The 222,727-nt window shown below is 41.1% G+C and overlaps 2 protein-coding genes across 7 annotated transcripts; both read right to left on the bottom strand.

The window, feature by feature from the left end:
• Window positions 1-2,802: 2,802 nt before the first annotated feature.
• LOC138588200 (stromal membrane-associated protein 1-like) lies at window positions 2,803-139,695 on the bottom strand. 5 transcript variants are annotated; one of them, XM_069658134.1, is made up of 11 exons: window positions 139,419-139,695; window positions 121,279-121,412; window positions 116,831-116,916; window positions 110,139-110,214; window positions 95,615-95,683; window positions 87,712-87,789; window positions 47,197-47,260; window positions 32,367-32,488; window positions 13,527-13,719; window positions 6,684-6,916; window positions 2,803-2,961 (listed from the first exon to the last, which is right to left on the bottom strand). In XM_069658134.1, the coding sequence occupies exons 1-11, from the start codon at window positions 139,534-139,536 to the stop codon at window positions 2,815-2,817; spliced, it is 1,320 nt and encodes a 439-aa protein (XP_069514235.1). In that variant the 5' UTR covers window positions 139,537-139,695; the 3' UTR covers window positions 2,803-2,814. The 5 variants fall into 5 exon arrangements, with proteins under 5 accessions (XP_069514235.1, XP_069514238.1, XP_069514237.1 ...); XM_069658137.1 differs by having other exon boundaries at window positions 47,197-47,257; XM_069658136.1 differs by having other exon boundaries at window positions 87,712-87,786.
• Window positions 139,696-181,562: 41,867 nt separating this feature from the next.
• LOC138588935 (NLR family CARD domain-containing protein 3-like) lies at window positions 181,563-189,281 on the bottom strand. 2 transcript variants are annotated; one of them, XM_069659190.1, is made up of 9 exons: window positions 189,193-189,281; window positions 188,728-188,847; window positions 188,406-188,484; window positions 187,601-187,829; window positions 185,599-187,378; window positions 185,336-185,509; window positions 185,074-185,247; window positions 182,883-182,929; window positions 181,563-182,758 (listed from the first exon to the last, which is right to left on the bottom strand). In XM_069659190.1, the coding sequence occupies exons 1-9, from the start codon at window positions 189,279-189,281 to the stop codon at window positions 182,190-182,192; spliced, it is 3,261 nt and encodes a 1,086-aa protein (XP_069515291.1). In that variant the 3' UTR covers window positions 181,563-182,189. The 2 variants fall into 2 exon arrangements, with proteins under 2 accessions (XP_069515291.1, XP_069515290.1); XM_069659189.1 differs by lacking the exon at window positions 189,193-189,281 and adding an exon at window positions 188,969-189,031.
• Between the last annotated feature and the right edge of the window lie 33,446 nt (window positions 189,282-222,727).

The following is a 222,727-nucleotide window of genomic DNA, read 5'->3' as shown; positions in this document are numbered from 1 at the left end:
GTGCTCTGTAGGTGTGTACAGTATGTCTGTTCATTAAAACTTGTGCTCCTAAACTAGGACTGGACAGTGGTGATGGGACCCATCCAGCATTTTCATACAGGTCCTCTTTTCCAAACACTGTCCAATCCTGCTCCTCGTTCTTCCTGTCTAGCCCTCTGATTGGTCATCCAGGTTTATTTGCTTCAGACTAACGGTGCTTCTCTTGTACTGCACACAACAAAACACCCCAATAAAGATGGCGGATGGCAGAACACACGGTATCAGCGTCATACATGGAGGGAGCAACATCTTGGGTGTCACACTGGTCCAGTTTTAAAAAACAAAAACATGGTAGATTTCCTGCCCTGCGGTGGGAAGTGACGAGACAGCTCACGTACCTCTGCTGTTCCCTGACAACCGTCTGAAACCACAGCCCAGCCACAGATACCGAACCTGCTCTGCTATTTAAAGTGCAGTACAGACACACCGCTGTGATTCCAGTCGTGCTTTAATTCGCCTCGGGGAGTGCTGGGGAAACGGCTCATTTGAAAAACAAGGAACATCTTAACTGGGTCGGAGCACAGTTTCCAGTGAAGCCAGCTCGTTTGGTTTTAAAAGACATCAAAACAGCGAAGCGCGGCTCCGAAAGACAAGCAGGGGACCCGGGGGCCGCCCAGCAATTACTGAGACTTAAAGGGAATACATGTAAGTTTTGGGTTGTTTATAACCAGCTCGCAGGAGAAGACACAGGGCTGGACGAGATATTCACCTGCTGATACAAGAACTGATACTGAATTACAAGCTTGCCAGTGTTGTCACAGCCAGCATACAGATATATATCAGTGGTTCAGTCGATTTTACTTGCAATTGTGGCTGGGCAATAAATTGAATGACTTTGAGGTTTTGTTTTTACACTATGTATAAAACGCCTCATAGATGACAAAGGAAAATGGTTTCCATTTGTCATCTAAGTGAGTCTTTTTCATATTTTTTCACAGATTAAAAAAAGGTTAAGTAAAAATGATCCTGGAAAATCTTTTCAGCTGTTCTCCAGTCTCAAACACAGACGGGGAAACAATTAGGATATAAGAAAATGGCAGATGTTTTGTCCTCGCTTTCTTGTCAGGACTTCCGTACCTACTTGTGACCCCGTGTCACAGTTTAAACACCTCCATGACTGATTGAAGTTAAAAGAGTCCTATTTCCCTCTCTGGAAGCGAGACTATTGGAAAAACTAATATTTAGAATAAAAACACTTTAAAAAAATCAATAAATGTTATATTATATTCTTATTTCATGTTTTTATCATCTTCATTTAGACCATTTTTGGAAACACTGGTGTAAGTGTCTGTAATGAGATACTGTTAGAATTCTTTGAGGGAAGATAGTTGAATTATGTAACAACGACTCATTAAATCAGTGAAAAGTTAACATTAACTGAATGAGGCCGAGCTCAGACTACAGGAGTTTTGGGCCAATTTATGTCTGATTCACGCCTCCTAATAATCGGAGGAGAAACCTAGTTTTGTGCCTTGATTGGTACCGATGTTCAGCCCAGATATTCTGTTAACATAAAGGGCTTCTCTGAAACATTCAGGGCAGCCCTGTTAGTCCGACAAGTTCGATATTTAGGATTTACGATATGGATTATGTCCGTACAGTTCAAGCGAGATCATATTTGCCAATTAAAGAGAGAAGAAAACAAGGAGACGGAGCTGCTGATGCTAACGTAAGCTAGCATATAACTGTGAAAACAAACAGGTACAATCTGACCTCCGGCTCTTACTGAAGGATAGACAACTCGTCTCCACAACCATTTTATCATCCAGAATTAAAGATCATTCTGCTTTAGTTTTTCCGCACTGCAAAACTTTACTGCAGCAGCAGGTTGTCGTCAGTCTCTGATATTTTTACATCTCCTCTCCTGTAAGAGACCACGTCAGGTGGTGCCTTGCTCCCTTCAGCACACACGATAATCTTCAAGTATCTATTAGTGTGTGCATGTTTGAGATTATACAGAAAAACATTGGTTAAGTTTCTCCTTATGCGCAGGACGCAGCGCTAAACTGCAGCAGTCTGAGCCAGCCTTCGCAGCTGTAAGCCCATATCAGCAATGCTAAATTTAACTTTACAGCAAACTGGAGAACCCATGAAGTGTCACAGGATGAAGAGAACTCAAACCAAACAAAGTCACTGAGAGCTGAAGCAACCTCTCTCTGCTATGGCTCTGAAAAAGTGGAAGGTTCACATCTTATTCACATAAATACAGTACTGATCAGACGACTATCTGCTATGAGGCTCTGTCGCCCTGCAGAGAGGGGGAGGAGAGACGGAGGAGGCGGGGAGGGCTACAATATACACAGAAGAGAGAGGAGGGGAGAGGAGAGGGTAGCATAGAGCAACCACAAGATAGCCATATCTACTGTAGGTATTGACAGACTATTCACTAACTATCCATTTTGGTAATGATATAATATTACTAGAGGAGACACTTGGAGTTTTCGGTCCAGCAGCTTCCTTTTCTGTCGCTCTGCTGTTTTTGTCTCTTTCTTCAGACAACAACAACAAAAGGAAATCAAGAGGGAGGAAGAGGAATACAGACGAGAAACAACAGCTGCCAGTCTCTTTTTTCTTCACTCCATCCAGAGATGTCGTCTTTTAAAGGAACCACGGTGAAGGGGTGTCGGGGTTGGGGAGGGGATTTAAGGGCAGTCAGACTACCCCTACTTGTGCGTTCTAAATTCGGAGCTGGGAGGAGATGAGGACCACATTTCAGCCGTTTTGTTTTCATACGACCGTTTCCTCCTCGTTCTCATCCTCTAGACGGCCTCCTCGTCACTTCCACAGCTGAGTGCTGAGGGTCTGACCGGACGCCGCCGGTGCAGCTGCGGGCCAACCGGCCGCTGGGGCCCCTGACTGGGTGAAAGTGGCCGGAGCTGGAACTCCACCGCTCACGGCCATGCCGGACATCTGCTGGGTCATCTGAGGGGGAGAAGAAAGGGGGAGAAAGTGGAGGGGAGTCTGTCAGGGCAAAAATAGACAGCTATTCCCTAAACTTAGAAGCAGCCATTTAGGGGGGTGGGGTAACTCTCCATCCTTTAGCACGGCTCCCACGCTACCGTTTCTCTTCCTTTTTACCTCCACCACTGTTCTTAAAAGGCTTCTGGCACTCCCCTGTTCACCTCCCAACTCTTCACCCGCTGCCTCCCCTGCTCATCCACCTGCTCTGCTCCCCTGCTCTCCCTCCTCCTTCCATCCCGTCTTATCTATTATGAATGTGCTTTGGTGCAGTGCTACTCACTTATCGGGTCATCCGAGAGCTGTGGCTGAGAGTGTATAGTATAAGTATGCGTGTGTGTGTGTGTGTGTGTGTGTGTCAGCCAAGCCTTGACATACGTGCAACCAAGCGCTCGTTCATCAACTCACCATTCCATTACGTCTTCCTGCACAATATGCACACACACACACACACACACACACACACACACACACACACACACACACCTCATCATCCACCTCCCACTTCAACTGTTCAAAGGCAGTGATCTGTGTGTGTGTGTGTGTGTGTGCCAGTGCTGATTTATGATCCCTCATTAACCTCCCCAGTTGTCAAGATGCTGACGACAGGTTTGAGTACAGCCACACACAACTACACATGCGCGCACACACACACACACACACACACACACACACACACACACACACACACACACACACACACACACACACACACACACACACACACACACACACACACACACACACACACAGTATGATAAGGGCTGTGTGTGTTGGAGCAGCAGCTAATGGACTTCTGAAACTCGTTGACAGATGTGTTGACAGGTCTCCCATTATTGACGAAGTACAGATGTTTTACATTAATTTCTCATGTAGAGATCATATCTGTGACTTCTGTTAAGGACGAATATTGGCACTGCAGAACACAGGAGTTGCAGGTCTAATGCTGACTCGATCTGTTAGTTAATGTTTGTTATACAAATTGTGTGTTAAATCTCAATTAACCATGTAAAAGACCAAAGTCACACAACTCTTATACAAGATAAAGTAACTGGTTCTTTGAGGCTTTAAAACTGAAGTCAACAAACCAATAGTTACTTCCCTTCTACTTTTATTTATATTTATTATTTATTATTTTCTACTTTTTTGTAGAGTCTATAAGAAAGACACTGGAACACATATCATCATCTAGATCAGTGGTTCTCAACCTTTTCAAGTAACGACCCCCCAGAACAATCAAGTTGGTGTTTGCAACTTCCAAAACGATTGCTTCTCGTCCTTTTCGTGTCCCCTGCATAGCGCTAGCTGCGTCTGTACACACAGAGACGCAGTTTTCCCAACTTCGTCCCTCTTTGTGCATTTTACCGTCCAGCTTGTTAAAAATGTCGCGGCCTGCGGAAATTCAGGGTGATACTTCCCAAGCTTGTTGGGAGCTCGGGGCTCTGTTGGAACTGGAGGCACCTTGTGTTTCTCAGTCGAGGGTGCTGCTGTCGGACTTTCAGGTGACCCACTTTGAGACACCTCCTGTTGGCCCGAGTCTCGCCTGGAACATTATTTTCTGAGAAGCTATCGCTCCATAGTCGTTCCATCTGATATCTAGCACAACTGGCTACAGCTGCTTGGTTAAGCACGATACTGTGGAACAAAAGTGCTAAAATGAGTTTTCTTTGTGTCCAATCAGATCTCATGTGCATGCACACTTTTACTGTCACAAACACACTAAATGAAATCTATTCTCATGTCATTTATATCACTGGCACTGGTGATGTAACGTAAAAAACCAAACCCCAGTCTAAAATGTGTTATTTTATATAAAATATGTTAGTTCATTTTTTCTCTACAACATCCATCTGGTCACCCCCCAAAATTATCTCAAGACCCCCTTGGTGGTCGTGACCCCCAAGATGAGAACCCCTGATCTAGATAATGAATCCAGATACAGGTGGCATGTTTCTAACAGGTGTAATTCAGGCGTTAGAGACTGTTTATAAAGGTAAAACGGCCGTTCTCACCTGAACACATCTAGTTTACTCTTTAGCCACTTTTATGCTGCCAGGTCAAGCTGGGACTGCTCCTCTGTTACGCCTCGTCTTTAATGTAAAACACACAGAGGCGTGGGGCGGAGTCATTCTGCCTCTGAGCTGGCATCAGAGGTACAATGGAAGTCAGTGGAAGTGACAAAATGGAAGTGTAAATTTGACACGATGCGACGCTGTTAGGACATGATGTATGGACTGATTCATGTCGAACAGGCACTTTCTTCCCGCTGCTGCTGTACAGTAACTTCCTCGAACACACGCTGCCATTTGTTCTTAACTACTTTAAGGCTGTATCTTCGCCAGGTTTAATAAACCTGACTTACATTTTTTTAATAGCCGAGTTGCTGGGCTACCACACTGCACTTACATTTCTTGAAAAGACCCGCCCTACTCTGCCTCTGATTGGCTAGCACTTGTTGGTTGGCCTCATACCACTGGTAGGTGGAACTACCCCTTTGCTTCGCTCAAGATGATTGGTTAAACCACGTCAAAAACAAATCCCATGTGGACTTTTTATTTTTTTAATAAAATAGTCATACGCCGGAAATCCGGCACCACACCGGAATACTTTAAGCCCTGGAGGTAGTAACAGAGGCGGAGCCAGCAGGACGGAACAGCGACATGTGTGTGAGTTTGAAGCTTTCACTGATCTTTACAAGTTGCCGCCTTTTGCCTCCACAATGCCGGAACACAATGTAAAAACTCACACAAGGGCGGCTTTAAGCTGGCGTTGCTTGGTTCAATGTAAAATGACAAAGGCAGCGTAATAGTGGGGCTTCATCACTGTGCTGTGGCAGAATCACAATGTATAAAAGGGCTTCTGAGACACACTCAGCAAGTTCTGTCTGTTACTGCTCATGTCTTTCTTTCTGCTGAGAATCGAACGAGGAATAACTGACATGTTTTGTTTGTTTCCAGTTAATCAAACACATCACACTCTCTGAAGGGCTGGGCAACACTGACAGGACCAGACTGGATTTTCACTGGAGGACCAATATTGGCTTCACACTGTTTACTGGTCCAGTCTCACTGGTTTTAGACAGAAGATAAATGACTGTCTTCAGGCTGAAGGTCTGAACATAATTAGAGTCGAAGCATATGTTAAATCAAAAAGAGAAAAAACATCACAATATTGTACCAAACATGATTTTACTGCATCCACTTCTTTGTCATTTCAAGCTAGATATACGTTTTAAATGACTCAAAGGTTTGTGAGTTCACCTGCTCATCATTTTACGGTGCTGGGATGGAATTAGTAGTGACAATCCTTCATATTATTATAGAATAACCTTGGTTGAAAAAAAGATGGAACAGTTGATAAAAGCTGCTCTTCTTGTGCGTTAGAGAGAACAGTGAGCTCATTACTGCGGGGGTCTTTGCTCTAAATCAGGGAGCAGAAGGTCGTGTTACAGGTTTGAGAACCACAGTAATGGAGCTCTCTCAGAGATGGTGTGGAGGAAAAAGACACTATATTTATGATCTTTTTATTTGCTCCACTAGAATAACTGTTAAAATGTTAGTGTGCTTACTGAAAGATTAAAGTGCAGAGAAGCTGCAGAGGAATTACAATTAGCTAAATGTTAAAATGAGTCTATCGAGTCACGCGTCTCATTCTGAGTGTTTTAAAAGACATATTGTGAGAGTTACCTGGCTCATGTTCCACTGTCCTTGCTGCTGTCCTTGCTGCACGCTGTACATGTTCTGTCCTTGGGTTGCTGGCATGGCGCCCTGCTGCTGCGGCTGCATGCCCATGTAGCCTCCGTTGGGCATCATGGCCCCTCCACCTCCACCCATCATGGTGGTGGGCGGGACGGCTCCGCCCATCCCTGGAGCGAAACCCTGCTGACTGAACTGCATCTGAGGCTGGCCCATGTACATTCCTGCTGGAGAAAGAACACCACACACACACAGTTTGGTTTATATGACTGATTTGGTTTACAGTATATTTCAAGTCCATGACATTCACTAACCATGTCTTGTATTGCAATGCAAAGAATGATGAGACAGGGTTCCCTCACAATCTCACAATTTCAAAACTCTTCAAGAGCTTCAAGGACTTCTCAAGGACCAATAATTATTTCCACGACCCTTCACAGCCTATGAGAACACAAACAGACCTGTATAGTGCATTTTCCAGATTTGTCCAAACCAAACCGTCTTCTTTAATTGACAAAATAATCAGCAAATTCATCTATGATGATAATAATCATTAGTCTAAAACTCAACCAACTCCAGCAGTCAAATTGTGCCTGTGCATTAAAGCAAATGGTAAATGGACTGCACTTACACTGAATAGAACCTATAGTCTTCAAACCACTCAAGATGCTTCTACAGTACATGTCACATTCACCCTTTCACACACTCATCCATACACTCATTTTATGCCAGGATCAACTGATCAACTATACCCTGTGGCTATGCTTTCATGAGCCATTTGGGGTTCATTGTCTTGCCCAAGGACACTTTGACATATAGACTGGAGGAGCTCGGGATCGAGCCGCCAACCTTCTGATGTTAATACTTCCTCACACATTTGCTTTACAGGCCAAATATCAGTGTGGTGTTGGTTTCTAAGCATGAGGGGAAACGACACTGGTAGGATATATAATTGTTCCCCTCATGCATTTCATTACAATCACACATACCCTCACACACAGCATTATCTCTACAGAGAAAATACATTCACTGTTACTAACATGATGTGGATGGTTATCCATTTACCACACAAAAAATACACAACACAACAAAATGTCAAGCACTTTTACAAATAGTTTTTACTGTTCTAGGTCTGGAAAATGTCATGAATCTTCAAGGTTATATAGCTTATATTAAGTAATAATATAATCAACTTAATTAGTAATTTGGGGTCTCAGGAAGCAACCCTGCAAAATAGTTTTGAGTTAAAATCCTTAAAAACACAACCCAGATCACAACTCTGGAAAAAGTGAAGAGACCACTGACTTCTGGCTCTTCCATTTATAGCTTAGTGTTTGTGTAAAACCAACTTCCATTTTATTGCTAACAACATTTCTCCTACTTCCAAATCAAATATTCTCATTGAGGTCTTTTATTTGTAGAAAATGACGACTGGTTAAGAAACCAAAAGATGTAAAAAGATGTTTTTCAGAGCTCAGATAATGCAAAGAAAACAAGTTCATGTTTAAACAACAGAATACTAATGTTTTAACTTGGTGGAATAACCTGGTTTTTAATTACAGCGTTCATGCATCTCTGCATGCTCTCCGCCAGTCTGTCACAGAGCTGCTGGGTGACGTTAGGCCGCTCTTGGAGCAGCTTGGCTTTGTTCGATGGCTTTCACCATCCATCTCCACATCTCGATTGGGCTGACGTAGAGAGAAATGCTAAATGAAGGAGCATTTGGAGTGGTCTGTTATTTTTTTCTGGAGCTGTTTAAAGTAGTTTCAGGTTTACAGGTGGCCTGTAGTTCAAAGTTAATGTTCATCATTTCATGTCATTAATATAAGCCTCACTGTTTATTCTTCAGTCTCCTAATGCAAACAGAACATTTAGCTGTGGTGTTAAAATGCAGCTGAGCCGGTACTTAAAAATACACCTGGACAGAGATCTGACGGACTGTAGCTGTGAGGTCGGCATGATGTCAGACTCATGTTATGTACATTCATATGAAAATGAAAACAAGAGACGTGAGATTAGCAACAGGATACTTTTCATTACTGCCTCCGAGGATGAACCTGAAGCTGCAGAATATCATATTTATCAGTGTATTTGCCCATCAGCGCTGTGTTAGACCACTGTGGGAATATGATAAGCAGCCAAATAAAACATGAATTTATCTGGATTTTTATGGGCGGAAAAACCCCGAGGGGCAGAGAGAAGATTACTTCTTCAAATGGACAAATTATCCTGCAAGATTAGTCAGCTTTGACGACTGTATGCACAAAGTGTTAGAGTTACACTTGATGCTGAAATATAAGATCTATAAGAACATGTCGTACTCACGAGGAAATACATTTCACACACTGTAACCTCAGTTGGTTCTGACATTCTGATCATTTTGTTATTAGTTGCACTTAGAGCCAATTTATTCCTGTTACCAAATGGAGAGGCACCCATGGTCATGCACACACACAAACACACACATATACACACACACAGGATGAAAGTGAGTGATTTGGGGCATTAGCCTGGCTCGGTTCCTCTTGGCTTTGATCTCCATCAGCATTTATTTGGATTCAGAGCGGACAATAAGGCCGCAGAAAGCCCTTCATCCGGATTTCCACCCCTAATCCTGTATACATCAATCAATCAATCAATCAAATTTTTCTTTATATAGTGCCAAATCATAACCAGAGTTATCTCGAGACACTTTACAAAAAGAGCAGGTCTAGACTGACTCTTTGTTATGTTATTTAAAGAGAGGCCCAACATGAATCACTATGAGTAGCACTTAGCAATATTCGGCACATTGGCAGAAAAACTTCCTTTTAACAGGCAGAAACCTCGAGCAGAACCAGACTCATGTTGAACAGCCATCTGCCTCCACTGGATGGGCCGAAAGTGGGATAGAAGGAGATAGAGGATGGATAGCAGGATGGAGACAGGCAAAGAGAGCAACAACAACATATGTTCTTGTTACATTAAGGTAACAGGTAACACATACATACATCAGCCTAATCAGCCAACAATATAATCAATATGCACATGTGCCTGCTGTACAAATGTGCCTGTATCATTCAGGAAACACACTAATGCTTTCCCACACACTCCAAACATGCTCAGGTTGATGTATGCGTCTGTAAGAACATCCGCCTACATGTATACTCACATAAACAGTGCTGGCACTTCAGTCTTTACACATAATAAGTGTGCGATGAGTGTGAACGTGTGGACACTTCTCTATTTTTACTGCTGCAGTGGGACTGTGGTGATGGCAGTGTGGAGCGGACCTGCCTGCTTTTCAGCACGCTGACCTTTCATCTGCCTCCACTCTCCTCCATTTTTGTGATGCATCTCTCCTCTGATGTACGTGTGAGAGTGTGTGGGCGTGTGTCTCTGTTTGTGTACAAACCTGTGTCTGAGTGTAAGCTCTTGTGCTTATAATACTGCATGTTTTTCCTGCTTATGAGGCACTATGGAGTGGTTGTCTATGTTCTATATATACAACACATTGAAGTGGTTTAAAAAGCCTTTCCAGGGGTTTAAATAAATAGTATCTGCTTTTAACAGCTACCACCTCAACAACCACCGTTTATTTGCCTACAGCAAGGCATTTATAGCTGCAATATACAACATTTTTACATTGAAATGGATGTATTCCACATATCTGTCAGGACCTAAAGGGTCACGAGGTAAATCAGAGGCATTGTGAGGGAGTCCAGGAATAGGTAAGCAGTAAGCATGCTGTATTTCTGCAGTAGGAAACGTAGCCTTCCTTTTTAAAAATAGAAAAAAAATCAATATCCAGGATTCTGAAATAGTTACTTATAAACACAATGGGACTTACTTGAGTTTGTTCGTACTCTGCAAACAAACTTAGAACTTGCTCAGACCATGCGTACACACAAATGATGAAGGACCGGCTTTCTCAGAAAAGGTAAACACACACCTAATACCCACATATTAGAATTATTAATCTAAAAAAAAGCCTTTAATAGACAACAACAATTAAACCGTGAATTTACTAATGCGTTGACCACATTAAATTGTTAATTCTAATTAATTAGTTGTTGCAATGAGCATTACTATTTTCATTTGAATAAAATGTTTTGTTTTCCGGATTGACTTGCACTTGATAATTACAAAGCAACACTTTAAATTATGACATGAATTACCTTTAGGAGACGGTTCTTGTTTAATAGCATCACTTTCACCCTCAGTGCCTGGACAAATTCCAGATATGGATGATTAAATTACTGCAGCCAGCACCACTTTTTTATTTAACCTGAGCCACGGTCCGAACCTCAGGAGACACACTATTTCCAGCCTCAGTTATTGAAGCCCAAGCTTCATTTTTTTCAGCATGGTGACTCCTGAGGACACGCTTCGGAAAAGTGTGTTTTTTCTTGCTTCCACCTCCGACACAATTACCACAGTTTCCGCTGTGCTGAAATATTTTAGGGTTTTTTTCACTTTGGGGCCATCTCTTGCAACTTTTTCCTCTTTTTACTTGTCTTCACCTCAACGCTCTCTTCCTGATACGCCGAGCGGATGCCCTTACATAGAGAAAGGGGGGCGTGGTAGTATGCAGATTGCAGATTGCGGGCACGCATTTATCAATTTAGAAAGATTCTGATTCACTAACATATGCACGGCGGTGAGAAAATATGTTGACGGTGGTTAAAAAGCTCTGATTTAGACGACAAAGAAAGTTAAGATACCAATGAGATCTGAGGCAGTACAGACCACTAGTTAGCAAGCACCAGGTCACTGTTGTTGTTATCATCTGGGTGACATTAGCTTAACAACCTAATTATGAACCACTTATAAATCCTTATGAATAGTGTAATTGTAATATAGTACCCAGTTATGGACTGCACGGTGGTGCACTGGTTAGCTCTGTCGCCTCATAGCTAGAAGGTTCCTGGTTTGAATCCCGGTTCGGACATAGTGGGCCTTTCTGTGTGGAGTTTGCATGTTCTCCCCGTGCATGCGGGTTCCCTCCGGGTACTCCGGCTTCCTCCCACAGTCCAAAGACATGCTTGTTAGGTTCATTGGTGACTCTAAATTGCCCGTAGGTGTGAATGTGAGCGTGAAAGCTTGTCCGTCTCGATGAGTCATCACATTGTACGGTCGTTGATGACATCAATACGTTACATTACATGCACTGTGAAACACGGTCTGTGATTGACAGGCGATCAGTCCATGTGTAACCCCGCCTCTCGCCCAATGACAGCTGGGATAGGCTCCAACCCCCTACGACCCTGAACAGGATAAGTGGTGTAGATAATGGATGGCTGATACCGATTTATAAAACACAGTCTAGAGATAACCACAAAATGTTCTCTTGTTGCATATTTTCAGGGTGTGCAGACATGCCTTCACCTCAGAATGCACCTCCAAGGTGCAGCCACTCGCACCTTGGATTGATTATATATGCAATGGTGCTTCCTTTAAACCATAGACTGTATACAGGAGGTCACTGTAGCCCCTGTTACGTCATCGATTGGTGTGTTTGAAGCCAAGTTTGGCATAATAGCTGACATCATCTTGGTGGTAATATTGCTACCACAAGGACAATAGGGTGGATACGCATTGTGACTTGTTTATCCTGGTTGACTGGTAGCTGTAGTAGCGACTTGCTTATCGTAGACGTAGCCACCATGATGTCAGCTGAGTTTTAGCACTTTGGCCGTTACGGTTTTGGTGTTTTTAAGCCAAAAGTGACCATAACTGAACAATACACGTACAACGTATACTCATTTCTATGGCCATAGTAGAGACTCACAGGTAGCCATGCTCTAAGGCATTAACTGCTTATTGTTTATTTGACTCGACAATCAATTCCAAAATTAACATCATGCTGTGTAGAGGAACTAATTTTTTTTTTCAGTCATACATAAACATACAGTAACATAACAACAATTGTCCATACAGTTTTGAAGCGGTTGAATAATAATTAGTCCCATATCAAAACATACAGAAAAAAACTCAAATGAAAAAAAAGGACGTAATCTGAATCCTGAGCTTATTGTGCCTACCCTAATTACCCAACAAAGCATTACCCTTATTCTACCTTATTCTGTCATCAGCAAATATTACTAACTGCAACAATTTTGGAAAATTACAAATGTCATTTATATACAGTACAAAGATCTTTGGACCCAGCACTGAGCCCTGCAGAACCCCACAAGTGACCTTCATAGGTTCTGAGTCATGAACATACTGATATCTACTTTGATTGAGAGCATAAATTGAGGTCAGAAGTAAGGCCATTTTCTCGTAGACTTGCTCTGACTTCTTTTTCAACCAGTAGAGTCGCCCCCTACTGTTCATTAGAAAGAATACAAATTTAACATTGGCTTCACATTTGAAACCGAGACTCTACTTCTACTTGTTATATACAGTCAATGCTTAAAACCTAGATTACATTTTTTTTTGCCACTTGGAGGCAGAAAATTAAGTCAAATCAAATCTGATGTTTTATCCCACAAAAAAGTTGGCAAGCAGTTGCTTTTTTACACATGCAGCAAAGAGCACACTACCAATCATTTAGAGTCGTGTTGGTCTCCACCACCTCCTGAGCAAAATATCAGTTTCTTATGCTTGTTATATGCTCACCTGCTGACTGTTCCTGAGCAGTAACAGTTTGTCAAAGCTTTTATCTGAAAATGGCTTCCTGCTTCTTTGAAGAGGTTTATAAGAGTGAAGCAAAACTGTGAAGTTTTAGGTTTTAAGTCACTTTAGGGCTAAGAGAAACTGCAGAGTTGAATAATATGAGGATGACTCTATATGGGTGACAAAGGGTTAACATCAGTGCTGTGGGTGTGTGTGTGTGTGTGTGTGTGTTACCTTGTCCAGGAGCAGGTTGTTGCTGGCTCTGCGGCTGGCTGCCCACTGAGCTGCTGGCGTACAGAGACAGGATGGAGTCTTTAGATAAAAGCTTCTTCTGCTCCGCCTTTGTGGTGGTGGCGGTGGAGGTAGAAGAGGAGGCAGAGGAGGAGGTGGAGGGGTCCGCCTGTGGAGGTGCTGTACTGGAACCAGACTGTGACAGACAAGAGAAGAGGAAATTAAATATGTATACCTTCAGCTGAGCATATTCTTTATCTTATGGAGCACAAGGTACCTGCTCCTGGTCACCTTACACATACACAGATAATACAGTGAACAGTTGGATACACTGATAGCAGGGCTGGATACATTTTCACTACCAATTGACCTAGATATTTCAGTATCTGTAATATACATTTTAGGAGCACTGTTTACATCACTACAATAAACAAACTGTTATCCTCAACACACTGCTCTGAATTTCACTTTAAAACATAAATAATATTCTCACTTAGTTAATAATTACCATAACTTCTACTTTGTAATTTGTCTTTGACTTGCGTGTGCAAATATATGCCATAAAATACAGGGTAACAGTTTTACACAAGGTGGTTTGTTTCAAACCAAACGCTTAAAACACTACAAAAACTAATAAAAAAACTGATGCAATAGAGCGACATTAAAGAGGGCACCAGGTTCTTAATGGTGGATATTAAAGTGGTCTTCAATAATAATATAAAGTGCTATGAGCAGGTAGCAGGCTCACTTTAAAATGTCCTTACTCTTTAAGATATTTTATGGCAACGTATTCCGCTGGTGTGATTGTAACACTTTCGGTGCATATGTTACGTATGCAGCTAAAAGAGCTTAACTCGTCTTTTCTCTGGTAGGCTTTCATGTACAACAAGGAAGTGAAAGGTTTCACTGATGATAGATGAACTACAATCAAAAGAACAGCAAATAAGAAAAACTAGAAATATCGTTGTTTGTTGAAAACTGATATTTACTTCTTCTTTGTCCTGCATATGTTTTTCATTTCAGGATTCTCAAATGCAAAATGCTGTTTTAACACAAGCAGCCGCACCAGGACTTAAAAAAAAAAAGACTATATTTTGATTAAACTCATAATCTCGAAGACAGTAATTGCGGGAGCACACTTCCCAGATATCCTTGGCTCCGGTTGTAACTCTTGATTTTCCTGGCTGACGGTCGCTTTCCTTTTTAGATTATTTGCCTTCATCTGAGCGTCGAGTTGAAGTTGTATCTGTAGTCATCCATCTTTTCTTTGTTTGTTCAGCCATAGTAGATTACTGTTTACTCGCAACACTTGCAGAGACCGTAAAAGCAGCCGCTTAGCTCCGCCTACCCTCTCTGGCAGACCAACCACTGCTGGCTGATGGAAAACGCGTCACTAACTGGGCACCACTTGTGATTTTTCTGCAAAAGTCGCCACAGACACCCAGTCTATAATACTGCAAATGCAAAGGCTTTCATCAGTGGGCCATAGGCTCAATCACCATTGTGTTACCTCATTCGGCGATAGATATTGACTTAACAGACATTTATTTACATGAAAATCTTCAAGATTATTACTTTATTGTATTTTTTTATTTACATATCTCAAGATCTCAGAGACTAATAGGTACAAAATTGTTTCGTCCAGCTATAAAAGCTGCAGTACAATCCTTTGAGACAAATGTGGTTGGCCGATATACGTTCACTGACAGGCTCAAAGTGTTATTCTTATTGTCTGACAACATTGTAGAAAGGACCCTTTAAGATAAAGAACTATTTGTCAAAGATAAAGATGCTTTTATAGGGACATGAAACATCTATTTCATCGTCTCTTCAAGCCACCAGACACCATTAACAAAAGAGAACGGAGTTTCTTTCATCATTGCTTCCATTAGTACGTTTTTTTTAATTCATGATGGATCAAACAAATATGGTGTTGAATCCAAACTCACTATTTAAATCACCAAAGTCACACAATAACAAGGCAGCCATAGACAAGCAGCTAGGGATGGGTATCATTAGGATTTTATAGATACTGGTATTGATACTCTTATCGATACTACTTTACATTATTTTTTGCAAAAAATAAAGACGTCTTTATTAGGGTGTCTGATAATGTGCCTCTGGAAGGGGGGTTGTAACATTTTAATATTTACAATAAATTAGTTACAGTAACAATCATAAGCAATGGGGTAGACAGTAGCTCAGTCCGTGGCTTGGCTTGAGAACCGGAGGGTCAGGGGTATGAACCAAGCATGGAAATTGGGTCTGGGAGAGGCGGCTGTCATTTCCTGATCACTGTCGAGGTGTCCTTGAGCAAGGCACCGAATCCCCCACTACTCAGGGTGCATATCAATGTGCAGCCCCCTCACTCTGACATCTCTCCATTAAACGCATGTCCATAGAATCCTGTTTGTGCATGTGTGTGTATGTTGGGCCTATGTGTGTGTAGCATGTTTGTAACTATAACAGAGTGAAAACACTGAATTTCTCCTTGGGGATTAATAAAGTATACCTTCTTCTTCTTCTTCTTCAATACAAAAATAGTTTTCTGACTGTCATGGCAACTTAAAATGCACACTTACGCGAGCTATCACTTATTAGTGTACCTAAACCAACTGTAAATCTTTTACAGTAACCATGGCGACAGCTCCGTGACCCTCTGCGGTTTGTTCCTGTGTCATTTTCCCTCATTTATCAAAGGAAAACGGGTTTAACTTGGTGTCTGACTTCTGCTAATGTTACTGCAGATGAAGCTGGAGCTGCAGCTTGACTGATGCTGTATTAAATTAGAACATAGGTTAGAAATGCTAATAACTGAAGCTAGCTAACAACAGTGACTGAATAACTACAGGCTTATTTATAAAAACCATGCATTTTTAGTTTGGCTAATCCCATCTGTAGCATTGCTATCAGAGCCACCGGGACTCAGAGGCTGCACTGAGGACGTACTAGCAGTAATGCTAGCAATAGCGTGAGCATTAGCTGCTCTGCTAAAGCAGTCAAACCCGCTGCACTGCTTCAGACTTATAAAATGTTAAACTTGTATGTTTTTCAACTACCTTTTTAACATAAATTGCACAAAGATGCACCAGAGTTAAATTTGGTAATGTGAGCCCAAACTATCAAACGCATCGCTCTCAGTTTCCTTTCGGCGCCCATGTTAACCATGTTATCTAAACAGAGCGCGAGAGAGATGAAGATACACACAGACATAGACACACAGACATAGACACAAACACACACAGACATAGACACACACACAGACACAGAGGCACACACAAGAAATAGACACAAAGTGGAATGGCTATAGGGGGTGCGGGCGGAGTGTCAAAACACACACGCAAACAGAGAGAGAGAGCCCGATGAAAACATGAAAACAGCTTCAAATGTGAGTAAACGACAGCTGAGGAGCAGAGGCGCTTGTCGACCGGCGCGGAGAAATGCGCGTCTGGTGTGAACGGAAGTGCTCCGGCTCGCGCACGATTTTCGTTGCGCGGCGCTTCGCAGCGCTTCGGCATCCGGTGTGTTCCAGGCGTATGTCACCTGGGGGCGGTGCCTTACGTCCTGCGTCACACAGAGTGTTGTGTGCCTGATGCGTTCATCTCGTCTCTTCAGTTTTCGGATAAGCTAGCAAAACTATAACTGTAATCTTCTATGAAGGTACACTTCCTTAGATTCTAGCTCATTGTGCTGCTGGCACGGCTACTACCGTGACCTGCAGATTTTTAAATTACTTCTACCTGACTGACTGTTGACTCATGCTCGCATCGACCATCACAAAGGTACAAAATATGAACAACTAAATAGTGCTAAAACATATCGACATTTAGACCAAGTTATGTCCAACAACAAGAATATACTGAGATGGAGGTCTTTGTAGCCAGCTAGTCAGTGTAGCATCTTGCATCAAGTCCAAATGAGCTTACAGGGCAGTAAGCTTCCATGTACATGCATGAGGTGCGATTCACTTTAAATTTGTTGACAAACTTCTGATGGAGTTATAGTATTTAACCCACATTAACAATAGACTCGGGTTACTTGATTCTTTAAACGTTACCAAGCGCTCAAAGCGTGAGGCTCGTTTCAAAGGAAACCTGTTAACATAAAGTAAGCTTGCTAACAGTTAGCGCTGAGACGGTCATGGAGTTCGCCGACGCGTGCACTGTTACGTCCTGCAAAGCCACACCCATCTGGGTGAAATGCCGTGTTTTTAGGGAGTCCTGACTTACTCCAGCCACAACAATGAAACGTCACGGCGGCTTTGTCATCACTAGGCACCAGCAACGATTAGAATAAAACAATTGAATGAAACAACTTTTAATGAGCCACAATGTTAACATTAGATACCGATGGGAGCACCGTTTGTCCATGAGCTTATTGGTACTTTTGGCAGTGACCAATCACGTACCGGTTCTGGATACCCATCCCTACCAGCAGCTCCCATGGTCTGAGAGGTATAATTAGAGAGCGATGTAAAGGCAGCGTCTGGTTTTTAAAAAGTACCTAGACACTAATCTATTCTCTTTATTTGTCATTTAGACCCAAAAATATGTCAAAAGAAATTTGTATCAGTCAGAAGTATTATCGCAAGATCTGCCTTAACTCCATAACAAAAATATAGCTAATACATACTGTACATATCAGTGTGAGAAGAGAGGAGACAAGACAGGGGAACAGGAGAGAGGCGAGGGGAAGGTAAAAATACAGGGGAGCAGTGGACGAGGTGGATGAAGAACAAAAAGAGAGAAAAACTGAGGAGACGATAGAGGAGAAGAATTGTCACCGTAAGTGAGACAGATGACATTAATTAGGCCGATGCAGAGAGAGGTAGACATGAACTGTTTCAGACACAGACACCGACACACACTCACACAGACACACACACACACACACACGCACACACACACACACGCACACACACACACACACACACACACGCTCTCTTGCTAACATGCACCCTATCATTTTTTTAAAAAACCTTTCAGGCACACATCCATTATTTCTAATGGATGAAGCTGCCAAAAAAAGTAACACCTGCTTAAGAGCTCGGTACAGGTGAGTGTGTAAGTGTGAGTGTGTGTGCAAAGTGAGAGGGAAGATAATGGAGAGAGAGAGGGAGAGAGGGGGAGGTGATAGTCAGCTGGAGTTCATGAATAAGATAAGGAACGACGTGATAAACACACACACACACACACTCTTGTGAATAATCACTCTCTGAATTCAATGTCACAAGCACACCACAACCCGTCACACACAAATTATACCTTCTCTTTGTCACACACAAACTTCATACTCACACACACACACACACACACACACACACACACACACACACACACACACACACACACACACACACACACACACACACACACACACACACACACACACACACACACACACACACACACTAAAGAGGTTTGTGAGTCTGTTGTGCTCAACTGCTTAGCAGGCAGTGCTGCTCCCCTCTGTCTCTCCCTGCTGACTTCCTTTAACTGCAGGAGGGAAGGAAGGAAGGAGGAGAGGAGGGACACAAAAAGAGAGGAGGAGAGAAGGAGAGGAGGGAAAGATGGAGAAGACAAGGAACAAGAAAAGGAAAGGTTAGAGGATGGGAGAAGGGCGGGAGAGAGTGAGGTGGCCAGGTTTGAAAATGGAAGCGGAGGAGAGGATGGAGGGGAAGGACTGCGAGAGGAAGGAGAGGAAGATTAAAGGTTGAAAAACAAGTACGCACTGAAGGGAGAGAGGAAACAGGAAGAAAGGGAAGGACAAACTGAGGAAGGGAGGCAGGGGGGGTGAAGAGAAAAGATGGATAGGTTATCCTGCCAACACACACACACACACACACACATACAAACTCAGGGTCCATTTTTCACTGAAGTGAAGCCAGTTAAGGTGAGTCAGGTGTTGACGGAGGCAGGATGGAGCGTCCGTTCTATTAATAGCAGCAGCACATTAGCATGATACCTGCTCCTGAAGGGGGGGACAAGAGGCAGCAAAGTGTCCTCACATGATCCGTCTGATCGCTGTCAGCGAGCTACATAACACAACTCAATCAAGAAGATAAGCCTATTTGCTGCAAAGCTTGTTCGCAAAGTTGAGAGACACATTTAACAGACTTCAAATCCCCCAAACTGCAGTAATCGCCGCCATTCAGCTCCCGACTTCAGGACATGTTTGTAGAGCGGACGGCGTGACTCAGACGGAGCGAACCGGCTCTGAACCCGTGTGATAAGAACATCACCCGAAATGATTCAGGAAGGAGCAACATGTGTAATCTTAACCAAAGGGAAGTGCTCGGAGGTGGGCTGAGTCTGATTAACTTCGAACTGAGATATGGTCAACAGCTTTTCACTGTGAATGTGCGAAAGTTTTATGTGTGCCGATGGTGACAAACCCACAGAGAACGAACATTAAACCCAATGTTGCTGTCCCTCGTGCGTAAACGTTCACAGGTCTCTCTTCATGTTCCTTTCTGTTGGGCAGTGGGATCGCTTCAGTGGCTCCGTGCTTCGACATGTTTCGTACAGTAACCTGTGTTTTTTTCTGCATGTGCAGGGGCACAGAGGAAAGAAAGAAGTTACATATGCCGGTCTGAGTCAGTTTATCTAAGAAGAATGACTAAAATCCACCTTGTAAATAGCAACACGCCTGCCTGCAGGTGCACCGGGCTCTTAAAGGGAATGACAGCTTTTGATTTATTATTTAAGCCAACCTCTTTGCGCCTTGCGCCTCAGTTTGCACCTAGATTGTGCACCCTCCGCCGTGTAAATAGGGCCCAATATGTTTAGGTTGAAAAAATAATTTTAATTGAACTTTTTTTTCACATGGCACACAAACCTTGGTCTCCTTGGTGAAGGCCTGCATTATTTGACCTCCAAATTGGATCAAGTATCAATTATAGTGCAGAACTTTTCATAGGTATAAAACAGGGAAAGATTACAGAGGTGAAGTTTTCCCTGAGAGAACCTGTATGGTAGTCATTCAATACATAATATTACATTCATGTAGCAAAGTAAGTTATTTTGTTTCTCTGATATCCAGACCTGGTCTAACTTACCTACAATACATCACATATGGTCAGTGAAACTGCTTGATCAGAGTCTTTGCAAACATCTATACTAGAGGTCGACCGATAGTGGATTTAAAGGCCGATATAATAACGATAGTTTGTACTAGGAAAAAGCCGATAGCCGATTAATCGGCCGATATCTCCCTACCCCACGAAAAAAAAATGAAACTAATTTAAATGAACAATATTAATCTTTATAACATATCCTTACTACTGTTGAACTGAAAGTCTATGTCAAATCAATAACAAAATAAAAACATAAATCTGGAACAGAACATGAATCTCAAACAGCAATCAATACCTAAATAAATAAAATAAGTAGTAAAGAAAATATAATCTTCAAATGAACATCTAACTCAACTTGTTGTGCCCACATTGTGCCTTTCCTCAGCAAAATAGTCCCATAGAGGGACTGTGTTTCCTCCAGCTGCCATCTAATGTAAGAAACAAGAAACATGTAAATCAATTCAATACAGCTATTAACTAAATAGGCTATCAAATAGATAATGTATATATTTACATAACTTTATTATTCACTTTTATATATTTAATATTTATTTCAATCTACATGAATGATTTAAGTTGCACTTTATTTGTAATTTTTTAATTGAAATGATACTGCAGTTGTTTTCCTAAAGTTGCTGGTTTAATAAAACCTTTCTGATAAAGTTAAGTTTTACTAAAGTTACAAATGTATGGTTATTATCATCAAGGAAGCTTACTGGCATATATTTGGGAGAAAAAAAACGCCGGTTTTTAATAAACCCGTTTTTTGCCACTTCGACTTTGATACCAAGTACGGAGAGTATCCTGAAGTGTGATCTGCTGGATTACATCTTTGGAAATATGTTGGACCTGTTTACATGTCGATGCGCTCCGTGGCGTATATCAGGCCAGATGCTGCACGTCCAGTTACATTTTTAAATACGACTCTTACAAACTATTAGTGTTTGTGCACATTACCGGAGTGAGAAGGATCATAAAAAGTGGGATTTCATGTCATGAATGGACAGTTGACGTTACGTGGTTGGATTATTTAGAAGAGAAAACGCCAAATTGGTAAGTCATTTAAGTAACGGTTAAATGATTTATTTTCCTCCCTGCCTGCCTGTCCTGTATCGTGGAGAGCTGATATTGTTACGTTATATTCCAGAGATAACTTTTGAGGGGAGAAATAACTGAAACGAGTCAGATATAATATGAATCAGCTGATCCCCGGTACAGCAAAGGTTTAGCCCCCACCCACCCGTCTCACTGTCTCCACGTACGAGTGGCATTTCATGGTTTCTAACAGTTGTTCAGAGTATCCTCGGGAGTTGCACACGCAAACCTATATTTTCAGCAAAAGTGCCCCTCAAATGATCAGATATGATCCCATTAGTTGTGCTAGGCTTGCACTCACTGCTAGCCAAATTGCTAACTAGCGAGCTTGCTAGCTAAACAGAGACTGCAGCATGAGCTCGGCAGAAAAGCAGTGAAAGTTAACGATAGTCTAATTCATCAATAATGCAATACTATAAACAACAACCTTATCATGATCATAATTTGTGAATAAAGCTGTGTTATAAAGTTAACTTTAATTAATTATCCCAGGTACCTGCATTACCTGTATGTCACGTATGGAGACTCCATTAAGAAGGCGAATGCACACGATGTACGTCCCCGCCACTATCGGAGCCCAGATCCGCCGATGATTATAGTTTTTAATAAGTCCTATCGGGGCCGATTAATCGGCTCTAATCTATACCATTGTCAGTCTAAGTGAAGTACTGAGAAGCAAACAGAACCTCAAACGGCTGCACGTGTTTCTTGAAATTAAGGTCTCTTTAGGCACAAATGAAACTGCTTAGCACTAAACGTTTTCCAACAGCCTTTCAGATCTTTCACCATCTGTGACTGCCAGACACTTCAGGAGTATTAGCTCCACTTGCACTGAAAAAACAGCAAAGCAATCCAGCAGATTCTCCGCTAAAAGCCAAACAGGTGGCACACAATGTAAAACTCAGTGATACATCAGTCTAATGTCCCTCCTGCAGGACGAGAAGTACAAGCAAAGAATGTCACATGTGCATCTATCCTTTACTCTGTGTCTCTCTGTTTCTCACACACACACACACACACATTGTCCACATAGTGTGTGGTGTGTTACTGGGCTCCTAGCAGCACATTGTGTAATAGAAAGCCTCTTCAACAAGGCTCCATTCTTCTTCTCAGCCAATGTTGGTGTTGATGGGTGCACCAGTGCTCTGAATTACCACTCTGACAGCCTTTTCCTCACTGTCGCTATTCATAGGCCTCTACAGCCAAACGCACACGCACACACACACACACACACACACACACACACACACACACACACACACACACACACACACACACACACACACACACACACACACACACACACACACACACACACACAGCAGACCATCTCTCTCCCTACGGTTTTCCATCGCTGCTTGAAAAACTCATACACTCCCCTCTGATAGACCATCTGCGACTTTAAACCACACTGGGCTCTGTGCGTGCGTGAGTGTGTGTGTGTGTGTCTGTGTGTGCTGAAGGATTTTGTGCTAATTTACTGAAAACAAAAGCACAGCTCGCCTCGGAAATCTAAATTCAGGGGAGAGAGAGCCGGTAAGGAACAGGATTGAGAGAAGCAATGAAAGAAAACAAATGGGAGGAAGGATACAAAGCTGGTCACTTCATTACCTCATCCCTCTTTAAATCCCTCCACTAATTCTCTCACCAGTTTCCCTTCTTCAGCATTCAACTACATTTCCTTGTTTCCTTTTCTCAGTTTGCTCAACCTCTACTCCTTCACTCCTTCCTCCTGACCTCCATCCTTGATCCTCTTCTGTTATCCCTCTCCCATTCAGTCCTGTTCCCTTTCCCTTCTTTCTTTCATCCTGCTTAGTCCTGAAAGGCAAACACTTGCAGAAAAAGCAATGCTTTAGGAAGATATTCAATCACTGGTGATGGTAAATGTAGTTTATTGAAGCAATACATTTCTCAGTGTGTGCTACACTGAAGGTGAAGGCTGAATTCTCCTGCCTGTTGAGCTGCCTACATGTACCAGGATGCATTGTGCACCAGCAGCATTGGCCTTACCCTGCTGCATTTCTTCTGTCGTATTCTCTGGCTAGAATAATTAAAATCTGGGACAGCCATAACACTCTTAAGCGTATTCTCACTGAGACGTAATTGTCTCTGTTGTGGGTGTGCTGTTCCGGGACACAAACTGACCCAAGTGACTGATGTCAGCTGAAATCCAGAGACACAAAGAATATCTGCAAAAACTAATTATCATTATTTAAACTGTTGGGGCCTGTGTCCTCTAACAGCGTTTTTTGAGCTGGCACCTCCCACGACCTCAATTTCAGAGCGCTTCTCACCGGCGCTTGCTGTTGCTAGGTTACAAAAGTTTTGTCACGCACTTCCGCTTCCTTTGGAAGTGACCGTCTATTTTAAATCGCTCTGTATGCTTAATATTTGCTTTTATTTAAGGACATTTAACAAAGAAGCATAAAAACAATGTAAAGGAGTCGTGACCTGGCATCAGCAGCAGCTCTACACCTGGAAGTTGTACCCTCGAAAAAACTAAAGGATTAGCTTCTCCTCTGCCATTGTTGTTGACAAAGTTGATATTGTAAGTCCCGCCCCTTCTTGATTTTGATTGACGGGCGCAGCGGACGTTGAGGATGTTTTTGTGCTGAGGACACTGAGCGCTGAAAATGCTGACCTGCATTGCTTTTGTGTACAAGACAGACGCTAGAGGACACAGGCCATACATGTGAATCTTAAAACTGCTCGACTCTAACTGCAATACTTAATTGAATCAGTCTTCCCCATGTTATCAATATTAAAGTTGTCAATGGTAATAATAGACCTGTTGATTCAACTGTTGCAATTATTATCAGTCATCATCCATCTCTCTCTTTCTGTCTCCATCCCTCTGTCCCTCGTTCTTTCTCCAGCAGGACGTCACAATGCTTGATGCCGATTGAGGGGCGCTCCCCAACTTTCTTCTCCCCACATTTCCCGTCTCTCTTCAGCTGCCCAATCAATAAAGGCAAAAGCCAAAACAACAACAAAAACAATGATAAGATTGAAATAAACAATAAGACAAATTAGATAAGACAGATTGTTAACATTAAATACTGATGGAAGCACCTTTGTCCATGAGCTGATTGGTACTTTCCGAACTTATCAATCACGTACCGGTACCAGAAAATACCGGTTCTTGAAACCCATCCCTAGTTATGATTTGGTGCTATATAAATGAAATGTATTGATTGTTGAAAAACTGCACCCTTACCCTGTAACCTCACTCTGCAACCTCTGCAAGTCAGAGCCCGGACTGCAGTCACACACACATCGTGAGTGAAGTAGAGAAAGCAGGATTTCTATGAGAACGCTGTGCTCAGAAAATCACTAATAGCACAATATAGATTCTACAACATTTCTTTCTGCTGCAGCACTGAAAATAAATTACTAACACATATGAAATTATATATATTATATATATACACATGTCTATGGAAAAAGAAAACAAGGGGAATCAGAAGACAAAGCGCAGATAGACAAAATATACACGAGGTACAGACGGCTCTGCAAACAGAGAAGAAAGGGAACAGCATGTCCAGCAGAGTGGAGCAGTTGGAGGTGGAGATGGTGTTGGTATGGTGTTAATGGTGAGGTAAGTGCAGCTGAACTCCCACTAAAATATCAACACAAAGAAAAGTTTTGTTGCAGGCTGTGGGGATTTCACAGTTCACTGATGGTCAACTTGAAGAACAGCTCCTGTCCACTGTTCGGTTGTTGCAGATCAGATTCCTGCAAAACTGACACTTGCAAATGGTGTGACCTCATACATAATCATCCTCATTTAACAAGTTTCCCCTAACACATGCACAATCCTCCCTTCAATACACACAGACAGATACAGACACTCAATGAAGCCTAAACTTTGACTCCAACCTGGTGCACTGGCAGAATACAACAAATCATAACCTCAGTGAATCTGCCCCTGGGGGTCTTATTGATACTCGCAGACCAGTAATCTTTGTGAACTCAGCAGCTTAAGGGTTAAAACAGCACAACTAGGATTGGTGGTGGTGATTCAAGTCAATGCTTCTGGTGTGTCTGCACTTAGTGGGCCTTGTGGGACTTTATCTCCATGTCTTGTGTCCCTCCACCTCACAATAATCAATCATTCCTCTCCTTACCTGCCCTCAGACCGTCTGTCCCTCTTTCTGTCCCTCATTGCCATGGGCATGTTTTTCTCATTGTTCCTTTTCTATCCCTCCTGACCACTTCAAGTTCAATATTTATTTTATTTTTTATTTTTATTTCGTGCTGAAACTCATGTAATAAGTACACTTTCTGTAGATGGAGAATGAATGAAAAACAGAGGACAAGATGAACATAGAACGTGTGTTTGAAAAGGAGAGAGAGAGATGAGGGAAAGCTGGGGATAACACAAATCCTCCCCCTCCTACAAGGCTGTAATCGTATTTTTATAATTGACGTATTTGCAGATAGGCGAGCGCTCCCCGATGCCGCTTAATAGCTGCACGAATCAGCAGGCTGCCAGCTTCCTCTTTCTTCCTGCACCCAGCTAATCACAGCTGTAAAGCAATATCCGCCTGCTGAATCCCAAATTCAGTGCTCTGTATGTGTGTGTGTGTGTGTGTGTGTGTGCAAGGTTAGGTAGGTGTGTTTTGACTGTCAAAACGGCCGTCCTGTGTGTACAGCTTGCACGTATGGGAGAGGAAACATATCTAAATGGCAAGGTTGCTGTGGGATTGTGACACAACAAATAAGTCCATGGAGTTTCCTCACGGGAGCATGAAGCTGTTAGCAAACTAAGTGAGTCAGTAAAGTACAAGGATATAAAAACTTTATACATGTGAAATACCAACGCTTTGTGGCGACCTTCTGCATTCTCATTCAGACTCACAAGGAACCTTTTGCATCAACATGAGGTGCTTTGGATTTCAGCCCGACTGAAAAAGTAAACAAATCCAAAGCAATATTAGATGCTCTGAACATCTGGTGCAGCCATACAGCTAACGGGAAGTCAGGTGACATAGTAGAAAGATGGCCAAAGGGAGCTCGGGGTGGTGGTCCAGGGCAATGGATGGATCACACTATGTAGGACTTTAACCCAGGAGACAGAGGTTTGGGTCCAGATATAAACAAAGAGATGATTTCACGTTAACCATGTGTTACAAAGGAATAAAAAAGATGCTAAACGGTACCGTTAAAAAGATCTATTACAAAGAATATGGCCTACACCGGCTCTTTATGTAAAGAGAATAAGAATTGATTGACTGATTGACCTTACTTTGTTTGTGCAAGGACATGCTGAAGGGTAGGGCTGCTTGACACAGGAAAAGACATTGCGATAACTTTTTGTTCTGCAATATTTATTGTGATTTTAAAAGATATTATAACAGATAGACACAGTGTGTTTTTATGTTCATATAAACAATTAATCATACTTTTTATAATTTGGGACTTTGTTCAGAGACTGTGACAGCCTTATAAAAAAGTAGAGCGTTAATGTGGGCGACACGTTTCCTTATAAAAGAGATACAAACAGACTTGGCAGGTGCAGCTGTGTGTCATCACACCATGTCATATCATTTCTAACAGTGTTCAAATGTTTGTTTAATCAGCGTGCTCACCTCTGTGACTTTTTAAAACAAAAGCTCACAGTCTCCTACTTCCTGTCGGCACACACGACCTCACGCCGTGTGTACGCTGCAGGTGTAGCCGCTAAAAGTAAACACTCTGCGGCATGACCGTTAATGGAGCGGCAAAGCATTAACCAGCACCAGGACGAGGTGCCGCTGAGATCGGGAATACTGTCACTTATAAACCACCTCGCATAACGGAGCGTCTGCCTCGATCATCCCGCCGACGTAATCTGTGTCTGCAGCAGCGTCGCGTGCTTGTATACAGTTTACAGGCAGGTGACACAGACTGCAGCTCAGCGGTCGGTTCACTCTGTGCTCTCATAAAGGGCTGCACTAATGTGATATCAGACGGACTTCTCCTGTAGATTAGTCACGAAAAAAGAGTTTTCATTTTTGCTGCGATGTGACTATTGCACACGTGCAATCCTGAAGAGCACCTTAAAACAGACCTAACCACCCATTGGAAAGGAATATAACAGCTACAGAAGTTACCAAGTGTCAGCAAGGAATAAAACAGACCTTAAAACAGATGCTAAAGGGTATCTTGAGACTAACGCTAAACAGGTGCTACTTTGTGCATCTCTATGAGACAACCAAAGGATGGCTGTAACAAAGTAGTTGTTTGACGACCTGGGATGAGAACGCGTTGGTAGGTTTAGCCTGATGGTGACCCTCCATGAAAGGTTGCCTAAATCCTCATGGTTTCTTCCTCATGCACAGCCATTAGTTTGTCAGACAAACAAGAGGAGGACCTACAGGTTAACCCTCCAAACTAAAACAGAGGTAATTATAATCCACATGCTGTGAGATAAATGCATTTCCTTTAAATGCTTCTGGAAATGTCAGAGAGAGTCATCCACAGGTAGGAGCGCAGACAAAGACAAGAAGCATCCCCCCCGGTGCGTCTGAAGAGAGCATGGAAGAGACATCATTGGGTCTTAATGGAGCATTACTACACAGAGATTAAAGAACTGGCTGAGAGCTACAGTGAAATCCTTCTCTGAATAGAGGACTGTGGCAGAAACAAAATGTTCTGTTTGACATTCACATAATAGCAGACAGACAGACAGACAGACAGACAGACAGTGATGCCACAAGCAACCTGTCTGGCAGCAAACAGCCACTATGGAGCAATCACTGTCAGCCTGTGAAGGAAGGTGTAACAGTGCAAGGCCTTCACAGACAGCCCACCTTTGAGCAGCAGAGATAGTAACAGAGCCAAGTTGAAGGAACAGTGTTGTGATTTTGAGGACGTGCTATGTGTTCGACCCAGCTGGATGGAGAAGCTACTAAACAGAGGTAGAAAGAGTTAACAGCCAACGTTTAGCAACCTGTGAGCTCTTAGCCCTCCGAGCAGAGGACGCGATCATTGGTGAAGGATCATTGGTAGTGTTACAAAAGAATTACTGTTCTTTAACAGGTATTTAATGTCACACTACACACTACATGAAGCTGCTGTGTTTTACACGTCACCCCTCTTTTGCGCCTGGAAAGCTGGTATCTAATGTCACACATGGTGGGAGCAATATGCCTGCAATGTTTGATTCAGTGTGAAAAAGCTTCACTTTTTAGAGGTAGCTTGGGTTTAGGACGAGTGATGTTCAGCAGGAAAAAAAGAGAAACCCGTGTCTGCGCCACAAAGAAACACAACTCACTTGTTCAAGCAGCTGAAAAAACAGCACAAAGTGCAGCGTGATGAGTGTGTGAAGGCCAGGAGGAAGAATGACGCTACTCCCCGCCCTCGTCCAGCGTCAAGTCAGACATCCACAACAGAGACGCTGTACAGCACGACACCCTATCCACCCTACTCCCAAAGACACACTGAAATTACCCATGAGGCACCAATGCCAGATGCAGATGACTACTTTGATACTCCATGGTGCTGCTGGAAAACGGGACACTTCTTGTAACAAGAGGATGTAGACAGTGTTTATTTTTGTTTTTAAGTCCGCTGTGCACTGTAAGATAACTATTTGCACTGTGAGCCTCAGAATTATGGTTCATATAACATTATGCATTATGCAGCTCATGGTAAATATATTACCCGATAGATCAATGTGTAGCAGCATCAGAACTGACAGACATACGTTTAAAAATCAGTAAGTTAATAGATCTTCTGCATGATTTATATTATATCTATGTTTTTGTTGCCTCAACAGTTAGCTCGTCCATTTTATCAAGATCTTCTCAAAACACCTTTTCACTTCATCATTTGCTTTGCAGTTTTATCTGTAATCAAATAATGTTATGCTCCAACACACTCACAGTCACATTTAAGCATGATTCCAAATTCATACACTAATGCTCAGAGAGGCTTCTATGGCATGTCTGGTTTACAGGTATGTTTGTACACATAACAGGTTGGTTTATGAGGCTTAGGTTTGAAAAGATGTAAGAGGGAGGGAGTGAAGGATGATATGGAGGTGATACAAGGAGTGTAAACGACAAGAGGAAGAGCACAGATGAAGGACAAGGAGGAAAGGGCAGGAGCAGTGCTTTTTGCGCACAATGAAAGCTGAGTGACAGCAGAGAGAGACGAGGAAATAGAAGGACAGATGAGAGGGAAGACGTACAGAGAGGATAATGGAGCATAAACACAGAGAGAAAAGAGAGACCAAGACAGGCAGGGCACAGGAATTTACGTATCTTGTGTTACTTGTGCAAAACATAGAAAGTCACTAACAAGTTATTGACACAGCTCTATATGCAAGTGATAGTGAACCAGCGGCACGTGTACAATGGATGCTATGCAAGCTTAACCTTTTGATGCGAAACAGCCTTACTGAAAAGATGAACAATTGCACTCAACGAGGCCAAGGGCTTAAGTTAAAACATAGTACATTAATTTCACTTCATCACGCACAAAACTTTTTACCGATTATTATTTCAATACAATTCTTTTCTTTTGTTAATCATTTTCATATCTAAGAAATAAAATTTGCCTACGCTTTGCAATGTAGACGTGAGGACGTGATGTAACATCTGAAGTGTCGGGCTTGGATTTAGACTCTTGAGATTAAAACAGAGCGAGAGGACTTTTGAAACGGCTGCAAGGTCCAAAAAAAACCAACTTGAAGACAAGTGAAACACTTGCTCTAACAATGCTCACACAATTCTTTGTGGTTGGAAATGTGGATTCACTTGGACATGTAGGCCAAAAACTGCAGACTAGCTGGAAACTCCATATTGAGATAGCCCTAGGATATACAGTATGTGTGTGTATTAGCACTATTATACTATACGATTATTTATTTTGACATTTTTTTGCCTTTATTGTTAGGAAAGCTGGAGAGAGACAGAAAATATGGGGAGAAGAGAAGTGGGGGATGACATGCAGCACAGGGCCGAGGACGGGAGTCAAGCCTGCGGCTGGTGCGTCGAGGTCTGTAGCCTCTATACACGGAGCGCCTGCTCTACCCACTGAGCTAAACCAGCGCCCCAATTAGCCCTATGTTGACAGAAAAACTATTGACCTATTAAGTGGCTTATCTAGTCAAAGTAATTATTATACGGCATGAATGCTGTATAAATCTACAGTTGGGAATGCAGGTGTATGACCACTCATCACCTGAGACCAAAACCAGGGCTCCACAGAGAAGAAAGAGGAGGAGAATTTCGTATAGATGGATATATGGAGAAGAGCGGAGGTGTGAGGCAGAAACAGAGCAGAGCAGTAGATGGAGTCACAGAGGAGGTGAGCACGGAGGGGAGATTAGAGGGTAAGTGGGAGGCTGGTAGTGGCAGAGGGGAAGCTTGCAGTTACAGCAGCTCATAATTGTTCTTCATGCCTGGGTCCCTGGCCAGCCACTGCCTGGTGTGGTGATGTATGTGTGTGTGTGTGTGTGTGTGTGTGTGTGTACCAGAGTGAGATATTCAATTTAAAAGGTCAGAGAGTGAAAAAATGATTTTTTTTAGCCGGGGAAAGGGTCGCTGTGAATTTGTACTTCTCATGTCACCAGTCTTCTGTGTGGATTCCATATAATATCATGTATGCATCTTCAGACTGTGTGTACGTATGAAGAAGAGACTTTACATACGAGCTTGCATGAATGTGTGTGTCCTCAATTCCAGCTGAGCCGAGGTCAAAGGGCGTGCTTGAGGGACCACAACAGCATTTCAAACTCAGCACTGCTCCTTGAAAATGTTTAATTCAAGCAGCCACACTGGATCCCCGGAGACCAGCCGGTGAAGGAGTGAGAGACGACGGAGGAGAAATATCTAAAAAACACTGTCAGTAATGTTGTTTTATTTTTGTTTTCTCCTTTTCTTTCTTTCTCTTCTTTTACAAACGAGCGTCATGTTTTTGTTTTGTTTACCCAGAAACTGAATACCCACCAATATGGCTGCAGACACTCATTGGACAAACAGCTCCATCTAAGCCTGTCTCCATCTTTAACTCGCTTTATTTATGTCAGATATCTGTGATTTGTTTTGACAGACGGAGGAATTTTCATTAATTAGCTGGAGCTGTGACAGTTGTCATTTTAATCCTGCAAAATTGAGGGTCTGCAAATAAAGAATTACCTCCTCCAGAGCTTGGAAATATTTTCAGATTTAATTAGAATCGCAGCAACTGTGATTTCAAAGCTTTCAAAATGCGAACAAGTAATCTCTCTTCTTTCAGCTTTAAACAACATGTAGACGGCAGGTTTCAAATGGATGTCATTGCTTATCTTATGTTTATCTTAAAGAAGTACTGAACAAATGCAGTGAAAAACATTATTGCTATATTCTAAAAATGAAAGTATTATTAGTATATCTTTACCGCTGCCAGCTGCTCTCTTCTCTGCAGCAGCTCTCTGTAACTCTCCTCTCAGAGAGGCCCTCTCTCTCTCTTTGAAGGACATTGCTCAAATTAATTCAATAAAAGAGAGTCTGTGACAGTTTGCTTTGATATGATCCTCAGAGAGTGTGTGTCTGCACGTATCGGGGACATGGCGTGTTTGTGAATATGCCTGTGTTTGTGCGTGTTGCATCATGGGAGTCTCTTCAGCCCTTGTGTTGCTGTCTGCCTGTGTTGATAAGCAGATGATGAAAGGCTGAGACTGTGTGTGTGTGTGTGTGTGTTACCTGAGCCTGCTGTGTGTTGTTGGACGAGGGGAGAGGGTTGGAGACCATTGGTCCAAAGATGTCCAGTTCATCGGCGATTGGTGCAGCACCGCCCGAGCCTTTCCCTCCTCCCTCTGGAGCATCTGAGAGAGAGAGAGAGAGAGAGAGAGAGAGAGAGAGAGAGAGAGAGAGAGAGAGAGAGAGAGATAACACTTAAATGCTGTAAAGTCTTTTATAGTACATACAACTCATGCAGTTGGTTTCCATCTCCACTCATTTTCTTAACACTGTGAAGCTGTACTTTAAAGTAAAAACAATAATTAACCCGCTGAGACCGTATCAGCTTCTGAAGAGCTGCAAAACGGACCTTGTGATGAGGTTGTTTTAAAGACAGATAAATGAAAATGTTGGGCAGCTGCAGTAATCCAGTTTAAATTGATCTTAAATTAAACTTTTAAGCATTTCTTCTTCTTGCAGCGCAAAGTTTTTCATCTTTAGGGTCAGCACAAAGACGTGGTCATTACATCCAGTTACCTGCGAAAATATAAAATGGCCTAATAACGTGCGGTCGGCTGTGATTATCAAGTTAAAATCAAACCTTAAAATAATTCATAATAGCCTGCATTCATTTTGCAGTGAAAACCTACTGTAGGGCTTCATGTCACTACACTGTATAAGTTACATTACATGCACTGTGAAACACGTTCTGTGATTGACTGACGATCGGTCCAGGTTGTAACCCCGCCTCTCGCCCAATGACAGATGGGGTAGGTTCCAGCCCCCCATGACTCTGAACAGGGTGAGCGGTATAGATAATGGACGGATGAATGGATGAAACATGGTGAAAACATGCAGGGGCGGCCTCCATCTGGGTGAGGGAAATAGCTGTTTGCATAATCCTGTTTAAATTGATCCAAATAAAAATCATCATCATACCAATGCTGCTACTATAACACTATTATGGATTAAAATGTGCATCATAAAATTAGCATCTCTCAAAAAACCTATTTTACCGTGCTGTTATTGAATCTATTTGATAATTTTGCTTGCTCATGGTTTGGAAACCCGTCGCTAAAGAACAGAAACAGTCTGAACCAAATTGTAAAATGGTTACGTCCACTGATTTGAGAGTCACAGAAGCATTTAACCCAGAATCCCTGTAAAGTTGAGGAGGATGTCTGATCGCTCCCACCCATTAAATGGTATGAGCCTGGAAAACCAAACAAGTTTCAGCAATACAGCAGAATTCTTGTTCTTTTATCCTGTTTTCATTTATCTTGTTTACACTGTGGGTATATTTTTATATATTGAACAGGATTGGGCAGAGGACAGGGTAAAAATGGTAGTGCAGCAATCAGACACAGAGTCAGGTTAACGGAGGAAAAGGGTTTTTATTTACCCTAACACAAAGTCTTCAACAAAAACAGAAAATCTAGCTCCTTCAGGAGGCTGATCACTTAATCTACATAAGAAAAAGACTACCTTAGCCGGGCCGCTTACCGACTTACCAGCTCAAAATGTCACCAAAAAGTTTGTCTTGGGTATCACAGTAGAAGAGCCAGAGAGCCTCCTACTCCCAGCATGCACCACATGAACTGAACTCCCTGATCCTCTGTGTTCTCCCCTGATGTGTAGATCAGACCCAGGTGTGTGGCTTCCCACACCTGTTCCCAATACTGTCAATTGGCAGTGGGTGGAGCCACCTGGCAGAAATGTAGATGCCTCCAATTACCTTGCCCCTCAACCCCTTACTATATATAATCTTATCTAAGGGTTACCCTTTCAGTCTTGAGCTCTGTCGTCACTTTGTGCATCATATCTACCAAGTCTGTCTTGTGCTGTTGTTTATCTGCATGTAGAAGGAGCCGACTCACTCACTGTAAACCAAATCTACCTACAAGTACAAATAAAGTAACACAACCTAAAACTAAAAACATGTATTGAGTTCAAATAACTTGTTTTATGTTTCTACATTTAAAATAGTTTTGAGTGTCTTTGTAGTGGAAGTTAGTCAAAGACCATGTCCAACGTAATGTGGTTTATTGACTGACACACATTCCAGCTTTGGTTGTACAGATTCTAAGAATATGAAGCATCTGAAAAATCCTTAGAGAAATGACATATCAATAAGCAGAAATAACTGCTTGGCAGACCATTCCTTTAGCAGACTTCTAAGTGTGCACATTAAGGACATTTACATAACTTGATATGTTAATATAAAAACAATGTTAGACTTCTAATGAAGCAGCATGCATGATTTGAATGACTAACAGTTAATGAAAGGACGTATGAAGGGCGATTAATGAAGACAGAAACACAGTAAACGTGAAGCAGCGTAACTAATGAGAACTATTCAACATGACCTTGTAAATATGGAAGGGTATTTCCAAATAAACCCACACAGTCACTTTACAATTACCCGCTTGTTAACTGGAAAATCCTCAAGAAAATTCTAATAACTGCTCTCCTTCAGTATTTATGATTTAATTTATGCTTCTCCTTTTGCCCTTGGAAAAATGCTTACTTAATAACTGCGTGTAATTGCAAGTATATTTGACATTGTGTCAAAGAGCTGCTTTAGTTTCGGGTGTTTTTATTTAGGTTCAGTTGAACAGTCTGATCATGTGGAAATGGAAAAAGCCAAATTCTGTCTTTCAAAGGGATAAAAAAAACAAACTCAAAATAGGAACTGGTTTAAAACTGTTGAATTGCTTTATGGGGGGTAAAATAAATACACCATTTTCATGGCAGACTATTTGTAGAAGCAGAAAGGCTGCAGGTGTAAGTAAACACATTAACTGATAATGGCTGCAATCCATTTCAGTGGGCCAGCTCCAGGTGGTGTTGTGTATGTTGCCTGTCTGGCATGGCTTACACCTATAGAACAGAGCCATCATCATTTTTGTTATTAGTGCCACCTTTATGTTTCCTTCTCTTTCACAAAATATACCCTGAAAAGGTCTTTTGTGTCATTGTGGCTCTTTGTCATGGTTTACTATGACACTAATATGGAACAAAACCATCAATGATGCAGTGACAAGTGTGCTCTTCTTGCTGTGATAAGTCAACATGCCTGCTGTGAAAAAGCCTTATTTATATATTTACTACTACAGCAGTAATTATGACTTTAAAGTTCAAGAAATAGTTCAAGCTTTAGAAAGACTTTTATTCAAGAGAGAGAAGATCACGTTCTTACTCATTATCACTATTTCACAGACGTTTTATTGAATCTGTTTTAAGCTTTTGTATCATTGGATGGTTTGGAAACCTGAACTTGGCCAATAAGAACAGACACGGAAGGCTTGTCAGAACGTATCACAGGGAGGTGCCAGGCTAGGCTTCTGGCAGGTCCTCAGGAGGGCTGATGCTATACTGGATTTCCAGAATCCTCCACTTCTGAGTGAGTTTGAGCTTTTGCCCTCACGCTGTCGTTTCAGGGCATCGGTGCAGAAGACTGCAAAACTCCATGTCTCGTTTATCCCGAGTGCAATTCACATGCTTAATGGCAGTTAGCACTCAGGTTGCTCTACTTGCACTACTATTGCACATTGGAAACCTCCACATTGCACTTTGCATGATTGTGTCCAACTGGGTCTGATTTTACTGCGGATATGGGGAGTCGTTCGTGTTTCTGCAAAACAAATCTCCCCTTATGGGACAGTAAAGACAATCTGATCTGATCTGATCATCTCTGGGATGAAGATGTGGTCAGCCTAGCTTAGCATGAAGCCTGGGTGAAACTGGATCTGACAAAAGTAACCAATTAACATCCATCCATCCATTCATCCATCCATCCATCCATCCATTCATTATCTACAGTATATCACTTATCCTGTTCAGGGTCGCGGGGGGCTGGAGCCTATCCCAGCTGTCATTGGGCGAGAGGTGGTGTTACACCCTGGACTGGTTGCCAGTCAATCACAGGGCTGACACATAGAGACAGACAACCTTTCGCACTCACACCCACACCTATGGGCAATTTTAGAGTCACCAATTAACCTTACAAGCATGTCTTTAGTCTGTGGGAGGAAGCCGGAGACCCAGTGACCTTCTAGCTGTGAGGCATCAGCGCTAACCACTGCACCACCGTGCAGCCCGTACCAATTAACATATTATTTCTCAGTTAAATTTGTATATGAATGTCAAACTTCCTTGGCACTTCCTCTTCTGTAAAGCCGCTTTATAATAACTGATTGATAAAAGCGACAGTCCAGATAGACACAGTACATTTGGTAAGGCTTAAATTTGAAAAACAAACAAACAAGCTGAATGACAAATGAGTTAAACATGATGGTTGGCTAAACCTTTCTATCAAACTATAACTAGAATATGTCCAAATAAAAACTAGATTACTAGAGAACTAGTTTTCAAATAAACTTAATACTTTATGAACAAGAAAACTAACTTTTAATTTCACTTTTAAAAATAAACTGTATTTGAACTTCGGACTAGGGAGTGATTAGAAACCATCTAATTATTACAAATCAAATAGTTTTTGCTCCTATCATCTATCATTTCCATTTTTATTTAAACAAACCATATAGATGTGGAAAAAAACAGACTTAACACCTGAATTCAACCAAAACTGTAGAAATAATAGACGTAGCCACCATGACGTCACCCATTGGTTTCTCGACTGCGTAAATGAAGCCTCAAGTTTAGGATATGGCCGCCGCCATGTTGGTTTTCTGAAACCAGAAGTGACCACATTTGGATAAGATGTGGTGTTGCCAAGTTGTCAGTGCTGTCTGGATACTGTCCACCTGTCACTCAAAGTGGGCCTGCTCCTATGATTTAAGGCTTAATATAATTAAAACAAGAAACCCTGTACATCTTGAACAGTAAAATGAGCTATTAATAACAAAAGCATTTTTTGTACCAGGCTGTGCACATGTTTATTTCTGCTGTAAAAATGTTACACTGCTGTAACATTAACCGTTATGTTAATGTTCTTGGTTTCTGGAGCCTCAAGTGGCCACTCGAAAAACTGCAGTTTTTTGTGATTCCACATTGGCTTCATTTTTCAACAGCGGAGGTTACCAAAGGTTCATCCAATACAACAAGCTCATTACTGTCATCACAAATTTTGGATGCTGCCACAGTAACATTTCTTCACATAACGGCTGAATACTTCCCAGTTAATATTAAATAGTATTTTTCCTTGAAATGCCAACTCCAAATATGGTCAGAGTCAGGCTAGCTGTTAACCCCTGCTTCCAGACTTTATGCTAAGCTAGGCTTACGACATTCTGATGACTAATCCATTAATCTCCCTCTCTTGTAGAAAGTGTCTCTTGTTTCTTATGCGCAAAGGAAGGGACATAATTGAAGTCATACTCTAAAGAAAACAAAAGAAATCTTTAGCATCCAGAGTCAGATTTAACCCTTGTGTCATTTCTGATGGTCTACTGCCTCCTGTTCAGCTCAAACACATTAATTGACTTATGTTGTTAAAATAAGCATCATTATGTATAAAGGGGGAATTTCCCCCCGTGGTTAAAGAGAAACTCCCCGCAGTACACAATGTACAGTCATCTGAGAGAGAGAGGACACTGATGGAGAGGCTGAAAGGGGGAGGGGAGAGTGAACTGTGTGTGAGAGGGAGCGGCGGAGGTCATTTATATAACCACAGTGATGAAACATCCATAATTTAGCCCGTTTAAAGTGTGAACAAGACTCAGCTTCTTAAGCCAGACAGCAGGACACCCCCAAGACACCTCCACATCCTTTACACCACTTATTATTATTATTATTGTTAGAACTACTCTGGTTATGACGTGCTCCATGCTTATATTTAATCGATTGCTTTCTGCTGCTCAATCATGTGGTGCCTTCATGTCATTTATGGACTTTTATTTTGACAGTTAAATCACTTTGTAAACTGGTTTAAAAGAGTGCAGATTGAAGCCCATTACAACTATGATTAGTGCTGTAATGGCTGACAAGAATAAACAGGTGTGAGTCACGCACGTTACATATAGAAACAGAAGAGGGAAAGATTTCACCCTCATCCCTCTCTAATCCCCCCCACTCTTACCACAGAACTCATTCACCCATTGCTATGGAAATGAGCCTCAGGGAGAAAAGGGCTCATCATCATCATCATCATCATCAACATCACGGCCATGTCGGGCAATGTGCCCACCACCCTTTATTACGCCATGGAGCCGCTTCTTGAGCGCACTCGGGGCTTCACCATGGAAACAGACCAATAGTTCAGGCTGGGGGTGTGTTTTATAATCACCCTGAACCCCTTTAGCCCGAGTACATTCACACACACACAAACACACAGGACACACACTCACATACAGACAGAGCTTCCCAGTATCTTCAATGAATACAGCCACATTCAGCAGTGGGGGGGCTCTAACATTAAGGACCTGGACACCACGACGGGTGGGAAAATATCTGATTGGATTATAGTTACATTTTGGTATTTCAAACCAAATTGTTTTTTTTACATATTTTGGTGTCAAAGTGACAAAAAGGTACAAACAGTTTTAAATAGTTCCAGTAGCTTTAGCCACTAAATGGCCTGTAATATGGGGGCAACTGAATCCAACCAGGGTAGTGTTGTACTAGAAGCTAAACTCTTTTGGGGAATATCTTAGTGCGTAAGTGTGGTGTGGTGGAGCAAGTGGGAGAGAGACAGCAAGTGAGTGTGTGCACATGAGTGATGAGAGCGAACGGAGAACGGAGCAGCGGAGTTAGCAGAGAAAAATGCACCTGTAAGAGAATAACAGAACGACTGTTCATTAAGGCTGTGTGTGCAATAAAGCGCTCTCGCGTCTTGCATCCTGCTCGCTGCTGTGTGTGCTAACTGACGGGAGTTAGCCCGAAAGCTAGTGGCAGCTTCGGCCCTGGAGCAGACCGATAAGTCCCCCCTCTACGTTCCGACCACGGTCAGAACGCTCAGCAGGAAAGGTTAACAGTAGGTACTCTAAATGTGATTGTTTTTTTAACCACTGACAGGCTCAGATAGTTTTTCTAAGTGTCTGACAACATTATAGAAAAAGATCCCTATAGGGTTGGATCTTTTTGTAAGCTTAAATTCTCTTTATTTTCCAGAAAGCCACCAGTCCCCATTGACGAGAACTGTAACTCTGCCTGGCAGAACACAGAAGCTACAAGACTGCTGCTGCCTGGATGGGTTATTTTGGCTGATTTAATGTATGACTTTGGTGTTTTAAATGGTTAGTTCAGATCGAACACAGTATTTGAGCAAACAATAACATTAAAACAAACTTGTTCTTCAGTGGAGTTCAACTATCTCTGTAGGGACGCTTTCAGTAATGGTCAAAGACAATGAGATCAACAATCTGAGCAAAAAAGGCTTTTGGCCGAAGCATTCTCAAAACTTTTAGACCACAAAATCTGTAAATAAATAATAAATAAATAAGGCCCAGATTTAAATAAATGGAATCCCCATTTGAGCCCTGTGTTGTTTGTATGCAACATTCTGATTAGATTAAAGACATGTAAATGAATACGTGATCCCAGTGGTCAAAACTCGTCTCCATCCTGTCGATAATATAATTCATTCAGTCTTTGAAGTCTGGGTACAGCCATAAATCCAAAGTATGTAAATTCAACCCACTTTTCCCAAAACACAAGTCACAACTAGGGCATGAAACGAAGCTCTGGGAGAAAAAGGAAGACGAGCCCAGTTAGTGATCACAGTCAGTATAAAGAGAGGGACGTGTGCAACGTGGACACCAACTGATCTGCTGCTGGTACAGTTATGTTTGTTCACAGGTGACAAAGGGAGGGTCCATAAATGTCATATCAAATAGTGAACAGGTAATGTAATAGCTTCATGATGTTGTTTTGTTGTTACTTTGCAGACATTTTAAATGAGTTTTTGAAGGCAGTCCGTGCTGCAAAAAAACTGCCTGCAATTTCACAATGTTGATAGTTTATGACACCAGAGGGATGGTTTCATGCAAACACACATAAGCTGTCAGAGACAAATGTTGGACAATTGCTTTTATTTTACAGTTTTAGACCAACACAAAGTTGGATTATATAAAACCATAGGCTCTATGCATATTCACGGATTTGAGTACTTTGATGAGTTGCAAATCAAATTGAATTTGCACCATGACAGAATTATCAGCTAAAGCCCGGCCCACACTAAAATATTTTTCATATCTTCACAGATGTTGAAAATGTGAGAGAGCCCACACATGATGATCTGTTATCATAGATTGAACTGTTTTGCTCCTGTAGTGTGTGGAGATTACACCAAAACAGCACACCACACATTTACAGATTCCATTCACAAACAGTCAGACTCCGACTCTCACAGCTGGAAATCTTGCAAAACTCTCGCCGTCAAACGAGACTTTAGAGTAAACAAACATGGCGAACGACGGGCAAGAAGAATTGGAGATGATAGTTTTTGGACTTTTTACTGAAAATTCATGAAGAAAAAAGAACAAAGTGTGGAGGAAGTGGTGGAGACGGTGTGAACATGGGCTGTATGTTACTTTATGCTTCACGTTTGCTTTTGTCGCCATGGCCATGGTTGTTGTTGTGCTTCCTCCTTCAGTCAGCTTGCTTCCCCATTGGCTATTGTTTCATTCAACGTGACACACAGAGTGCGTGCTCGGCTGTCCTCGGGGTTCCCCTCACATAACACGATAATGGATCGTAAATATTGAACATGTTTAATATGTATGATTTTAAATCGGAGCGGGCACAACAGCCTTCAGAGCAGATCGGGGGAAGTGATATCACTCTTAACATCCTTAACACCACAGGAACATGTGGAGAGATCATCTTTAGAACCATCAAAAATTGGGAATTTGCTTACGACTATGGGCGGAATCAGGCCCAAAATTTTGATTATCTTGTAGTGTGTACCCCGCTTTAGGCAAGTTCAAGCTAAAAGAGCCTCCAAAAACTGCAGTTCCTCAAACGACCACTTGAGGCTGGCTTCAAAAGTGAGTCAATTCCCATAGACTGCCATGTTAAAAAGGGGGGAGAGGTTTGTATCTAACTCTAGCTATTTCAAGTAACTTAGCCTTACAGCTGTATTGTCACTGTATTTTTCATTCAAATATCAGACACATCATCTGGCTTGCTGTGCAGTTAATTGAACTAACAGACCGATCAAGAAGTCTGGGCTCCAGATTTTTTACTACATTTATTTTTTTTGATGTAACAACTATTTAGAAGGTATTGGTGTCTGCGTTTACTGTACCTGGCCATTTAGTTTGCTTATCTTACTTCATACATTGATATATGTTTGAGGGAAGGTGCATTCTGACTCAGGATTGTTGTTGGCTTTTCCATGCTGGGAGGACACAGGGCTTCTGGGATGAGATGTCCGGTTCTTGTACGTTACCCTTTTTTCTTTGTTAGGGTTAGGTTCTAATTTTACACACATTTGTGCCATGGTACCATTATTATTGCCATTGTAAACATAGGTATTATATGTGATGATATGTTGGGTCTCTCTCTACATAATATAACAAAGAGTACGGTCTAGACCTGCTCTTTTTGTAAAGTGTCTTGAGATAACTTTGGTTATGTTTTGGCGCTATACAAATAAAATTTCATTGACTGATTCTGGAACAAACAATGTTGTTAACTATCTAATGAGATAACTTTGGCTATAGACATGATAAGTGTGTAACTTTGATAACTAAGCCTTTGCCAACCCATCGCTCCTCTCCAGCACCAACCTCTCCTCAAAATTTGGTCACTTTGGGTTCCAAAAAAACAAGATAGCAACGACCGCAAACTTGAGACTTAATAAAGGTAGCCCACAAATGTTTGAAGTCATGGTTTCAAAGTCCACTTATTATTTTCAGTCTGTTATCGTTCTTCAAAAGATCTCTTTCCCTGGCTTATGCTGAAAGAGGCTGAATGGTTTTATTATTCATCCACTCTGGAGACTGCTGCGTGGCACTGACTTGGTTTGTGTGGAGAAAAAAAGATGCTATTTCAAATAAGGGCCACTTTATTTAGAGGTAGTCTCAGTATGAGTAAGCCTGCATCATACAATAATGATCTTCAAATAGCAGCACATTAGGACTGTTTTTGAGGACCCAGCTGTGCATACCTATTTTTCTCTTCTTTTTTTCTTCTCTCTCTGCAGAAAAGAAGCCTGAGGCATTTGGCAAAACAATCAATACGTTAATCATGCATTTAGAGCTGAACTACAATTTGAACTACAATTAAGTGAGTGGAAATGAAAACTGAACAAGAAAAATGCTCCATCGCTCGTCACAACAATTACATTTGTGTTTCTTTACAAATTTCTACTCTATGTGGAGCTTAATACTGCTGCTAGAACAAAGGATACAACACAGAAGAATCACACAATAGTCAATTCAGCGTGTCAGGGCCATCACAACAAAGAGAGGCAGAGGTCCAAGTGAAGAGAAAGAGGCTTGGAAGCTCCATCAATAAAAGTTTTTCAAATTGATTCAGTGGCTCTTTGGGGAGATCTATTTTTGGCCGGATGGAACGTCTCTGACAGCATCCATCATCACGGGGCAGTTAAGCTAACCAACAAAACCTGATATAAACAGATAAAAATATATGTTGATGTTGGCTGCGGTCTCAAAGAAGCCTTCTTTAAGAGCGTTTGTTATTATCAAGCAAAAATTGGCTGAATTGTTTGGCAAACCAAGCAGAGAAAGAAGCAAGGATGGCGAGGGACACTGTGTAAAAATGCTTCTGTGAATAGCCTCACAATATTGAATTTACTTATATCGCAGCACCGGGCTCCACACTTAATACAACTGAACAGAGGAATAAACAAGAAGAAGTGAAGGCAGAAAGTGGCTCTTTGACAGCAGCGGAGTAAGGTAACCCAAGACACGGAGGGATGGAGGGGTGGGGGGATGTGTGGAAGCTGAAGGCACACTGCCACGTATTTGACTTATTGATTATGTGTGAAATCTCATCCACTCGACATGGCTGCAAGGTGTGTAGCATTGGTTATTTATAGCTGGGCGTTCACTCTCCCTCTCCTCCATGCTGTGGTCGGGAATGTTTGATCAATGCCGTACCCGCTGGCTCTTTCTTCTGTCAGCGCTGCTTTCCTTCAGCTATTACAGGCGTGTACTGGGAAAACACAGGGTGATTGCATATTACGAATTTATGATGAAAACCCTGAATCAACCCTGACTTTTTCTGCCCGGTTTTTACTGTTCAGGTCAACGAGCGTGGAGCTGAATCTCCTGGCGGTTAACGGGCCAAGACACTTACTGTGTACTCAAAATGTCATAGGTTTGAATCCAGCTTGTGACCTTTATTGAATGTCATATCCTCTGTGCATTCAATCTTTCCAGCTACTCTGCTGTTGTGTTCATCAATCTGAATAAATGCCATTAAATGCACGCATGCAGGGAGCAAAGAACGTGACGAGTTCCCCCTTAATCCTGACTGCTTAGTAATCTACAAATGAATCAAAGTGTCATGTTCAGTTGTTACTTTATTTTAAGATCGTTGTACTCTCACATTGTAGCGAATATCTGAGACTTGCAGTGCAGCTGATTGTATGTTTTTGGGGTGCCGGCCCCGAGCTGAAGATTAATCCTCAGTCTTCACAGCCTCTGTCTGAGGCAGCTTAAGGGTGCTTTCAGACCTGACAGCTTTGGTACAGACTTTCAGACTTTACTCTGAAAGTCTGGTTCATTTGAACAGGTGAGAAGACGCATTCAAACTCTGGTGCAGACCAAACTACCGAACCATGGTCCACCAGAAGAGACAGGTCATGGTCCGCTTCCAAATGAACCACGTTCCAGTTCAATTCAGGTGAGAATATAAACAGACTTAAAGTAGGACCTAATATAGGAAGCAGTCTAATATAAATATGGGCTGACCAAACAATTTCACAAATGCTTTAGGAGATGCACACGAACACGGAGGTATTCAAAGTGTTCAGTGAAAAACTAAAGGAGAGTGATCGAACTGTGGAACAATGTCGGTTAAAAGTAAAAAAACATTAAAGTCTGTAATTCTCTCTCTTCTTGTTCTCCCTCTTGTTTACTTCAGGGAGTTTTCCCACATGGAAATTCTGACCAATCAGAGAGCAGTTTCCTCACGCAGCAAAACTTTTGGTCCGTGGTAAAAGCTGCTGTGTGAACACAAACCAAACTCGAGGCAAAATGCAACATTGTCACAATTTGGTCTTTGATTCGGACCAAACAAACTGACTTTAGGTGTGAAAGAACCCTAACACTGTCGCAGAACTTGATACAAGAACTAAAAGCTGAGGCGGTTCTCCTTTGCCCTCCTGCATCCATCAGCTTTCTGTTTCAGAAGCTCAGACCACTGTCATCCTTTAAAACTCCATGCAACAAACCCTGGGAAGATTTTTGAATCCACGTTTAAATTGGACAAATAAATAAAGTCTGCTGCTTCTGTCAACTGTAAGTCTAAAGGTAAAACCCTTCTTACCATTCACAGATGAAAAGGTAAGCCATGCTTTCATCACCGCTCACCTTGATACTTACTATCACTGTACATGGGAGTCGGTCAGTCTTTCATCTTACATATGCGCAGAACGCTGCTGCAAGATTTTTAACAGGCTGCCGTAAGCTTGAGCTTATTCCTCACAAAGTCTCCCCCTCCACTCCAGAATTCCTTTCAAACTGGTATTATTTGTTTTGAAATCACTTCATGGACTGGTTCCTCTTAGTTATCTGGCCTCTTAACTTCTTCTACCTCACTATGTCCACTCAAGTCCTAAACCAGTCGATCCTGGTCATCCCTTGGAATTGATGTAAGCCCAGAGCGGACCAACCTTTCTCAGTTTCAGGCCCGTCCAGAGTACATTGTTCAACAAAAGAACAGCACTCTTTAGAGATTAAACACTGACAAAAACAAGAAAAGATAGACACTCAGCTTGTAACAAAGTTCAATTTCTCAAATCTGTCCTGAGTAAACCCTCTTCCTGAGTAAGGATCTCTGGCAATGTTATCAGAGTAAATCCTCTCTCCGACGAATCATTTAAGGATCTAACAAGTAGGAAATAAAACATTCCTTTGCTGTCAGTTTCTTTTGGTACGGGACAGTTGAATATAACACTGCAATCAGCTTAAAGGTGCCTGCACCACGTTGTTATGGACCTAAAAGTAGGTTTTTGTTTTCACAGAAAAGACAAACTATAAAAACATCAGTCCAAAAAGGTTCATCTCGTCTTCACTTAATACTTTTATTATCAATAGACAAATGATTTAAGGTGTTTTTTACCTTGACATGTTTCACCTGCAGCTTCCTCAGAAGAGTCACATGATGTTGCTGTGACGTGTCTTATCAGCTGCTGTTTAAAAAGGTTCATCTTGCCTTCACTGAATTTATTATATAAAAACGTCATGTTGGGCCAGATACTGCGTATAGGTAATGATGGATGAGAGACACACCTGACTAAAAACAAACAAACAAACAAACAAACAAAAGACCCCAAACATCTGTTTTGATCAAGCGGCAACCTCCGATGATGAAAATGAAGCCAATGCGGAGATGAAAAATTGCAGTTCCTCGAGTGGCCACTTGAGGCTCCAGAAAACAAGAAATAACATTACAGCAGATGTGAAAATGCCAATTTTTACAGCAGGAATAAACATGTTTACATCCTGGTACAAAAAATGGTTTTGTTATAAATAGCTAATTTTATTGTTCAAGATAACTGTACGGGGGGAGAATGTTTTAGTAACACATCCGTTTTAATCATATTAAGCCTAAAATTATAGGGGCCGGATCACTTGATTGACAGGTGGATCCTGCTGGCTGTCTGCTAGACGTCAACACAGACACAGACACTGAGCTTAACTTCACCTGTTTGTGTTGTTGGAGCCTTTTGGGAATTTTTCATTCAAAGTTTGGACAAATAATCTCTCTGTGGGATTTATGGAACTTTATGGCCGTGCAAGAAGTCTGAGCTCCAGTTTTTCGGTGAGTTAAATGCTAGTGTTATTGTATTGAAACATTATTAGCACTAAGTAGCAGGTATACTGTGCTCGCTTTAGCTGCTTGTTAGCCTGTTCAGTGTTTATCAAACATTTAATTGTGACGTTATTGAGACCACGTCCATTATTTATACCGTTGTGGTTCTGATATCATAAAAACTTTAGACTATAAAAGAGAACATTTGAAAATAAAGATCTGGTGTTTCTTTCTCCTAAAACCACCTTTGAGCTGCATGAAGGAGCTCTGTAGATTTCTCTGTAGATCTCTTTGATCTGGTGTTCAGTGGGCCGCTTTTGTGATGGAGAGTTTGCACTGACTCATTTAAATGAGCCACTCTAATTGTTTTGTTTCTTTTAGACTTAGACTAGATGAGACCAGCCGAATCACACAGTGATTATATAAAACTTCCTGTTTCTTAATCATCACACTGTTTTTTGTTGATGCAATTATCTACTCACATTAGTAACATGAGGTGTAAAATATAATGTGCTTCAGCTACAAATGAACCAGTTCTGCTGAATTTCCCCAAAGAACAGAATTCTTTAATTTCCCTGTTTGGAATACACATCAGATCCTAATGAGAGTTCTGGACATGACTGGACTGTTGGGTGATTTAACTGTAGTCTGCTAAAAGTAGTGCCAGACTTCTGCAGCCAGCAGTGATGTATGAACTGCCAGATGGTATAATAAGGTCTGTGTACATGACTCACATAAAGCCTGACAGCACTAAACCATTCCCTTTATAATGTCACACACTATTGGAGCTGCAATTATTACAATATCAATCTAAAAGTGTTATTACACCACCCTGAGTAATTGGTTTAATTTACATATGTGACAAATTGGGTTTGAAAACAGTTTGATGAGTTGTTAAATCGTCTGTGGGTTATTATGGAGGATGTTGGTAGACGGTCGGTCTTACCCAGACCCAGAAGGTCCACGGCCGGCTCGGTGCTGTCCTTGGTGTTGGCTTTAGACTCCGACTGCTGAAACAAAGACAAAGAGGGTTAATGTCCAACCAGTGCCAGCTTTATGTGTTCTCAGTTTAACATTATAATGGCATATGCAATCATGTGCAAGGATTTAACAATCAGTTTAAGGTTTGATTTAGACAAGAAATACTGAGCTTAAGCTGGAGTGCAGGAAGTCTTTACTAGCAACAATATATGTGAGTGGAAGCATCTGATTTGAGAACAGCTAAACTAAGTGCAAGAAGGGACTACTGGTGTGTGGGGGCATGATGTTGAGGGAGAGCGTTCCAAAATTTGAACATAAAAATCAATAAGTGAGTCATACTGAAAGACAATGCTGTTGAATAAAGAAGGTAAAACCCTTAAAGGATACCATGAGCATTTAGTGAGAGAAGTCATGTAAACTAAACTGTATACAAGAAAAAACAGGACAACCATAAATTAAAGACATAAAGAATTTTCAACACTGCATCTCATGCTGGACTTTTAGTGGTATGACAAATGTTATAGCGGGCAGGAAGAGGCACTGGTGTAGCTCAGTTGGTAGAGCAGGCGCCTCACATACAGAGGATATAGTGCTCGATGCAGCGACCACAGGTTCGGCTCCCGCCCTCGGCCCCGTGCTGCGTGTCATCCCCCACTCTCTTCTCCCAATATTTCCTGTCTGTCTTCAACTGTCGATCGATAAAGGCAAAAATGGCCCAAAAAATTATCTTATAAAATAATAATAACTGGCAGGCAATATATCATCATCCTAAACTATAATTTACAAATATTTGGCGCTCTAAACAGATTTCCCTGCGATTTTGACCGACCGCGTCACTACTTCATGACATGAATGAGGGTAATGAGAATAGAAGCTAAACTAAATTAAACTGTAACACCTGCATAGTGATGCGTATTGTAACACCAGGTTTTTAACAATAAATGATGGTAAATAGATTGTACTTATAAAGCACTGTTCTAGTCTTCTGATCACTGACGTGCTTTTACACTACATGTCACATTCACCCTTTCAGGGTGCCTAAATGCCCCTCTCCAATCGGGCATGAGTGTATCTATGCACATTTATATGGCTATTCCTTTGGAAGCAATTTGGGGTTCAGTGTTTTGCTCAAGGACATTTTGACAGGGATCGAACCCCCAACCCTCTGATTAAAGAGGACTGACTCTACCACTGAGCCACAGCCGATCCTTATAATCAATTTGAGACATAAATCCACTAAACAAACCAAATATTTGATGGTTGTACCCGTCAGCTGATTGTCAGCGGTGAACTGCTTTGCCAATGTTGTTTCTGATAAGCAATTATACTAATTGAGTTTTTAAATTGAAAGAAAATTAGGGTAGTCGAATGAGAAAAAGAGGGAGTGTATGAGAACTAGGAGGGAGTAAAAAACCGAAAAGACAGATGGAGGGAAAGACAAAGAGGGAGGGATTAAGAGTCAGAGGGTAGGAGAATGAGACAGGAGGATGAAGAAGGGAGGACAGGGCTGGATGGAGATATAGAGATACTGGGGAGAAAAATGTGGTGAGGGAGAAAGACTGTAAGAGGTTAATATGTGGGCCAGGAGAGATCTACAACGCTGGTAACAAACCCAATTTCCCCCCAACAAAAGATCGATGGACCACATTAAATTCAATGTCGTTCCAATCCAAGGCAATGAAAACAATTACCGTGTCCACGCCTAATCAAGAATGCATTGGCTGTGATTGGATGTGTGTTGGAACTGCAGCAAAGCTGTAACGGAGGCGGAGAGAAACGCAGCAGGAAGGTCGTTGTGTACAGCAGCAAGAGGTTGGTTTGTGCAGAGCATTCATAGTGACCAACAGTGAAGTGCAGTTATTCAAGGGCCTGAAATGCACAGGCTTCACAGGAATGGTACAGCTAGTTAGAGAAAAGGGCGACTTTAAGAGATGTTGTGCCATCCAACATCTGAGAGATTACTTGTCCACTTCTTATTAAGTTTTCATTGCAAATCTCATCTGTTTCATTATTCAACAATGTAATTTAAGTTAGACACACTTATGTAACCGGTTGTCCCTTTAGGCAATTAGCTATAGTGAGATTTGGTAAATGAAGGCTTTTTTCAGAATGTATTGAAACTACGGATGCCACAGTGGGGACATTTTCCCACCGGTTAATAAAGATGTGACACCACCGGTGTTACCGAATACAGCGGACATAAAAAAAACACGCTCAATACCTGTAAAGGGTTGCTGTGATCTTCCCTCTATTTCTGAACAAAACCAATGCTCAGAAGGTTGGTTCATTTTTATGTTTTAATGATAAACACAACAATAAAACAGAGCGATATCAGACATTTGAATAGGCTGGAACTTTATGAACAAAACAAGGTGGATGATGGCTTGGCGGCAGCACATGATGCATTCCCATACTGTTGTATAAATATACACAAATAAATTGGATCCATAAAGTTTAAATAATATAGACATACATAGTAAAAAAAGTGACATTGGCACCCTGGAACCAAATAAATAATAGAAAAAAAAAGAAAAGAAAACTCCAGGTTTTAGGTGACGATAAACAACAAAAATCCACAGGCTTAAAAGCATAATAATAATAATAATAATAATAACAATAACATAGAGAGAAGAACATTGAAATTAGCAAACAATATTGAACCAAACAATTATAGGAAATAAATTCAAATTGTAGCAAGAATATATACCTTAGTAGCCTAAAAATAGAGTTTGTTTTAATTTGGTGAACTTTGGAGCTGCGCTGATACGTGAAAATGAAATCTATGGGTTTTATTTCTATACGACCAAAAAAGGCAAAACGACGGTGAGCTGAGTAACACTGGTAACACAGATTACCGTGGCAAGCCTGATTCAAACTAATTCATGCTCTCTCTTCTCTCTAGATATCCATTCTTACACACTCATTGGGCCTCATTCACTAATATCTGCGCAGAAATGTTCTTACTCTCCGCAAAAAATAAGTACTTGCGCAAAATCACCGTCGGATTTATGACACGTGCGTACCGGCCAATTTTGTTCTCACCACCGTGCGTATGTTAGTAAATCAGAACCATTCTAAATTGACAGGCGTGTGTCCGCGATCTGCAATCAGCATACTGCCAAGCCTCTATATATATATATATATATATATATTTCTCTATATAAGGACATCTGTTTGGTGCCACATGAAGAGAGCGGTGTTACGGAGAAGCTGAAAGAACGTGAAAGATGGCCTCAAAAGGTAAAGAGAAAAATTTCACATCAGCAGAAATAGAAACAATTGTAACAAAAGTGTTACATTTCAATATGAACATTTTCATATGGTCTACTCTATTGTAAACTTAATAAACTAATTAGAGAGAGAAAGATTATAATTATATGATAATAAAATATGAGGATGACACAGCATTTACGTTTGGTCCATACATTAGTAAATTCAATTATTGTTGTCTATTAAAGCCTTTTTTTTTTTCAATAAATGAAGTTTTAATATAGTATGCATTTAGTTAAAAGGGTGTGTGTTAACATTTTCTAGGACATTTCTTTCATCATTTGTGCGTACGAATGGTCTGAGGGAGTTCTACATTTGTTCGCAGAGTACGAAGACATTTAGGTAAGAACAAATTGATGAATCCCAGATTTGTGCGTCAAACGTGCGTACGCACAGTTCAAGCACAGATTTGTGTGTACGCACTGTTCGTAAATGAGGCCCATTGTGTTTACAGACAGAGTTCCTTTCCAATACCAGTCCAAATTTAAAAGCTGTCAAACTCATTCAGTGGATTTCAGATCGATTTTATGTAGAGTGTCTGTGGTTGTTGTGCTACTTAAAACACGAAAGTCTTTGGTGACCAATTTTAGATCCTTCACTTCTTCTTTCTGCTTGTTAACATGCAAACAACAGCCTCATTTGAGCTCTCCCCCCAACACGGTGAAAAAAAGCAGGTTTTGAAGAAGATATGGATTGTGGATTTAGACAGGCTTGACATTATCTATTCCTTACGTTGTTCGTTATAGAAATCCACTGCCCAAGATGACTGTGATTTTTTTTTAATAAAAACAAACAACCTCGAGGGTTTTGTTTACCCTTGGTGCAGAAATATGATGGTGTGCAGACATGGGCAGCTTAAGAATCCAAGACTATTGCATCCTTGACCTTGATGGAAGATTCAGGGGAGACAATATGATTTTAAGAAATGTGTTAAGTTAAACTCTTGTATTATAATCATGGGCGCCCGTTAAGCTTAGCAGTTAACTCGTGACCCACGTGTAGAGGCTCAGTCCTCGTTGCGGCGGCCCTGGGTTCAACTCCCACCCTCGGCCCTTTGCTGCATCTCATCCCCACTCTCTCTCCTCGTGTTTCCAACAATATCCACTGTCTTCTCTCAATAAAGGCCAAAATGAATAAATATTACAATCAGCCAAGTCATATTGGTAAATCTCTTTAGAGCAGAGTTTATGGTATGGCCACCCATTTTATTTCATAAGTCTTAGACAAAGCAGAGCCTTTCAATGCTACGTCCCACAGAGCTGCTCAGAGACAGAGAGAAGTAAGGCAGACCTAAATGCCACTGCATAAAAAGCTTGAATTCCCCGCTTTATGTTGGGATTGACATGCTGCCAATATGTTCCTTTCAACGCCGGCGGACGAGTTTGGTTTTCCAGTGGTTATCTGGAGTGACACCAAGTGATGCAGCTGACAGATGGCTAGCGACAGACTGTGATTGGGTGTCAGGGTCAGTTGTGTTTGAAGACAGCGAAAGTAGAATTGGGAGGGCAGTAATCGATAACCGCCCACACATCCCCCAAACAGGTGAATAGAGTCTCTTCTGATGAAGCCGATGCCAGTTTGAATGAAAACCACAGAGCAAACGAAACCCTCTTATGACTGCTGTCACATCAGATCGCTGTCAAAGACATACCAGACAAAGCCATCAGCTGACGGCTGTCACACTGAACGTCAGAGTGGGGGCAAAGTCTAGAGTTTGTCCCTGATGTGTTCAACGGCTTCTGCTGAGGCAATGACAGTGAGGCACATTGCATTTCTTCTTTCGTCTTTTACCTTACAAGGTCACAAGTATTTATTGTAGCGCAGTTCTTGAAGCAGAATCTTGTCAGCAAACTATTTCAACTATTTGTTCCTTAAAAATGTAAAAATGTTTTTCATTAGCACCAGCTCTTGATGGAACATTAAACGTTTCAAGCAAACTACTTTCTACATGTTTTAAGTCATGTCAACCTTAAGTCAGCTGGTGAGTTACACTTAGGGACCATTTATACCCTGAAGCCCCACTGAAGAGCTTCAGACACATAGATTTAAAAATTCAGCCTCCGTAAAAACCCTTGTGACCTACAACCACTCAAGGAATCTTAAACACAATCCGAAAACTGACAGAGACACACTAGAAAGCTCGGCGAGCAGCTCCTACTGATGTTCAATGTCTGCTGAAGGAGAGCATCAGAGAGACACGTATCTGTGACGTGAAACTGCTTTATCCAACTCCAAGAGAAAAAACGTCGAACACTGAAGGCTGGTTTTGAGACTGTATAGTTTACAGCCCCCTGCTGTTGCTCCTGCATTGTTTTGTGTGTCATGACTCAAAAATGTTTTAAAGTGCACATATTGTGACAAATGTGAGTTGACTTGGGTCCTCTGGACTGTTGAGTAGAATCATCTTTTAGAAGGCAGCCTTAAGTTATACTGCTAGCAGTGTTAGCAGTAATGGCACTACAAAGACCAGCCTTAACTACATTTCTCTGTGGTAGTGTCGCTTTTTTCTGAATCAAATAGTGTTTCAGTTGTGCACACAGGTTACACGCTTTGTGGGCCCACCAACTGCAAGGATAGGCATAGGGGTCGGGTGCATCGCCAGCAGGCAAAGGCGGGGGGCCTTGTCGTGCTGATCCCTGGCAGCGTAGACTGGTTTTTGGTACAATCTTGGGGTCACGTTCACGAGTGAGGGTAAAATGGATCGTGAGATTGACAGGTGGATCGGTGCAGCATCAGCAGTAATGCGGGCGTTGTACCGGACCGCTGTGATGAAGAGGGAGCGGAGCCTGAAGGCAAAGCTTTTGATTTACCAGTCAGTCTACGTTCAAACCCTCACCTATGGTCATGAGCTTTGGGTAGTTACCAAAAGAAAGAGATCGCGGATACAAGCGGCCGAATTGAGTTTCCTTCGGAGGGTGTCTGGGCTCAGCCTTAGAGATAGTATAATGAACTCTGAGATCCGGAGGGAGCTCGGAGTAGAGCCGCTTCTCCTTCGCATCGAGTCAGAGTCAGGAGTCAGTTGAGGTGGTTCAGGGCATCTGGTTAGGATGCCTCCTGGGCGCCTCCCTTTGGGGGTTTTCCGGGCACGTCCAACTGGGTTGATTGTGGGCTGATTATATATCCTGTCTGGCCTGGGAACGCCTTGGAATCACCCAGGACGAACATGAAAACGTTGCTGGGGAGAGGGGCACCTGGGTCACCTTACTTAGATAAAGAAGATAATGGATGGATAGATGGACATAGGTTACATTCTCCTATTACAAAGTTGCAGCGCAATGGCTTCACCGCATACACCTACGTGTATGTGTAGCGGACAGCGGTACTTCCGTATTCTGGTGACATCACTGTCTAATCCTTCAGCAGATGCCTCAGACGTCTGCTGAAGGATTAGACATTGATGTCACCAGTTCCAGCTCGCGAGTTTACTTGACGGAGGAACACTTACTCAGATGAGTTAGCAACTTGTCGACAGCTAACTACAGAACGTATAGAGTATTATTATTATTATTAGTATTATTTAAGCCTACACACATTTGCTTGTATGTAGATAGCTATTAATTATAGTACAGAGCGGTCCAAATAAAAATACCATAATAATAGCATTGTAAATGAAAACAGCTTTAAGGTAACAAGCTACTTTTGCAGTGTTGCTGTAGCTTAGCATGCTACATTTCTCTAAGGGGTAGCTTTAGTGTAGTGCTAAATTTAATGTTGAGTAACTGTTAGCTTTGCTCACTACATGTCATAAGTAGCTTGACTGTTAGTCTCAGCTCAGACATTAAGTGATTCCAGTTGCAGCTAATTTAAGTTGTACAGCCACTCTCAATCAAACAGTATGTCACAAATATTTGATAAACTACAAGTCAGTATTTAAATGTCCAATTGTAACACTTATTTCTATCAGTGGTCGACCGGCATGGGTTTTTCAAAGGCCGATGCCGATATTTAGAGAGCAGGGCGGCCGATATATGAGGCCGATATCATGTTGTTGCTTATTTTTGCATTAAAATACAACAATTTAATAATAATAACAAATGAGACACAAAATTGCTGAACTTGAATGAACATTCACTTAACACTGTCTGCATTATCTGCAAGTAGATCTGCATTCTGTCTGCAGTACACTTATTTTAGATACAAAAATATATCTACTTAATAAATGTCCACTGGTTATCAAAAAACTAAACTAATATGTGAATGAAAAACTAAGTTTTAGTGCACTTGAGAGAAAAAGAAAATTTGTAAACTTACATAAAAAATAAACAACATTATTGTAGTTATTGTTATTGAGTTAGGTGTTTAACGGCGGAGCCTTCCCCTCTAAGAACAGTGGCCTTGTGTGTGACGTATGTGACGTCTGGCAGGTTTGTTATGGGAAGTGAGTGTAGACTGTGTAGAGAAAGTACCTGCAGCAGACTGCGTGAAGCACATGCTTCAAGCCAGCCACACAGACAAGGCTGCCTGTGTGTGCAGACATATTTTGTTTAATCGGCCTTGTGAGCGCAGACATCGGCCGATGCAGATTATGTCAAAATGTCATTTATCAGCCTGATTAATCGGCCAAACAATTAATCACTTAACTTTTAAATATAACCACTTATCTATCACTAATTTATATATATTTTTTACATAAAGACATCTGCAAATTTAATGTGTAGAGTGTGCAATCTTTCCTCACCTTACCGCTAAACCAATCTGTGTGTTTTGCTGTAGTGTGAAGGATGAACTGACGATCACAAACGCTCTGCAGAAAAACACTCTTGTAAAATCCCTTCTGGCTAAAATCTCCTGTTAAATGCAGGCCTTCAAATGCCGTTGTCTTGTAAGTGCAGCTGGTTGATGCCAATGTCATTCCGCACCATTCTGTGTTTTGACAACTTTATATAAAAAAAACTGACAGTGAACAGGGCAGACGCATACAGGGAGAGAGACCTAAGAGGCGTAGAAAGTAGGTGTGTGTGTGTGGGGAAAGAAGAACTCAAGCTAGTAAAAAAAAGTGGACAAATATGTAATTTAATAGTCACATAAGAAATAATCGACTTATGTTGAATAGACATGTGCTCATTGATTTACAAAGACACTCCTGATGGGCAGGCCAGTGCCTTGCATGTGTTTGTTCGTGGGTTAATAATTGTTAAACCCTAAGTGCTGTCTTTGTCTGTTAAGCTAGAAAAAGGCCCATATAAATGCAGTTCACACGTACATAACGTTTCCTGCACAGACATTTCTTATTAAAAACCTTTCAGCAACTTAAGGTGCATAATCCCAAGGTCAAGGATGAACTTCAGAGCTCAGTGAGAAAAATATTTCTGTTAAAAGGGAAACTAAGCAGCAGTTTAAGTGGACTAAATTCTTGCACTCGTGGATACATTATGTTTAATTTACCACGTGCACAATGAAGTCTTGAGTCTTTGTGATCATCTTATTGAAAGTCCTTGTTTGAAATGTTTGAAATGTTTGTCACGACTAGCTTAGAAATAAACACCCAGGGAGTTATGAGGCAAAGAATTAATCAGGATAAAAAAGCTAGCTGCCAGAGATGCTAAGACTGTACATAAATATTCATGAAGTACATGAAACTGGACCTAAGGTCCCTCAGGTACCTGTGGCATCCTAATTACATCAAAGCATGAGATAATGCTATTATAAGAGCTCCTGATGAGACGATAAGCAGCGGTTTGGAAGGATGCAGCAGCTTTTCTCTCTGGCATTTATGTTCCTGCGTGGGTTTATGTTGAGTGGACAGAAGAGGCTGACATCTCAACAGGAAAACAACATCCTGAAGATGCACAAAAAGGCTTGGCATTTGTAAATCTTATCCACCTTCAGCACCTTCACAACAGGTCGAACAATGTGGATGGAAGAAAAAAGGATGCTGCTCTCAGGCGGCTGAATAACAGCACAATAATGAACAGGTAATGTGGTTTTCATGGTGGATTTTAAAGGGCAGGTTTCTCTAAAAGGAATTACCCTGAGCTCAGTCTGAAACAGGATGATTTAAAAGATATCTTGCACCATGTATAGACCATGAAATTGCTTCACCATTATCAGAAGCTGTCCAAAAGATGAATCTGCCCAAGTGTAGAGGTTAAAATATGACAGTAAATATAATATTTATAAAGTTATAAACTGCGTACCACCATGACAGAGGTAATGTAGCTGTTAACATTTCACTGAGCAGGCCGACTGTCACTCAGACTTTCAGACCATCCAATTTGTCGTTGTTATTGTTGTTTGAACATCAAGTTTAAGGATTCATCTTGATTATTGTACTTCCGTGTGCTAAAGTATTTAGCACAAAGAAAGAAAAATGTGCCTAAAGCGGGGTACACACTACGAGATGAACAAGCTGATTTTGGGCCCGATTCCCCCTTCAGACAATCGTTAGCAAAGTCCTTATTTTTGATGCTAAAGATGATCTCTCCACATGTTCCTGTGGTGTGAAGGATGTTAACAGTGATTTTACTTCCCCTGATCTGCTCGGAGGCCGTCGTGGCAGCACCGATTTCAAATCGCAAATATTAAACATGTTCGATATTTACGATCCGTTATCCTGTTGTGTGGGGGGACCCCGAGGACAGCCGAGCACGCACTCTGTGTGTCACGTTGAATGAAACAATAGCCGATGGGGAAGCAAGCTGACTGAAGGAGGAAGCACAACAACCGCTGCGGCCATGGCGACAAAAGCAAACGTGAAGCATAAAGTAACATTCAGCCCATGTTCATGCCGTCTCCACCACTTCCTCCACAGTTTGTTCTTTTTTCTTCCTGAATTTTCAATAAAAAGTCCAAAAACTATCATCTCCAATTCTTCCTGCCCGTCGTCCGCCATGTTTGTTTACTCTAAAGTCTCGTTTGACAACGAGAGTTTTGCAAGATTTCCAGCTGTGAGAGTCGGAGTCTGGAATAATTATGTTAGTGTGTGGTGTGCTGTTTTGGCGTTATCGTTCCTCTCCACACACCACAGAAAAAAAACAGTTAAATGATGATTATAATTCGTCATGTGTGGGCTCTCACATTTTTAACATCTGCTAAGATTTGAAAGATTTTTTAGTGTGGGCCGGGCTTTAGAAAAGAATCCGTTCAAAATGAAGCTGCAAACTTTTCACTCTAGGAGAAGATTTTCAGAAATGTTCAGACCATGGGAAAGCTTTACCAGATTTGATCTCTTGGTTTGATGACAACTTCTTGGATTTGAATGTTTCCAAAACCAAAGAACTGAACTTGGATTTTGGACGTAAGCGAGATGTAGCCCAGGAGTGCACCGTTCATAATGAAAATGTGGAGATTGTAACATCAAATACTTACTCTGACAATCATCTTAAATTTGATGTGAACACTGAGGCGATTGTGATGAGGGGCAACAGAGAGTTCACCTTTTAAGGAAACTAAATTCCTTCTCAGTCAGCCTGTTGTTTTTACCAATCTTTTATTAAAAGTCTTCTTTGTTTTTCTTTTATCTGCTGGTTTCACAGCCTCACAGTAAAAACAGAAACAGTGTGACCAACACTGTCAACTCTGTTCCAAGATAATCAAAAAGATCTACATTCCTCCTCCAGAAGGCTGCAGGTATTTAAGCTTCTTCTGGACACTTTTAGGTGAATTTTCTCTGATGCCATCAGGACATCCTGATGTTTTACCTGCTTGTAAAACTAATCGCCATTCATAATCATTTGTGCCCTCTGCAATTAGATTGCTTAATGCTCCTTAGGTTTTTTAAAATAATTTTAGTGTTTATCATTTATCAAAACTGATTCTTTTATTGTTTTATCCAGTTTGTCTATTTATTTATCAGTCTACTCAATATCTTAGATCTTATATTTTACCTCATATAAAATCTATTATTGTCTGTGCGTCGCTGTGTTTCTTAAGTCCTTTATGTACAAGCTGCTCCAAAACGACTGCCCCTACACGGAGTAATAAAGTGAATACTTTCCCATTTCTTCAACCATTCAGCTTATAAATGTGTTCATGACAGTGAATGATTGGTCTGTCTAAATCAGCCATCAATGATCCTTCAATGTGTTCTCATCCCAGATCGTCAACGCTTCGTCACTTCCTCCTTTGGTGTCTCATGCGGACACATGAGGTAGATTCTGTTTAGAGTCCGTTTAAAGGTAAGTTTCTGTTTTGTCTAATACAGGTTTAACATGAAACAGTCAGTTTGGTTGGGTTAAGGCATAAACACTACACGGGTATGTTTCTTAAACATATAATGATGTGGCTTAAAACAGTAACTCTTGTTTTACACAAAGTGACTTGAGCATGGATCTCCTGTGTTTGGCCCATCCATCGTGCCAGCACGTCGCCCCAAGCTCACTATATTGGTCTTTCTACTCTGACTTTCCACACGCCAGCAGCCCGGAGCAGTTGCTCTGAGTGTCTACTATTACCATGGATGGTTCCAAAGTGGGTCGCAATTATACGAATTATCGTGCATTAGGGCCACTTTCTGAAGGAATAAGTACTATCAGTGGATGAGAACAGCCTGACCTGTTGGGATCGAAAACGAGAGATGTCAACACATTTCTCTCACGGCTCTCATCTCTCTTTGACACAGTTGAAAATTCCTCTCCATCACCACAAATCGTCTCTTTCTTTTCTCAGAGCAATCAAGTAAATAAATAATAAACCAAATGTTCTTAAAACATTAGAAAAAGTGGATATGTAAGTTAAAAAACTAGACGATGGCACAGAACAGCAGCTGTCAGCAGCTTTTTTGCTTCGTAAAACTAATATCACTGCATCACTGGGAGAGCACTGCACAGATGATGAAACCTCAAACCCACAAAAACACACACAGACACACACACACACAGAAACATACCTCCAGATCACCACTTTAGACTGTACTCAATGCAACAAAACAATCCACTGTCCTCCTTCACACGCAGGCGGATGAAACAAACGCCTTATATCCTCTGGAGAGCCAGAGCGAGTTGATGGAACAAACAAAGAGCAAACAACACTTAAAGAGGGAGCGGAAAACAAACAGCGTGGAAGGAGGCGTGCAGGAGATGAGGGTTGCAAATTGGTTGGCTCGAGAGCGAGGGAGAGATACAGCGGAAGAAACAAGAGGGAGAGGATATAGAGGACGAAGAGGAGGACGAGGAAGATTAAACATGAGGATGATTGAGGGAGACGGAAGACGGACAGGCTCAGAGAGAGAGCAGGTAGCGAGTGAGTCTGTAGCAGCAGCAGAGGAAGCACTAAGAGCAGACAGGAAAAAGGTTCATTCTTAAATAGTTAAAGTTACCTATGACAAAAAATTATGGATGAACCAATCTGATCGGATAGCATCAGTCAGACGTTCTACATGTGTACTACAACTAGGGATGGGTATCGTTAAGGTTTTAACGGTATTACTACTCTTATCAATACTGCTTAATGATCCGGTACTTTAACAGTATTATTATCGGTTCTTTTTATTTATCTATTTTTTTAAAGATTATTTTGGGCTTTTTGCCTTTAATTGATAGGACAGCTGAAGATAGACAGGAAATGTTGGGAGGAGAAAATAATAATCACGATTATTTTGATCAATATTGAGATCATAATTATTAATTAATTTTAGGGACAACATATTTTCATTGTACTCGGCTCATGTACAGATTTTGCATCAAACTAAAATCAGGTTCATTACCTGAATGTGGTGCATCATGGGTAATTTCAGTGTGTCTTTAGGAGTTGGGTGGATAGGGCGTCTCTGTTCTGGATGTCTGACTCTGACGTTCTTCCTCCTGGCCTTCACACACTCATCATGCTGCACTTTGTGCTGTTTTTTCAGCTGCTTGAACAAGTTAGTCGTGTTGCTTTGCAGCACAGACACAGGCTTCATGACCTCTTAGCTGATTCTTTTTTCTTGTTTAACCTCACTCGCCCTTGACCTGAAATACCTCCAAACAACCGATGACGAGCCGTTTCGGGGGAGCGGTGTTTCGGTTTAACGTGTGACTCGCTCTCTTCCTGTTTTAGCATAACAACGAGAGGCGTTCAAAACTCGACTGAGCGTCACTCGCCTACATGACACGTTTGCACAAACAACACTTCAAAGACGTAACAGATCGGTACACTTTGAGACGGTAATGAAAAACAACAAAGAGGCATACACGAGGACAGCTACATATTCTCTTCTATAACTATATGTACCTTACTTAAGTCACGTAACAAACATTGTAACTTGAGAAGCATCACCACGACTGTCAGCCAAGCTAATTAAAGATCAACACACGACGTCGGCTAACGTCAAAGGCAGATCAAAACAATAAGCATGAGGTCAGCTCTTAGAAATGATGCTGGAGGGAACCTACAGCGTTTGACGCACCAAGGGCCCCTTATCAAGCTGCTGTTTGATGAGTTAGAAGAGAGAATGAGCAGCTGTGGCAGCTGCAGGCGTAACAGTGCAGCAGGAGCACAGTCATAGTAGCAGTACAGTAGTGCATTAGTTGTTGTAGTAGTGCTGCGGGGTGTGGATTGTTTTCTTATCTGGCTGACAGCCGCCTTATTAACACCATAAAAGAGAATAATAAAAACTGCTGCTGGCTGGATGAGCCAAGGATACCGGCTGTCTGTCTGAGCGAAGACAGACAGCCGCAGTGGAGGACGGAGGAAGAAGGAGGAGAACCAGAGAGTTCACGTTGGATGAGGGGGAGGATAAGGAGGTCAAGCTGAGGGGAGAGGAGAGGAAGAAAGGAAAGCGTGAAGACAGAGGGCAATTAGTTGGTGAGCGTTGGATGTGGAGCAAAGGAGACAGACGATGAGGATGAAGAAAGATGAATGGTAGGAGGAGACAAGGAAGGAGAGGGAAGGAAGGAGACAGAAAGCATGATGAGTCACGATGAAGAAAAAATGGAAGATGAGAAACAAAGAATGAACTGAGGAGATGACGGGAGGAGAAAGATGGAGAGGAGAGGAGGAGATAGTGGGCAGGAGGCCAGATGAGTGTGTGTGTGTGTGTGTGTGTGTGTGTGTGTGTGTGTGTGTGTGTGCAGTGAGTTTATGTGCTGGAAGTGTGCGTGTGTGCTGGCATGGAGTGAGGAGAAGTGTGTTGAAAATGCATTATCAATACAGACTGAGATATCCATATCAGAGTCAGCAGCACCCCAGCTCTACCAGGAAACACACAACAAAGTCCTTCTGTGCATGTGTATGTGTGTGTGTGTATGTGTGTGTGTGTGTGTGTGTGCGTGTGTGTGTGGCACCGCAGTAAGTCAGAGGCTGTTAAGTGTGCAGGGCTGCTGCAGTTCTGCACCATTCAACACGATCTGTCACTCAGCTGGTGGCACTGACACACACAAACACACACGCATGCACACACACACTCCATCTAAAAGGTTTTGTCACACAGAGGAGATCTTAAGCTGCCACACGCAAGCATCTCTTCCACCCTGTTACATTCATCTGACAGTCATGGAGAAACCATTGCAGTTTTACACACGCACACACACGTTCCTACACTACCAACAGTGGACGATCTTCCTTCACTTGTGGACGACGGTTTCTGATCATTTAGAAAAACTAAACTACAATAGAAGTTTACATTTGAGGAGGGCTGCACAATATGACAACATATATCGTCATCGCCTCTATCGTAAGGTCGCGAAACCAGCGGCCGAACTGCTTTACAGCAATTTTTACGTCATTTTGACAACGCTTTACGTTCTGATCCTTGCAAGTGGGATTAAACCTGGAGGCGCTGTTTATTAACATGGAGAGGTCGGACACACAATGTGCAGAAAACGTAACCTCAGTACAGCATTTCATACGGACTAATTATTTGTTAAATTACCCGAAAAGATATTTAAATTCAAACTTTATTACAGACTCGAGGTCCAGATAGACAATACACAAAATAAATATACTTAAGCACAATAAAAATTAATGGTTTAAAATGTAAAATATATACAAATATGAACGTCTTATAAGGAGACATCTGTACCAGTGTCTCCAGAGCTGGGATTGGTATCGTGTAGAACTACATCTGATATTTGCCAAAACCAAGATGGCAGCGTTCTCTGAGGCATCGAGCCTGCAAATACATTACAGCTTGGAAAGTTTTGACTCGAGCAGTCACTAACATTTCACTTGCACTACACCATCTTGGTCGCTTAAGGAGAATCCTCATAGCATCATTATGAGCTACTTGTAATGTCTGTAAGCTTGTTTTCTTGTAGTTTGTCCACAGGTGTGCAGTATACAGAGGTGTACAGTAACCTCTGAACAGAGACATCTTTACTTCATCTGTACACATGCCAACCTGTGTGAAAGAATATTTGATGTGCAGACATATATCTTGATATATCGTTATCGAGAAATGACAAATCCTTTATCGTGATAGAGGATTTTGGCCATATCGCCCAGCCCTACGTTTAAGGTAATTGAACTACAAATAGGCTTTTAAATATTCTTTGGAGAAGCTGCAAAGCGGTGACCTGCATCCTTGAGTCATGGCTACCTATCAAAGCGGTGACCTGCACATACTGTATTGGAACTGTCTGTAGCCTTTCTTTCACCTTTCACCTTCTACATTTCTTTAGATAATGGACAGTTTGAATGGATAATTTCATGTTAATGATATGATATTGTTTCTTCCCCCTATGCAATTACAATCTTAGCTCCTATTGGCTATTGCCTTACAATAGCCCCTTATACACTACACTTCAAGGCAGGATTATTGCGCCTCTGTTACGTTTCGTCTGCTACGTAAAATGCACAGAGGTGGAATGGTGGGGCAAAGTTGTTCCGCCTCTGAGCCGCCGTCGGAGGTAGTAACAGAGGCGAAACGCCGTCGGAAGGGCGGAACAGCGGTGAGTCTGGTTCTGCTCAAGGTTTCTGCCTGTTAAAAGGAAGTCTTTCTGCCACTGTTGCCAAATGTTGCTAAGTACTTGCTAATGGTGGATTCATGTTGGGTCTCTTAGAAATTAAAAAGATTACAGACCTGCTCTTTTTGTAAAGTGTCTTTTGATAACTTCCATTATGATTTGGCGCTTCATAAATCAATATCAAACAAAGGATCTATTTCTATCTGATCCTTTTCCATGTGCTTGTCATTGTTTACAGTCTGAGGAGCAACTTGAGACTGGAGTGGAGTTGGAATGGAGTTGGAGTGGAGTCACATATCTGTTTATAGAGATGAAATAAGCTAAACTCTCATCTGAAGACAGTCGATTGGTTTCTTGATTGCACTTTGGCCTGTGTTTTCCGCCTCTTCTGCTCGCCACATGTACTGTTTTCTGCATACAACCTGTAAGAGCCATTTATCTGTTTATTTGACTCTTGTTTATTTTTGTTGTGATGCACTTTCTTTTGTACACCAGGGAGCAGTTTCATGCAATGGACTGCATATATACAGGAAGAGGAAATGCAGAAAGTCAGATTGTTCAAAGCTAACTGCACTACAAAAATCTTGTTCCTCACCTGTAAGTCCAGTTCAGATCAATCATTCGCAATGCAACAAAAACAGTTTTAGAATGTTGCAGAGAAAATTGCAGCAGTGTGAACTGGTTAGTTGCAGAGTGTCTGAAGCCGTTGCCCGGAGTTGCAGAAGATTTGACTCGTCAAATCTCCAAATGCAGTTTTAGAACGGAATGATGTAGCTATTCTACTTCAGCCAATCAGGAAACAGCATAAACTGGCATAGGCACCCTGTCTCTGCAGTAGCCAAAGCCGGCTCCAGATCCTCTCTATCCTAACGCTCTGTCTTCAACATTTCTCAATCAGTGTTACAGCTAACATCGCGAGCATGTCACTGTCATCCATTTTTTTTTTATAACGATAACAAAAATACAGCTAGATAATTCATGTAACCTGGGCCTAATACTAACGTTCTATAGTGTAACGCAGAAGTAATGGGGTATCTGTTGTTGCTATGGAGACGGTCAGCTGTGTCTGTGTGCGTTGCTTTGATGTGAACGGCCCAGTTTTAGAACGTTTACGATCACATGCCAGGGATTCTTTTGGCAGTTGCATCCAGTCTCATTGCGAATCATTGATCTGAACTGGCCTTTAGATTCATCATTCATATACAGATATCTGTTCATAAAGACAAATGCAAACATTAACAAAATAATCCAGGTGAATTATGTAACCTGCAAATGCAAGTAACTTGGCTGAGTGCACTTATGTAAACAAAATGTACTTCGTCTGGGCTTGCAATGTCTAAAATATATTGTAATTATTAAGCTCATAACTTTAACTTGACATAAGAATAATATGCTTTACTGAAGCTCCTTTGATTCATTTATAACTGTGTTAATGTGTCTTTTATCTGTGTTAAAGATCTTTGGGCGAAATCTATTTTGTATGATATATATATGCTCCTGACACACGCACGCACACACACACGCACACACACACACACACACACACACACACACACACACACAAGGTCCAAAATGAGCACCCGCCATTGCCAAATGCGGGTTAAAATCAAATTTGGCGACCAAATTAAATGAGGTCGGGCGCCAGGGGCAGGTGCTCCCATCACCACAAAACATACTTTAAGTTGTTGACAAAGTTTTGTTTTGCAACAACTCCGCGCATCGCTGGCACGTGTCCGTGAAAAATATTGTAACGCAATCCTTTAATTGACCCTCCCTGAGCACCATTGGCGCCCTCACACTTCTGTTATTGAGCTCGCGTAGCAGGGCTCTAGTGCGACAACAATCTGTAAAGTACAAGTTTACACTTTACAGGGATCGACAATGAGCACAGTTTTCCACTGGCACTCCGGACCAGTAACTTTACAAATTCACTGGCCCTGCCATTAAAACCACTGGCCCTGAAATAATTTGTTATTTCGGTATTATTTTAACGTCAAATTTTGTTTCTCTGTAAGGGTTCTTATTAATTAATATGTGTTCAATTGTGGAACTATTATAAACTCATAACATAGACCAAAATAATCATATGGGTATAAAGAGGCTTCTTTTACCACCCTTGGTTCTGCAACTGACGCTACATTAGCAGCCCGCACCGGCTAATGGGGACTTCCTAGCTACAGCAGCTAATTATTGAGTTTCCATGGTGTGGAGATGCATTCCGCTTCACTCAGCCTCGCCATCACTGCATCTAAACTACAGTATTAACATGCACCACTGTCACTACAGGAGGCAGAGGAGAAGCTAAACACCTGAGACACCTAGCAGGAAACAGCAGAGGCTATCGCTAACAGCTGAGCTACAGTACAGTCACTAGCAGAACTGTCCAGTAACATTTTTTGGCTTACCCGCCAATGGCAGGTAGCCCAAAAAGTTAATTTTAGACCCTGCACGTACACACATACACACACTCACGCACACACACAGGCAGAGAAACATGGAGACATAAACAGGTAAAAACACATGCCCTCTACATAAAGGCAACAACAAACACATATTTAAGTAATGCATCCAATCCTGCACAAACAACATCACACTCACATTTTATTATCAAACTCACACACACACACTCCATAAATATTTGCACCAACAGAGACACAATCGGCGCACACACACACACACACACACACACAGACAGACTGGAGTATTTGAGGAAGGTCACGGTGTGGTCTGACGGCTGATGCGTGACGGTGCTGTTCAGGGAAAGAATACCTAATCAAATCAAAACACTGGCAGCTAACACACACACACACACGCACGCCCGCACACACACACAGACCAATTTAAACAAAGTATTTTAAGGTGTTTTCAAAAGTGAATCGTATTTGTCACTAAATGGGAGAGCTTTCAGGGCATTGAGAATCTTGTTAGGCTGTGTTTTCGAGAAAGTGGCAGCCAGCATCAGGTTAGAATTTGTTTGCTGGATTTAGGGAACACACACACACACACACACACACACACACACACACACACACATCACAATGTGTTTCTTCGACTCAGGGAAGACACACCCAATGCCCAACTCGTGAAGAGGAACGAACTGGATTTAATGTGCACACACTGAGACACACTCTACCACAAATGGATTTCGGGAGCACACACAGTTGGATTTGGGGAAGGGAACAGGCAGGATTAGCATGCTGGTGCTAACATGGAACAGTGAGCTAACGATCTACAGAGGACTCAGAGAAATTTCAGTCAGTTTTTTGATGGGTTTTTTTACCTTTAGAGATCAAAGGGGTGTGAGTGTTTGTGTGTCTGAACGGCTGTTTGGTGCTTTAGTTTTTGGCAGTGAGGAAGCAGGACTGGACCTCATGTTGCTGCTGTGAACTCACCTTCACCAATTTGCATAAAGTAATTGGATTTATGGTGTTTCACACGTGGTGTCCTGACTTTACTGCTCTGGTGACTTCAACAACAAACACAACTCTGGTATGTGATGTGTGCGTGCATGGACAATGGAGAAATTTGACAAACAATTGGGAACCTACAGTGTGTGAAGAGAGACTAAGTGAGAGAGGGCGTGATGTCCACTTGTGATGAACTCTGTGTGTTAGCAATTCAATCATTCAAACCTTTATTTAAGCCTCGGAAATCACTGAGGATTCCCTCATTTGCAAAGATGTCGAGACACAGAAAATGACACAATTAAAACAACCACAAACACAATACTCAATAAAAACAATTGCAAGCTGAAGTGAAGAGGTTTGAGACCATCGCCTTCATTTGTCCCAGAGAAATTAAAGTGTCGATCCTGAGAGGGTGTTTTTTTAAGTAATTCCACGTTTGGAGAACAAAAATAAAGGTGGATTTTCTAAGTCCAGAGTAAACTCGAGGGACTTGAAGCACAAGACTGTTACCCCTCGATACAACAGGATCCGTGTCCGGCGCATTCCGTCTGCGCCGCGGTTCTGGTCCGTCAGACGGCGCGAGCCCTCGCTCACAGGAAGCGTGTCTGATCCGCAGCGCAGCGTGGAATCAAGAGCATTGACTTGAATGGGCTCCATTGACACCGGAGGTCGCAGCGCACACAGAACGTGCCGGTGACAGATCCTGTGGAATTTGAGGGTTAGTAGGCGAGTTTTGTAGATTCCAGTGGTGCCGTTCAGCATGGATGATATGTAGGGCGACGAATCACCAATAAAGGATTTATAGATACAAAGATACAAGTGTTTATCACGCCTCTGTGTCAGAAGAGACCAACCAACTTTGTTATACAGAATACAGTGATGAGTGTTGTAGGGATCTGCGGTTATGAATCTAAGAGCAGAGTGATAAACTGAGGGATTTGAGAGCGGAAGCAGCAGCGTGTCTGTAGATGATATCACATCATCTAGGACTGACAAAAAGACTGATTCAATTATAACTTTTCTACAGTTAAGAGGGGAGTTGGATCTGTTTCTGTACAGAAACCCAAGTGTTTGTTGAAGTTTGCTGATGAGGTTTTCAATATGGTGTTTAAATATAAATGATTCATCCAGCCAGATACCAAGATATTTATATACTGGGACTGCAATTACATCCTCGCGTAGGACGGTTTTAGGATACTGTTCGCATTAAATATCGGTCAGAAAGGTTTTCAAGGCAACAGATTATTATGATTAGGGGTATGGATCGAAGGGTAACTCAAGATATGCAATACATGGACTATGATAACGATAATATCACAATATAGCGATTGTCATATAACTGATATATTGCAAGGCAATCATACAACGATACATCTGATTGACTGAAGAATACAAAATGCCCCTAAAGAGGTGAAGTGCAGGATTATTGTATTTATTCACTGCAATTTGGTGTCAGTTTCACAGAGTTTGACACAAACTGAGATGAAACACATACGTGTTTTCCGTCTGTAATTTACAGACTATAGAACTAATTAGGCCTCTGGATTTGAAAGTGGCTGGTGCATCTCTTCACTTCTTTTCGCGGTGAGTCAGTCCTTGGGAAATCTGTTTAGAGTGGCAAATTTTTGTAAATAGAAATATCAATATTTGTGGCCAGCCTATCAATAATTGTATAGCCTCTGAAATCCCACAACCTGGTGTGGTTCCTCTCCAGAAGATAGGTGATGTCAAACACAGCTTTACCTCAGGTCACAAACATGCAAAGGTTCCCAGCATTTCTCGACCTTTCAGTGAGTGTATCTGCTCTCATCACATGATATGTCATAATCGTTAAAGTACAAAAATATGTGTGTTATTAATGTCGACTGAAAGTGGACTTTGCGGGAAACATGACATTTACTGCTCTTTCGGAACACTGCTCATTAACTGATGGTGCATCATGTCGCTGCAAATTGGTGTTTGCTCTTTATTCGGGTCGGTATGAGTCAAACACACTTTGGGTAAGGTCTAATTATCCTCAGGTGGAAATGAGTCTGATAGTCCACGTGCCTAATTCAGATCTGGTACAAAATGTTGGATCCTGAACACCAACACTGAACAGCATGTCAGCTGGGGGAGGTCATCCAAGTTTACTTCAGATAAAATAAGTGGAACTTTCTATGCCAAGCTCGTAATTATCTGATCCAACTGTTCACTTCACTCCCATTGCTAACTAGCAGGGATCATATCTATCAGTTCTATTAGCGAACTATTAGCTGCTGACTTCACATTGCTTACAATCTGCTGCTTCAATACTGCACACTGACCAGCTACAGCAACCTCAAAGGGTCAAAACTCAAACTCAGAAATGCAATTGGTTTAAAAATACAACCACTACTAGAAGGAGAGATTGCGTGCCAGGAGAGGGCGTGCCTGTCATACCGCACAGCTTATCCTACCAACAGTCAAGTTTTAAAAAAAATACGCACCTAGGTTTCCGTAGGCGATCTGAGTGAGGGGCTAAAATACAGTTAACATTTTCCAGGACAGCATAGATTATTTCAGGATATTTGGACATTTTAATCAATTTCCAGGTGTTTCCAGAACTGGAAAACTAGTCTCTAAATTTCCCGGTTTTCTAGGACGCGTGGGAACCCTGATCACTGTAGAGATGGAGTACAAACTGATTTTAAAGGCATTATTAGCTGTAGTAGTAGTGCTCCAATATGGCTACTATTCTACCAGTTTAACTTTCAAACTATTTTCAGAGTTCTGTTTGCAAACAAACCAAACTAAATGGAAGTTCTGTCCAAGGTGTTCACAAGTGCTCTGCATAAATCAGCTCTGACAACCAGCAGCTTCTACATTTAGATGCCCTGCACAGCATTTGAAAACTCTTTGTTTGACTGTCTCTCTTTATGTATCTCCTTTTCACCACTCTTGAAGATACTCCTACTTACTGTAAGTTTTCTGCTGACACACACTTCCTGAAAACATGCTTTTAAACTTTCAGATTCCTCCACAAGCACAGAATAAAGTCTATTTTTATTCATACGTAGAAAAAAATATTTCCTTCTCCTCCGGTTTGAATGCAACTGAAAGTGAACCTGTTCTGTAAAACAAGGCACTGCTGCAGTAGCCAATCGAGCAGCTGAGGATAGAGCTTTTTGTTTGGAGATAATTCATGAAAAACATTTGGCTTCTGTGTCACCTGACATTGATGTGATGGTAACCTCTTTAACAAGATACCTGAATATTGAGTCTGTTGGTGAGCGACAGGATTTTAGTGTTTTGTAGAGCAGTCATTGGTCGTATGCAGGAAAACAGTCCATGTGAAGATCAAAGAGGCAGACAGGCCTCGCCCGAAACCCAGTCCAAAAGCCCCTCAGCTATTATCTGATATCAGACAATTTAGCTTTTTATTCACTTCTATAAACAGATATCTGCATGTGAATACTGATTTCAATCCGGTAGTATGTTGTCTTGCCTCAATGTAAAATGAACAGCTCACACAAGAGAAGTCTTGACCCAATCATACCTTAACCGTAGGATATATGTCGGGCTCACTGAAGCCCTGAAAGGCTGAATCATCAGCACACAATGGATACTCAGGATATTGTCAAGCTGAATTATCAATAAAAAATGGAGGGCCATTCAGTCTGAATATCAAGAGGTGTATATAATGGTGATGGTTTTTGTAAAATAGCTATTTGAAGCACCTAGAAAAAGGTGCCGAAGCTTTAAAACAACACATCTAAAGATTTTCAACCCAAAGCTGCCGCGGGCAAAAGAGAGAGAGCAGCTGTGGTCGAGCGACATCGACAAGAAGTAAAGAGAGCGAGCGCTGTTAATATAAATAAGGTAGTGAAACAGAGAAATAAGACATTATTTTCTGATAGTTTGTTGTTTAACCGCTGTGAAACTAACCCGCCTACACCGCCGTACAACCCGCAGGAAGGTACAGGGGTTAGTTTTTATAGGCCAAACACAACTGTGTGTCTGTCTGCTCCGCCCTCCGACACACCTGGAGCTCTTACACAGCAACGACACAGCGGACTGTTCTCATTCACAGAGCGACACATGAAGACGTTTTGTGAAGTCTCGTTCACGTCTCACAAAGATGCAAACATAACACAGAGAGCACAGCAGAGAGACAGACAGGTCACCTTGGTGCTACATTTTCATTGAGGACTGTCGGCTGAGCTCCAGACCACTGCCCAGCAATGCACGTCCAGAAATGTCCCAAACACAGCAGAACACACACAGACAGAGGGCAGATGCTCTGCAGACACAGACACCAGCTCACTTCTCCTGGATCTTGAGTGGAATATTTTCACATTTTACTAATTGAATTATGGAAAGTCCTGCTCATTAAGCCTTTCATTACTATTAACAGGATGTCAGATGAGCTGGTCCGTGTGTCATGATTTTTTTCATGTACCAGGTCTGTGTGAAGATGGGAATTTTAGGACTCTTAGGACTCATTATTTTTGTTGCCATGGTAACAAAACAGGCATCGCGTATATATATATATATTTTTTTATCAGTATCGCATTGAAGTTTAAAATTGTGGTAATATGACTCTACCAAGAACATCTTCTTAATTGGTCGCTTATTTCCTGCAACATTTAATGTCAAAACAAACACAGTGTTATATTCACCTCCTTCACACATGTCAGCAGGGCCCTGACAATACATCTGTTGTAACATATATTTTATGACACCTGAGCTGTGAATCCATCCTGCTGGGCAGACATGATGAGATGCTATATAACTACCTATATGGTATATAGCCTCTGCTGCATCACAGCGGGGGGATGAGTCTGTGTGATGGTCGTGTACAGGATGGGAGGAGGAGCATGTTGGTGTGTATTTATACATCTATGCATTTAAAGTAGAATTCAGGTTGGATATGTGTGTTTATGATTGCTTGTGTCTCGTGTGTGTGTGTGTGTGTTTGTGTGTGTGTGTGTGTTTTCTTAGGAAACGCTTGAGTCTCTTCCTCCAGCGGTTCAAATCCTGCTTATTGATTAGCCTCCTTGTGGCTACACTATCGATCCTCTGACTGCCAGGCCTCAGAGAGAGACGCTTTCTATGTGTGTGGTGTGGGATGTGTGTGTGTGTGTGTGTGTGTGTGTCACGTTATTAGTCACAGAACGTTGCTCCTTTGGCTGCCCTTCACACCATCCGCTCAAACTAACTCCAATCGACCACAGATATGCTTTAGCTGCTGCAACTGCTGCTGCTGAATGTGTGTGTGTGTGTGTGTGTGTGTGTCTGTATGTGTGTCAACCAATCATGGGAACCTTTGAGAGCCCAACGCAGTCCAGATGTAGAGAGCACCTAGCGATAACACACTCCCCAAATCCCTCTACTGAATGAACAAAGATACACACACACACACACGCACACGCACACACACACACACACACACACACACACACACACACACACTCCTTCATTTCTATCTCCAACAAAGGCAGAGCCAGTGTTTTCCATGAAGGAAAGTAGCCTCTTGTTCTCTTTGATAATTTATTCATGAGCTGAAAGAAAAAGACAACATACGCCGGCAGTCGAACGGGACGACAGTGATTTAGTGTTTGTAGAGAGAGAGAGCTAAAAAGAGGAGGAGGATAGAGGCAGAGGGAGGGACAAATGAAGGAGAGATGGAGATGAATGGAGGGGAGAGAGACTGAAAACAACAGACATAATGTAGTCCTGCTTAAAAAGCAGCATGAGTGTGGAGTACACACTGTCCTTCCTCTACACTCTGTCATACGTTTGTTCTGTCTGTTACACTAATGTTTTAACTGCATTCATCCCTATGTGTAATATAAATCGATCTTTAGCTCACTGATGTTGGATGTGATATGCAGCAGGTGTAGCTGACAAAAAGGCTGTTTGACAATAAAGGTTGCAGTCTGGTTATGTTTCGGCACCAAAACTACTTGGTGTGGTTTAATCCTGGCCCACATTACAAGATGTTTAAAATCTTAACAGATGTTAAAATGTGTGAGAGCCCACACATGACACATAATGACAGATTGAACAGTTGGAAATCTCACTAAATCTCTCGCGGTCAAATGAGACTTTGGAGTGGACGACGGGCAGGAAGAATTGGCGATGATAGTTTTCTGACTTTTTACTGAGAATTCAGGTGGTGGTGGAGAAGGCAAGCTTCACGTTTGCTTTAGCTGCCATGGCTGCGGTTGTTGGGCTTCCTTCTTCAGTCAGCTTGCTTCCTGATAGGCTGTTGTTTCATTCCACGTGACAATCCACAGGCTGCATGCTCGGCTGTCCTCGGGGTTCCCCCCCACACAACAGGATATCATAAACATGACAGCATTTATGATCTATTTGAAGTCGGTGCGGCCATGACGGCCGTCAGGGCAGATCGGGGGAAGTAAAATCACTCTTAACATTCCTCACACCTCAGGAGAGATCATCTCAAAAAATCAGGACTTTGCTTATGTTTGTCGTAAGGAGAGAATCAGGCCCTAAATCAGCTTGATCATCTTGTAGTGTGTACCCTGCATTCAGGAAGGATCAAGGTTTGGGCTAAAAAAAAAAAAAGAGCAATATCAGAATACAGACCAGCCGATCTGAGGACATTCTCTTGTTGGACACAATTCAGTCCATCTGGCACTGTTTGGTTGTACATGTCTTCCTTCTGGTCACAATCTGGAGTTACATCTGATTCAGGTTGATGCCCAGTGCAGCTGGCTTATCATAGCTGGAGGATTACTGACTATAGAGACAAGAAATTTAAAAACAAAGTCATCTCAGTTTCATTCTCTTTGACAGCACTTAATAAGCAGAAATGGCAGCAAGATTTTTTGCACCTCGTTACACCTGATTGTCCGTCTCATAGACCGTATAAAAAGGTGGCCGACATGACAGCTCCCTAAAGGTGAAGCCAAACCCTCTCTATCGCCCCCTGCTGACTGGCTGCAGTATAGCTCATAAAGCCCGCCTCCTCCATGTTAACAGATGGGACATGAGTCAAACTATAAAATCAAAATACACGTCAAATACATTTCTCTCAAACATGGTTTCTGTCATTATAGTTAGTTCTTATCATGCTGATTTATGTCACAGTGTTTATTTTTATCACAAGTTTACTTTCGATAATTATTTGATGCTCTTAGATGGATCTTTTTTTCCCAGGAATGTCGACTCAAGACACTATTTGTAAATAAAAGAATACAATGTGTTAACTCACACGGCAAACCATGGTGACTTAACAGAGATTCACTTAATTGAAAATATATATAACTAAGGACAATATACCACCAGTTAAGTATTATCACAAAGCTGCAAATCGTAAATGATGTTAAGTGCAACATGAGCTAAAGAACGGCAGTCAATGAACCCGTGTGGGACAATCTAACAGGACTGTCTATCTGTGTGAAGACACTAGTACATAACACACATACACTCAGCTGCGAGCCTCTGATTAGTAGTCTACTTAGTGCCTGCTGAGCTTGAATAAAAAGTGTGGAGAAGGAAACAAACTTGAGCTTTGACAACCCCAATCAATCTACATAAAACACCTGTATTTCATCCATATTATCCATATGTTTGCCTGAAGTATCCCTCTGTATATTTAATTTAAATCCCACGATCCCCTCTGATATGGAGATCCCCGCAGCAGCTGAATATGTTATTACCATTTAATTTAAGACGCCTGAGCAGAAAAGTCAATGCTTCTAGTTAATTTTTCATTTAAATTCCCAACATATCCCAGAGTTCCTCCTGTCAATTAATAGATACATCACCCAGCCTGCCCTTCAGCTAAAACATTTTATTAGTCTGTAAGGAGAGACACTGAGTGGATTCTGAAGGTCAAACACCATCCGAGAGGCTTCTGTGAGCAGCAAAAACAACAAGGCACACACACAAAAGTGGCTCTAAATTATAGTAAGGTAGTAAAAACCATCAGTATCAGCCTTTAAAAAGAGCCTCACCCCTCTCTAATGAACAGAGGACTAATACACCACATTCAGAGGCCATATGCTCGAGTGGAACTCGTCCAAACTTCTCCTGCAATGCCAGAAATGCTGACTATATTACATTAGGTATGCTGGAGGTTGGGCTGCGCTTGGCATTAATTAAAAAAATGTTTAATGTAAGGGTAAGCACCTCTGGAAATCAGCCAATGTACAAAACGGAAATGACCTACAAAGCAAAGCTCCTTTCCTTTCAGCCAATAGCTTGAGTTAAACAAAACACCTGTTCAAACTACGATGAACCCCAAACCTGAACTGAAAGGTTAAGTAAAGGTCAACCTGAACCTTCCCCACACAGGGTGCAGAAAGCTTACTCTGTCAGTGATTGGTGCCTGTTCTATTCTCAGCTCACTGACGATGTAAATTACAGTACAGCAAACGTTTTAGGCAGGTGTGAAAAAATGCTGTAAACTAAGAATGCTTTCAAAAATATAAATAATTGTTTATTTTTAGCAATTTACAAAAAGATAAGTGAGCGAACAATAATAAATCAAATCAATATTTGGTGTTACTACCCTTTGAGGCTTAAAACTGGGTGAGGAACAGCCAAACTCTGCTACCAAGGTGAGGTTGTGGAAGACAGTTTCATGTCACAGGTCATACACCACAGCAAGACTGAGCGCAGCAACAAGACACAAGGTAGTTATACTGCATCAGCAAGGTCTCTCCCAGACAAAGATTTCAAAGCACACTGGGGTTTCAAGATGTGCTGTTCAAGCTCTTTTGAAGAAGCACAAAGAAACGGGCCACGTTGAGGATCATAGACGCAGTGGTCGGCCAAGGAAACTTAGTGCAGCAGATGAAAAACACATCGAGCTTATTTCCCTTCGATATCGGAAGATGTCCAGCAGTGCCATCAGCTCAGAACTGGCAGCAACCAGTGGGACCCAGGTACACCCATCTACTGTCCGGAGACGTCTGGCCAGAAGTGGTCTTCATGGAGGAGTTGCAGCCCAAAAGCCATACCTCCGACATGGAAACAAGGCCAAGCGACTCAACTATGCTGAAAAACATAGGAACTGTGGTGCAGAAAAACGGCAGCAGGTGCTCTGGACTGATGAGTCAAATTGTGAAATATATGGCTGTAGCAGAAGGCAGTTTGTTCCTGAAGGGCTGGAGAGCGCTACGATAATTAGTGTCTGCAGGCAACAGTGAAGCATGGTGGAGGTTCCTTGCAGGTTAGGGGCTGCATTTCTGCCAATGGAGATTTGGTCAGGATTAATGGTGTCCTCAATGCTGAGAAATACAGGTAGATACTTCTCCATCATTGGCCCCTAATTTATTCTGCAGCAGGACAATGACTCCAAACATACAGGCAATGTCATTAAGAACTATCTTCAGCGTGAAGAAGAACAAGAAGTCCTGGAAGTGATGGTATGGCCCCCACAGAGCCCTGATGTCAACATCATGGAGTCTGTCTGGGATTACATGATGCTTTGAAGGCAAAGGGAGGTCACACCAAATATTAATGTGATTTAGATTTCTCTTCTGTTCATCCGCTCATTTTGTTAATTGATGAAAATAAACTATTAACACTTCCATTTTTGAAAGCATTCTTGTTACACTGTTAGACATACACTGTTAGAAATTGTAGATGACATACAGTATAAGTAACACAACTGCAGCCCACAAGTCTGTTTGTATTTATGTTATAAGGAAACGTGTCGCTCCACCTGATCTCTCTTTACTCTTTCATGCGGGTGTCAGAGTCCCTGAACCAAGAGACAAAAGTGGGAGAGGAGTTTGTTTTGCTTCATGAAAATAGACTGAAAAGTCCCAAATAAAAACAAGTATGATTGTTAATTGTTTATATGTACATGAAAACACACTGCATTTATCTGGTATCATTTCCTGTATTTTCTTTATATTGCACAACAAGAAGTTATCAGATGTCACTTTGTCCCAATATCCTGCAGCCCTGCTGCTAACCCCGTGATGTTCCCGCCCATCGCTCTGCTGCTCCTCAAATTGAAATTCCAGGAAAACAGATTTTAATTCTTAAATCTGATTTAATTTTGTCTTTTATTCATTGCATAGTTTTGACATTCACATTTGACATTGCCCCTGCAATTAAAGCTTTACCAACTGACACTCGTTCGTCGTTTTCCCATGTTTCCATGGTTTTGCTCTCTTTTATGCATGTAGAGCATTTTGTCACATTGACTTTGAAAAGCGAAAAATAAAAGTGTTAATATTTAAAACATTCTTAATAAATTGATCTGTTTAATAGTAAAGGTTTTTCCCGAATAGACGCAGCTTTTATTGAAGTACAAACACTAACATTTGCAACAGTCGCTCTGATTTGAAGACGCCGCTACATCTGAAGTTTCTTATTCCAAATTAAACATGCATGTGACATTCAGGAAGCTTTACTATAAACATTCAAGCAGCTCATAAGAACACTGTATTTTTCTCAGTCTACAGCATTGATTTAGTGACATCTCACCTTTATGTAGTGTGACCGACCTGTCTTTTACTGTCCTTTTAGAGCTGTGAAACTGCGAGAGCCCTGATATGCTGAGGCATGCACGTTTCAATCACTATCACACAAGACTGACGTGCCGTGACAGAACACTGCCGAACATCTGTCTGCACACCTGTGTTATGGTACGCCGGGGAAAAAGTCTACACTTTAGTACGCTTGATTAAGGAAGTAAAGAAGACAGAATCAATTACAAAATGTACGTGTTTCAGCAAATGAGCAACGTGCAAACTCCTTCCAAATGTCCTGATCAGTATGACTATATAGCCCCGCTGTGCTGCAGGAGTAACGTGGCCTCATTAGGAAAACTTTCTATAGGGAATGTTTAAGATTCAGTAAAAGCACGAGGTCAGCAAGTTTAGCTTAGCAATGTTGTATGGCTGCACAGGCAACAGGACAAGAAGGCAGACATATAGCCTACTTAAAAATGAAGTCAGCAAACTGAATAATTAATAATGATTCACTAACAGGCGAACAGGACTTTTGCATTAGTGAAAGAATCCAATGTTTTAAAACGCAGTTAAAAAGTGAGATCGATTCAGACCTGAAGGGTCAAGCTGTTTGAAGTATCAACGTACAACAGTTCATTTGTTGTCTTACAAAAATGTGTGCACGATTCTTCATGTTTCAAATGTCCAAAGCGCTTATTTCACGGTTTTAAAAAACAGACACTTTTGTTATTACTCATTCTTCTATATTTGTACTCCTCAGCTCTTCTCTCCTCAGTCCGACCAAGATGTCGTTCTCAGATCGCCTTCTTAAAAGTCTCTATTCCATAAGTGTGTCTGGAGGAGAGAGGACAGAAGCCTGAAGCGTGACTTACAGCTGGAACATACAGACCACATGTGTATGTACAGATATATAAGTTGTTATGAACACTGTTATGCTCGTCTGACAAAGTTTTAGTAGCTCAAAAGTGCAGATGGCTGAATATCTTATGTGCCTGTTGCCTCGACACCGTCTCTTCCTCGCCTCCTCCGTTTACATCCTGAAGTGAAACTGTCCGTTTGGTTCAGTTTTAGGTGCTTGGTTACACTTCGATAACATCATGGTGTGGGCTTAGGGATTTAAAGCAAAAACACTATTTGACTATTATTCCCCCCCAGTGTGCAAACCGAAGGCTGAAATGTTTGCTTTCAGGGAGCTACCATGTGATGTCGTGCATCGTCCCTATGAAATACACAGACATGGATAATTTCTCTAATGGTGGGAATCAGGCTGTGCAGTGCCGTTGCAGACTGATAGCATGTTAGTTTTACCTTTCAACACTTTACACTTGACCTCATTTTTGTTTATTTTTACTCTTTGACGGCTGCAGAAGTCTCTGCATTTTTCTCTGGTCCTGAATCTCAAAGCACCACACCCGTGTTACCGGCCCCTGGCCCTCATGCTTTCTTCTTTTGTTATTTAATGGCGGTTAGCAAACAGCTTTCAGATGCACTATAGCCACCGTCTGGCGGTTGTACCGCTTTACAACCAGGCTCTGGTAAAAACAATGGAAATATTATATTTTCAAGATGAGATCATATTTGCATGAACTTTTTGATTGTTGTTGAAGACTGTTTTGCTTTTCACGTCTTGTCTCTGTAATGGTCCTGCTTTGTTTGTGCCGTCCATCTTCCCAACCCTGCACAAGAACAGCCTGAGACCAGTCTACTCTCATCGAGAATAAAAGCATCCATGGATGAGCAAACAGGGTTCACAATCAGGTTCACAATCATCTAAGTGCCATGGCAGCAAATGAACACATGCATGACTGAACCTGTGAGCTAATATTAGCAGAATTTTCTCATTATCCTCTTAGCAACATTTTCACCTATAACTGAAGTGCAGGTTTGTCAGCCTCTAACGCACCTCCATCAGTTTGATCAGTAAGACGAGTTGGACCAACATGACAGAGTTTATTCCCTTACATTCATTAAATAACACACAAAAGTACACCTTAATTGTTCTTCTAAATTATAACACAAGTCGCACCAAAACTAAAATTGAATTGAAGTGAAAACATAAACGGATGGGCAATCAAATCTCAAATAACCCCCGACAAACACTGCTGCAGAGACCGCAGGGAAAGAGTAAATGCTGCGATCATTCTGTGAATGTAAAGTCTTAAGAAGCATCTGTTTTAAATCATTTCATTAAGGCAAACAGCATGTCCCAGCGTTTCCACATACTGGAAGTAGGATGAGAACAACAAGTTACATCTATAATTCAGACTGAAGATCACACCGTCCTTAAGATGCTCTGATTTAAAACTCTTCTGTTCCAGGTGATGTGACAATTAAAGACATGTCCTTTGAATGTGTCCTTTTCTTTTTTAAGTTGCATTTTAAATACATTTTTCTACAAAAAAATACAGACTTTCTAATATTGAATACTTACTAATAATGATTTAAGGGGGCCTAACAATAAAGTTGATTTAAATAGCACTGAAATCAGCGACGGAAATTTGCAAGAAACATTGACTATAAAAATATCGTTCAAAGGAACCTTTTTAAGTGGCAATACCCCCCAAAAAAGTAGGTTAGGGGTTCACGGCCCCCTCCCTCTGGATTCACCTGTCTCTCTTCTCTGCCCTGTTGGCTCTGCTGCTCACCCAGGTGAGCATGGCACGGAGCTCGGAGCATGTTTAGCCTGTTCTCTCTGCACACAAGAAGCACACTGCAATAACACGTTTCTATGCTCCCCGTTTGCCCCAGGGGTTACCATCACACATGAAAGTTACCCTACGACCTCATGACGGATACTTAAAGGAAACAAACCTGCATTACTGACAAAACATACACAAAACTACTTTAAACACTCCTATAAACACTTGTGTTCTAGTTTTTGTTTCTGGCAAATTAATTCATTTATCATCTTGTAAATTACTTTCTCGCAAATTCACGACTTTAATCTCAGAAGATTTTTATCGGAATATTACTCATCTCTTCCGGCTCCGTTTTTTTTTATACAACAGCCCTGATACGCTGTCGTAGAAATCAGGATAAATAAAGTTTGGAGAAAGTTTGGAGAAAAAACTAAGGCTCCACAGCAGGGAAATTTGATTAATCTCAGCAGGTAAGAAGCAGGTGGAGAGGATCTGAAAAAAAAAGATGTTTTTGGATACATTCATGCAAATGTAGGTTCAGGCATACATTTTGAACTTAACCACCTTTATTACCCTTTTTTCTGAGTAAAATGTAAAAGATGAATATGAAACTGCTGAGGAGTCCCTTTAAACAGGGAACTACAGAGTGTGATAGACAACAATATTAATTAATGAAATGTGTTTTAGTCACTGTGACTGGACTTTAAATACTGCAGCAGGTATGTGCAGGAATTCTTCTTTCACACGATCATAGATAACTTTGGGTATGATAACCTTCACAACATCTGGATTTTAATGGACTGTTATAATATGTAATGCTTTGTAAAAACATTTTTTTAAAAGAATAAAACATTCAATTCTTGTAATTCTTTTAATTCAATCAAAGATGGGCATTAAATATTGACTCCTTGCAGCTTTGATCTGATAACAAGAATCAGCCTTGAAAAATCCATATTGAACGCAGCCGTCCTCTGACTGCAAAATGAGCTGGTGCATTCAAGTACTCTTCACTCAATTCATGTTTGAATTTGAATAAAAGCAGAGAAGAAGAAGAAAGCCAAAGTGCTGCTTGTGTAAACCTCTCTGAAGGAGAAAGGAAATTAAGTGACATGAAAGGAGATGAAATGTTTCTGCTGATTAAAGCTTGTGTGATTCCTCTGTGTCGTATCTGCATGCAGAGATGAAAGAGATGCTGTTGATTTGCAAGGTGGTAGAGCTCTGCTGTGATTGTACAGTAGAGAAGTAAATGGCTTACAGCAGGCTGAAGGGTCAGAACAGGAGGAGAGAGCGTGAGAGAGAGAGAGACAGAGTGAGTGAGAGATAAAGGAGATGAATGAGAAGAAAGAGAGAAAGACAGAAACATGGCTGTCAGCATGTTTGCTGCTATGCTGGAGATTACACAGCTTTCAGCATGTCAGCATACACTTAGGATAACAAGTCTCTCTCTCTCTCTTTCCCTCTCTCTCTCAAACACACACACACACACACACACACACACACAGTAATGTCCTCAAATATCTCCTTGACACGGGTTCATGGACAGCAGAAGCTCGGTTGATAAGGAGGAAGAGAAAGGAGGTGCCAGATATCTCTGCCAGCAGATGAACACACATGCAAAAACACACATGCTTGCAACATACTGCATGTATCACAAACACAATCACACACACACTTACGTCAGTGTGTAACATATCTGCAGATCAACAGACAGGCTGTTGGCATGCTCCTGTTAGCATCTATCTCAAAGTGCTTGTGTGCCTCAGAACGGCCTCACAGAGCTGCAGAGTGTTCACACAGGAAGACGAGGTAAAGAGTCTGGGGTAAATTCATCCTATTAACTGGGAATAAACGTATGCTGATTGCTTTGATGCAGTTAAAATACAATTTCTTCTCAGCATTGATTTCTTTTTTGACACTGCAGTAAAAATATTTCAGCCCAACAGTGTTCTTCAGACCAGCCTTTGATACCTTTACAGAGCGGTAACAGTGAGACTAATGACTTCAAAGCTCCACTAGAAACGAGAGCTAGATTAACAGCAGGAAGGCACTTGTTGAGACACTGAGACTTCATTCTGCAGTTTGAAAGCCACGCAACAACAAAACCCTTTAATGTTCCTGTACAAACAGGCACCTGCTCTTTATAGGCAGAGATTTTCATGAGAAATGTGTCCTGCACATGTTATAATCATCAGTATCAGGGCCGATCCAGACGTGTTAAAGAATGGGCTAAAATAAAGCACATGCACCGTGGACTGTGTTTGTCCAGCTGCTAGTGTTGCAGCACCGCTCTATTTTACAGCAGACAGACTGATATTGTCCTTATTGAGTAAAAAGCAAAAATTAAAGAGTGTGCAGTAAAATAATTAAGAGTCTGACTCTGTATTCCAATTTGGCAAAATATCTTCTGAGGCCCAACGCTCTCTGACAGATCAAATGTCACTAATAATGTTTCATAAGTGAGTATGGAAGGTCAGAATGAAACCTGTATGTTGTTTGGTTTAAGTGCTCTCTGCTACAGCCACAGACTGTATAGAAAGATGGACTTTCATTGTCAGAAGCCAAAAGACCCCTCGAGCAACGCGCTGCCATCTTGCTCTGGTGATGTAATTTGGGGTCTGAGGCTTTGCAGTAGAGATCAGCTGGTGGAGCTGAGGCAACGATGTCCCGCCCCTTCCGCTAACCAAAACACTTTAACAGTGGTAGCGGACTGTATGGACTCCTGTTCTGTGTTGCTTAGCTCCAATTTTCTCCACTCTAGTGGCCGTTGTCCGGCGTGATGGTGGCGTGATCTCCGGCTCAACAAACGCCATCAGCGCGCGGAAGCCTTCTCCTTCCACAACACTTAATGGGAGCATATCTCCAGTCACCATGTTCGTTATCAGCAGGCTGATCATCTCCGCTCTGGTATCATCACAACGACGTGTGCTAACAGGGCTAGCAAATAATGTGATGCGAGACTGCCTGTCTGTCTGTCTCTGCTGGCTTCTCCTTGTGCTTTCAGCACATGTGGTGAAGCACTGAATTAGTATTAATATGATATACAAGTTTAACACCACATATCTTGCACAGCAAGTTATCGCCTTTTTTGTCAAAGTACTTCCAGACATCACTTCTCCTGGTCACAGCTGACATGGTGCTAACTGAGTTAAGCTACCTTAGCCGAAAACAACGCATGCGTGGGTGCGCAAGTAGTGTAATGTTACTCGAATAATGACCTCAACGACGAGTACTCGAGTACTCCCCATCCCTAGTTGGTACTGACCACAACAGACCGGGAACACCCCACGAGAGCTGAAACTCCCATCCTTCTGATGGCCCATTTTTCCTGCTTCCAACACATCTAGGACAAAACATATCCCACCCACTGACAGGGGCCATCGTAACAAGATAATCGATGTTATTCACTCGACCTGTCAGCGGTCATTATGTTATGGCTGATCGGTGTATAGGTGGAAGGACAGATTGTTACAAAATAGAAACACAGGGCAGAAATATTGCAAATAATAGAAATATGAATATATATTTCAATATGTGATAAAAGGTAATAGAGTTACGTTTAGGAGCAGATGACGCAAAGAGTACAGACCCCTGTGTTACATTTCACTCTCAGTGGGTACAGTTGCTCATAGCCTACATTTCATTTCCCTGTAGAGAGAATACACACACACACACACACACACACACACACACACACACACACAGCAGTACCCACAGCACTGAGAGATACATTATTCCCTCAACGCTTCGCGGGCCATGGAAATACTCTGAATTTACTAACCATGACCCAGAAACACACACACTCACTGCTTCAGATCTGCCCCCCGCCATCCCTCTCTCCTTCACAATGCACACACACACGCACGTTACAGATACGCATGAACACATACCCTAACATGCACACACATACAGTCAGTTAAAAGCCAAGCAGCAGCTCACACACATCCTGTCTTTTACTGAAAGCACACACACACACACACTTTGTTCCAGACCATCACACACACTGAGCTGGATTTAAAGTCTAGTCCAAACACATTAACCTCAAAACACTTGGCACAGGCAGTAAATTCTGTCTTTAATTTATCTTTGCTTCAATTTCCAGATTGTATTTTGAAACACGATGTTATGCAAGTTGTCTTTAATGATGTCAGGACATCTCTCTCTGTGTGGTGCTGTGAGTCTATGTCGATTTTAAAAGAGCTAAATGTAGATTCATCTTCCAGCAGCGAGGGCTTCACTCACTACACTGGGTGACATAACACTTTATTTTGAAAGACAGGAAGAAGTGTTACGACCATGCTGGAAACTTGTCTTTGAGTATCCAACACAAACTTTCACCTCTGTGGATGGTATCAGAGTATTTGAGACGTGGTTCGCATGTTTACGCTGCGGTGCATGAATGAGAAATGATCCACACTGATACACGGAGCAAAACCAAAGCATCTGTGAGCAACATGAATGTTTATGAGGGGTTTCCCCGGAGGATTGGGCTCACCACAGAGGTGGAGCCGCTCACACACTATCGCCCTCTCTGTTGTCACACATCATGCGTTCATATCACCACAGCCACACACAAATGTACACAAAGCTCTTTCTTCTTTACTTCTCCACTGCAGATGCATTTAAATGCCAGTTTTCACGGCCAAAACTGAATTCACAGGCACTTAAAGACAGAAACCTTGGCCACCGTTGAAAGCAAAGGACCTCCAACCACATTAGACTAAAGAGTGACGGCACAATTGTTTGTTATCCCTGACCCTTTTGCTGACCTGTTTTCTTAGAAGTATTACATAGATGTAACTTTGATGATGTAGACGTAACTGGCTCCTTCTGTTCACATGTCAAGGCCAGTGCAGAGAATGCAGAAAATACACTATGCTAAATTGTTTAAATGACAAAGCTGTGTTAATTGAAACTGCTAACTTGGCCTGTCTATTAACCGGTACGTGATTGGTCAGTTTTCGAAAGTACAGATAAGCTCACGGAAAAACGGTGCTCCTATCGGTATTTAACGTTAACATTCCTTCAACAATCGTTTCATTCTAGCATAGCTGGCATCCGTCCCCTAGTGATGATGAAGCCGCCGGTGTCAGGCCAGGATTTTTCATGTGGTCTCATACTGGAATAATCTAGTAGGTCTATAAGGCGGACAGAGCAAAGAGTTTGATAGTTTGGGCTCACTTTACCTAATTTAACTTGTTTATGTAAAAAGGTAGCCTCGTCTAAAGTGGGTCACACCAGCAGCCTCACGAAACACATACAAGTCCAACAGTAAATCTGAAGCAGTGCAGCGTGTTTGACTGCTTTAGCAGAGCAGCTAATGCTAATGCTATTGCTAGCGTTACTGCTAGTACATCCTCAGTGCAGCCTCTGAGTCTTGATGGCTCCGATGGCAATGCTGCAGATGGGATTAGCCAAACTAAAAACGCAATTAGACGCATGGTTCTTCTAAATAAGCCTGTAGTTATTCAGTCACTGTTGTTAGCTAGCTTCAGTTACTAGCACTTCTAATTTAGAAGCAGCAGCTCCAGCTTTATCTGCATTGGGTAACATTAGCAGAAGTCAGACACCAAGTTAAACCCGTCCTCCATCGCTAAACGAGGGCACAGGAACAAACCGCAGCATGTCGCAGAGCTGTCGCCATGGTTACTGTAAGAGATTTACTTCACTACAGTGGAGTCCAGCTGGTTTAGGTATGCTAGTAAGTGACAACTCGTCTAAGTGTGAATTTTGAGTTGCCATGACAACCAGAACACCATTTTTGTATTGCTTACTATTGTTACTGTTACTACATGTACTGTTAAAGTTGTTTACTGTACCTGTTGTTACTGCAGGATGATGACCACTGCCCTTAACCCCAGTTACAACCCCCCTGCCAGAGGCACATTATCAGACGACCTCATAAAAACACATTTATTTTTTGCATCAAATAATGGAGAGCAATATCAAGTATCGGTATCGATAAAATCCTAACGATACCCATCCCTACTGTCGAGTATTGTTTCATGCTGGACATAGAGACACATGCAGACACAGTAGTAGGATTATCAGAGCTTTGTCATGTTCTCTCTCACATTTTCTGCCTGGAAAAGAGGTTTGATATAGGGGGAAAACAAAAACAAGCCAAAAGGTGGTAAAATGCTCCAAAGAGCAGAAAGGAACAGCAGTGTCAGGTGTAAATTCTGCTGTTCATCACTAAGAATAGAACCTTTTATATCACACACAGCTATTTGAGCTATTGTTATGATGAAAGGATGGATTAGTGTAGCTCTACAGTAACTACTTTTAACCAGCTGTAAACAACTTCTAATCTGAGCACTATTATTATTCTATTCAATATGTGATGTTGGGAATTCTGCCCTGTTTTTACATAGTTAGTGATGTAATTGACAAACTGGTAACAAAAGTTTTGGCAGCCATGAAACAGGCTGTAATAGCTCCAACATAATCCTTTGGAGCAAATCGCCTGATCAGAGTACCTCCCCGAAAAATGCTAGTTTTTGACCCAGACAAGCTCAGATTGTTATGCAAAACATAAATGACAACATGACAACAAAAATATGGGAATTCCTATGTATGCCCTTATGTTCTTAGCAACAGTCATTCAATAATATTCACATTCACATTCAGTGATCAAATCAAATCAAATAGGTTTCCGGTTTTTTTTTCTGTCCTGGATTTTACTTGCAGCATGCAATCCAGCATCACAGTTTTTAACTCAACTCACTGATATCAGTTTCCCTCTCTATGCAACTGTTAAGTTTCTGCAATGCAAATGCAATGTCCTCCTGCTGCTGCTGCTTTGCAATAGAAGATGTCAGCTGGCAAAACAAAGTAAGGCTTATATTGTGAAGCACTAACAGGAAACACAATGTATTTGTCGCAAGGTTAGTGCTGAAAACTCTACTGAACAAGAAAACACTTATTTTGTTATGATTATGTCAATGGAACAAGAAGGAGCCTCCACAGTGAGAGCTGCAGATGACAGGCTGCACACCTCAGTGGTAGAGTCTGTCATCTCTCAATAGGAAGGTTGGGGGTTCAATCCCTGACTGCTACAGTCTCATGTCGAAGTGTGCTTGGGCAAACCCCAAATTGCTCCTGAAGGCATAGCCATCGGGTATGAATGCATAGATCCTGATTGGACATATGCACTTCATTGCCATCAGTGTGTGAATGGGTGAATGTGACATGTAGTGTAAAAGTAGCTTTGAGTGGTCGGAAGGTTAGAAAAGTGCTATATAAGTACAGTCCATTTACACCCCAGGCTCCTCAAGGTGAAGGTAACCTTTATTATCTCTGTTGGGCAATTCTTTGCACAGCCAGCAGTAATAAAAAAAAAATACATTATGTTATTCAAAAGACGAATAGCAGCAGGGACCAATGAGTTCTTAAATCTGGTTCTTACTGGAAGAACCTGAACAAAGGGTGACAAAGGTCAGAGAGGATGGACTCCGCCGTCCTTGTGGCTCTGACTTTGCACAGTTAAGAAAGATTATTTAGATTTATGCCGTCACTTTTACTGCAAATTGTTACAATTACTTCTAACCAGTTTCTCTCTTTTAAGGACAGTTTTCCAAAGCAGCAAATGAAATAAGGTTTTAATAAACCAAGAATAAAACATTCACATAAAGGTGGTATCAACATTAAACCCTCTGCATGTCCTGACGGGTCCTTGCACAAACAGAATCAGTATCTCCATAGGTGACCAGCTTTGTTCTGCCTTGTTGTGTGGGAAACTACTTACATGGCGTGTTGCCTGAAATCTGATGTGATGATCGATTTATTTATTTAAGCAAAGTGAGTTTGTTCGTCTGCTCTGCAAACAGAAACACCAGTTGCTCGTTTGTTGTGTTTCTATCACACTGAGTGTTCGCTGCCTTCAGAATTCAGGTTCTTTTTGTATTCATCCACATCAGTCTTACCTTTGTGTTGTTCTGTCTCTCCACTTTATCCACACCCTTCTCTTTCTTCTTCTCCTCTTTGTTCTTGTCACGCTCCTTCTGAAGACGAAACAATGGTGGTGTGAGATACAGCATACTTTAAATACTGTATGTTCATAGCTTCGTCTATGACCACATGCACACAGTCAGGTTTTTCCAATTTACCATATAATGCATCTGATTAAACACGTAGAGTAAATATAATCTGTTATGCAGTCTTGTTTTTATGTGTCTACACTCAACAGTACGGTTGCAGCACTGTCATGTTTGTGCCCTGCAGCACCATAATGAGCATAAAATACTGCTGACGTCTGCAGAAAGAGCCTCTATTTCTTCATTAAATCACTGTTTGACAACCGTTCTATTATTCTGTAGGTGGAAGCAGGAGGCCAAATGGTGAAGATTTGCTGCACCTCAAAGCAGGTGGGAAACAATTAGATCTCATTCCTTAATGTGATTTTAATGCACTCACATCGCAGGTTTAATGTGCGAGCATTATTAGCGTACAGAGAGTTGATGAAGTGTTTTCAGGTTAATGGTTCTCTTTTGCTTTGTTATATGGAAATGAGCGAGGGCTGGTGCCAGCCACCGACAGGCTTTAGCTAATGACTGTCAGGGTGCCAGAGAGGGAAGCTGTAGCTTAGCCTAAAATCAGCCATTATGGAAACAATAAGAGTCTGGTTCTCTCTGTGCGTCTCTATTGTCAGTGCAGTTCACTCCACTGGCTCTTTATGTGTTTATGGTTATTAATGCTGAGATGGTCATTTGTCTGGAGAAATTAATGAACAAAAGCTACATAATCATGATGTTTACAATGACGCAGATCAGGATCAGCATTGAGAGCATCTGACATTATTATAGACTCACCATCAATTTGTCTTTTCTGTAAGCATCAGGTCAGTGCTTTTTTTTTTTTTTAAATGTAGACAAATTTGATGAAGTATTAACTCAAAATCTGCCAGGTTACATTAGTATTTTGGCACATTATGATGTCTTTTTGTGAACAATCTGTCTAACCTAAGTTAAGTTTGTTAGTCAATAAACAATAATAATTGAGTATTGAAAACATGTCATAGTTAAAATAAATTCAAATAACATGTTTTTTCATCAAATTTTGCTCAATAAACACAAACACAAAACATCTTAATCCAAAGCAAATGAATATAGAAACATGAACAAAACATTTCTTCAACCTTCAGAAGTTATTTCAACTCTAAACATTATGTTGCTTTGCATCCCTTGTTGAAGCCTAAATGTGGATTTTAATTGTGTTTTAATTTATCATTGTGTTAGACCAAGCGGCAGCCTCCGGGGTTGAAAAATGAGGCCAACGCAAAACTGCAGTTCCTCAAGTGGCCACTTGAGGCTCCAGAAAACAAGTTATAACATTACAGCAGATGTGAAAATGCCCATTTATACAGCAGAAATAAACATGTTTACAGCCTGGTACAGATTTGTTATAAATAGCTCATTTTATTGTTCAAGATAACTGTACGGGGGGTGAATTTTTTATAACACACTTGTTTTCATTATATAAAGTCTTAAATCATAGGGGCGGGATCACTTGATTGACAGATGGATCCTGTTGGCTGTCTGCTAGACGTCAACACAGACACACAGACACTGAGCTTAACTTCACCTGTTTGTGTTGTTGGAGCCTTTTGGGGATTTTTTCATTCAAAGTTTGGACAAATAAAATGTGTCTCTCTCTCTCTGTGGGATTAATAAAACTATCAGGCTGTGCAAGAAGCCTGAGCTCCAGCTTTTCGGCGAATTATGTTCTAGTGTTATTGTTTTGGGATATTTTTAGCACTAAGTAGCAGGTCTACTGTGCTCACTATAGCTGGCTTGTTAGCCTGTTTGGTGTTGATCCAACATTTATTTAATCGTCGGCCAGTAAATAGGAGTCAGGAGTTGTTGGCTATTCCCCGGAGAGATTACAGCGGACCGTAGTGATGAGAAGACCGGTTATTTTAAGTTTCTCATTGCGTGTCGTTCACCCGCTGCTATCTCACCGGGCGAGCGAGCGTGAGTCCCCTACTGCTTTAGTCTGATAAATAAACACCTGCAGTCAGTCACCACAGGCACAGACAGGTCAGGCATAGACAGCTTTGACAACTTGGCATTTTTCGACCATTCGCTTTTCTGCAGCTCCACCCTCTCATCCACATATGGTCACTTCGGGCTCCAGTAAACCAACATGGCGGCAGCCATATTTCAGCTTCACTTACGCAGTCGAGAAACAAATGGGTGACGTCACGGTGGCTCCATTATTTATACAGTATGTGTTAGACGCTACGGTTACACAGACTGTTTTATATATGCATGTAATTATGACACCTAACAGAGGGTGGAGCCAGGATTTAGGTGAATCATAAAGCCAAGATCGAGGTTATTGAAAATGTGTATTAATGGAATGCCGAATCCAAAGTGACATAACATTGGACATTGTTTAGGGCCTGTGTCCACTAAAAGCATTAAAAAAAAAAAAAAACATTTTGTGCCTTTATTGAGAGGACAGTGGATAGTGTTAGAAACAGGGGAAGAGAGTGGGGGATGACACGCAGCAAAGGGCTGAGGGCGGGAGTTGATCCCAGGGCGGCCGCATCGAGGACCATAGCCTCTGTATATGGCCAGCGATTTAACCGCTCAGCTTAACTCTGGCAGCACCCACAACCTCAATTTCAGAGCACTTCTCATTGCGCTTACTGTTGCTAGGTTACGAAAGTTGTCTGGCAGAACTTCCACTTCCCTTGGTAGTGATCATGAAGTCTGTTTTAAATCACTCTGAATGCTTAATATTTATTTTTATTCAAGAACATTTAACAAATAAACAAAAAACGGGGGAAAGGAATCGTGTCCTGGCGTTAGCAGCAGCTCTACACCTGGAAATTGTACCCTGGAAAAAATGAAAGGTTGATTTTCTAGTCTGACATTGTCGATAAAGTTGATATCCCGCCCCTTCTTGATTTGGATTGGTCGCTGAGGGAGAAGTGACACTGATGAGGGCAGCGGTGTTCCATAAGTTCAACTATCTTTTATAGAAGTTGAACTGCGCTTTGAGCGTAGCCACAAAAACAGCTGATGGCAAAGGCGTTTTTTGCGCTGAGGACGATGAGTGTTGAAAACTATTGGTTTGAGTAGAAGATCGGAGCTGCCAGTGCAAAAACACCGTTAGTGGACACAGGCCCTTATTGCTTTGCCAAGAACACACATCCAGAACTTGTTCCTCCCTCAGTGGCTTTGTGAGATAAATTAAGGTTTATTGAAATTAAGGGCGTTTTCAAACCTTTAGTCTGTTTGTTTTGGCCCGATCAGTGGGTGAGTTGCTAGTTTGGTTCAATTTCACTTCGGTTCGGTTTCACATGGCAAAATTTAAAGCGAAACAAAATATATCAACAAAAGCCACGTGGGAGCTGTCACTCTGTTCATTGGTCAGAAATTTTGTGTGGTCGGCGGGCAGAAACAGGAGTTTTTATTTATTTATTTTTTTTTTGCAGGATAGCGATCCAAAATGGACCATCAGCAGAAGTGGCATTTGTTAATAATCATGGCCATCATTTGGGCAATATACCAAGCCAAAATATGTGAGCAGAATGGCACATTTGAATGCATTTCACAGAACGATGTGTTGCTTCACGTTATGCAAAGAAGATGTGCTGCATTCAACTGTCAGCAGATGAGGAGAAAAGAGCACATATTGAGCATGTACAACGACCTTCTAACATTCAAACTGTTAAACCGAAAACGACTCAGGGAAGCTTCATATGTTAGGCCCAGGCACGGCGCCAGGATGTTTTCCAGTACGTGGGGGTGCCAAGAAAATAATCGATTCTCATGAGATTTACTTTATAAGCAAGTTCGTTTTTTTTAATAACAACAGCTCTGGTACACAGCACATTCGATACAAATGTAGTTTTTAATTGAATTTGGCCAAAGAATATTCAACAAAATAGCTAAAAGCTTAAAAGAACTGACGTTTCACGTGCCAAGTTGAGAGACTTCAGCACCCAGCAGCACCGGACAGCGCCCAGCAACAACAACACAATACATCCAAAATGACAAGTGCATTTGTTATGCAGAATCTGAAACCTGTGCGTTGGTAATGTTTCGGACAAAATGGCTATCACAACTTCAGGAAGAAAATTAATAATGAGAAGAAGTGCAGCCGCAAAGAGTAGTGCAAACAGCCTGTAAACTGTGCGCACACTTAATAAACTGACATGAACATCAATCTTGGTGATCACATTTGTACTGTAAACAAAAATACATGGGTCCCGCGACCAAACAATGATCTTGTACGGCCGGGTAATGGCTGCCTGCCATTCTCCACAAACTCATTTTCGACTGATTAAATTAGAGTTTAACAAACATACAAACCTGTCTGTATGGTTTACACTCTTCACAGAGAAAGCCTGGGTCAAAGGTCAACAATGGCTACTACAATTACTGTCCCCTGTCCAGTTTACACTGACTGACACTCTGTGCATTTTCAGCACAAAGGCAGGAGCTGGCTGCAGTTTTTGTTGACATATCCGTCAGCAGGTTTGAGTTTATTATCTTTGAGACTCCAGCAGGCACCAAGTCTCTGACTCTATTAACTATGAGCTAATGAGGGAAGCATTGGCCAATTTGCTGCAGCAGCATTAGAAGGCTATTATACTCCCATCTGATCCTTGCTCATAAAACGCAGAGAATTACAGCTGGGATGCTCCTCCACATATCATGATCGCTGTGTTTTCTCATTTCTTTATTAAATCAGTTCATATCTGCATGAAGGAGCTTTGATGTAAAGGTGCTATGTGTGAAATGTATGCTCTATAACAGGATCTGAAATTAAGCCTCTTTCTTACCTGCGAGTTACTGAGCATTTATACCGGCCACTCAGTCTTTGAGTCTGTGTAGACACTGACTCAGTGGTACCTGACAGACGAAATGTGTTTAAATCATGTTACCTTAATCCGACTATTCCTAACTTAAGTATTGCTTTTTAAAAATCATGTTTATTTAGAGAAGAAAAACCTATTTGCCGTGCTGGCAGGGGACCTGATTTATTTACCTGCCACAGCCAACATCTACCTCGTACTTTGCAGATGGCGGGTGCTAATTTCATCGCCTGCCCTCCATAGAAACAACACAGTATGCGATCAATACAAACATGCTGAACCTTCCATTTGATAGAGGAAGAAATTACAGTGGTGCCACAGTGGATTTGTCAGTGATGACGCAAAACAAGAATGATTCATCTGCAGGTGAGATCTCACTTTACTGCTCAGGAAGTGTCTGTTATAGAGGGAAGTCAGAGAGCGTAAGTGAGGGAGGTATCAAACTAATTGAACAAACACTCTCGCTGCTGTTAGTTAATCTTGGTAGAGGGGATATCAGTGTGTTTAAAAATAAAGCCATGGACATATTTATAGCTAACACTGGCAGATTTGACCTTGTTTGACCCTGATAACAGCAAGAGAAGCACACAACACAAGAGAGTAATTCACAAAGACAACTCAATGACATCACGGGATTAAAGTAAAGCAAGGGAAAGCTACTTTGTTGAGGATGTTTAGTGGGTAGTGTTCTGATAGCTGGTTCCATTTGGGATTCGGCTCACGAAAAACACTGGGATTAATTATCTCTCTTTATCTTTATCTCTGTACTCGTTTTTAGCAATGAACAATTTAAGTGGCAGACTTCTCATTTTTAAATGACACTTTAGCCGGTTAAAATGCACTTTTTTTTACAATGTTACATTGTGACAATTTCATGTAGCAGACGCTTTTGTCCAAAGCGACGTACATCTGAGAGTTAATACAACACAAGCAACGATCAATACAGGAGGGATCACAACATTTTCAAGTGCGATCGGACACTGATGCAAACAGGCAGTGTACAGGGCGTTTTTTTTTTTTTATAATAATAATCATCATCATCAGCAACATCAACAAGATCAGTATAGTCATCGTCATCATCATGAAAATCCGCATAAACTCCATTCTCGATGTCATCATCATCAGTAGCATCAATATCATTAAGGTCAGAGGTGTTCATAAAGAGCTGGGTCTTTGGCTTCTTCTTAAACACATTACTGCAGATTTATAAACTTACGGTTTATTAGTGAGGGCTAAAATGAAACGTTAATGAAAAGCGTGTTTGTGCAGGAAAACAAACACCGCTCTACAACTGTGAAAGCTTTTGTACTTATATCCTGTCTCTTTTCACCTGTCAATATCTTATAAAGGCAAAATGCTGAAAGAAATATATATATAAAAAAAATAAACTGTTAATGGATTTATAGCCAAGGATTTATTAACTGTAAAATGACATTTAGCTCTAAATCTGGAAACTAAAACATAGTAAACTAATATGTGCACAATAAAGTGTTAATTATTCTCTTGACACAACATAAAAACGTTATTAAAAGGTGAGTTATTTGAAATCAATAAATAAGTATTATTTATCTATCATAAAACAAAATCGGGGTCAGACTTTCAAAATAAAGCAGCCAGGTTAGCGAGAATAATTAACTAACATCTGGTTATACAAAAAAGCATGTTGACAAATGTTTCACATTTTATGACTTTAGATTTGCAACAATTATAAACACGTCTGATATTGTGTTTGGTTATGTTTATGTACCAAAACAACTTTTTTAGGTTAAGGAAAAACATCATGGTTAATGTATGTACACATGTTAAGTAACTTACATACATAACACAACTTGATGAACTGACAATCACTGACACCCTGACACTCACGCACTTTCTCCCAATCGTGTGCAATATTTTCTTGAAGTGCATAATGAACTCTAGCATACCGGTGAATGTGTCTGTTGTACTGAATATGTGTTGTTTGTTTTGTTTGTTGTTGTTAGTTGTTTGTTTTTCTGTGGTGATGCACTTTAAAGGAGTTGCTCTCCTTATCTCATTTTACATTGTGTAATGACAATAAAGTATTCTATTCTCAACTTCAGTCGTTGTGATAGTTTGAAATGTTTACTGTAGCAGCAGAACGCAGCTCGTGTTTGGCTTCTCTGCTCTGACCTCATCACTCCTCACAGATTTATTTAACATGCAGAAATTTGAGGAGTGATGAGAATATATCTCAAACCCCTCCAGCCGGAGCCTGCAGGTGGATGCTGGGGTGGTGATGGTGCTGATAATATGAGCGCAGTACTGGTGCAGGACAGCGGTGGCAATGACAGAGGCAGAGGGAGAGAGCGGACATCTTGCAGCTTAAATAGACGGCACATTAGGAGGAAGTGTTTGTCAGGTGATTGTGGAGGATGGCGGATGTCAAGTGTGAAATCGGTGCAGCTCGAGTCACCTGCCTGAACTAGCTCGCAGGCGCCGCTTCAGAAGTGCTGCAACTCTCCATAATCTACATGTGCAATATCTATTTTTTATTTATTAATGTGCATTCTCACTATCTCACTTCTCAACATGTGCAAGACTTCTCTTACATTATTACATCAGGTGGTCCATTTGTTCATTTACTCATGCTGTACACTTGCTGACTTGGTCTGTTCCGCATTATCTTATTAGCGCTGTAGATATTTTTTAGGATACACTTGTTTACTTATTTGTATATGCCCTTTATTGTAATGTTGCACTATCCACTTTGCTGCTGTAACACTGTAAATTTCCCCGTTGTGGGGCAAATAAAGGCTCATCTTATCTTAATGCACCCAAATCATGTACTTTACGTTACTTGTAAGGAAGCAATTTCTTAAAAGAAGTCGACGCAAAATTTTTGTTACTTAGGAATCGAACCAGAGGACTTACTATCTGTTAACTAAAAGTTGTTATAAGGAAATTTTAAATTAAAACGTAACTAACTCTTGTGAAAAAAAGCACAGAACCAAACCAGAGAACATAAGAAAGTCCCTCACCTCCTGTCTGCTCCTGTCAGCCTGGGAGGAAGGCGAGGAGGAGGGAGGAGCAGCTTCAGACGACTTCTGCTGGAAGACAGAGAAATCCACACAGAGGGTTAGACACAGAGGAAAAAGACGAGCGAGGAAGAGCGAGAAAAAATGAAGACGGACAGTCAGAACAAGCGGAGCAGAGTAAGAAGAAGGAGCATCGCAGGGGGAGGAAGGAGAAGCAGAGAGCAGAGCAGAGTTAATTACAGGGAATGAAGGAGGATTTTTCAGTACTGCAGCTGAGTGCTCCCCGCTTCAGTAGATGCTGCAGGCCAAGGTTACATCCAGCCTCACAGCTGTAGAAAGAATGGTGTCAAAACAGGGTCCCAGAAAAACACACATATACACACACACACACAAAGATATGGAGTGTGGAGATGACCTCCATTAACCTGCCGTTGACCTGTTAGACACACTAAGAGCAGGCTTGAATTGAACTCTGCAGTCTTACAGCAACAGAGGCTGGTTGTTTTCTCAAGCGTTTTTTGCAGAGGATCAAACGGTGATCAAAGAGGGTCACATGACAGAAAAAAAAGGTCAGACTGCTGTCGAATGTGATCAAAACACTCCCACACAGTCCTGATGAAGCAGATGGAGTTTTTGAGTAAAACTCCTCCATGTTTCGTTTGCCACCTTAAAGGCTACAGAAAGAAGTTGTGAACACTCACATTATATTTAGTAGATATGGGGAGCTGGTTAGCAAACAGCTTGTTATTTAAACGTCAGGCAGTTACAGAGCAAGAAGATATAATTCATTTGTAGTTGTGTCTTTAGTTCAGTATTCTCTCTGTTTTTGGTCTCCACCAGCTCCTGAGGGACGATCTTTCTCTATAGGTGCTCAGTGCTTCACTGTCTTCACAAGCTAATCTCTTAAAGCAGCAATTCTCCCCTGGAAAAAGCTACTGTCAGTCAAGGCTGGTGTTCTCTGTAATCGATAGAAGCAATAATGTTTGAAATTGGCATTGCACCCCTCCCTCTGAAAGGAACAGCCCAGCAAAAGACGCTGGAGTGAATACTACCGTTTTCCAGACAAGGACATTGATCGCTGCAGCCAACGGCTCAGAGCGGTACAGAATCCCAAATACGACGGGAATATACTGGTGAATCGTCTAAAAAATCTTCGGGTCTGCAGTCTACATTTCAAACCTGACGGTTTTGAACCAGACATGACATCGGAGGCGGGCGTCCTAGATTGAGGAAGGGTAGTTTAGCGAGCTCCTTGGCCTCTGCCAGATGACGTGTTTTACGCAGTCTGGTGGAGGTTTTCCAGGGCCCATTGGAGAAGCGGATAGCGTCCTCCAATGCCTTAGAGATAGGGTAAGGAGCTCGGAGATCCAGGGGGAGCTCGGAGAGGAGCCGCTTCTCCTTCGCGTCGAAAGGAGCCAGTTGAGGTGGTTCGGGCATCTGGTTAGGATGCCTCCTGGGCGCCTCCCTTTGGAGGTTCTCCGGGCACGTCCAACTGGGAGGAGACCCCAGGGCAGACCCAGAGCTCGCTGAAGGGATTACATATCCCGTCTGGCCTGGGAACGCCTCGGAATCCCCCAGGAGGAACTGGAAAATGTTGCTGGGGAGAGGGACACCTGATGGATGGATGGATGGATGTATGGATGGATGGATGGATGGATGGATGGCGTCCTCCAAAGGCACAGAGTGATATTGCATTTGTTTCCTACCACAATGGCATTAGCTCCCCATGATAGCATGACAGGACTGCGGTTAAATATCGGTGAACTGGCCCTTGGAGATATACCTACTTTTAACTATGCGTTCGCCTGTGCATAATGGCTGCCCGGCATTTTTGGAGCGTTGGCTGTGCACGTCCTCAAAATGTATCGCTACACGGTCACAAGATGCAGTATGCACATGAACAGTTGGGGCAGTGTAGAGGCAGAGGGGAGGTGACAGGGTCAACAGCAGCAGGGACACTAATGGCAGAAAGTTCTGAAGACGAGCTGATAGAAGTCCACAATTATCAACATCTGTACGATGTGTCATTGCCACTGCACAGAGACAAACATGCCTGTCAGAACAGCTGGAGACAGATAAGTTCTGTTTTAGAAGTCGTCTGTCCACCGGTCATCAGTCGCCTGAGCTGGCTACAGGATTTTGTTAGTCACTGGGTCACTGAGAATTCAGAATCAATCAGGTATTTCTCCTTTTCGTCTTTATAATCTTTGAGGTAACTTTTGTTCCTGTTGTATATTAATTGTGGTATAAATGCATGTCTCAAAGATGCTGTATAAATAAACCTACCTTACTTTGCCTTATTGTACACTACACTACACTAGTGCACTATACTATAGTATATACTATACTACACTATACACTAATAGTGTACTACACTTGTACACTATTTATCAAGATGTTTTAGCATTTCTCTTTTTTGTTTTAGTAGATACATGTTGATTCGTGTTCTCTACAGATGTTGGACAGCTTATTTTTGAACAGTTTGTCCCTGCTTCAAGTCTTTATGCTAGGCTAAGCTCACTGCTAACCTACTCGAATGAGAGTCGTATTATTCCTCTCTTCAATACCGACCAAGAACACAAATCACCACTTGTCTCAACATTTGTAACCATTACTTTAGGTCATAAATTACCCTCCATTTAGCATGTTTTGATCTCTAACAGCTCCTGAAGAAAATATCCAGCTCTTAACCTTCTAGCTGCTCCACTACATTCCTCAGCTAGATGCTAACTTTACCAAAAAACAAAGAGCTAAAAGGGGCTAAAAAGCTTCATAAACCGGAGAGCAATTGCAGAATTCAGTTATACATCTCTGAAGGTTTGTCACTGAGAGATCATTCCACAATTAACAATTATTCATATAAAATACTTTGATTTCTACAGCCTTTAAAGTTCCCTTGTGTTAGGTGTAAAGCAACCAGGTTGGAGAAACAGGAGCGAGGTACAGAAAGGAGAAGGTAAATCCTAATATATTTGCAAGCACGCTATATATTCACTGAAATGTTCAGGAGACTCAAGAGCTCAAGTCAATACAGTGAAAAGTCTGGCTTATGCTTTCTATAGCATGAACAACACACATGAAATCAGTCCATTAAGCACATGAACAAACCCTCTATACAGTAATTACTACCATTTTCAGTCCGTCCTCAAGATCAATACCAATCCTGCTGACAAAGATCTCATCAACTGCTTCACCACAGAACTTCTTCAATCTTTCCTGCCTGTAATGAGACACGTTAGTTATCAGATTTAAATAAACACTTGTGATGCTACCTCGCTCGCGTCTCCATCAGTTCCTTGTTTGTTCGTTGCCATCTGGCTGTTTGCTGCCTTCCACATGCACCACAGCGTCAGCTCCCTCCCTCAAGCTTTGAGCTTTGTCTCCCCACACAGCAGCTACACAGATTGATTATTCAGAAACCAGGGAAAGTTATCAGGTTATTAAACACACAACGTTTGTGTTTTACAGTTTATCATGTATCAGAATCTAACAGTGTGAAGGAAATAGAACAACTTCATGGCTACACTAGGGCAAAGTAAAACTAAGGCTGCACAATTATTCGAATATTAATCCTGATCACGAACTTTGTCTTCCCACGCTTAAATAAACATGGTTGACGGTGATATTGACGTTTAAAATGCTTGGCCCGTAGAAAGCTCCCAGGGGGCAATGGAGAGGTTTGGGCTTCACTTTTGGGGGAGCTGGCATGTCATGTGATGAGCGCCTACCTTGCAGCGGCAGTTTAGAGCAGAGGAGTGAACAACAGAGACGGTCGGGAGAAACTAAAGTCAAATGTCTGGAACAGAAGACGAAGAGCTGGTCGCCTGAAACGGCTCGTCATCACTTGTTTGGAGGTAAGTGATGTTAAGCAAGAAGAAATAATCAGCAAAGAGTGCATGAGACCTGCGTCTGTGCCGCAAAGCAGCACGACTAACTTGTTCATGCAGCTGAAAAAACAGCAGAAAGTGCAGCATGAGGAGTGTATGAAGGCCAAGGGGAAGAACGAGCTGCTCCGTCCTTGTCCATCGTCAAGTCAGACATCCAGAACAGCTGTACAGCTCAACACCCTATCCATCCAACTCCCAAAGACAGACGGAAATTACCCATGATGCACCACATTCAGGTAGAACCTGATGCTAAATTTGTACAAAAATGAAATGTAGCACAAAATGGAATTAAAAGCGTCGCTTTGTCTATTTAAATGAAATCTCAGATCCAATCGCGTTTAGTCTGACAACGATAGCCTCTGGGGACACCTGCGAACATGTCAGGCGTGTAGCCAGCTGTTAGCAATAAACGACTTCCAGTCAAGACTTCCTTTTCTGCGTGCTGCGTTGTTGACAGAAAAAGAAACAGATTTTCTTTTGCTTGACTTTAATTAACGGCTCTTAAGTTTGCCGAAATAACAACATCATGATGCAGATTAGCAACAAGTCAACATGAAGCTTTGTCAGGTCTGTCCTCAAGAGGAGAAGAAAACTACTTTAAAATGAGAAGTTTGTTGGATCCATCATTTCTGATGCATTCGAGGAAGCCGGGAAATCTAAATGCTGAACGGTGTTCGTGACACTGCGTCAAGGGAATTTGTCTCAAGTTTAATTTTAGATCTAGAACAGATTGTTAGCTGAACTTCTCCACACGGACTGTTTTTCCTGCATACACCGCAGCCTGCTGACACGTGATTGGTCAATATTACTCGGACTACAAGCGTACTACAAACAAAAAACAGGACTATTGCCATCCCTAAAATCCACGTCCCTGCCAACAGATTCTACATTTCTATGTAGAATCCATAATCGTGCAACCCTAGGCAAAACTACCATTTCTAAAGCTCAGTTGTAGTTGTATGTTATGTGGAGATATAACTATAAATAAATCCTGCGAAGAGAGAAACAGAAGGTCAGAGGTTTTGACAACTTGTAAACAAGCTGACAGCTTCACCAGATAAGCCAACCACTTGGTTTTATCTGGTACTTCTAAACTGTGAGTGTCAACCACTGACTGGATATAAAGACGCACAACATATCCACCTCCTCTCGTTCAACAGAAGTGAAGCCAAAATATGTCTGTCATATTGCTCTGCTGACGTTTTTTGTATCTTTGCAGTATCGGCTGGTGGAGCCGCAGTATTGACATCCCGCCCCTTCCTCTACCCAAAACACACCTTTACCTTTCGGCCTTGCCGTGTTGGAGCCCTCAGGTGTCCTTGCCGTGTTGGAGCCGTCAGGTGGGCTCAGTCTGCAGCAGAACAGCTTCCTGTGTCGGTCTGAAGCAGATATTCACGCTTATGGAAAGTTCAATGACTGTAGTGTTAGTGTTAGTTACGTCTCCTCTCACCGTTCCTCCTCTACTCTGCTACTCGGGAACAGAACGCTGCAGGAGCCCCATTTGTCAACAGAGCTGTCAATCATGAGGTTTTTATAGCATCAAATAACTAATTAAAAGTAAACTTGTCAGAAAAATGAACACTTGGACATGGATGACACCAATAAATCCAATTCTTCATGGAAACAAAATTCCCTGTATGTGTGGTTCATCCACGTCGTTGTCACTGTCTATGTCTGATAAAACAGCCCTGCACACGCTGCTGCATCAGTTTTTATCAGACGCTTAAATGAGGGGAGCTAATCTCTAATGGGACTGTATGAGAGTCTCATTTTGGACTGCTGATAAAGGACGCTAAGCACTCTTTTGCATCTAAGCGTTAAAACCGTCCTGAGAAAAATGAATTTGCAGAAAGAGGTGCTATCATTAAAATCCTCCTTTGCTCTCTAAAACAACCTCAGGGCTGAAACTAACACCGACTCTGTCTTTCTCAGGACAGAACAGAGGAGCGTTTTCTCTGTTTTTCATCTTTCTCCATTTCCGTCCTCCTCCCTCCCTCCTCAGCTGTTAAGGCATCAAACGACTGCGTGCTCCTGTTGCCTGTGGTAGTGAAAGGAGTGCAGCAGAGATGTGAATTCAGAGTATTTTCTATCCCTCTACTCATTATGTTGAGGTCTTTTTTTTTTTCCCTCCTCAAAACTTCCGACTTTGATGCTGCCGGAGATGTCGACACAGCACTAAACAGGCACAGATGGGCTGATGATGAAGATAAAGAGAAACGAGGCTGGAGGGTCGGAGGGAGGAGGGAAAGGACGAGGGGCAGAATGATAAAGAAGGGAGAGATAACAAGAGGAGCAGCGCGAGCCGGGTGAACGAGGATGAACAGAGGTTGAATAGATATTAGGACGTGGAGATAGATGTGTCTGGCTATCTGCTCCGGCAACTACTGATAGTGAGACAGAGAGATGGTGAACATCTTAACTGAAAGTTGTCCGCTGGGCCGACCTTTCGCAGCTCCTTCTGTAGCCTCACAGAGGACACCTGCTGAGGTGAAGTGGAATAGTTATACAGAGACTAATAAAAGAAGAGTTATGGCGGCCGAGGGACGCTTCAGGTGTTTAAGCTGTAAAATAACTCTGCAGTGCTCTGAAAGAATACTGAGCCACGGTCAACTGAATGACCTTCTGTGACATTGTTGAGGTAGAAATCACAATCTGCTTACAAAGTCATATGCATTTATTATAGATGACTTAAAAAGATTTAAAGAAGATTTAAAGTGGTAATTTTGAAGATCTCAGTTTCATTTTGGCGGCACCTATGGTGGTAATGCCAGGATCACATTGCCCAGATATCCAGACAGTGCTGCATGTGTGACGTCCACGGTTGGCTCCGGTTGTAACTCTTGATATTCCTGGCTGATGAACGCTTTCCTTTTTTGTTTGCTTCATCTGAGCGTCGAGTTTGTTTCTTCTTCTTTGGATTTTCACTTCTTGTTGAAGTTGTATCTGTAGTCATCGATCTTTTCTCTGTTTGTTCAGCCATAGTAGATTACTGTTTACTCGCAACACTCGCAGAGAGCGGAAAAGCAGCCGCTTAGCTCCGCCTACCCTCTCTGGCAGACCAACCACTGCTGGCTGATGGAAAACGCGTCACTAACTGGGCGCCGCTTGTGATTTTTTCCACGAATGTCGCCACAGACACCCAGTCTGTGATACTGCAAAAGTAAAGGCTTTCATCAGTGGGCCATAGACCCAATCACCATTGTGTTACCTCATTCGGCAATAGATAATGACTTAACAGACATTTATTTAAATGAAAATCTTCATCTACTTTAACAAAAGGGCCAGAGAGAAAAGCTACACTTGATGAATAAGCAACATGCACAATAACATTACAGCTAACAGTCTGAATCTCATTTAAGTTCAGCAAAAAAAGTCTACAACCATGCTTGCACCTCTGTGCGGCTATATCATGGCACAATAGTGCAAAACGCTAAATGCTAACACAAGAATGCTAACATTACTATACTGAAAATGCTAACTAGAGATTGAGTTATATGTTAGTTTGCCAATAGTATTTTCCAATTAGACATATAATTCAGAAAATGACGATTTGGATTACTTAGAAATTACATCATTACGTAATTTATCTACAAACAACAGCCCAATTTGTGGTAGTCGGCTGAAGCAATCTACTGGAGCAACGTCAAAACGTTTTGAACCTATAAGTCATTTCGACCAGCGTTCATTTCGTTAACAAAAATGATGACGATAAAAGTTCGTCAACAAGCTTTTTCCTATGACGAAGACGAGACGCTGACGAGCTAAAAATAGATCTTACGAAACATATTTCCTATGTTTTGTTTTCGTTAACGAGACGAGACAAAAATGTGGTGGATTGTCAGACAGTCAAAAGACATGATATTTTCCCCCACTGCACGTCAAATCAGCTAAAATACAAACAATGCATACTGTAACTGGTTGAACTAGTTGAGGGGCGTGCAGATCCCCCTGAATCCGACAGGTGATGATGTCCCGAAGCGGCAGCTTGACACAACATGACGGCATCCACGCAAAACAGGGGGCTGTAGGCTGAAGTTCAACATACCCAGGCTTTCTTTAGGTAAGCTGGCTCAACAAAGCCTCAAGCACCAGTTAGAGATAACAGGTGTCATGAAGGTGAACATTCACTGCAGGCTTTCTGCTTCAGGCTCTGTGTGCGCTCCACAGACTATATAAAAAGTTGCCCGACGTGACAGCTCCCTAAAAGTGAAGCCAAACCCTCTCTATCGCCCCCTGCTGACTGGCTGCAGTATAGGTCATAAGCCCCGCCTCCTCCATGTTAACAGATGGGACAAGTTTACCTTTAATTAGTTATTTGATGCTATATAAAAAAAGGGGCGTGGCCTCACGATTGACCACTCTGTTGACAAATCCGGCTCTTGCTGCCGATCTCTATTGGATTAGCAGTGTAGAGGAGGACCAGCGAGAGGAGACATAACTAAAACAATCACTGCAGTCATTGAAGTTTCCATATCTGTGACTGTTAACCTCAGACCAACACAGGAAGCTGTTCTGCTGATGAACACGCCGGCGTGCAGGATCCTTGCTGTTTTTTTAGATAAAAATGTATCTAAATGTGTGCTTTGGTTAGCAGAAGTGGCTACGGAGGCTCCACCCGCCAGTCTCTACTGCGCAGCTCTGGCTCGGTTGACTAAAACTGGACTAAAACTATAAAGAGTAAAAAGGTTTGAAATACAGGAGTTGCCTTTAAGCAGAATGACAATTGTTAACAGTATTGTTTTTAAACATTAAATGACTTTATTACACAAAAGTTGAATCTGTGCTGGTCAATGTGCCACAATTTAACCATTATCTCTTCAGTTCTATTCATACTGACAGTGAAATCTGTGTTCTTCTGTTTAACATTAAACAATAGTGACCTTAACCAACTCTCCCTGTAGCCCTGCTGCCGTCCACTGACGACAGAATAGGATCTGTCAGAGGAAGGCAGAAGTTAAATAGGCTGCCAGAGCAGGCTGCAGGAACACACAGAACATGGGCGAGCACTGTGGACACAGCAGACAGGACATCCCTGTGACTAACTCAGGCGAATAAGGTTGAAAACAAAGTCCTCCTCCGGGGTGACTGGGCTGCTCGCGTGTGACATTTTTAGGCCAATCACTGGGTCATCACAGAGGCTTAGCGAGATACACTCTGATGTCTCGCTGATTCCACTAACATTGAAATAATGTGTGTTCCATGTACTGATACGCACACATACACACACACACACACACACCTCTACTAATTCACTCATGGCAGAACAATGAGCTCATGCTGCAGTGGATGCACTCATGTACTCCACTGCGAACAAAATACTGCAAGACGTCCATGACAAAGAGCACTGTTCCTCCTCGCTGGGCTCACAGACGCAGACACAGATAAGAGTCCAGCTCTCACAGTCATATGCACCAGAAGGTGCACTCTGTGTCCATATGACATTTTGAATACATAGTAGATTCTAAAATATTGATGTTTTTGCAGAATTGTTTTGGAATTCAAATCTGGACCATGATTAAAAGAGGACTGGGTATTTTTTGAAACATTTTCATACCAGCACAGATGAAACACCTGGGTACTGATGCTAAAAAAAACCACACTTTTCAAATCATATCTGGAAACTATGACCGTGTTTTCATCATAACATGTTCTCAGATTTAACTGCTGAAGTAAGAAATATTTATCCCTCTCTTTACAAATTAAAAGTTGTATAAACAAATAAATGAACAGTTCAAAACACTGTTAGTAAGGATGCACCAATACCGATGTCAGGATCAGGTATCGGGCGGTATCAGAGCTTAAGTAAATGAAAACTACGACGAGTACCGCACCCGAATACCACTTTACCACTTGACATTATCCTCCCGTTAGTTAAGCAGGTGGGCGGAGAAGGAGCAGGTTACACAAAAGTAAAATGTGTGGCAGTGCCATGTTCGTTTGTTCAGTCAAACAAAGTTGAGTGTTAAAATGATGCAACAGCTGCATTTGCATCATTGTGTTGATTTACTTTGTTACAGTCAGAAAAAGAAACATGCTTTTAAAGGCATTATGCAAACTGTGATGATATTATTAAGTACTCATATAGGTACTCAGTATCAGCAAGTACCCAAATGTAAGTACTTCTACTTGGTCTGAAAAAAAGTGGTATTGGTGCATCCCTAACTGTTGGGTTCGCTGTTACAACATTAATTATGGTCATACCAACTTTATCTAACACAAATGAGGCGACGCCTGTGAGCTGGCTGATGCTGATTTCACCATTGACATGCATCACTCCCACAGTCACCTGACAAACACTTCACCCCAATGTGTCGTCTATTTAAGCTGCAAGATGCCGGCTCTCTCCCTCTGCCTCTGTCATTGCCACCGCTGCCCTCCACCAGTACTATACTCACACTTTCAGCATCACCACCACCCCAGCATCCACCTGCAGGCTCCAGCTGGAGGGGTTTAAGATATCATCTCATCACTCCTCAAATGTCTGCATGTTAAATAAATCTGCGAGAAGTGATGAGGTCGGAGCCTAGACGCTAAAAACAAGCTATGTTCTGCTGCTGCAGTAAACATTTCAAACTATCACAAACACGAGATGTCTGACCGAAATATATCACAGATTTTGTGGTGTAAATGTCATCCCTGAGTCTCGTTCAAAATCGTCAGTTCTGAAATGTAGACTGCAGACCTGAAGATTTTTTAGAAGATCCACCGGTATATTCTCGTCGTATTCCGGATTCTGTTCCGCTCTGAGCCATTGCCTGCAGCGATCAATGTTCCTGTCTGGAAAACGGTAGTATTTCACTCCAGCGTCTCTCGCTGGGCCGTTCCTTTCAGACGGGGGGGCGCAATGCATGCTGGGTGTTGTAGGAATGTAGAATGGGTGAAACCACGAGCTGTTTGTACAACTTTCTCAAAAGCTATGGCACCAATTAAAAATATTATTGCTTCTATCGATTACAGAGAACACCAGCTTTAACAGAGGGCGAGTTTCTCCTTTAAGGATCTTTCAGCCTAATATTTAGTTTTTTGGTTTTATGGCCCACAACTTCACAGCTTTTACAACTGCCATGAAGAATTTGATCAATCAGTTTCCCCTCCTCGAGTAATCGTCTCTTTTTAATGTCAGTGTCAGTGTAATTCAGAGAGTATCTCGTAACCAAGCCCGACACCAGAGACCAAAATGAACAGTCAGGGCGAAACATGTGGAACGAAGTCAAATTGTTTCAAAATTAGCATTAATTAGCATTAGCATTACACATTGCATGGTTTTAATCCAGTTGCATCATCCTGCAACCATCCTGTAACAGTATTAACAGTGACCATATGCAGTTTAAATAACTGTAAAAATCTGCACAGCACACAGAAGAAAGTACAGTGTGGTGATGTAACTACAGTGAAGAGGCTGCAGAGACACAAACTGTTTCTTTTCTATAAGTGCTCAACAAAGAAATCAAACCCCCGCTCTCATCCAACACACACACACACACACACACACACACACACACACTAACATAATAGAAAGTATAGCTCAGGGTTTCTGCAGCCGCCCTCTCCTCTCCTTTCTCCATCTGCATGAAACTGCTTAAAGTGATAATGAGTTGTTTTTAATAATTAATTTGCATATAAAAGCCAAGCCGTCTGTGTGGGTGGCAGAAACAGATCCTAGATCACAGTCTGGCTGCTGGCAACGCTTCAGAGAAAGACAGAGAAAACAGACAGAGAGGCAGGAGGCGAGAGGAGAAGAGAAAAGACAAAATGACAAACAGAAGGAAGGAGAGGACGAGAGGAAAGAAAGGAGAGACAATGAGAGGAAGAAACAGAGATGAATTAAAGATGTGCAGCAGAACGACTGCTGAACAAGACACTCTGCATTAATGGACATATGTGGCGTTTAAGAATGATTTCATTCCCCTGAAAGGTTTTTTACTGTTCACTTTGTTTGTTTGTGTTTCACTTCCTTTCAGTTTCAGCACTCTTTGCTGATCACTCCCCCTAAACCTGAAATACCTCCAAACAAGCAATGACTAGCTGTTTCAGGGGACCAGCTCTTCACCCTCTGTTCCCGACATTTGACTTCTGTTTCTCCTGACCGTCTCTGTTGTTTACTCTTCACCTCTAAACTGCCGCTGCAAGGTAGGTGCTCATCACAACAACATCAACAGAGTTTTCTACGGGCGTTTTCCAAATTGAAAGAATACATCAGGAAATGTCCGACCAAAATCATTTACAGAAGGGACATAACATCAGAGGACGTCTGTCTCGCTCTGATTCTCTGCAGAGCATGAGATTGTCAGAAGACCCTTCTCGCGTCGGGGAGACTGTCAACCAATCAGTCACGGACAGCGTTGTTCTCTTGGAGAGATTAAATAAATAAATAAATAAACCAGTAAACAGTAAACATTCAAATTCCCCTGCAGGTGTTGACGTGAGGTCACAGTGACCTTGATCTTTGATTGTGAAAATATAATCAGTTCATCCTTCAGTCCAAGTGTCCATTTGTGACGTTTGAAGATATTCCATCCCTGACATATCACATTTACAAGACTGGTATGTAAATGTCACACTATCTCCCTGTTTGCTGGGGGGGGGGGGTTGTGTTTGTGAGTGCCACAAGAGAGGACAGACCATTGTCCGTGACCGTTTTCATGTTTCAAATGAAATGTCAACAGGAGCGCTGAGGTGTGGGCGTGTCGGAGCTCGGAGAACGAGCTAGCGGGGTGAAGAGAGGCACCGGGCGGGGAGTCATCAACAGGTGGACCCTTTTAATTATCCTTTAGCCTGGCAGCCAAATGCTTAACATCAAAGGCCCTGCTCACATTTGTGTGACATGAGAAATCAATAAAGATGCGATTTTTAAGAGATACAGCAGAGAAATATTAAATCAGACAGGAATAAAAGGAGAGGTCTCCCCGTATCCACATGATCGTTGCCATGGATACGGGGAGAGTGGGCAGTGCTTAAGGTGGCCCAGGACTACCTCACACTAACAGGCGTATGTGGATAAATGTGTCCCAGACCACCTCCGTATGTGGCCTGAGTGATCGGATTTGAATGCGCCTTTAATCCGTCCTGGGAGCGTTCACACCTGTAGTTAAGGCTGTCCACTTGTGATCCGATCATGAAAACCACATGCTGATACCAGGTCTGATCGGGGTCAAAGACTCGGGCAACAGAATCCTGGAAGCCCCAGACGAGACGAGTCGTAACATCATTAATAGCCATAAATGTGGTTTTCAATTAAACTCTGATTTCACATTGAGAAAGTTGATCTGAGGGGAATTAAATGTTAGAACTTCATAATTCCTTTATTATTAAACATTTTTGTGAACTTTTGTAAAAACTAACACATGAATTCTTGAGAATTCTTGAACATCTTTCCTCTGACCACCAACCAGTTCATACATGAATCCAAGTGTAAGTCTGGGCCTCATTTGAAAATATTTTAGAAACATCCTGAAAAGATCCTGAAATATTGTATTAAAAAGAAACGGGCGGAGGATGGAAGGACGCAGATGCACACAAATCTTTCAGGCCGAAACGCCCTCGACAAAAAGACTGACATCAGCTGGAATTGTTCAAATTTACGTCCATTCAAACAGCCGACGCTTGAGAAAAACTCTGATTAAGGTTTGTGGAAAACACAGGAGGTGAATGTGAACACACACAATCGCACACACTGCTTCACTTACATGGTGTTTAGCACTCTTTGAATAACTCGCAGTATAGAAGCATCCCACGCTCTGAAACACTCTAAACACACCTCACACAGATTCTCTCTCTGGAAACAAGACAAGGAGATGTTAACCCACCCACCCACATACACCCTGACACACAAACATGACACAGACATCTCTACCTCCTGATAAAGACAGGAGTGTCAGGAGATAGCCGCACGTTTGAAAGGTTATTCTCTTACTGTGTGAGCCAGCTCGTGGTATCAGATCTAAAAACACTGTCGTTTGGGCTGAAAAGGATTTCACTTTCTTTCCACACATTTAAGCTTAGAGAGAGTCAGCAGTGTGATGGATTAAAGAGCAAACAGGTCAGCGACTGTAAAAATACAAACTTTACACACTTGATGAGTCAAAAAAAAAAAGATACTAGAAGCCAAGCATGAGGCCTTGGCACAGAGAAGAGCTGGAACTCATTCAAATGTCTTGTGTAAGGAAAAGATGCCAAATATGATAAGTAGCACATAAAATGTTAACACAACAGCAGCCAAAACCATGCACACACTCTCTGATGCATTTTAGCATTCAGTTTCACTTTCTTGCCAAACAGACAAGAGACAGGGATTCATTTATATTTGATCATTAAGATGAAGTTTCCTGAAATAAAAGCTTGTGTTTGCAGACGTTGCTTCTGTTTGTTGATGGTAAGAAAAACACTTTAAACAAGAAAGAAGACACGAGTGAGCTGAAGGGCCAGAAAAGCTGTCGTTTTGCATTTAAGTTGGTTTACGTCTTTAGCAGACACTGGCATCAAACAGCCTCTCATCAAACTCATGCAACAAACAGCAACTGATGCACAAGTTCATGAAATGGCCTCCAACCATGGCAGCTCTGTACACAGTAGTAACAGTAACGTGCACTGACAGGCCAAAGCTCAGAATGAGACACACAAGAAGTGATGTTTGTACTCACTGGAGCTGCAGCCAAGGCCTCCACGTCGTAGTACTTTTTCCTCTCGTACTTGTCACGGATGAAGACCTCCACTGCTCTGAAGATTAGGATTAAGGATGGAAACACTGAACAAAAATAGCACAGACACTTCCAGACTAAAATATTGACACACTGTAGGTCTCAGGAAAAGTGGAAGAAAACATTGGCTTTCCTTTGCTGTCCTGTCCTTTAAAGGTGTTACAAACCACAGGTGTTATACACACAGGTTGTGTTTAGGATGTGGCCAACTTTAATTCCTGGACAAAGTTGGAAATAAAGGTGGAGAGACATTGTGTAAGATTGTTGGTCGTTTGTTTTAAAGTCTAACTATTTTTAGATTTTAGATGAAAGAGCTTAAGGGGTTGTGCACTGATGTAGACACTAGAAAATGTGAGTGGATGGATGGCTGGAGCGGCCTTTACCTAATCATTGTACTTTAAATAGAAAGAGTTAAGTAGAACAAGACAGTGGCTATTATGTAAGGGACAGCCATTTGTCATTATATATTTTCATTACCAACAAATATTCAAAATACAAATGCATCTTTAAAAAAATGTTCATTTGCAGAACTATCTGAACCACCAAGGTTACCGATGTGTGCATGTGCCCAGCTGCAGCAGAGGCGCAATCAGTGTTTGCACTATAAATACAATATTGTGATCTCAACCAACTAAAATATAACCAAGATCTTGAACAGGTCATGAATATATTTTATCTGTAAAAGTGATTTGCAACGATATGTGGAGGTACTGTTCCTGCTGACAGTGACAGCAGGTGAACAGACTTTGTCTTTTAGTTTGGAGGACTTCAAGAAAATGTATGCTGCGTTCACAACTACAGCCAAAGTAAACCTGTCTAAAAGAGGGTTTTAAGCTCCCTTACAGTCTTCAAATAATAATATATTCTGAGGAAAAACTCGATTAAACTCAATTAAATTTGCCTGAAAAAAGGCAAATTAGTGAGAATATTCTGGCCCACGGTTTTGCATTTTTTCATCATTCCGTAAAGCAGTCGTGTCGTCTCCTTCAGAACGAGTTGTGCCGTCAGATCTTGAATAAAATGTAGAACTGTAATTAAAACCAAATTTATTTAAAGTAGTTTTCTATATTTTCTGTCCGTAATGCCGGTTTGTTTACTGTTAGTAGGCGTCATGAGTGCGAAGGGTAACTTTCATGTGTGATGGTAACCCCTGGGGCAAACGGGCAGCATAGAAATGTTTTTGCAGCAGAGGGTCGCTCAGTCTTTCTCCTCTATGAAGTCTGCTACTTGTGTGCAGAGAAAACAGGCTAATCACCTGTGTGAGCAGCAGTGCCAACAGGGCAGAGCACCATAGAGAAACAGGTGAATCAAGAGGGAGGGGGCCGTGAACCACAACCTACTTTTTTGGGGGGTAGCGTCTCAAAAAGGTTCCTATAACACTATTTTCCTAGTTTTTGTTTCTTGCAAATTTAAGACTTTATAATCTCATAATTTGACATTTTTTCCTGGCAAATTTAGGACTTTAATCCTGGACATTCTGAGTTTTTTTCTCGGAATATTACTCTTCCTCCTCCGGCTCTAACTGCCTAAATGTTTTTGTTTGTTTGTGTTATTGTTAGACAGACTTTACCAAAGCAATCCCAAAAAGCTGTTTATGTATTTATTGACACCCCAGAATATGTCAAAACAGTGCCCGTGTTTAAAAAAACATTTGGGTTTATTCCCTGAAAGCACCCTGACTTTCTGCTAGAATCAAATCAGATAATTATTTCAGTAAATACCATAAATACACTGGTTTCATCATAACAGAAATGATGAATGGCTATGGTTTGTATATTAGACTTCCCACTATTGTCAAAAAACCTAAGACGTGCAAATTCGCACACACACACACACACACACACAACCTCTCAACGCTCCCAAACCCACGACAACCAGGCACAAGAGCAGCTCTAATCCCAACTCTCTTATCTCCCTCTTTCAGCAGCGATGCTTCTGTCGGATCGAGTAATAGACCTCAAAAGATTGAAAAATGACGACCACCCGCACGAGCGGAGCTACGAGATGAGCTGGAAGAGGCAGGCTGCTGGAGCTGCATCTCAAACACACCACTTATTAGTGTTGACGAGCGGCAGCAGAGCAGGAGGATGCTACACTAGATATCTGGCAGATTGAAACAGATACATGACATGGTGGTTATGTAGATGAAGACGGATGATACAAAGAAGGACATGCAAAACAAACCACATAGAGCAGAGAGGCTGATTTACTGTGTGGGCCAAGAGCTGACCTTTGACATGTCTGTTCCAGTCAGCGCTGTCATGTTCTGACGAGAAGGATATCAGACAGTTGAACTGACGTCATATTTAATACATGACATCATACCATCAACAAGATTTCCTTAAGAGTTCCTACATATTTTCAAAATTAATTTAAGTTCAGAATCAGTTCGGCTGTGCTTGACGTCTCCTGTTGGAATGAACGTATGAGGCAAATATAAGTTAAATATAAGTAAAGTAATGAACAACTTCTTCAGTTACAGTTTTGCAAGCTTGCCCATAAAGTGACAAGACAGTCAAACTCTAGCCGTAAAGAATGACATCACACATACAATATTCTGTGATGCAGGACATAAGGCTAAAACTATCATTCAGGGAGTCCTCAGTTGGCCGATGTAATATATTGCACAGGGCCTCCAATGTTCAATAAGTTTACCAGTGATCAAACGTATCGTCACTGCAGGATATAATTAGTGGTTTGAATGATGGATTTGTAAGCATCTATATACCTAGGAGAACTCTCAGATAGGAGTTGTAGCTATGCCGTAAGCTTTCCCACAGCTGCACCCTCTAAAGTAGCTACACTGGAGCTACAGCAGCCACTGAATAACCACAGGAAACACAAACGTCGAGCTGCTTGTGTTTTTGATGCCAGGGAAGAGTGTTCAAAGTGAAGAGCACACGAAGGAAGCTGAAGAAAACCTCAGGTATTATCTTCTTTTCACATCTAGCGAAGACATCTCCACTGCAAACCTCCTCACCACAGCATCACCACTTCTGTCAGACTGAATGACGGAATGAAAACGTGTGAAGTCTCTTAAACCACTTATAAGAAAAGACTGAAGAGAACTTCTACAGCAGTGACTCTGTGGTTCCTCTGAATCACACATTAGAGGGACGAATGTAAACACATCCATCTGGTGTTGCAGTGGTGATATCCATCAGAGTAAGCTGACGTGACACTATAAATCATGAAGCTGCAGGACTGCTGTCATCCCCCTTACGTCAAAGAATGCACTTCAGTAGAAAGATTTTCACAGTGTAAGATATCAACATATATTTGAGCAATTCCTCATTATAAAAAATGGTGGTACCACTGTCTGTTAGCCACAACACACTTTCCAAATCCACAACCTGTTTAAGTGGTGACACAGGGTTGTCACTATACCAGAATTTCAAACTTCAATATAAAAAAACGATACTCGTTAACTGTTTCGTTACCACGGCAACAAACATAGAAGTCTTGGAACAAAAAATGAGGTAATTTTCTTGTCTTTAATTTCAAACCTTCACATGGTGCTGGTACAGAAAAAGTCACTTAACACAGACCAGCTCATCTGACTGTTAATAGCAATGTGTGAGCTGGTGTCTGTGTCTGCACAGGATCTGCCCTTCGTCTGGGTTTCTATTCTTCTTATTGTTCTGCTGTGTTTGGGACGTTTCTGGACGTCCATCGCTGGGCAGTGGTCTGGAGCTCAGCCAACAGTCCGCAGGTCGGGACTCAATGAAAATGTAGCACCAAGGTGACAGCCGCTGTCTGCCTGCTCCGCTCTCTGTCTGTCTGCAACAGACACTGTCTAAACTTTTGCATCTTTATGAGACGCGAAAGGGGCAAAATGTTCATGCTCCAGGTGTGTCGGAGGGCGGAGCAGGCAGTAACACAGTCGAATTCGACCTATAAAAACTAAACCCTGTACCTTCCTGCGGGGTTGTACGGAGGTGTAGGCGTGTTAGTTTGTTGTTTAGAGTGTAACCGTCTTATTTCTCTGTTTCACTGCTTTATTTACATTAACGGCGCTCACTCTCTTCACTTCCTGTCTATGTCACTCGACCACAGCTGCTGGATCTGTTCGTTTAAAGCTTTGATACCTTTCAGTACTAACAAATGTAAAAATAATGGAGGTTGTATCATTTTAAAACATGTGGTTTAAGGTTGTAGCGTTTTAAAACATGTGGTTTAAGGTTGTAGCGTTTTAAAACATGTGGTATCATGGCAGCATGCTGAGCAACGTGCTCAGCATGCTGCCAACATGCTGACAACAACGGATGGATCATATACAAGAAGGTTTAAAAACTCTCTTTACCCTTTAAACACCATATTAGTCAAACCCAACTCTTCAACTGCAAATACACCAAGACAACATTGACATTGAAGTCCACAGTGATACAAAGCTTCCTAAGTACACACTCTAATGTAGGAGATGAAAACAAAATGGCAAATATGTCCTTGGACTCAAACTCCATTTTGTCATTTGCATACATAAGCACAGTAAACAGCGGGGCCAAAGTGGTGTGTGTCCGTAAACACAGAAGCACACATGAAAAGATCTCACACACATTCAGGCGGTAGCTCCACTAATCCTGGCTCTGTTATCTGCTGTTTTCAGCCAGCGGCGCTGCTGTCACAACGACTAATGGACTTCAAAAGAGTGAAGTATGATGACCACCCGCACAAATGGGCCTGCCAGATACAAGATAGGGTATTAGAGGAGCATTTCAAACAGGCAAGGAATTTTTTCAGTCTGCTGGTGGAAATATGAACATATGCTGCTGTGTTTACCACACAGCTGTCCTGTCTTGTGTGGTGGAAAAGGGCAAACTCTGAGGTGTTGTTACATTGTTGTACACAGACACTACTCGAGGTGTCCTGGTTAAATGTGTGGAGCTGACGTAGAGCCTGTCACTTCTGATTTGGTGCTGGAAACTGTTCTAGATGCACCGAGGAAGCTGGAGTTTGATCGGGACTATGAGTGAGCTACTTAGCTGTTATCATTTCTGTCTTTAAACACAAAAAATGCCAACAGCTGAAATTATATTGAGCGGGCATAAACTGATCAGTATTATGACACTGTTGCAAATCTGTTTTCCACTTGTTCACTTTATGTTTTATGTATATACCTATTAAGTGCAGGTAAATTTCACCAATAAATCCCTCATTGCTTGTTATCCCCACATACAAGTTCTCCTGCCCGTGGAGCCATCACAGCGCTGACATGTAAAAGAATGCTGTGCTTGACTTTAGCCACAGCCCCGCTCTGCTGCAAATACTCTGGTTTAAATAAATATGCTAAACACCCTGTCAGCCATATATATGTAAAAAAAATGTCAGTTTTTGGATGCCATTTATGGTGTCTGTTTGTAGCGAGTTTGCAACACTAGCAAAGGCTAATATGGGATCTAAAAATAGTATAAATAAGACATATTAGTATTAATGCCTGAGTATCACTATTACTGTAATATTCAGTGTATAAGTATAAGTGCACACTTTTTATACCATTAAATTCTATCTAAAAAGTGGGCTGCGTCCTAAGGGACCAATATACCAGTAAGAAATAACTTACAAACACAAAATTAAATCGCTGTAGAAAAGTTTTTCCTGTGCAATGTACATTCTGGATTTTATGGTAAATGTGTATGTCTTTAAGTAAAGCCTGTAAGCTGTGCAGAATTATTTATAGCATTAATAGTGTGAGCGGGAACAACCCTAAGCAACTGCATTGCTTTTTTTTAGCTGTGATTTAAACACGTCTTTTTAATATTAATGTATCAACAACCAAATCTAACTGGATTTTGCAGCAGAACTTGTTTCATTAAGAAAGAAAGATTATGCTGCTTTCTATAAGCTTCTCTAAATGACATAAAGGCTCATTTATATGGCTGATGATTGATTTGAAAAACTTGCTTCTCTAACAGCCATATCGTACCCATATGCTGATGGAGTATAGAAATGCAACGGTGGTACTTTTAAAAGTTCTGTGAACATGAAGATGGGCTTAAAACCTTAATGAGTCAAAGAAACCCAAATGCATCAAACAGCTGAATTGCAGGGAATTAAACCAGCAAAATACAGAGTACATGTTAGGTGTGGCAAGTAAAATTATATATCAGTGTGATGCTCTGACAATATCTCATGGAAGATTTTTAGTACGGGCTTTGGTGAAGCTTTTCTGCAGGCCTGTGGGGGAACAAAGCACCTTACTTACATATATATGGGTGACAATGAAAGGAACATTTCATCATTTATGTTGCTTTTTCCTCTCACTTGTCACCCATGTGCATGTAAAACAACAGTGCTGATGCAAGTCATTTTAATGCAAACTTATGCTGACATAGGGAGCTTTTACATTTGCATGTAAATATAAAGAGACATATCTGGTGAAAAATGGACCTCTTATGTAAATCTACACTGGCATGTTTGGTAACAGAGGGCTTTATACAAATGTATGCTGACAGGCAGTTTTAATGTGCATGCAGAGTGAGAAGCAGTTTATAAGAACATGGAGTTTTACACCAATGTGTAGTGACGTGTGCTGTGAGTTTTTATGCTAATAGATCTGGGGTTGAATGACTGCTGTGGACAATAAGTAGACAGTCTGAGACCAACACACAGAGAGCATGCAAGCTGGAGGAGGATACTGGTCCGTCTGCGGCCGTCTGAAGCTCTCTGGTAGGTGGGCTTCATACAGCTTCCTGGCCCTGGAGTTTCCCATGTCCACCATACTCTGCCAGGAGAGGAGAGAAAGAATAAGACATGTGGCGTTAAAGGGTTAATCTGCTATTCTTAAACCTGAGCCCAATTTTTGTTTAACCTATTTTTACTTATTGAGTAATGTGTACAATTTTTTTTGATTACTCTAGTAGATTGCAGCAGCTGGCGGCTGCAGAACGGACCGATAAGGCTGTAACATAATCTCTGCGGGGAATTGGCCCAGTTAAAATAGGTCCACCAAAAGGGCCTGTTTTTGCCACTGACAGGCTCTGATTTTTTTCTAAGTGCCAGACCTCATTAAAGAAAGGATCCCTTCAAACAAAGACCTAGCTCTTTGCTTAACAAAAGTAAACAGGGTTGTCATTTTTAAACTTCAATATGATACTAGTAAAAAAAAAAAAAAAAAAGATACCTAGGCAACGATGAAAGATTTTTACCAAATTGTCCCTGCCAATAATTTTATCAAAAAATTAATATAATAATAGGTGGAATTGTTGCACTTTCAACCTGTGGAGGAGTCGTTCACATGAGACAGCCGTCACTCTGTCTGTCACTGTAAACAAGGACTCCAGTCTACAGTTCAGCTCATACACTTCTCTAAACTGAAATATATAGAGCTGAACATGTCCCGTGCTCAAATGACCGCGCTGTCCATATGCATGTGCTCTCTCTCTATCTCTCCCTGGGTGATTGTTGTTTGTTTAGACATTATAAATAAAAATAATAATTAATATCGCAGCCCTAACGTCTTTGCGTGACATTTGAAATGGAAACACCTCATCATGAAAGCGTGCGGTATCAAATGGAGACGTGTCACTTTGTAGGACCCATTACAGACCAAACACATTGATAATCATTGGGTAAAAGAAAGGATAAAGAAACACAGATTAGAGTTCGTATACTGAAGCAATTTCTTCTTTTCAGTCTCAAGCAGCAATGAAACAATAATCACCTGATCGTAGTTTTATGATTGTGAATTCATTAATCCTTCATAAAGCAGGGACAGTGCAGTTGTCGCCCCCACCAATGTTACAATGAAAACTACGGCCTTGGGCTAACGCGCCAAAAGGCCTTTACAAAAAGTCAGTATTAGCCAACCTGTGAGCGTGAGCAGCATAATAGCGCGTTCCATTTACCTCGGAAGTCAGAATTCGGAACTGGGAATGTCGCACACCTGGTTCCAGTACAGTCTATGGTTCCCGTACAACAAGTCAACTACTGAACAAATATGAGGTCCACAACATGCCCACAGATAGAGGTTGGACAGTACTGTGAGTACGGCTGATTTAATGAGACACAAATAAGACAGAAGTGATAATAAACAGTTAATACTACAGCTTTCAGTTACAGTTGATGGCTGGGGAGGTTCCTCCGACTTTCCGAGTCGGAAATCTGACCTCAAGGGGCGTTCCTCTGAAATTCCAACTTCCGAGTACAAATGGAACGCACCGTAAGAGCTGCAGGTGACGGAGGGCGGAGCAGACAGACACACACAATCGGCAGGATGAAGCGCGACTTCAGCTGCAGACAAACTAAACCCTGTACCTTCCTGCAGAGTTGTACGAAGATGTGAGTGAATTAGTTTGTTGTTTAGAGCGTAACCGCTGTGAAACAATCAGAAAATACGTCTTCATTTTTCTGTTTCACCACTTTGTTTGTATTAATGGCGGTCACTCTGTCCCTTTCTGTCTCTTTCGGCCGACAACAGCTGCTGTCTCTCTCTCTCTCTCTCTCTCGCTCACGGCAGATTTGGGGTGAAAACTTACCATAAATGTGTGTTTTTTTAAAGCTTCGGTACCTTTCATTACTATTGAATGTAAAAATAACGGTATTATTGTATTATATTAAACACGTAGTGTCGAAAAAGGGTCGAACATTTTGACAACCTTCAAAGAAAAAACAGCTCGTCTACCGCGATCTCAATCTGTTATTCTTTTTGTGTCATAGTTAATCCAGCTTTGTGTGCTGGAGCCGGATTAACTATTTACACACAAAAGTGACACCAGCATCGGCAGACCAGCAGCTCCAGTGTTATGCAAGGTAAAGTTTAAGTTCCTGTCAAGAGTGTTTGGTGGCTTTGAAGAGAGCGATGTTTCTATTATGTTGTCAGACACTTAGAATAAGACTGTGGCAAAAAAGCACTTTTAGTTGACAGGGAACATTTGCCCTGAAATATTACATTGCAGCCATTACAGCCCATTTAGCAGCTGCCAGTTGAAGCAATCTACTGGAGCAGTTCCAAAACTTTTTGCACCTATTCGTCACTTAGGGCCTAAAACATGTAGAAATAAGGCTGAACATCGCCAGCGTCATCCTGAATACGAGCCAGGCAATTGGTGAAATGCCTATAAGAACTTGTCAGACACACACAGCGAGTTCTTTCATACATCACATTTGTATTCAACTCAATTTGCCAGCAGACTCCTTCCCACACATGCATGCATGCTCACACACACACACACACACACACACACACACAAACACACAAAGTGAAAGACACACTGGCCGTATGTGTCTGGGCTAAATTAAGAGGAGGGTGATAAATGGGGTGATGATAGGAGAAGTGGAGGAGATAGAGTCGGAATAATCAGCCATCCAGAATTAATTAGTCATTGAAAACAGTGATTAACATTCAGAGTGAGAGCCGCTCTACTCACACTCAGCTGATGGATAGGCACTGCCTTCAAGAGACACACACACACAAACCCAACAATTGGATATAATAAAGACTCGATGATTAAATAAATCACTGGCATGCTCAGGTGAGTTTCCCAAACACGCACACACAGAGACACACGCCAGTTCTCCTGATTTATTGAGTGTAATTGAATCAATGTGACATGCTAGTTACCTACAAAACACATCTATACACAGACTAATTACACTTCTGTGTTCCCCCTAGCATAAGTGTGTGTGTTTGTGTGTGTGTGTGTGTGTGCATGCATGTCTGATATGACTGCTCATGTGAAAGTAAACTGGAATGCAGAGTGAATCCTGCTTTTTGCATTATACTACAGTTCTTGTTATCTTGAGCTGAGCTACTATGAAACACCATCTATTGGAACGTTATTGGTGCTTGACATATTTGTAACGTTTAAGATGATAAATTAGGTTATTATCTTTTTTTCTATTTTTTGACCTAAGGTTATTAACACTGGGGCTGCACGGTGGTGCACTGGTTAGCCCCGTCACCTCACAGCGAGAGGGTTCCTAGTTTGAATCCCATTTAGGACGTAGTGGGCCTTTCTGTGTGGAGTTTGCATGTTCTTCGTGTGCATGCATACTCCAGCTTTCTCCCACAGTCCAAAGACGTGCTCGTTAGGTTCATTGGTGACTCTAAAATTGCCCGTAGGTGTGAGTGTGAGCCTGAAAGGTTGTCTGTCTCTATGTGTCAGCCCTGTGATTGACTGGGGATCAGACCAGGTGTAACCCCGCCTCTCGCCCAATGACAGATGGGATAGGCTCCAGCCCCTCGTGACACTGAACAGGATAAGCGGCATAAATAATGGATGGTTATTAATACTCAATAAACTTTGGCACGCTGAGGTTCTCCTCTACCCATTTATAGACAGAGATACAACTTTCGTATTGATGGGACTTCAAGCCTTAAGCTGCATTCACATGGATACAGGCAGACAACAACTACTGGACAGCACGGGAAAGACAAACAAACAGTCCAATATGACGGCGTATTCCCATATTGTTAACAATTGTTGAAATAAAATATATACATTTTGAGTTTCCCTTGTTTATGTTTAACTGAAAAAGAGTCGATTTGTCGTCAATTGTCAAAATTCTTACCATATTGGATAAATGTAACTTTGGATAGCAATGCCAGGATTCTCTGACAGCCTCATCTAACTTGAGCGTCCTGCTCTCGTCCATTAAAATCATATGCTGCCTGCATTCTACAGCCTGACTGTAAACAGAGCAGAACTACACACACACTGTTTTTTATTAATTCTGTCGCTCCTGTCGTTTGCTTCATTTTATTTCCATTTGTATAGAATCATATATTTTAGGATTTTGACACTTGGTTTCCCATCATGCTTTGGGTCATGCAAAAAGTGATGTAAATCTGCCCCATAAAAAGTCATGCTGGAATAGCTGCTAGCTGCTCCTGTTCTCATTTAACCTGTGGATTAGAGGTGTCAGATAACGGCTATCACCTGGATTAAAGCTGATGCTAAAGAAAAACATCCAAATTTGATCATTTTATAGCTTTATCTCTCATTTGACTTTCGAGGTCTCCATCCCATCAGTAATTCCTTTTATAGCCAAGCCTTCACTTCAATATTTACATGCTGCTGTGAGTTGTTTTGTGTGTGCAGCCCTGTGTGTGTGTGTGTGTGTGTGTGTGTGTGTGTGTGTATACCTGGATCTGCTCCGGTGTCCACTGATCCAGATTGACAGATTTGACTCTGGAGATGTGGACGCCCAGGTTGCGGTGGATCCCAGCACAGCGGATACACATGAAGACCCCGAGGTTCCATGACGCCCACCGAGGACCTGAAATGTTAAAGAAAGGGAATGAAAAAGCTTTTAAGCTGCAGTGGTTAAAACTTTAATGTGAGGGTCCTGCTGTGTTATTAGTTTAACTGAATCTGTAGCACGGCTGCAGAGAGCAGTTTTCCATCCCTACTTTGAAGCAGATTCAGTTTGTAATTGCTGTTCAATTAAAACCTAAACTGTTAAAGGGACAGAAAGAGACGAAGAGATTAATTAAAACATAATCAAAAGAAAACTTGTTATTCTCTGTGAAACTTATCACTCAACACAATCTGACAATAAAAGCTTTCCAGCACTTCTCATGCATTAGTTATTCAATAACAGGAAAAATGTATTCATTGTTTTCACTTCCAAACAAATGAAAAATGAGGCTGATAACTTTTTGTCTTAAACAATAAATTGTCTTTTGAGGGAGGCAAGCATCTGTACCTGACAATGAAAGGAATTAGCGGTTATTCTTAGTAAGACAAAGACATAAAGCAATAATGAAAACATGGAGTTATGAACTACACTAGGCAGTTTGACCCACGTAATGGCTAAAGTTCTACAGCCTTCCAGGTATTTGTCTGCTGTAGTGGACACCATGCATGAAAAGGCTTGGTTCGAGTAGGAACAGAAAGATATCTGTAGTCAGTATTGGCAGTAATATCAAACATAGCTCCAAAAATAATTTTTAAAAAGGGACCCATCAACAGTTTGGGCAAACTGTGTAACTGACAATGGCCTCTTCTAGGGCGCGATAAACTCATGTCTTGGTCATAACTTCCTCTTGGTTAAGGTGGTCTTGAGTAAGGCTACGCTGTCAAAGTTTAACAGGAACTCAAGAAGTTAATATGAAAAGTCATTTAAATCCAAACAGCACAAACATTTCAACGCATTCATGTACGCTGGTGAAATTGGCCCTCTTAAAAAATGTATCCCAAAACATTCTGAAGTCATTCTAATCAAATGTTCTCAGTGGGTAATATTCAAAATCACTTTAATCTACAGTATGTTTCTACGATTCTACAATAGACCAGAGTTTGGTTTTGTATCCTTTACAGAAACCATTTCATTACAGTTTCTTTACAGTTTCTGTGGTTCAAGAAATATTCTGTCTTTTCAAGTACAAGCATGCATCCGTTGTTAGTCATTTGGACATTAAACAAATGTGTAGATATATCACTTCTTACACAAAATGTACAGGTTCGGTCAAATGACAGCTGTATTTAATGACCTCCAAATAAGAAAGCTACATTGCTCAGACTTAGTGTTTTAAAGTAATTTCAAAGGCGAAAGATCTAAGTCCGCCCTTTACTACTTTCATGTAGTGATGAATAGCTTAAATTCAGTGTCATTATAATTCAAAACATATTCGTAAAAATGAAAGGAACTTCAAAAAACAGGCCATTTGGCAGAATGAAATTAGCTTCAAGTGATGGAGTGTAATGGTTTTCCAAAAGCTTTCTTTGGCTCAAGGTTCATAAAATGTTTAAAGAACTTAGTTCCAATCCTCTGAAAAACAAAAACAAGAAAACTGCCAAATGATGTTGGATGTGGTTTGGTGACAGGTTGTACTAAATTATTTTCAAGTGCAGTACAAATTTTTATGGCACAAAGGCTGAAACAAACTCAATTTGGATTTTGCATCTTGTATGGCTGGATGGAGGCCACTGCAAAAATAACCAGCACAGGGTTACATAAAGGCCCTGGCAGAAAGCACGAACACGTCCATGAGCCTGCTGCAGAGAACCAGAAGACATGAAAAACCTCCCGCCAGACACACACAAGACTTTGATTCCTGTTGACACACAATCGTGAAATGTCTGGGATGGAAATGTGGAATAATCCCACAAGCAATTTGCTTCATAAGGGTCAGTCTGAGCCAGGGTCCTTTGAATTTTTTGAGTTTTTGAGCCTGACATCCTGTTTGGTCCTGTTTGTTTGCTGGGAATTTGAGCAATGTCACAATTTGGCAGTGGAAAAAGGGGATTTGAGACTATGTTCGACAATCTGTCAAAGCACTTTGTTTGGCATTAAACTCACTGAAACCATGAATATTAACACACTCATAAAAACAATAATAGGTTAAAGCCAGTTCAGGTTCCAACAAAAATCCAAATGCCACATCCATCATAAAGAAAGTCGCACAATTCAACCCTTGTTTTTCTAAACCATCATGGGGATAAACAGGAGATGGCACTGAAATGCCAGGCGAATCATTTTAATGGGCTGGTGGCTACAGTCCCTCGCCTCCATCGTTGGCTCTCTCCCCCTCCAGAGCAAGAAGCTTACTATCTGTCAATTTGACGATTGGAGGCAACTTTGAACATTGCAAATGAAGAGGATCAACTTTTATGGATCCAGGCTACAGAATTGTGGTGCAACAGGGACGGTTGGATGGCATGCAGTCTACTGGGCCCGTCGGTCTCGGGTAAGAGCATCAATGTGCTAATGCAGTGGCACTAATGCGCTAGACGGCCTAGAGGAGCATTAAGGCAGGGATGACTGAGTGTTAAGCCTAAATCATGCAGCTCAGCCATTGTAAGCTGGACTCTATCTATATGGATTGGACTTCACTTTGGTCTGCTCTTAGATAACCTCTTAAAACACAATCTCTAAAAACAAATACAGTGGGATAGCACTTGTACGGATGCAGAAACTGGAGACTAAATTTTGATTTACTGCAGATCCTCCAGATACACAGAGATCTCCTCAGTGGTACGTTATCATAATGTAATCTCATTCTCTACTGGCTTCTATATCTGTGAGAGAATCAATTGGGCAGTTCAGCCAGGTCTGACTGTATTCAGACAAGTTAATGGCTCACACAAAGTATACTCTAAATGTAGTGTAGAAAGTAGAAAGACATTAGCTTGCATCTGTGCCTGGCCAGTCACTTTCTCTCTGTGGATGATGCGCACTGATGCTCTTTGATGCTCTGACTGCTAAGTGTCAGTGTCAGTTGATAACCAACAATCTCTGAGTCACTCAGTGTAATCTGATTATTCCCCACTTTTGAAAGCAACCAGCTTCATCTTGTCTAGATCTGGATACACTTCAGTCTTGGTTTGCCTTAAATATCAAATCCCTCAAGGTCTTAGTATCGTCTCAGTCTTGTACCACTCTAGTTTTTGTCTTAGTCTCTGTCTCAAATCCCTCAAAGTCTTGGTCTTGACTCTGTCTTGATATACTTGATTCTTGGTCTTGAAACTGTCTCAAATTCTGTAAAGTTTGGGTCATGGTTTTGATACGTTCTGGTCCTGGTCCTGGTCCCTCAAAGTCTTAGTCTTGTCTTGATACACTCTAGTCTTGACTCGAAATGCCTCGATAAATGTTGTTCTTTGTCTTGATCCTGTCAGAAATCTCATACATGTTTGGTCTGTTCTGGATTTCAATAAGCTCTGGTCTTGACATAAGATAACATAAGATAAGACAAAATAATCTTATGGACTCTGTTTCAAATCCCTCAATGTCTTGGTATTGTCTCAGTCTTGTTACACTCTGATCTTGGTCTGTAGGTAGACCCTCAAAGTTGGTCCTTGGTCCCATATCAGTTTTGGTCTTCTCTCAATCTCGATACTCTCTGGTTTTGGTCTTGACTCTGTCAAATCTCTCATACTTGGTATTGTCTTGATACACTGGTCCTGGTCTAGATTCAGATATCAAATTCCTCAAAGCCTTGGTCTTGTCTGGCTCTTGATACACTGGTATTTGTCCTGACTCTATTTTAAATCTGTCAAAGTTTTGGTCTTTTCGTTCTCTCCATACACTGTGGTCTCTCTCTTGATACACTCTGCTCTTTGCCTTGACTCTCTCTTGATACATTTAGTTCTTGGTCTTTACTCTTAAATCCCTCAAAGTTTTGGTCTTTTCTTGATCACGATACACACTGGCCTTAGTCATGACAAGGTCTCAAATCCCACAAAGTATTGGTATGGTCAAAGACTTGTAATACTCTGGTCTTTGTCTTGATTTTGATCTTGAATCCCTCACAGTCTGAGTCTTGTTTTCATCTCGATACACTCTGGTCTTGGTCTTGTCTGGCACTTGAGACACTCTGTTCTCTGTCTTAATTCTGTCTTGACACACTTTGTTCTTGGTCTTGAATCCCTCCAATTTTTTTCTCGATCTCGATACACTGTTTTTGGTTATGACATGGTCTCAAATCCTACATCTTGGAATCGTCTCAGTATTGCAATAATCTGGTCTTGGTCTTCATCTCTGTACACAACCCCTAAAAGTCTTCATCCTTATCATCTCAATTCCCTCAGGTCTCGGTCTTATCTTGGTCTTGATACACTCTGGTATTGATCTTAACTCCAAGAGTCTTATATATATATCTAATCCCTCCAATTCTTCGAAACGAAACAAGACCAAGCCCAAAGTTTTGGTGTTGTCTCGGCCTTGATACACTCAGCTAAATTGTGTTAAAAACATTTTTGTAGACTACATCTCACCATTTAACTCTTATCCCCCTTACACTAATCACAAAGCTGGAAGACCAAATCCACCCTATGCAGCTGGATTATCAACTTCCTGATGGGCAGACCTCAGGTGGTGCAGGTGGGAAACTACACCTCATCCCTTCTCACCATCAACACACCCTCAAGGATGAGGGTGCCCTGAGCCATGTGCTGTTAATGTTAAACCTTTGTGTCAGGTCCAAGATGAAAGCTCAATAAAAAAAACCCCCTCCTAACTGTGGAGGGTAAAAGCCACTCAGATTTACGAGTGCTGACCTGCTGCTTGGATAAGCAGTAACGCTGGTTCTGAAACATTAGCGCCTGTTCATCTGTGTCTCATGTGGATAATTCAGCTTTTATGATGCTATTCATCTTTACACTCGCCCTGCATTGAAGTTTGGATAAAAATAGACGGCTGAATTAAGTTCTCTCAGTAGACATGAGCTCTGCAGTCCTCACATACACAGAATACAAACACAGCAATGCTTATTTGTAGACTGCTGACCTGATTAGACACAATGAGCTCTTCTCAGCCACACGCACACTTTTAAGCACTTCTTCAGCAGGTAATTTGAACACATCCTGCTGAGTGCCTTAAACATGTGCACACGCATGAGTATGCCTGCACGAAATATACTCTTACATATGCTTACAAAAAAAGCATATTTAAACTGAAGTTGCTCTTAGTAGGTTTATGCACCTATGTCGTCATTTATTAGTCCCAAAAAAATCTACTTTGTTTCCTGGAAATACTTTTCTATGCACCAAAACTATAACAAAACAAGCTGCCACAAGAGATGGTTCAGATCTATGCTGCCACCAGTGATGTATGATGGCTGTAACTGGCAACTACTGTTACAAAAGCCCTGAATACATGGGTCATGCATTCACATATTTTGACCAATCGGATGAAACCCAAACTAGCCGCAAGCTGCTCTCAGATTATTTGTTGTGAATTTGGTGGCAGCTGCAAGGCTAGCAGCTGAGGAGGAGAGAAGAGAGAGGCAACAGTGGTTGGCAAAGACCTTCGACGATGTGTTACAAACATATATTAGAAACATGACAAACAGCTGAATGACAGGAACTACTAAGCTAATATGCAAACTTCAATATGTGTTGTTATATTGCACATCATGTCAACGTCTTAGAATTAAACAATGTTATTTATTCCTCATTTTATTTATTCATGCTCCTTTACAGTTATGAGTGGCTGTCACACTAGGCTAAAGTCATCTGTGTGGGATTCATTCTCTGTATTTGTTCATATTTGACCGTGTTTAACCTGAGACAGGCCATGCAACAAAGCAATCAGATCCTATCCATACAGGGTGAGTAGTACACCGCCCTTAATTATTTACACCTCATGCACTTGTACTCGATATCCGACTGATTGGCCAGTTCAGGGATCAGATTGTTATTAGGAAGGGAGAATGGCCTCGGAAGATCTCTAAATGAAACAAAGAGACACACCGACTGCAGACAAACGTACAACACGCTTGTCCAAATACATTCGCAAATCCAAACTTTTCAACCTACATGCATAGAAAGAGAAACACAGAGACACAGAGTCAACCCAGTCTAGAGACCCTCAGACAGACACACACCCTGGAGGCTCCATGAGTGACAGCAGAGGGGGGACAGCGGCCAGCAGAGCATGAAATTAAAGCCCCAATTGTCAACCTGAGGACAGAACGCCCACGGGTGTGTGTGTGTGTGTGTGTGTGTGTGTGTAAATGTGGTGGCAGTAAAGTGAGGACAGCAGCCACAGACTTCAGGTGTGGTCCATCCATAGAGATCAATCTGTGACCCCGTTTAATCCGTCTGTAGATACTGTGCTCAGACTTTGTGTAAATAAGGAATATCTGAATCTACTCATGTGGTTCCTGCGAGCTTATTCAATCAATATTTGCGAGCGGGAACAAAAGCGAGACAGCAGAGCCTGTTCTTTCTTCAGGGACACAGCGAAGATACAAAGTTTGGAGCTCTTAAGCTGATAGAAGCAGACTTTGTGGACTTTAACTGTGTCTGGTTTGACTCATAAGAAACCCTGCAGGACTAATAATTCTGCAGGCTTTATCTGTTCTCATCCACAACACCCAGAAATCTATTGTAGCTACTGTCACAGCCGCCTCCCTATTTTTATTTGAATCATCTTTAGTCTAATTGCTCTTTGGGTTTTATAGTGTTTTTTTTATTTCGTCTTAAAGTCCTCCTGTAAAACATCTTGAAAGCTCAGCATTACCACAGCTCTGTATATAATATTTAACAAGCTGGCTCTAAAAAAAGCAATATAACTCTCCTTTTTCACTTGTAGAAATGAGGAACAACAGCTTATGTTACTGCATAAACGCTGAATGGTGCCACAGGCAAGAAAATAAACCATCCCTGTGCTGAGATTCAACAGTATTTCCCTTCAAAGAAGTTTAACAACCTCCATATCTGAATTAATAAAATCTCCTCTTAGTAAATCAATGGAAGGCTGCCAAAATCTTCTATAAGGGGAGTCAGACGCTGAGGGGAAATAAAACAGCACTGTGCTGCTCTCTGCTGGTGCGTCAGTGTGATTCAGGGTCAGCAGCATCATGAGGAGGAGTGGATGTCCTCCTCTCTATGCAGCGTTTCCTCTTTATTATTCCAGGAGGAAAGCCTAATAAAAACGCATCACCTGATCTTATTGTCTGTCCTTAAACAAATGGAGGAACATTATGGTCCAGACAGTCTATAAATCATGACAGATGACGCTACGTAAAACCATTAGCAGAGGTAGTAAAGGCTGAAACAGCTACAGGGACTAAACCAGGTGGGAGAAATAAAATAACTTTTAGTCCATGATTTGTCGTATAGTTTGTCATGTTTCCTGTCGGAAAAACTATTAATGATACCAAAGCATCAGCAGGCCTGTCAGCCACAATATATAACCTCTTCTGATCTTCTGATCTGAGGAGCCGTTTAAATTCAGGCAGCAACAAAGATGAACGGGTCGATGGATGAAGTGAAGATAGGATACCATCTGCTGGTGATGGAGGGCAGTGTAGTAGATACAGTAAGTCAATTAATTAATTAGGCAATCGGTAACACATAAATTGATCTCTTTTAAATTCCAGTGCAGCCAAATAAGCAATCTTTACCTACAAAAAGCACCCTCACATGCAGACTTCCATGCTTTTAGTTTCTTTCAGAGGATTTAAAACTGATGTAGACACGCTAAGCTAATTCTGGTAGTATCGTCAACACTATCAAACATGGCTGCTATTTATCTCTGACATCACGCTAATGGTGGGAAGCTAAATGCTGTTATTAAAAGGATGATGTCGCTCCAGGTTGCAAGCTGTGAAAAAGTAGGGAAAGTGATTAATTGTAATGTAATCTCGTGATTAATCAGCAACAAAAAAGACAAGTGAACAGTACAAAAGTTAAGATGTCAGCTCAGAAATGTAAATCAGTAACATTATATGACATTATTCTCACTGACACCGTCTATGTAAAGTCAAAACCGATAACATCCAAAGAGTCCCGAGAACTTCAGCAGTGAGTGTGTAGCGTGGCATGAAGAGGCTTGCAATTAGGCTTGGCAGTATCACGGGGATACCAGGGTATTTAGAAATCCAGACAGTATGAATTTCAATACGTCAAAAACCCAGACGCTCATTTTTCTATTAAACTGATGCAGATATTATGTAGAGGTGATGTGTTGTTATGCACAGCATGCGCCAGGTCAGAGGTCAGGCTACTGCTGGAGGAACAATGGCGCAACTGTAACAAATAATACAGGTTTACACAACACTTCATCATCATCATCATGGCCAGCACGGCGTGTCCAGACAGCTGATGACTTCATTAACTTGTAGGCTACTTTGCAATCGGAGGATGGATGAGAGAGCACATCCTGGAAACTTGAAACAGGCATGTGCAGTGGCCCGGAGGGAAAAGAAAAGAAATCATTTCAGCTGTTATTTTCGTGTGTGTGCGTGCGTCCTTGAGATCTGCAAGTCGTATAACTAATATTAACATTCATATATTCCTGTGTTGTGTAGCAAGACATGTCCAAATAACTGCACAACCATGTCATACATGTGTGATAGCGACTTCCCCCGCCAACCACCAATACCTTCATACAGTATACCTTATAGCCCCCCGTATTATGAAAAAATGAATACCACCCGAGCCTAGGAAGTGTCCCCCGGCTGTCTGTCTCTGGGGGCCAAAAACACTGATGTGAGGCGAGATGTAGTACAAGAGTGTTGCAACTGAATGTGAGAATAAATGCATACCTTTCCTATAGTATGTAGTATGTCACATTATGAAATGGCAATGTTGATAAGGAAGTGGTTGAACGCTAATGTTAGTAGTTATCAAAGAGAAGCTAACTGGTTACTGTTGGTTGGCTAATGTTGGTACCTAAAATATGCCGCATCAGATTTTCACCTCCCATTGTTTGTTCTGCAGAAGGAAAGCCACGCTGCAGTACGTCTTTGTCTTTAATGAGTATAACAGTAACAGTAACGCGTCAGTGCTTGAATGTCTCTGCCCATTACACTGACGTAACTCTGCTCCTGTCCAGAAACTATCAAAGCTTCAACATCAAAACAAACCAAAGTTATGTTTCCTACATTTGTAATATTTGTGGGGCAGAGCTGCGTCTCCTTCACAGGACACTGCTAGGCTAACCTGTCCTTCACACCTCTAAAAGGTGAACTATTGCAGGTGAGTCTGCAAGCTTCTGGGTCCAAATTAGTGTGAGCGTGTGTGGGCCTGTGCCAGTCTTTTTTTAATGTGTGTGTGTGTGTGTGTGGTACAGCAGAGCAGTACCAAGGACAGGTCGTCAAAGCGCTGACTGCCCTGCAGGCTCTCGCCAAGATCTGCTGTGCCAGCACAGAGGAGAGCATGTGCCAGCTCAGTGCGACCCCCAGACACACATCATAACACTGACACACTGCCATCCTCACTCTGAGTGTGTGTGTGTGTGTGTGTGTGTGACAAATTGATGAAAGGATTGTGTTAAAACCAAAAGTGAAAATTATAGTGTGGAGTCTAAGTAGTGGATGGGGTGACGTGCCAAGGAGGACAGAAAAATGGAATTGGGATCAATAAAGAGTCACACACACACACACACACACACACACACACACACACACACACACACAAACACACACACACAAACACACACACACAGATAAAATGTGGGACAGGAGTGAGGGTGGAATTACAGCCGTGAGGCTAAGGTAAGTCACCACACTGCAGTGGTCACAGCGGGGCTGCCACGCACACACACACACAGCTGCAGGCAGTATGGAGGGCAGATGTTGTGTGGTCATGCCAAACCCTAAAACAAACTGATCAATCACAGCAGAGCTCTGTAATCTGTGTGGTGAGAGCCAAAGCTTGTTTTAAAAATCAATAACAGCTAATACTCTGCCTCTGTTGTGTTTAGAGAGCACTACTTCCAGCGGACACATGAGCTAAACTCCAGCTCCAACTACAGGAGTCTGTTCTGAAGGCTGTGGATTCGTCCTTGTACGGGGCAGTGAAACTACGGGAAAGGTTTTCAGGGATGACGACTGTGACATAAGATAAGATGATATCACATTTGTTATGCAATCATTTCACTGTAATTGTTTGTACATACAGTGGGTCGCTGTGCAGCATATGAGAGAAAGATCACTGTCTCGGTCAGGTGCGTGATCCCAGAGCACTTGAAGTCACTTTGTAGTTTGATCTTCTTTGTCATGGGCTTCATTCACTTGTTGCACAAAGGGATTTATAAATTGACTGTATTACTGCAATCTGTTCTGGCTGCCTGTTGTCTGTAACAACCAAACACAGCATCTTTTACCGTTGAGAGCAAACATCCTTGATCAAGCATCTCAGTAGCCTCAGTATTAGACTGAGCTACTTTAACACACATATTAGGGGCTGAGAGTCCCACAGTTGCTGGACACTATGAGCTGTGTTTTTACTTTCTGTCAATTTTACATGACTCATGTTTTCATTAGTACTTTTTAACTATAACAAAATATTGGGGTCCTGTGGAAGCACAGTCAAAAAACCCAAATTCCGCCCAAAAGCAGTGTTTTAAAATGAACTATGTATTGTGTCATGTTCATGCCATGGGTCCATATTTAAGTAGGCCTATCACACACTATCAGGGAGACAAGAGCTGTGTCTCAATCCAGGGGCTGCATCCTTTGAAGGACACGTTGCGTTGTTCGTAGCATGCGTAGACGCTACCCTTGCGTCACGTACAGGTAGCTAGCAGGCTAACTAACATTATGTAACACAATCTATGATAATGCCCAAGATAATTTGACCCTTTCGTTATTTTTAACACTAGCTATTTGTGTGAGTTGAAACCATAAAGTGTATTCCTCAGCCGCTTAACAGTCTGCCATCTTGTTGGGGCACAATGAAGCTCGGTATACATTGGGCCGTGAGGGATGCACCCGATGGATTCTTCGTGGCCACGGGAAAAGGAGGACGCATTTTTCAGCCGCAGCTGGCTTTGAAATACGTCCTTCAAAGGATGCAGCCCCTGGATTGGGACACAGCTATGGTAACTCTGTCAGTCTTTTTCAATAAGACAAACAATGATGCAGCAGACACACATTTCTAAAAGTTTTACAAAATATGCAGATTCACTTAAATTTTCATAAAATGTGTATGTTTTTTTTTCTCCAGATGACATATATTTAATCAGAGTTAAATGTTTCTATGATGGTCGTTTCCTACAGTAGTTTATTGCTGTTGTTCCCCAGGGGTAGGCTCTGTTGGTAGGATGAGGGTTAAACTGCTGTTCTTCTTTGCAGACTATCTCATCAATGTGTCTTGTTCCTGCATGAAAAGAATCCTGACATGATGCAATTACTTGTGTCGAGGTTGACACTCTTTCTCCTACAGTTTTTTATTACAAACTTAAAATCACACTCAGATCATCTGCAGTCATAATCTGTTTACATTTAATAAGATAGATTTAGCATCAGTTCATGTGTGGTGATATTGAGGACAGTATTCCTCACTAGGGCAGTGAGAAAGTCACGTCTGAATGAATTGGAACCGATGAATAATTTATCTGAATGAACTTGAACACAACCAGTATAAAGTACAGCATGAGGCTCAGATGAGTGCAGTGATGTCTCACCCTTCAGTATAGTCTCAATGTTGCCTTTGTGCTGTCATTCAGAAGAACTACAGTATCTGTCTCGAGCAGTCAGTCAGACGCAGTTGAACAGTTTCTCCACTTGTTTCTGGTTCCACTGATGTTGGAAAAGTTTGAACTTCAGATAAAAAGTGGCAGCCTCGCCACTCTCTGAGCAAATACAGCTTTTACAAATCCTTCATTTTCTATTGCTTCGGTGTTTCTTTATAAATTTCTACAAGAGTTTGGAACCTTTGGAAACATGAAATGAAACAGAAAAGGCCTCCATGACATGTGCATGTGTTTCTTTCCTTTACAGCTCTTCACATTAGAGTGGGAGAGGATGGTGTCTGCAGGTACTTCCTGGTTGGTATCATATTCAGACTTATGAGGCTTTCTCTCAGCATCCTTTTATTGTTTGGATAAAAATAGCAGTGACAGAGCCGACATGACTCAGGGGGCATAGCTGCACGCTGCTGCTTTATGACTAACAAGAGTAAACAGGCCTCAGGCTGCAGCAGCACTGACTGACACACACATCGGTAGATCAGACTTGCACTGCACTTCTGTGAAAATAAAAAGATTTGCTGTATGTCGGATATAATGCTGCCTGTTACTCAAAGGAAAACTTTAGATTAACTTCCTGTTGGGAGAAAAGTTAGCTGAAATTCTTTGCTTGGCTTGTAATGAGCAGGATTGTCTACCCTCCTCTCAGCTGTAAAACTAAAGCAGACTTATACAAACAATGCTCTGCAGCTGCTGCAAATCATCTCACATGACGCTATCATGTGAGTTGATTTATAGACAAAGAAATCCCTTAATGCCCCTAAAAAAGTGCTCAAGAAGCAAATTCATAACCAAGATTTTGCCGGCTTGGTGTTAAAGAGGTGACTCTACTCTGCTGTAAGGCATTCAGGGATCAACAACCCAAACATAAACCGGTGACAGCTTACATCTTTGTTAGAGGAAATGAACAAGTGAAAAAGTGTTCAGTCACCAAACAAGCATCCACGGTGATTTATCCATGATCAAAATGTCATCAGGGCTCAGTTTGGAGATGATAGACAACTTTAGTTGCAAACATTTTCAACAGCAGGTATCCAGAACTATAAAGAAGGAATGTCGCAGTCATTCTGGCTCTTTTGAGAGTACTTGAAGCTTCAACATGTTTTAAAGAGGATACGGAAAGACCATACACAACTTTCTTTGGAGATAAAGTCACAACTTCGTCACAGTCTTTCAAACTAATGCATTATACATAAATACAGGCTTTTTAAAGCGAAATAAAAGTCATACTTAGCTCACAATTGCAGATCTTTTTGATAATGCAATCTTTATGTCTTTTGAAGATTTAAAACAAAAATACAACATCCATCCCAAAACCTTTTTTAAGTTCCTGCAAATTAGAAGCTACAAGACACACATTCCTTTATCTTTGCCCTCTCTCACCTCTGTAGAGAAGATAGTAGTGAACCACCATTCCACGACAGGACTGATCTCACGCTTTTACAAAATAATCATGGATGGTTCACGGGTCTCCTCAAAGAGTAAAAGACTTGCATGGTGTGAGGATATGAATGATGACATTACAGTTGAGGACTGGCAAGGGATCTGCTTAAATGCTCAAACACAATCCATAAACACCCATTTTAAACTACTTCAATATAAATGGATAATGCGACTGTATGTTTCACCAACCCTGTTAAATAAATGTAATCCCTGTATACCTGATCTATGTAGTAAATGTGGAACAAAAGGCACACTTTTTCATTGTCTGCGGGTATGTCCAATCATCCATGTATTTTGGAGTGAGGTCTTGGATATTCTTTCATTTGTTACTCATAGGAAGTTGACAGTATGCCCTAAATGATGTATTCTTGGATTGTTTCCTGCAAATTGTAAATTGAGCACAACAGATAAGAAAATGATTATATTCTGTTTACTCCAGGCAAAACATACTAGAGCCATGTTTTGGAAATCAGTTAATAGACCAAGCATACAGGTCTGGCTAGAGGGTTTGTCCCAATCTCTGGCTCTGGAGAAACTTACATTGACAATTAAAGGACAATACTCAACCTTTTCTGTTGAGTATTGAGTTTTTAGAGGGGAAGACATCTTCAGAAGCCTGCTTGCCTTGATTACTTATTTATATCTGTATAATTAAGGTGCGTTCATTCTTGATTTTACTGTGTTTATTTACTTTGTACTTTGTATATCCCATTTTCTTGTGAGATCTCTTTTGATTAATAACATCCTTGCTCTGCCCAGTCACAACTTGAAGTAATGAGATAGTACCCTGCCTTGTTTGTTGTTAAGTGCACCTGTATGTCTGAATGTTTGTTGTAATAATGGAGGAGTTATGTTGAAAACTTAATAAACATACTTGTTTAAAAAAAAAAAAGTCATACGTAGAACTGTCTCCTGCTTTCTCTCACACATGCAGACGTTTGCACAAGTCATTTTATGCAATAATAACAAATATATATAAATAAAATATAAAATATTAACTAATACGTAAAGGCCCAGCAGAGGATGTATTTTCTTGAGACAGCTCAGGAAGTTTATCCTGCCTCATCCAGCCTGTTCTGTGCACTTCCATCCCTGTCTGCCACCAAACAGGACAGAAACAGACTACAACAGACAATTAGGACTGCAGAAAAAAATCATTGGGGCCGACCTGCCCTCCATCCAGGACCTGTAAAGGTCCAGGGTCAGGAAGCGGGCAGGTAACATCACCGCACCGGACACAAACTGTTTGAACTTCTCCCCTCTGGTAAATATTACAGAACACTGAACAACAACCAGACACAAAAACAGTTTCCTCCCACAGGCTGTCACTCTGATGAACGCGTAACAGCCACAGAGCGTCAGAACAATCAGTGTGGAAAAACCCTGTCACCTGTAAATAAGACTGTTTATTGTTCATCTCATCGTATGGACACACTTTTTATTCCTGTGAATGTCATCCGGCATCTGGCACGAATCTATGCTCACTGTAAATACTGGAAACGATCTACCACATGTAAATGAACCCATCTGTTCCCATCATTACACATTTTTTCTAAATCATATTATATGTTTCCACATCGTTGCACTCCTCATATTTGCACTACTGTCTTTCACAGGCTTGTAGATACTAGATTAATATTTAATGTTGAATGTAGGCTTGTACATATTACTTTAATTTTTAATATTTAGTGTTTAAGTGTACAAGGAGCTAAGTTAAACCGAAGTCAAATTCCTTGTATGTGTTCATACCTGGCCAAAAAGCTGATTCTGATAACTAACTTAATCATTAGCGCCAAATTTGTTTTTAAATTTCCAGCACTGCATGGGAACCACACACGCACACGCACACACACACACACACACACACACACACACACACACACACACACACACTTCATTCTTGAAACAATATTCTCATTCTCAAGCAAAGTACCTGACATTTAAACGATAACTTCGGGATTTTTCAACCTAGACCCAATATACAGCCACTAAAAGCGCTTTGCTACTGACAGGCTCAGATCGTTATAATGAGTGTCTGACAACACTGTTGCAGCCATGCTACTTTACCTTATGCTCTCTGTTGTTGTCTGAAACCAAGTCTCGCTCACAGAGAACAGTCTCGCGCTGAAATCTCGGGCGAGACTGTAGTTGTTGCAGGAAGAAGGAGAGAGGAGTTAGAGAATACGAAGAGGAAGAGGAAGAGAGGATCTTCAGCCATGACAATCTTTTAGATAGCACTGAGCAACGCTTTCTGTACTCCACCACAACAAACGACTTCTTCCTCTTCGTCTTCTCTCACTCCTCTCTCCTTCTTCCTGCAACAACTAGGGTCTCGCACGAGATTTCAGCGTGAGACTTCTCCGTGAGCGAGACTTGGTTACAGACAACAACAGCCCCGTGCCCCGTTTAGTTACATTGCATCTCATTTCGCGGCTGCCGGCCGGTGCTCCCTCCCCGAATACTGGATCGATTTCAATCATTTTTGTCTCCACGAGTCACTTACAGACAAACACATGGGAAAATAGGGTCTAGGTTGAAATATCCTTTAACAAAGCACAACAGCAAACCCAGTCAGTCACTCTCTCACCAAGCAGGTACCAGTAAAGGTTTGTTTACTCAGGCTTTCATCATTAAACAATCCTTCCCACACTGAAGCTCATATTGACAGAAACGCTGTAATGTGTGTCAACTGAACATCTAACAAAAAAGGAAAGCCGAGGTGAAAATAAGACTGATGCAGAGAATGATTTACTGACCACAAGCAATTCAAATTAGAGTAATCTATGCTCCATTTGCAGGTCAATTTAAAACATTGATTAGTTGATAATTTTATAATTAATAATAAAAATAATGCAGGTCAAAAAGGGAGAAAAAAGAAAAAGAAAGAGTTCGAGAACATTACAACCTCATAACGGTGTACTTGTATGACAAAAGTATGGATATTTTTGGATTGAAGTGTTTGCCCTCCACACACCAGGCTAACATAGAATGTATTTAGTTTAACACGGAGGATGAGGATTAAAAACACCGTAGCACTGCTAAAAAGAAATGCAGCAGAAGCAGGCAGTGGGAAATCATGATCAAACCTGCTTTGCTTGCTGAGGGAGGTCTGCTACTACAGATTACAGTTGTCAGATGGCAGCATAGGCATGGTGATGACGCAAAAGGCATTTAATCTCAGTCATAGGTAGCCCCCATAGGAGCCGTTCAAACTCCACTCAAAAGTCTGGGAATTCCATGTTTCCTACAAATCGGCACAGATACACTCGAGTTTATGCAACAGTCACGACACCGTGACAATTTTTTAGATCAATTGTGCAAAACATTATTACATTAATATGTCCCTTTTAAGTTTATACCGCCCATCACAGGGATTTATTAGGTAAATGCAGGCAAATGTTAAAAGTTAAGATTTTATTGGAATGCATTGCTATTTTAGTTATTTGATGTATGCCGAATTGAGGATAATTTCGTAAATATTTGGAAAACTGATTCAATCAAACTGTTACTTAGAGTCTGTGTAAATAAGGATTAAACTTTTAGATTTTTGAATGGAGTTTGGGGGTGGTTTTCCTCTGCTCGCGGGCATCGCGAGGCAGGTGCAAGGTGTTGGCTTCAGCTGCATCAAAGCTACAGCATCTGACGCTGCCGGGTTTCAACGGTTGACATTCTGCGAGCAAACTACACCACTACTTTTATATTGCCTTCACAGGACACGCACGTTTTCCGCTCATTAATAAAACAGTCAAGGACATGACATCGATACTGTCGGGCAAAGCTGCATCAAGCTAGCCGTAGCAATGAAACAAAAACCGGAAAAACCGTACATCACACTTCAAAATAAGAGCGCACAATCTTCATTTTGACACGTTTCTGAAACCACAAAATGCCACACAATATGACAAAGACATGTATTAAAACCCTGAAACGGACTGGTAAGTAGTAAGACGGGGAGAAAATTATAAAGCAAAAGCATCGGACATAAATAAAATGCACACAGTGTTGTCTTAACTAAGAGATCACCTCAGTTTACAAAATGTATGTCAAAATTCTTCAGATAATTACAGGTTTTTTGATACCACACCACATTTAAGCTTTTTTTGTCGTATCCATTGCCTCACATTTCTCTCTCTTCTTTACTTTATCAATTTGCCCATGATATCATAATTTTGCATATCTACACAGAATTTCCACGCTTAAAACAGTTATGTTCATATGATTTTAACTAAACTCATCATATATATATATATATATTTTTTTTATTTTTTATTTTTTTAATTCAAAGTGTTTTGGGTATTTCTATGAGTGATTTTACATTTATGTTTCCTTACCTATATATTTACCTCTATGTTTATTGTATGCACCATCAAACCATTGCACATTGCTTGTGATACCTGTTTAGAAAAACCTAGTCTCACAACATTTAAAGTACATTTTGCTAGTGCTGTTGTTCTTGCTTTTGGGATTGTTATTCATATTTATAATTATTTTCATGTATTGCTTTTTGCCTAATGTACTTGGCATTGAACTCTATTATGATTCTGATGGCTGTTGAAAGAGTTTTATTTTGAAAGCGCTAAACGGAAGTTACATGTTTGTTGTGGTTTACTTGACAAATGTCGCTCAATATTATTCATTCATTTAGGCTTAATTTTGACTAGATAAGCAATAATTCTGTTTGCATTGTACAACACTAAATGAACTAAAATGAATAAATAATTATTTTAATGCGGATGACACACTTCGGTAACCAGGCTTAGAAGAGTATAAGCATAGCTACACAAGTGACTCCCATCAGAATAACGTTACAATATGTTGCTAGCTTTAGCAAGCCGTTAGACGCCAAGTTGCCACATCATTTCACCTTTCCGTACACACATTTCTGACATGGAGGGTTACAGTGAAGACTGACAGGCTTACCTTTTGCCTCACAGTCAGCACAGTACTTGTTGTCGTCCTCTCTCAGCAGTTTAGACAGAATGGCCTGATGCTGCTCATTCAGTTTCTGGGCTTTTTCTCTCTCTGACCGCGTCGTCATCTCGGCTCAGTTTCAAAGTTTAAGTCGTGCTTGCCTGGAGCCGATAAAAACCACGGAGTGCTCAGCTTCTATTAAAAAAGGTGGGACATCCCCGTGTAGCTGCACTGTACCGCCTGTGTTCGTTAGCTTGCAACCTGCTAACAAGGTAATATGGATCCAAGCAGCATCATCCCTGCTGCCTTCAAGACTGTCGGAAATTTAAATGCCGCACATGAATCAGAAAAAGAAGCAGCTTTACATGCCAGGTAGCCTATGTTTGGGTTGAATTTGAATGTTGTTCAAATGTGCTTCAATTTGCAGGAAGACATTAAGCACAACATGAACAACAAACTAACAGGGATAAGTAGACACAAGTTTAAAGTTAAAGTTTAAATCAGAATCAAGTTTATTCCAGAAGAAAGTATAAATGAAAAAACAAAAAATACTTTGAGCTGCATTTTATGTTTGATGTCTGGTATCAATTCAGATCAATATAATCAATATTTACTCCTGCTGGCTACCGTAGAGCACTTATACAATTGATAGAGTTGAAAGAAGGAGTAGGCTATTACACTGGGCTGAGAAGACCTAGGGACAGTGACAATTCTTGCATCTATATGAACCAGAGCCCAACCGATATATCAGTCAGCTGATATTACCAAGACAGTATGGGCCTATGACAGATATACCCGTATCAGCCAATATGTTTTCTGAACTGCCCGATATGAACCTTTTTTAACAGAACATAAATAGCAGAAACAATGTTTGGGTGATTTAGAAATGGTGTCATCACGTAGTTTGTCCAGCAGAGAGCACCCACTCCTAGTTTACAATCCTGTCAGCACTCTCTGCGCCACGTTGCAGAGCATCTCAGCTGAGCAGACGGTGGTTTTCACTAAATTTGGCTGACAATTCAATAATGATCTTCAATATTTTAAATGAAGTTATTGGCTTTAAAAATGCAGCCTTCTAAGATCCTTTGCATGGTCATATTAGTGCAAAATCTGTGAAGTAACAACCAAACAAAAAAGGTCCATTTCATTCCTATTTATCAGCTTCCATATCAGTAATCCATTAATTTCTCCTCTCTAAAATTTGTATCATCTGTCCCAAAAATCCCATAACGGTCAGGTGAAACGCAAAGGTTAGGGATTAGTGTTATAAACATGTATTAAAAAAACATAAAATATTAATGGTGGATGCTGTAGGCCAACAGTTGAATTAAAAATGCTTATTTCAATCTAAACATTCACTCCACGAGCAACAGCTCATAAAAATGTATCACATCTACGGCATTGAGTTGCCTGAGTAACACCTGTGTAACAATCATGCTGGTTAATCATCATCTTGATACCCCACCTGCCAGGGGAAGGATTATCTTAGCAAAGACAAATCAAAGAAATACTAACAGAAAAAAGTGTGAATGAAATTTAAGAGAAATTAGTTCAATGTTTAAAATTAAGTTCCAGTTTAAAAACCCCACAAGAGAAAATGGCATATTTTAGAACTATGTCAATTTAAATTGTGGTCGTACCAGCTTGCTGCTCAGGTGTACAGTTTGTTAGGACACAAAAACAAGGTTTCAACAAGCCTGCGTGTGCATGTCAGGCTTGGCTCAAGTACCCTTCATAATAATAGAGAACTGCATGTAAATTAGACGAGAAAACCAGATTAATGAAATCAATTCCTAATGACTAATCTATCTAAGTTATGTGACTAGGTGTGAAATGGGCTACACATTCTGACAGCAGTCTGTTACCCAAAAGAAAATCTGTTATTCAGAAATGACATTTAAAAGGAAGTTTAGAACAGGTAGTGTCTGTTTGATATTTTATAAAGCAGAATTAAAATGTATCGTTTACTGCTGGATGTTATTACACCAAGTTAGAGGTCATTTTCAGTCTTCAACAGGTTAAAAACTGCAGGAGACTCTTGCCTAGCTTTTCCTTTCCAGCTGTGACCTCTGTGACCCCCCTCAGAAACATTCAGACATATTAAAGTTTCCTTTCTGTGTGTCAAAGAATCTCAGGATGTGATTTTTCCTCAGAAATCACAGCAGCAGTCAGGCTGTTGCTGTAATGTAAGAGAGGGGAAACTCTGTCACCTGGTGGACAGATGACATCATTACACCTGCAGCACTGTGTGTGTTTGTTTCCTAAACTCTGGACAGTTTTGGTCAGAGGGTAATTTTCTTTGTGGTGATTGGATTATGATTGAAGGAAGGGGAACTTAAAGCCAGACTCATAATAAAATGACATAATCACAATACGCTGCTGGTCAGTAAAACGTTACAGGAACAATACTGCATCACCTTTTAACTATTGCAGATACTGTACCTTCAGGCAGTGTTTTTCTTTTGATTGATCAAATTTAATTTCTACTTTTAACTGTATTTTGCCATGTCACGTCTTTTTTTATTTTTTCAAATTGAATTTTAATATTTTATTAATCTACAAATTAATTTGAGACGGAGTAGTGCCTATTTAGCTTCCAGCAGCTGCTGTTTGATTGCAGGTGTCTGTTATTTTGTCTAACGGAATATTATTATCATCATCATCATCATCATCATCATCATCATCATCATCAATCTCTTGTTAAAGATGTACTTCAGTAATAGATGCATAACGGACAAAATTAGCTGCCTCGTTCCCTGCTGACACTGACGGTGTTTTTTCTACAGTACATCTACAGATCAGTATGTATACGTAATATGTAATACTTGTTTACCAAGTTCAAATATTTTAGAGGACTCATGGTTATACATTCACAAAAACTGTATCCCCACAGGGAGTTTGGTTATTTTTTATTAAAATGTCAGTTAAACGTATAAAAGGATACATGTTTGTTATAATCTAATTAATTAAACGGATTTTGGCCCTTTTTTAATTAAACATATAAACAGATCCGGAACAGTCCAGTTCTTACCGTGTCCATCATCACAGTAAAGAGCGGAGGTGGTCAGAGTGTTAAAGCTCACATGCTGAAGTTGGTTGTGTCTCTTCCGTCGGTCTCTGAGAGTCTGTAGTCCTCGTCAGGATGAACAAGTCCTCAGCAGAAGCCTTCGTTTCAACAAACCGTCGAGTGAAACCCGTGAAACACTTGTCTTGGCTGTTTGAGGTTTTGTTTCCGTTTAAATGATGATCTGATTAAAATGATGCACCTGGCGACAAAACATAGCAACCATAGAATCGTCCACGTGCGTGACGAAAACGTGAGAATTGACGATCTCTTTTGCTCGTTTACTGTGTTTACCGTCCAGACTGTCAGAGTTCACCGATGCATAACAGAACAGGATATGATATATGATACGAATATTCAGTTTATTATCTTCAAAACAGCTACCCCCCATTAGAGTTGCTAATCTAATCTAATTAAAATTTAAATTAGGTTAATATTTATTATAAATATCTGTACAATAAAATCAGGATGATATTTAATATGAGCTAACGGAGGTTATTTGAAAGGCTTTTGTAGTATCTGACCTGAGATGTGAGTTGCTTATACATGTGGCTCTGGAATGTTTTTGTGCAGGAGTATTAAAACAAATGGTATATGCCCTGTCTAAAATTATGTATAGGATACTATAAAAACATGGCAATGAGAAGAGGACCACGTCTAATGTATGGATGAAATAGGAGCCTTTTGGGGGGAAAGAAAAGGGGTTTTCGTCCTAATGTGAAACACATGGTAAGAGAAACGTACACACACCCCGAACGTATATAGGGCAAGTAGAAATGTGTTTCGGGGAGACACTATTTGGCCGAGGTGATCTCCCAGGTATTCATGAAGCCTGACTGATGCTGATTCTTTGTAATAAACCTATGCCTATACAAAGAAGTCGGTGTCAACGGAAGTTCTTTTCATCATCTGCGCATCATCGATGTCTGAGAAACAACACTTTCATTAAGAAGAAAAAACAAGTGATGACAAAACATTCAGAATTGCATTGATTGCACAAACGGGGGACATCCTCATGTTGATTATCCAACTGTAATTATTCATAGTTGTGATTATTATTATATATATATATTATAGCTAAACAATAGCCTATATTAGCTCATGTTGATATTCTATATTGTATTTTTATTTATTTCTTACAGACCACAACACAAACACTGTTCTAAACCCAATGTGCAGCGAGAAAATAAAGCTTTGTGAAAGCTCGTCTCCAGAGCCTGATTCTTGTACTGGAGTCAAGTCCATGTCTGCCGCCTCAACCAGATAAATTGTAGGAGGTCTTTGCCCTCCGTTTCAAACTGTAAAAGAAAATCAAAAGCATCGTTTGTTTTTTATATAAATTTCCCAATACTCAGATGTTCCAAGGCAGGAGCCAGTTCTTTTTCCAAGAGGCCAGCATCCATTTTTTCACCAATGTTGCATTAGATACACATGAACTCACATTCAAAAAGTATACTTTACCATCCTGAATGTTGTCCTTATTATTACAGAGAATCTGTTGACTGATTCTGAAACTCCTGGTAAGTTACTGATGAGTACCTTCATTAGAGGGATCACAAGATTTGTTCTGTCCCAGACCTGGCTCTCCTCTGTCTCCAGAAAACACTCTGATAAAGGGAAGTATTAATTATAACTATGTTTTGTTTTACCACAGTCATACAAAAGAAAATGACTGGAAGTTGACTGTTAGGCTGTAAAAGTAAAAAAAGTTGCTTTTTAGATGACACATATAAACACCTCATTACAACCTTGATTCCAGAGAAGATGGGATGCTGTCAAACAATGCATCCTTTTCGACCCACGTTCAATTAAATACAGTGTAAAATCAAGATGTTTAATGTTTAAACTACTGAAAAAATATACACTCTGAATTCTAATTTAATGCATTTTCTATTTTTTTTGCATTTTGCACAGCGTCCCAACTTCTATTGAATCAAAGTTGGAGTATGTAAGGTTTATTGACATGCAGATAATACTAGCTTAAGTACTGATGCTTTGTGCCACTTTTTCAGCTACTGGCAATGATTAACCATCCTGACCACGGATTGAAGTGATTCTAAACTTACTAATGGTAGAAGAGAAACAAAACAGCATTTACAACAGTAAGCAGTACTACATATGACTTGTAAATTCACATTTCACAACTACCATGGAAATTATCTCTGCCCTGATTCACGTCGTCATGTAAATTATTTTCTGCCTTTGCTTGGCTCCACCTTATCAGTCATTTAGTTGTGTGAGGTCACCTCATTGTCCTCGTTAAAGCGTCACAAACATGCAGCACCAGAAAATAATTGTCCTGAATAATCCTCCTCCTGTAACGGACATAAAAAAGTATCAAAGAACTATATATCTCACAATGTGTAAAGTAGAAGCAATGTGGCCTTAAAGGTGCCATGGTCATGAGTTTAGGCAACAGCAGAAAGAGCTGACTGTGACCAGCTGCTCTTCCCATTTTGTACTTTTTAATGGTGCCTGCTGTGCACATTCTCAGATCATATTCCTCCTCACATTAAGACTTAACAACATAATGTTATATACACATGTCAACTTTCACATCGACATCAACAGACAGCGTAAATGTTCAATGTTGACTGTTCACTTTGAACAAGACCAGGTCAAAACCTAGCATGTGGCTGACTGCGTCAGGTCAATGTGCGCTTTGTGGGCAGTGTGTTACAAGGATGGTCCTTATGAGGCCGATGATAACGTGTTTTAAAGCCAGTGCGCGCTGCGGACGTAGGTGAGGAAAGAGGACGAGCAGCCCCGCCTACTCCCCGAACAAAGTATCAATGTCACAACTCTCTCTCTATACGGCTCTGAAAGGTCAGTCAGTCAGTCAGTCAGATACAGACCCATGAGTAGGGCTGACCCCGGCAGTGAGCCAAAAAGGTCAGCCTCCTCTGATTGGAAATGTCGGATCAGCAGCAACCTCTTGTGGTCAACAGAATTACATCAGAAATGCTCCAATCAAAGCCCAGTCTCTGGGTCATGTGATCTCTCTGGACTGAAAAAAATTCTGAACAATAGTGGCCATCCAATTGATTGACAAGAGAACTCAGAACAGAAGACAATTGTTACATGTGACAAAGTTATAAATGTGATGTGCTGTCTTGCTGGGAGCAGATGGAGGGCTGATAGAGGCACACAGATGACTATGCCCTTGACTATGGGTGCTTGGCTTATGGCAGTGCAGCCAGGACTAACCTTGTAAAGCTGGATGTAGTGCAGGCAAAAGCGTTGAGTGTGTTGTGGGGCATTCTGTTTAACCCCAATCCCAGCTCTGCTGTTTGAGATGGGAGAGACTCTGTTAAGGCTCAGGTGTACAAAGTTGGCATTACATTATGTGGGGAAATTGTACGAGAATGAGCATGTACATCCAGGGAAACAGCTGTTAGATGTGAGCTGGGAGTGGGAAGGAAGGAGAGAGAAACATTTTTTGTCTGTGGCGTAAGGGTGGAGGTGGAGGGACTGGGACTGAGGGAGGTGGGATCTACAGTCGTCTGCCATGTATTCTACCATGGCTACTTCCAAATCCTGAGTTAGATCTATCCATACAGGAGAAGATCAAGGAGGAGGATAGTGGAAACCCAAGTGATTCGATGAGGGAAAAGCTACACGTGAATTGAGCTGATCACTTACAACTGTTCACAGATAGCTCTGTGGATCCCAAGAGCAAAAGTGCAGGATTTGCAGATCACTCAGAGCAGACGGCTGCCAGAAGGGGTGTCGGTATTTACCTCAGAGGTACTGGCTATGATATGGAATGGTTAGAGGAAGTGAGACCGCAGCAGGTTGTCATTTGTTCTGACTCACCTGCTGGCTCTGCAGGGGGGAAGATCACAGGTCAGACCTGACCTCATCTCAGAACTGTTAATGACATTATATAACGTTGGTTTGACTGGATGTTGGGTGGGAATTTTATGGGTCCCAGCGCGTGTGGATGTTATAGGAAATGAGGCTGCAGATAAAGCAGCCAAGGAAGCATTATCACGGGAATAGGTAGTTGTGAGAGTGGCCTTGGGAGGGTCTGAGTGTTGCATTACTATAAAAGGAGGAGATGACAAGGAGGTGGCAGAGCGAATGGGTGACAGAGAAGAGAGGAAGAAACTGGCTCGTATTGGAAAACATGACGACGGACTATGAGACTGCTCAGACCTGGTATTATCCACATTATCATATGTGTCCTGGGTGATCCGATCACAAGTACCTTGCCTTCCACAAGCCTAGGATGCATATTGGCATTAGCCGAGGTTAGTTAGCATTAACCAACAATTCTGTGCCGAGTTTAATTTAAAGTTTCATTACATTGTTTGGTTTGTTTGACGTTGTTTCTTTTATTTTTACATGCTGTCTCTATGTCTATTTTAAAGAAGGTACATTTTAACTACTTATGAAAAAGGCCTTCTTGACTACTTCACTTCAAATTTAAATAGCTTTTGCGAGTTAATACATGCATGGGACGGCTGTGGCTCAGGAGGCAGAGCAGGTTGTCACCTGCAAAATTGTGAAATGCAGTCCACAACTACATTATTTGCTTCTCCTCCTGAATTCAACCTTTTTTGTTCTGCATCCTGGTTGCTACCAAATTAGACCACCCTTCTGTGATTTCTCGGTAATTACAATAAATTTAAAGTAATTAATTACAACTGTCTTTTTTTCCATTTTAATTCCTCACAGATGAACGCTCTGTGCTCACTAGGCGGCGCTAATCTAGCTGCAGCGACAAGGAAAATGTTCCGCCCAGTGGGCACATCTGGCCTGTGGTCAAAATACAGCCTCAGGAGGAAGCTTGAAAAGCACCCCTTCCAAAACCTGAGGCTGTGCGGTGTAATGATCGGTAGGCTATTACTGTGATAGACAGTAACTACAGTTTCTTTCAGTCTTTGATGGTTACATTTAGTTTTCATCTTCATTGAGTTTGACAGTAAAATCGTAAGATAAACTGAAGTCAAATTTTAAAAAGAGCGACACAGCAGCAGAAGTGGAGGATGCTGTCAGGCTTGCCCTCAGATTAACGCCCCATAGGCAGTTGAAGTGGCGAGTCACAGCCGTTGATTTGAGCATGGCCTGCAGCACAGAAGTCAGTTCATCTTTTCAGTAGTTATGTCAGTTCCTCAATATTACAAAAGGTCCCTGTATTATTTATTATTATTTCATTCAATTTGTCTAACAATCTCTAATCTAATTATATTCTCTGTATTAAAGATGGTGCCTCGATGACCCACTCACTCACTCAATCACTGGGACTTTTCACTCGTATCACCATGCCTCAGCCACGTATTCTGAATACTGTTAATTAACATTACAGCAGATCGTGTATGTTTACGTAGATGAAGCAGGTACCTCTGAATCACACAGCAGACTTTTAATTCACTGGTTGCTTCATAAAGTAAATCAAACAGATAAATATACATGATAAAAACAGCTGATCTGTGTTTCAGTTTAGTTGTGGAACTAGTTGAGTTGGTAGAGTAAAAAATAATCTGTTGTTTATTACTTTTTACTACTGTAATGCCCAGCTCGCTGAAGAGCATAAAAAGAAAGGGAGATCCACACAGTAGTCGTGTTTTAAATAAACAAATGGTTTATTAAGTTTAAATCACCAAAAGGTGAGTCAGCAATAAGTTAATGTTTAATAAGTAACAAAAGAAACCAAGGCTAACCTAAACACAGTCAAACCAAACAAAAAACAAGGTGGGTGCCTAAAAGGCACCAGCCTTCAAGTATGGAGAAAGAGAGAACCATCTTTGATTCCCCAAGCTTTTAAAGGCCACAGCAGGTGAGCGCAATCCTTCAACGAGGTGGGAGGAGCCAGGCAATCAGGGAGGCTGGAAGAAGAAAACAGAGGCAGGAAAACAAACAGACTGACCCAAGGCCTGCGGCCGTCACACTACCATTTGCCACTTTGTTGTAAAGGCAATATCACACTCGAGGTTGTGATGTTGTATTGAAGATCATCACGGCTGTGATTATCTGCAGCATCGAGCCTACAACCGAATCACAGCCAGGATGATAATCAGTACTACATCACTCCCTCCCATGTTAGACTGTTTAAATAACATGTTTAAGTTATAATATTAAATCTAAGCTCATCCGATTTCATGTCAGTTTTTAATGTATGTATGTGGGCCTTTGCATGGTGAACTGTAGTTTACAGTATATAGCACTGACTTTATCTCCTGTCAATAAAGCAATAAATCCATATGGCAGAGTATGTGAGGCAGGGTCTTCAATGTTCAATGCAATTTTTGTGTTTAATGGAAATGTTGGTGGGTCCCTCCGCGAGTTAAATCCACAGAAATTTCCTTTTGCGCTGTCTGCGATGTCTATGGACCGATGTGTGCACTGTCTAGTTGAAAGAATGACATTACACATGTGGAGGATGCCATGGTTGCTATGTTTTGTCTCCAGGTGCATCATTTAAATCAGATCATCATTTAAACAGAAAGAAAACAGCAAAGACAAGTGTTTGACAAGTTTCACTCGACGCCTCTGCTGAGGACTTGTTCATCCTGACGAGGACTACAGACTCTCAGAGACTGACAGAGGAGACACAACCAACTTCAGCAGGAACATGTGAGCTTTAACACTCTGACCATCTCCGCTCTTTACTGTGATGATGTACACGGTAAGAACTGTACCGGAGCTGTTTATATGTTTAATTTAAGAGCCAAACACACGAATAATAATTATATCAATAATGTTATTCTATTTACACATATTTGATCTCTGGTTTTAACTGTGTTTTTTAACCGTCCTGACTGTTGGAGTTCTGTGATTCATATTAGCCTATATAATATAATATAATATTCATTTTCTTTGAAATGGCTTAAAGAGTATTTATTTTGTGTCATCCTAATTTTCTAAGCAGTTACTCTGTTAGAGTTTCACAAGATTTTTATTTTATTAAATATCAAATTAAATTATATATTTATTTATTCCAAAAGAAAAGACACAAGCAAAGTAATCATTAATGTATTTTTAATATACTAAAAATGTCAATACATTGACAAAGATATTTCATGTGCTAATGGAGGGCTATTTGAGAAGCATAAAAAAAAAGACGTTTCAGATTTCAACTATCAAGTTTTATTCAGGCTGTGACTGTAATATAACAATTCAGAAAAAATACAAGGGACAACACAAAAGTAATGGATTAAAGTAAAACAAATGTATTAAATAACATTAAACTCCACACAAAGCTAAAGTGAAACATGTAAATCATTGCAGGAGTGAATGTATGGATGTGAAAAAATATGGTGTGTGTGTGTGTGTGTGTGTGTGTGTGTCTGTGTGTCTGAGGGGCACTCACACTTGCCACTCATTGAGTTTGGTGAGTGAATCAGCTCAGAGCAGGGTCAGGTGTGTGTGTGTAATTGCTCCTGATTATAACCAGGTGTGGGAAGTCTATTTTTGCCCTTGGGCTCCAGAGCTCTGTGCTGACTCATTATCTCACCATCAGAGGTAGTGAGAGCTTCTCTGTGTGTTCTCTTGTTGTGTAGGGGTGTGTGAGTGTGCAGAAGCACCACAATAACCTGTCTGCCTGATCTGCTCACCTAACTTCTTTCTAACATCTGTTTGAGTGCAGTTTGTTGGTGCTGGGTCAGTCTTTCCTTAACAAGTCAGCCACAGTGGACACCCAAACTTCAGAACTCAACAACAAGCTAGTCAACATGGGGGGTATACTGTGAGGCAAGTTCAACATACCCAGGCTTTCTTTACGTAAACTGGCTCGGCAAAGCCTCAAGCCCCAGTCAGATATATGGGTATCACAACAGTGGCTATCAACTGGCTTTGTTAACCTTGATTAGGCTCTGTGCACTCTCCCATATAAGGGCCGTTGCGGGCTGTGTACTTCAGCCAAGAGGAACAAATCATAATTATGGAGACTTTAACCTCGTAATGGCCGCTGTTTATGTCTTGACTATGGCAAACTGTAAAGGTACCGAACTTTATATGGATTCTCATTTAACTGAAGAACTATTAATGTCGAGCTGAAACGGCATTTCGAGAGTATCTAGCTTCTGTATCGTGACGTGTTTCCGAGTGAAACCGAACGTGCAGGTGGGACATATCATTAGAGGGATTTGACTTGATCATTGAGAAGTGGGCGTAGACAGACGTTCTCCACAGCGCAGTAGCTAGCTAACTGACCGAGCTTTCTTGGTGCTCTGCGGCTAAATGTTGTTTGTTGAAATTGTTTGGTGCTAACTTACGTAAGCATGCGTGAAATTTAGTTTTACCGGAAGAAAAAATGATCGGATTTTGATATAAAAATACAAAGAAATTGATTTTCTGTATGCACAATATTACCGGGGATGTGATCTAAAAGGATTAAAATGACATTTTTCATTTCACCTTGACTTTAAGGGCTGACACTGTCCTGTCATGAATGTGACCTGAAACCAACTTCAGTATTTACCCAAAACAAAGACCAGCTGCAGTCATGTTTTAAGACATATAAAATGCTCTGCTTGAAATTATAAATTGTCTGATATGTTCAGCAAAATTAACTTAAATTAAATTAGCTTAATTACTGTAGCATAAATCGGTCGATGAAATGTTTAATAATTAATTAGCCTTGTCATACAATGCCTGCACTCTTTATTGACGAGAATTTAACTTTAATTAAAAGACTTAACCTATCATAGGTATTTAACGGGGCACCACCCTATTTAGAGAAAACAGGGAAAACTTTGAATTTAAATAATTAGGTAACAAATTATATATCATAATCTGAAGGTTGCTACAATCTAAAATTGAGTTTGTTTCGCAGTGTACAGAGGCTTAGTACTTCACACACACAAAACACGTAATGCAGATCTTTATAAGTGGGTTCACGCGACTGCTGGCTTTGTTGCTGCCGCAGTGCTTTAACGTCCATCATTGCGATGGCGGTTGGCGGATTGGTGCCTAAAGGGAACCAAACAGAATCGTCAACAGTCTGTATTTTGTGCTTGTGGCCCTGAAGACTTTCAGGCTGGTTCCAGCTGCTTGCAGACTTGTTGGTTTGTAGGGCAAGGATTGAATCCTAAGTTGGCACACACTTTAAAGAGGTTCCCCCCTTTGCAAAGGGGCTGAATTGTCCCTTATCGGTTGGCATTTCAAGGTGGTAGCGCAGTGCGTCGTTGTCTTGGACGAGGTACTCCGGCTGAGGAGTCTGTTCGACTGACGACGGTTGCAGTGCTAAGTTACCCAGGTTAAAGGCATAGCTGTGGGCTGCCTTCTGACCTGGCACCTTGGCAGGTAGCGGGTGTTGCACCTGCGCCCATATCTTGCATCGCTTGAAGTCCATTACCGGTTCAAAGCGGCTTAGCAAGTCCTGACCAATTAGCAAGGGAATCGAGTCAAACTGAGACACATAGACAGAATAGTTTCAGTGGTCCAATCGTCCAGTGTATGAGGGCGAATGAGGTCACCTCAGTGGGGACCGTGGAGAAGGCATGGACGCCAAGTGTATGACTATGGAGGCGGAGGGTTCGCCCAGGCTGTTGTAGCAAGAATAATAACTAATTAATATCAAAAGGATGTAGGTTTACCTTAAATTCAGTGTTGGACGCCACCCAATTTTGACAAAACAGGGAAAACTTATAATTAGTTATTAATGACTTTAGGCTCATGATCTCAGGGTTGCTACGAGGTTCTTGGCCATGGTGTACAGTGACTTTACCATTTCATAAACACACAAATCACATGGATCAAGGTCTTTATAAATGAATGGTTTATTTAACTACTTCTAAACAGAATATTAATGAAGAAATAAACAGGGACAATGAATACAAGGATGAACAATACATGAATGACAATGGACCACATTGTAGATGGCATCTGTGACTAGTTTCTTTGATGTTTTACAATTTTTAAATGGGATTTAATTACTAATGCATCGTTCAGCAGTTGAGAGTTTAAAAGGGCACCAAGGAAGATTGTGAAGCAATTCACAAGTAATTCTAATTTTAAAAGATTTCAGGTTTAGGTTTAATGTTAATTAATCCTAGTTAATTTAACATCAAGCATCAACACATGGGAGATGTAATATGATCACCTGATGATCATCTGATGGGTGTGGCAGCAGGCTCTCTTTTAGCGCTTCAGGATCATCAAACTCACGGATCAAGGCTTTGCACAGCGCTTGAAAGTCAACTTGGAAGTGGGCTGGTTGCCTTACTTACCTCTCGGCTTGAAATCAACCTGATAAGATAAATCCCATCCTCCGCCGTTGCATTTGGGAATCGTCTCAAGTAATAGTCGATGTCCTTGAGGTATGCTAAGGTGTCATGGGTTCGGTTTTGGTTCAAACCTCGGAATGTTTCGTGCCACTTTGTCCAAATTCTTTAGGGATATACCTGGTTGAGGGCCAGGGTTTTAAAAAGCTGCGGCTGCTTGTGGAGCCAGATGGAGAAAAGCTGCTGCTTGCAGAGCAGGACTTGGAACAGCTACATCTGTCTGTGGAGCAAGTCCAGAAGTGCTGCTGCTGCTGCAGACCAGGGCTCAAAATTTGGCCTGCTGCTTGCGGATAAGGGCTCAGAAATGACGCCTTGGGTTGCAATGATGTATCTGTTTGCAACAGATTACACCTGGGGCTTTTAGGAGGAGTGGACTCAAATGAGTTAGCTTGACGGTCTTCAATTAACCTGCGCGCGTGCTGCAGTTCTCATTTGACGTGAACTAACTCATCTTCCTGATCCTGGCTATGCAGTTGAAGGCAGTGCATTTTATCCTCCATTACGACTAAATTAGTTTTCAGGTCGTACATTTTGTCCATCTCAGTGGAACATTCCCTTTTGAGTGCCTCTGTCTGTGAGGTATTCGATCTCAATTGATGATTGGTTTAGCATGAGGTTGGCACGTTGGCAGTAAGGAAGGAATTGAGACTTAGTCACTGTACATTTGAGTTTGGTGTGGTGCTGCATACTGTCTCGTTCACGCTAACACCAGCATGGTGTTGCGCATCTGTGTAAGCTAAGGTAGGCTAAGCTGTTAGCTATCATTCACGTGATTGTGTTACCTGTCAGTCTAGTGTAAAGAGAATAAGCGCCCCCTCGTGAGTAGAGCACTACTGCATGATTGTTGGTTATCTGTTGACACCTTTTAATGAAATAAACTTCATAACGATAAAAGTTGAATTGCTTTTAAGTAAAGTTTAATTCATTAATTGTTATATTAAAGCTTTATTTAATTAATTTGCCAACTTAATCTAATGCAACGAGTATAAACAGATAATGACAGTTATGAACATTTCAGTTTAATACAAACAAAAAAAACATTTACTCCACTTTCTGTTTTCCACTTTTATTATTTACATAATTTAAGTAAGAATTCAGCTTCATTAAAAAAAAAAACCTTAAAGTATTGACAGGTAGTGAATCAGAACGGCGAGCTCTTTCTTAAGCTCTTCGATCGTGGTTTCTGCTGTGTGCAGTGCTTGCGCTTTTTCACGGGTAGTTTGCTCGCTCGTGATGAGGGCCTGTCGTAATTGATACATTTTATTTCTCAATTCAGTGCCATCATCGGGAAGCATCGGCTGTTGGAGTCGAGGTCTGCTGTAAGGTTGGCTATCCGCACTTCTGCGTTGCCTAACCTTGCTTCTGCATCACCATGTCATGTTTCTGAGTCAAACCTTTGGTTAACCTTTTGAATTTTGCTGCTTCTCATCTGGTCACAATCTTTGTCACTCAGTTTTAATTGTGCAACTAAATTAAGGACCATACGTCCTAAGGCTTTAGTTCGGGCCTTATCTTTAAGCGTTTTGCTCTCAGCTTCACTCATTAGTTCTGCAATGTTGGTGTTGAGAACTTCAAGTTGGGCATCCTTTACTGTGTCTGCATAACATGGGATTATGTCTTTGGTCATGTGTACTAGCAGTTGTTCTCGTGACTCAAGGTTGTCAATTTGGCTCGGGCTCTGGAAGCTCAGCCATGTTTGTTTCAGTTAAGGTGTTTTAGAATAAAGAGAATAGACATTTATCTAATTGACCCTGTGTCTTAAGGGCAGTCAATTTAACAACTAGAATTTGGGTTAAAAAGGTTTGACATGCAGCTTTTTGTAACTTGCAGTTGATTGCAATTCAGGAAAATACCAATAGTAGAATTGTAATTAATTTTGTTTTATCAATTAATAATTGTAATTGTTATTAATTCTTGTCTTAATTAATTACCAATTTTAATTGTAATTGACTCTGATTAATTCAATTCTAGGTAGGTTTAAACAAATAGTGTTATTATTGAATTGAAGAAGGAAGATGATGTGGTTTATAAAGTACTATAAGGTAGACAACACTCAGTACCAATAACTTTACACGTTCCTCCTTGTGCAGCAAGGAGAAGGTCAAGGGCCATACAGTTCTGTAACACATCTTTACTAGAGGCATTGAGATGATTTTCTAGTACTTTGGAGAGGGCCATAATTTCCTGCTGGGAGATATATAGACCATAAGATGGCAGAAATGTACTGGCTACCGCCTGAAACTTAGTTATCTCTCTTCTCTGCCTGGGTATTGGAGGGTGAAGGCCGCTATTTTCTTGACTCCCACTTCTCTAATCATCGGGACCAGATAAGCTAAATAACTTCCTTAAGCTGACTGTAGGCTTTGTTTCCACAGATTAAATACACTCTCCCGGGAAGGAGTGACTGTTTCATAGCATTTACAAATGCATTACACTGGCTTTCTCCCAACTCTGTCTCTTTACCATATCCCACCCCATGGGAGCACAACGATACATCATACAAAGCCTGTACAGATATTGGTGGAGCATAAATAGACCAGTCTCGCAGAGGTGCTCTCTCATCAGAAATTGTCATGGAGCAGTTATGCATATGCAACCTAATCATAACAAAGGATCTGGTACCAAACCAAGGTTGAACTTCTATCAGTACTTCAGCTAAAACTGAGGGGGTATAAGGCTGAGGAACACACATTGCATCCGTCACAGTCTCTGTACAGTTAGTTTGTACTAGGGTCAGATATAGCTTGTACTGAAATAGTGTCAATATATGACAGAGTCTACACGCAGTAGCGTAGTTTGATTAACACCAGGAGGCAGGTAATGTGTATTTATCTCATGAGAGAGATATAGGTAAATGTTGTTACGTAACCCCCCCCCCCCAAATCCAATGAGAAGTGTGGGAACTTGAGGGATCCAATGAGTGGAGCCAACGAGTGGAGCCAATGAGTGGAACCGATGAGAGGTCAGCGGAGCCTTTGAGAAGCGGATAAAAACAGGGCCTCTCTTTCTTTCTTTGCGCATTCACCATGGAGCAGCTATCTGTGGAATCAGTTCTTGTGCAAAATGCTGTTTCTAAACCTTTGGATGAAAACGAGTCCTCCTGTACGAGCCAGCGCGAAGACGAGTGTGACTAGGGGGTCTCAACGGATACGTCTGACGACGGCTGGTCCTCGTCGTTGCTCAGTATGACGCCTGTAACAGTCTACCAGGGCGCCTTTATGTTACCGGATGCTCCTAAGAAATGTACGATGTATCTGTGTCGTACCCAGATGCTGCCGTCGGGAAGTCTGCAGGAAGAATGGCCTCTACAGCCCTGGATGTCTGGATTGTGGGGATATGTATTCAAGTACGCAGAGGGTGATCTGTGCTTGTACCAGCTGCGTGATGGTGAAAGTCTGGGTCCTTCAACCCCAATGACAGTGTTGAATGCTGAGGATTGGTCTGTGACGAAGATGATGATAAGGATGGCGTGTCCAATTAGTCAAGTCGTAAAGTTGTTTTTTTTGTTTGTTTGTTTTTGTTTGTTTTTTATAAATACTGAATCTGCAAAGGGTTTTACACACTGAGGAGAGAATTTGTCAGAATGGACTTCGGAACAAGCACTGGTGAGACGTCTCTGTTTCCCGGTAAGTCAAATATTATTTTCTCACTTAATATCTTAATATAATTTAATATAATAACTTGATATAATATTAGAAAACCAGGTCAAATAACTGATCTCTTCGAATTTCTCCTAACCCTATCCAGACGGTTTTGAGGATCTAACATGGAGGGAGAGGATGTGACTTTCGTTACGCCAGTATCATCCACAAAATACTGCACCCCTAGCGACCCGGAGTGGTATATATTCTATAACAAACTTTATACTGCGCCACCCTGCGACCTGGGACGGTATATATTCTGTAAAGAACTTTACTGTTAATGTGTAGCTGTAATGTTAAAAATTGAAACAACTTTTTCTGTTTGTTTTTTTTTCACAGCAACATCAACATCAGCCTCTCTAGCAACCTGGCATTCATCTGAAACACCTGAAACAACTGCCAGGAGAGCTCAAGGTGATTTCCTATTTCAAAATAAAAAATGTTATATTTATGTATTGTTTTATTTATTTTAATTTTAATTTTGTATATCGACTAATTTCATGTTTTTTTATTTTATTTTCTCAGAACAGAGACAAAGGTCTGCATTGTCTGCACTGACCGTGTTACAACAGCGGAGGAGGAGGGCAAGAGACCACTGGTTCAACAACCGTTGAGGAGACCACAGGGGCTTAATCCTTCGAGGGATTATCGATGTCTGTAATACAACGCTTCAGACCATTCTTATGTTAAGCCAGAAGTTGTAAGATGTGACATTTGATCCCTTTACTGGTTTAAAATAAATTTTAAAAAAAATGTTCCGGTTGAGCTGTGTGAGGTTATAAATGAATTAAACAGTGAGTCTATCCGTCATGGTATAATACCGTTTGAACTGCTCGAAGCTATAAATTACTTAAACCAAGAACCTGACCCAGTGCCTACTCCCAGTCCTGTCCCTGACCCACTCCAAGCTATTGAGGCATTAGACAATGCTGTCCATGCTTATGAAAATGCTGTCCAAGCTGTGACTGAAAACGTTATAGAAGAATTAATCAAGCGATTAATCAACTGATTCGAAACCCTCGAGGCAGTGGTAAACGCAAACATCATCAACTGTTAGATGACGAAATCGTAAAAGTGAAGCGACGTCACCTGTACATGGTACACAATCAAAGCAACTCTCTCTGCTTTGCCATCAACTTGGCTCATCTCAGCCACCCTGATTTTACCGATAGCCAGGCTTTTGAACATGGTAGAGAGTTGCAACTTTATGCAGGCTTGAGTGATCAGACGGAAGTAACCCTCAGTGACATAGGTCGATTTGAGCAGATACTAAAACGTAAGATTGTGGTGTTCTGCAGACATTCCGGCGGCCGAACTCTTGTACCTTTTGAGACAGATTTTCCCAAGTCACCTCAGCCTTTGTATTTCTTCCTGTTTCAAAACCATTACTATGGGATAAAAAATGTCGAAGGTCTTTTAGGAGTCGCGTACTTCTGCAATCACTGTCACAGAGGTTACTATCGTTGCGAGAAACACTACTGTCCTGATTATTGCAATCTCTGCTTTGACCCTAACTCCCCCACTCATTATTCTGACGTTGTATTCTGCTCAGCATGCAACAGGACATGCCGTACACGTGCGTGTTACTTGAAGCACAAACAGCCTAAACCATGGTCCAATTCAAATCTCAGTATCTGCCAGCAGATGTATAAATGCATCGATTGTAAACTACTCTTTCCCCGTCAGGCTAAGCATGAATGCGAAACTAAAAAATGTAGAATCTGCAGGGAGGATCTCGATCAGTCTGAAATTCCCTCTCCTCATCATCTGTGCTCCATGCAACCCCTGAAAGCTGAAGACGAATACAACGAAAACATAATGTTTTATGATTTCGAAACATTCGCTAACCAGGATGGCGTACACATACCTTATCTGGTGTGCACAAAATCACTCAGTGGGGAAGAGTAGAACGCTTACGGTCTAGACTGCGTTAAAATGTTTTTGTATTTTAGGAATAAAAAATACAGGGAGGTCACCTTCATAGCACACAATGCTAAAGGATTTGACAGCTACTTGATCCTAAGTTACCTGGTGGGGGAGGGCATGACACCCTATATTGTTGCTCAAGGCAGTAAAATTATCTGCTTCACAGAAACCAATTTCCAGTTAAGGTTCATCGACTCTCTGTCATTCCTCACCATGCGTCTCAACACTATGCCTAAGGCTTTAGGTTTTGCAGACAAATCCAAGGGCTATTTTCCCCATAAATTCAGCTCGCAGGACCGGTTAAACTACGTCGGTCCCTACCCGGCTCCCTCCGATTATGGCGTAGAACGCATGTCGGCCGCTGAGCTGGAAGAGTTTTACAGCTGGTACAGTGAGATCTCTCACGCTGTCTTTAACTTTGAGAAAGAAGTTCTGTACTACTTACAGATACTTCCTGCTTCTTACAGTGCAGATGCTTTGCTGCTCGCTCTCTGCTTTGCTTACATTCTTTTGCTGATATCTTCATTTTTCTTTTTTCACTCTAACTTATGGACAGTGGATCCTGGACAATTATAAATCACTAGGACTGTAATTTTTTTTTACAGATTTTTAATAGGTCTATTGGTATATTTTAACAATTTTATGACCTACGCAGGGCTACATGACTGTGGCCTAACAACAGCACAAGCCTGTACTGCAGCACTTGGAAACGTAGCACACAGCTAAAGCTAACTAGCATCAAGATGCCTCCCTTCTCCACGGACGACTATCACAAACTTCTACAAAAGATTGCAGTGCTGGAGACCAAAATTCACCGCCTAGAAGTGAATGTGGAGGTGAGCGGTCTGTGTGGGAATGACACCACTTTGCCGTTGACTCAAAACAGTGGACAAGAGCAAGCTAACACACGGCTAAGGGACACAGACAAAACTACTAAGAAACAGAGGGGCTCTGTACTATGTTATAAATCTCCGAGTGGTAGTCCTCCTTGGAACTATCTTTGGGCAAATCCCAAGAGTAAATCACATCCCTGGGAAATGGGAGGACGAATGGCAGAGCACAGCGCGCCGAGATATGTGATGAGACCGGCTGGCCTTCACTACCTCCCAGGCAGAGCGCCTCCTCAACCCCGGTAGTTGGTAAGACTAAGCGGTGGACAGCTGCGAAAGGGAGGGTTAGCAACAAACCTCCCCAACAACCGAGTGTGGCAGTACACAACAAATTTGCTCCACTGTTGCTGGACCCTGGATCTTCATCTGATGACCTAGATAACCCTCCATCCTCAGGCGGCAGGATAAGGACTGAAAGCATGTCAAAAAGTAAAAGGCTGCAGGGAAAGCTAAAGCCTGGGCCTCAAACTCTGATTGTGGGCGACACTGCTCTGAGAAATGTACAAAGAATGTGCAGTAAAAACACCACAAGTACTCTGTTTTCCCAAGGATATGGTCCCTGACATGGTAGAACGAATCCCTAATATTGTTGCTGCACATCCCACTGTGAAAAATATCATGCTGCACATAGGGTCAAATGATATTGCAAAGCAACAATCTGAAGTGCTGAAATAGGCCTTCACGGGTCTGTTGAACACAGTCAGCTCTCTGGATGCAGATGTGTTAATCAGCGGCCCCATACCACCGGTCAGAAAGGCAGATGAGATTCAGCAGGTTGCGGGCACTGAATCAGTGGCTTTCATCTGCTTGTACTGATGATTCAGTGCACTTTGACAATTTCAACATTTTCTGGGAGCGCAGACATCTTTTTAAATCAGATGGAATTGGCCTTAACAAGTCAGGAGTAAAACTGCTCACCTCTAACCTAGTTTACTCCTTGCGTCACCCATCAGTCCTCAATGCCAAGGACAAGAGACAAGAGGAATCGGCACGGAAGGAAGACATAACATCTCACAGTGGAAACCTCGAGGAAGAACTCCGTCTGCCCCCGCCTGAGGAGATTTCTGAACTGGAGAGACATCAGAGCCGAGAGGAGGGTACCCCCCTCCATCCCTTTCACCTCACCCCCTCAAACCCCAGCCAGGTCTCCCTCTTCCTTAATCACCCTTTCTCCCTCCTCCCCTCTTTTGGAGCTCACTGACCAGATGAAGGAGCTGGTCAATGCTGGAACTAGATGCACCCCCGGCCCTCTCCCATAAACCCTGCATGGCGCCCACGGTAATAGAAAAAGAAAGGCGATGCTACCGCGAAACAGCAAGCACTTATGTGATTCTGCAAATTTAGCAAATGTATCATCCATTCCTTGTGAGCCACAATCTGTCCCAATCATGTGGGCAGATAAGGCTCCTCAGACATTAAAGCTGGCTTTATTAAACATCAGATCTTTGGCAGGGAAAACATTTTTAATCAATGATTTTAACACTGAGCACAAACTTGGTTGGACCAAAATAACAGTGCAGCTGTTCTTATTGAGTCAACCCCTCCCAACTTTAGTTTTAATAAGAGAGGAGGTGGAGTTGCAATTTTGTTTAAGGAGTCCTTCCAATGCAAGCAGTTATTCTTTGGAAATATTTCTTCTTTTGAATATGTGGCTCTTCAGCTGAAGTCCTCCCCTCGAGCCATGCTCCTGAATATTTACAGGCCGCCTAAATACTGTGCTAACTTTTCTGATGATTTTAATGAACTGCTGTCTTTGATCGGCATTGACTTTGGCTGTGTTGTAATTGTTGGTGATTTTAACATCCATGTTGACAACTCTCAGGACAGAGGGACTAAAGAACTGTGTTGCACTCTTGACAACTATGGGCTGACTCAGCATGTGACAGAGCCCACACACAATAAGGGGCACACTCTGGACTTAATTATCTCCAAGGTTCTAAACATTTCCAAGATTGTGGTGACAGATGTTGCCCTCTCCGATCACTCCTGTGTTTTCTTTGAGAGTGTTATCTTAGTGCAGACAATTACTCAAACAAAAGCAATTACAAAACGTATCACTGAAAACACCAGCTACATTTTTAACCAGGTTTTCTCTTCCACACCTTCTCCGTCCTGGGTCTCTGTCAATGAGTTGGTAGATAATTTCAATTCTAAAATTGCAAATGTAATGGATACCATCACTCCCACTAAGACGAAGGTCGTCTCTGGTAGGAAAAGATCTCCTTTGAGAAATGCCACACTGGTAAGAGCTGAAAAAAGAGAGTGTCGGAAAGCTGAACGCAGGTGGCGAAAAACAAATCTTCAGATTCATTATGACATCTATAAAGAGAAACTTCGCATTTATAATTCACAACTGAGGAATGCAAGGCAATCGTTCTTCTCTATCATCACCAAGAACAGTAATAACACACGTGCCTTGTTTGCTACTGTTGACAGGCTAACAAACCCTCCTGTGTCAGTAGCACCTGAACTTCATTCAGCCAGGGCCTGCAATGAATTTGCCTCCTTCTTTACAGAAAAAATACTGAAAATCAGACAAGCAGTCAGTAACTCAGTTTTAGGTTCAGTGCTGTGTTAAACTAAAACCAATTTAAACACTGACACAATTTTATCTGATCAACAATAAAGACCTGGAGGACATTATACAACACCTAAAATCCTCCCACTGCTGCCTTGATAATATGCCTACAGATTTTTTACAAAAAAAGGTCTCAAAAGTCATGGCATCAGATCTGATACCGATTGTGAACTTCTCTTCTCTCAGGTGTCTTCCCACAGGCCCTGAAAACAGCAGTCATCAAGCCACTGTTAAAAAAGAACAACCTAGACAAGTCACAGATGAAGAACTAAGGCCTATATCGAATCTTCCACTTTTAAGTAAGATAATCGAAAAGGCTTTCAACAGTTGAACCACTTTTTGACAGTGAACAACTACTTTGATGTCTTTCAGTCAGGCTTTCGACCACACCACAGCACTGAGACGGCTCTTGTCAAAGTGATTAATGACATCCGCTTAAACACAGACAATGGTAGAGTTTCAGTCTTAGTACTACTCGATCTTAGTGCTGCATTCGACACAGTTGATCATAAGATATTACTCGACCGTCTGGAAAACTGGGTTGGACTTTCTGGCACAGTACTAAACTGGTTTGGTTCTTATTTAAAGGACAGGGACTACTTTGTGTCTATAGGTAACTTCACATGTAATCTTTGTCTGCTCAGATGTAGAGTTCCCCAAGGCTCCATTCTTGGGCCTCTTCTGTTTAACATCTACATGCTTGCACCGGCTCAGATAATGGAAAACAACAAAATCAGCCACTATAACTATGGAGACGACACACAGATCTACATCAATGTCACCAGGGGACCATGGCCCCATACCAGCACTAGTTAAATGTATTGAACAAATCAATGAGTGGATGTGCCATAATTTCCTTCAGTTGAACAAAGACAAATCTGAGGTAGTTATTTTTAGAGCTAAGGAAGAGCGATTAAAAGTCACTGCACAGCTTCAATCATTAGTGTTGAAAACCACTGACCAAGCCAGAAATCTGGGTGTAGTCATGGACTCAGACCTGAATTTTCAAAGCCACATTAACACAATTATAAAGTCAGCCTACCATCACCTCAAGAATATATCCAGGATTAAAGCAATTCTTACCTTTCTGGCATTTTCACGCTTTTTTTTTGTAATCATAAAATGCACCTAATAAGCGTATAGCACAATAAAATGTAGAAAGAAATCAACTAGGCGTTGAAACTCATCAATATTTAATTCTCATATATTTCTGATAAAAGTCTGACCAATCATTTTATTCAGTCCGAATAAATTGATTTGCCGAGCTTCCTGTCTGTCATCCGTCGCCGCTTCCCTCCCAGTTGCTCCGCTGTCACGGCTCGCAAGTCACGCGCCTCTCTGGTAGCGCAGTAGAGCGGTGAGAGAGAGCAAGGAACGGAGACCTGACAATGACTGACCAAGGCGAGCCGCCACTTCCATCATCAGCTGCCCCCACAGAGAAAATTATCAGGACAAAGAAGACTATTTCACAAAAAGCTGCCTTAAAGAAAGAGCTTGATGCGGCAAGAGGCAAGACTGGAGTCAACAACGGCTCTGCTTTCCAGCAATGGAAGAGGCTAATGCAGCTACATCCGGAGCTAAAAAGAGACGAGATGGTCGCGGAGTTTCTGCTGGACAGGTACGTTAAGTTCGCCTAATCCTAAAACACAACATTACATGTGATAACATCAGTTACCAGTTACTGACGTTCTGTAATATTATGTTATTTGTGCAGGGAAATTTAGCCTAGCGTTAGCGTTAGCACCGGTAGTTTAAACAAACTGACTCCACAGCTTGGTTTGTTTAACGTTACACTACCGGTGACGTTAGCTTCAGCGTTAGCCTCAGTGTTTATTGTGAAGTTGTCATTAACCCAGTTTTAGTATTATAACTCCGGGTTGCGTTTGACTTGGTTGGCTGTACAGTAACCAGAGCTAGTTCAGCACATTGCTAGAAGACTTCTCCGGCTAATAGATAATGCTGGCTAGCTGACATCTGTGTAAATAAGACCGATCTGTCTATGTTTGTGACTTTTTCCATCCTTGGGAAGAAGTACTATTTACCAGTAGGGAATTTTAAATTGTAATAAGTTGATACATACACTTGCTCCACTTACTGTACATTGTGATAACATCACTCTGTGCCAAAGCAGCCTAAGATCTATATAAAATCTAGCCTGTTTGAGTTAATGCAATTTATATCCTGTGTCACGTTTCTATTTTTTTTTACTCTTTGTCAAGGTACACCACTCCCACAGTAATGGAGGACATCCAGCACCAGCCAAGACTTGGTACCCCTGGAACTCATGAAGAGCTGAATGTTGCATCTAAAAGATTTGTTTGCATTACTAAACAGTAATCTTGCAAGTGCCTTATGTTATTTATTTGCTTTTTTATTGGGACCAAATAACTAATTTGTTATAGAAGACAGCTGTAAAAAAAAAAAAAATGATAAACTGTGTACAATAATAAATGTTTTTCTAAAAAATTGATTTTAGTAATTCACTGCAGTTCATTCAGATGAAGTGGGAATATGAAAATAGGGGCATAATGGAAGTAAAGCATAATAAACATTACTTTATGTGAGTAAAAAGACAAAGGTAATTATACAATGCAAGGTTTTATTGAACAACGTGAATAAGAAAAAATACAAAACTATATGAACTGCTGGACTCGGATGAGATCGTCAGGACTGAGTACAGCAGGTCCACGTGCCCTCCGACTGGCTCTTGTTGTGGATCTTGGGGCAGCTTGTCTGCTGGTTCCGGGCCTCTCCTCAGCAGATTCCCCACTCCGCATCACCCCACGGCCCCTGCTGCTTCTACCCTGGCAGCCCCTGGAAGGACCTGCCCTTCTCGGGGCTCTTACACCTCCTGTGCTAGTTCCTGCTGTAGGCTGCTGCTGTCGGCCCCTGCCTCTGAAGATCCGGAACGTAGTCGGGATCTCCAACCACACTCTCCTCCAAGAAGCACCACAATTTAAAAAAAAGAGAGCCTTTTACTTTGTGACTATATAACATAAAGTTAAAAGAAAAAAATGTTGAAGCTAAACGTCTGAACGAGGGCTAAAGTTAGCTACCGTTAGCTGACAAAACAGGTTCTCAACAAAGTTGACCTGTAAACAAAACTGCTTGTACTGCTCCTAATTTAATGACAAACGTTACCGGGACAATTCAGGCAAGGTAAGACGTTATGACAGCAAGAAAATATTAATTCTGCCAAAAAACGACGCATTTGACTGTAAACAAACGGGCGATGAAATGCTATAATTACGATAGTAACGTTGGTAGTTCGTCAGACTACAAAAGGTAACTAAACGTTACGAGGGAGGGAATTTTATTTTATACCACATGCAGAATTGAATATTATTTAATTACTGTTGGTTAGTTTTCACTTACCTGTGCCTCTGACTCTGACTCTGACTCCGACTCCATTGACCCGTTTCACTCGCGCTACTTCTCTCACCGCACGCGTCAGGGATGCATGGAGGAGGAGGAGGGAGGGAGGGGAGCGTCAGAGGTCAGGCAGGGGGAAGAGGGTGGGACTTTGAAGGGAGGCGGAGTTGTTCTTGTTCAAATTTTAACTAAGTGCTGAGGGACATGCCAGAAAGGTAAGAATTGCTTTAAAGGACTTATGTCTCAGCAGGATCTAGAAAAACTGGTCCATGCATTTATCTTCAGTCGATGTGATTACTGTAACAGTGTCTTTACAGGTCTCCCAAAAAAAAATCAATCAGACAACTGCAGCTGATTCAGAATGCTGCTGCTAGAGTCCTCACTAAGGGTAAGGGGAACTATGGTTAGACAGAGTCCACCATTCGTTGACTTTTGAGCCTAACATAAGCCGGAGGGGGATAAACACGGATTTTATGTTCTCCATCGCCTTTCACGTCTATGCACTTGGTCACATTGTTGAAAGTAGCGTCGAAGGAGTTGTTGTACTTTCTGACCGCCGGGACCAGCTGGTCCAGGAGATTTTTACGACGGTTGTAAAAGACGTCATTATGATCAGCCAAGGCTTGCATGTCGCACAGGTCAGCTTGAAATTGATTCAAAGGTTTGGTTAGAAATACTGTGTTTCTCTTGAAATGTACTCGCGCTGGTTTATGCAGAGTATATGTGTCCTGCTCTGATAAAAAATCTTTAACATCCTGAACACTGACTTTCACCCATTTCATGTTCAACACCCTGACGGAGTCGATCTACTCCTCCAAAGCTACCCGGATGATGGGGGTTGTAATACACTTTTTTCATGACTTTCATGGCTTCTGAGCCATCCTGTCTTCTGAACCTTCAAACATTATCTACTTTAGGGTTCTGTGTGAGCTAGCTTTTAAAAAAAAAAATCAATTCATTTTTTTTCTCAAATCATTTTTTTTTATTTGTCATAAAAATCAGGATACATGTTTAAAAAAACCAAAAACAAAGTTACAAACCAAATACGTGTCAAGGTTTTTTCTTTTTCAGAAGGCTTAACAGCTTGTGGAAACCCCATTGTAACAGTCGGCGACAGTCTGCAGCTGTCTGATTTCACCGGATCCTGAGCGGTCAGATTTTCGTACACAAAGAGTTTGTCATAGATTTGCCTGGCCGATTTCAGTTCGTACAGGAGAGTCTCTGCCACGGTCCGAACCGTGAGGTCGTCCACGTTTAGGCGACGGTTGATCAGCAGATACTGGATGGAGGGAATGAAGCGAGGGGTGATGAGTCTTCTCATTAGATGGTAATAGTGATCCTCCAGCACCTCCAGGGATTCGTGCTGTCTCTGACTGGGATGAGCCATGCAGCCGTAGCACTGGTCCCCGCGGTAGCTGGTGATAGTCAGGTTGAGCAGATGATAAACAGCTGATTTGATGGTGTCAAAGATGACAGAAGACATCCACCCGTCAACCTCGTCCTCCATCTCCTCTCTCATCCTCCTCATCCAACAAGGGGGCGTTTTGGGCACCGTCTCGGGCAACGTATAGGGCACCGTCTCGGGCACCATCATGTCATCATCCTCCTCGGCCCCTGTAGAATAAGTCAGCCACTCCTCGTCGTGAGGCAGGATTACAGAGTCCGTCAGCCCGTTGTAGGTGAAGTCGGAAAAAGAGTGAGGAGGAGGACTGAGGTGACCCATGGAGAGTACCAAGTACGAGTAAATGTGGAGAAAGAAAGAAGTTCTGTTTTTTATAATACAAGAAAGGGGTGTGGTTTGGAAGTAGGAGGTTCAAAGAGGCGTGGTTAGGGAGGCGTGGGAACGTTAGGCTTGGGAATGTAAGGCGTGGGAACGTTAGGCGTGGTTAGGGAGGCGTAGTAACCGGCGAAAAAAAAAACCCCCCAAAAAGCTAGAGTTTTTCTCACCACCAGCGTATCTTTCCAACTGCGACAGCTCTGGAAAAGGGACGTTATCCTCTCCCTTATCTCCAGCATCCTATCGAGCCAATGTGTCGCAGGTATGACTAAGACAGTGCGAAATAATCCGCAGTCAGGATTAAATCTATCCAAAACAAAAGCGTTGCACGATCTCCTCCCTCCCTCTCCCGTCGACCGCAGAGTGGCTCGACTGAACCATTTGCCTGTGTTTGTGGTTCGGGACAGCCATATTGAACCTGAGATGGTTTTCAACTTTCCCAGCTCAGCATCATCAAACTGAATACCCGTCCTCCGACGTTTTTGGCAGGGGGGAGCCTGAGCCTCCTCCGCCTCCTCCTGTTTAGCAACAGCATTTTGCACAAGAAGCGATTCCACAGATAGCTGCTCCATGGTGAATGCGCACTGCAAAGAAAGAGAAAGGCCCTGTTTTTATCCGCTTCTCAAAGACTCCGCTGACCTCTCATCGGCTCCACTCATTGGCTCCTCAAGTTCCCACGCTTCTCATTGGATTTGGGGGGGGGGGGGGTATGTAACAACAACATCCGGTGTTATGTAGCAACAGATGTGACCCTGTGACCTCTAGGGGTCAAAGGTGTCAATCACTTTTTGCCACAAAGGCTGCTTCCCAAGTCTCTTAAATTGCATCCATGTTTCCTTCACTTGCGTCGTTCCCTTGCGTCTTAGTCCCTCCCACCAGAGATGCATGGAGAGACGCGAGGTGCGATCTACTGGTCGATCACGATTGGCATATTGGACAAACAACTGTTGCAGGGAGCTGCCAGCACCAGGATCCGAATGTACTCCCCCTTGAACCCCCTCCATTACTGCCCAACCTTGATTGTAGGAAAGGGGCAGCCCCCCTGACAATGTACTGCATAATCTGCTGGAGCTGCCCCCCTCCAGTCTTATTTTTCATTTTGTTTCCCGTTTGCTTAAGGTCAGAAAAACTGTTTACATTTCACCCACCATCCGTACATTAAAATAGTAAGAGGCAACTACATACCATTTTGTATGATATTTTTATGCTTGGTCCTAATTTGCTGCCAAGTCCATTTCACAACTCATAAGTAGGCCGACATTAAGCACTGATCTTTGTTTTGATCAAATACTGAAGTTAATCAAGTAAATAAGTTTCATTATAGGACAGTGTCAGACCTTAATGTAGTTAAGCCACTTGATAACCACCATCATGATACCCATTATCTCTGATTGGGGCTTTAGGCTTTGTGGAGCCAGTCTCTGTAAAGAAAGCCTGGGTATGTTGAACTTGCCTCGTAGTACACCCCCCAGGTTGGCTAGTTTAGTTTTGAGCTTCAAAGTTTGGGAATCAGTTGCGTCCACTGTGTCTGAAGTTGGCTGACTCATTCTGGCTGACCGCAGTCTTTAGGGACTGGGATGCAATTACAGACCAGGGGTGTCAAAGTTAACCACAAAAATTGGAGCTACCCAGCACCAACAAACTGCACAAGTTAAAAATGGTGAGCAGATCTCACAGACAGGTTCTTGTGGTGCTTCTGCACACTCATACGCCCCTACACAACAAGAGAACACACAGAGAAGCTCTCACGATCTCTGATTGTGAGATAATGAGTCAGCACAGAGCTCTGGAGCCCAAGGGCATATATAGACTTCCCACACCTGGTTATTATCAGGAGCAATTACACACACACACCTGACCCTGCTCTGAGCTGATTCACTCACCAAACTCAATGAGTTAGTTTTACTTTAATCCTTCATTATTTTTGTTGTCACTTGTATTTTTCTGAACTCTGTCTGTTATATTACATTCATATCGCAGCCTGAATAATAATACTTGACAGTTGAATTCATATGAAATGTGCCCCGTCTTTCTTTTATGCTTCTCAAATAGCCTACCATTAACCCATATATCATTGTCAATGTATTGGCAATTTTAGTACATTAAACATGCATTAATGACTACTTTGTGTCTTTTCTTTCGCAGCCTAAATACAGTGCAAATAAACTTGTTAAAAAATGTTTTAATGTTTTTTGCTTGAAAAAGTAAAAATATAATTTAATTTGATTTTTAACTACATAAAAAATATGTTAAACTCTAACAGAGTAACCGCTTAGAAAATTAGGATGACACAAAATAAATACTCCAGAAGCCATTTCAAAGAAAATGTATATTTTATCATAATAGACCTATGCATCACAGAACTCCGACAGTCAGGACGGTAAAACACCATAAACCCAGAGATCATCAAATATGTGTAAATAGATACAATTATTGATTTAATTAAAGCCTACGTATTTGACTCTTGTTTAAATTAAACATATAAACAGCTCCAGTACAGTCCAGTTCTTACCGTGTACATCATTACAGTATAGAGCGGAGATGGTCAGAGTGTTAAAGTTCACATGTTCCTGCTGAAGTTTGACAATCTCTGGTTTTAAGGGTGTTTTACCGTCCTGACTTCTGTGATGCATAACAGGCTGCAATTAAATATGATATAACATTCTTTTCTTTGAAATTGCATAAGGGGAAGATTATTTATTTCTGCAAACATTTGGATGTCGACGTTCGACCTGACTCTGTGGATATGTTTGGTGCAAGTTGAAAAGACGTCGAAGTTGCGACCTGACCTCGGTTCGACTTGCATTTAAACATCATGCTGATTTAAGTACAACCGCTCAATATTTGAAGAATTCCTGCACACATCTACTAAAATTTACATTTTAAATTAAAAAAAAGATTCATAAAAACACATACAACTATATATTGTGACAACCCTGAGGTCTTGATTGTGGGTGTGGTTGTTTCTGATTCTGTGATTCCAGGTTGAATGCAGGTGGGGGAAGATTAGAGTCATCAAGGCGGATTCAACACACCTGATCTCAGCTGATCGATCTGTATTTAGGAAGGCTGCCGACCATGCTCTCTCTCATTCTTCACCATGTGACAGCCAGGAACACTACAGCTCACCTAATGAACTTTCAGTTTTACTCTTATTTTACACACACATCATGATACACTCAACCATACACTCTTGACATTATTGATAGTACAGACATTACATGTTTGTTCTGGTTTTGTTGGTTATGTTGCTGTGTTGGCCAAATAAATCTTTGGAAAGGTGAATAGTTTGTTGACTTCTTCTTTTGTTGCAAGTAGGAGCCATCTTGTAACAATATGAATGTGCACTTCTGGTGTCATGGAATATTTCAATCTGCATTTTTCCTGCAGTATGGCACCCTGGGCAACTCACACATTTTCTAACTTGAAATTACAGTATGCAGATTAACTCGTCTAAATCGCCTTTTCAAACACAACAAAGAATATGACATTTGTTTTACAATGTTTGATAGCAGATAAACTTTTCACAACATGTTCTTAATTATTGTATTTTCACACAAATGAAATGCATTGAGAATAAATGTTTTTTGTTAAAGAAAAAATAGTACAGATGACACACAAGGCACAATTACAAACAGTTTTTTGTTTTTTTTTATAACTAACAATATGGGCTGTGCACCCCATGCACCAGAAAAGCAGGCACTCTGCACTAATACACATCATGCAAAGTAAATGGCACTTTTTAGCAAGTTTCATATGAACACATTAAAAACTGTCTCAAATGTTGTACATCAATGAACTTACCGATAAATATTTGAAAGGCGTTTTAGTCTCCCGTGATGAGACGTGTGTTTCGTACTCTTGCTGCTCTCTCCTGATGCAGGACATGCGCAGTAGGTTTAAATACACGTTTGAAATTCAGGACATTATATGTGACTTATCGCTGATTATGAAAAACATAACTTACAGGTTACATATAAAAGTACTGTAACACTGCTGGGGTATGAATTTATACTCAATAAAATTGAATTATTTTGTAAACCTGGTTGAAATGTGGTCTAGGTCCAACCTAGATGTTTTTTCAACCCGGTTCATGCTAGAGGTCGCGCTTTAGACCTGCTGTCAACCCCCTGGACAATGAGATGTTTGCAGGGTTTTGTTTCATTATAATTTTCTAAGTGGTAACTTGTGATTTTTATTTGATTAAAAATCAAATTATATATTTATTTTTTTTACGCAAAAAGCATTGAAACAGGTTACAAAAGAAAAGCCACTAAAAAATAATCATCATCCATCCATACGTTATCTATAGCCTACCCCTTCCTGATCTTAGTGTTTTGTGTAGTTTATATGGCTTTTTGTTTGGTTGTACAGCAGTTTGGTCAACATTTGTTTCTAAATGTGCTTTATAAATACATTTGGATTGGATGAATAAAATCAAGCATGCAGCCTTTTTTTGACATTCAAGTCCAAAGAAAAAAAACATGTTTAATGATAGCTTATGATAGAAAGCTGTGACATGACAAAAACACTTAAACTCTTTGCTACATTAATTCACACCGACATCAGAGGTGACGAGGTCATATTGAAACTGCACTTTGAGAATTTCAGATTTTTCATTGTCAACCTCAAATAGTTCTGCCCATAAGCAAAAGCTGTCGCCTGCGTACAGTAATGCAACATGACTCAATACCAACACTGAACATAAAACTTCTTATCACATGAACCTTTCAACAACCTTTCTATTTTAACATCCCATAAAGTATGTAATAATGACCTGTGGGTCTATAAAGCCCTTTGAGATTGTAATAAGAGGTCTAAATAAACTTGAGCATGGTCAACACAACAGAGTTATGCATGTGGCCAGTGCTCAGAAGTTGTATTCCCTGTCAAACAGATGGAACATAACATTCTGGTAAAATAATAACTTGCCATAAATTAACCATCTCATAAATTATCATGCTCATTCAACTCCACAGGGTTATGGTCAGGAGCTGAGAGTTGATCCTCCTGTCTTGCCGGCCATGTCCACTTTGTTCACCCATCAGTGGACGGGGTGGAGGCATTTCGCTGTCCTATTATTAAAGCATTACTGCGTAGGCCTACATGACTTTTTATATGTAGAGCTGTTTTTAACAACTTTATATTTTTAATAAAGTTTAAGTTTTTATATACATATATATATATAAATAAAAGTCGTGTAGGCCTACGCAGTAATGCTTTAATGATAGGACAGCGAAATGCCTCCACCCCGTCCACTGATGGGTGGAAACGGGCTTTCAGCAGGCCTATGGTCATCTCCACCCGGGCTCTCGTCCTGCATAACAACTGTTTCTCAGGTTAGACTCGCGATAAATCCTTGAGTCATGAACAGACCCAGGCCACTTGGACTCCACATTGGAAATTATGTATGCAGCATCACATATGATCTTGACAGTGCAGAGAATGACAGATGTTGAACTATGAAGCAGTCTTTAACATTTTGAAACAGTACTCAATCTTCATGTACCTGCACATTTATGCTGTGAATGGACTTCCTATTCACATAATCTGCTTCATTATGTGAGGGAGCCGTGATGGGGATGTGTGTGCCATCTATGCAGCCAATCACACTGGGAAATCCTAAAAGAAATTAAAATGACTAATCCCAGTCTGAGGTTGCAGAACAATGTCATTAACAGAATATAATTTAAAATTCATTTAACGGATCTCTACATCATTCACCTGCAATCCTGTGAAACTCCTCCTTGAAGGCTCTGACAGGTTTATGTCCAGGGAAAACGACAAAGATGGGTAATAGCTGTTTCAGGGCGAGGCACACTTTTCTGACCGCCCTGCATACAGTTGCCTTACTCAAGTGCTCTGCATCTCCGACATAGTACAAAAAACTCCCATTTGCAAAGAAACGCAGCGCAACACACAATATCTGCTGGGATGTGAGAGCATGACTACGGTTCGTAACGTTGCAAATGTAAGGATGGATAAGGTTGTGTATGTAGATGATGGACTGTGACATGAAACGGTAACCCCTCAAAAAGACAATTGTCTGGAAATGCTAGAACATCTATGCGCGGTCTGATAACAATCTCCCGACTATTACATTTATTTAATTCTCTGCGCAGTAATGCTGCACCTTCATCCACGGGATCGTTGTCAAAAGGACCTGCCATGTTAGTGAAAAAAGTTGCTGCCTACTGTGCCTACTGGACTTCTAATATAGGCCTACTGACTGATTTTTTTAATGATTTTTTTAAATAACAGACAGCAGAACTATGCTACGCCAAAACTCGCCTGCTGACTGAATGAATAAGGAAATCAAATACTGTGTGTGGCTGAAAGAGGGTGGAGACAGAGAGAGTTCATTGAGAAAAACCTGGTCCCGAACAGGTTAGGTTCATAGAGTCTGTTACTACGGTAACTGACCGAGAGCTTAAGTTACCTCTCTCTGTGAAATAGGCTGGAGTTACCCCTCTTTCTCTGGTTTGAGTTACCTCCCTTTGTGAAACAGAAAACTCAGAGTTTCCATCATTTCAGGGTTAACAGACTCAGAGTTTTCAATAAACCTGCTTTGTGAAACGGACCCCTGTTGACTTCAACTGTTAGTTATTGTTATCAGCCTTTCATTATTACTATGTTGTTCATGCTAATTTGTACACATTATTGGCATTGTAACCATGTGTATGTATTATCTGTTGATGTTGTTGTTGTTGTAACAAGAACATAATGTTGTTGCTCTTTTTGCCTGTCTCTATTCTGCATCTCCCTCTGTCCCACTTTTTGGCCCATCCGGTCTCTGCAGATGGCTGTTCAACATGAGTCTGGTTGTGCTCGAGTTGCTCTCTAAATAATACAACAAAGAGTACTGTCTGGACCTGCTTCTTTTGTAAAGAGTCTTGAGATAACTTTGGTTATGATTTGGCCCTATACAAATAAAAACTGATTGATTGATTGAACAGTGGAGCACAGTGTGTATTTATGTCAAACCTGTTATGTGTGGCCCGAAGTGGGTGAATGAGACAACATTGTTGCCACTCTGGAGCAGAGACGGCAAAGTAGACTGTGTCATATTGATATGTTGAAGCCTCACCTGGAGAGAGACTCTGCCTCGGTCTTCTGTCAGTGAGGAGGGCAAAACAGTTTTGGCACTGTCCAGTGCTGAACTTATTGATGAGGCCCAGGTAGACGCAGCACTGTCTAGTGCTGATCCCACCGAGACACCGCCTGCTTCAGCTGTTGCTGATGTTGAGGATGTCCGTTCAGTGCTGTTGTTCAAGGACGGTCAAAAAAATCAGAAATGTTGATGAGTGTTTTCTGCATTTGACTCAGTTTCAGCGTGACGATGTGGTCAGTTTAATAAAATCTCACGTTTCTCTATTTTCAGATGTTCCGACTCACACCAATGCACGACATTGATGTGTCGGATAAAGCAGAAAGCCTATCTAGTCAATCCTGATAAGCGTCTCTGTTTGCAGAAACAGGTTGATTTCATGCTGGAGGACGGCATTATAGAGCCCAGCTCTAGTTCTTGGAGTTCGCCGTGTCTCCTAGCTGGAACATCTGACGAGTCTGACTGGTTTTGCATCGTGTGAATGGGGTTACCAAGCCAGACTGTTTTCAACCTGACAATATTGTTCTTTTTTCCTGTTTTTTTTTTTTCCAAGTTTGTGGGATGATCACATTCAGCAGCTACATACAGTGTTTGGCCAGCTGCGTGATGCCAGTCTCACACTAAATCTAGCAAAGTGCAAATTTGGACAAGCTACAGTGACATACTTGGGCAAAGTTGTGGGTCAGGGGCAAGTCAAGCCAGTAACTTCAAAAGTTGAAGCGATCCCGTCGTTTCCATGCTCCGGCTTCTCGGCGTGAGCTTTGCCGTTTTTGGTGGATGGCGGGATAATATTGAAGCATCTGTAAAAATGTATCTGCCTTTGTGGCGCCGCTCACCAACTTGTTAAGCCCTAAAACATGTTTCCACTGGTCCGAGAGTTGCCGGCGCGCTTTTAAAGTATCAAGGCTTTGCTGACTCATGCCCCTGTACTGACTGTGCCTGCATTTGATCGGCCGTTTAAACTTCCAGTGGATTTCTGAGTGATGCGGGGGCTGTTTCGTATTTCTCAAAGAAAATTTAATCCGCATTAACACGTTTATTCCACGCTTGAGAAAGAGGTGCTTGCTCTTGTATTGTCCCTGAAATATTTTGAAATGTATGTAGGCTCTGCTAGTACGCCCATCGTCGTTTACACTGACCACGATCCTGTTTAACACAAACCAAAGATTCATGCGCTCAGCAATTTTCTTACAGTCCTTCAACATGGAGGTCAGACACACTATGTCAGGATTTGAGTTTTTAAATAAAAAGGGAGAGGATCCAGGTGCAGACTCTCTATGACTTATTTGAACACAAAAACTCCAAAATGCATTTCAAAAATGTAAATCTCAACAAAACAGAAAACCAAATGGTAGAACAAAAAGTCTTACTGTCCAGGTAAAAGAACTATCCAAAGGAAAAAACAGAAACACACGGGAGCAACGAGGAAACAGGTAAATCCAAAGTATCACAGGAAAGAACGACAATGAACCAGCAAACTCAAAGGGGAAGAGAGAGACTATATACACCGGGGACAATCAGAGACAAGTGAGACCAATCAACACACGTGAACACAATGAGGGCAGGGCACAAAATCTAAAAGGCGGGAAACAGAACGAAGGAAGTAAAACAAGACATGACACACATGGGGCCAGAAATACAAAATAAAACAGGAAACACGAAAAACCAAACTCAGGACTGACCAAAGAACTCCAGGAAATGATCGCTACACAAATGAATTACATAACTTACAATACATTAAATACAAAACTAAACAATAGAACTCATGCTACATTAAGGGCTCAGAGAATGCCGTGGCTGACACTTGTAGCACTGTGTGATATATGTCCACGGTCCTTACATGTGGGGTGTGACATGTGGCCTGTATTGGTTATTGCCCTGCTCTGTCTCTCCCTGTTTCTCTGGTCTCCATCTGCAATGTGCAATGAGCGCTCCCCTGCATTCTCCAGCATGTTTTAGATTGCTTGGTTTTGTTGTTTTAGTTTGTTGTTTTAGTTTTGGTGGGAGATCTCTGGTAGTCTCGTCATTTGTCTTTTGTTTTTATTGTGTTGTGTTGTTTGTTGTTGTGTTAGTTTTCCTGTTTAATTAGTTTAGGGGGAGTTGCTGGGAATGATCCATCGCATGGCTGGCCCAGCATCTTCCCATCCTTTGTTCATTTTGGCCAGGGTCTCCAGCCCCTTTTGTTTGAGTTTAATAATGATATATTTGAACACTTTTGGGTTAAATAAAGCCTGTGGGTGAATTGTTTATTATTTTTGTGGCGTCCTTCTTTTAATATGTTGCGGCCCCCACTTTGAGCCCATGGTTTATTTCTTTCTTTTGTTAGGGAGGCCGTAAAAAAACCCTTTTCTTCAAAAACAACATGAACAGACCTGCAGCTTCTTATTCTTTAGCAGCACTTAAACACAGTTAAGTCAGGACGCTCATTTATGTTAACCGCTGCTAGTGACCCAAAACCTTCAAATAGATGAAGTGGTTTTCAGCAGAGCTCTGCTGATGTACCCACATTCCCTTCCTTCCTGCTCAGTTCTCAGTAAACACGAGGACCCAACAGACCTCTGACCACTAAAATATCATCTTATCCCTGTGCTTTCACATGATGCACATCCAGAGTGACAGAGGACAAGGAGTTTGACTCTTGGCTTGTTTGTTCACATTTGAAACATCAACATGAATCTAATGAACTCTATTTAATAGAAACAAGTGCATGATTGCAAACATTCATCTAAACTGCATCTTCAGATGTTCAACCTTCTCAGTCCGCTTCTTCTTCATCTCAGGATGAAAGACATGTTTGACATAAATGCAGTGTGGGACTGGACACAGTGTGAACTTCAGACTCATTTTAAACATTAATATATAAAGTTTGCTTGTCACTGCGTTAGATTGGCTGAGAAGCACCAACAAACTATATGTATTTGCTCTGTAATCAGTGACTTTGTCTTTTTTAAATGCTAATTAAAGTTTCACATGATCTTCCTCAATCTGCTGTGGGTGCTTCTCATCGTTCTGTTCAACAACTCAGGGTAACTGTCAGACACTGTGGATGAAAAAAAAAACATTATAAAAGTATAACAAAATGTTTTGTGTGTTTGGACATCTATAAGAAATTTAGAGATATGATAACCTAAACAGACTAAAAGTCACGATGAGGAAGTGACATCATACTAACCACAGGAAGTAGATGCAGCCCCTCTAAAAAATGACTACTGTAGGAACTCGAGCGTGACAACAGAAGTAGAAAGACTCACGATGTCTGAGCTCACATGGATTCAAACTTCTGTATTTCTTATAGCGCTGCTTCAGTTTCCAGGTAAGAAAACATCTATCACATTTATAAATGGAACAATGCAAATAATAACTATCCATCTGATTGAAGGTGCTTTATAATCTGCATTTTGTCTGGATGAGAATGTAATCCCTTGGAAACTAAAGTCTGAGTGTCACACTACAAACATAACAGACATTTTATCATTTCAATTTGATTATTTTGATTTTCTCTCATTTTCTCAACAGCAGCAACTGAAACAAAAACTGTCCTCTTTGTCAGTGTTGGAGATGCAGTCACTTTGTCTTGTGAAAATGTGATAAAATATCAAGAGAACTGTCAAAGTACAGCTTGGATCTTCAGTTATTTAGGAAAATATCAACAAGAAGTGTTGTTTGCAAGTGGATGGATTTACAGAGAAGGACTGAGTGTTACAGAGAGCTGTTCTCTGGTCATACAAGCGGTCACAGAGGAGGATTCTGGTGTTTACATCTGCAAACACCTCGGCAAATCAGAAGACACTCGTTTTATTCTGTGGGCTCTAGAGTGTGAGTATTTACACAATATTTTGTTTTGTTTTAACAATTAACTTAAATTATTATTATATTATTAGAATATTTGTAAATGTATTGATTTTAATTTGAAAATCACATCACAACACAAGTTTCGTCGTGGACTGTTTAAGTTGTGTTCATCTGTTTTAGCTGAGGACACAACACCGACAACAATTCCACCAACAACAGAAAGCAGCTTCGAAGCATTCACCACCTTGACAGCGTCTGCAGCCAGTGTCGCCTCAACAGAACATTATGGTGGTGAGTCAACATCTTTATACATCTGTTTCTTTAATTTGTCACTGAGCAAACACATGCAGGATTACAGCATTCTGCTTTGTGTTTGTTTTTTCTGCTTTATGTTATTTAGTCGATAAATGGTGACTGCTTTAAAATGCTCCACACAGCTGCCTCTGAAAAGTATATATTTCTGAAATATTAAAACATGTTTTAAAGTTTAACTGAAGTTTTAACACCACACTTTGTTGTTCAAACACTGAATAAGATGCTGTTCCAGTTACTGAGATTTTTCAGAGCAGACTCAGAAGGGGGATTGCACCCCTACCTGTGCTGCAGAAAATAGCATCTCAGAGCTCTGGTGCTGTTCAGGCGAATTCAAAACAGCCATTATATATTCAAGTCACAATTGGCCTCTTTTAATGCACGAGAGAATCAGCAATGAAAATTGAAATTGTAATCAGAGCCAGCAGGATCCATCCTTACAGCATCATCATTGACTGTGCACCAGTTGAATCCATCCAACTTATCTCCTTCGAGATAAAAGAGGTCGACGATTGATTGAAATATTTTTTGTGCCTCTGGTTTCTTGCTGACGACTTTCCTGACTGTCATTTCTGTTGTTGTTCGACAGATTGCAGAGGTTGTTCTGGTCTGGACATCATCATGTTGGTTCTGCGTGTGGCTGAACTCCTCCTCATTACTGTGATTACTTTTCTTCTCTGCAGAGCTCGTGGTGAGAAAATTCAGACCAACATTTGTTTCCACAGATCACCACTACCTTTGCGTTTGGAGCTTAAATGTTTCTCTGTGGTTTATTTTCCAGGGCACAAGAGACCACGTGACGACAACACGGTGAGTTAGAAATAAAACATGATGTGAACTGGGGAGGGTAATGTGGCAGTGGCCATATTTACATCTGGCCATCACTCCTCTCAGGGTGGGAAGCTTGAAAGCTGTTATACTGCCGTGATCCAGGTTTTAAAAAGTAATAGATGTTTGAAACCTGACAATTTGTTATCTTTTAACTCAGGGCCATGCACAGACATTTTGGGGGGCAGGGGCTCAAGCTAAAAAAGGGCATTTGTCCCACCAACATACACTAATTCCCATCCTGATCACACCGCCGCCATCCATAATCACACTTAAGTTGATAACCTGGAAACTGAACCACATTATTCCACCAAGAAACCACAGATTTGACATGTTTTCATGAAAGTTATAATGAAAGGCTAACTCTGCCTTTGGATAGCATAAATTACTATTAGCATGCTAACGTCACTGCTTGCTAAAAATGTACACCTTTCTTATCTTGTTGTGTAACACTTCCAAACGCTGACGTTAGCTAGGAAGTAGTTGAGTAGTTGAATGCTAACGTTAGCTTTTTTCTAAGGGGAGCCAGTGAGTTACCAAATGTTTTACCTTCGAATATGGTCCCTCTGGTTTTCACTAACCCTCTCTAGTGTCTCTTGAGTTACTGATCAATCTGTACACAGTGAAGTGACCGCAATTTTACTTCTACTTTACCTGTTTTTGTTTTTAACAGGTGGATCATGATGCAGATGACTATGATAATGTTGGAGAACCTTCTGTTTCAGTCAGACTTCACTGATCAACAACCTCCATGCCAACATCAACTCTCCAAAAATGAGTCTACTGCTTTACACATTTATTTACAGCATTACTGCACATAAAAAACTTTGCTGAGGATTTCATTTACTGATGTGAAAAATGAAGTTGATATTGTACAAAGTCTTAGTTACAGCCAGATGTTTAAAGCTCCTGTGAGGAGTTTTTCACTGGTCATGAAACAGACTGAAATTAATTCTGATGACTTTTCATGACCTACAAAAGCAATCCAGACCATCAGCGACAAGAATGATTATTTCTATATAGTTATTTTTGATGCTTGAAACTGCCGGGGGGGGGGGGGGGGGGGGTAGGTGTCAGACAAAGTGATTTACTGCACACTGCCTTCGTTCACATTTTCCAGGGCAAAAATTTAAAGTGAGTGATTCATATCACACAGACTGTTAAGTTAAAAAATATCACTGAAGCTTGTACAGGACAAAATCAGCAAAGAGACATGAGGTACAGATTTGTCCACAGGGGGCGCCAAAATCAACACAAACTGAGAGTTCTTCACAGGAGCTTTAAGTTTAATGAGCTTGCTGTACAGTTCAGATTGTCTTTAACTTTATTGCTGAAAAATAAACTTTTAACTTCTGATTTACTTAGAATGAGCTCTTTTTATCACTCTGTTTGCAGAGTTACACCATTACATTTTGTGTCTTTTATTTGGCATTGCTGAAATATATCTGATAGGATATGTTTGTGTTTTACTTAAATGCTTTTTCAGCCTCCAGAGACTGATCACAATGTAATCTGCAAATAAAGAAATATTAACTACTTCGTTCTCAAGTGTTTTCTAAGTCAGTTATGTACAAACAGTGTCGTTATAAAAGTGATCATATCTATGAATGTCCCACCTTTACTGTTGGTATACCCTCCCTCCTCTGGTATTAAACCCTCTGGTTGCACAGCTGCTGGACTCACAATAACCCAAATAACTGCATAATTCTCCTATTCTTTTAACAACACAGGTGAAAATAATGAGGGCATGGCATGCAATCTCGTAGGCGGGAAAAAATTAACATAGACAGGAAGAGACACAGTGACTAAATACAAAGTTACACAGGAAATTAATATCAAAACATGATGAATATAAAGAATTACAAAACTGAAAAACAATGACTCATGACAGGTAGCTTTTATTTTGAATTTTTTTTCTTGTTCGTTTTACTGTTGAAGAGAAAGAAAACAAAAAGAAATATAAAATGGTTCTGAATTGACGTCTGCTGTGCTTGTTTGACTCAAAAGCTCCACAATAATATATTTTATTTGTATTTATATTTTAAAGAGGAAAGCCCTACAATGTTTGTATTTAATGTTTTATTACTCGTTAAGTAAAATTTATTCATACAGAATAATTCATGACATTCACGCATAGTTCTTCCAAATAAAGTAAAAAAAAAAAAAATAAAAAAAAAAGATGCATTTAAAAAAGGCAAAGATCATCCATGAACACAAAATATAACTTGTTAAAGTGCAAAAATACACAAACACAGAAAATACAGCTGTAACAGGGTCAGGTTGGTTACTAGGGAGTGTTTAATAGTGACTTAAGTTTTATTATATTTTTATTATTTAGATTTATTCATTATTTATTTATTGTAAGTTATAAAGTAATAAACTAATATTTAGAGCAGGATGACCTGCACAGGGACAGTTGATTGACACTTCGAGAGAAAGAATAAGAGAAATAACATAAGGAAATAATTTTAAACATATAAAGAAACAACTGAAATAACTAAATCACAATGAAATGAAAAAAAAAGTTAAATATATGTAATTTATATTTTATATATATTATATATATATATATGACATTTAATATAAGTTATGAATGATTATATACATAAGAAATAAAATGCTTACAATAAAAAATAAATGCTTTTAATAACATTCCTACAGCTTCCATTCTTTTATTGATTTCCCTTAATATTTCCATATATTTAAATTTTAACTCATTTATTCTTTTAATTACCTCATTATTCCACATTTATTTCATTTTACAGATTATCGTATGACACTCTTATACCGTTACATTATGAACTCTTAAAATGCGATTTCATCATAGTTATAGTTACAATAAAAGTGTTTTGTAAGTGTCCAAAAATGTTTGTTAACTGACTTTATATCAACTTTACGCTGCACATTTTTATTACAGACCTTCAAAAAAAACGTAATGTGTTGCCTGGTTCTGAGAGGACTTATGATTTAATGTAGTTGTGTTTCTGCTAACAGCTCTTGTCTAATGTGCACACTGGGTTGGGTTCAGACTATAATCTAAGTTTAATGTATCTGTAAACACGTTTCTATGAAATGCTGTAAGTAAGGTCATTGTGTTTAATAGTAAGGGTGGACATCTTCATTTAGAGAAGAATGTGTAACATTTTGGTAGTTCATTAGAGTTACTTCCTCTTTGTGTCAGGATTGTTCAGGGGAACACATTTCTGACATTAAAAACAAAATCAGCCAAATATTTACCACAGCCAAGCCTCGTCCACCAACATTTAGTCCACGGGACTGAAAGGAGACTCTCCCTCCTGCAGAGAACACAGAGACACCGAGGAACCAGGTGCCCAGAATGTAAACCCAGGATAAAATGGTTGAGTGATAGTGGTGCTGAAGGTGTGGAGGTGGATCAGTGTGCCAGAGGAGACTCTGTAGAAGGACAGAGTGCCAGCAGGGCCGTCCACATACACTGCTACTCTGTGAGAGACACAGGAGGAGGAGAGAGGGAGGGCTGCTCTTTTTTTATTGTGACAGACAGAGTAACCACCATCAAAGCAGCTCAGACTCCAGGACTGATCGTTATATCCAAACACACAGTCACGACTGTCTTCTTTCCTTCTGATCCCTCTGTAACTCACTGATATATAAACCAGTCCTCTCCACTCGACCTCCCAGTAACAGCGACCAGTCAGACCATTTCTGCACAGCAGCTGAGGCCTGTGTTCAAATCTATCTGGATGATCAGGATATGACTGATCCTCTTTCACACATGTCACCTCCCTGTTGTTGTCAGACAGTTTGAGCTCTCTGTGTGCTGAGTTTGAGTCCAGAGTGAGTTCACAGAAATCTGATGGAGAGAAAAAGACACAACACAGCAGCAGTTTGTCAGTTTACAAAGAATAAACCCTTCAGGTGTGTCTGATGATAGTCTGCTGTTTGGTCATCATGAGTCAAACTGATTCCACACTTACACTTCTTCAGACCAGGCTTTAAACACTGCTCTCCACCATGGTCCACCCTGGAAGAAGAAACACAGTCAGAATGATTTTCTATCCAACATGAGTCCTTACTGCTGTTCAACATGAAGATGCAAGGAGGAAGAAGACAAAGATGAAGATGCGAAGGCAAATACGAAGATGCAAAGATGAAGAAGACGCGAAGATGAAAAGACAAAGCCGATTAAAGGCCCTATCAGACAGAGACAGTTTTCAGTGAGAGGGACGCGTTTTGCGCGCTGCTTTTGCGTTGCAGAGCGCCTCAATTTTTTCGCTCTGTGCGCCTTGCGAATTGTGAAGAAACACTCTGAGCTCCTCGAGTTGAAAAAACTTCAACTCAAAGCAGAAAAGCGCCCGATGTCATTGGTGTTTTTTTCTCATCGTCCAATCGGATGAATGTAGAGGCGGGCCTTGAGTCTGTTGGTGCATGCTTTGATTGGTCTGCAGCTCTTCCCTGAGGGCAGGGGGTCAAACAGGTGATGGGCAGGGTGAGATGGGTCTTTCAGGATGCAGGATGTCTTTGAACGTGTTCCTGACCTTCTGGGTTGCATTGATGATCTTCTGCAGGGCTGTCCTGTCAGCAACTGACGTACCACACCAGGATCCCATGTGTCAGTATGCTCTCAACGGAGCAGAGGTAGAAGGACACCAGCAGTTGTTGTGACAGGAAGTAGAGCCCTTGTTGTGCCTTTTTAACCAGAGGGTGTATGATTATACACCATGTGAGATGTGGGTGCCCAGGAAGGTGAACTGGAAACCCTCTCCACTGTCTCTCCATTAATGTGCAGTGGTAGGTGGTCGTCCTGCTTCCTCCTGAAGTCAATAATCAGCCAGGTTATTATCCGCACACCAGTCTGTCAGCCTCTGTACCTCCTCTTAGTAAGCAGACTCATCGCCCTCAGTGATCAGTCCCGCCACTGTTGTTTTTTCTGCAAATTTTATGATTGTGTTCGTGTGATGGGTTGGCACACAGTGTTAAGTATACAGAGAGTATAGGAAAGGGCTCAGCACACAGCCTTGTGGGGCCACAGTATCTAAGAAACCCGACTTGGAACATCATCTGGATCAGGAATCAGCTGCTTCCTGTACATTGAGGTTACAGAGTGTGCGTGTGACCTCAGCAGTCTGTAAGATGATTTCTGTGATGGTGAAATTCTCTACACAGCCTTTCATATAAAACAGTACAGTGGGTGGGTAATTCCCAACGTCTATTCAGTGCAGTTAAAGCAGGTTAAATGTTTGCTTTCATAGTTTATTTCTCAAAGGTTGCATCTGGACGCAGTAATGCTACATCAAAGCTCCTCAGCCAGCTGGTCCTGGGATTCCATTCACAAGCAGAGCCCCCAGGCGGAAACCCAATTAGACTAAACCAAATTATAGAACAACAAAAAGAAAACTATTTAACACATTGGAAAGAATCAACCAAAAAACAGAGCAAACTGGAATGCTACTTGACCCTAAACAGAGAGTACACAGTGGCAGAATACCTGAGCACTGTGGAAATCATTGACTATGTACAGACTCAGTGAGCACAGCCTGGCCATCAAGAGAGGCCGCCACAGGCCCCCCCGGCTTCCTAAAGAGGACAGACTCTGCACCCACTGCACTCAACAGGAGGTGGAAACAGAACTACACTTTTTTAACTACCTTCGCATACTTCCCACTGATTACACACACCCAAAAAGACTTTGACAACATGAACAACACCCAGAAACTCCCATACCTGCTGGGTGAAGTACAGCAATGTGCAAACACAGCAGAGCAAGGTCTGTGAGCTGTTGTGACAGAAAGAGGGTGTCTGACAGCCCCAAACCTCCATGAAGACACCTGTGTGTACCTGCACTGACCGTCTGCACTGCTCATCCCAGTATATAGACAAACTTACAAAGAACAAGTAACTGTAAAAACATGTTTTAACTCAAATAGAAAAAAAGCATTCTGGTTTACACAGCTGTCACTTTTTTGTACTTAACTGCTGTCCACACTTTTTTATTTGATCTTATCTGTTTATATTTTAAGAATGCATTCAGCTTTTTCAGTTTGTATTTTCAGTTCAACAGTTTTTCAGTTTTTTTTCTTTGACACTTGCTTTGGCACACCGAGCAGAAGGATATATATTTTTATTAGAGGCACCTGCAGTGTCTGAACTCTTGTTATCGGTCCATACCTGAGCGTGTCACGTCTACAGTGTAGATCCTCCTGTGTAGACGACAGCAGCTTGACCCCTTGTTCTCCTGGATGATTGTAGCTCAGGTCAAGCTCTCTCAGACGGGAGGGATTGGAGCTCAGAGCGGAGGCCAGATATGCACAGCCTTCCTCTGTGATCAGACAGCCTGACAGACTGGAAATAAAATCGTGTTATTATAAAAAATCTTACCAATTTTAAAAGTAAAATATATCAACCGTTGTTCAATCAGCCTCATACTGACCTGAGAGTTTCCAGTGTACAATGTTCACTCTGCAGTCCAGCAGACAGCAGCTTCACTCCTGAATCCTGCAGGTCGTTGTTACTCAGGTCCAGCTCTCGCAGACTCGAGGACTGGGAGCTGAGAACTGAGGACAGAGCTTCACAGCTTCTCTCTGACAGATTACAGACACTCAGCCTGAAGAAGATCACAGATCACAAACAATGTTTGTTACTTCAGAGTAAAGAAAAGCTACTTTAAACTTGTATAGTTAGGTGTGTACCCACAGAGCTTTGGTGGAGGCCTTGACCACTGGCAGCAGCCTCAGAAGAGCCTCCTCTGAAGCAGAATATTTCTTCAGGTCAAACACGTCCAGATCTTTTTTTGACGACAGTAAGATGAAGACCAGAGCTGACCACTGAGCAGGAGACAGTTTATCTGTGGACAGAGGTCCTGAACTCAGGGACTGTTGGATCTGCTCCACTAGAGAACAATCATTCAGTTCATTCAGACAGTGAAACAGATTGATGCTTTTCTCTGCTGACTTATTCTCACTGATCTTTGTCTTGATGTACTTGACTGTGTTTTGACTGGTCTGTGAGGCACTTCCTGTCTGTGTCAGCAGACCTTGCAGGAGAGTCTGATTGGTCTGCAGTGAAAGACCCAGGAGGAAGCGGAGGAACAAGTCCAGGTGTCCGTTTGGACTCTGTAAGGCTTTGTCGACAGCACTCTGGTAGAAGTGTGTCTCTGCAGATTCATGATGAATTGTTTGTTCTTCTGACATCAGATTGACACCAGAGTTGATGAACGTCAGATGGACATGAAGAGCAGCCAGAAACTCCTGAATGCTCAGATGGACGAAGCAGAACACCTTTTCCTGGTACAGTCCTCTCTCCTCTTTAAAGACCTGTGTGAACACTCCTGAGTACACTGAGGCTGCTCTGATATCGATGCCACACTCTGTCAGGTCTGACTCATAGAAGATCAGGTTTCCTTTCTGCAGCTGCTCAAAAGCCAGTTTTCCCAGAGACTCAATCATCTTCCTGCTCTCTGGACTCCAGTGTTGATCTGTCTCAGCTCCTCCATTAAACTTAATGTTCTTCCGTTTTGTCTGCACCACCAGGAAGTGGATGTACATCTCAGTCAGGGTCTTGGGCAGCTCTTCTCCCCCTCCAGTCTTCAACACATCCTCCAGAACTGTCGCAGTGATCCAGCAGAAGATTGGGATGTGGCACATGATGTGGAGGCTTCGTGATGTCTTCATGTGGGAGATGATTCTGCCGGCCTGCTTCTTATCACTGAATCTCTTCCTGAAGTACTGCTTCTTCTGTGGGTCAGTGAACCCTCTGACCTCTGTCACCATGTCAACACACTCAGGAGGGATCTGACTGGCTGCTGCAGGTCGTGTGGTTATCCAGAGGCGAGCAGAGGGAAGGAGTCTCCCTCTGATGAGGTTTGTCAGCAGCACATCCACTGAGGCGGACTCTGTAACATCAGTCAGGATCTCATTGTTGTGGAAGTCCAGAGGAAGTCGACACTCATCCAGACCATCAAAGATGAACACAACCTGGAACTCTTCAAACCTGATTCCTGCTTCTTTGGTTTCAGTGAAGAAGTAATGAACAAGTTCCACCAAGCTGTACTTTTTCTCTTTCAGCACATTCAGCTCTCTGAAGGTGAATGGAAATGTGAACTGTATGTCCTGGTTGGCTTTGTCTTCAGCCCAGTCCAGAGTGAACTTCTGTGTTAAGACAGTTTTCCCAATGCCAGCCACTCCCTTTGTCATCACTGTTCTGATTGGTCGATCTCTTCCAGGTGAGGCTTTAAAGATGTCTTCTTGTCTGATGGTTGTTTCTGGTCTGTCTGGTTTCCTGGATGCTGTTTCAATCTGTCTGACCTCATGTCCATCATTGACCTCTCCAGTCCCTTCCTCTGTGATGTAGAGCTCTGTGTAGATCTGATTCAGAAGGGTTGGCTTTCCTGCTTTAGCGATCCCCTCAAACACACACTGGAACTTCTCCTTCAGGTTAGACTTGAGTTTCTGTCTGCAGTCTGGAATAAAAGTTCCTGAATGAACAAACAAGAAATGTATTGTAAGTTTATGCTGCAATCATTCTGATGATTTTAAACTGTAAGACATCAGGCTGTTATTTATTTTCTTCTTCTCTGAAATCTCTTCAGCAAAATAAAATGTGCATCTTTTAAGCAGCAGAGTTTTACATGTAGACCTCTCCCATGTTGACTCCATTTCCTCGTTCCATCATGTTAAATGTGTAAAAATCCTCTTACTCTTCTGCAGACAGTCAGCCAGCTCCTCCTGCTTCATTCTCCTCAGGAAGTGCAGTGTGATCTTCACAAGTGCCTCTCTGCTGCTCCTCCTCTGCTCTTCCTCCTCACTGTCCAACACCTCCTCATCCTCCCTCTGACTCTCTAAGCATTCTGGGTAACCTGGACTCAGACCCCTCTTGATTGTCTTCAGCTCGTCCTTCACAAAACTGACGATGTTCTCCTCCAGCAGCTGGAACAGAACAAAAAGTCAACTTTGACTTGTAGAAGTCAACAAAAGATAATCAGTGACAGACAGAAAGCCTGCTAGTCTGCAGAGCGCAGCATGGACACTGGATCACAATGGTAGTTCAGTGTTAGATCTGTGGATGGTCCTGTCTACTAGAAATGAAGTTTATGTAAAAATTAGAATAATGTTGGAGAAATATCCTGGTCTGGTTTCATGCAGAAAAAGTCTGCAGTGACTTTGGACACGATGTGTTTATTAGAAACGAGATTAAACTGAAACCACAAACTGTCATTAACATTGATCAAAGTGTTTGTTGTTTAAAACACAAACTGGACTCAGTCTGTGAACTCTGCTCTCTGCTGCCAAAGTCTGTGTGAGACCACCATCCACCACGACCTCTGACCTCTGACTCTGTGCTGTTCAGCAATGTAACGCTTCATTCAGTCAATAAAACACTGACTGTGATGATTCAGGCAGAGATTGGGTTTGCGGTATTTAGGAAACAATTCAGTAACATATAAATGTAGATTTAAGTAAACTTTGATTCTCAGTAGTAGCTGTGTTTGATCATTTACACACCATAAATATGGAGTCCAGCTGTGTTTCATTATGCTGGGCAGACTGACCAATGGGAACCTCTGGGCTCTGCTGCTGAACTCTGTGGAACAAAGATAATATAATATACTGTATATAATATAATGACACAGTGTTACATGTGATACATTCTATCTAGTGGATCCTGATAGATCCTCCTACAAACACAGGACACACAGGAAGCTACGTGCTCAGTACACTTATTTATGAGTAAAATAGTTTCCTGCTGTTGGATCCTGATAGAAACTGTTTTAAATTCTTACCTTTGACAATCCGAGTTATTTCCATCTTTCAACCAACTACTTACTTTTGATCCTTAGACTGCTGTCCATCTTTGAAATTAATCATTCGACCTTTAGACCGGTCACTCTTTAAGGACAAACAGCTGGGTTCAGGTCCAGGAGAATCTGGTCTCTCATGTTTGATACTGAAAGAATCACAAACACTGATGAACGTTCATAATCACTGAAAATCTTCCAGAATTATTGCTGCTGAAATGTATTAATTTTCTAATACTGATAATAAGAAACTGTGAGATAAATTATTACTTTTGATCCTTAGACTGCTGTCCATCTTTGAAATTAATCATTCGACCCTTAGACCGGTCACTCTTTAAGGACAAACAGCTGGGTTCAGGTCCAGCAGAGTCTGGTCTGAGCTGCTGCTCTGGGCTTCAACACAACACAAACACACAGAGCTGAGTGTGAACAAAGATGATTGAGTGATTTGAGTGCTGAGTTCTGACAAGGACAGTTAGAGATCCTCATCTCACCTCTGAGCTTTGGTCTGGCTGTCATGTTCCCCACACAGAGTGGTCTTACAGGGAGGGGCTCCCTCCTCTCTGTCCTCACACTGACTCATAGCAGAGCCCCCACCTTCACACAAACACAACAACATGCCCATTCATTACAACAAGCTTTACATCACAGAGACACACACTGCTCTCTACCACAGTGTCATTCCTCATTCTACCACCAGATGGCACCAAAGGAAGAAACGATTAAAAGATTTCCACTGTAGACAAATGTAGAAGAATATATTCCTTTTTATACAGCTGTACGTTGTGTCCACTAGAGAGCTCATATGGAGTCATGTATAGTTCACTGCTGTTCAAGAAGGACATGCAAATGCTTCCAGTTTAACATGTGGCAGGATAAAGAAAATACTCACCAGGTGACTTCAGATCCACGTTCTACCTTCACCTGTAAAGGAAACACAAAGAGAGAAACTGCTGCTGATCATTTTTCATAAGTTATTTTTCAACAATCTAAGGACGCTGTCACACTCTAATAACTTCACAGTCAAAGTCTAGAAACAACCAGACACCAGAGTCCAGGACACTCCAGTCAGGACATTAATTAATAAACTCAGAGTGACACAGGATAATATCTGATTTTACTGGAATGCATACTTCTGTCTGTCAAAATTAATATCATCTCTCTCTCGTCTGATATTTCTAAAAGGAAAAAAACAAAACATCTGCAGATTTTATATAAAAAGAAACACCATCATAAAAACCAATTGTCCCTTCATTAAAATAATTTTCTGTCAACTTTAACTTAAAATAACTAAACAAAGATAAAGTAGGTGTGGTGGAGTTATTAAATAAATGATGTACTTTTTTTAAATAACCTTTGATAACATATCTGTAACATCTTTACAAACTCAGGTATGAGCCTGATGAGTGACCGTTTGATAACCAATTGAATCTTTGAATCAGTTTAACTTTATTGAACAATACAACTTAAGATGCCTTTAACACTCAGAGACATGATATGTATTCTCAATAACTTATTGATTGTATTGATGCAAACATTTTTATAAATCTGAGAGCAGACAAAAGTTATTTTCAGCTTTGTCAAATAATTATTTGTCTTTTATCTCAGAGGAGGTTGGACACCAAAAACCAAAACGACCCAGAGATGCACAAATTCACTCCCTCTAGCCTACTACATGTGTCAGGGTTCCCACTCTTTCCCTGAAATTATTTTCCAGGACATTTTCAGCCGCTACAGAGACAAGTTATCACGTCATACACTAATACATTCCCCTGTCCCCCTCATTCTTTGGAAGTGTTCTGTTCTACAGTTGTAACTTGCATTTACCCAGATTGTTTCTATGTTTATTACTCAGACATTTGATGTGCAGTCTATGGCTATAATTTATCTATGAAAAATAATTATGACAAATGTATCATAGAATAATGCAAACACCCACGGATTACAGCATAGCACTTCATTAGCATGACAAACTGGAGTAACAATGTTCAATTGGGCAATTTCCAACTCAACTTTCTCTTCTCTCTTACTTTCTCTCCTGCACTTCCTCTAAAAATATTTGAATATTTTCAATAAATCACTGAAAAACAATTTCCTTTGTTTCATTTCAGTTTACTGCACAACTCGGTTTACTTACACATCTGACACCTGCAATTCTCAAACATAATAAAAATCAAAATCACTGCCAAAATAGCCTAGCAAAACATAAATTGTCATAAATATAACAAAATATGTATTACTGCCCATTTTTGTTGTTTAATCAACCTGTCAAGCCCTTTGAATTGCATTTGATTTGTTTAAAAGTTACAAATCGATAGCTGTAATGCTAATTTAGCCATGTTAAATCACATTCATTTATGCTAACAACAGTGGAAAAAAGAAATGCCAGCGGTTCAAATGAACATGTAATACTTACATTTTCACTACCTACTTTTCTCATTTTAAGGGTGCCCCTCTTCCCTGTGCTCCCTGTGCGCATCTCACTCTGTTGACAGCTACTTTCATTGGAAATTAACGATCATAAGTTTACATGAAAAGTCGTTAATCTCTCTAATTTCTTCTCCCTATCTATCTGTGCACATACACAGTAGGGTGGATTAGTGTAATGTGGAACACTTTTTGCAATTCTGACTTTTGTACCATATTTATATATGAAGCCAATACAATATCCCCAAGATGTTCCCTTATTAAATCAGAAGACAATTTTCAGATATTGTAATCAAAGGGAAAATGGCACATATATTAATGTTCCTTATACCATCTTGTTTCAGAATTAATGTTTTTTCTAATCTGGGACACCTTGTGTTGAAATCTGGGACACTAGTTTTTATTTAAAATAATGTATTACAAATGTCAAATTTCAGACAGAAACAATTATAATAAACATGTAAATAATTCATAAATGTAACATTGGATTTAAAAAAGATTCAGGGGCAAATCACAACAGTGTTTTAAATCCTGATCTTAAAACAAACACAATTGCTACATTTCAAGCCCAAATGTTTAATAAATATACTAGAAGACATTTAACTTTCCTAAAAATATATTTTCTCAATCAAATAAAGTAGTATATGACTGTCCCACATTAGCCAAATCATGCTGTCCCACTTTTGTTTCTTAGGTGTCCCACATTAGTCACTGTCCCACATTACACTAATCCACCCAAGTTGTTTTCATTCACTTATTTTCTGTTTCTATTGTCAGACAATAAAACAAGTGTGAAATACTGAGTGAAACGTGGCCCATTAAGATGTTAGCCTGTTAACCGTAATTACCTCGAAGCTCCCGCTGTTACATGTTCTGAATCTCTGAAATCAGAGATATGCCGCATATCACTGCGCACAGCTAACTCAGTAAACGACACTCCCATTATAATTCTCCTCGGCTCCTCTGCCTGTCACTCAACGGAGGACAGAGAGGAACCTGTGGCCGCGGGAGAGAAAAACCTCACACTCGCAGACCAATACTAGCGACACTTTACAACATACAGTCGCTAGTTTTGTCTCTAGGCGATAAGTCCTTAACGGGGTCTGAAAAGTCGCTAAATCTAGCGACAAAGTCAATTGGAAGCACTGGGTTGCAGAACTGCTCTAAGCGGAAATGCAAATTTGATTGGCTGGTAGCGTCACGTGGGGCGCTGCGCCGGCTAGAAGCAGAGAAGCGCTGTGCCTTAATGTTGCCCAGAAAAAGGTGACAACACACATTTAGCGCATAACTTTTAACCCGTTTGCATTCGCTCACAAGGCAGGGGGAGAATAAATAATTTTTCAGGCAAACGTAACCGTTTCCAGGACATTTGACCTTTTTTCTCATTTCCCATATGTTTTCCATGACTGGAAAATTTGTCAATCATTTTCCAGGTTTTCCAGGACTCGTGGGAACCCTGATGTGTGTTTAACCAGATATGTTTCTGTGTCAAAGGAAGCAAAAGGCCTGATAATGTCCAGCACCAAAAACTCTTTTAAAAAGAGGAAGGATAAAGTTTTGTGCACTGAAGATTTCAGATGATGGATGTTTGCCATTTAAAGCACCAATCCTTTATGCAAATGAGAAAAATAAGACAGCACTACCACGCCATTTTAAACTACAGTTCTACACTTCTTGCAGCACTGTTGTATTGCATCATACAGGTGTTTATTTCCGGTTCACTTTTTAACTTCAATTAACAGTCATGAGATTTTCTTGTTTCTGCTTTAGTTTTGTTCTTTGTTCGAAGCAACACAGAGCAATAATGGAAAGCGTAATCTGCATGAAGCCGATGAGTGAAAGTGAAACTAAAAAGCAGCTTCAACCAGGAAACCAACCAGAGAAAGAAAAAAAACATTTAAGTGACAAGTTTTCAACAGTATTCATTTCGTTAACGAAAATTATGACGATAAATTTTCGTCAACGACCATTTTTACATGATGAAGACGAGACATTGTCAAGCTAAAAATAGATGAATAAAAACGACGTCACGTATGTTTTGTTTTCGTTAACGAGACGAGACTGGACGAAAATATTAGCGGTGGGCTGTCAGACGTTCAAAATCCAATTTAAATCGTCAATCCCCAGTTAGAGATAACAGCTTTCTCGAAGGTGGTTATAAACTTACTTTGTTAACTCAGGCGTCCTGCTTCAGGCTCTGTGGGCGCGCACAGGAAAAAAAGACTGGGTCATGTGAAGCTTCATCCGCACTAAAAGGAGCGATCACCACTTCTCACGTCTCTTAAACTGCATCCATGCATCCTTCACTTGCGTCTTTCACTTGCGTCTTCGTCCCGGATCCCACCAGAGATGCATGGAAAGACGCGAGGAAACCAGGCGAGGAGAGACGAAACGAGGGAATGTTTGAGTCACGAGACGTCTTTTTTCCTGAATCGTCACCGGCGTTTGTGATGACAACATCAGCTGATCACCGCTGGCTTAGCTGTCGGCTCTAACAGCTGTCTGCACACTGAATTATTTCTAATAAAACACATAGCAACGTTGTTTTCTCTTTGTAGCCTATCCTGTTACCTTTTTAAGAAACTCCGTCTTGCAAATTCCTGCACTTGAAGAACAGGCTGCACTCTTTTTAAAGTTTGTTTTTGTGAGTCAAAAGATGCAGAGACTCAATAAGGAATCTAACAAAAGTGTTGATGGTAAAATGCGTGATTATTGTGATGGAACAGGGTTTGCACATCATGATTTATTCAGCAGGTATCCCAACGCTCTACAGATCCATCTTTATTTTGATGTCTTGAAAAGCACTAGTTCTTTGTGTACCAAAACTAGTTCACAAAATGGGAGCTGTTTACTTTTGCTGAAGAAACTTGTCTGTGGAATTTAACTCCGCACGTGAACATTCACCTTTGTCAACTCTTTAACTCTATTGACAGAGAGGTGTTTGGCTTTGGCAAAATATTACAGCCTTTGTTGGATGATATACGGTGTAGGAGCCTAAATCATGATATTTAGATTATCATTTGTTTCATTTGCGGTGGAAGGGCCTTCTACCCTTCTTTTCCAACACCCTGCAAGGGAGATTAGCTCCAGATGTCCTCCTCATCCATGTTGGCAGCAATGACATGGGGGGGTGTCAGTAGTGTCATGCTTCTTAACTTTAGGAAGGAGGACCTGCAACATCAGCACCCTGACATGAAAATGTTTTCTGGACTGACTCAAAGATGCCGGTGGAGGGCTGGCACCAACCCAACAAAGATTGGCAAAGCACGGAGGTTTGTCAAAAGTGTTATGGCTGCATTTGTTGGGAAATTAAATGGTATTCTAATTGAGCACCCTCTCATTATACATGACAGTCCTGGGCTATATTTGAATCATGGATTTCATTTCTACGGTGTCCGGGAGGTGTCAGGTAAATGCAAATGCAAAAAGCCACAACACGAATGCAAAAGCCACAACAGAAGTGGGCTGCAACGGAATTTCCGACGTACTGTTATTCCTAGTAGGGTCCAGCTGCAAGCAATATACACCATAGTGCATTGCAGCGCAAGAGGAGCGCGACCAGCGTGATCAGCATAGACAAAACCTAATAAACCTTCTTGCTATGTTTCATGATATTATTGTTACTGTGCTTGAACATGAATTAAATATCCATAACCATACAATTCAGCTACCAGGTCCGCATCACTGACTACACCGTTACCCGTCAATAGATTTTAATCAAGCAAAAAAAAAAGTCTGGTAAGGTCCCATAGACTATTTGACTCTCTATAATTGACTGTAGTTAGTAAAGAATTGTCATCCAGCCTGCCTTATTATTAACGTATACGTTATAGCAGTCTGATTAGTGGGCGTTATACTGTAAGAATCATACAGTCCTTGGTAAGAATAACAGGCTCGACTTTCTTCCGCTCCCAGTGCTGGGCTGAAATGCACATGTATTATCTGGAAGAAGGCAGAATGTTTCTTCCTGTATTCAGATTTGATTCCGAAATGTTACCACAGTTTTAAAAAATGACCAAAACGTACATGCCAATGTTAGCAACTGGCGTTGACGACATGCAATGTTAAGATGTTCATATTGTACGTGTTAGTTAAGCTAATTCAGGATTTGTACTGAAACACTGCTTGGATCCATGATTTTATGGCTGATATGCTCGAAATTGAAGAACCAAACCAATGGAGATGTTGCAGACAATAAACACTTTAATTAAATTAAATTAAATGATCTGAAAGTATCTATTTTCTTCCTATTTCTAAGCAAGTCTAGTACATTTCGTTTAATATTTTGCTTTCAGGAATGTTATTTATAGCGTTAGCTGTTCTGATTATTTTCCAGTAATAAATATAGTTTACCCAATAAGGAGTAATGTTACAGATCAGAAACAAAAAGGAATATCATTAAGAACAATATATTGATGACATCTGAATCCTATCCCTATGTATAGCATGTTGCAATTCTATATAAGAGCAGGCAAAGGTTTTCAAAGGTTTTACATTTAATTGAACTTTCCTGTTAAACACACAGTTCACATACAAAATGCTGATAAAATCACATCGGCATCATGTTATCCAAAATCAACAGTTTGTCATAATACCTAAGTTAGTATCATGTTAGGTGGCGAAATTATTTGTCAAGCTAGACCAACACTGATATACACACTCGGATAGTATTTTGGTTGTCATAATGTTAGCCAGCATGCTTAGGTTAGCCAACTAGCTCTTACATAACTACACTGCATGGATCTGACATTGTGCTTCGTAACCAAACGGCAAATTACTCAATTACCAGCCAGATCAGTTCCCTGGAGTCTGCACGAGTTAGCTGATGTTATCTCCTCAATGGTGTTTTGCTATGTTGCCTAACTGGCAAATCGTCTGCGAAAGCAGACAATCTAATGGTAGCTTGTTGCCAGCTTACAGCTGGTTGGCTAACCTTAACCTAGGCAGGTAATGCAATGATTTTGGCTAATAGAAAACAATCGGTAGCCAACTAGCTCTAACATAAATACACTGCATGACTCCGGCATTGTGCTTCGCAACCAAAGGGCAAGTTACGCCAGCGAACCAGCAACTCATCCCAAGCATTAGCGAACATTAGCCTGACGGGGCAGGGCAGCTGGAGAGAGCTGGGATGAAGCACTTGTACAGTGAGAGAAAAAACGCTGCACCTGGTGAGAGAACGCTGCACGCAGGTTTTTTTTCTATAACAACAATAAGTTGTGGGTCTGTTTTGATCCCCAATAGAAATCAAAGGTCTCCATGATTCGGGTTTTCCCCCCAACGTCACATTCCTGTTTGGCCAGACGGGCTTCACTAGATAAAACTTTTTTTGTTTTTTATTCTTGTGTGTAGTTCGTGTTGGTGTTGTTGTGGGTGCCGGTCGTTTGTTGGCATCATCCATCTCCATTTCACAGCTCACTTGCACACTGTTGATTGTAGTGGCGTAGAATGAGCTATCGGCAGAGGTACTCGCGAACGCGCAGATACGTCACATCCTCGGAAAAAACGCCCCGAGTGCTTTACATAAAAATCAGCCCACAGGCTGTTAGAGGCAATGGAGGAAGTTGCAGAAGGCCTCAATTTATCAGTTCCTCTATCCCTTCACACACTGGCACTAAAATATTATATTTGATTGATGAATATATGTAAAATCTTACATATAGCCCCTTTTTAAATGGAAAAGCCCTATTTACAGTTTTGACAAGCGCATCTATTTTATCCTGCACAGTTTTTTTTGTCTTTGCTGTAGTGATTTGGGGCTCCAGGATCATCACAAGTGACGCTCCTAAGCCAATCAAATCTGTCACTCAGATAAACATCCCGACTGACCCAGTGGGTGTTTGAGAATACAGATACAGACTGAAGAGCCAGCCGACAGGAGAGTTACAGAGACACAGTGGGAGAAAATAAGTGAGTTAGAGAAAAGGTAGACATGGCACGCTCTAAAATGAAAAAACTCTTGTGTTGCGTTCCGTGACTGTCACTCCGTTTGTCTCTGTTAACAGAGACTCCAGGCTGCAGTTTAGTTCAAACCAATGACTGTATATATAGATGGACAACGCGTCTCCATCTGCTCCCATTGTACGAAATTGATGCCAAAATAGCCACTGCGATAGGCGCTGCCATCTTGCGATGGTGACGTTATGTGCCGGTATGAGCCCTCTCTCTCTCCCCCTCGCTCTCTTCAGCAGTCCTTCGTTGTACAGTGCGTTTAAATATTATTTATTTCATAGTCATTGCCTGTTTTAAAACTCACCATGAGAAAAAGTCTAACTGCAACTGCTTTTCGGCAAAACATAAAATAAAATTTGGCAAACATGAAATACAATATAAAGTGAATCCTCCTACATGTATTATGGTCAAATCTTGATAATTCTGTCAGGAGGCAGAGAGATAGCAGCTTCAGTGAAGAGGTAAAGCTGTCTCTCTCTTTCATTTTAATTTCTGCATGGCAACATTATACCATGTGAATATGGCTCTTTAAATCCTGCTCGAATGTGAAGTATCAGACATTTATTTGAATTAATTAGTTTTCATTTACAAATAAAGACACTTCCATCACAAACTGGGGCATTAAATAAACCAAAATACAGGAAATAAAGGTTTTGACACTCACAATTTCCTGGGGGACACTCCCCCCAGACCCCCCCCAACATACAAACACTATATTTGCTTACCAATATTTAAGTATTCATTATTATTCAATTATGAAAGTTCTGTTTAAAAGTTATAATAAGCATTGTTGAAAAACTATTTAACTTAATTATACTTAATTAATATTTTCTTTATTTAATTTGACAGATGTTCAAAATGTATAAATATATGGTACTGAATGATATGGCAGTTCAGACATTATGATGGTCCGGACCTTTGCATGAGCAAAAAAAAAAATCTCTTACTGGACCTCTTTCAAGTTTAATTGAGTACCCCTGCTTTAGCGAATAGGCCTACTGTCTTTTTATCCGTACTTTCAATCAAACACTTTATAAAGCTACAGTGAATCAGAGGTAGGCAATTCTGAATTAAAAAAGCAATTTATTTTAACAGCCTTTATAACAACTTAAAGTAAAACAAAAATAAAATAACCCCTGGCTACATTTGCTGTGGAGAGTCACAAGTGAGGGAGACCATCAGGTGGGATGGCTGAGGCACAGCAAAAGTTTGGAGGGAAGAAAAGAAGACAGGAGAGGGGCAGGAAGAGGTGTGACAGAACTAAACAGTGTGATGGTTACCCTTGTACGCCAAAAAAAAAACCCAACAAGGTTTAATCATTAAACAAAGAGTGCACATCAAACATCAAATAAAGTACATCAATCCTGGCCCTTTTTTTAATGCTGCCAAATATTGGTTTGAAATCCAAATCCAGCACCACCCTACTGGATTTGGTCTTTCAAACACAGGGCAATATAATTTAAAAAATATATCATCCCCACAGGGGTGAAATGAACTCCATCTTGAATGAATCATCAAAATGGCCAGGATCTCCGTGCTTTATCTGAGGATGACACACAATGCTTCCACCAACAGACGAAACCAGGGTAGCCATCATTGTGTTTACATAGCGCTGGGTGGAGATCTTGCATGTCCTGCTAAATCCTTGTGACGATCTTGACGCCTTTCACCATCCCCAGGTTGTTTCCACCACAGTGGATGAGCAGGATAGTTGGCACAGCTCTTCCTCCAAGGCACTGGTGAAAGAAGGGGAGGAGGCTCCTCCAAACCATGTCACCCCAGGCAAACCACTGGAACCAGGCATCCAGACCAAGGTTAGTCCCAATGGTGCTGGTGTGTGATTTAATATTTAGATTTTGAGTTTACAAGGCTCTATTGTTTATAATAGATGTTACTTGAATTAAAAGCTTTGTTTTTATGATCCTCCAATAAAACTAACAGAAATCAAAATGGCCTACAGAAGGTTAACAGATATTACCATGACTTATACTTACTTTTTGCCTCACTGAGGGATTTTTGACCACCAGCCATCTTCTTTTCTCACTCTGTCTAAAAATGAGGATAACAAAAATAAATGATTTACTTTTCATTTAAATGTATTGACTAAGTTAAGCAGATGTGATATACTTTGTGTCAAGGTTTCAGCTGAAACAAGAAGGTTGAGGACCCAGATGCAGACTGGGATATGTATTTATTTAAACAAAAAGGCAGAAGGTAAAACAAAAGGCTTACTGATTGAGACTCCAGGTAACAAAATAATCCAAAGGGAAAAAATCAAAACACACGGGAGCAACAAGGAAACAGGTAAATCCATCACAAGAGAGAGCGACAAAAGTCCACAGGAAACACGACAAAGACAATGAACCAGCACAGAGACAAGGGAGCACAGAGGCTAAATAAATTTAGGAGGTGAGGCTAATCAGACACAGGTGAGACAATCAAGGGCAGGTGAAAACCATCAGGGCAGGGCACATAATCAAACAAGCAGGAAACACAAAGGCAGGAAGTGGACCAACACGAGAGACAAGGTGACAAAGTAAAACAGGAAATGATCGAACCAAAGAGACACAAGTGAAATACTAAACTAAACAAGACTAAATACTGACAAGAACACAGAATAAACTAAATACAAAACTAAACGATGAGAAGTCATGACAAGAAACAAAGTGACCAGGTGAAACAGCAAACAATACCTGAACCCCGAAATACAAATCAAAAACATAACTAAACTAGAATTACTCGCGACACTTTGCATAATACTACTTGCTAACATAGTACAAGAAACTACAGTCTGTGGTGCTAACCTAGCTTTGATATAGCAGTCCAACAACATGTTTAATTTCAATTATTATCAAAATGCATAACGTGATTTTCTTATCAACATGCAGTAAGTTATATGACGTTTTAAATACGGTGGTTAGTTGTACTTGCATACTTAAGCCTGGACTCTGGCGGGAACGGCAATCAAGTTTTTGGCGTAGAGAGGCTACGTAAGTTGTCGGGGGAGAACACAGTTTTGGTCCGCAAATCGTCACTGTGACTCCACCCCCGGCCTCTACTGCGCAGACTCTGGCTCCAAATGACCTCACCAGCGCAAGGTGGCAGCATGCACACCAGGGGCCATACTGGCTTCAATTTCGTGTAATGGGAGCAGATGGAGATGCGTCATCCATATATATATATGTCTTTGGATCAGACGAACAATGTAAGTACTTCTCCTGTTAAGTAGCGCCGACAATGTGGCCAAATTGATTCTGCTCTTCAGCAGGAAGCGCTTTGCTGCTGTTGCTGAATACGTGTCAGATTCTCCTGAACGGGTTTCTAAATGTGATGTGTCTAAAAATGTTATTAAAATTAGATTTAAGATAGATATTGATGTGAATTGTAGTTTTTGTAAAGAATTCCCTGAAACTGTTGTGCATCTATTTTGGTATTGCCCTACTGTTAAGCTGTTCTGGCAAAAACTTTGTGGCTTCATTCAGGATAGAATTGATAGACATTTTGCTTTGTATTGGAAGAATGTATTGTTTGGTCTCGTGGTAAAAGATACCCAAAATAACACCTGTGTGTACATGATAAATCTTCTGCCAAATTTCACATGCATAAATACAAATTCACAGGTAAAAAAGCATGCTTCATTGCCTTTTGTAACGAGTTCAAGCAATACATCCAGTAAATTAAAAACTCTGGGAAACCAAAAGCAATTAAAACTGTTTCAGCTTGTAATACTTACATAGACTGTGACCCCAGAACCACAACTGTTGAGTAGACATTTCGAAGAAGCTTAAGACATAGAGAGCATTAACTTTTTATCCTCTGGATGAAAAAATAAAGATGTCCATGAGGTCCTGATTGGCACATTGATCATTGCAAAGTTCTGGAAGGGTCCATCACATGTCAAGGAGACAACCCTAACTCCGATCACATGGATGCTGTTATAACGAAGTAAGCAATGGGAATCTTCCAAGACTCATTGATTGCAACAGCCATGATGACCAATGCTTGTGTTGCTACAACATTTTCAATCTCACCAGCGTCAATGTCAACATAGCCATAACGCCCCCCCCAACTCAGTCTGCTTGTGAATTTACAATTCATCCATCATCAATGAGCAAACTGTGTCTTCATCTGCTGTCTTCTGATCAGCAACATGACTTTTTAAAGCCCGAGAGAAGGAACAGTAAATCCAGAATCTACAGAAATGCTACTGGAACATTTTTGTAAAGTTTGGGGATGAGGCAAAGCCAAGGCAAACTTCTCTCCGACATAGTCATAGGCCTTTGGAGAGTAGAGCAGCATAGTTGCAAATTGCTTCAAGTTTTCAGAAAACACAGATGTTTTCTTGCTTTGTATTCCCTGAAATATCTCTCGGGGAACATAATCAAGACCGACGAGCAGAGGCACATTCAGTTGAAATTAAGTTTCTTCTGAAGGACTTCAACAACACCTTCCCGTCAGTCACCTTGTCTGCTGACTTCTCATCCTCAGCTTTTTCCAAGCTGTATATAACTTAACCTGCACTGCTGAAGCCTTCCTTTATAGTGTTCTTGGAGACTCCGTAACAATGTAGCAGTGATCACTAAGAGAGCTGTTTGGCAGCTGGAATGGCCTGCTGTAAGAGTGATCTAAAGCTGAGCCTGCACATTTTTCACTTACATTTCTTTGTTGAATGCTGCTCCCCAGACCAATATCTTCCCACGCATCTGCTGTCAGTGCAGTGTCATCATGCAAGTCAACTTGAGCAACAAAGGCCTATTCTGGTGTCAACAATCGAGTCCGACTCGAGTCCTGATTTTCAGGACTCATAACTCGACTTGGACTCGAGCAGTGATGACTTAGATTTGGACTCTGACTCGTTCATTGACAGCATTCGACTCGGAAGACGGATAGGAGGACTCGGACTTATTTATTGATAAGGACCGTTTTGTTTTGAATCATTTACTGAGTTTGGAGTGAGTGCTGTCACGTGCATTTATTTGCATGCACGATTACTTGCCGTCTTGTTCCGGTGATATCGCCCTACTGGTTGCTACCCTAACTGGTTTCCGTAAGCCAGCTGTTTCTGTGTTTACTTATAAGCAGCAGTTGTTTTCTGCCTCAGTCGTCGGATTCGCCACACGTTCATAAACACATCACTGACGTTGTTCAGCTCTCCTCTCATATCAACTGTGGCAAAAAATCTCACCTGAGCGATAATATAATGCGTTATACTTAACGCTGTGAGCCACCAAGACAACACGCTGACTCGATCCGTGTTACACATGAATTCATTACGTCAGCATTCAGGTAACATTTTGTTTTTGTTTCATCTGAAACAACTGGTTACCTTGAGCTTGTGGCAGGAAATACCCGAACATATTTAGCACGGTTTTTCTATAAACTAAGGCTCTTTTGACCCAGTATTGCAGCAGCCCTCCACACTACACAGCATAACAAATACAATACTTTTTAACTGTGACGATCCAACTCTGGCAACTCGGTTAAAATAAGCAATATAACTGTTACCGCGTAGCCACACATTTGGAATGGGCGATTTTCAGGTCGCATTTCACACGTATAGCGGCGAAAATGATTGTAGTGAAGTGAGCAGCGCATCATATCCACCAACTTTAAAATGACGTATATGAAAATTAAATATTTTCTAGTTTATGTCGAACTGGATTCCATCTGCAGACACCCGTGTTTTGAAGAACAGCAGCTGTACCCTCCTCCAGGGTATTTCATTGTGTGTGATGGTGGCTACCCTTGCATTAGCCAGCCTATAGCCATCTGTGTCCTCCACAACATGAAGATGTTGAGGACATTGAAATGCCTCCCCCCCGTCCACTGGTGGGGGAACAAAGAAGATATGGCCGGCAAGACAGACAGGAGGATCAACTCTCAGCTCCTGACCATAACCCTGTGGAGTTGAATGAGCATGATAATTTATGAGATGGTTAATTTGCTCAAGTTTATTTAGAACTCTTAAAGGTCATTAGTACTAATTGTATGGGATGTTAAACTAGGCCATCACATCATCTCATGTGATATGTTATATGTTTTATGTTCAGTGTTGGTATTGAGTCATGTTGCATTACTGTACGCAGGCTACAGCTTTTGCTTATGGGCAGAACTATTTGAGGTTGAAAAATCTGAAATTCTTAATGTGCTGATTTTCAGTTTCAATATGACTTTGATCACCTCTGATGTCGGTGTGAATTTAGGTAGCAAAGTGTTTAAAAAATAAAGATCATTAAACATGTTTTTTTTTGTTTGGACTCAAATGTCAAAAAAGGCTGCATGCTTGATTTTATTCATGAGTGAAAGGTGATAAACCAACTTAAGAAGTCAAGGATTTAAAAAGAACAAAATAACTGAATCAACTAACAAGCTCTTCAAAAAGGTCCAAGAGGCTCTTGGTATTTTGTTGCATGGTCTGATGTTGTATATTGAACCTCTTGTCCTCCTTTGCGGCTGCCTCCTCCAATAACTGAAGGACCTGGGAGCGCCTTTAATTGCAGGGATGGAGACTGGCAGAGGTGGATGGCTCAACATCCTCCCCATGGCTGTCCGAGCCAGACTCAGTGGCCTCTTCATCCTCCACTGTCTCCAGGCTCTGGGCAGCCTCGGTGGATGTTGAGCCACCGCTAGAAGCCACAGCAGCCATGCTTGCAGCGGAGTCGATCATAATCGGGGGTCAATAGATGGCCTCCCACCGATGGCCTCGTGCATTGCCGAAAAGTACGGCCCAGTGGCTGCTGTCCCCTGTCAGTCCCTGTCCCAGTTGCTGGGCACCTCAACTCCTACAGGAACACAAGCATGGGTGAAAGTTATCCAACAGTACGCTGAGCAGACATAAAAATGGGTTTCACAGACAAACACATCAGTGAGAATTTACTGCATTTAATTTTACACCTTATATTTAAGTTTAAGGTTGTCCCACTTTTTTGCCACTTGTGTGGGGGCCATCTTCTGAAGAAGTGATACAAGAGATGTTACTGTCTAGTGGAAGTGGAAAAGAAATGAAGGCTACAAAAAAAGTAAAGCTAACCAAAATAATTATTTGCATACATGTCTCTTATAACCCTACCCGTTTCATTGTCATCGAAAACTGCCTCATTGCCCCAGTCCTCCTCTACAACCATCCTTGGCGTCTATTTGTCCTGCTGCTTGGTAAAGTGTATCTGCGGCGAGACGGAAGCAACGAGAACGCTCCGGGCAGGGGGAGACTAGGATCAGTCAGTACAGACTTGGCCTTATCTAGAGACCTGACCTTTTGCAGATCATTTAAGGCAGTGCCTGCTACTTTACTGCACATCATTTACACATTTACATACATATGACATTTATTTATAATTGTATAATTTATGTAATTATTATTAATTGAAGTAGATATTATATAAACGTAAATTTTTTGACAGATATTGATTCATAAAGTCATAATATTGCAGCACGCCAGAAAGTTAGGTCCCGTTAGGTCAGGACAGGCTCACCCTTCGTTTCCACAGGATCCGTCTCTGGTGCATTCCATGTGCGCCGCGACCTCCGGAGTCGATCGCGCCCATTTAAGTGATTCCACAGCACATGCCGCGGTCCGTCTCCGGCGCGTCCCAGAAGCGTGTCTCCGCTCTGCTCCGCTAAAGATGCATGCCGAGTCTATTTTTGACGGAGGCCGCTACAAACATGCCTCAAGCTCAGCAGAGCAGATTGGTCCAAACAGGAAGTCACACACAAAAGCAGCATACAGCATCCGGACATTTCAAAATACAACACCATGTTCAGACCGGTACAGACTCCCGTTTTTTTCCGTTTATTTTAAGATCAACACACTGAAATCTCGAATGGTATGGTAGAAGAATAAAAATCCCGGAATGATTTCCAAATGAGCAGATAATCAACCTGGGATGTGCAAACTGAACTGTAGTTTGTGTGTTGCTCTGCTAACATTGATGTTATAGCGTAATTTCTCAATTATCGCGTGAAAATGTAGTTCTCTTGTGATCTTGAGTGCGAATCCAGCTGCTTGGGCCAGCGCTCCGCTGCGCTGCGGACCAGATACGCTCCCTCTGGGCGAGGGCTTGCGCTGTTGACGGACCAGAAACGAGGCGCAGACGGAACGCTCCGGAGTTGAATCCTGTCGAGGGGGTAAGCCTGATGGAACAGGCCCCTGGTTTTCATAATATTTACCTTATTTAATCCCCTGATTGATCCTCGTCATTGGAAAGGAGTCAACAAAATGAAGCCTTGTCTCTTGTAACTTCCCAATTACAGCGTAAATAAATGCATTCACAAGAAGTGACTATCAAGTTTTTGCCATCAAGTAAAGCAGAGAATATTAGTAAAAAGACTTTATGCATACATATGCCTCACTCTCCTGCTCCTCCAGGGGCCACATTTTGCAGGTCTCTGGCAAATATCCTGTGTGGTCCAAGTTTGCTTCACAGTACACCTTGCAGTTTGTCAGACCAGATGTCGCCAATTACTGAGAATTAGAGGGAGTGTTTTAATTAGATGTCGGTTGTAATTAGCTGTTACATCACTTTCCAATTTCCATGTGTGTGTTGCTTTAATGAAATTGTTTTAACATAGTTCCTTCTCCAGGGGAATTAGAGTTGTGATGTTAGACGTAACTGTGTTCTCAGATGGGGCCTGTTTGTGGACTCAGTGTCTCTCTGGGACACAGTAGGAGACCTCAGGTCTGCAGTGCCTGAGGAGGAGTTAAAGAAGCTGCAATCCATTTCGCAGGGATTTGTGCCTGTGGTTTCACTTCTTTTCTTCAGGTGGGCCATGTTAACTTTTTCCATGATGCTTCCATTATGTGTTCGCAGATCAACACTTTTTCCTTCAATCTTGATTATTTATGGTCCTAATAAATCTGCTTCCAATTTCCCCCCTTTTCACTGTGTCTGATGTTTTTACGTGGAACTCTGTCACCCACTGCAAAGATGTCATCTTGCCCCTTTGCCAACTTTCTCTTCCTTACCCTCGCTACCTCCCTCTCGTCCGCAATGTTGCCCTCCACCTGAGCATGCACATCTTTGAGGTTTGTAGTTTGGATGCACAAGTCCTCATTTCCAGTGGGAGCATTGAAATGTGCATCACTTATCTGAAACATGGATATAGCTAAATAAACACAGGTGCACATTACCTGTGAAATATAGACATGTTTTACAAAGCAGCTTCTACTGCAGAAAAATGCTATTTTACCTGTCATTGGAATTTCAGGATAACCGGCCTCCTTTCCGTACATTAGAAAGTAAGGGGAAAGTTTTGTTATTTTTGTGCGGAGTCCAATCACAGTAGGCTTTATGTACTTATCCCAGTATCATGGGTGGTCCTGCGCCATTTTTCTCAAAGCCCTGAAATTGCAGGAAACAGCAATCATTCTCCATATTTACACACTAATGATATTAGATTATTTACACACACACACACACACCCACACAAAACCAATTGTCTTGTTATGTATTTTCACTCTTGAAAGGTTCCATTAGTTTTCCTACCAAGCCATTTGTCTGTGGATGGTATGGTGCAAAGAGGTTTCTTTTAATTTTTAAAATTAAAAGTTTTTCACAAAGGTCAATGTTTGTTTTAAACATTTCTATGTAAAAAAACCAAAAACAACCAAAACATTATCTGCCTCAGAATTACACTCACAGAAATATTTAGGCCTAATATTTAAGATTTATGTATTTTAATTGCATATAAAATTTCCATCAATTTGGATTACTCAGTTTTAACATAAACAAACTAATACACTTGATGTGATGCATATTTGTCAGTCAAACATAAATGAAAAGTAGGAATGAGATTTATGTAATAGTACGAATAAACCCAATGTGTTTCAAATTCATAAGAACCAGGTGGAGCATCTTAATTTTCAGGGCTTGGACTTTTGATGAAAGCTTGGTTGTGTCCAGTTCCATCAGGATCTTCTGAAACACTTCAAATGTGCACTTGAGGTCCTTAGGGTAGCTTAAGTTAAGCGCATAAATCAGTCCAAAAAGCATCACACATCCAAGGGTGACACTTTGTAGGTTTTGCAGAACTTCCACGCCTTAAAGTACAACATCAACATCTGCAGCACCCTCCGTCCGAATGATGTAGATGCCCATCGTTGTCTGTGCAATCCCCAACTCCGCCTCTGCACTTTGAACTCTTCTTCTGCTGCTTTCCGGCAGAGTAGGCACAGTTGGGTGCGTTGCTGCCCCCACTGGTGTAGTAACTCATTGTGGAGAGAACTCCTGCATCATTATTATTATGTAAACCAATCTCATACATTTTAACTAATTAAATCTTGCTTGTTTCACAGCTAAATATATTTAAACCATGTTAATACGTTTTAACTGATTACATTTAATTGTTTTCACAATTAACAGATTTACGCTGATTCTAAGGAATTTGAATAAATACAATTTGAAAATATGATGATTTAAATAGAATGAAATAGATACAAACATTTAATAATAAACTATGCCATGATTCATTTTTTTAAGTGTACTTTATGTCACAGTTTAGGATAAAACAAAAAGGGAAGAGGACCCAGGTGCAGACTTGATGACTTATTAAGTAAATATAAGGCAGAAGAAAACATCAGACTGTGGGTTCAGGCAAAATAATAATCCACAGGAAACATCTTCAGAAAACACACAGGAAGCCATGAAGCAATGGGGTCATCAAGACCAGAGACTATGATTTCACAGGTAAAGATGACAATGTACCAGCACAGAGACATGAATACACAGGGGATGTGAGACTAATCGGGCACAGGTGTCACAATCAAGGGCAGGGCACATTTATAATAATATAAAGCCGGGCAGTAAACGCTTAAATGAACAAATAAATGAAAACAAATAAATAGGCAAACTAATGGCAGCACAAAAATGACATTGTGTTGCTCCATTTGGATATCCTCCACCCCACTTCCAGTTGCTCTTGCAATCTGCAGCTTGGCTTCATACGTGGCAGACTTGGCTTTTCTAAGCAAGGTGTCACTGAAACTTTGGCAGCCATCATGGCCTTTTTGGTTACAAGAGAACTTAGCATGTCACTGCTAACTGGGTTTTGGTCACCAAGCTGAAGACTCTTTCACAGTCTGCATTACCGGGAAAAATGACAAGGACGCCCAGCGTGACATTAGAAAGGTTGGTGAAAAGCTTTTCACCTCCAAGCCTCATCATCCTCTTCAACATCATCCACTGTCACCTCTTGGGCAAGAGACAAGGAAACCCGCCCATGAAATTCCTCAGGGAAGAGAATGTGGCAGTTTGGCGTCTATTCATGTCTGCCACTGTGGCATGTTTCAGCAGTTCATCCCCAGAGGGGAACCTGGAGACCATGTAATCTGCTGCTGTTGTGAAGTAGTTCCTTACTGAAGAATCCTCCTAGCTGAAGGTTACCCTGGTTCTCAATGAATAAATGTGTTTCATAGCCAATGGATAACTCCTTGTCACTCAGCTGGTATCCTCTGTTTCTGTTAAGAGCAGGCTTACATCCTCTCTTAACCTCATCCATAATTTTGACCACATGTTCAGCTTTGCAAAAGGCGAGCAGAATTTTCTGAAACTGCAGCTCTAATGTCAGAAGTACAGTTTGGATTTATGGTTCCTCCTTCTGAAGACTTTGGTTTGCAATTTCAAACAGGGGAATGTCCCGTTTCAAAAAGAGAGCATAAAGCTTTGATTGTGGATCAATCAAGAACTTGTAAACCTCTGGGTTTGTCATCTCTTTCTCATGTCGCCTTCTCTTGAGTGAATTTCTTCATTTTTTTTACCCACGTCAATACAAATGTATTCAGCTCAAACACTTTTGGGTTGGAGGATGAGGGCCTGGTTTCTCCAGCTGACCTGAGCTGTGTGGGGTCAGATGGTGAGGGCCTGTGTTCATCTGCTGACTTGTTGCTGGATTGTATTAGAGGATGGAGATTCTGGTTGTAAAAAAGCTGGAGGATAACTTCTTGGTCTTCTTGGTCTTCGTCAGCTCGCTAGCTGTAGCAGGTGTGTGGGGAGCCAGATGAGGGCTTGGTCTTCAGAGTGGGACCAGCTGAGGATGTATGCTGGAGTTCAACTCCCTTGGACCTAAGAGGCGCTGGCTTCGTTTTCTTCCCTGCTGCCTGAGTCAGAGGTTCTCACTGCTTGACACATTGTCTAAGATATAGCCATCTTGTTGAGGACAACTTCAGAATCTTTCAGAAACAAAGTTTCCTTAACCTTAACCTAAGGCTACACTCACTTTGATAAAAAAAAAAAAAGTCTTTCTTGTCCTCCATACCGGGTCTTAGGAGGACATAATGACACAACACAATACACTTGCAAATAGGCACAAAAGTACACCCCTTGCACACGGTTATATACACACTCTTTTACATCCATATAAGTGCACACATAACTTTTACTGCACACTACATTGGCCTTGCTGAGCTCAAGCAATACCCCTAGTAGAAACTAGGACAACTAGGACAGCATGCAACCTTTTATGTTAAAAGGGTGGAAATGCTGCCATCTGGTGGAAAAGTAAGAAAGTACAAATTGGACTCCCTGGCTCCAGATAAGGCTAATTATAATGAGGCTGAATTAGATGATGCATAAGTATTTGCCTAGTTTTTGGTAGTCTTAAAATATATACTGTATATTTTTTATCAGAACAGATAATCATTTTAAAACTGACCTTAAATGCACCCCCATGATGTATGTGGCTTATACAAACAAGAAGGCTTATTACACCAATTCAGCAAACGTTGTTAAATATTAATAAATTAGTGTAAATAATAAAAAGAAATCGGGTCTTCATTTAATTTAAACAATGTTTTTTTTCCTCAAAAATACGGATGAGATAAAGATCAAATAAAATAAATATTTAGTCTAAATGTCAAACAAAATGGACATTTGAATACCTTCAAAATCTGAACCTCCCTCATATTTCTTAATGTGCTTTACATAGCCCGTAGATGTCATCAGTTACGGCCGCATTCTCTTAGGCCGCATTATATGTATCGCATATTAAAGGTCCCATATTATGCAAAATTCACTTTGGAATGGTTTTCTAACAATAATATGCGCCCCCTGTCTGTCTACAAACCCCCCCGAAATGAGAAAAGTCTGTCCTCTCCTCCCTTGCTTGCTCCACTTTTCAGAAAATGTGTGCTGAAACAGCCCGATTGCAGCTTTTCCCTACATGACGTCATGAAGGGCAATAACACCTCCTCCAGGTTGGTGACCCCGCCCCAGATAAATGTTTGGTCTGCCCCCTGAAACTCCCTCGCGGGCGCTATTTTATTCCTCTCGCAAACATTGCTCGGGCAGTTGCTCTGTTGTTGAGTCTATTTTTACCTCCTTCGTCTGAGGTTATGTTGCTTTACTGTACAGGCGTACCGAGCGTGACAGCCTGTTGAATGTGGTTTTAGGATAGCACCTAAGGTAAGTTACTGTTGGTAACATAGTTTCCTTATACTACGTTAAAACCCGTTACCACTCTACGGCCTGCCGGCGGGCCGTCATCGCGATTACTACAACATTTGCCCTGCAGCCACGATGATAACTTTATGTTGCCACTCATGTGTCACATTGTTGGAAAGCTACGATCAAGCTCAAGATTCGATTGATATTAACCATTAAAAGATCCAATCACCACAGCGGGTGCAATCAACGGCAACAGAACATAAACAAACATTTACAAAATTGACGTAACTCACCGATGAAGGCTCGCTGTATTCCACTGATGCATATTATTTTCATAAATTCACTCTTGGTACATTGCTAAAGGTCCAGATGATATAATCCAGTAAAGTATTTAGTTCAAAAGCATTATTCCATCAATAAGTATCCATGAATTGCTGTTAGTCGTTACTAATCGGCCATCAGAAATGCCGCATTTCCCCGTGTATTTACTATAATAACTTCATATTCCCTTTGAAGTGCCGCTCCGTTCTGCTATCAAAGTGGAGGCGAGCTTCTTAGCTTTCTATAGAGGTCTCATTCGAACCAATAGGAGCTTCCATTACTGATTCTCAGCCTACAATAGCCAACCAGAGTCGGTGTTGAAGCACCAATAGCAACCGAATTAGCGCATGGTACCGGAGCGGGAGGGGCGTGGACAGGCACAGCTCATTATCATTTAAAGCTACAGACACAGAAACAGCTTATTCTCAGTAGAGCTCAGTAGAGGGAGTTACAGGCTGGCTGAAGTCCAGGAACAAACTGGGTTTTTAGGCAACAGACTTCAAATTGACTGTTCTGGGACCTCTGAGACCTATGTGAACCTGCTGAAAAGGAGTAAAATATGGGACATTTAAGTTAAAATACTTTTGTTTAATAGCATCGTTTTAATCTTAAACAGATTCTCTCCTGTGAACCACAGATTTCCAATAAAACCCTCAAGGCCATCACAACTGACTGTCCGCTTGAAAGGCAGATTTCTTATGCACCAAAAGAAATGATAACAAAACCCAGGTCTATGAGTGCCAGCTGAACTTCAAAACCATCATTGTCCTTATACATCTTTAGACAGGGTAGTTAGGTGTTGTTACAGCACTGCTGCGACAAGCGAGCTGCCCGATTGGCCTGCTGTCCTCTTCCTGCCCGCTGCCCCAGGTCAGCCCCGCCCGCCCCTGACTGCCTGCGCAGAGCTGCTGTGCAGGGGACAAGAGGAGAGAGGAGAGAGAGCAAGTCAGAGCTGTTGGCAGAGGAGCCGTGACCTGCGATTACTCTGAGCAGCATGGCAATGAATTAAATTGAAGAAAACATTTACAGACGTTTTTTATTTATTACCCTGCCAACACAAAGAAAAAAGGTCCTTTGTGGCTTTGTCTGGTCTGTTTCATGTTATCACTGGCTCATTAAAAAGCAAACAAAATGTGTGTGCTGATTTGAAACTCATTTATTGGACCAGGCCAAATAAACCAAACCCTGGACCCAGGGGTGGAGAAGTTAGTAGAACCAGGAAGTAAGCCAACGTGTCGCACTCTTCTGCTGGCCTGAGGTACTTTTGTCAAGAACAGCCTTGAGTTTTAAAGCAGCAGCCTGCAGTTCTATTTTAGTTGTCAATAATTCCTTCTTAAGTCCCTCCTCATTTTGCTGCTTCATTAGCTTCATCTGTATTTGGAGGAACTGCAATTCTTCACAAAGTGCATCCTCCCTCTGACAAGCTTTGATGTGTTCACTTGCAAATAAGCCTTTCTCTACTCTGAGCATTTTCTTAGCCTCCTGAAGTTCTTGTTCCAGGGACTCTCTTTGCTGTCTTTCTCTGCTAATTATATAAGAGCTATCATGGCTAATTTCATAGTCTGTGAGTTGTTTTTGCACATTTTCAGGAGCCTTAACTTGTTCTTGAAGAGCCTCATTCTTTTCTCTGTTGGCCTCTTCCTCTTCAAGCAACCTTTTCTTTGTCTCCTGAAGTTCTTGTTCCAGGGACATGTTTTGCTGACTCAATGACTCCTTCTCTTCCATCATCGTATTAAAGTTGCATTGAAAGACTTTGAGTTCTTCTTGGACATTTGTGAATGCCTTAACTTGTTCTAGAAGAGCCTCACTCTTTTCTCTTTTGGCCTCTTCCTCCTCAAGCAACCTTTTCTTAGTCTCCTGAAGTTCTTGTTCCAGGACCTTGTTCTGCTCTCTCACAGTCAGGAGTTCCACATTATAGTTGTGTTCATTGACTTGAAGTTTGTGCTGAAAATTTTCCACAGCCTGAACTTGTTTTTGGAGAGCCTTGTCCTTTTGTTTCAGGACCTCTTCAACATTACAGGACATTAGCTTGACCTCCTGAAGTTCTTGTTCCAGGGACTCTTTTTGCTGTCCCACAATCATGTTTTCTCTGCTGATTATATTACAGTGACTTTTATAGTCTTTGAGTTCTTGGTGAACCTTTTTGAAAGCCTGAACTTGTTCTTGAAGAGCGTCATTCTTTTCTGTTTTGGCCCCTTCCTCTTCAAGCAACCATTTCTTGGTCTCCTGAAGTTCTTGTTCCAGGGTCATATTGTGTTTGCTCAGACACTCATTCTCCTGCATCAACGTGTAATAGTTGTGCTCAAAAACCTTTTTGTTCTTGCAGAACTTTGTCGGCTAGTTCATACCTTGTCATTTCTTGTTGCAGACTTTCTTGGATCTCCAAAATGCCTATTTGTGGAGAATGGTTTTGTAGTCTTAAGGTGTAATTTTCATTTTCAATATGTGTGTTCATTTCTTGAAACGCATTTACTTTTTCTTTCAAAGTCAGGTTTTCTTCTTTCAATACATTAAAGCCTTGACATCTACGTAGCGACTGAACTTCCTCTTTCAGAGTGTCATTTTGCTTCTCCATGGCCACTCTCTCTGCGTTGGTGTGACCGATCAGCAGTTGAAATGTTTGTTGCCAGGTTTTGTTTTCAACTTCAAACTTACTTTGCATGTCTTCCTTCTGTTTGTAAAGGGCCGTTATTTCTTCTTTCAGAGTCTTATTTTCATTGTGCAAGATGTCAAAGTCTCTGTGGGACTTTTTTTCAGCACTAAACTCCTCACTTTCTATCAGGAGTGGGGGGGGTTTCTCTCTGCTGAAGGGCTCAGGTTTTTGGTGAAGTTCCTCAGTGGTGTCGCACAGTTCTTTATTGTCTCTGTATCGCTCCATGTTGTCATGTCCAAAGAATTCGTAGATGGCTGCTTCCTCTTCTGTCTGAGGCCTGATATGGAATTAGTTTACCGCTTCATTCATTTTTAGTCTTTCTTTCAATACAGAAAGTGTATGGCAAAGTATATATACAGTAACAAAATGCAAAGAATGAAATTAGTCATGCGCTGTAAAATCCAATTAGTTAACTTCACTTAAAAAAAAGCATGCAAACTGACTGCCTAAAAAAAAAACCTATACACAACATTTTGACCTCAGTAAAGTAAAATAGATATTGTGGGTTGTACTTACTAAAGCTTTCTTAGTGTGTGTGTGTGTGTATTCCAATCAACTCATTTATTTAAGTTGGGCTTACTTAATCAAAAATAACAGCGACTTAGGATTTCTCAGTTGTATGTACTTGGAACAGCAATCTGATTTACTTATTAAAACCATGCAAACAGATTGCCTCAGAAATACCAAGTAAGTGATACTTGTATAATCAAGTGCCCCTTACATCCATTACACATCAATGAAAACAGGCTAAATTATCCTACTATAATCTTATTTATATTTCACATAATCAAAAACGATAATAGCACAGTTCAAAGTACAATTATATGCATTTTTTATTATGTATTTTTCAATGAAAAACAGACTTTTTTTAAACTGTGACTCAGACCAACAGCAGTTCGGATTACTATACTTTCTGTATTATAACTATTTGAGAACAAAGCTAAGATGGAGTCTGATTTTGGGGTTGTTCACTTAAACAAAAGTAGCTGAAGAAAGAGCTCAATTGTAGACCAGGTTTTGCGAACCAGCTATGGAGAAGAGTGAAAAGAGGGATAATGACATGGCCAGAACAAGTTCGAAGGTGTTTGTATCATTACACCTTAACACTTTGAGAACACTGCTTACACATTTTGCTAATATAGTTCTGCTTTAAAATTGTTTTTCGAATGCAGATAACCTCATGTTAATAACTAGCATCAGTACACCACCTTTTAAAAATAAATCTAAATAATACTAAATATGAGGCAGTTCAGAATCATACAACCACGAAGAACTTTAAACAATATCCAAGAAAAACGAACATAGTGGCATAACAGTTAAAGGTCTATTCTGCTAATCATAAAAATGTACTGGCTGTTTTATATTTTACTCTGAAACAGTAACTACAACTTCTTCGGAGCAATAATCTGAAACACCAAATGCTCAGCTACGTTACATTGATATGCCCACTCACTGCCACAGAAAAGTTTTGAAGGCTAGTGAAAAAAAGACGTCTAAATTTGATCTTCAAACATGTTATCCTGAAACAACATCATTTCTGGAATAACAACATGTATAGACCGAACTTGGTTAAGACAAGTGCAAACTGGCTTCATCCAGTTAAAAGCAACTACATCCGCTGGCCTCAACAAGTGACATTGGTGACATACATTTTAATTCAGCAGCAGATTTTCAAGTGTTTGTAGTTTTGTTGGGAGTTTGTTCTCTCCCAAGCCAAGCATCACTCTTAGAATGACTCCTGAAGTGTTTTTCATGGCTTAAGGGTAATCCAAGTGTAAAGCATATGACAGCTCAAACAAAAGGGCAAAGTGCTTGAGGAAGGTTTTGGAGATTATCCATTACAATATCTCCCTCAACAATGATGGCAGTAGATGCTGGGTCAAGGTAGATATTTTTTGGAGAAACAGGCACATCTTTGTTGATGACAAACAGCACCCCAACAGATACTTGTGCCCAGGCCTAATCACTTTCTGAATCCTGTACAAAACACAAAAAAACTAAATAACAACAGGGAAATGTTAAGACATAATCAGTTTAATCTTTCCTGTCTAAAATGCCTTAAAATCTTGTCCCATGAAATTTTCAATTTACAAACACCTCAAGTTAGCTATTTTAATTACATTGGGCCTAAAACATTTTTGACAAGTTTACAGATATTGAGTGAAAGAAATTAAGTATCTAAGTCTTCCTCACATTCAATTCCACTGCTCGAAAGCGAGCAACCCGGTGGCATAGATTGCTAACAGAGTTAGTTATCTGTATGGGTTATGCAACTAGCCTAGCTTATGTAAAGCGAGACAAAATAATACATCTTTTAGCATATGCAGACAGAGATAGAGCAGACGTGCTCAGACCTTGTTTAGGATTCTTGTTCTGACTCATAAATATGCAGGTCTTGCACTTTATTAACTGCGTTTGGAGATAAAGGTCTATTTCTGTCACTTCACAGGAACTGGGCTGAAAGCTTAAACTTGCTGGCATAAACTGAAATGCCAGTCAGCATGAAGCCCATGTCCATCTTTGTGTTGAACTCACAGGGTTGTATCAAGATTAAACTTTTTTATCCAACACTCTGTAAAATGATGTCAAACACAAAGCAGATTTCCCCACAACTCATTGAGCTCTTTCAATATGTAACAATGATAACTTACAAAGCAGGTGTTGTAGAAGTTACTGGGATCATCTCCAAGAAGAACAGGGAGGCCTCGGAGTACAAGGGTGCGCATTGCTGTTACATCTGGTTTCTAGAAGCGATTAATTAACAAATAAAGTTAAAGATAATGCAGCATTCAAAAGTTACAGTACAAAGACATTGTCAGGGAAGCAAACAGCATTTTTGGCTAAATACTGAATTTAATGTAGGTAACAACACAAATGTAGGGAAGTATTTTAGGGGACACAGACTGTCCATCTCAGCTCTTCAAATTTAAATTCAGATGTATTATATATATATATATATATATATATATATATAATATATATAAATAATAATATATATAAATACTAAATATTAATCATTTGGTGTGAATTATCTTTAAGGTGCAAAAGCCGAAGTTATAATAGAAATAAGCCTTTGCATAACGTTGTAACCTGATTCAAACGCGATTTCATTAAGAAAAATATGGGCTACTGGCTTTTAATATATAAGCCTATATCACAGCCTGTTAAAACGGTTAAAACACAGATCGTCAAATGTGTGTAAATAGGTAACATTGTTGATATATTTTTTATTGAATTAATTATACGTAACCTATGTTTGACTCTTGTTTAAATTAAACATATAAACAGCTCAGGTACAGTCCAGTTCTTACCGTGTACATTATCACAGTAAAGAGCGGAGATGGTCAGAGTGTTGAAGCTCACATGTTCCTGCTGAAGTTGGTTGTGTCTCTTCCGTCAGTCTCTGAGAGTCTGTAGTCCTCGTCAGGATAAACAAGTCCTCAGCAGAAGCGTTCATTTCAACAAACCGTCGAGTGAAACTTGTCAAACACTTGTCTTGGCTGTTTCAGGTTTTGTTTCTGTTTAAATGATGATCTGATATAAATGATGCACCTGGAGACAAAACATAGCAACCATGACATCCTCCACGTGCGTGACGTCATGCGTCAATCTTCTTTCAGCTACACAGCGCACACATCGGTCCATAAACATCTCAGAGAGCGTAAAAGGAAATTTTTGTGGATTCATCCTGAGGAGGAAAACAGACTCTGAACATGTGAGAACACTGACCATCTCCGCTCTTCACTGTAATGATGTCCACGGTAAGAACCGGACTGTACCGGAGCTGTTTGTGTGTTCAATTTAAATAAGCCAAACACACATAATTAATTCAATAATAATTATATCAATAATGTTATTTATTTACACATATTTGATGATCTCTGGTTTTAACTGTGTGTTTTACCGTCCTGGCTGTCGGAGTTCTGTGATGCATATGCTTATTAGGCTATATAATATACTATAACATAATTCATTCATTTAATTTGAAAATTAAAATTAAATTAAATTATATATTTATTTCAAGCAAAAAAACATTAAAACATGTTTAACACGTTGATTTCCACTGTATTTAGGCTGCAAAAGAAAAGACACGAACAAAGTAGTCATTAATGTATTTTTCCTATGTCAGTACAACGACAAAGATATTTCATATGGGCTACTCCCACTTGCCACTCATTGAGTTTGGTGAGTTAATCAGCTCAGAGCAGGGTCAGGTGTGTGTGTGTGTGTGTGTGTGTGTGTGTGTGTGTGTCCTCTGTAGAAGCGTTCATTTCAACAAACCGTCGAGTGAAACTTGTCTTGGCTGTTTGAGGTTTTGTTTCTGTTTAAATGATCTGATTAAAATGATGCACCTGGAGACAAAACATAGCAACCATGGAGTCCTCCACGTGCGTGACGTCATGCGTCAATCTTTGCTCCACAGCGCGCACATCGGTCCATAAACATCACAGAGCGCGTAGAAAGCAATTTAACAAATGGAGGGTCGCACAAAAACCTCAAGAAAATCACAAAACACCTCCCACGTATGTTTAGTTTCTTACTTTTAAGTAGAACTCCACTTTTATAGTTTGAAATGCTCTTTAAAACGTGTTTTTGTTTCGACTGAGGCAGAGTGCAGTGAGTCACCACAGAGCGTTTTAGCACAAACGTCTATACTGAGGTTCTGTTTGATGTTGTCTTCTAATGAAATATTTTAAGTCACCACACAGCAGCGGGGTGAAAATGCGTGTCTCCAAATTGAGAGAGGTCCTGCGCGCATTTACGCACGTGGGCACATCGCCGGTATCTCCTGACACCAAAGCGCCTTCATGTTTTTGGGGTAAGGACCTCTGGGTCAGTTGAATTTCATATTATGTCACATTTAGATTTAAAAACTGTGTCATAACGTTTAAAAGGAGTGAAGCTGCTCAGGTCTTATGACAGGGCAGGAAACTATTTTCTTATGGAGGATCTGAGCCCTAATATTTCCAGACTCGGTGCTGGTGCAGGTAAACATTCAGATATACCGTATGTGTATCGCTGATATTCTTTGTGTGTATTGTTTGCTGTATTGTGTTTCCAAATGGTTTCCCTTTTGTGAGTGTTTGTAATGTGTCAGAACATGGTGACTTATGTTGGTAATTGTCACTGAAATGTAACCATGAATGAATTAGTTGTTGTTTTTTTGCTTGAGCTGAGTGTGTGTTTGTCGTTTTGTCCCCTGTGGAGTTGGAGTTAATTTCTCATTCTGCATCTTTTAAATAATGGAGAAGTGCTCTGCTGAAATAATTATGTGATGACACCATTTCTAGATAAACCCAAACAAACTTCTCGTTTTCATTCAGCTCTATGAACTCAGACAGAAGCTCGTGTTGACATGAACTTCCTGTGTTGTAGCCACTAGTTTGACACAACTATTGTGACATCACCCAGCAGTTAAAGGACTTCCTATTTTTAAGCCCTGAGTTTGGCATTTAGGCCGCTGCCATGTTGGTTTTTTAAGTCAGAAGTGACCGAATCTGGGTGGGAGGGTTGAGCTGGAGACGAAGAAGAGAATAATGAATGCTTAAAGTTAAATGGTTCAGGTTTTTTCAGGTGGGGTTGTATGAGGTACTCATCAATAGTAGACTTTTCAGTAAAATGTCTGCAGATTGTCCTGATTTGTTTCCCGTGTCTGATGAATGCAGACTTTAGTACCTCTTCACATATACAGTATTTCAGTTGGCTGAGTTTATGTTCAAGGCTCCAACAGCGTAGTCGGATACTTTATGTTTGATGTTTTTCATACTTTATTGGACATTATTTGATATATTTTGAGGCGTAACTGTTCTTTTGTTCTCATTTTGTCTTTACTCTTGTTTGTTTTGTTTGTGCAGGACACAATGAAATTAACTAAGTAATAGTAAGTGTACTACGTACAGAAGATAACAGTCAGCATGGCTCCTGTTAGGAGAAGCCAGCTGAAGTTTCTACATGGAAGCGAAGCTAAGCACCGCTGCAGACGGGGTCAGGAGTACCACATACTTTAGTCACTTCAAAGAGTCCTATAAACACCTTTCAGTTTTACTTGTACGCTGTGTTAAATTGTTTTGTCACTGCTTCACATTGACGTCAGACCGCCCTCTTACTCTGCACAACGGCCCTGTATACCTACACATGCAGCGCGCGGTATCACAACAGCTGTTTGAACAATATTCACAGTAACCTTTTCATTTGAATTGTATGAAAAATTTACTGAATCACCTTTAATGTTGACAGACAGCAGGACCAACACAGAGACGGCTGCACAGTGTTAATCATTGACATGGCACGAAGAAGCAGCTAGTTCCAAACAAACAAAAAAAACATTAAGTAAAGAACATTTCTAACAACAGATTATTTGTGTCTTAGTTATTAAAAACTGTATTACAACAATAAAAAATGTGATACTGATAGAAATGTTAAAGGGGAAAGTACAAATTATACAAAAAGTCAAAACAATTACAAATAAATTACTATGAATTATATATTTATATCGTACATGTACCAATTTATATGACATTACATGTGATTGTACCAGATAGACTCAACAAATACAGTCAAACAAACTGAGCTTTAGGTTCACAGAGCAGCTGTTAGCTTATGATGAGAACATTTCAAACGCACTTTCTCTTTAAAGCAGACAGTTTCAACAACACACACACACAGACACACACACAGACACACACACACACACACACACACAATGATCCAAACTAAAGCAGCACCTTCACATCAGAATGAGCATCTCGGACATCACGTGACAGCAACATGCAGTAAAATGATCTCCACACACAGGAAGTTCCTTCATCTCTTAGAGGGCTTCACTTTGAAATGACACAAGACTCGGCTCGGGAGACGTCATCGCCAGCTGTTCCCCATCAATATTAAATAATAGATCAAATAAATATAAACACAGCTTTTTTCAGACTCACGAGACAAACACCTGAAGGGTGGTTAAACCAGGCTCTTAGATGTCGTCACTTCAGCTTCATACTTTCAAATGAACTTCTTTGACCAGTAGAGGGCAACACAGGCTCACCTGTCAGTCAGGTGAGAGTTACTTTCACATTGCAAGCTTTTAATACTCTGAAATCAAATGATGAATCAACAAAATAATTACGTACAGTAGGATGTGAACTCATCGTGCATTTTGGTCCCGGATTAGTTGTAAACATTTATTGAAGAGTGAATTCCCTGTGGATTGTCTCATCCTAAACAACTGACCTAACTGACAACCATAATCAAATAAATGGGAGATTGGAGTGTGTTCATTACGAGTGTTTACAGTACTTAATTTTTCAAATAACTGTAAATATGTTGTGTAACATTACTCACACTACATATCCTCACTTTAGAGTTACTTTACTAGGAAGTCAAAGGTTCCTTCTGCCGGTAAAATCTCTTTCCAACGGCTCTAAAGACCTGCAACGATTAGACAAATTACTCCGCTAAACAGCTGCTCTTACACGTCATTTTTGCTCGTGACGACAACAACATGTAAATCAGCGCCATATCATTGAAAGTTCAAATTCCTGCTTGATTTTGACCTCTGCAAAAAATACTAAGTCTGCTCTTCGTTGTAGTTCAATCCGTCATATGCTTTCTGCTGTAAGTTCATTGATTTAAAAAAACAAATCTACTGTTTTGCAGCTGCAGATTTAAAAAAATAATGGTCGCTGATATTTAACGATGCAAGTACCCGCCAAATTAAAGGTATTAAGGGCCGCAAGGCCCGTCCCCAAAGCTCATGCACTTTGGGAAAGTACTAGCCAACCCTCCGACCAGGCACTTTTGGGGGTAAAGAGTCACAGTCACGGCCATGTTGAAGGTCTTCAGCTTTTGGGCAACAATAGAGGGCTGCATGTACTCTCTAATTTACTTGTTTAGTTTGTTACAATACTGTAGCTAACTAGCCTGCTAACCACATCTTAGTCTGAACAACATAGCTAAGCAAACATCAGATAAGAATAACGAGCATTAGCTAGCGATAGCTTACTGATAGCTGCATGTTTACGTTACTTTAGCTAGCTAAGAAGTAGGGATGCACGATATTATCGGCACATTATCGGTATCAGCAGATTATGGCTTGAAAATTGAATCATCTTTCTACCGATATTTTCCGCCGATAATTCTGCCAAAATGCTCAATGATTCCCCAAAAAATGAAAATGTTACATACCAATAAATATGACATTTTGTACATAACCTAAGTTGCCCAGTGAATGTGTGCATTTTAAAAATCACTGTATTATGTTATTTCTGCATCTGCCAGTAGGCCACTACAATAAGAGTAGGCATGATATCAATTCCACTACAGGGGAGACTTGATGTTCTCTGCAATTAGATGGAAAAAAACATGTGCCTAATGTATCAGTATTGAAATCGGCAATCTGCAAAAAGGGTTGGAAATTATCGGCATATCGGATATCAGCAAAAAGTCCAGTATCGTGCATCCCTACTAAGAAGCTAACAAACAAATCGAAAACAAACTAACTTCCTCCTCAGTGTCCTAGAGAGTTAACTAGTTGAGATGGCTGGGTGTTAATATTACACACACTTTAAAAGAACAATGTAAAGGTCTTTAGGTATTAGAGATTTAGAGAGCCATGATAATCTAAGTAACCTCACTGCTCTGTTTACTTGGGGATTAACAGGATTGAGGGTAAATAACAAATCAATGGAATTTCCCACGAGGCCATACCAGCAATGTATGTACACTACAAGTTTGAAATGGTCCAATGTTCACAATGCTTCACCGTACTGTTTGTCACTGGTTAAACACACTGTTTAAAGAAGTAGGCCAAATTCTTAACCTGTCATTTGATGGGTTAATGTTTGACATCGTCTTCTGACCTGCGACCATGCGGTTCCCTTTTCAACCTGACGTTACTTTGAGAGACAGATTTGCTGTTTCCTTCCAGCTAAGCAGTAAAACAAACTAGACAATTCCCTGTTGGGAAATCGCGAGAGTGCTCTGTGCTGCGCTGCATGTCTGTGTGCGCGTGTGTGAACCCCACGTACATTGATAATACGATTTTTGAAAAAGAAAGTTTCATGTTTTTTCACACAGCCCCATTCATTGTCAATGAGGATTGCCAATGCTATGATACTATACTACAATGCAATGCTACAATGTATTCATTTCACCACCTACCATTCATTCTCAGCGTCTTCATCTATGGTATTTCTGTCTGTCTGTCTGTCTGTGTGTGTGTGTCTGTCGTCTGTCTGTGTATGTGTCTGTGTGTGTGTGTGTGTGTGTCTGTTGTCTGTCTGTCTGTCTGTCTGTCTGTGTGTGTGT

The sequence above is a fragment of the Semicossyphus pulcher genome, unplaced genomic scaffold (assembly GCF_022749685.1).
Source record: "Semicossyphus pulcher isolate SPU_LCO1_2020_fin unplaced genomic scaffold, fSemPul1.0.p SCAF_12, whole genome shotgun sequence".
NCBI classification, from domain to species: Eukaryota; Metazoa; Chordata; class Actinopteri; order Labriformes; family Labridae; genus Semicossyphus; species Semicossyphus pulcher.
Note: the sequence above shows the minus strand (reverse complement) of the source record. Positions and strands in the feature narration are given on the sequence as shown.

What these genes read in the sequence shown, in the direction of transcription:
- LOC138588200 (XM_069658134.1), bottom strand. Translation starts at nt 139,536, where the DNA reads ATGACGACGCGGTCAGAGAGAGAAAAAGCCCAGAAACTGAATGAGCAG. An exon ending in AGAGACAGAACAACACAAAG is followed by an intron (nt 47,261 to 87,711) that starts GTAAGACTGATG and finishes TCTTTGTTTCAG; the next exon opens with CAGTCGGAGTCTAAAGCCAA. An exon ending in CGTGGACCTTCTGGGTCTGG is followed by an intron (nt 32,489 to 47,196) that starts GTAAGACCGACC and finishes TCTCTCTCTCAG; the next exon opens with ATGCTCCAGAGGGAGGAGGG.
- LOC138588935 (XM_069659190.1), bottom strand. Translation starts at nt 189,281, where the DNA reads ATGAGTCAGTGTGAGGACAGAGAGGAGGGAGCCCCTCCCTGTAAGACC. An exon ending in GGCTGACTGTCTGCAGAAGA is followed by an intron (nt 187,379 to 187,600) that starts GTAAGAGGATTT and finishes TTGTTCATTCAG; the next exon opens with GAACTTTTATTCCAGACTGC. An exon ending in AAAGCCTGGTCTGAAGAAGT is followed by an intron (nt 182,759 to 182,882) that starts GTAAGTGTGGAA and finishes TCTCTCCATCAG; the next exon opens with ATTTCTGTGAACTCACTCTG.